This window comes from Opisthocomus hoazin, chromosome 10, assembly GCF_030867145.1.
Source record: "Opisthocomus hoazin isolate bOpiHoa1 chromosome 10, bOpiHoa1.hap1, whole genome shotgun sequence".
In the NCBI taxonomy this organism is placed as follows: domain Eukaryota; kingdom Metazoa; phylum Chordata; class Aves; order Opisthocomiformes; family Opisthocomidae; genus Opisthocomus; species Opisthocomus hoazin.
In genome coordinates this window covers 21,176,557-21,389,110 of record NC_134423.1, presented here as the reverse complement: position 1 = coordinate 21,389,110, position 212,554 = coordinate 21,176,557, and the positions used below count along the sequence as shown (strand labels likewise).

Below are 212,554 nucleotides of genomic sequence, written 5' to 3'. Positions count from 1 at the left end.
ACAGACCCTACGCAACCCAGGTGTGCTCGCTGATGTTGCTTTTCTTGAATTTTGAAAGGCCACTATTTTATTCTGATGCAGGAGGGAAAAATCTGAAACCTCAGCAGAACGAGAAAAGCCATTTCTTTCCCTTCTGCTCAACAACACGTGTCCAAGTGCCCATTCTCTGGAGACCTCCCAGACCGACAGCCATTTTCTATCATCTGCTACCTGCAGAACAACTACAAAACGGTTTCCTTCTAAATTTCAGTAACAGCAGAGCCAACATTTCCAAACAGTTCTGCCTATAGACCAATCTCCTATGAGAACGCTTAATTCCATGTTTTATACCCATCTCCGAGAAACACCGGCTCAGAGGAGAAAACGCGCTGGGACCACGGGGTTTGGCCGGTGGCTGGGCAGCCCCCGGCAGCCTTGCGGGGAGCCCCTGCCCGCCCCAGCCCCTTCCTCGTACCATCACCTCTTCTGTCCCCTTTCATGGCAAGATGCTAAGGGTCCCATCCCGTCCCCACCCCCCGGTGCTTTGTGATGCCGCTCGGTTCCACCGGTTCTCACGGAACAGACCCATCTCCCTCCCCTCCCCCTGTGCCACCCGAAACGCCCTTGGGAAGACATGGGCACCCGACAGTTCCGCTGGGCCGAGAGTTTCCGCCTGACCCCATTTATCTGTGTTTGTTGATACTCGTGTTCGTGTTTATTATTGCCGTGCTCTGACAGAAGGGCAGTGCTGACTGAGGCTGTTTACCGTAACAAGGTAGAACCACCTCAAAACATCGTGCTGAATTAGTAGTGGCAGAGAATTGTCTTTTTAATTAGCTAATTCAGAGACTGTGTAGTTGATCTCCGAATTTCACACACCACTGAGGAGCAGCAGGTTTCCCCTATTTCATGTACAATTTGGAAAGTAACAAGTGTCCAGAGCAGAGGTCCAGGAAGCCGTTAAAACACATCCCCGATTACCTTACTTGTTAAGCTTGAAGCAAAGGGTATCTGCCAGCACTGCCGGGATGGCTCACTTGCCGACACCGCCGCTCACCTCCCGAACCGAGGAGCTGCCAACTCAGATCTAACAGCACCACCCTACCCACCCCCACTACTTAAAATCTGGTCCACAAGCGTTTTGTAAAGGGAACTGTAATATTGTACACACTTTTCAAGAGTTTCATTTTAAAATGTAAATTATAATCCCGTGGGGGTTAAACTTAAAACTTACACGAAACACGTACGAGCGCTGAATAGGTACAACATGTCAGTATATTCATGGAGGGGGTTCCACCCTAAAATATTTAGTTTTGCTGATGAATCTCAACTGGCCAGGAGTTCAATCCTGCCTCTTTCTGCCAATTCATTCAGTTCAGAAATGCCAGAGATGAGGTTGAAATGCCATGTGCTTTCCCCCACGGGGCTGCGCCTGTCCGTGCCGAGGCGGAGGAGCTCTGTCACAGCGCTGCAGGCAAAACGCAGAGACAGGCGCACGCTGCAGCTGTACAGGGGGGCCTGCTGCAGAGCAGCTGGATAACTGAAATACTCCAGACATTTCCATTACCTATTATTCTTCTACCTGCGCAGGTATAGACTGAAGCCTGTAACGCCTCTGTAGTCCGTACAGAAGTATAGGGCTTGTGCAAACTCTGAAAGCCTGTTCTGACGGAGCCTTTGCTGGAGCATCTCCAACGTTTCTGTGACTCCACGGCCCCTTGCTTATTCCTGCAGCCCTTTGGGGGGAGAAAAGTATGAATGAACTTCTAATAATGTACACTAATACAGAAATAAAATTAGGACAGATGCAACACAGGAGAAAATATCAAGAAAGGCTAAGAACAGTAAGGAATTAATTTTACTTTATTGGAATTCAGACACTTAGATAAATTGTATTCAATGAGATGACACTCCGTATTTTCCTGATTTTATCTTCTTTTTGACAAAACCAGTCACAGCAAGTATCTGTTCCTAGTTTGGAATACAGGGTACACTTTCAGCAGCTTGCATTCTTTCCCAGTCAATGAATTTTTGATGCTTTGTTCGATTTTTCTCAGTGTCTCCTTCATCCTTCATTTTAGCAGTTTTTCCAGTCTAAAAAAACAAACCAAGAAAAGTCAAAATCACAACTGTAATATTCTGATGATGAGATGTGCAGCATCACATTTAGTTAGGGTAAGGCAGGGCTAACGAGGCTTTCTGGCTTTGGGTCACTAGCTTACCTGTCTTGCAGTTACAAATCTCCCTTCAAGACAACCAAGAACAGAAACTAGTTTTATTCTCCTGTCTTCCCATGAACCATTTCTGTCAGCAGCGAATGCCACAGATGCCTCCCGTACTCACCTGCCCGTGTTCCCAGCTGCTCATGGCATGTCCTTCCTAGCCCTGGCCTCTCACGTGGCTGGAAGATCCGATTCTCCCAGCCGCACCCCGGCTCCCGCTCTGCCCTGCAGCTCCCTCCCCACTGCCTGCCGTGGCTCAGGTGATGCCCATCCCCAGCTCCACCGGCCCGTGGAACAGGTGCCAGCTGGCATTGGTCGCTAAGGCTTACTTAGACCAAGTACCCTATTTTCTACCATGGACTTAACAGAAGGACACACCGCATGGGAGGGAGGAAGTCAGATCTTTCATGCCCTCTTAGGGAAAGGCTGAGCTGAGGCCATGGCAGAGGCCAAGGAATGACCACAAACATCGGACCCAAAGAAACCAATTTCCAGCAGATTTCTGCTACAGACCTGCTCAGTTGCAGCAAGGCTGTGAGGGATGAGGAAGCTTCCTCCTGCCTAGCGTCGCCTTCCAAGGGCAGCTTTTGTTAGCAGTTCATGGCATTTTTGTGGAAACAAGAGGAGGATGCCACTGGTTGCAGTGGTCATTACGTCTTCTGAAAAGGGAGAGCCTGAAGTTTCAGTCTCAGAAAATAATCAGCTGACCGTTTTTCTCAACTTCAGAGCTCCCTGCAAGAAAGAGTTTTGCAGGTACTGTTCAAAAAGCAGTTTGTCCTAATCCTGCCCCTCGTGCTCTGCAACACCTCACCACAACTGCTGGTTTACACTTCTACTACCACTTCTATCAGTCTCTGCAGCTCATACTTAGCACAAACCCACCAACACAGCAGCATGGCACAAACATGGAAAACCACTGCCTAGAATTTTTAAAATTTGCTTTTTGTTATTAGCTTCTGGTGTAGTGCAACACCACTTGCACATGTCTTCACCCTTCCATACTGTTAAATAATACTGAGATGTATTTCATTACTACTAATGAAACAATAATTAGCCCTATACCCCTGGCACTTCTTACCTTTCCTGCCCACTTCATCTGGGATCTCCACGTCAGGAACCTGCTCCTTGATTTTCTTGGCAAGCTTCTGTTACTGGACTAAATATTCTCATCATATGCTCTAAAAAAAGAAAATGCACAAAAACAAATCATAACCCCAAAAGACTCAGCAGCTACGAATTGTTCACAAGCTTTATGTTCACAGTGGTGTGCCACTGCACGCAACCACAGTATTTTCTAGAGTAATTTGATGTGCTTAAGTTCTGGCCCCACCATAGCTGATACGAAGGACTTGTATCTTGATTTCCCTCCATTAATGACAAGCACGAGCATAGCCAACTGTTTACTTAGAACAAGAGCACCCAGCAAGATACGTTGTGAAACATACTGAGAACAGCAGACAGAAGGAAGGAACCAACTAATTTGTTTTTCTTGCACAGGACAGGGAACTATTCAGCAGTTGGCAGCATTAACAGTGCTTTTTCAACTCCTACTGATTATTTAAAACATTCTTACCAAAAGTTAAGCGTCCTTCCCTTCCTACAGAGGGGAACACACTGAAGAAAAGCAGGAAGAGAACTTGAAGAACGCATTGAAAAGCAAGTACTATGGTCACATACAGGCTGATGGCAGCATTAAAAAGCACTTTTTGAAAACATCATTGGGAAACAATAAGTTAAATTCAATCTATAATAGCTGTCACGCAGGCAGCGTAAAAGTTGTATTGAAAACTGTAAATCACCGAAATCATTAAATATTATCAGTATTTTGAAAAGACTATAAAGCCATGTAGCTGAATTTTACTTGGTACTAAAATCAGCAATGCTAACATCATTCAAGAAGGCAAAAACATATGCTTATTCCTACTTTTTGTGGAATCCAAAGCAAGACCCTGATTTACTATTTTAACATAACACAATACACAAAACCACATCAGTGCTACCTACCACAAGCTCACAGAATCACAGAATGGTGGGGGTTGGAAGGGACCTCCGTGGGTCATCTAGTCCAACCCGCCTGCCAAAGCAGGGTCACTTACAACAGGCTGCACAGGACCACGTCCAGGCAGGTCTTGAATATCTCCAGAGAGGGAGACAAGGGGCTGAGAATTACTCTCACCACAAAATTAATTACTTGCAAGGAAGAGTGTTAATCGTAAAAAGAAATATTAAATCATCTGAAGTATTTTCAGAAGCATTGTTACATTTTTTAAAAAAATGCTTTGGGTTTTTTTTTCCAATTGATCTTTTACGAACGTTCAACATGAACAGTTACTACCAAGTTTTCAGGTGCAGTCTTCTCCCCCCTCCAAATTCTTGCAGTGTTCAGTGTTGCAGCATTGAGTAAGATGCAATCACAAAGAACGAAAGCGAAGGACATCACTGCTGTAGGCTTAAAAACCAGGTGCCCCCTTTTCCGAATCAGGTGGCTGCTGAGCAGCAGCTAGGAAACCTGCTCCCTGAGAGACTCACCTTTGCCCATTTTGCCACAATGTATTTGGGATTTTTTTTTCTGAAATGTTTCAGCACCTAAATACTGCAAGAAAACAGTCAACAATGCTGAATGTGCTGGATTAATTAAAGATTAAATTAGCATACTCATGTATTTGAGGTTTTGCAAAAACAAATCTTGCCGCTGGAGGAAATGAAAGTGCATTTTAAAGCAGAAGTCACCAAAACTAGTCAAGTACATAATATTCAGTTTAATCTGTTACTCAGTGGTTTTTCTTCTAATGAAAATATCCCTAGGATAGTGGTAGGGAATCAAAACTATCTGTTGGTGCCAGTGCTGCTACTGCTTTCCCTCTCCTCAGTAGCCTAAAGGAAATTTAACAGCTAAAGGGTCACAACTCTTCTGTATTCACAGAGCCCTTTGAGAGGGATGAGGTTTCAGCAGAGGAGTGACATCTGCCGTTCTCAACCAATATAAATTACGTGGGGTAACCGTCATGTTCCTACAGCCTACATCAATAGGACATGCTCTTACTCCTGGCAAGGTCAGGCTACTTCAACTTTTTGTTTTTTTACCACCACACCTTTTCAATGCCTTCCCTGAAGGATACTCACATTTATGATTTCTTTTCCTGCTAGTCTGAAGGAGAAGATAATCTGTGGCAGTTGTAAATTCTGCCCCCCCCCTCAATTTAGACATACAGCTAGAATTATATGAGAAGCTCTAAGTCTCACGGAGTAAGCTAGTACTCATGACAGGAAGATGTACAGAAATACATGCAGCATTAACTACTCTGAGTCTTACATACTTTCCCCAACCCTTTTTGTCCCTTTTGGTCTTGGCCAGGCTTCGGGCCCCAGTCACCGCAACACTGAGCGGAGGGAACACCCCCACGGTCACACACACGTATCACACAAGTCACATCTGTTTCTTCTGTTACGAAACGAGCCACGGGCAAAACTACTGAAGACAGGTATCATGGCTGTAACAACTAACTGTGCATTGTTCAGTATTTGTCAGGAAACAAAAAGTTTCCTAACTTCTACTTACAATTTTCCCCAAAGGGTTTTCCTATTTCATACACTGAATTTGGTCACATTTTCACACCACCTGAGGCTCCTCTGGAAATCCTTCCCAATCTGAAGAGCCAGCCTCCCTTACAGATGAAATGTTGCCGTTACTTGGCTAAGAACATGGCACTACAAAGATGTAAGCACATCTTGAATAACTGCCCATTACCTCACTGCAACAGAAGGGGATGCGGTCAGGCATCCATGAAGCAGCTCCTAATTCAAAACAGACACTGTAAAGAGCTTTAAGGTATTTTTGTCTCATTTACTCCTTAACCCCATCACATATGTTTGTCTACAGTGAGAGTTTTCACCCCCCTCCCCCAGCTTCTGGTGTTAGCCAAAGTTGAGATACCTCAAAGGCAGACAACTGCTTTTCTGCACAGAGTTACTTAAATTCACCCAAATAACCTTTCAGACGAAGACGGACAGCAGAAGTCTGTAAACAAGAATAAATTTATTTTAGATTCTTTAAAGATTTAATGATATACAAAATGTATACAGTATTATATCCTTATAACATTTTACCTTTCCCCGTCAAACATAAAACACCATTTAAACAGCTATCGTGTTCGTGCCTTAGGTCTGTATCTATAAGATACACTACTGAATAAAAAATTTATAGAGCTATACACTGCCCTTTCAATTAGTACCTATGTAACAAAAAAAAAAAAAAATCGCAGCATGAAACTTCAGTTGGACAACAGTTTTTTCTTGCTGAATGCTCAACAATATTTGGGACAGTTAAATTACATTTTATTGGCATGAAGGTGCATTGCAATCTCCCGTACTTTACATAATGCTAATCCAACCCTAGTCTCTCTTAAATAAGTACCACAAATAACATAACACTAAAGATGTTTTCTACACAATTTTAAATACATTTAAAACTTATGTGTACATTCGGGTTTGATATACTGGTTTTACAAGATCTTTGGAAGGCATCACTTCTGAAGCAGTCACCACGCACGAGGAAATGCACTTCCAACTTCTGTTCTTACAAGGCAACTTACTTGGACCAGTACATACTACTTCTTCTATTAAATATGATTACATCAGTCTATCATGGCTTTGTTACTGTTTGATGGTGACTTCATAAAATTGAAATGTATAAAACAAGAAATTTCATTACGCACGATTAGGGCTCTATTCCAGGAAAAAAAAAAACAAAACCAAAACCAAACAAAACCAACGCTTTGCAGCCATGAAGCCGAATCCTGATTCAGGAGACTCTCTCTCTCTCTATTGGAACAGATCAAGTTCCTACCTTCAGCCTCAGCCTACTGGCATCACATACACACCTCATTTGGCTCTGTCGTCTTCAAAGGCCAGATTAAAAGACATCTGGTGAGAAAACATCAGTGGAACACTTCCAAAAAGGCTCAAAGAATACTCTGGCATTACAGAGGTAGGTGCTTTCTTCTGTCTGTTGCTGACTGGCAGTAAGACAGCTGCCAAACAAATGCTTTACCTTAAAACATTGACTACCAAAATCCTTTTGGTTGAAGGCATATTGCACACCACGGGACTACAGAGAGAAAATCCTCCACTAAACAAAGAAAAAAAAAAAAAAAACAACCCCAAAACAAAACAACCCCACTTTCTGCTAAAAAGCCCCTTTAAAAACATATCTTAAGTACTTGTCATTATTCAGCCTTTAAAATGACGAGCCACCAAGCTGTTCTCTGTAGATGGTTATCACAAGTTGTTAGGTCCTTAAGATTATGAACCAGCCAAAATTCCACTTATAAGACAGCAATCCTTGTTTTGACATATCTTTCTTTTAATTAGCAAAGGAAAGATAAGTGACAACTTTGCGACATTCCATGAAGTTTGGATGAAGCCACTGATTTGGTCACATCATTAGAGCATCAGACGAATAGAATTAGTTGAATCGGATTCTTTGGTGCAGCTTCCAGGCTGAATTGTCAATTCAGGGGAATCATCCTGAGGAAATATGATCTTGTCAGGTGTGTAATCATTCCTCTTCAGATCTGTACAAACAAAATGAAGTCGTATCGATTACTTTTTCTTGAGCTAGTAGAATCGATGGGGCATAAAAGTCTTTCAAAGCCTCGAGTACAAATATGTACTTATAAAGAAGAATCCCTCAGTATGCAGTGTGTCAAAAAAGGGTGTTTTTATCATACATGTAACTGGAAGCCTAAAGCTCTGCTTTCGAAAGTGATGGAAACTTCAGAATTATTTTATTCATAGATATTATAGCAAGTACTGAGTCAACTTGCCATAGAAACAGGATGCTTCCATAAGCTGTTTTGATGTTACCAGGAATTACAACTCAAATTTAAAATAAATGACCTCTCTTCATGTGAGAAACAACTGGAAGAGAAGTGTGAAACAGGCAGGAGCCATAGAAGTTCCTTATGTTGTTCTGCTGCAGTCTAGAAGCCTGATTCAGAGAAACAGTTTCAAGGTTTGATGTGAGTGTAGTGTAGCCCATGCAGCAACAATATCTGGAATGGACATTTTTTAAAACCTAGACACGTTTTTAAAAACAAACAAAAAAACCAAAACAACAAAAAACCCAAACACCACAAATTAAAAAAACAAAACCCACAAAACCCCACAATCCAAACCCCCCCCAAACCAAAACAAACACAAGCACCATTTTGTTTAAATAGCCTGAAGGCTTCCACTCATCTTGACTCGCTTTTCCTAGTAAAGAAATGATAAAGGTTACCATACCTTCTGAAGTCTTGATCAATCTAGTCTACCCTCCTCAAATACTACAGACATTCTTAATTTCTTCACTTAGGATTTTATCTTACTGTTTTAAAAGTAAAATTACAAAACTGATGTTTATTACTTCTTCTAACCATTTCATTACGTACCACACAACATTTCATGATGTGAGTGTCTCAGAAGAAGAAATACAGCAACTCTTACCAGGAAGTTTAAGTTTCCTGCAGCAGGAGTTACAGTGATGCTTGGCTCTGAAGTTCTTTATTGCATCTTCTCCCAAGTTGGCTGGACCGAACACCATATCATATGACCTTAAAAATAAAGTGCACATAAATATATGTTGCACATGTTCTCCGGTGAAAATTTTATAATACATATCTTTAAACCCTTCTTTAACCTTACCTTTTTTCTCCAGCTTTTATCACAGAGGGATCTGTCAAATTTTCACCAACACCTTCAGACAGCACACGAAGAAAAAGTTAAATCTGATACATTACATAAATGCATTAATATTGAAAACCCTTGGCATCTTTTGCTATGACTTCTCAGTTTCCTCAAGAATAAAAGCAGAATCTCTCCCCCCTCAAATTTACATGTGAAACTCTTTACCCTTACAATAATTGCTCCTAAATGAGCACTTCGTACTTCCTGGATTTATTCCACCTATTTTTACATCTGCCTGCAATTCCTCACTTTAGTTTTCACCCATGAGAAAGAGGTTTCCTATAAAGTTTTCACAGCCAGAATATCTGATACACAATTCAGGATAAATACAGCTTAGCATATTGGCACAAATTTACACTTTTTTATGGTGCATATAATTAGGAAAATATGTATATATTTATATCGCTGTGTTGCTCTAAGACTTAATGCCTGATTCAGATTAACTAGACCAAGATGCACTAAATAACACTTATTTATTACAGGCATACGGATTTTTAATAAAGCACTATCACAAGAGAAAAACCCACATACATCTATCTTGGCCCCAACCCCAACTTCAAGATAAGGTTATTACCTTGCAGATCTAGTACCAACAATTCTCCTCTTGTGTACTCATATGTCCAATGGCTGAAAGCTAGCATAACCTCCTCTAGCATGTTAGTTGGAATTATTTCATCACCATTATTGTTGTTGTATTTTCTAAACTCTCCAGTCATGCACTCTTCAACTGCAAACCACTGACCAGCAGAGTGGCAATATAACAGAAAAACTTCCAGGAACCTAGTAAAAAGCACACTTAATGAATATATTTCCAAAATAAATGGCAAATATATCATTACTAGTGGATTTTTATTTGATTTACTAATAATTTAAATAATTTGAAACTATTATACAAAGTCATTTATATTATCATACTAGGCTAGAATTGGTGCAAAAAGTATCAACAGAACACACTGCCAAGGATAATTCTGCTTGACACATTCATAGTAATATTCTGAGCTGTATCTTCACATCTCAGTACCTTAATATACTGGATCCACCTGCTAACAACCCTGTAGGCACTCACCTATGTCAAAAGCACACAACAGAATGGAAGTTTAAACACACTCACCTTGGAGAGTATGGAATGGATTTGGGCTTCATTTGATTGAAAGCGAAGGTGAGCTTCTGCGCTGCTCTCTGCTGCTGGATTTCCTAGAAGACAAAGTCCGTATCACATGAGCTGCGTGGCATGACAGCAGACATCGAGAAGCCAAAAAGGCAGCAGAACAGTAAGTGCCTATTCCCCCAAGACAATGTAACTGATTACTTGCTTTTTCAATTATGTCTACATTTTAAGAGTTTGAGCTCTTCAATTAAGTAAACTGTACTGAAGCAGAGTTTTTAACCCTCTAGCTCACACAGAACCCCAGACTAACCTTTATTTAATAACTATATACTAGTTGGGGGCGGGGAGGGGAAGGATCCTATTTAACATATAATGCCTGTCTATGCTTACTAACTGACAAGGATAAAACTTACTCTCAAGCACAAGTGTAACACAGTGTCGTCCTTATAAATGCTTGACCAAGTATTCACAACTTCAGGAAGAAAAGACTTGATGATATAAAGATGTCCTGACTTCAGGATATCATATTCTGACCACGTGCATACTACTTTAAGAGCTCGACGTAAACCTCCTCCCATCTCCTCTTTACTTAAAAATTCAATTTTAGCACAGAGTCCTAGTTGTGACCAGGAAGACATGCTGTTATTCAAGATGCTGGGAGAACTTTCTTCAAGGCGATACACGGTCACTGGTTCACCTACGTCACAACACAAAAAGCAATGACTACATTTAATTTTCCAAGTTTAAAATTTAAAGCACTGAAAACCTACAGTTTCTTATATTTCAACATGCTACAATATTGTTACTAATATCCTGAATTAAGAAAAAAATTTGAACTACCCGGTGGGAAGACCTCTCTCCAACCTCCTTCAGACAGTAGCAAAGCCTTTCTGTCCTCCTAAATGGAACTATTAATGACACTGTTCAAACAGAATTAAGAACACTAAATAAAACGTTTGTTTACACTTTACATGAGTCAAGACAACTTAAAGGAATCCTTCCTGAACAGTTTGTTACAAAAACTGTTAGTACAATACTATCATCACTTCATCACAATTTCTGAGGACAACTACAATTAAATCTAGATTCCATAATCAAGTGAGCTGTCCTAGAAAAGGTGTCATACTTATTTATATTTTCGAGTGTTGCAAGACAGACACTAGACGACTTCTAGTTCACTAAAACTTTAGTTTCACACATGCTGTGCGCAAGTGTGAAATTTAGCTTGATCTTTCTATATTAGAAGGAATCTGTACAGGGTTTACTTTTATTTTCTTCCCCAAGAGACCAGTGAACCAGCAACAAGTATACTTCTTACCTCTTGGAGGCACAGGAGTGAATGGAATGCTCTGTGATAATCTCATCAAGTTATTCCTTTCTACAGCTAGAGGAAAATTACAGCATTCGTTAAGAGTTTAAGGATCTAGTAAGTGTTTTTAAATATATAAACATTAGTTCCCAAGAGGGACTGACCTGAGTAATAGTAATTGATATCCATGATAGGCTTGAAAGGAGATGCAATACCTGAAAGAGACAGAAAAAGAGATACTGCCTGCTACCTGTATTGTGTATTAAAACCACCACATGCAAAGAACACTTGCCAGCTAACTATAGTTTGAAAAAGATTTGCTGTGCAGAAAATTAAATATCATGCTTAGCTCTTCAGTAACTCAGACGGAAAAAAATAATTAAAAAATTGTAGTGCTCAATGGTAGGCTATTTATTTAAAAAACACCCCACCAAAACCCAAACACCCACACTATTACGTGTCCATTAAGTTCCAAATTATCAGTAATTAAATACATTCTCATCAAAGACTCAGTCACTTATATGAAAAGCTCCCAGCTTGTTTATAGCAGAAACAAACTTACCATTCAACGCATCTTCTTCAGATGGCCTGCGAAACACCACAAAACCAACAGTCATTGCTTAAAAAGTTATTTTGCATTCACCGATTTTGACACATCATCCTAGGTCACCTTGCTAACCTCACAGTACTGCTTTTATCCTATTTTTCAAGGGCAGTACAGGTTTCTTAATTACAAAACAGCAATGGGAGGCTGTTAAGTAGTCTCATGTTTTTAGAGCTATACTTTAAATACCACCAAGTCACGCACAACATTATGTAAAGTTTGCATCACAAGAGCTCATTTCCCACAGAGGTGCTTTAATTAAAACTTGTTCACAACAGCTTACCCTTCTGTTATCAGATTAATAAGGTAATGGCTTTAACAGTTAACTCAGGGGATAATTGTTAACAAGAGCTATGTCTGCACAATTTCAGAGAAGGTTTACAGTTTGAAAGGTTGGGTAAAGACCTTCACTGGGAAGCTAGCTCCTTAGTAAGTGTCAACACAGTCATTTTCATTTAAGGGCATGTTTTGGCCTCTGACATGTGACCCCATTAATCTAAACAGAACCTGTCAAAGCATTCCAGTGAACACATTCAGTTATTTATTAGAAAATAAACCTTAAGCCTTGTTTTTTCATTAAACACAACTGCATACCACTATAGCTAAAGACAACCAACAAAAACAAATCAAAATATAGTTTAATTGAATGCTGCATTAGTAGAAAGCCTACTTACATTTGACTGCTAGTTGAAGGTCTACCTTGTAACCAATCCTTTAAAACAAACGAGAAGAAAAACAAAGGTTTCAGTTTTGCAAGGAAAGCATAATGCGTTTAATTGGCGGTGGGGTGGTAATGCGTTTTAAGATCTTGCAGTACAGCCTATTTATCAGAAATACTTCACCAGGCTGTACTGAACTGCAGCTCAATGGAAAGACTCAGATACAATTGAGGAACGGTAACTACAGTTAAAAGAATAGACAAGGCTATATATTAGCTACTGTTCTACAGATATATAAAAAACTATTTTCTTAAACAAAAAGTTGTGGTTTTTTCCATAAACAGGAAGCATTATATGTTTTCATACTGAGAATATGCACAATATGTAGCAGAGAACACGCACAACTTCTTCCCTCAGTCAAAATAGGTCCCCTTCTGTTGCCCCCTTGAACAAGTGAGTCCACAAGTCAGTATTACTCTTTACATTATCTGTTTCTTCTCCTTTATTTGTTCAGTTTCCAGTTCTGCTTAACAACAACAAAGAAGGAGGATACAAACCGTCAGTAATGCTGCTTTAGAGTCTACTCGCTGAGTGTCTTCACTCGATGCTCTTCCACTCTTGCTGTACACTATCAATGAAAGAGATTTGTAACTGGGCAAAGAACGGCATGCATCATCGTTACTTACCTATTTCCTAACAGAGTGAGCAACTAGACAGCTTAATGTGGCTCCCATAAAAAAAGCCTGATCCAAAACTATCTGATCTTTACAAGTTTCCAGCAGAGTCCTGACTAGATCACTTAGCTTTTTATGATTTTAGCCATTCGTTGGTAACAGAAATAAGCTGGCATGACTGGAAGACACAATGAGACACAGGAGCAGATTGAAGTAGCACCAGTCATGAAAATATTTCAAGATGCTTTGTTCTTCTGCATTTCCTTCATATCTTCTAAGAATATTCATTATCAACACAATTTGGAGATAAAATTAGGTACCTGAAAAGACGACACACTTACATTGTTCTGAATGGACTGCCAGAGGGTCAGTAAACCCACCGCAAGAACTCGATTGTCTCAGACCACAGTCAGTTTGAAGACCCTACACAAAAAAAGATAGACGTATCATTAGTCAGCATTATCATTGTTTTCAACTACTACTCTTTTGGCACACAATCTGCCCAGTTTTCTTTTCTAGGACTATCCAGGATTCTTTTTAAAAAAAATAAAAATAAGAATTTTTTTAAAAAATAAACTTCTGAATGTACCTCAAATACCCGGCCGCACAAAAATGTTCAAGTTGAGTGTATAATTAGTTAAAATACTCTTCACAGTAACCATCAGCTCTAACATTTTCAGGTGCATGTTTAGACTATTGACCCACCCTGAAAGAGTTCTTTTAAAGAGAACGTTACAATAGGATACAACTACAGAAGTGTACATTACACTGGATCTCTACAAGCACCAAGTTCAGCTATTTTGTCTCCTTCCTTTGTAACTATCAATTCTCATTTAAGAACATGGCTCTGGCAGAAACTAAAGCTCAGTTTGAACCCACTGAAAATAGGAACAAAATCTAGAGAAGTCTTGCCACATAAAAACCTACAGTTTATGAATGGAATTTCCTCATGGATGTATTCCTTAGTAACAATTACATACTTTCTGAGTGTTTACTGTGGCTGTCAGCTTTTGACAACAAAGTACTTCTTTTGCAAAGAAGCAGCAAGGCAGTTTCAACAGAAACTAGAATTACATGTAGACTGGCACAGCGCTGGAACATTCCTCACAACCAGCCTATTAATTCCAATGGTTATCTGAATAAAACGTAAAAATTCAAGACTGATGAATAAAAAACTAGAGCTTGGAATGCTATGCCCTGCTTTTGATTCCGAAATTTGTAACAGTTAGAAAATTGTTACCACCCTTTTTTACCCTTCCCTCTTAAGGAATACACCCCCATACATAAACACATACACACATGCCTGTGTGTATGTATGTGTGTTCAAAACGTGTGTGTATATATATACATGAGAAAGACTATTTTTTTACATCCCTAAACATAAATACTTCACTGGAATGCAACACAGAGAACGCACCTGCTGAAAGTGTCTTAAGAAGACCCATTTTTTAGGCCTACACACATTTCAGTGTTCAGTATACATCGTCAGCATCTTACAATCAGTGACTGTAGGGCGTACATGCAAGGTAAGAATCAAACCAGTCCCAGCAGTTAAGATGGGACAACTCTACTACTAAGTGTATAAGAACAGTGGTACTGTCTGGAAATGCTACTGCAGTTCTCATCCCAATAGTACCAAACACTGGAACTATTTAGACCTACATAAAGGAAACATCCAGCTGGATTTATACAAAGGTGCAACTGTAGAAATTTCTCTTTTTTAATTTTTTTAAATCACGACCAGGGTTTACTTACAGATAATCATACAGAAAACAGAGTTCCCTGTCTTCGCTGTAAAGAATACATTCATTATCTGGTGAAAATAATGTCTCTAATAAATGGAAACTTTCTTTACTTACTTGAAGTCTGGTTGTCTCTATGCCCTCTAATATAGCTTTTTTGAAGTCTTCCTGTTGCTCCTATCAAAAAAACCCAAAGCTAACTGTAAACATTATTACAAAAAAAAACATGCCAAAACCACACATACACAAAAAGCTCTTTGGTCACACATTATACTTATCAGAAGGTCCAGAAGGAGCAACCCAGCAGAACACTGACATTGCAAATAGGCATAATGCAATTCTCAAGTCAGATTCTCCCCTGAACAAGGGGTAACTGCAAATGGTAACTTTTATTTACTAACTCATCTTAACAGCTACAGTGAGAAAACCATATATACACACTATAGCATCTGGAGGACAGGTTTGTTACAATTAATCATGCCATTTAGTTGTTTGTATTATTCCTTAAGAAAATGGAAATTATACTACACTTTAGTTTATAACAAGCTTGTTAGAAAGGCCTTTTCTTCTTGGAAGCATAATAAACAATTTTTGGCACTTTTAAAAATCATATAGTCTATCATCCTGCTTGGTAAAGTATCACATAAATCACCAAAATCTTTCTAAATGCTGATCTTGAAATTTCTGAGTGTCACATGTTTCTTTAAACACTAATTATGGGATACATAATTTTATCTTCATTCACAGTTGTAGCAATCTCAGCTTTCATAACCTCAGATCTTGTTTAATATTTCATTAGTATCATATTATGAAGCAACAGTACTTGATGTGTAATTAAGGCTGCATGACTTTTCACTAGGTGTCTTTTTTTTTTTTTCCAAATCATAAACCAGATACACATTCCTTCCAGGCTGCCTTTTGCAAGTTCTTTGATTATATTTGCTCTTAGACTTTTAAGTCACGGTTTAAAAAAAAACTAATCCCCATTAACACGTGATAAAATGTCTTCCATGCTTACCTCAATATCATCACTTCTTTCTTTAATTTTGTTTGCTGCCTCTTTAAACCGCTGTAACTCCATGCTGTCTCTGTGACCTTTGACACAGTGAATTGAAAAAGAGTATTCAAAATCAAAGCCAACCTCCAATGTTCTGACCATGCCAATGGTTTGCACTACCATAGCAAAGGGTTACAAACCATCTAAGTTCTGTGTGCCTGTTTGCACTAGAGAAGACCTTCCAAACACACAAAAGTAAAAATCAATGTGACAAAATATTAATATGAAACTATTGCTTTTCCTGCATTAAGGCCCAGATTACCATAATTCAAAATGTAAAAGTAACATTTCAGAATTTTACTCAAGGGTATGCTCCTCACATGAAAGGAACAGGGTGTCCAAATTACAGTATTTTTATGTAGGTAGGGCAAATGAAGGAAAAGCAGACAGTTTAAGGTAGCTTTTACAATATACCCTTCATCGTCCCAGTTGCAAGAAATACTTTTCAGAATTTTACCAACCATGTGGCTTTATAATGAATGAAAACCTACTTAGATTCACAATGCGAAGCTGCACTGTATCAGAAGTTTCACAAAACGTGGACAGTAAGAATGAAGAGTATGTTCTAAATGCTAGAGATGTCAGAGGAACATACACTAAAAAAATGGTTCCAGTAAAATAAGTATAGTTAGTATTCAAAGTTATTAGTGGTGCAGTACATTTAAAGATTAGGTAAGAATTATACAATTGCTATCCATTATTTCTCTGTACTCTTGCTTTCTGAATTTAAACAAAAGTTTTCCTTTTTTTAAACCAGGAGGAAATTATAAACGAATAGCTAGTGAGTGTACAAATGTGTAGACACTCTTCCTACGCACACACAAATCTAAAAATGCTAGTGCATGTAAGTAACTTCTTTAGAACTCTAAGTTTCACAGCAGCAGAATAAACTCTTCTCGAAAGATTTAAATTTTTGCATCCTCCACAAACCTTTGGAAAACACGAGATATCCCTGCACAGCTGGGGCAAGACAGCACCTCTGCAGGCAATCTGACAATTCCAGATTGTGATCTTCTGCTATACACTAAGTGTACTTAAAGCATTATCTACTTTACAGAAACCAGTTAGTAAACCCACACCTATGTTTTGCAATGAATCTGCCACTGTTTTACTGTTCAAGTATGCAGGTAACTCTAACCAAAAACATGCACATTTTTACTGTTAAACAAAACTTGAGGGGAGGCATAATGCTATATTTAATAAAAGGACTTTGGAAGCTTCCAAAACGACTGCCAAAATATATATGTTAGTCCAGGCAACAGTGGAAGATCCCAGTCATAACAGTGTTTAGAAACATAGTATAGGAGGATCCCTCAGGTTGACATAGACACCACAAAGATATTTGTCCAGGATTCCATCAGCCTAAGCAGTCTTCTGTAATTACGTCAAGAAATAGACAATATTTTTAATTTATGCGATGAGGAGGTAGGATGAACTTTAGAATGAGTCACAAAGTTTGTCTACAGGGCCCATACCAAATTGTAGAGCTGCTAATTGCACAACACTGCTACACTCAACAACTGGCTAATGTTTTTCACAAAAATATTGTCTATGTGACAGAGTTATAAAGAAATGATCATTAAAGTAAAAATAAATTCAAGCAACATAGGGAAATTAGAGATGTTAAAAGCAAAAAAAAGCAGAGCAAAATGGTAGAATAAAGTCACCTGCAACCGGAATACACCCAAAATACTATACAATTCTTGATAAGTCAAACCTTGTGGCTTAGATTTGGTCCACAGTTTATGAAGCTGTCCCATAAGGATGTTAGAACATAAATCTTGGGTTTGTAGTTCCATTGCATGGACATGCTGACTTTTGGAAAGTTCATCTTTAATATTCAATTTTCCATGTGAGCCACCACAGTTGACTGTTGACGTCAAGTCGCCAGTTGACAAAGAGAACTTCATTTTGAGGTTGTTCTTCAATAAGTTGACAGAGGACTGGTGATCACATTTGTCAACTCTGCAGCTGTAGTTATCATTAGTGTCACTCTCATCATGAACAAAACCACAATTAATGTATCCTCCATTTTCAACACAAGGTTGGGTGAAAGCAAGGCAAGCAGAGCCAGAAGCAAGAGGATAAGAGCAGCTAATAATGACTTCAGGACATTCAGAATCTACTTTGTTATACTTACCCACAAATGCACCAAATTCTACATTATTATCTCCTTCTGTAGCCTTAGAGAAAACAGTCTCTTCATGCTTTGCTGAAGAATCCAGCTGACTTTTGCAACTGGGCCGAGATGGAGTGCTAACAAAAAATTTAGCTGTTGGGGATGTTACATGTGGCATGCTGTTGGATGAATTGCCTAATTTTTTACTTTTACTAACGGATTTTGAGATCTCTGCAGCCTGTATTCGTTGGCGAAGTTCCGGAGGGGAAACAGCATTTGAAAATAAGGCACTGTCTGAGGAACCTGCCTCCTGAAAGTTTATTTCTTCTCTACGGGGAACTGGAGCTAACTCCTGACCAATTGTCTTATGCTGGACATCTTTTTCATCACGTATAGAAATGTTACAGAGTAAAGCATTATTACTTTCAAGGCCTCCTTGCGGAAAAGAACCGAAGACATTTCCAATGCTGTGCTTCTTCCACACAGAAGATCTTAGAGAGCCATCCTCAATGAGGTTTTGTGCCAGGTGTTTTGAAATGCTTAATTCCCGTGTGATTTCATTATGAACCTTGCTAGCTTCTGAAGCTTTCTGTGCAGTCAGTGTTTTCAGAGTATCCACAGTTAGAGCAGAGAGATCCTGTAGGTGGCCAATCTGTGAATCTAAAGACTGTAATGACCGTTTTATGTAGTTGACACGATCACCAACTTCCTTTATCTGAATGCACATTTGTTCCACCCTAAGAAAAATCAAATTATGAAGTAGCTATGAAAGGTATTTTTCTCAATATGCAAAAGAAACATCTCGTAACCCTTTCCGCCCACGTACAATGGAAAAAATTTCTGAAATTTTAAGACAGTATACACTATAGTGTTGGACTGTTTTGTAATACAAATAACATTTGTACATACTTCTGAATCACAGAATTAACATACACATCAAAAGAGGGCCTACAGCCACTTTTTCAAATTTATCAGTTTATTAAAACATCCTGAGAAACTAAATAATGTGATTGCCTCAGTTTACTGATCACTGCAACAGATCAGGAAGCGTCAATCGCATTATTAGTTTCTGCATAACAATGAAAAGACATCATCTAAAGTTTGCATAAATACTGAATGTTCCTCAGCTGCATTTTAGCCCCCCCTTAAAGCACATTTAAAAAACCTTCAGAACTTCTAAGCTTCTCTGTTCAGAAATTTTATTTGTAAATATTCTACCGTTCAAATGTGACCCGAATCCTCTCCTCACTTCCGGAATGAAATTTATCATCCTTTTCATTGAAATACATTTCAACACACAGCTCTTCAAAATCATGCAGTTTCTTTTGATCTTCTTCTGTCAGGAAGAGTTCTAAAGACAGATTAAACAGTTAAGAAGATGCATATGTAAAGATTTAGTACAGGTGCTGGAAACTAATAGCCACAACTTTACAAAGAGTGTTAAAAATAAAAAAACAAAACAAAACAAAAAACCCAGAGTGTCACCTAAGACCCTTCCTCTCTCCTTGCTAGAAAAGTCCAAGGTCAAAGACTTCCACTAAAATAAAAAACAAAATAGTAATTGTGAGAGGATCTGTACACAATATTATCATTCCTTATGCTCCTACTCTCCTCTCACTTTTTCTTTGAGGCAGAAGCCAGATTCTTAGCTGGATTTCACGACCTGTGGAACTTCAGTTTTGGTTTGTTTGTTTTTTGTTTTTTTTTTTTTTTTTTTAATTTCAAAGGGTTTCCAATAAGAACGGAAGTTTTTGAGAAAGAAAAAAAAAATTCTTGCCCCATCAACAATAACAGGAAATCTAATCTCATTTGCTTGTTTTTATTGTAAGTTAGTTTGACTGGAGATTTCCAGGGGCTGTGCATTATATCCTTCATAAAAACACTGGGACTTTTAACAGAATTAGAGTCTTATTCAATATTAAAAACATGGAAAATTAAGATCTACTTTGACTTCCTTCAGAACACACATTATAACCGAGAACACAGCACTTTTCTGACAGTTTGCTTTAATCATATCAAAAAAGTTAATGCAATATTTTGGATAATAACTGTTCATACTTGGCCCATCTGAAGTCTTGTCTGTCTTTCTTCTTTTACATATACAACAGAACAGGGAAGCCATGTGGCTAAGAATAATAAGCGGTGGAGGCAGAACAGGTTTTTCATGGTAGGCCATAATGAAATGATAGCGTTGATACTTCCACACAATGTTTGAAATTGCCTTGACTTGTAAATACACGTTGCTGAAAGGGAATAGAGAAACATTAACAAATCAAGATGGTTTTTGGGGTAGGGGGTAAAGAGGGGGGTTGGTGTTTGGTTTTTTTAACACTTCGACAACAATCTTGACTTCTGAAGCTAATTAAGTAAGACACAAAAGCACATACTTGTCTTTTACTGCAAAATTATTTTAGTGGAAGTTGGAAAAACATTCAAGAAAATACCATGATCCAAAGCAAGGAGAGGGTTAAAAAATTCTCCCATCTGGTAACATCTCAGTATCTTTCCTCAGAACTAAATTACACTGAGATCAACTTTCAAGTTTGCCAAACAAAAATAATTATTTCTAACTAAACCCAGATTTTTATATCGGACCACATTCATTCTGCAGTCTGCTGTTCTTCAGAGTTAGCAAGCTGCTTATTCCCATAAATCAAATGCTTGCAGAGAAGTGTAAAAGACAATTTATTGCACTACAATTCAACTCAACCGACTAGAGAACGTTAAATGAATTTAGGAACAACAGTCAGTATACAAATCCAGAAACAATTTCGTTCGTTTCTGACAAAGAGAGGTTACAAAATGCTTTCAAATTCTCCTAATTCCCCAGCCTCACAGACGTGACATATACCAGTCACATCGCACATTTCCCTACTTAGTCAAGGGCTTGCAGTGAGCAGGAGACAAGACCAGCCTCAAAACCTGAAAATACTTCCAGCAAGTGGGATTGCTTTGAACTGGCATCAGCTCTTCTCATCTTGTCATCTTACTGCAGTGAAATAGAAACTTATCAAAAAACTTAGCAAAAATTAACAATTATCCTTATACTTACTTGAAAAATGCAATAAGGAGATTAACCATAATTATATACTGTACAAAGAGGTAGACAGCTTGAAGAAATGGGGTCAACCATGTTCCTGGGCCACAGAGATGAGCAACTTTTTCATCAGAATCATTTGCACATACTGTTTTGGGGAAAATAGACAAAGAGAAAACACGTACAACTTTTAGAATTCCCAGCTGGTATAGACAGGAAAGAAAAAGATCACTTACAAAGACTGCAACAACCAACTATCATGCACTGGTTCTGTAATTCAAAATTGTCTCCATCCATGTAGGAATACGGTAGAAAAATACAGGAGACAAAGTTTCTGGTTAATACTATGGTATAATCATACTATTGGATTAAAAAAAACCCATAACTCATCACCACAGACAAAATTTGGGCATGACAGCTGTGGGGGAAAATTCAAAAATCTTGCTCAGAATAGCCTTGTGAGAAACCGCGATTAAGCAGAGTTTTCATTCTAAGCCATTCAAGCTTTATAAAGGATAATGAAAGAGTCAAGGCAAGAAGTTATACAGCTGTAACCCACAAAGAGGAGGTAATTCAATGAATGGAATCAATCTCAACAATACTGGCCATTTCATTTCATAAAATTAGAATTTCCTAAGACCTTGAGAAGATCTTATCAGAGTAAGTTTTCTCCTTACTTGCATCAAAATTGCAGTGTCTTACCATCAATTTCATAGGCATACACTTCACCAAAAATCATCCAGTACGGATGAAACACAATATCTCTAGCAAGAGTCCAGGAGGGTGCCTCATCAGGATACAATATTGCCTTCCTGGGAACACCAAAACTAAGCAGTACAAGCGCCATAATCACCACAATGTAAAACATGTTGGCCACCTATTAACACAAAAAAGTCAGTTAACCCACGAGGTCATAATTACGATTTCACAACTTTTTAAACACTTCTACAGCAACAGTGTAACCTTGATGAATCCTATGGATTATGTAAGGAAAAGAGTCTAGGACACTTACCTTTCAGTCAGAAAATTCTGTTAACTAACAAACCCTGTAAAAACCCCTTGTGTTTCTCCTGTCCCTTCTTACAGCCTATTCAGGCCAAAGCCAACTGAGAGTATTTCCTTTGTAACTCTAACACCTATTAGGTGGATGAGTAGCAGCTGACAAAGAGAAACATTCCTTCCTAACAGGCACTCAACAGCTACACAAAAGGCAAAGGCAGTTTTCAAAGGGCTGAAACACAGACCGTATGCCTCTTGCAAGCCATCAAAGTGAGAAACGAGCAACCTGGTGCCCTCATTTTTAAGGAATGACAGGGTTCATCTTTGTAGGAACCACTTTGTAGGGGGAAAAAAAACTAACACTCCTTCCACCTTTGCAGCTACAGTTCCCAAGCCTTAAAAATCTGTTTTAACATTTAGAATAGATCACTGACAGGAAAGCTAAGTTAATTATTTTTAAATTTAAACAATATGAATATTTTTTGCGTGAGAGAAGACAAGAACAGAACCACAATCTATTTCCAGTTTTCCACAGCACAAAATACAAAGGTGCTTTAGGACATAAAACAAGTTAAAGTCTTGCACTAGCGAGCACAAAGGCAAGAAAAACAAGACTAAAAAAATCTCAGACCCAAAAGGGAAGTAATGCTAGACGAATCAAGAAAAAGGCATCATCATATTCATTCATGTCTCTGACATCTAAGAACAAAACAGACCAGAGAAGGAACGTTTGCCACCTTTTTACAGATACGTGACAGAGAAAGCTCTACAATAAAGGAAGCCTTCTAATCAGTGCTTGTTTTGAAACACATGAAGTTATATTCCAGCTAGCTAATTCTGCACACTGGGTTGTTGACATATTACACTGGCGTAAGTAATCTTTTTCTAAACAAAACTTCGAGAAAAGCTGTAAATGGATGCAGCTACGAGAACGTATTTCAGTTGGGAAAAAAAATAGTAACAAAGGCAGTACTCACCATTTTCCCAATCATCATCACATAAGGGCCAGCCTGTTGATTTACAGCTAGAAAATCCAGTAATCGCACATACCAAAAAATTATATTGAGACAGTAAGTTATCCTTCCAGCAACGAAGATGTAGTTTTCTCTGTAAGTGTTTTCACCAAAATTCCCCTTTGCTCCAAATCTTAATGCAAACCCGATGAAGAATGTGACAATGGCAACTGTGTCACTGATATTGAAGTAATCACTGAACCACACTTTAATCTTCTGATTAATCTTCCCAGCCTCTGACATAAAAATCTGTAATAAAAATAAAAAAGTCAGGTCTCCTCACATCTATTGCACATTGACCAACACTGAAATATATGAATCAGGAACATTTTTGTACTTGCAAAAATAAAATATCAAATGGATAACTGTTTCACACTAAGGAACCAAACCCAGTGTCTAATTGTGTCAGCTTCACAACAAGGACAAGGAGAATGTACGCTTACTTCTCAGAACAATTTATGAAAGAATTTTGGTTCAGGGTATTTTGGGGTTTTATTTTGGGGTTTTTTTTTGGTGTTGGGTTTTTTCTTCTGAGGCAGTTACTGTTACAAAAATGAGCCCTACTTTCTGCCCTTGCAGTTGGGCCTGAAGTAGCTGGTTAATGAACTTTCTCATTTACAAATTCTTACAGAACTCCTCAAGCATCTCTTGCTGACCAGCAATGTTGTAGTTGCGATAGCTATGCTGTCTCAATAAAGCTTTGTTCTGCAGTCTCAGTCACAGCATAGTGGTAGAGTTTGACTGACACTAATAAATAAGTACACATTACACCCCTCAGAAAAGTAAGGTTGTTTTATTTCACTACGACTTTAGACAGTGAGTTACAGATACAAAAAAAAAAAAAAAAAAAAAAAAAAATCAGCTCTGGGGGGCAGGAAATTTTAACAAGCAATAAAACAAAAATATCAGTTCAGGATGCCATTGGCAGTTCCTCAAAATATAGAAGGGAAAAAAGCCACCTCCTTTTAATAGGTCTCCATATCTTTCCCTTGGAAATGGAAGAAAAGCAAGCTATGTCCAAACAGTAGGCCAGGAAACACCGATACTGAAACTAGCAGCCTACACCAAAATTTAAAATAAAGGTATTTGTATTGGGTTTGCATGGCAAGGTTTTAGTAGCAGGGGGCCTACAGGGGTGGCTTCTGTGAGAAGCTGCCAGAAGGTTCCCCCATGTCTGATAGAGCCAATGCTGGCTCCAAGACAGACCCGCCACTGGCCAAGGCCCATCCCATCAGCAATGGTGGTAGCACCTCTGTGATAACATATTTAAGATGGGGAAAACACCCCTGTGCAACACCAATAGCAGCTGAGAGAGAGACTATGTGAGAGAAACAACCCTGCAGACACCGAGGTCAGTGAAGAAGGAGGAGGAGGTACTCCAGGTGCCAGAGCAGAGGTTCCCCTACAGCCCATGGTGCAGACCATGGCGAAGCAGGCTGTGCCCTTGCAGCCCATGGAGGCCCACCGTGGAGCAGATCCCCACCTGCAGCCCGGGGAGGACCCCATGCCAGAGCACAGGGATGTCCAAAGGAGGCTGTGACCCCATGGAGAGCCCACGCTGAAGCAGGCTCCTGGCAAGACCTATGGACCCATAGAGAGAGGAGCCCACGCTGGAGCAGGTTTGCTAGCAGGACTTGTGACTTGTTGGGGACCCATGTTGGAGAGGCCTGTTCCTGAAGGACTGCTCCCCATGGGAAGGGCTCGAGCAGTTTGTGGAGAACTGTCTCCCGTGCGAGGGATCCCACGCTGGAGCAGGGGAAGAGTGTGAGGAGGAAGGAGTGGCAAAGACAACATGTGGTGAACTGATCGCAACCCCCATTCCCTGTCCCCCTGAACCACTGGCAGAGAGGAGGTAGAGAAAATCAGAAGTAAAGTTAAGCCTGGGACGAAAGGAGGGGTGAGGGGAAGGTGTTTTAAGATTTAGTTCTTATTTCTCATTACCTTACTCTGATTTGATTGGTAATAAATTAAATTCGTTTTCTAAAGTCGAGCCTGTTTTGCCCGTGACGGTAATTGGTGAGTGATCTCTCCCTGTCCTTCTCCCGACCCACGAGCCTCCCATTGTATTTCACCTCCCCTGTCCAGCTGAGGAGGGGAGTGACAGAGCAGCTTTGGCAGGCACTTGGCATCCAGCCAGGCTCAACCCACCACAGTACCACATCACGTACTCCGATGCTTGGAGTTTCTTAGGTTTTCTTGTTTAAAGTTTAAAGCATACTGTTTTAATTGACAAAGAAAACTAAAATCCCAGGTTGTCACAGGCGTACCTCACGAATTTTCTCAATTGCTGATGTGAAAATGTAAGCAATAACAATCCACTCTTGAACGGACGGCAATTCTTCCATTTTTACAAGAACCACAAATGTGTAGAGCATGAGGAATCCTAAGTATGCCAACTAAAAAAAGCAATGAAAGTTACACGTATAATTACTGAAGGGTTCTTTATAGATGTGCCTGGAATCTTTTAATGTGGTATACAACAAAAGCTTCAAGTAGGATTACAGTACTACATTTACTCCTTTAAGCAGACAAGTTATTATTTATAAGGGGATACAAACATTTTCTTCTTAGAAGAGGAAAAATAGCTGTAATAAGCTATTTATTGTTACCAAAGCTTTGTTCTTATTACAGCTATTTTGCCTGTTATACAGATTTCAGAGTTTCTATTACAGTAATTTAAACAGAGCTGTGCATGAACACCTTAGCCTAATATATGATTATAGAACTCCTGCTAGAAACTGATTAAATTAATTACTCAGGCCAGAATAAAAGTGTTCATGCTAATTACTCTCTTAGCTTAAGAAAAAAAAAAAGAGTATTTCTCAAAGCCAACATCATGAACTTAAAAAAAGCCCCAAACCACAGAGCACTGGATGTGCGTATGTAGTTTTTGAAAATCAAATACTTCTCATTTCCAGCTTAGCAAGGTCAGAGGGTTTTTTGTTTCTTTTCAAAAAAGTGCTTAAACTTTGATTCAGGTCACAGAACTACATGTTGGGAAAAGAACCAAAAAATTTGCATTAGATTTCAAAATAAAATACACATTACACAGAAGAAAACTCACCGTATTAAACCAAAACTTCACAATTGGTGCATGATAAAATGCATAAAACTTCTGTGTAATTGGAAGTCTTTTAGGTTTTGCTGGAGTCTCCATATCATGCTTTTCTAAAGTACTGTCCAAGATCCTGACTTCTTTAAATACCTCCTAAAATGAAAGGACTGTTAACTTCACATACAGATATACATGCTTTAAGACACTCATTTTAACTCTTGCTTTGATTTAAAAATGTAATTACTTCTTTTAAGTTAGAAATAAAATTTTTAATATCTCCCCCTGCCCCACATTACCATAGGTATTTCATCTGCTGCATTCTGGAAGTTGTTCTCACTGTCATCCATTGCCATCTGATGTGCATCTTGAGATTGAGGAATATGTGACATTTCAGCCTTGGTCTTATATTCCAACAGCAGTATAGCAGGAGGGAGTAAAATACTCAGTATCACCTGGAAAAGATGAAGACTAAGTGCAAATAGTTCACAGCTACATTAAAGTGTCAGAATACACCAACACACAGAATATCCTCCAAAAATGTACTACCCAAATTTCACTTGTTTGTTATTGAGGGGAAAAAAGTAGAAAACAATTAGTTGTTATTACTTACATACACACTGAAGAGGCTAAGATCACATATACAGAGTGTTCCTTGACTTGAAGATACAGGAAAGGAGAAGAATCAACAAATCCCAAAACTAAAAGCCACTAGAAAGAATGTACTCCAAGCCTGAAGATCCAGAGATGTTCTGTTTACACTGTTCTTTAATCCACTCCCAGAAACTCTAGAAATGTGTACTGTCAATGTGTATTTAGAAATCGTATATGAGTGAAGGTTTTGGTTGAATTTTTTTTTGAAGGGTGGGTGTTTTGTTTGTTTTTTAGGGTTTTTTTCAACTTATGGTAGTACAATGAGCTAAGGTATGGATGAAGAGAGTAAGTGAAAGCTATTTATTGTCATTGGCCTGTTACAAAGCAAGAAAGTGGTTAATCAGTTAAAGAGGATTTTAGTAGGTCATAAGTTAAATGATGCTTGTAGATATTTTGCAGGAAAGCTGTCTTTCATTATATTCCTAGGAACAACTAGGTTTTGGTACACCATCTCAAAGAAACAGGTAAATCCCATTTTGGTTCAATTTATCTATACCACAAAGGACACCATCGGAAAACCTATCCCCAATTTGCCTACCCTTGCTTCATTTTGTGCCATCGTTTTGCTCAGTTTCTTCCTCCAAAATAGGGCATATACAAAGCTTTTCTACATCAAGTCTTATGTGCTGCCTGTAAAAAGCCAAAATGCATGAAACTATGTTCTTACAGCAGGTTTTCTCTCTGTTAATGTTTTTTACCACTATGGTTTTAGTAGTGGGTTAGTATTCACATCATCTCTTTAGGCCTCTGATTAAAGGCTACTTGCCTGGTTTTTGCCTTCTATATTTCTGTACCTTATTTGAAAAGATAATAGAGTGTCAAAAGAAGAGTTAACAATAAATACTTACAGTTTTGATTATGTTACAAGAGACTGTTTTACAGTATTTATTAACATAAGCTATAGTTGTGAAAGCTTGATGCTAATAGCATTTAAACACATGCTTTCCTTCCATTTAAACAGAACTTCCGTTAATCCTTTTTTATACCAATAAACTGCGACAATGCTTACTTTGTACCATGAATTCTTCCTCATGTTCAGCCTTCCCATCCACATATCTGACAACAACATCTGTGTACAAGTATGTGCTACAAACGGACGAAGCCTTGACGACACTGCTAGCTTCAGACAAGTTGAGTTGCTCCAGTTTTTAAGCTCATAGGTTAGTAATTTCATTGCCATAGTTTCATCTTGTCGGAAGGACTGTTCTAACAGTTCAACTGCCAGTTGACCAAACTCACTAGAATGAAGAAAACCCAACAAAACAAAATCCAGTATCTATAGAAATGAACTTGAGTTCAGGTTGAATTTTCTTGTACAAGCAAATATTCAGTAGCACAACTTGAATGGACTATTACCTGTCCCTTCTGTACAAATATACTGTACAGGAATTTGTAACTACAACACATGAATCTGTGACTTCTATTAAAAACGTATGCAGGCTACAAACAGTTGTTTAAACATGCAAAGAAATTACATGGAAGTAAGTAGCACACTCAGTACCATTTTAATTTAATGATAAGTATTAGTAGTATTTATGTACTTACATAAATGTCATGTTGATATGTATTATATATAAATATCATAACATTATAGGTTAATATATAAATAATTTAACTATAAATCATTGCTTGTAACAGCTCTCTAAGTAAAAATTCTACTAGAGAGCCACTTAATCTTTTTTGCAAAAAAGAATTGTCTTTAAGTGTGCCAGGAGAACAGTTTGGGTTTTGTTCATATATAGCCCACTATTTTTATTGCAAATTTCAAGAAAAGATCTTTCATGATATAAATGTAGTTTACTTGGAATACTGTTTCAATTCTTCTGAAGTATCATCAACAAGGTCACTTTGTTTTGCTTCATATGCCATTGAACGATACACTTTGCAAGCGACTAAGGCTTTTGCCATGGACTCCTCTCCATGCTGCCAGAAGAACAGGGCCATCTTCTGCCTCTTCATTAACACCGCCCAAAGCAACAGCTCGTTGAGAGGATAAGCAAAACGTCTTGTTTCAGGATCATCTATGTCTACTATTTCATCTTTGGTTCTTTTCTTTTTTCCCTCTTCTGCACCAGTGTCAATCTTCAAAATAAAATCAGAAAGTTACATTTTAAATCTCTAAACTTTGTCATTACATAACTTGAAATAAAATGGTGAGTGATCCAATATGAAATTAAATTATAAAAAGAAAAAAGAATTTCTGAAGACTTCAAAAGCAGCTACAACTTTTGTTCAAAAACTTTTGTAGAGTTCAATTCATTTTAATAACTGGTACACTGAATTACTTTGATTTATAGATCAAAAGAAAAGCAGTAACTAATACACCTACACACAAATGAGGAAACTCATGGAGACTCCTTACGGTAACACGTGGCAAAATCTTGCTCTGTCTACAAAGCCATGCGAGCTCCCCCCCTCCCTGCTACAACTTTGCCAAAGATAAGCTTTTTGCTCCCCAACATATCACAGCTTATCCAGAAGACTACTATACAGAAGAATAAACACTCTTTACAGAATCCTGTAAACATGCTAGACAGTTTATAAACAAGTAGAAAGGCAAGGGTGAAATTGCTGCTACTCACACTTCAGCAGCATTTGGATTTCAACCAGGTTCTCCACTCTTAACTGCTTAAAATAAACCCCACTATGTTCCCCTCGCACATCTGTACCTTTGGTTTGTATGGCTGGGCTGTTTTGATGAAGTGATTATGGCGCATTTTTTCTTTCTTGTCTGCCCTGTTACCAAAAGACTCATGGCTTTTACACATCTGAGGAGTAGTATTTGAAGGATTTCGCCCAGATCGCTGTAATGAGAATAAGAAGGGGTTTTATTGGGTTTAATAGAATAGAATATCTCAGTTTGAAAGGACCTACAATGATCATCTATCTAGCCCAACTGCCTGGCCAATTCAGGGCTGACCAAGAGTTAAGGGCACATTAAGGGCATTGGTCCAAATACCTCTTAAACACTGACAGGCTTGGGACATCGACCACCTCTCTAGGAACCTATTCCAGTGTCTGACCACCCTCTTGGTAAAGAAATGTTTCCTAACGTCCAGTCTAATCCTGCCCTGGCACAGCTTTGAATGATTCCCACGAGTCCTATCACTGGATCCCAGGGAGCAGAGCTCAGCACCTCCCTCTCCACCTCCCCTCCTCAGGAAGCTGTAGGGAGCCACGAGGCCACCCCTCAGCCTCCTTTTCTCCAAACCAGATGAACACTTTCTTTACTCCTACTTACTAGGCATTATAAAACCATCTGTTTATGGCTAGATACTTAGTTGATCAATTAAACAGTTACTTTGCTACTGAAACAGTGATGAATTTATAAAACAGCAACAACCAGAATTTTCACTGGATATTTAACAAGTGAGTTTTTTGTTGGTTTTTTTTGTTGTGGGGTTTTTTTTTTTTTTAAGAAGTCACAAAATAGGCAGTTGCACTTTCTGTTTTACAAGAAGCTAAGATATCTGCATCCCAAGTCCTAGTCAATCTGCATGTTTAGTGCCCATTCTTCCCCTGTGAGTAGGAAAAAAGGCAGTAACAGATAAGGAAATTAGGTATGCTAGAACACGGAGCAGGAGAACAAAACCTTTTTTTTGCCCTCAACCCCCAAACCAGCTGCCCTTATAGGCATTACTATTGCCTTTAAAAATACAGTCCACTGAAAAGAAGAACAAAACAATATAGATGCAATTTTTCTCCAAAATACATAGATTTTTTTTTTTAAATTGAGCACACATGAATCAGCACGTCCTGTTATCCAACTACCACATACCCGATTGTTCCCGCTGAGACTATTGTATATAGCTCGAAAGCGTTTTCTTGTATAGGTGCATCTATAGGTTCCTCCCATCAGATATTCAATAACCAGCCCCACATCAATCAGGTTGATTTTATATCCTGGAGGAAGATTTCCCTAGGAATACAAGAGATATTTTTAGTTATTCAAATTATAATCTTAAACTTGCTTAGAGTGTTTCTACATGTTACATCAGAGCTCTTAATAAAAATCAAATCAAATCTTTAATGATAAAAAAACCTCATCTACACAGCTCAGTATTTGTCAGTTTCAAAAAAGACAAGGTTATAGTTTCTTTTCAGTATCATCTCCCCTAGCAGGGCAGATGTTAATTCCGCTGGGGGAGTTGTGCAGACTGGTTTTTGTCTATTGTTTTAACTGCCAAAATTACTCCTAGCTGGAAGTATCAGATTTCAATTCCTCAAAAAGCAAAACAATCACAAGTAAGATGAAAAAGGCAACACTCATCAAAGGTTCAACATCTTTCTGGAAGCAGCGCACTAAGTATACAATGGCAAGTATTGGAAACAACAGAATGACTGCGGATGTTTCTTCTTATTTAGAACAACACCTAATTAATAAACCCAAGATTAAATTGACCGTAAAACATAAGAAATTATCAAAAAACTAATATTGCTAGTTTAACAGATTTTTACATTTACAGCATACCTGTTTGACATCTCGAACAAGATGAAAGAGCGTTGGATTAGTTGGGCCTTGTTTCTTTATGAAAAAAGAAGGGGGAAAAATTTGGAATGAGAAATTAGAGTGCAATGACAACATGAGAAGATCACAGTAAAAGCCAAAAATCTTTGCACGTTGGCTAAAAAAAGTCCCTGGTTTTTAAACAAACAGTAGCCATCAAATAAATGCAAATATTTCAAACCACCATATTAGCTGTAGACTATTTCCTTTTTTGTTTCCTTTTACTTCTGTTTTAATTTGGGACATAATTAATGCATCCACGGTTTGTCCAAAAAAGGAAAAAAACCCACCCAGAATGCAAAAAGCAGCACTAAGGGCTTTTTATACTATTAAAATATAGTATTCTAGGGACAAGTTTTAACAAATAAAGATTTTAATTTACAGGAACACACACAGACTACTATTCCTGTTTAAAGTATTGCAGGAGCCATAGTAAAAATTTCCTTATTTTTTAAATTTTTAGTCTGAACATTCTCTCTTTTTACCAAAGTGGATTTTTCTTCCCTCTCTGATTTCCTGTGAGTACATGAAGTGTTACGCTTCTAGACATACGGTTACCCTAGCTCCCATACAGAACTCATTTAAATGCACATCAAGTGTGTAAAAGCAACACCATAAAAGGTTAATGAAAAAAAATCTCCCAAAACTAAACAAATAACAAGACGATAATTATGTGGGCTCCTTTACAGAGCTTTATTAGCTCAAGAAATCCTTTTTTGTTATTGTTGTCAAAAGCCAATAGGGAGAATGTCAACATAAGCCTAAGTCATATTTGTGTACTACTCGCATTAGCTACTTTTTGGTGGAAGGCTTTTTATTTTGTCCTGTTAGACACTTAGTGTTACACAAAACTACCATAAAATTCTTAAGTCAATACCCATAACAACAAAATTTTTCTAAGTAATATTTGTAACTATGCAGGTTCACAAAATAAACTGTTTTTACAACTATTTATCATAACATTAATGCTATAGACAGAATTAATCTTATGAAGCCCTAACAATACTATCTACAGACTTCATATTTTGTGCAGAAGTTTCACCCATCTGACAACTTTCTGTTGTTCTCTTCCCCACTGTGGTTTACACATTTCATATGCTCCACAAGGCTGCAATTTTCTCTTTAGTATCTATCCCCAACATCTGACACAGATGAATGTCCTGCTGACAAACTATTGCTGACATCATTTCTGATGAGCCAGAAAGCAGCTGTGGCACTACAAAGCAGCCAGACAGCATACACTTCTCAACACTAACCTCAGGCCAGGGAGCCTGTTCTATCAACACCCCATGGCCTTCAGACTGGTGCACACGAACCAGTATACAATACATTGAGCAACTAAAAAGCTGTTCTAAAAGTAGCTTAAAAAGCAATCATTCACTTACTGTGTTATAAAGTTCTTCCAGCCTAGGAATTGTAAGAAATTTGTGCATGCTTACTCCATTTTCAATCAAAAGTTTCACAAATGCAACTCTATCCATCACAAGGGCATCTAACATAGCTTGTTCCAGAGAGCCAACCTACAACAAATAAGTAACAAGGTAGAGCCTGGAGAGAACCAGTAAAACAGGGCATCACAAAAGTATGTGTACTTAGATTACACATCAACCTAATTCGTGTACAGGGCTGAGGAAACCTTATATGCCTACAAATACAAAGATGTCACCCTTGGTTCAGAAAATCCCCTGAACTTCAAACAACTACCGGATGAGAGAATATTCTGAAGAATTCATCAGTAAGTATTTCCTACCGACACAGTACATGGGACTACGTAGACATTTGGTTTAACACAGTTAAGCTGTTCTCATAGATTGGTATCGGATAAAACACAAAGATGTAAAACATCTAAAGCTCAATTTGCTTCAAAGACAAATGCTCAGAACTATCATTGCTGTCAACAAGCCTTACAGTGTTACTTTTGACTTCACACTCACGTAAGATTGTGTTTTATTTTTACAGTAATATAAAAAGGCAAGACCCACAATGTAGTTTTCAAACTAATTTGCAGCCTTCAAGAAACAGATGTTTCGTCCTCCCCCTCGCAAGGCACTGCAGTGTTGCCAGCAGTGCATTTTACTAGCTGCTTCGTAAGAACTTCCTGTGACCATGCAACTGTAAGGAAGAAAGAGCATCTGACTAACATGAATTCAGCTTCCACCTTTTGCAATGTCTTTTCTCCCCTAGTTATTCAGAACACAGCACATTTCTAAAATTTTTGGACCATTTTCAACTACACAATAACAAAACAGCCATAAGACCATGCAGTATGCAAAAAGTGCTGTTCTCAAAATAAATGTGTTGGTATTCTACAGTCTCTCTCTACAAAAGTCAAAAGATCCATTCTTTACAGTAAGTTGAGTTTCTCTCTTTTAGAAAATATCATTCTGCTTAATCCAGAACATTACATACCAGCCACTGTTGCCCATAAACAAAAACATGATTTTTGGCTATGTCAACTCTATCCCACGCAAGTGTAAGAACAAGCTGGTCAAATGCAGATGCATTCGTGCCTTAAGAAGCAAAAACAATAAAAAAAATTAAAATGTACGATAATAAACATTCTGGTTTCCTAAAAAGGCCAAATCAAGTAATCTTATCACCGTTATACAATATATTTCATCATTTATGACACATTACAGTATTATGCAATGAGAAAACACAGTAGATAATTATTTGCTTAAATACTAAAGATTCCTACAGATCATATTATTTTATAAATAATTCATCATATAATCACTGAACAACAATCGCTGGGGATTTCAAATGCTCTTAAAATTAAAAGCCTCACCTTTTAACAATGCTGTAAGTATTGCAACATCAATGTCCTGATGTTCGTCTGACCCAATATGAAAAACTGTAATCTGTCCAAAAGGGTAAAATGGGGAAAACATATTTTAAAAGTTGTTTTCAGGCAAAGCTCATTAGCTCCAGTCTTTTATGTCAGAAATTGAAATACATTTAAAAGTCACCTTATCTTCCATGCAATTTAAGCCTATGCTCAGTTCAAACTTACCTTTAGTGTGCACTCTGCTTTGTTTTCCTAACTGGGTGCCACATAAGACAATTCTTTATGAGAAAAAGCATAGCAGGAACCTTTTGCACTCTTCCATCAATTCGAACTTCTTCTCCCACTATGATTACAATCCTCTCTTGTCTATAAACACTGCACAGTATTCTGGTTACCCCTCTAGTTCATTCTAGATTATGAGACTAACCTGACAGCAAACATGTTTAGCCGAATATGATGATTTTAAACCTCAGAACAGCACAATAGGATGTCCAAATGAGACACCAGTATCTGAACTCAGGCTACACATTAAGCTCTATAAAGTGCTTTTGCTTTAAGCATGCAGTGATAGTAGACCTTTGATAGTACAGTCATAATCAAAAAAAAACACCAACTCCTAAAGTTCCAAGGTTTTCAAAAACTCAAAGCAAGGAAAAAATGACAGCAACCCAAATATACAATACATACAAGCTATAGAGAAACCAGAATCCAGTAATCTGAAAACAAGTAGGCTTGGAAACAAGAGCAAACTCAGATTACCAGAAATAATCGCAAGAATTAAGTGTCTCTTGACCATGAGATAAAGTATACATGAAAACTGTATTTAACTATCTTCTGTAACTGGAAGATCCACTATGTCTAGAACAGATTTTTGAATGACTCTTGCTCATATACAACACTGAGATATGATTTAATATTGTATCCACAAATGCATGCACCTTGCACAAAAAATTTTTATGGCAAGATCTACTTACAAGTTCTTTTTTTTTCATGCACTCCAGTAGCGTCTGAAACAAATGAACTGCTTCACTTTGACCAAAATTAAAAGTCTTTTTGATGGTTGAAATGATTTCAGGCTCAGCACCCTCAGGAACATTCCTGAGATTGAAACAAACAAACAAGAAAACACATTGTTATACGTGAACAGGAAGAACAACAACACATTTAATTAGTTTCAACACGTCCATTCAAAGTCCTGCGATATATAAGCTTATTACTGTTTCAGTGGCAAAATCTTGGGTAACCTTTAGAAAGAGGTACAGGTTGCTTAATCTATGACTTTCTACTACTGCCTCCTAAAAGCAACTCAGCTTCTCTCCCTTTCCTTCCCATACCCAGTTCTGAGACACTCTCAACTAAAAGATTCTGACACAAAATACTAAGTACTCACCCTTCTGAATAAGACCTGCTTCTGACCTTACTATGGACAAAGCTGTTTGGTTTAACTGCTACATTAGATCTTTGACTCCTGGTTCTGAGGCAGTCCCTGCAACAAGGGCCCAATATGTTTAATTATTTATGCAAGTCTGACAACTAACTAGAAATCACTAAGTGTTGTAGAGCTCAAGCACAGGCCTTTCATCATCTGAAACTACACTTAAAACAGACAAGTGTTTTCTACACTAAACAGAAGTGTGTAAAAAGTTCAAAGACTACTCAGAAGAAATAATATAGAAACTCTTTCTGACCCTTTTTCAGAAAAGTTACTACTACACAACAGCTAATTGAATAAAAATATTTCCATTCAATGTAGTCAAGCGACCTTTTCAAGCAGTTTGGTAACACACTATTCTCTATGTCATTCTCACATCTCTGCAACATCTGGTCAGCTCTAACTTCTGTTGAGCAAAACTGTTGTGCACACTTAAAAACAGTCACACTTATCACGTAAGTTACTGTGGCTTAGTTAAAATTTGAAGCTGAAGCAGATAGAGCATTTAAACAGACAGTTGGCTCCTCTAATTACAATGGGTAACAAAATTACGGTACTTAACTGAAGTTACACACGAGATGTTTCCCCTAATTTAGGATACAGGTGTGTACACTTTTCCTATCCTTTTTGTAAGTACTGCTAAAGCAAGCATATGCTACAGAATTTGCTGCAACTGGTACAAGGTATGTGGGAGAAACCTAGAACTAGAAAAGAAGTCTTGGTCTTTAGTCAGAGCTATTATTGCAGCCAACCTGGAAAGCTGCATCACAGGCAAGATTTCACTCTCCACTTTTAGCCTTTGTCTTTCCACAGAAAAAGCTCTTACACAAATTCTTTAAATGGTCCCAAAACCCATCTATGCATGACTGACAGCTTGGCTAGCAGTGCTAGCACTTACCCTCCCTCCTCTGTTTGCTTGTGAACATACGCCAGTATGTCTGCAGCTCTACCAGTTCCTTCACATACTACCACCGGCACAGGAGGACTTTCCTGAAGGAAGTCTAGAACTGTAAGTATGACGTTGGGGCCGCCTTCGAACACAAGTGCCACCACAGGCACACCTTGACCAATTCCTATAAAGTTGTAAATAAAGAATAAAAAACGGACAATGTTGTGAGTGTATCAGGAATGCTAAGATTGATTTTACATATTTAATAAATCAAGTATGTCCCTTCTATTGAATAAAAATTTAAATGCTGCCTGAGAGACTTTAACTGTTGCTAATACACAGTTTCAAGCACTGTTTATACTTCGGGCTGGGGGGAAAGCACGGCAAAAAAGTTGATAAATACAACGGAATACAGTCTAGAAAACAGAAGAGATTCTTCATAGAAATATTCCTGAACTAGTGCAGAAAACTGAACATTTTCTCTTTAGCGAACTCCCTTCCTACCTTCCCACAAACAGTTTCCAAAGATGACACCACGTATACGATTTGAACACAGTTACATGGAAACCCTCTACTGACTGGGAGTATTGCAAAAGAATTCCTAGAACAGGAAAAACACATGTGTTGCTCCATAATCGGGAAAACACCAGAAGTAGTCATGGCTTCTTTACACAAACACAGATGATGTTTGACAAACTCAATTGCTCTATTGTGAAATTGAGAGTGATCAGTGTCAAAAACATGAATCGATCAGACTAGTAAGGCCTGACAACATACTAATAACTCCAGTGACATACATTTGCTTCATCAAAGCAAAACTGACAACTTTATTCGAAATAATCCTCCTCTCTGGTCCCAGAGAAATTCTAAATCTACCCGCAACACCTAGGGTCCAAAGCATCAGTTTAAATTTGCAAAATGATCAGACTTGAAATATAAACAGAAGACTAGTTTTTCTATTTTCTCATTTGGATGTTTGCTGCAAGTACCTTTTTCACTAAAGCACAGTAACGCTCAGCCCTCGGGCATCAGAATCACTTACTTGCATGGATCCGTTGCAAATTAATAGTTTTTTCCAGTTCTCTCCGCAATTTAACTTCTGCTCCATACTTTCCAACTGTTCCATCATCCACCAGAACGAAATGGGAATGAAGGTTATTTAGGACGTTTAGTTTACTTAATGGGTTTAACAAGGTTTGATATGGAGCGACCACCTAAGTATAAGCATACAACAATATCTTTTACTTATAAAGATTCAAATTTGTTTCTGTGAAACTTAACATTTTGTCTAGACACAAGAACGGGTGGCTCAACAAGAACCAGTGACACATAGAAGCACGCCTTGGGTCCGGATACACCAACATCTGTAGCTCTTAACTTTGTGCAAGAAAGTAAATTACTATATCACAAGAGAATTCTGTTCTGAAGGATAACAGAGAGAAGATCATTTGAAAAGGTGTCTTTACAGAATGATAGGGGTTGGAAGGGACCTCTGTGTGTCATCTAGTCCAACCCTCCTACCGAAGCAGGGTCACCTACAGCAGGCTGCACAGGACCTTGTCCAGGTGGGTCTTGAATATCTCCAGAGAAGGAGACTCCACAACCTCCTTGGGCAGCCTGGGCCAGTGCTCCGTCACCCTCAGAGGGAAGTTCTTCCTCATGTTCAGACAGAACTTCCTCTGCTTCAGTTTGCACCCACTGCCCCTTGTCCTGTCACTGGGCACCACTGAAAAGAGCTTGGCCCCATCCTCCTGACACCCACCCTGAAGATATTTGTAAGCATTTATTAGGTCCCCTCGCAGCCTTCTCTTCTTCAGGCTAAACAAGCCCAGCTCCCTCAGCCTCTCCTCGTAGGAGAGATGCTCCAGTCCCCTCACCATCCTTGTAGCCCTCCGCTGGACTCTCTCCAGTAGCTCTTCATCTTTCTTGAACTGGGGAGCCCAGAACTGGACACAGTACTCCAGATGGGGCCTCACTAGGACAGTGTAGAGGGGAAGGAGAACCTCCCTCGACCTACTGGCCACACTCCTCCTAATGCACCCCAGGATCCCATTGGCCTTCTTGGCAGCCAGGGCACACTGCTGGCTCGTGGTCGTCCACCAGCACACCCAGGTCCCTCTCTGCAGAGCTGCTCTCCAGCAGGTCTGCCCCAAGCCTGTACTGATGCATGGGGTTGTTCCTCCCCAGGTGCAGGACCCTGCATTTGCCCTTGTTGAACCTCATCAGGCTCCTCTCTGCCCAACTTTCCAGCCTGTCCAGGTCACGCTGAATGGCAGCACAGCCTTCCGGTGTATCTACCACACCTCCCAGTTTGGTGTCACCAGCAAACTTGCTGAGGGTACATTCTAGCTCTTCATCCAGGTTGTTGATGAAGAAGTTGAACAAGACTGGGCCCAGTACTGACCCCCGGGGGACACCACTAGTTACCAGCCTCCAACTAGACTCAGCGCCGCTGATGACAACCCTCTGAGCTCTGCCATTCAGCCAGTTCCCAATCCACCTCACTGACCACTCATCCACCCACACTTCCTGAGTTTCCCTAGGAGGATGTTATGGGAGACCGTGTCGAAAGCCTTGCTGAAGTCTAGGTAGACAACATCCATGGCTCTCACTTCATCTACCCAGCCAGTCATGCCATCGTAGAAAGCTATCAGATTGGTCAGGCATGATTTCCCCTTGGTGAATTTCTTTGGGGAAAACTTGTGACTGCTCTGGCAAAGAGTAACATTGAAGACTCTGCATGAAAATTTTCCAACTTATTCTCCTCTGTAAACGTGAACTCTCTGAAATACTGTAATATTCTTGTTATTTGATTCAGAAATATCAGTAGGGTGGAAAAAGGATTAAGCACTTGGGAAGAAGCTCCTCCTCTAACACATTTGCATTTTGCAACTTGTTGACACTAATGATCTTGCATAAATCACAGATGTCAATGTATCTTCACAGTAAAACAAGTATTCCAATGATGCAAAGCACGTGAAAAAACACGCTTGAGCGGATCTGTTAAAAAATAAGTCAGGTAAATCATTATTTCCATTAGGTAAATTATCCTTACATCTCTTCCAACAAGGTCATTTCTGTTTTCAATCACTCCCCATGGAGCAATCCCAATAGTGCAAATCTTTCGAGATGATCTGGAAGCATGTTCTCTTAGAGCATCACCAACATGTTTTGCAACACCTGTTTGTGCACAAAAAGGTTTCAATGTATTGAATGTTGCTTCTTATTAAGAAATAAAACTATTTTCTTAGTTAACTGGGCCTTTAAGGCTCTGGGAACTTATCTGACACAACACCAAAGAAAAAGGACCATACTACATGTACTAGAAGGAAACAAAAGTACTACGTATAAGTAATTCAACAAAATAAATACTAGCCTAGTAAGGACCAAAGACTTTCCAGTATATTACTGTACTTGTTTTAAATCGCATTAAGTTTTTCCTCTTGCAGCTTCAAAAACAAAACCATAAAACACAGACAAAAAACCCACCTGAAGACCAAACCAAACAAGCCGAAAAAACCCCACCTTTGTGTTGTTTCTCTTTGCAGGACAAAACAGCAGCCCACTTCTAACTACACACGTTCAAAATGTACTATTTTAATTTCACTTCACCATACTCACTCAAATTTACTTTAAGATGAAGCCATGCATCCATCAAATCTTTTGGCTCTTATAAACCATAATCCAGATAACTGTGCACGTTCATTGGTACTTCTTTACCTGTGTTCACTCCTCCAGTTATAATCCAGGCTCCTGTTGTTACTGCAGCTTTAATAAGACCTTTGCCAAGCAACTGTTTGATGCGTGGGTGAAGTTCAAATTTCTGCATGCCCCCATGTACAGATATAACAAGCTTCGGCAACTCCATCTGCCATTCTTTAAGCATAAGTTGCAGAATAGCTTCAGGCTTAGTGTCATATGACAATCGCACATACTGCGGATGCAAGAAGAGAGTTAAAGGGTTCTTAAAAAAATCACCACAGGATCAATGAGCAAAAAGAATGACCAGGATGTATTTCAGGATATATTATTCCATTCCTGGCTATGGAAAAAGTAATTCACTTTCTCAAGACATGGCAGATGCAATAAATGAACAAGCTTACTTTATGTCCTCCAGAACGAAGGGCAACACAGTTAGCAGTTTTGAAAGCAAGTTTTGGAAAGGGAACGACTACAAAAAGATTATGTCATTCCATCCTACTGGCACAAATGAATCTTTACGAAAGCATGTGATCATCTCTAAATTAGATGAAATTCAGAAATATTTTAAAAGTTCTGCCATCTACTGGGGAAAGGCTTGCATATCTCTTACGAAAAGTTTTACAGAAAGACAGTTGTTCACTTTTCCTTCCCCATTCCTAGTGGGAAGGAAAGCTACATTCTTTAACAGAAAACATCAAAACTAGCAGCACTTTAACTTGCTGTGTTTTACAGCATAAGATTAAGTAGATGGCTGATCAGTTAAAAATACTGCTGCATCTTTAATACGAGCTATTCAATAGAGAAGGGGACATTATGCAGAAATTAAGCCCTACTTGAATCAAGTTTTAAATACAAAAAAATTCACTATTCCAATAAACCAATTTTAGCAACCCCACTAGCACTCTGCAGAACTAAGCACAGAAGTGAGTAGAGGCAGCTTGCTATTTCTGTACTCCTAGAAAAGGACTCGCAGCAATTTTAAGCTATCTAAGCATATAAAGGAACACATACACTGCTATTACAAACATAAAAGAACTCTGCTAAGAGCCCTTCTCTCCACAGGGATGATCTGCCCTAGAGCACTGGACTCTCCTTCAGGGCTCTGCCGGCCATGGCCATGTAAAGAACACAGCTCCCTCATCCAAGCCCTTCAGCTTGGCCACAGGAGCCACACTGTATCAGAACGCCTTGCAGCTCGTAACTGTGTGAGCTTTACATCATTTCTACCACAACCAGAAATCCTTCACAAAATGGTTGCGGAGAATATGTCAGAATGCCCAGTTTTCTAGCCTCTCCAGTACACGCGCACTTGTGAATTAAGAGCTGGTTTCCAAAATTTCAATTTAGTGGTATGCTTGTTTTTAACTACTCTCTTCTCCCCTGCAAATTAATTATTCTGATCAGTATGATTATGCTTTAATAATTTTCAACAAATCCATTAAAGAAGCATATTCCACATCTGTCCCCGATCTTATTTTTCAGAGTTTGAAAATTATGAATATTATGAGTAAAGGTTAAGATAGCACATGTTACTTAACACGTCCTATAAAAATTTAACAGTAGCGAGTAAGCAAACAGCATGAGTAAGCTATGTTTTCAAAGTCTGAAACAGTGACACTGAATTCTTAATGTAGTGTTTTGCTGAAGTGATTACGAATTCTTGTCACCATTTGTAATTTGAAAGTAAGCCTGTACATGTATATAACCAATTCTGATAGATTTGAGCAACTTCTGTCATTAAAAAGAAATTTAAAAATGGAAATTAGAAATAATTCAGATTACAATAAAAAAAACAGTAGAATAGTAGAGGGTAATGGTTTGTCACAATATGGGTAACATTGTTTCCAGCCTTCAATTTCAAAAGTTAAATTAAGCATCCAACATGTTCAGAGTAAGAAAAAAAGAAAACATCATACGTGCCTTAGCCCTGTACGAGTGAGAGCCACCTTGAAAGTTGATGACACCATAAGCATCAGTAGAGGTCTGTTCTGTATGTTTTTCCACTGACCATTCTTCTATTTCCTGATTACAGTTTTCACCCAGCTTCACATCGGAGTATTTCATAGCAAGACTTGCAGTAAAACAAGCGTGTTGTCTGACCAAGCGACCACAACAGCATCTGGACCCAACCATATAATTTAGAATACTTGAGTAAATACTACTCTTAGAAGAAAAGAGAGAACTTCTTTTATCTATAACAGAGACACATCAGATTTAGAAAGCAAAGATTCTAAATATTATATAAGCGTCTTTTCTAGAGCAAGCTTTGTTACCATAAATATTTATAGCAAGAATCAAAATACATAATTATTACACAAAATACTGAAGCTCACTGAGATAGCAAGTTGGAAGCCAGAAGCAACTGAGTAGTCAGGATACAGCAAAATGATTCTTTGAAGCCAAATAGTTTATATAACATCTATAAATCTGTGATCTATGTATTCCATTAGTTATATTTGCTTTATATCTAAACTTTCACCGGCTTGTCATTTGCAATATTGATTAAAACTTTTTAAAACTCTATTATGGAAGTGCTTATTTAATGGAAAAAAATATTCATAAATCTTGTAATTAAAAAGAACTCCTACCTGACGAGCTGCTGACAAATCTGACATCCTGGAAGGCATCTATAAGAAATATTTAAATATACGAGTAAACTTCAGCTTCAATTTTAAGGGGGCATGGGGGGCAACACACACCACTCACACCACTTCATGTGCTTACAGAAAGATTACTGAACAAAAGAGGTCTCCAGTAAACCTAAAACATGCTGCTCAAGTTTGCCCGTTTTTAACATGGTAACTTGTCTGTCTTTTACATGACTGCAGTATACTCGGCAAGTAAAAACATAAACATGCAAAAGCTTCAGCCCTGAGACTTCAAATGGGTTTTCAGGCTTTGAACCATCAACACCAGCTGAAGCCCAGCTATCTTTCCGACTGGGGTACCTGCACTACTCAAACTGAAACATTGTGCTAGATGCTGAGAAGTTACTCACAGGGGAGCATTTGCTTGGTCTCAGATTCTAACTATACATTGTTGCATCTATGCTGCAAATCCATCCTTCTAATACACACCCAAGTTGAACTACCCCTGTGCGCGAAGGTTATTTGATCACTTCCGAGTTGCATGTACAAAAAAAAAAATATTTGAACAAACCTTATACAGTAGTGTCTTTACATAAAGTCTATTATATAAAAAGAATTCCTCAATTCTACCCTATTCCAACTTCAACATTTTCTGTGTTTTCCTGCTGGCAGCTTGTTTAACATTTAAAATTAGCGCGGCAGATAAATTTATACCACTGTTTCCCATAATTTTTGTAAGCAGCAGTTAACCAATCATGGTTAACAGCTAGTATGCAAAAGCATACAAATACAGATGTGCTACAGTAGTCAAACTGCTTTCAGACTTTGAGCATAAACAATGTAATTTTGTCCTCCACAGAAGTTACTCTGCTATTAATCATCTATGTTTTTAATACTGAACTATAGCTTTAGACCTTCTCTAACAGTTACTAAAGTGTAATTATCTATACTAAAAGATACAGATCAACAAAACATACCACATACTCCTGTCCACATTTGATTCATTTACACATAATTCACAAACAAGAGTAAGCGATCCTTACAACCTAAAGGACAAAATCTGATGGGAAAGTTGTAAAGCCTGTTGAATGCTACAAATGGGTTAAACTAGAAGGGCAAGTGTTGAAGATCGTTCTGTTCCTTGTGAAATGCTCTGGAAATTTTAACAGCTTCCTAATTACTTTGTTTGCATTTGCAAATTTTCCATGTGCTACAATCCTGGCTATAAATTCTAAAAGGTTCTCATGTCACATGGTTTCAAGCAATGTGGTGAATTATTTACAATAACTTAAAAATTCTACAGCATTTACTTCCTTCTTTTTCTGCCTAAAACCAAAGTTCTTTAAAGAAAAATAATACTCTGCCCCAATAGAACAAAAGAGATTTGTAACTTTTTTTCCACAGAAAAGACTGAAATAGAAGTTTTCTGAAGTTCAGAAGAAAAAGTTTCTCAGCTGCTCTCAAATATACGACACTGAAAAAGAAAGCTGATCTGGAATCCATAATGACAATAGCAAACATTTTGGAGAGACAAAACTGCCTTAAAATACCAATTTTGATTCTATTTTCAACTTGACTTTATTTAATCTGTGACACAGATGACTATGCACATCAAGTTCAACCACCGTAGGAACTCTTAAATTACACGTATAACACTTAGTGAAGGTAAATTCTACAAATTCGGTATGTTAGAGGTATCACTAACTTGCTTGATTTCACATCTCTAATTTAGCATAAGGTAAAATCAGCACGTGAGATACGCAAAATATACTTCATTAGTCTCAGCTTCCCCTCTAGAAACATATTTCCCCATTTTTCAGTCTCATTTTTCCTTACAGAACTTCAGGATGAAAAATTACTAGACACCACATCAAATCTTTTGATATCCAAATTGTTCTTATTTTATCTGTCTTCCCTGGCAGCACATATTTCTTCAGCCTTTGTTTTGTAATTTTTCCTCCCACCATGAATCTTATTTTTCTTTATTCTTCTGTGAATTCTTCATCCCTTTTTCCTGCAGTCAGGTTTATTTTTACACTTCACTCTACAATCACAGTTCTGTTCTTTAAATTCCAATAAAGTGTATCTCTAAGACTTTCTGACTTCAGAATTACACCACCAAAAAAAAAAATTACAAAACCCCCACACTGTAGACACACCATAGACATCAGCAGGAGGACTGGTAAGAAGAAGCAAAGAGAGCAGGGGAACATTATTTAGAGATTTCTGCAATGTCAATGTACTTTCAGAGAAAGGAAAAAAAAGGCTAGACACAAAGAGTGACAATGTCCAGTCATGAAAAAGTGAACTAAAGACAGTATTTTACCCAAAAATCTATTAAGCACTCTCTTTACAATAGTGACTTTTAATTTCAAAAAGCAGCAATAAATTCTTGCATCATTTCTCATTTACCTGTGGGGGTCTTTTGAACTTGGTATAATATACACACACTCCCTCTTGGTGAAAGTATTTTCTATCCAGGATTTCTGGGACTGAAAAATAAAAAGTGTAACAGTTTTATAAAATACAAATCATACAACTTGGCAACGAAAAATGCTTTTTAAGGAAACAAGAAATAGAACATAAGGGGTTTTTTTCATTTAAAGATGAAGGCAAGTAGTGTCTAACATAAAGACAAATTATTATTTGATGTTTTGCTGTCTCCCAAAAACTAACAAAACCATATATGACCCTATAAAAGCATCTCACACTGCCTTAATGCTTCTGGTTGGCTCAACTTTATGGAACTTACTTTATATACAAATATCTTAAAATCCAAAGTAATATTTTTCAAAGCTAACATTTAAATAGAAAAAAATTACAATATGCAAATAAAGATGTACCAAAAAACCCCAAACTGTTTCAAAACACACTGTTTACCTACTTTGCGGGGGGGTGGGGGTGGGTGCAGGAAGGAGGGTGGAATCAGGTAAAATTTTTTAAAATTAACTGCACCGCATTGAGATAACAATGAACCTCTTTAGTAAAGTCAGATTTTCAACTTGAAATTGTGGGTAAGGAATTTTTCTAACAACATTAGCAATTTATTCTCGTGGCAATAAATAGGTGACAACCTTCGTTCTTCATCAAGAAATTCTTCATTTCAGTAAACAAATTAAATTAGCATCTCTAAGCTGTATTTTAAAGCTTAAACTTGAAATACATTACAAAACATGAAATTTAGCAAGTTTATGTCCTCAAATGCTCACCTACTCTAATAGCAAGACACGATTTAATTTCAGTTGCTTTACACAACCATGTAACATTATCTTACGTGATAATCTCAGGATTACATGCTAAACAATACATATAACCCCCAATGCCTATGTCATGTTTCAGGAATACATTGGAAAAGGAACTCAGGCATGATTTTTAGCAATTAAAAACAGGAAAGAAATCTTGGGATGCTAGATTGTACCTTACCCAATATTGCTTTAAATCCTTATTACGACTACATTAGAATTTTTTCATTCCCAACAGCATGCCCTGTTCTACATTTACATTCTACCTCTATAAAAAAATGAGAAACTTCATACCTGTTTTTACAATTTACATATTTTACAACGGGGGGGGGGGGGGAGAAAGATTAATGTACATCATTCCCAGGTATTTAAATGGAGGGCTGTGGAAGCTATGAAGAAACTAAGATATTTTTTCTCCAGATCTGTAACAGAAGATCCAGTAAAGATGGATGGTTTTTCACTCACTGCAATTTCAAGATCAGTTTAAGATAATGCAGAGAAATTATTACAAGTAAGAGTGTACCAGCTAGTTTTAATATAGGTCCCCTGGAAAACTGCTCAACTGCCCATCCTCTTTCAAAACATTTCCCAGACTCAGCAGATTTTCCCACATTATTCATCACAATCTCCTTCCAATTTTTTTTTTAATGAATGACTGTGAAGCTGCCAAGATGGCAACAAACTGCTGCTCCAGGTTCTGCCTTGGCGTTCAGAGGGCCGCCAGCCTCTTTCAAGGAGGATGGAAAGTTGCAGGGAACTGGCACTTCCCAAGAGAGAAAAGAGGATACAAGAAAGGCAGATGCACAATCCACAGGGAAGAATAAGAATCATGGCAGGGAAGAGGAGCTGTAAACAACAGAATGAGCGCTCACACTATGTATTTTACATTTAAATGAATATTTTAAACACCTGGAACTAATAGCCAAAGCCATTATTCACTACTGTCCTACCTACTTTCCCTATATGTAGGAAAGAATACTGTGGCGAAGGAGAAAGAAAGAAGGCTAGCAAGGGAAAAACAGGATATTAGGCATTACAGGCAGAGTGTTACGAAGGATTCTATCACATTTATGGTGCTTTACCCTCTTTTTCCACTCCACCCCCCTTCTCCTTTGGAGCAGGAGATCGAAGTGACTGACTCTTAACAAGCTTATGAAAGAGAAGATCTCTTCCTCTGCTGTCCTCAAAATTGATCTCTAATCTTTCAGTAGCATTCTCCTCAGTTCTTGGATAAGGAAAGAGAAGCCCATCACTTTCCACAAAGGAGCTGGGTATTTCCTAGGACACCTGTGCCTTACACAAGCTGGGCTCAAAGCAGCTTTGTCGCTTCTCTACCTTTACCAGAAGATTAGCAGTGTTCTAAAAATAAATTTGATATATGTATATATATATACATTTCTATGTGTATATTCATACTATATGTAAAAATACACATATAGTAAGTAGTTCAAATTTTTAGCTTCCTCCTCTCACAATTGTTTTTTGTTGTTTTTTTTTTTAACACTATCAAGCCTTAGCCTTTGTGATATGAATCCCAGTTCTAGAAGCTGCTTTCTGCTTAGCCGAGTGTCCTCACTGTTTATATGGGTATGTATTTTTGTATTTCATTTCTTAAAACTGAGGTCTTGTATAGATCATTACTTTAACACTGCAGTAGTTTAAGCTTACATACAAACTGCAGATCCTCCAGCATATAAAAAGATAAAGAAGAGTAATTTAATACTTAAATGTTTTAGTCAGCTGGCTAAAGCCACACCTTGAAGCAAGCTATCACAGGCATAACATGCTAGATATTGAAATCTGAAGTATACAAACCACCAGTAATTGCGTCAATTGCTCCAATCAGTATTGTTTTTTTATTAAGTGGTAATCAAAGCTGGGGACAAGAAATACTGGCTCACAATGTGCAACACCACTTTTCATAATAAACAGTTCTGAATTTTTTTTTTTAAATTGAATAATTCTTATCATAAAGAATGTAAAGTTTTAACCACTCAGATTTCTCTCTATTCTTCAGCAGTAAAAGTATTTTCAATACAGTATAGGTACATCATGCTATTCATGTGGAGGAGGCTCCATAATGTTATTAAAACTTACTTGGAACTTCTCATTTGGCAAAACTAAGACTCTCTCCAGAAGCACTCCTGTACAATGATCAATCTTTATTGCAAGAGATTTTATACAGTACTTGCTAATTACAGTTTTGTTTTCAGCTGAGGGAAGAGGGGGGGAGAGAGCAAAAAGGAGAGAGGGGGGCAAAGCAAAAAGAGAGCAGAGCAAGTGAGAGACATTTCTTGTATACGGGTAAAGATCACATTAAACATGCAGGAAGAACTGACACACAGTATTGCCTTCCCTGTAAGTAAGAACTACTATTACATAATGTTCCTGTGATGACCAGAAAAAGGAAGGTGACGTGAGGACATTGTTAAGATAAATTAGTTGCAGCAATCACCTCTAAGAAACGTTTCTTATCAGTTAAAGATTAAGATAAAATAGTAAATCAAGTCAGTAGTCAAAAATCAATAAGCAAATTCTCAGACTGTTTTTTTTAAAAAATACCTCCTCTTATTAAAGCTTTTTAATCATCTCTACAGCATACACAACTACACCTCTCCAACTCTGCTTCCAGTAACGGGGCAACTTCTGCCGCCTGGAGTGATCTCTTTTGCGAGCGTGCTTTAGCAGGCATACCCTACATGATGGTTACAGGCAACACGGGTCAGGAGCTCTCGAGTGAGCTCTGTAGTGCCACTATTCAAGAAAAAGGAAAGAAAAGGTGGGGGGGGAAAGGAACTATGAACTCTCCCCCAGAAACATATGGTCAGATTTCAGCAAAAAGCACAAGTAGTATTAACCTATAACAAGCTACATTTCAACTATTTATTTACTTTCCTTGCAAACTTGCATCTTGAGGAAAAAGCCTTAGCTTTCCAGATTCTCTCCCTTGCATTTAAATCTCTCACACTAAATAAAATTTAAGACTTACAACAAAAATGTTACCACATTCAATATTACTCCAGAACTACCTTCACTATCTTTTTCCTACAGGCGAGTCACCTATGAAAATTTCACCACATTAAGACCTCTTAGAAATCCATGTTGGTAGGATCTTGGCCACAAACAAAAAAACCCCTTAACATCTACTTTTTGGAAGATGTACAACAATAACCACTAACTCCTAGTCCCGAAGTGGCCAACAACGCTTTTGCTCGGTCCTTAGGCTGTAGAGGGTTATGCAAGATGCCTCATTCTGGTTGTACTGGTTTCTGAGCAAAGTTCACTGTGTCTTTCAGTATTTCTGAAAGAACTTCAAGAAACAAAAAGCACACAGATCTGATTCAGTAAACTAGAGGCGATATGTTCACCCCGGGATCATGATTAAAGGAAATACTTTAAACTATTTCCAATAAATAAGTCCTTTCATAACAGTTCCACAAGTGCTGAAACAATTATAACTGCTATTGAAACAAAACTTACACAAGTATTTGCTGAACTACGAACTCGACAGAATGTGCCTGCCCACAGTATTTCTGACTTCTGGAAGTATGAAATGCCAAAATAATCCCATAGCCTTTTACAACAGGTGGAAGTTTTACCCTAGCCATTCTAGTATTAGCTATTTTTGATTCAGAAATAGCATTAGCACTTCCAGTAACGGAAATTATTTAATTGTACTTGCTTGAGATGCAAGGAATTTCTCTGAAATTCATGATGAGTATTTTTAGCAAGTCTCCTTGTAAAATGAAACTTTTAACACAAAGTTAACTACAATTTAAGGTTTTATATATAGCAGGTTACAGACAAAACTGTACCAAAGTACAGTATGAGATCAGGTCTCAGGAAAAAAAAACAACAAACAACCACCTACCACTCTTCCTCCTTCAACCACACAAGTGTTTATAAGAGCCTCTTATTCAACATGTTAAACTAATAAGATGACTAAGTTCTAGCAGGGCAGCAATTGATACACAATAGTATGGCAAAGCCATGAAACTATTCTGAAATTCTCCAAATTTATCCAACAAGTTTGGTCTGAATTATTTTCTGTACACTTTCCTATCTGGCAAGATCTCCAAATAACTTGCATGACTTTCAATGAACACAAATACGGTAGGTATAAATATACTGTATAGCTGACAGTCATGAACTTGTTCGTGTACAAAAGGATGCCAGTTTATTCCTTCTACTAATTTGTGATACTGTATACTGTTGAAGGCTCATAAGTTATAGAATATTTGTTACCAAACTAAAATTTAACTTATCCCAAATACATCACTCTCAAACCCGCAATACTGCACACCAACCCAGCAGTTCTGCTGACAATTTTTCTACAAAGCTGACCCGCTGAATCAGGAAATTGAGCTGTATTAAAACATAAGATTCCAGACTATGACTTTTGTGGAAGGCTGATAATAAAGATTTCAATTACTGATTGCAGAGACCTCAGAATTCATATCACCTTCTACAGCATATCATATTTCATCTTTCGAATCTTTGCTTACATCATATGGCAGTTCAATAGATGCAATAGTTTTTGAAGGAAAATATCTTCCAATTTTATTTGTCCTTTATTTAAAAATAAACTCTATATTCCTTCCCCACTGCCTGCAATTTTCCAGAAAGCTGAGGTTTCCATTTGGGCAAAAGAAAATACATGGAAAGTTCCAGGAAGCCTGAAAACAAGGAGATACAGCGGAAGCCATTTGCAGCAGGAACACTCACGTTAGCACTGCCATACAGCAGCCCTATCCATCTAGGTCACTTACAACCAACAAGATAAATTTCAAAACATTTCTCAGAGACATTCTGTATTAAAAACACCCTTTAGCTTGTCTATTCAAGGAAATGTCTACTGACATGTTACTGCTTCTTATATAACTATACATATTGCACACACTCTTTTCATGATATACAAGAGGATCTCTTGTCTGAGAAACCCACTCCATCAGCCCAACACGTGCTGTACCATGGAGCTGTGATTCCTGCTGAGCCAGCTGACCCCTCACCGAGCACTGGGCTCCTGCAGCTACAGCTGAAAGGCAGAAAACCCAAACGAACCTTTATCTTATCGCTTTTATACTAAATACATCGAATAAAACCAAATAAAGCCAAACAACTAGGATGAATATGATAGCCAATTAAGTTAATGCCTATCAAGTAGTTTAGAATTCATAAAACTTCTTGTGACAAGAGATGCCATAAATAAAATGCATGCTAGCTCTCGTTGCAAAGATTTCCAGCAGGGGCTTCAAACCCTTAAGGCAGCAAGAACCGAGTTCCAGGCAAAGTAGCTGGACTTGTTCTTAGCACAAATTACCTGAACGATACTGAAAGTGTGCGTCCCAGGACGAGCTAAGTAACCAAGTCACTGTGTATGGGGTGGAGAGTTATCTGAAAGACAGTTCTGCTTACATTTCTCAAAGAAAATACCTAAAATCTTGTATTAAAAATGCTAGCAGAGCACAACCCAGTTCCTCAAGGAAACATTTATTATCCAAGGAAAGTCTTCAGAACTTCAGCTAACATTAGGTAAATAAGCTGCTAGGAGGAGAAAAGAAAAAGGCAGGCAGTTCGATGCCATGTATTTGCTAACATTTGTTTGAAACTCTTTGCTCCAGCAAACCCCAGACATTTAATTTACTTGCTTTCCTTGCAATTTAAAAAATTACATACCTCTATAATTACTGTTTGGGTTTTTTTGTCTTGTTTGGGGCGGGGGGGAGAAACAAAGTATTTAGCCAGCTAGTATTACAAACTAAATTCGAAAGACTCTGCTGAAGAGTAACAGCACCGTCTGACCAAAGAATATACAACATACAAAAAGCTTACCAAATTTGTTCCTGAATCAATAACTAGAATACCAGTCAACCTTACCAATTTTTAAAGTAACTTCTACAGAAAGCATGGATACATGCAATACTAGGAAGACAAGGCCCAAATATTATCACAGTGCCAACTGATATTTATACAGAGTGCTTTAATGTATCCCTGTGAAGTATGTCACTCTAAATCCAAAGGATTGTGCATTAACCTTAAATTGTTTTTTAATCCACTACAAATGAAAATTTTTGCAAGGGTTTTACCCGCTGTCCACATTAGAATTATTCTATTATTACTATGAAACAACTACCAACCTCATCTACAAGCAGAAGTTGCTTTTTATTTCTTCCCAAATCCACTGGGGCACTCTCGCCACCGAGCCTAACCGGCTCAGACACCGACAGACCCACAGTGCTCGAATGGTGTCTCTGCTGTGCTGAAGATCCTGGTCAGAGCAGAACGGTTCACCTGGCTTCACTTGACTTGTGTGAAACCAAACAGCTCTAGTTTTCTGGGTTGAAAGACTTCTCCAGTGAAAATACTGCTACAGTCCTGAAACTAAATTGCTCAACAGCAAAAAAAAAACCCAAACTGATTTTATCTCAAATAAAAACTGTTCAGGAAGCAGCGAAGGAAAGGGGGCAGCCAGAGTAAGCCTTCTGTCAGTTTTCCCGTACACCGTATTCAGAAGTAGACCTCAGGTGAGCCAGGGAGCAAAGATATGAATCTTCCTATCAATGGCTCCCTTAGTGCCGAAAACAAACCCTCAACAATCCTACTTTTTATTAAAGAGTTCAGGAGATCTGCTCTGAACAGTTTTCACAGCAATCCAGGTCTCTAACAGAGTAGCTATTGTTTCATCAAGTTCTTTTCTGACGTAACGCAGTCACCCCAGGACTCACCAAATCCATGGGCAGTTTTGGATGCAAAGAATACTTGGAATTCGTGAAAGTAGATTTTTACAGCGCTCAAACTTGACAAAAACTATTCCAATGCGCTATTTGGAGAATACATTGCCTCTGTGAGAATTTTTCCACCATACAATCACAAAGCATAAAATTAAGTTGTTTGGGGATTTTTTTTGTAGATTCATTTAATTCAGAAGACCATAAATTCATATACAGAATTTAAAATTCTGAAGTCATTATTTTTAATCCTCATGCACCAGAATAAAACTCAAGGCTTAATACTTTTAGGACATATTTCTTACATTCAAACTCAATCCACTTTAGCCACACTATTTTGAAAGTTATCTTCTAACTGCAAAACAGGTCTTTCAGTGTGACACACAGAGCAAATCCAGCACATTTTAAAATAATTTTTTTTTAAATTGCTGGTTTAACACCCATGTGAAGGTGCATGCTGTTCCAGTTAGACCAGTCATAAAATTACTCCTCCTTTTTAGAAAGTATTAAATCTTAAAATGCATACACCATCCATAGATGGCATAAAAAATTAAAACATATTAAAAAAAAATTTATAACTTATTCTACAGTATGAGATCTCTCAGATCACATGGAATAAACCATCAGCTGCTTTCAGAAGACAGGCACACACTGGTGTAATTCCAAAATTACTTTCTCTCAGCTGAGATAACAATAAACACCTTCAGAGATAAATGTCCAATTATAACACATACAGCAATTAAATAAACTTGCCAAAACCAGAGACTGTGTAAGACTATGTCAGCACAGCAGATGGCACGCTGTTCCAGAACATGTCTTCAGAAAAGCACGGGGCGGGGGGGGGGGGGGGGGGGGGGGGTGGGGGGAAGATGCATTTTGATTTTTCTTTCCAAACTTTCATCAACAGAATTTGGAATTTTGGTAGGGAAAAAAAAAAATGCACAGCAGAAGGTAAACCAGTTTCACTGCTTTAAGCTGGAGTAAGTAAATTGATTTCAAAATAGTTTACATTTGCAATCCTCCCAACTAACGAAATACCAAGCTAAAAAATTTAGCCCTTCTAAAGAATCTATAAATGACCTTCTGTGAGCTCCTAGACCAATCTCATTTTGATGTATTCCATGAAGTATTTCAAAACATACACCAAAGCTATAATCTAGAAGCAACAAACCACTGAGTTTTCAAAGGAGATGAAAATAATTCTTTACAACCATGGATGAAAGAAAAGGATAGAAAGGGAGCACATGGTAGTAACTGCAAGGAAAATACAGCTACAGCTATTCAGCCACCATTTTTAACTTTAATATCCACTTTGTTCAAATGAGAGATTCCAAAAAAAAAAACAACCCCACCATGGCAGAACTACATAGGAATGTTTTCAAACCTGTCATACAGTGCCTGCTTCTTTCTGATAGGGTCCCTCATTCAAAACCCATTTTTAATTATGTCCAGTCACCCATAAAAACCAATCCCAAATCTCTTACGTAAATTTTTAAACACACAGCCTACATCCTTATCTACAGCGATACAACTGCACAGTCTGCATCCTTGTCATCCCTCTCAACACCAACAATTTAGTGGCAGCCTGCAGTCATCCCATCTTACCATTGATGCAGACTGCGAGCCTACAAATAAGACCAGCAGAAAGGCAGTGTCAGCTTACCTACTCACCAACACGCAACAGAAACGATGCCAAGCCTTTCTGAGTGGGTCAAGTAATTTCCATAGGTATCGAGCAGGGCCACTCTCCCTGGTCCTTTCCGCAGGGACCAACGGGACACATGGTGCATGGCTGCTAAAACCTCTGCACTTCCTGGCTCACCAGATTTACTCCACATGAAAGAATTAGTTTGGTTCATACCCCGCATTTCTGGCAAGTGCTGGGCTTACCTCACATGTGTAACCTTCATGCACAGGGTGTATGAACATACAATTCTATAAACTACAGGTCTATTTTTGGAAGGAATGAGGCGTGGGGCACAATTTCAGAGGTAAAACAATTCCCCTACCCTGGATCAGTTGGCTGTCCTCCCCAAGCAACTTTCAGTTCCTTCCCCATCACACAGGGAATACAAATCACAGATGCGAGAACGGAGTTAGTGGTGGCCACCTCTGGAAATAAAGCAGTAGGGAAGGGCTCCTGCGACCAGCCAAATAATTAATCCTACTCTCTATTCGCTTCCGATTTGTTCCCAGATGAAAAAAGCCCAGCTCTGGCAGCCGTTATTCATAGGCAGCATACAGGCTGCAAATTCACCTAGTGCAAAGGATGTATTTCAGCTTTACTTAAGTTTCGGGTTTAAAGAAGGTCCTCCTTTTCTGGGTCACAAAGCGCATGAACATCTGATTGATGCATTATGTGATGAAGCACATTACAACTACAAAAGCAGGCTGGAGAGGTGGATGTTGTTGGTCTTGCTCTACCACTTTCTTAGCCTGTTCCATTTACAGATCTGACTTATTTTCAATGTACAAAGAAAGGAACTTCTCTGTCATCACAGTGAAGATTCTGGTGCCTGCTGACTTAAGTAGGCTATTATTAGCTCACTGGACCAATGGAAGCTTGTTATCATTAAGGGATTTTTGACATAGCTAGCCTCAGACAACCCTTTGAATATCTAAAATAAATAAATAAAAAAGACAGACTTACACCCGTATTTAAATTATTACGAATCAGTAATATTTCTCCAAATAGCATGGCTGAGAGGGACGAGCAAGAGAACATACTAGTGGGCATTTGAAATAGGCGACAGCACCAGACCACTGCTAAGGATGATGAAATGTCACATAACTTTCTTTAGATACAATAACAGGGAAAACCTATTTATTTTTGTAATCAAAACTACTAACATTAGGAAAGATGCCAGTCAGCAAACATGCAACCAAAGAACTATCTGAAACAGATAGGAAATTTTGTTCACTTTAACAGTATCATTTAAAGAAAAAAAAAAAATCATCACTTTGTGCAAGGTATGCAAGTCATCTCAGAGCAGATAATTAATATTAGGCTGGTTCCAGACAAGTACTAAAATATCAGCATTAGACCTGGTGTCCGAGGGAGACAGAATTTAGTCCTACAACCCTTGAACCCCCTTCACTTCCTTGGTAAGGGTAACACGTGCATTACTCACGGACAGGATGATGGGGTCCCTTGTTTTAGCTCCTGCGCTCTACTTTCTCCCTGCCTGTACACAGGCACACACCAGTGTACCAGTATCTGCTAGCTACAGCAGGGGAAGCAAACATTTTGGTCAACTCTCTATAGTGACCAGAGTTCTTGGGAGATTAGAATAGGATAGAGAAAGTAGGATGAGCTGAGAGAAAAACAAGCCAAAACAAGAATTTTCTATAGCATAGTTCACTTACTGTAGAATTACAAAGATGTAAGCACTTTTAAATTCAGCTCACTAACAAAGAGCTACTGGATTCAGTTACACTTCCATTGCCTGTAAAGACAGGGAACTGGCTCTCCTAACTGAGCTAGCTAGGACCGCAGCTGCTCCAGAGCCCACGCTGGCTACAGCCCTCGTCTCGGGGCCTCAGGAGCCTGACAGCCTTCTAGAGACATTCATGTACCTAAACACTTATCAGAAGATAACGTTCCCCACTAAAACATTTTAAGTAGTTTCTGTTTACTCTAGAAAGGTACAAAGAAGAAACTTAACTGGGTTTATTTAGGGAAATGTGAAAGCAGCTAACTACTGTCTGAAATAATATATAGTGCTTATTTAGGTACTTTTAAACATTTCCACCCTCTGTTTCTGAGGGGAACAAACAGTTGTTTGAGCTACTGTGTCTTATTTTGTTGATTGCTCTTGAGGCTACTCTTACATAAAAACTGACTGCTGAAATACACTTTTACATCAATTTCCTCATTAGCATTCCACCATTTTATTACCAGCAGGTTTTGAAAGTCTCAACCACACTCTTACATCCCTCTTCATGAATATTTGTTTTAAATATTATAGTCAGAGCTGTAAAACCTACATAATGCAGTGTATTGTGAGAGAGGTTAAAGTCATTCATTTCATCTCCAAATCAATACTCAGGCTGCTAAAATGCACCATTTTACTGCACCATTTACCAAAAGCACAACAAAGCTTCCTATCATATCATCCTTCACACACACAGAGCAATGCTAATTGAGATACAAACACAGACATCTTCATGCCTAACAACTGATTTAAACCTAGGTCTGGCTAGCAGAGGGGAAACAAAATAATGTCTTTTGGTGTTTCTCATATCCTGGTCTTACAGGGTTGCCTCAGCAAGCTTGAGTCCCCAAGCTGAGTATTCAGATCTCAAATCAAAAGCACAAACCCCTTATCAAACACTTGTATGGACTTGAACTACTCCGATTCATCAAGTTGGACAATATCAACTAAAAACCAGAATAATCTGTGGGGACAAAAACTCCCTTTTTGTTCCAGCAGGAAAAACTAAATAGATTTGATAAAAAGATCAACTTAAGAAAAAAAATACTTGAAACATAAAAAAGAGATCTGTTCCAAGTGACTGTTCACTACCTGAAAGTATAATGAAGCAATGCATGTAATTCCCTAGGATGTACAATTTACTGTCTCAATCTTATCTCTTAATTTTTGTTTATTGCACAGTGATATAGGTATCCTCTACTTAAACAGATCAAAGAAACTACAGTTTTTCAGCTCTCCCACAAAATACTGATATAGAATTGCAGGTTATCCACAGAACTGAACTACCTGCAACACATTAAGTACCACAAGCATTAAAAAAATCACTTGGAAATTAAATACAAGATTTTTAGAAATAAACTTTTTTTTTCAGGGTGGGGGAAACAAATAATTAAACGATAGTGAGAGATCACAACACCACTTGCACTTCATAAACGTTTTCTGTTTATTACCATTTCTTCCAGCACACTCACTCCCAGTAAAATTCCCCAATGCTGAGTGGCATGTGGCACAAAGGCCTGCCTAAACTGTACTGGACTTAGATCTCGTGCTCCTTGCTGGCCTACTGGGGGAAAGGAGTGAAGACAGACTATCATTCTAGAGAAACAAAGGACAACAGTAAGGAGGTGGAGGTCCTGGCAACAGCAGAGCCAAGATACATAAGGGAAATATTTGCTTTAACAGATGCAATTCTTCAAATTATACACTGAGTGTGCAGCCAGAGAAGACAAGCTGAGCGAGTTACTACCCTGCCCTCCCCCTTGTCCTCCTGCCACCTCCCTCCCATGAGCAGTTGTGCACTACCCCTTTGGTGAGCTGACTGAGCTCCCTAAGCCAGCACAGCATCATTGCCAGGAGAACAAGAGCAGGTAGCTTGGATGTCAGAATGAACGAATTCACATGCTAACTGGGAGAAAACTAAGGCACAGGAAAGGACCACATGGCCATGATCCAGGTGGGAATAAGGGATGCAGGACATCCCCTTTTGTGGCAGTGAGATACTGGGTTAGCAAAACAGTAAGCTGATCTAAGCACACTGTCAAGGTACATCCACATAATCCCCCAAAGCACACTCATTCTAGGCGTCCAGGAAGAGGCTACAGATCTGTCATGAAAAGGCATTCTTTTTAAGCACCTGTATCCTGATACTCAGGAAGGAAAGGAAGCTAAGACAGTTCTTTATTTCTTGGAGAGCTGCCAATGAAGCAAGAACACATTGCCTATGGTCACATTTTAGGTGAGCAGACAACCTGGGTTTGAGAATAGTATCCATTCTCATCTGCCACTGAAGATGTTTTTTCCTAACTTATGGTATAATTAAAACCCAACTAACTCCTAATGCATTAATTACAAAAGACTTCCCTTGTCCTACACGCAAGTTCTTTACATTTGTCAGAAAAAACCCTGAAAAACCTAGTAAAGACACTCAAGAGGATAGTCAAAAAGACTAACCCCATCTTAGCAGTGCTAATTTTTCTACATCCTCTCCACAGAGAGAAAAGAGCTGCTCTGAATCCCCCCCAGTCTCCACTAAGCAAGTCTAGGGACTCACTGCCTAATCAGCTTTTGCGAATAATCCTCCCCCTCTCTGCGAAGTCCACCTGTATTCTGCAGATTGTCTGCATGCACATGACTGGAAACATTGTTCTACAACCTGAAAACAGGATTTTTCTGAAGGCAGAAAAGCTTCAGTGTTGCACATTTTCTATACCAGGAAGAAAGCGCAGCCCAAAGTTCACTGTATCGTGTTGTCTGGCAAAGCACTACAACTATACTAATACCAAGTATCTCTCTCGTGGGCTACACAACATCATGCACAACCAGATCATGCATTCAAACGACAACTCGTTTGTTAGCAGCCTTCATCACTGCAGAACAATTCACCTGTAACACTAGCTGAAAGCCCAAACCAGGACCAGGGTGATGAGTTTTTTCTGCCCTCTTTCCCTATATAAGCAACATAAAAGGACCACATTGTTTCACTAACACATTTGAAACAATTACAGATAACATTAACAGTAAGAGTCTCCGAGTTTTACATACAGAGGTAGGATTTACATGGAAAACTGCATTCCTACAAACCATGGTTTTGCTACAGCTGAAAACTTAAAAACTTTTCTTCTGCATAAGATTTTCATAAAAGAAACCAAGAACAAGACAGACCAATGCTTAACGAGGCAAAAGCATAAATCCTTATCAAGAGCATTTCTGAAGTTGGCACAAATTAAAAGGACAAAGGTTAGTTAAGGGGATATTTCTGCTTTTCAATGCCTCTGGCTGCAAAGCCAGCTGATGCCAGTTTAAGAGGTTAATGTCCATCCCAAGCTCTACAACGGCACCGGGTCCCTCAGGCAGGCCAAGAGAAGTGCTCGCAGGGCTGCCCCACGGGCTAGTCTGCAGCATAACCCCGCAAACATTTTCAGCAGCACAGTGAAGGACTCTGTAAACTGTATCTTGTGAAATCAAGAAGAGCGAGCCTCTTCCAAGTAGTTCTGCATCTAGAGGCATTGCAACACCAGACAATGCTAAGTTCCTAGAAAGTTGTCTAGGGTATTTGTCAGCTATGGTATCAGTGATTCACTACTCTTTCCCTAGTGTGAAATTACTACCATGAGCAGGAATTCCTTCAAGATTGGTCACTCTCAAACTTTCTGGCCAGAAGATCAGCTTCAGCCATGCACTCTTCTAATGCCTTCACTTGAAATTTCATTAAATTTGCTGTTTAACAGAACTCTGCAAACCACAGTTTAGACAATACTGCAGCCAGGGAACATAGGAGAAACAAGTAAGACTTTGACATTTAAAACATCATTAACTGCACCTAGTCTTGTAGATTAACTGATTTTTTATAAATGAAGAGAAAGTTGATTAACAGTTCTGTAATTACACAACTGGTATTTTTAGGCTCCAATCTTGTGTCACTTCAGCACATGCATAATTTAACCTATTCAGGTGACGGAAGGTATGCCTGACTAAATGCTTGCACGACCGCAGCAGCCACTAGAACAGGCTCAAAGTAAGCTGAGCTTTTTCAGATTGGCTTTAGCCACAAACTAGTACGCTGCATTGAGCTTACTACAAAGCCAATATACAGGCAATTTTAACTATGTTGTACATCAGCATGACCGTCTCTGAACCTGACCACACGGCTGTTGTGTTGACCTCTATCAGATACATTAGCAGCACGCAGCTTCGCTCTCTCTCCTACCCCAAAGGAACAAGGTTCAGCTTCTTGAGAAAGCTAAACAGGAATTGGAATAGCACTAAAAAGCAAACAAGCAGTATGTTAAGAACATAAGAGGGAAAAAACCTAGCAACATTTTTTAGTGTGAGACAAGTTACCAGCAGCGGATCATTTGCCAACAAGAACAACTTGATGGGAGGGGTCAAACTCATCTTGATGCAGTTCAGTTCACAAAGACAGACTACAGCACAGCATCTGGTAAAAGTTACCTTACACCTGGTAGCACGTACTCAGAAAAGAAGGTCAAGAAAAACATCCTCTGTAAACAAGAATTCAGATACAAAAATATTCAAAAGCATAGCTTCTACATGCCTACAGTACAACCGGACAAGGTCTGCAATGCAATTTGGTTTACACTTCGAAGAGGCTACAGAACCTGACTGGTGATGGCACAGCTCCATCCATGCCTACACACAAGGCTCTAAGACTTTGAAAACACTCATGTAGGGTGCACGATACACAGAGTAACCGAACACTTACTAATATGACGGCACAAGTCAACTATCCAACACCTCAGAGCAAGCTTCCCCCAGCTTCACAGCTCCTGTCAAGTCTGGAGGTGCCACAATCCCATTTTCCTAAGCCTTTGCACATGATCCCACCCTATCTCACACCAGCACCAGCATTTATGCAGTCACGTGGACAGCCAATTGAGGGGAATGACGGACAAAATAATTAGTCCTCAAAAAAAAAAGGAGGTGGTTAGATGTTTATTCCATTCAGATCCCCGAAACAGTGACTGAGCACAGAGGGAAGCACAAGGTGATGGGTGGAAGGGTGACAGCCTGGGCGACAACCACACCTTCACGAAAATATTTGGCAGATTTGGGAAGGGCTAGTGATGATGCTAGGAACATCAACCCTGCCCCATATCTGAGATTATTACCCTACAACACACACATCCACACTTGAAGCACTCCAGGTCAGTCTTGGGAATGATACTGTCAAAGAAGTGAGTAATTGTGGGAAGACCTGGACCAGTAAGTAATACTAGTTCTAGAAGTGCCCTGAGTTTAGAAATTTTTAGGCAATAAGTGGTTGTGAAACACAGTATTCCTAACAGAGCAACTAGAAATTCATCTGCAGAAGGCATGAGTGTAAATTTATTCGTGTATTAAATTTAAATTTGACATTTTAAAAGTCAAGTTTGTCAAGTCTGCATTTCACAAAAACTGATTATCACTTTGCAGCATCAGGAGGAGAAAAACTTAGCAGTTATTAAGATAAGCACCGTCAGCCACAGACATCTTGCAAAATTCCACCCAGTACAAGTCAGCGGACTACAGAGCAAATTGTTTCTGTTCCTCTCAGCAGAAGTGGCAAGAATCAAGGAGATAAGATTAAGAAAATAAGTACCTCTTTGGGTAGAGGTAAGTGGGAATAATACACAGAACAAAGGCTGGTATTCAATTGCAATAACCATTGTGTTAAGACTGGCTGACCTGTAACAGACACTTTCCCAGGCTTCGAAGATTACGCAGTTATATTATAGTGAAAGACTGAACACCTAGATTAAATTTATTTACAGCCATAACTGAGAAGGTATTCTCAAGCAGGAATGTGTTAGTGCACAACAGCAAAAATACACTGCAGTAATCACCCAAAAGGTTGTCAGTAAAAAACAAAAATAAAAATCAGCAAACCAGAATTTAACAGAAATATGTAAATTCTCAGAATCTGCTGCTTCTTTTTTTTTTTTTTTTTTTTAAATCTCATTTAATTAGTAGTAAGCAATTAAAGGCAGAATCCAATAGCACTGGGAGTCATCCACGCCAGGCTTTGGGATCCATGACTGGAAGCAAAAAGCCTGACCAGGCTGCCACAGACTTTGAAATAGCTCCAAAGCTCTCCAACTCAGAAAGAGGTCTCCCGAAATTGTTGCTGTTACAATTACTAGCAGCAAGTCTAGACATTTATAAGATTCACAAATACATAATTTTCAGATGTAGACAAACTACATGCACACATCTACCTACACTCTTTGAAACTGTATATTAGCCACTTGCACGCTCTTTGCAAAACATACGACTTGCATTTAAACAAAATAAGCACTTCATGCTGGACTGTATCTGAATGTAAACTAGTGACCTCCATGGACAGGTTGAAGATGAAGTAGCAATAAAGCTTTACAGAGGGTTTACAACAGCTGTTTCTGAAGTTGGATCATCTTCTGAAAACATTAGTTGTCAAACTACACAGAACAGAGTACCAACTTTATTACTGAATCCATCTGTAAAACTCCAATTTTGCAACTGCAGAAAGTCAACAGATATGCTAGCATATACATCAGGTGCCATCCTCCTTCAGCTGAAATCAAACGAAATAAACATGGGTTGGGATACACTAACTCAGCAACTGCACATTTGCCATATACAGAGTTCAAACATTTCAGAAAATCTGACAACAGAAAACACGTAAAACAGCTTGAGTTAAAACAAGTTTGCAAGAGTCTCTAGAAAAAAGTATATTGCTCTTAATAAAATAAGTATTAAATAATCTGTAACTTTGATCCCACTTTTAGAACCAAGGTTTAATCCAAGGCTACCACCTCAGTACCACCTGAACTTTGCTTTAGTTAAGGGGAAAAAAATGCATCACTTGTACACCAAATTCAATCCTCTGTAATATACTATCAGTTTGTTACCATCCTTTAAACTCTCCTTGGCAATCAAGCACTACATTCATCTTACAGACTACTTCTGCAACATCCTCATACCATATGTTGTCAAACATTTTTCCACAGTTAAATATTCTAGTCCTTTTGTAAGGCAGCTTCTTTCAAACTATCAGCACCGCAATCAACAACACAGTTCTTTTTCTCGCTATGTTTCCCATACATGTGGAACATATACAGTTAAGGCTAACAGTGTTATTTATCCCAGTTTCTCTCGTTTTTTGTATTTCATTACCCCATCAGAAGTTCACTGGCCTTCTTGGAAAGGACAGAGGGTTAGGAAATTTCCTCTGCTCACCTACCAGTGATTAGACAACCTGCGTTGTCCCTACTTCTGTGCAAGAATTATAGCGGCTGGGGAGAAAAACAAACTTGAGCTGTACTGTAGTTCCAGCAAAACTGGTAGTTAAAGACCCTGGCTCATGGTCCCACTTGACATGCTAAGCAAACATAGGTGTAAAGAAAGCTGAAAAAACCTCACCACTCCTCAAAAAAACCCAGCATTCCCTCTGCCAGTGCAATGGCTGTGATGGAGACTGGTCTCCAGAACACTGCTGCTCATGTCTGTGGTCCCATCCAGCGAGATGCAACAGTTCGGCGTGCCAGGCGACACTGGTTTCACAACTGGCTGCTACCAAAAAAGACAAGTCACCTCCCGCACACCCCACCTCCCCTCCCACGTGGCAGCACCGATGCCCACCTAATCCCATGCTGCGCCAGGTCAGGAAGCGAAGCTTGCCAATACAAAGGTTTTGGGAGTTCACTTTTTCTGTTCTTTTGTTAGATGAGCTTTCTATTACTTGAAATACAAAAACATCTACCATTCAAGTAAAAGAAAAATAACAGAAACCAAGGATCAGGTGGCTCATTTTCCGAATAGCTTATATCATGATATATTAACATGACACCGTTACCTGTACATTCACATTATGTGAGCAAAAAAGATGAGATTAAATCTAATAAAGGACGGTAACAAGATTGCAAAGAATACAATAGTGGAGAACACAGGTTTCAGGTCAGGGAACATGCAACAAACTTCGTTTAAGTTTTACCACAGGCCAAGTCAGTATCACCGGTTATTTTTTGCAGAAATAATGAAGCACACCACTACTTGTCATTATCAGAGGTAAGAAGTGACGTTATCTTTAATAATCATACAAGCATCTTATCCAAATACACATACAGAGTGAGATTATTCAGTAATTCATCTGCTGAAAAGCCAACTGCTGGAATTTCAACCAGTAAAGGTAAAAATGCACCAAGACAGAATTATTCACATTAGAAACAAAGAAACTTGACCTCAAAGACAAACTCCAATTCTGGAAAACACACACATTGATTTTGCTGTCAGTCTGCCTTTAAAAAAGTGGGACAAAAAACCAGAACTAAGTTACTTGTTTCAGCAAATTAACGTGGCACGCAAATATTGCAGCCAAAGTAGACATGGTTAAAGGAAATAAGGGATGCCAAAAGAAATAAGTATCTGTTAAAAAAAAGAAAGATCCACTTTTCAGGTCAAATATATTGGCATGCGAAATACCACTTCTTTACCTTGATTTTTCAAAGCACAAGCTACAATTTTAAAATCCGACCCCAAGTCTTTAGTGACTAGAACTTCAAATTTGGCCTTGTTTCAGACAATATGCTGACAGTATCAGAAGTTTAGTAGAAGTGTCACTGCTAGTATAACTACTTATTAAACTCCTAATTTAGCCTAATCAGGGTCTTTCTGGGAAAGAAAATTAAACTTGCTATGCAAAATCCTGTCAAGCACACAAACTATAGACTATAAAAGCATCTCCCTCCCTTCACACACACTTTCTGACAAGCCCTCTTCGACACTTATTTGCAACATTACTGGTGTAAAATCGACAAACCCATATGGCCAAACCCTATTGTGTCAGCATAAATTACTTAAATTCAAAACAATATTGGTTTGTTTAGAAAATACTCATCTGTCACGACCATCCACAAAGAGCAAACAATTCATAGAAATGCACCTCATGAAGGGACATGAAAGAGAAGCAGGAAAAGTTTGGGTGTTGGTGCAAAGCTTCCGGGAAAGGGAAGCACAGCAAGAGGTAAAGATAACTATGAGAAAAAGACAGGAGTTTGGATGCTGCGGTCTATCACCAGCAGAGCAGAGAAAGCAGGGCTGACGTGATGAGACAAAAAGATAAGGCAGCAAGACTAGAGTTACACAGAGCCTCCAGGGACAAGAAAAGAGGTGAAAGTTTAAAACACAATAGAGTACCTCTCTCCAAGATAACCCATGTGGGGAGGTAGACGACCTGATACAGTATCTTTAAATATAAGTGAGATAACTGTTAAATGCAAGGTGATGTTTCAAGGTGCCTTTGTACACAAGTGAAAACTACCCTTCCACTCCTGAGCTCAAGCAAAAAAAAAAAAAAAAAAAAAAAAATCAAAGTAAACCATCAAGAAACTAAGGTACAAACAGCCCCAAACCAGCCTAAACAGCTCCACCTGCACAAAGATTTTTTCCTCCACTTTAAATAGCAAAGTCAAGAATAGCCTTATACCAGAGGGTATGAAGGATGATCTAGCAGACACCTATCTCACCCACACAGCCACATCAGAAAAAAAAGACTGAGCTCCCGGAATTGCCATATTGAACAACTCACTCTTTAGAATAATTCCTGATTTAATGTTGGACATTGTCCAGCAATTCTTCAAAATTGTTAAACAGTCCTGGAGCAGCAGGGGAATTTTTAGCAAAATGGACTTGCATAAAATGTCCCACATTCCACTTAGGCAAAACACCTGTTAAACAGTGGTTTCAGAATATTTGATAAACACACATTAAGTATGAAACATTGCAAATATGTTATGTGGCCAGAAAACTGCTGAGCCACGATCAGTTTACAAATCTATGATGGTTAAAACCAATCTGTACATTTCTAGGCTATGCCAGCACCAACAAAAAAACAGAACTAAGCTAAATAACAAACAAACAAAAAAACACCATCCGAAACAACCCACAAAACTAAAAAAAAAATCCACTTCAGCTGAGAAGAGTAAGTACCACACAAGTGGGAGATGCCAAGCTCTCTTCCGACTCAGAACGGAAGGTTGCTCTTTCAGCTTCTTCCTAGCAGAGTGCAGGATTTAGATTCTAGAAAAAGACAGCCCGCATTCTGCACAGTTCACAGACACAGTCAGAAACGGAAGACCCATGGGTATGAATCCCTGTGGTTTTGAACAATACACTGTGAAATAAAACACCTTTATTTCAAACAAAGCATCTGACTAGGAGTTCAAGCAGCCTGTAGAAAGCCACAGATTTACACTCTGCACACAGATTTTCACAATTATTTGAACACACCTGATGTGACAGCTTGCTCTAAATTCTGTAAATATCAGTTAAGGAATAAACTCATACGGATAAAGAATGGATTAGCAGCCAACAGAAGAAAAAGATGGAACTGAACCTGGGTTTTCTCTGGAGAGGCTCACGCACCTTCGGGCAGGGTTTACGCGCTCCCTTGTATATGACAACGTGTAGAAATGGTGAAGATGAAACAGGCAGCAAGGTGCGAAGGGACAAGCAGCTGCACCCCAGGGAACCGCGCAGTCCACCGTACCAATGCCGGCGTTCGGGACAACAGTCAGGCGGGGCCGCGGCAGAGCTCGGGGAGCACCGACCCAGCGGCTCCGTTTCCAGACAGTGCAGACCCCCCCCTCCCCTCCCCTCCCCTCCCCTCCCCTCCGCCGCCGGGCCGGTGGAGCGCAGCGGTGCGAGGGACAGCGGCTGCCCGGCGGCGGGGCTGGCGGCAGCAGGGCGGCACCACGCCAGGAGGCTCTCGAAACACCGGGCGGCGGCTCGGCTCAGCCTCGGGCCGGGGGGGCTCCAGGAGGGCAGGGCCGGGTCGGGCGGCGGCGGTGCGGGCGGCGAGCGCTGAGGTGGGCGACGCCGGGGCCGCGAGGGGCCAGGGCACCACGCGCGGAGAGGCCTGAGGCGGCCGAGCCCGCGCCTCCCCTTCCGGCCCGGCGGTGACAGCGCGGCAGGGTCCCTCCTCCGCGCCGCCGGGGCACCCCGGGGGCGGGCAGCGAACGGCCGCCGCGGCGGGAGGAGAGCCCGGTCGCCAGACGGGCCGAGGCGGAGCGGGGTGGACGCGGCCGCCAGGACCCGGAGCAGCCGGGTGGGACAGGTCTGATCCGGCAGCCGGCGACCCCGTCCCTCACCTCGCCCCCTCCTTCCCGCGCACGCCGCCCTCACCATTCTCCTCAGGGCCGGGCTGGGTCTCGGCGCCGACACTGGCTCTCCTCCCGGCGGGCAGCTCCTGCTCGTGGTTCGGCGGCGGCGGGGCCTGTCTCCATCTATCGGGGCTGAGCTCGGCGGCCGCGGAGGGCTGGGTGGGGAGAAGCCGGGCGAGGACGACGCTCGAGGGGCGGAGGTGAGAGCGTGGCGAGGCGGACGGCGCTCGCTCGACTCCGCATCGGGACCCGGCGCTGGCGGCGGCCTCGGCCCGGCGGCCCTTTCTCATAATTGTGCGACTCGGCCGGCGGAGGGAGAGCCGCGGCGCTGCCGCGTCAGCGCGCACCGCCCCCGGGAGGAGGGGGCCGGCGGGGCCCTGCCCGCCGCGGGCCGCCTCAGGGCCAGGGTGGGGCGGCCGGGGCGAGGTGGGCGGGGGAGAGGCGGAGCCCCGTGCGGCTCGACGCAGGACCGCGAAATGGCGGCAGGGGCTGCCTGGTCGTGCTCCGCCGGGTGCTGCCGGCGAGGCGGAGGCCGAGGAGACGTTAAAAACGGAGCTTCCCGGGGCAGAAACCAGCCTGGATGGAAACGCGTGGTTCTGAGGGGGGAAACTCGCCGCCGGCAGCGCTGGCCCTGCCGAGCATCACCCCCCGCCCCGGGCTGCGCAGCCTCCCCCGCGGGCCCGCGCCGCCGCCTGCGCTGGGGTCTCGGTTCCCGCGGGCTGAGAGCGGGCGGGCCGCTGGTCACCCGGCCTCCCGCATCGTTTAACCGCCGCAGTGGGCAGCGGCAGCGGCAGCAGCCGGAGGGGTTCCCGCCAGTCGTGCCTGCACCTGGCAGTGCCGCCATCAGCGCCGTGTCGAGCGTGTTTCGTAACCGGGCCTGAGGAGAACGGGAGGAAAGTTCACTTGGGAGGGAAAGAGGAGGATGCATTTCTTCCACTTCAGTCAGCGCTGAGATTAGGCACTGCCCAGTGCCGGAACATCAACTTCCTTTGTCAGCGAAACAGGAGAATCAGTATCGCTAATAAAAAGCCTCGTACAATAATTCCCAGTGTGCGCTTCAGTATTTATCTTTTGCAACAAACTGCATGCTAGAATAAACTGCATTTCTAGGGGAAGAAAAAGTGATTGATTAAGTTTGGCTGAAATTAGTGGTGTTCCCTAAATAAGAAAAATAATATTTCCTAGAAAAATCTCTAAAATGTATGTCTAATATTACTGTTACGCCATTAATTTTTAAGACACAGGGAGTCAGATAGCTCAGTGTTTCCTTTTCAATAAAAACCTGGTTCAAAAGTGAGTTAAATCTGGCTCAAAGGTCCCAGCACCATTTCTAAAATACGATAGCCAGACAAGAGCAATAATTTTGTATAAACTCCCTCAGAACATTCAGATTCATTTAAAAACTTTGATTTTCGTTGTCAGGCCTTATCATTTGTTTGCGCTGTTGTGACATTATGTTGAACCAGGTATCATCCGTCTCCCCTTGCTGCAAAAAGCCAGCGTTACCTTCGCATAGTGTTGGGCTGAACTCTAAGCCGACAGACATGCCAGCGTGTGCTCACACCTGAACCACTGGTTTGTGCATCACAGGGTAACAGAGCTCCGCACCTGCTCACAGCCGAAAACTGGTGAGCCTCAGCATGACAGAAAACAGTCTGTGAAGAGTCCGAGACTCAGTACACTACTAAATTTACTAGACCCACTCCAATCATTAGAAAGGGATGATCAAAAATCAAATCACGCATTAAAAAAGGCAGCAGAATTGGCAGCTGCGAGTTTAAACTGAACTGCAGATAACAAGCAACCAAAGGTCCTCCCATTAACAGCCATTTGGCAGGGCAAGTTCCGTAGTAAATCCTGGAAGCAGAACCCATTTGCTGCAAACAATAGGCGCAAATTTGAGAAGACCCAGGCAGCTCCAAGTCAGGGTGTTGCTGCAGGGAGTTCCTCAGCTGCAGGGGGTTCCTCAGCTGCAGGGGAGCTCCTAATGCTGGTGTTTAGTTAACTTCAGAAGAATTTGTGCTGTCTTACATAGACATGAAGATTAGGCTCCCAGGACTCTTTATTTCCATAGAATAGGAAAATTAGTCGTTTCCAGGGAAAACTTAAATTTGTTCTGAGTACAAGGTCTCACAACTAACAGGCTAAATTCGGTCTCTTACTGCAGGAGAAATCCCAAATCTGCTGATCTGCAGCTTCTTGTTCCCACCCGAATTCCCATGTGCCAGTGCTGGTTCTTGGCTTACTGAGCAGGAACAGAAGGAGCAGTGGAAGCCCAGTAAAATTTTCTGGAGATGGATCAAGAACTTTCCAAAGGAAAGCAGAGAAAATGGGGGATTTCTGAATTCTTCGGGAAATATTATAAAGCATTTCTGACAAACTGCCACATTCCTGCATCCTCCCTTCCTCTTCTTCCCTTCCTAATTAATTAAACATCCTCACATCCCACATGAAGTTAATGTGCAAGTGCTTCTATGACTAGGTCCTTCATCTCATCTCACAGCAATATTCAGGCTATACTGACTTGATGCTCATGGTTATGTTGGCCTCTAAGATACATACATCCAAGAGCTAGAAGGAACAAGGGAACAAGGAGAAAGTAGCTGGAGGCCAGCCTGGGCATGAGATTTCTCTGGTACAAGCTATTGTTTTAGGAGAACATGCTTGTGGTGAGGAATTTTCCATGCCTTTTTTCCTGTTGATCCTGCAAAAGTGTAAAGAGATTGACATCAAGTCATTTGAGAGTTTAACTGTGATAAGCTTAGGTGGAGAGACAGCAGCACATTGTTTCACTGGAACAGCTTGTGAAGAAAACGAAGGGAAAATGAGTCATCAACATCCTCTCTGCCTCACTCCGACTGTGGGCACATCAGCCTTCAGAGCCTTGCAAAGGGGAGGCAGGACATAGCACCACAGTGCAATACATCCCCCCGACCTGGGAGCGATGGCACATGGCACAAGGAAGTCACCTTGTATCCTTTTATTACGTTGATCAGCCATGCAGAGTATGATGTCATTTGACCCTAAACTAGCGGCGTTAGTCATCCAAAAAGACTGAATGCTTGTACATTCAGATGTTAAGTCTTGTTTTCATCACTGTACCTCCACCTTAGAGGGCGAAGCAGTAGGATAAATATTCACTACTTGTCACCCTCAGTGTAACCTCCCAACCACACCAACAGCCAACTCAAAATTCCTCTGATATCTTCTTCTGAATCAACAACTGTCAGCTGTGAATTAGAAGGAAATAATGAAGCATTATTTTATATCTTATTGCATTTAAGGACCTTTAACCTGAAGCAAGCTTCTGTTCTCTAAAATGGAATATAATTGGTTCAAACAGAACTCCCTGTGCTATGTGGTTCCCATATCTCCTTTTGGTATCTCAAGCAAAACTATCTGTCTGTCACTGGCACTTCATGTTGAGTTTATTTGCTATGTAATCATCACCAGAACCAGTAAAATTTGTGATGTCAACCTTAATAGGTTTTACATTGCATTAAACCAGCTGTAACTTGATCTCACTGCAGTAAGTACGAAAGGATTATAAGAAGCCTCTCTAAGGAAGCCCTTATCTCAATATTGCAACATCCAGTAGCCAGGATGAGGCTGATTGCTCACTCACCCTCATGTAGATGAAATACTGACTCGTGCACAGAAAGAAAAAATAAAACACAGTGTTCCTCTTTATGAGAAATTAAATGAGTTACCATTAAAGTAATCTGGTTTTGACTTTGTTTGTTTGTTTGAGTCCGTAAAAAGTTTTACCGGAGGTACGCCCTGTCATTTTGCAGCTGTTCTTTTAAAGTTGTTCAAAATACGTGCTGGAGTTCATATGGTTAAATCAGATCAGATGCAAATGCCAACTGATAAGGCGATCTAGTTAATATCCTACTCAAGGTCAAACAGATTCTGTGTAGAAAGCATTTCTGTCGCTTACTAAAGTCATCTTTGACAGAAAAGAGGTATTATTGATTCACTTTAATTATTCTTTTAACAAGGGTGAATTTCCCCAAACCCTTTTTTCTTTTGCCGCAGGTTTGTCCATTTCTGATCTATCTAAACAAATCAGCTGTCTAGCTATAGCTGAAGGGGCAACTCACCTGTTTACTTTCCGAGTGCTACTCCTAAACATGGAAGATACTTATTTTTTGCAACATGAAAGTTTAAAATTTGTCAGGTAAGGCAAAAAAGCATACGATGACACAGGTTAATGGGATCTGTAAGTCCCCTTCATTATTTGTGAAGGGTTTTTCTAGTGCTGGATTTGCCAAGCTTTTGTGAAAATATTTCGCCCAGTACCTCTCGGATAACACATCGAATAACATTACAAACACGCAACTTTTCAGCAATTCAAAATATGCTGTTTCAAAATGGGATGAAGCAGAAACTGCTTATTGCTGTTAATCATAACACTTAGGAAATACATCCTAAAAGGAGGAGGCTCGTTTCCATTGACGCCAGGGAAAATAAAACTCAGAAAATGTGTAACTTCACAGTTTTTAAACTGTTTAGAAATTTTAGTTACTTTGTTAGTATGTGGTACACTCCAGAGTTACACATCATCTTCTGAAGAGGTCTCAAAGGTTCACTAATCTTTTTGCACTATACCAAAGTTCTTCAAAACCAAAATGTAGTTAGTGTGAGCAATGTGTCAGCTTTAACAGCTGGGGACACGTATTCCCTCAAAGGAAACAGCTTTACCTGTACATTCAAGAAATAGGACATAAAATCTAGGGTAAATTCAAGATACATCAGGAGAAAAATAATTTACAAAAAGTTAATTTGCATATTTAAGTCATAAACCAAATTATCCCCTGTGATTTAGACTCCAATCTCACAAGCTATATATGCATTTAAATTAAAGTAATAGAACTGCTCATGTATTATAATTGGCAAAATAGCATTGGCATCTTACTGTACGAAGGAATTGTAAAAGGGGAACATGGAGGTAGCATGCCTTTAGAAACGGGAGAGCTGGTCTGGTGTCACCCACAGGCTGCCAGTGCAGTTCAGCTCCCCTCTAACCATGGGGCCCATCGCTGCAGCACGAGGGTGTTTTCACTGCGTTTAGGTGTTAACTTACAGCTAGAGCATTACACAAGTCATCCATTTACTTCACAAGGCAGATACCGGGAAAGCTGGGTGAGGCTTCTCAGTTTTTCAGCGCTCCCTGTTTTTCTGGGACTGGCAAATTACCACCAACACTAGGAAGGGTTTCTTTCTTTCTGATGGCAGCACAAAGGCCCCGGTGACCCAGCACGCCAAGCTTGGAGTGCAAAACCAGTCAGTCAAGTTTGGCTTTGCGGTATGGCTTGTCACATCCAAATCAGGCAGATGCAAGTGCGGGTTTTCCAGTTTTAAAACTGGCATTAAAGATAGTCCATACTAATAGGAAGGGATATCGAAGTGAATGAGCTCATTAAGCTGAGCACACACAGTAGTTCTGAATGCACGACTTTTCCTTCAACATGCTTCGCAAGTGTACAGAAGAAGTTACATTATCCAATCCATCACCTAAAGTATAATGTAAGCATATCCCATATTTGGGAATATGATACATTACTTACTGCTCAGAAAAAAGCATTTTGAGAGCCTAACCAACACAGGCCCAAGTCTGGCACAAAACCGGCAAGGGTGTGCCTCCGCCTCTGTTTGCACCTGTGAAAACAGCAGCTGCCAGGAGCAGCATGGCGACATTTACACCACAGTGGCGACCCTTTGCAAGATCTTATCGGTGCCTGCCTTTAAAAAAAAGAACCAAAACTACTTTATGTCAGTTTTATTCCCTCTCAACTTTCTACACCCCCGCCCCGCCCCCCCCCCCCCCCCTTCCCCGGTAACTTTTATACTATTTTTAAAGCTTCCCTGGGAAATTTTTCCCGCTGCAATTTTTGGGCTCACAAATCCTTTTTTTGAGTTGTAGCTTGTTAGGAGCCGAGTAGGTGCATGGTGGGCAGGCAGCGAGGTGGCCTTTGCGTAGAGATGCTCCGTGCACCAGAAGCAGAGGTGCAGCATCTCCTTCCATGACTGCACTGCCCAAACCAGCCGGGAAAAGCGGCGGCAGCCAGAGGTGCTGCTTCTCCGAGCGGCCAGGCAGCAACAGGCGATGCCAGCGGAGTGCAACAGCCTAAACAAACTGCTTTGCCAGAACAGGGCAGCAGGTCAAACCAAGCGCTTCCTGAATTTCAGAAGTTGGAGCCAAGTTCACAGGTATCCTTACAGAGCTCTCTTTCTTGAGATTTTTTTTCTTAAATCCAGTGATAGGTACCTCATAATCAAAAGGTGAGCCTATACAGGAGTTGTCTTAATTGTCAAACTTTGAATTCTTATTTGACCGTGACCCTGACAAAAGCTTTCACTTTGCCCTGCAGAGGCTTGCTGTTCCATTCCTAGAGAAAAATGGTACCAACAGGCATGCATTTGCTCTTTTTTCCATTGTTACTGTAATGTAAATTTACTTTTAAAATTTATTTTTCAAATTAGCTACCAGAGAAATACCTGTTTGCTAATTTTCTACAGTTAGTTGCCTTAAATCCATGAGGATGGATGAATTTCCCAGCATGGTCTCCATTACCTTTTGAAGGAAACATTAATTAAAGGACCCCACTTTTCTTGTAGCATCGATAGAGACACATCACAACAAAGCTTGAAATTAAAGTAACGAAAGTTGTCGTTGAACTTTTAAATGTACCAATACCTGTTGTATTTCCTTGTATTCCCAATCAGGTACAATACAGAACTTGATATATTCTGGTAGCCTTTCTGCAAAACATGGGAGGAGAAAGAACAAGTGCATTTCTGCCTCTGATAAAAATGTACAAAAAATAAAGAAAAAAACCTTCCTTTATTTTTTTTTGTTTTTCAAATCTAAGCCAGGCTGTTACACCAACATTAATGCTACCTTAGAAAGTCAGTAGGACTGTAACACAAAGAAGGATGTGCAGAAAATAAGCTATTGTTTTAAATTACTCTTTCTGGTGGATTGAGCTAGTGGGTATACCTGCTGCATTTTTAAGAGAGTCCAAAAGATTAAACTTCCTCATAAACGCTCATCTCCGTACTGGAACAGAGGCACATATTATTGTCCAAGATGAAGTAACATGCAAAGACACTTCAAAACAGGCTGGTATTGCCCCAAATAGGGAAGAAGAGAAAAGGAAGGAGGTGAGCGTCTGCATGGGGGAGGAGAGGGAACAGAAAATCAGACAGCAGAATACCTATGAGCACACTCCTAAGAAAAAGCTGAAAGGGAGCTCTTTGATCTGAATACTTCCTTGCTTAAAAGGTCTTTGAGCTGCAAGCAGAAAACTGTTCTCAGCTATTTGATGCCCTCCGTGTTCAGGGAAACAGGATCTTGCACATTCTTTATAAATAAGAGGGATTCCAGAGATACCTGAGCCCCCATCATCAGCGTCTCTCAAGAACAGAAAGCCTTGAACTTTGATCACTCACTTCTGGCAAAAGGGATAACAACAGTTCAAGTAGCTCTCCTCCTTCTTTCCTCAAAAATTAGAAAGATAAATCATTCACACGGTAAAATGTGCTATATAGGCTACTCGAAAATAAAACAGTGCTTTAGCTTCCGAAAGCTTTACAGATCCAAAGACAACTTTTAAATGTGCTTAAATCTAACAGTTTAGCAGAAGTAAATTATTCCAAGTGAAAAATCAAACCCATGGAGACGTGATAAAATTTGAGTTTTTCAGTGAAGAAGAAAAATATTGCAGATTATTCAAGCCGGAAAAAAGAGCAGAAATTGCCTTAATCATCAGAACAATAGAGTTGGAAGGCTCCTCCATAGATTGCCTAGTCCAACCCCGCTGCTCACAGCAGGCTGCCAGGCCGGTGTCCACTTGTAATTTGAGTATCTTCACGGATGGAGACTCAGCAGCCTCTCCAGTGTTTGACCACACTCACAGTGAAGAGCTTTTTCTTATGCCTAAATGGAGTTGTATTGTAAAGACCAGGCCCATCAGCACTTGCTAACTAATAACGGTAACCCTCTTCCTTAGAAGAAAATGCCTCTCTTCTGCTCGCAGTTTTGAAGGCTCTAAACTGTCAGGTGTACCAGCCATAACAACGGAATGCATGGGGAACAGACAGTGAAAAACAAGTTTGCTGATTGCAGCTGTGGCTGCTCTTCCTAACTTCTCTACTTTTTAAAACAAGTAAATTCAAAGAGCATTTTGGGGACTTTTCTCCCTGTTAAATACTAAATTACTGTGACTCAATGCTACTGGAATCTACGGTGCATAAGCAGAAGAGGCTTCAAATACTTGAAAACATGTTAAATACAAGCACACTATCACAGGGTTCTAGGGATGTCTCAAGGATCACATATCAAGTGTATTCAGGTTCAGTGACTCCCCCACCCCCCTATTTCCAACCCAGCCTGGGTTTCAAGACTGAAGCTTGGCTTTTTCTTGCCCTCCACATCTAAGGCTAAGTTCACTCAGCTGAACAACGCTTCCGCAGCACCATTTCCTAGGCTGCATGCAAGTAAGCTGGTTACCATCAAGAAGTTTGCACATAACATTGATACATCAGGCAGGATGGATAAAAACTGCAACTACGTATTTATGGGGGTGTATCATGAATTTTTAATTTATTTGGTATTATGAAGTGTTAACTGTTTTGCCATGAACATTCACAGTAAGAAAAAATGAGTCAGAACAACACAATTACTCAAAACTTTTTTTCCCAAGTAACATTTATTAATAACATTCTTAGAGTGATAACTTAAGAATCATAAGGAAGGGGGCTGTTGTCAGTAAACATACAATGAAAAAGTAGTAAGATTTTTATATTAAAGTATGACTAAAAATAGTGTTTAGCCCAACCAAATTTAATATTAAAAACATTCAAAACTGCTAGAAGTGTTGCAATCAGTTCTACTGAATTTATAAAAACCTCATTTCAGTAATCAATACCGACCTATTACTTATATAAAATTTTAGACTCCATTCTTAATTTTTGTAAACAAAGCACCTAAGCATTTGAAAGAAAAAAGTTAGTTTATACCCCATTAAACTGCAGCACATGTGTGTGAAACCTCAGGCATGATCAGGCATGGAGCATAATTAGGCACAGAACAAGACAGTTTCCACAGCCAGCTGCTGAATGCACTTATGTTGCCAAAGGTGGTCTTTATTTAAACTAATTCCATTGTAATTTATAGGTGAAAATTTAATAAATCCTCCATGCAGAAGATTTCAAAGAGAAAAAGGAGTCTCATTACACAGATTTGTGAAGCTTCTGAGGGCTGCGAATACTGTACAACTTTGAATGAGTTAGGACTTCTTTATCTCTTTCAAGAATTTTCAAAAGCATCTTCACAACTATTTAACTTTGGCAGATACTGGGCTTGTCAGAGAGCATGACAACACATCAGAAGAAAAGTTTTCAGTCTGCTATTGGAACACTGAGGTATGTTGTAATTTATTAGTAAGTGCCAGCCAAATAAAAATTGAAGATGGTGTGCAAGATCACTGTATTCTGAAGCTGTCCGTTCAAGCTTAGGTCAATAAAGTCAAGAGGGGCAACTACTAACATAATTTCTGTCTTCTTAGGGAAGTTGCAAACAAGGTGGTTATCTTACCCATACCAACTGGCACCACAGTCAATCTGTGTGAATGGCAACAACTGATGCTCAGGCTGGAAGTTTGTCTGCTCCTGGCTCTTGTGAACAAAAGGTTAAACTTGACATAAGTTACAGAATGCAGCAAATTTGCAGTAAGCCCTTGTTAACTGCCAATATAGATTTACAATTGTCTTAATTAGCATACTTCCAAAGTAAATTTAGATAAACTAGATTTAATCTGGTAAATTTTCCTGAGCCGACATGCCCCAAACTAGCTATAAATGTCTAGAGGTGACCTTCAGATGAACACCGAGGCACTTAAGAGAGGCACTGCAGGAAAGCCCACGTTGCCATTACCCAGCATGTGCTTAGTCGGTTGTTTTCTCCAGGGTTCTTGAACTTGTACTGACTATAGGAATGACATTCATTTAAAGAATAGGAAAAATGTTTTAATGACTACCTGACATTAGCACTAAGTGAACTCAGTGGTTTCCTGTTGTTGCCTTCTCCAATTTTCTTTGGTGTGAAGTGTTGCATTACAGCTATACAAATTTTCTATGCCTAATCCCCCTCAATTTGCAGTTTCCTGAAAAGAAAAGCATCAAACAAACTAATTCTTTCTAAATGCAAACTATTGATTTAAACTATTTCTCCTTTTCCAAGTCTTTAAAAGCTAATTCAGATTAAACAAGTTAAACACATGCATTGGCCTTAACTACCACAGGCACTACTAGCACTATTCAAACCTGTTGTCTTGTCTATCAATCACAAAGAATTTTCAAAAAGTTAAAAAAAAAAAAAAAAAAAAAAAAGATGTTGTGGATGCAAAAGCTAAAAAAAAAAATCTGTCCTGTCTTCCCCTATCCCTTTGAACTGATCCACAGCCACATGAAGACCACAAATACAGGCCTAGTCTCACTGGGCAGGAGAAGAACCAGGCCAGAGTTAACACTTCACCCCGGCCCCCCAGTCACAGTTCTTGAGCAGGAACCCTCCTGCATTTCACACCATCTTGTTTGTCAGCTATTCCAGGAGCTGTCCCTGCATTTCCAGGACCACTGTGTAAGTATCTTTTTTTAAATGAACTTTTTTTTAAATGAAATTTGTCCAGTCTTACTCAAAATTAAGAAAACGTTTCAAGCAAACTGATATGGGCAAGAAACTTTTATAAAAATATACTGTATAGAAACACATTTGGAAAAATTGCATAGAAAACATCCTTTTATTTAAATTGCAATAAGGCACGGTTTTACTAGCTGTAGTTTGGCTGTAGAAATGCAAGTCTATTTTGATTACTTTTATGTTATTAACAATATTTCCCATAAAAATATAGGTGCAGAAGTAAAAAAACTCTTTTTACACAGAGTAGGAAATACTCTATTGTAAAACTTCACCAAATTTACTGTAATTCATTTGTAGAAAATTTGAATGCTATTTTAAATCAGGGTCCTACATGTTATTGTCCTCCAGGCTGTTCACTGGCTGATGCTGTGCTTTCTTCATTTCCTGTGTAATCCAGGTGTTCCATCATCTAAATGTGAAAAGGAAAAAAAAGAGAGATGGCTCTTTACAGACAAATACTGCTTTCCCCCCATTGGTCCAAAGTATTTGTTAGCTAAGAGAAATATAATTAAATATGTGTTAGAGTGCATTTTAGCAGCATACAGATAAGAAGTCCTCTATAGATCAGAAAAGTATTCAAGACAAATAATCAAAGCTCTCAGCTAATGCTTTCCACTACAAAAGCATTCTCCAACCAAGGATCCAAGTCCTCTACAAGAAATTAAACTTATGAGTCCAAAGTGTCTCAATTATTAAATATAAGGAACAAAAAAAATGACTGGGGTTAAGCAAATTTTTCAAGGACACAGTTTGGAGAACTGGAAACTGACCCTAGGATCCTCCCTAACATTTCCAGGTAGCAAGCAATAGCTTGAACAGAAGACACTAGCTTTGTCTTTTCATGACAGTAAAAGCTAAATATATTACAGTTAGTAAAAACTAACTGTATTGGCAACATTCCTCTGTACATTTTCCTTAAAAAGAATGAAGGAAATGGAATTGTAAAGTTCTGCAACAGAAAATAATCTAACCCAGATTATTAGAGAGACTGATTATAGTTTCCAATTAATGCAACTGATTAGGTCACCTGAATAACACAAGACAACATTGTACTTTTCCTGACTAAAAAGCAGCCTGTTTCCCTATCCATTGCTGTATTCCTAGGGCGCAATGCAGGCTCTGGTTTCTTCCCTGGGACAAGGCACTGAATACATTAGAGGTAATACACACATTTGTTAGCATGGCGAATTGAGACCCATCAGTTTGAGGGCTTCAGAATTAAGCACAATTAGCAAGAGGCCAAGGATTGGACAGTTTTGACAGCCGACAACCAGAGACAGAAGATACAGAAGTAGTAAAACTAATGCTGAAAAACAGAATGTGTCAAGGACCTCATATGCCCAGCGTGGCAGGATTATTAGGACAAGGGTATAATGCCTTCATAGCATCCAAAGGCAGAAAAGCCTACATACTTTCTTCCCTTGTGGCATATCCTGCCCAGCAGTAAAAAGGCTCCCTGTCTTTCTGTAAATCAGCTGCTCTCCGTGTGGGTTCCAAGCTGGGCAGATCTCTACGCGATGAGGACACGATTGCTTTCCTGTCTGACTCGCACCCACTGGGGGATCCTTGGCAAGACAAAGCCAGGCTCCCACACTGTTGTGCCACATGCATTTTAGTGTGGTATAATTCTATATACAGGGCAAAGAGGGTTCCATTAACTTTTCTCTCCTGCTCAAGCCATGACCCACCTCTGTGCCATACCCTCTTTTACATCACCACAACTGTTTCACTGCAAAGTATACAAACATACCTTATTAAAAGCAGGTTTGCTTAAACAAGCTGTTTCCCAATCCAGACTCACCAGCATACCATGCAGTAAGTTGAAATGACAGTTCCAAGGCAGAACCAAGTCACAGGACTTGGGTAAGGGTTAGGAGAGCCTAGCGGCCACAATATCCATCTGCTGAGACCAGAAAAGGTCTTTCACATCTCTCCCTTCACGCGTCAGGACAGGAAGGATTAAGGCAGGCACTAGTCCTGCCAATAGGCCTAAGAACCAAGTTACAGCAATCGCACACGCTCAGTCCAGCAGCCAACACCAAGCCAAGCTCTCATGCTTTTCCCCGGCACTGTGACCAAAAGCCCACATCAAAAGCCACCCAAAGCAGAACACTCCCTACAATTACAGAAGTCAACTGTCATTCTGAATGAGGACTGAAGTACTTGTTCTGGGAAAAAACGACAACAAAACCCCGGCGCACAGTACCACATTACATCAAGTAATGCCATGTACCTTCCTTCATCCTAGGGAGGATCATCCAACAGCTGGCATCAAACAGGTAATGCTCTAATAGAATAGGTTCCCTATTAAATTGACAAGATGCTTCCAGGAGGAGGAGTTAACACTATTTACAATTCAGTGTATCCCAAAGTAAAAGATTCTTCTCTTAATCCTACAATAAGGCAAGCAGCACAAAATGTACTTATGCTTGAGATAACCACCTGTATTTAAATTTTTAGTCTCTGTTCAACGTATCAGATTGTTAACTTTAAAACCAAAATGGCTAGTAGAGCATAAAGGATGTTTAGGGCTTTTTGATAGATATAAATGTCACAAGGCCAAAAAAAAAAAAAAAAGAAGCAACCTCACCCCATGTCTAATCTTTCCATCACACAGAAGAAGGATAGCCTACAACCTGAAGTCAGAGAGAACAGATGCCTCTCCAAAAGTGTAAGATTGGATTAAGCAGCTTCTTCCACAAGTGTATCTCAGTTGTAGGTTCTCTCAGGACAATCCCATCCTCAAAGCCTCAGCAGAAGCTGCAGGAATCTTTATGACAAACAGCAGCAAGGTGAAGGCACCACGTTAAAATCATGGACAAAATTGTTGTTTCAAGCATCGAAAGCCAAAACAATCAGACCGTACATTGTGGAGAACTGATGAACATTTTTACAGTGGAAGAGATTCAGAAGCTTTTCTTCCTCATCTGAATTCCTGACAGTTTTTAGGGGGGGGTGTCAAAATAGCTTTGTAACCAAAATACATTTACATTTAACCTACCTCCTGACGTGTTGAACGATTAAAAAACAAACAAACAAAAAAAAGCTACAAAAAAAAAAATATCAGAGTGCGCCAAACTAGAAACAGCAATACAAACTTCTACCTGTAAAAGAGTACGCACATACTTGACCAAGATTCACTCTGATGATGTTGCATTCGCATAATTCTTAACAACTTACAGCTATGATTAATTTGCAAGTATCTAAAAATGCAATTTAAAATTGCAATGCTAAACAGCAGGTGCATGTTGTGTAACATGTCAATGACAAATCTGATGATTTATTATTTCAGAGAGATAAAGCTTGCTAAACACTTCACAGTGACAAACTCTAAAAAGTTGCAAGACTATTCTATCTAGAACACTTCAAAGCTGCACTAGTTCACCAGATTTTTCATGACGTTACTGAAATGATTTCATAGATTGTACTGATACAAAAAACAAACAGTATTTTTAAATTAAATGAATAACTGGGAAATAAGTATCAAATTAGTTTATCATGCTGGCATACACAAGAAGTATAAGCAATCCAAAAAACCTAGAAAAACCTTTATCATATACTTCACGGCAGCAATACTGCCCATTTGGTGGTAGGGAAGTAGGTATGTTACTCTCCCAAGAAATCCCTGTGCTTCAGTGAATAGTTAAAATGTTCTTCTGTGCAGCTACTCATTACAGCTCAAGACTACTCCATAAAAAAGCCACACATGGCATAACGAGAATTTAAGACTGGATCATTATGCAGAAATGGAAATGCCCTCAGCTAAGAATTACGGGGCCTCAGAGCTATCTCAGGGAGTCAAGTATTTCCCATACGTACAAAGCAGAAACTGAAAAACTGCTTTTGACAATCCTGTCCAAGAACTTGAGTGCACACAGCTGGACAGAAGAATTTTAAGTTATAAAAATACAGTCTGGCCATCTCATTTTAATTGGCACTCAACCTCTCCCTCTTCATGACCCCCTCTTGGGTTTGTATCTAATTTCTTTATTATTAAGGTTTCTTAATCAGACTTAAATTGGACTAAGTGTTAGAGTACTCTTTATTATAAGAAAGAAGTTAATGAGAAAAGTACTTTTTAGTTCAGAATTTAAGGCATAGTCAGGTAGAGTTCAGTATCTCGAATTGTCTTCAGTGTACAGGGCAGACAAACTATGCTTTATAAACAGATGTATAGCTCTAGACTGACAACTATAATTCAAGATTATATTTAAACGCTTAAGTTCTGCAAGAAGTTGAAATTTGGAAGCTGGCATTGCTCCCTCCATGCTGCACATGAGACAGCAGACAGTTAAATACCATCAGTGTTAGCAGTTGTGAGCAATAGCCTATTAAGGTTAAACCTTCTCACTGCAGCAAGACCACAAAAGCTGGTCTGAATCCTTGCTCCCCACCCCACTGCAAGCATTGCAGACAGTACCGGATAAAGCACACTGCTGAGTAATAAGATGATAGAGGGACTGTAGACGTGATTGCTAAAGGCAAGTTATAATCCTGAACATTATAACAGAGGACAACAAAATCATTGTTTAGCACTAAGCAGGTTGTCACGTCACTGCAGTGGCACAGAAAAATTAGGTGAAGGACTTCCATATAAGTAACCATAGAAGAACTAAGACAAATTCTAAATATTTGAAGACACTTCTAGAGATTTGGGAACTTGCAGAGCAGAGGCATACAAAGCCTGCCTTCAGGCTTACGAATCATGGCTTCACTGGTACTTTATATTATATTTTCCTGTATTCCTTTAAAGAAAGTAAAAAAACCCACCTAAGCATAAAAACAGATTTACAGCTTGTCTTTACTTCTACCCTCTTCTACTGAAATTACTCAGAAAAATTAAAAAGAAGATAGACACAAAAAAGAATGAAAAGGGGAAGCAGAGGCGAAAAAAGAAACCATAGGATGATTAATAAAGTTGCATTAAAAGAAGGCCATAATCACACCTTGTAGCAAAGGCGTCCTGGAGGAGTCCGATACCTAAATAAAATTCATTCCATTATTAAAATCATGTATAACAAAAATCAGAAAAACCCCAAACTCAATAAAGCTAACTAACACCTATCTATAAACCAACAGCACCATCCATGAAGTTTAGTTGCCTGATACGCTATGCATGCTCTTGTACCCCATTCTTAGGACACTTTGCTCTAACAAGTCTGCAAGGTCTCTCTGTTCCCGTGAGGGCAAAGCAAACCTCCACAGAAGTCTGGTCACCCTTGTCAGGGGAGCAGCTCTGCTCCAGTCCAAATTACTGTTGTTGTAGCAAAAAATAGTCTTCTGTCACCACTCTGTATCTTTCCTCCTCAGAAAGAGCACTGAAAGCTGGAGATTTCAAACGTGGGGTTGTGTGGGTTGGGTTTTTTTTGTGTGTTTGTTTGCGAGTTCAGTAAGGACAGTTCAAAATACAGCTTTATTGTGGGGAGGGCAACATATAAGAAAGATCAGCACTGCAGCATTCATTCTGAGAGTGCAACTTGAATCATACCCTCTAGAAAAAAGGAATGCAGAAAAAGTTCTTCAGAAAGTTATAGAAAAAATTGAGTTACTAAACTTACACAGAGGTGTTCAGTCACAGACAAGTCTAACTCGGGGGTGGCGGAGTGGGAGTGTAAATCAACATTTTAAATTGTGCCAGAAATAAAGTCATCTGACCTCAAAACAACCTGAAGTTCAGAGCAGTTTTAATCCTTCAAGAAACCAGTTGAAAGGACATGAAATAACTACTATGGCAACATAATTCTTCCAAGTATGAGTTTTGCTATGAGAAGTGCTAGAAATTTTTGTCACTAAAGAGACTTGCCAGATTTGCTTAGGCCAATCTTACTCAAAACTCAAGTGAGGAAAATCGCAAAGCTTTTTCTCCCCGACAATCCCAGAGTTACTGAGCTTTGTATACACAACACTGTTTATTTTAGAATAGCAAACAGTCACCAATTTGTGTACAAATGCATGGTAAGCCACATGCATTCTGACCTACAGAAAACTATTTCAATTCACTGGACCTATGAAAGGAGAAGAGTTGTTCTTGCAGACGAAAAGACAGGGTATCTAGGTGAAGCTGAAGATCTCCCGAGTGATTTCCCACCTAGCCAACCTCCAGCTGAAGCAGGTGTAGAATTTTAGCTAGATCAACAGAAGTTAGCATTTAGCTGATAATACTACAGCAGCTGCGTGACAGCAGTTTTACCAGAATTACCACCACCTGACTTCCACTGAGCCGCTTAAACCTTGCAATCCAGAAGCTGAAAAAGCAGGAGCTGCTCCTTGCCACCATCAACTTCACATGACCCACCTCCTCCTGCTTCAGACTGTCCAGAACCCAGAGGTGGGGTCAACACAGCCCAGATGCAGGTGATAGTTTCTGAATTTGAACAATATTTAGGGCTCAAACAAAATTTAGAGTAATCTCAAGACTGGTCTGTCTTCTGACAAACGCCATCTCAAGGGCTACTGGCACATGCGGTTACTACAGCAGGTCAGCCCCGGCGGAACGTACACACGCCAGCAGGCAGAGAGCTGGGGGTGTGAAGGACTGCCGCTCCAGGGTAGCGTTAGAGGTAACCAAAGGGGACATGTAGAACACCCAAGGCAGCGTGCACACGGCATGCGCTGTGACCGAAAACAGTTAAATAACCACCCAGCCGTCTGGATAACGGAATGCTCCGTATAATCCTGACGATGCAGGACACCAGTGACGCAAGGGAAGTTCCTAAAATTCTAGCTGATCACCAACTTTTTTGAACTGTCTCTTAATACAGCACTGGTGCAGATTGGAATCTGCATGCTTAGTTCAGTGACTCATGTTATACCACATACAGATAATAGCTGAGGAATGTTAAAACATTTTAAAAAATCTTTCAAAGAAAATAAAACAAGTTACTTTTTCCCTGTGAGTACTGAATCAGCTATTTCATCTCCCTTAAGCTTTGTTCTGCCATGTCAACTACTAGACTAAGATTTTCGAAGAGTAAAGACTAATTTTGCTTATTAGTTCCAGAAGATAATATGAAGACTAGCAAAATTTGGATTGCGGGTGACATATGACCAAGCACTTAGAGAATCATATACTAAAAGGGATTAAAAATAAAATACTCAAGACACCCAGCCTACCTGGTAACTGCTTCCTTTCCAAAATTTCTTCATCTCTTTGCGCCTCCAAGCAACAAGCGAGCTAGTAATGAGTGTACATGGTACAAGATAGAGAAGGGCAGGTTGTCCCATCTTCATTAATGCCAAAACAATGAAAGTTAGCACCATACCAACGGCATAAGCTGTAAAAAGATATTTATACGTCCACAATCAAACACAGGTGAATTTTTAAATTAATTCACTCAGTAAGCCAGATTTTTTTTTCTAAGTAATATCTTCCTTGTTAATATAATTGAAGAAAAGAGGGACAACAGTATTGCTCTGTATTTGCAAACTTTCTCAAAGCAACTGACTAACATAAAGAATACCTTAAATACAGGCAGGCACATTAAAAAGAGACTATAAAGAGATTCTTGACAACACTGAACCTTTACCTGAGGAAAACTATCTATCTAGTTCTGCCATTTAAAAAAAGCTAGCTTGAAGATTAAAGTTGCTGAAATATCACGATTTACCTATTGTGCAGGAAATGTAGTATACAGAAGATGAACTTGTTTGAACATCAAATCTTCGGCAATAGGCAACCAGAAGCCCTTGAAGAAGAAAACAAAAAAGGAAAAAAAGGATTAATGAAGTATTTACCCATGAATTTTTCTCTCCCCAATCCTCCAAATCAAAGCAGCATAAAGAGAATTTATGGCAAGACTTCCCATCACTGTATGTTTTCTTCTTCCCATTTATTTCTGGGAAGTGAAGAACCAGTTTAAGAAATTCTACAGTAAGTGTTGAAAATCAAAACCATAATGGAAATACGAGCCAAGTGAGCTTGGTATTAAAAGGTTTTTGTTTGTAAAGCAAGCTGATTACATCATGCTATTTTTTTTAATACAGAAAAGTAACAACCTAGTTTTAGTACTTTTCTTCAATAGGATTTTAATGCTCGCTCTTAACAATCAGCAATTTTGTTTGCACGCTGTTCATGAGGTGGTGCTTTGTGCCTGACTTAATTTGCTCAAGACTCCAACTATGGCAAAATTCAGCTCTTCTGAGAAAGACTAAAAAACTTGATAATACATTTTCCGTTACCTCACCTCTAATTAGGTAGTCTAGGATATGAAAACACTATGAAGTCACAGAATACGTGCTTTCTGTGAGATTTCGATGACGTTTAATTAATGCTGACAATCAGATTTATCTGTGGGACTTGTATTTACACAATACAATGCAACATGTAAGCAAAAACCCTTCATTATTTAAGTGTCCTGTAACACCCTAAGCTTTCTTGTATTGTGGCTTTTGTTGTATTCTGCACTGACAGATCAAGGCAAACTCCCTGCATTTGATTTAGTAATTACTTCATAGAATAAACTCCAACAGAAGTCAGTTGAGAAGCAAACCCAAAATATTTAATCATAAGTTACAACTGCCAAAAACATTTGCTCACCTGGGACAATAATGTCTCCAAAACCCAACAATGAAAACGGCATGTCACACAGTGTCGATGCAGAGTATTCAAGTCTAGGCACTCTAATAACCACAGGTAACTGTAAAACAGTATTTCAGAAGCCCACATAAATCTAATCTAAAGCATCTTGGTGGTTTTCATTTTTTCTTTATTTGCTTAAATTAATAAACAGTTATAATTAATTTATTGTTAATGCAGAACTTCAAAATAGGTAGAACCTAGAGTAAAAACCAGAAACCAACACAGAGTGGATAAAGCTTAAGGCAACAGGTAAGCTGGAATTTCAGACTTAAAAATAATATGCACACACAAACACAAAAAAGTTAAAACAACATTTAACCATATAATAGGAATAACAAGTCTGGATTGATAACCTAACTATAGAGTATTGATCAATGATATCCAGGCTCTGAAGAGAAATTTGGACAGTCGGGTTTTCCCCAAAAGAATAGTCTTTTCAGAGGGAATCATTTAAAAATCCAGTATCTGAAATACAATCCTTACTTTCTCATGGGGAGCTGAGCGTTCAGCAGGGACTTCCACCAAGTTTCCATCATTCTAGGATCAAACCCAAGTCAACAGGTATTTAATACTTAAAAGAAAATAGCAGAAGCTGGCTATATTTTGTGAGAAAGTTATGCCGAAAAGCACACTATGAATTAGCTACGCAGTGTCAGTATCTTTATGTTGCACACATTAAAACAACTGTTCATACCTTTTCACTGTTTCCAAAAGGACCAGCTGCAACTTCAACCATTATACTTGCCCCATTCTGAAATTAAGGTTATTTTTCAAAAGTTAGTGGTTTAATATACCAAAACATTCAGACTACATTTACAAAAACCGCTTGGACCTCATCTTACAATTCAGGATTGGAAAAATCCTTAATATCAAAATGAATGCACTGGTATCATACAGTATTGTTTTGCATTAAAAACATGTAGTCCAGCCTAAAATAACTGTTTTTTTTAAAACAAACCCAAACAACAAATCCACTAAACATAGCTGGAAGTTTAGATAAAAACGTGTCAGCTTTTTCCGCCATGAGCTTCCTGCTTCAAAATAAACGGTGTGCTTGCCTACAGTTCATGCTATACTGCAAATAAGTGCCACAGAAGGCACTAGAGCATGTTCCAATACACGGGTGTTGAAAGCAAAAGAAGGAAGAAAACTGGCAGACAGTGATTTCTCATCACAATGCTGTCACACAGCTGGGGACAGCTTACTTCTGGCCAAGTGACTGCTGACCTTAGTCATTTAACAAAATCTATGGCACCTACACAAGCATTACGCTCTACAGCCCATACAAGATGAAAATTTAGGTCACTGCTGTCTGAAACTGGGAAAAGAAAAGGAAGTCAGCATTTCTGCATCGAGAATATTGAAAACACTACTTGGTTTGACATAAGTGCTGCCCCAATGACCAGACAACATTTTTGGTTGTATTATAAAGATACATTCACAGACATACCTTTGTGATAAATGGCGTTATGAAGACAAAAAACACATCATACAGAAGGAGAAGCCCTAGAAGTATCACACAGGACTGGCAAAAAAAAGAAGTAAATATTACCATAGGTTTTCCAGGACTGCATAGTTATGGTACCATTGCTGTACCACCATCTTCAAAAAAAGAAAAAACAAAACAAACAAAAAACACAAGAAAAAAAGAAGAAACACCCCCTTCACCCCCCCATTGTTTTTATTCTGGCATAACAGTTAGAACAGTATTAATTTCTTTTAATAGTTGTTAAAAGTTGTAAGGATTTTTTTTAATATATATTTCTTGAGTGTTGAAAACTTATTTCCCGACACTAAACTTGAAGATTTGTGGCATTAGAATACTTTGTTAAGGTAAGCAACTTACATTACCTTAAAGTTGGGCATTTTCAGTGTTTTAATAAAGTTTAGGCAGAAAGCAACTCCCAAAATATCTTGCAAAATCCAAGCCCACCTAAAAATGAGAACAAATTTTACACATTTGTCAAACTACTGCTAGAATCTAAGTGCAATAAATATTTTTGATTTTGCTGGAAATAGCAAGATCACACAACAGACTGGAAAGCAAGCAATCAGTTTTTAGGAAGCATTGCTACCAAACCCACAAAAACCATGAGTTTCAAGATGGTCAGATTACCCTGGCCTTCGATCATAAATCGGTAACTGTTCTTTATCAGCGTACTACAGAGAAAATGGGTCGAACAGCGGCCATGACCAGGGCCTTGGTGTTCACCTGTATGATTGCTCACTTGACTGGAAGCCCTGCTTCACATCCGGCTCAAGAAGCTACGTAGGATTTTACTACAATATTTGTGGTCCCATGCTTGTACCAGACCACAGGAAGCACAGGGCCTATGGTGCCTATGCTATTTATTTTTGCACTTGTCTTCCTCTGTGGCAGTCATTAACAATCAAGCTGGTTCTTCCTCATCTTCATAATTTTTTGTAACTCCAAATTACCACACAGTTTATTTGCATAGCTTTGTTCTCTATTGTTCCCAAGCTTGTTAAGCTTCATAAATATGTTAACGACTGTTTTTAAAATTGGCACTGGAGTTTAGAATGCTGCCGTGCTCCAGGATTAGTTATACGATGGGAAGTTCATTAATGACAGCTGTTCACATCACTCAATTTTAAGTCAGAACGCATTACTTACCTATCTTCATTTCGAAACACTGCCCAGACAACAGCTGCTGCTATGCAGAATGCAGCAAGAAAAATAAGCCTCACTTCAATGTTTTTGCTGCAACATGCAATCCTAAAAGAAAATAATTAAATTAAAAAAGCCTGCAACAGCCAAAACATACACCTGTGTTATCAGGGCTTCAGCAGACAAGGTGTTGCCACCCTGAGAGCTTCTCCTTTGCCCGTTTGTCCCAAATGGACTCAGGTGGCATTTTTCTTGCAGCCCCGGCACCAGTCCTCCTCTGGCTGTGTTGAAAACATGCCCAGAGTGAGCACACCAAGTTGGGCTTTGATGGCCAGTCCTCATTTTGGCAAACACATCCAGGGAAGGCGACAAGCAAATGAATTTATTTAATCTATTTCTGTCATGTAACAATTACACTGATGGAACTATGTCAGTGAGGGACAGTCGTGTCATGATTCCAGAAAGCAGTGGTGGTGAAAATCAATTTTAGGACACATAATACAAGATTAAAAATGGAATAACTACGTATTGCAAAATTGTGAGCCAATATCTCATTCCGCTGCCTACTCAATTTTCTGGGACAGTTCTTGAACTGGTATTAACTAGCAGAAGTAATGCCTGTCCTGCAGCTTACACAAAACCCGCTGTCTTTTCTACCTGATCTCCACCTTTGATGGGCTACTGGATCACCTGGCACTAACATCTGTACAAAGTAACATGCAAAGATAATCTTGGGCTTGCAAGCTTACAAGCATCATTCTTTTGGGGAAAAGAACCATCTGTTGCATTAAACGTTAGGGTTTTTTAAAGTGAAAATACAGGGGAGAAAACCAGGGACATTCCCATACTCTCTCATACCTGCAGGATATTTAGCCTCTTCCTGCTACTCCGAGTTATCTGTACACTGATAATACCCTGCCTGAGTTTGGACTGTAACCACTAACTGCTAACAGAGGACATGAGCAATGTGTTGCCTTTGCAAGAAGAAGTTAAAACTTGGTCAGTCACAGGTACAGTGCAGATTCACATGAGGAAAAAAACCTTCTATTGCCTTTGGCATAGTACTTGCTCAAAACAGGATCAAATGTGCAGGATTCCCCCTTACCGAGTTCCTTCATGAACAAAGTGAGCACACCCTACAGGCAACCAGAATTTGGTAGAACGGAGCTCAGACTGCCAAGCAGAGCCTTTCAAGTTTGATTATAGCAATGCTTTCAAACAAAGGTAATGCAGCAAATCTCCCACACAGCCATTTTAACTGTTGATTATGCTACAGATACCTTTAACATCTATTAACGGAGCTTGTAATTTTCTTTGTTAACAATCCAACACACTAAACCATACAGGAAACAATTTGTCAAACTGTTCTTGTATTATCACACTACCTTGAGCAGCAACCAGAAAATACCCCAAAGAAACCTACATTTACAATAACTGAAGGGTGTACAGTACCTGCACTGCCCAAATGGTATTTCTCCTATTAAAGCCGCAAGACAGTTGTACAGACTCATTGCAGATGCCAAGCAGAAGACTGATATTATAACATACACTAAATAAAAAGAACGGAAGATAGGCATCAGTGACAAATTACAATAGAAAAAAAAAGCAAACAGGAATCAAACACAATGATGTACATTTGATACAAACTGTTAACACTGCCAGCACTGCTTGATGCAGTCACTGGAGACTACAGCCAGCTGACTACAGAAAGTGCTGAATTCTGTGTCCCTGCCATGACAAGAGCTCTCATCAAGCAAAGACTTCAGATTTGAAATTTTTGAATTGAAAACCTTTTCTTATTTTTTTAAAGTGTTTCCTCTTTTCTTAAAGAAAAAGTATGTCATCTGTTACTCTTCTCACATACTTTTATTTGGTTATGGCTAAAACCAAACTGCTATTTTACAGCTACCAGCTTTCTCAATTTCTGGTAATAATCCTCACTTCAAATTTTCCTTTTAATCACTTTGTCTGCTTATGCATAAAAATTTCAGCATCCCCAAGATCCGACTGATGATTTAGGTGGCATTTTAAGACACTAAACACCCCATCCCTCCCCCAAATTTCTACGTAGCTAGGAATCACCTGGTTAGGGAAAAACTCTATATTCCATGTTCTAACTTAGAGTATATTGTGTATTCTAACTTAAGGTAAGCACTGTGAAATGTGGACAAACAATAGCTGGGTTGGGGTTTTATTTTTTTTGTAGTGAAGGTCTGACCAGAAAGCAATTCTGATACCTATAAGGAGATTATTGGAAAAAAAAAAAAACCCACAAAAAAAAAAAAAACGGCAAGAAAGGTAGATTTTATAGTTGTAACCAAGACCGTGCACCACTGAGATCTTGTTTTGTCTGCTGGGGGCTTAACAGAAGTTTTGCACAACAGGTTCCTCTGAAGTCAGTAAGAAATTGCCTGTTTAGGGAATCTCAGATTTTGAGGCAACAAAAAATTAATAATGCCTGAATACTGACAAAAAGAGACAGAGAATTCCATCGTAGAGCTCAGCTTTGCAACTGGCTTTGTGCTGGAAACGCTCCCTCCCCAGTACTTCAGTTACAGAACTGATCTTAACTCCAAGTATTGATGATATCAGGCCTTACATTCACACACTACAGTAGTGACGTATCCATCTCAGGGGTTTTTGGTTACTTGTTTTCAATTAAATACAGATTTTTCCCTGGGACTGCATGTTCTTTACCCTGAAGAAATTTCTTTATGTCCACTCCAAGTGCACAGAACTAAGGCTTCTTAGCAAAAAGTTATTACATACTTTCTTTGAACCATTGACATTTCTTCCTCCCCCTAATCAGTTTAGTTCCTCCTTTCCCTTTCTCCTTTAAGGGCCACTTTCTTCACTTCTTCCTAAATCTCACCTAAAACATCTCAGAGTAAACAGGGGACATTTTTCACCTACACCTTTTGATCACATTAAACGTTTCACCAGTCTTTTAGTGGGACAAGTTTAGTAAAGGTAGCATTGCCCATAGTCAAGATAAAAGCTCAACCAAATCCCAAGTCAGGATGGTGAAGTTTCTTTTGCAGCAGCAGGAGATTAACTGGTAGCACATTCTAGGAAAGGGTGAATTTAGGAAGCTTTCAGAATGGAAGTTGCATTGTTTGTACTAAAAAGTGTAATCTAAAACAGTGTACATTTTCTGGCTGCATGATTTGAGGGCAGGGAAAAAAAGAATCAACCCATAGTTTGGAAACTATGTCCTACTGGAATTGCATAATTCAAGAACTTTGCTTATTGTTAGTATGCCTGAGTTCATTCCATTATGGTAATGCCATTTCGCCTGGTACTTTAATTGGGCCACTGCACCCACAAACTCAACATCAGCGTATTAATGTCTAACAAAAGCTTTGACTCTAAACACTACTAGGTTCTCACTGCCATCCTCCCGAAAGCCGACATACATCACATACTTATTCTACTAGTCGCTAGTCACCCCTCCTTCACGTTACTTCATTCAGAATAAGCACTGTCAAGGCAGTCTTTGTAAGAAAGTAGAAGAAAATCCATCTCTTTTTTAACCCTCAACTTTTCAACCCTCAACTTTTCAACCCTCAACTCAGGCATGGCGAGAACAATTTAAAAAATTACATTAATTTTAGTTTAGAAATCCAGCTTTCCAGACTTAAGACACCTATTAAGATCATGCAGAAAAATAAGTCAAATGAGATTATCCGTTGTTCCTTACCTAACCATTTGTAGAAGAAATAAAGTAAGATCAGCATGACACAACAGATTACAACAAACAAGATCACTGTTACAGGGGTGAAAGTAACATTTTCTTCCTTCTTCTGTCTTGTTTCTCTCTCCCCAGGACTTGCTATTGCTTTCAAATTTTCACTGTTTTAAGAAAATGACAAACACATTTACCTCAGATGACAGATTACAAAAACGTTTTACTATGACTGGAATTATTGATTACAAAGCTTTTAAACTGACAGCATTTCAGACTCATCCTTCATACCATTATTAGACTTAAAAATACAGAAAAACAGTATGCTTATTGTTGGAGTTTCTCATGATTTTAAACAGAGATATGCACTTCTAACCTAGTGCAGATCACAAGGAAAAAATTCTTAGCTGCTCTCCTTTCCAATTGCGTGGTGATGACCAACATTAAGGAGTGCTCCCAACCAAAACCCTGAGCCACATGAGGAAAGGCAGTCTGATACCAAAACTAATCTTAAACTCCTTTTCAGGATGCACGCACTGAAGTCTGTTAGCGCATCACCTCCGACAACAAAATTTCTTGGGCTAAAATGTAGTCAATCTGATACGTCTATGATAGATCAAAATCATGGGTATTACACACTGTTTCAAAACCTCAACTATAGACAAGAAGTGTCTTCAAAACCTGTTCCTGTCTGCAGAATGAAGCTAGCTAAGTACTGCTTCTTTTACCCGACACTTCATAATCGTAAGTGAGAGAAAAGTGGTGTACTTGGGGATTTTCACTGGAAGTAACATTTCTGTGCATACATACTCCATATTTATACCTCACCATGCAAAATAAGGAGACTTAAATTGTGGTGTTTGTTGTTTGAGCAGATAGCTCTACTACTCTTTAGTACAGAGGCTAGTGCAGCTTGCCCATCAGATAGCACGCTCCTGACAAATCCCAGGACCTACCTACAAAATGCTGAATTCAGCACTGCAAAAGCTACCTTCAAAAGAGAAAAACCCACAGGAGTAAGGTACTTCATTAGATGAATCATCTTCTCAGAGGACATGCTTTGAATAAGCAGCTTTAAAAAAAAAAACACCTCACCCTAGATTTATGAAAGTACACTTTAACAAGTTGAATATAATTACTTCTAGACATTTTTCAGTACGGGAGACAGCATCACATTTTTTACTTTCGCATTCGGTGCAGCCACACCCTGTAGCACTGCAGGGTAAAAAAGAAGCATAAATGGATACAACCTTTAAAAAAAGAAACACACTCCGCCCTCCTCCTCCTACTTCTTTAATCCCTTTGAAATAGATTTGCATAACTAGTGGGAAAGAAAGAGCTATTGTTATCACATACCATCCACTCCCTGTTGTTGTGGGGAACAAAGCAGGAGAACACCACTGAGAACAATGCCACTGAGCAGGGGAAGCTGCAGGTAGTAACTGCACACTGGCCAACTCAGTGCAAGATGACCTCCAAGAAATACTGCACCATCAGGCCCGCTATATCCAACTTAACCCCGGACTAAACACAGTTCTGTGCATCGAGAGTGCCTTGCTTCCCTTAGCAAAGCCGCGCACCGCGCAGGCACAGCACAGAAACCCCTACTATCCCTCGTTCCCCTGCATTTGCCACACCTACACTGGCACTCCCTCCCCTTCCCTGCACAGGGACTGCTCCCGGCTCCTCACCCTGGCCCAGTCCCGGAGCTGCTATTGCCCCTGGCTCTGCCGCTCCACCAGATAACGCACAAAGCTGAAGCAGATAAGCCTGGCTGGACTTTAACTGTCCGGAGCCACCCAGACACGACCAAAGCGCATTCCCCAGCGCTCCTCGTGACAGGAGTGCGGTGCAGAGACATCCCAGAGGCTGCTGCACAGCCAGCTGCGATGAAGCAGCTGTAGGGATCCCTGCCAATGCAGACACCACCTACAACTACATATGCAACTCTTGGATCACTGCATTTTAAAGGCGTCACTACAATACGTAATTTCTATCACTGATATTGGAGTATTATGATGCTAGTTACAGGGTATTTGGTAATTTGTCAAAATGTTAACTCTTTCCTCCTCCCAAGAGCTGCATTATCCCTCGGGGACTTTTACAATCTACTACTCAAGACTCCTTAAAGACCTGCGATTTTTCAGAGGTTGCAGTGCTCAAGCATTTCATGGCAAAGCAACTAATTGCACCTAGATCTTCTGATTTTTTAAACTACCAATCTGAAAGAACATAATTTCTCACTGATCATGGTGGCAGTTTTCACAAAATTTGTAGTCCACATAACTTACACAGTTCTGTTTAACAAACTTACAGCTCTGCTACTCCGCTCCAGTAGCCTCCTAGTGCCACTGTGAACACGGCAATGAGGAAGATGACAACCATACTGCAATCAAACTCTGGCAAAGGTGGTGAATACAGAGTCACATTAACTTCACTTCCAAGCATCTGTAAAATAACATACAAGTTGGTTCATAAGGAGAGCAAAGAAATTATATTGCTTATTTTCCAACAAGATGCACATCATGGTTTCCTACTTTTAACCTACACAACGCTGAGAGCAAGTTTTCAACTTACCGCACAAGACATCCCATACATTTGCCTTGGTCATTGTAAAGCAGCAATGTTTTCCACACTACCTTTCAGGATGGTCAGGTTTGGAAACAACCCTATTAGCACTGCCGTGGAATCATATGGATACCACAAGGCAAAATGGTACTACTTTGCATTCTTTCATCACCTCTGGGAAGCTGTGCCTCTAGCCCAAATGCTTTTCATCCCCCAAATATACCAAGTACTATCAAGGACATCTGCTCTGCAGAAAAGCATATCCGAGTCAACCAACTTGAAATACAAACTCACAGGTCCACTGAGATATCAGCAGAGGTCTAGCTCTCGAAGCCACAGAACACACAGTTCAGATACAGGCACGACGCTTCAGACAGGACATAGTGCAGACTCCAGGTGGCAGAAAGTTATTTACCAAGAGCTTTACACGAATGTGATTTGAGATAGATTCAAAAGAAAAGAAAGCAATTTCATGCTACTTAAAAAATTTAAGACCGAAGTAAAAAAACAATCAGCTGAAGGACACTGAAGAAGATGGGAGGGAACACAGAGACATAACTGATACCAAATTGTACAAAAATCTTGAAAGCAAAACCAGATGCTTGCATTTGACGGAAAGGTAAGATTTAAGAAACAATGAAAGGATGATAATTTGACAGGGAATGGGAAGGCGGTAGGGAAGAAACATTTGCTGTTGCAGTCAAACTCAGTCAAGGCATCTAAAGCAATTCTGCAGTGAAAACAGACTTCAGAAATGCAGCAGCAAACCAGATTTGTTAACAGCCTGCATGTGGGATAAAAGCAGGAAGGGAGACAAACATGCCAGGCAGGTTTAGCTACAGGAAGATCAAACTGGCAGCGGAGAGACTGAATGGGAGGCTGAGTAGTGTAGTGGAATACACTGGCCATATGTGAAGAAAGTTGATTCATTTCAGCTCCTGAATTATGTAATTACAGATATTAACCTCACTGCAGGCTAAAAAAGTCAGAATCATTCCTTTGCCTGAAGTTATGGAAGTTCAGAAAACAAGAAAGAAAATTAAATTCCAGTGAAACACTGCAGTTGTATGAAGTGGAACATAATGAGACAAAGGCAAAAAAATTACAGCATCCTGTGTGTAAAATCCAAAGCAAAACCCCAAACAAACCAAAACACAAACAGACACAATAAAGCACCAAAAAAATCCTAAGAAACCTAAAGGCTTACACATTTCCAGTATTCAATTCCAACATGTCTTAATACAGTTACTCCTTTAAGTTTCAGAAATTTTAGGAAGTACAATTCACACTACCATTTAGAGTGATTGTTTCCTTTTGTTCCTATTGTTCTGCTCTTCACTGAAAACTTACAAAGTCTCAGTTTCCACCACAGGGAGGACTAGAATCAAACACATCGCACCAGGTAACAACTCTGCAGGAGAGCTGTCCACTTGCTGGAAGGTTTGCACCACTCCACTACTGCTATTAAGACTCATTACACACCTGACTCCAACGGTGAAAGCTAACAGTTTAAGTCTTTTAAGAAAAAGTAGAAGGAATGCTTATACAAACTAGCTACCCTCAGACTGGTGCCATGTGTCTCTTCTAAATCAAAGGAGAAAGTTGGAAGCCTTGAAAAGGCTATAGTAGCAGAGTACAATGGTTGCCAGGTTCTAAGCAACAAAAAACAAACAGCTGCCAGTGCCACAACAGAAGGCTGTGGCAAAAACTACATCGGAACTAGGAAAGGATTACTTGTAGGCTAAGCTGTACTCCTCACTACTTTCATGAAGGAAGTCTCACTATAAGACAGAACTGAATCTCTGGATTCATTAGTGGTATGAGACCTCACCTGGCTCACTAATCTACTAGCAAAGTTACTCTGGTGAATTACTATAGCTATACAGAAGTGACTCTACATGACACCACCCCAAACAGCATTAGGCAATAAAGCGGTGCAAAGAAGATTATCAAAGTGGTGCAAATTAGGGATCCAACCTTGCCCTAGTTCCCTTTCATGTTAGTAGGGCATATCTTAAAACCACTCAATGAAGCGAACAACACTTGTTTTACTTATTTGAAGACAGAGGACAACCTGAACCAAAACACAGTATTCATCAAGACCATGGCAAACTGAGGACAGTCATGGCAAACCTTCAGTCATGTCAATGGTTGGCAAGAACCAATCTTTACTGGGAACAGACAGGAAACAACCGAAGTCCTATACATCTATGCACAGCTTCAGTTTGCGTACTTACCTAAGACAACCTCCCATGCCAGCTCTGAAGATCAGGAGCAGAAATGGTGAAGTGAGCTTGCAAATTCAATCCAAGAAGCTAAGACTACACAGGTTAGTGCTAGCCTCTGCTACTGACAGAAAAACACGTGCAGTGCAACCCCTGTCTAGCAAAGCTGTTGAACACTAAATAAAACCCAAAACAACAACAAAATAACAACATAAAAAGCCACATAGAAGAAAAGATACTGTTTTCTTTAAAATCCTCTGCAATGTTCTGTATCCCAATATTAAATGTCAAGGAAAACAAACTCCAAATACCCCCAAAACAAATTCCTCTGCTTGTAAAACGCAGGTGATAGCAAAACTGCCACTTTTTAATGACACACACTTGGCATCTCCCCATCTCACTTAGCAACTCATCAGCAGAAACTCGAACTACACTGCCTAACGGCTCTGTAACAGATGCTGTCATGCTGTATGACATGACAGCTCATCACCTGGCAAAGACAAAAAAAACCCTCACACCTTCCTCAAGATCCAACCTGATAAGGTACTGCTTGCCTGAAAGATACCATGCCAATAGATACAACCTCAACTGTTCTAGCTTCTGCGCTGAAGAATAGCCCTCTCGGGCTACAGCTCTTGACATATGTCAGGCACCTGCAATTGTATACAAGTCTACTGGAAGGCTGCTTATCTTGTTTAGCAGGAAGACTTCTAAGATTACCCTCCCTCCAGTTAGGTATTATGTTTCCCATTCTTAATGTTCTAATTAATCATTGTCTCAAATTAACCTGAATAAGGAAGACTAGCGTTTCCACCACTTAATATCCATCCTCTTCTGTGAAACTGAAAGCATTATCTATGCGCCTTGAAATCAGGTAGACAGCCATATCTGACCTGAAATTATTTATTTGTTAAAAAACCTAAGTTCATACAAACCATAACATGCTGAAATTATGTGACTTACCAGCTGCATATCTACTATGTCATTATATCTTATAAGAGCAACTGGAAGAGTCACATCTTCAAAATCAGTCTTGTTATCTGAAAGAGGAGACTAAAAGAGAAAGTGTCAGTGATAAGTATGTTGAGCCTAATTGCAAAGCAAGTTAGATCCCGAAAAGCAGATTATCCTTTAAATTTCAGTGTATTTGTAGGAAAGAAAAAAAAAAAAAAGAGAGCTCATTCATCACCTTTTGCAAAAGGTTAATGAAGACAGTTGTACTTAAATCAAAACAGGCGATACTATGAACATCTGGATTCATAAAGTTGTCGTGCTTTTACAGTATTACAAGGGATCATGAAAACAGTTTTTATTCTCTACGTTTTTAAAACAAGATTAACCTTCCATGATAATCACACCAATTCATAAACTGCAAATATTTGTTCATACATGCTGCAGCTGTAATAGACAACAAAAAAGCAACAGAAGTATCTGTAAAGGTATCCCAAAATGCCTTTTTTATTTCTAATTTTCGATTACATTTTCCTAGCCTATTTTTGTCACGTGTCTAAAATAAAGTATCACCTAAGATTACAGGGAGTTCAGAGTACACCAAAATTAGGGAATGATATGGACAAGCATTTGCATTCAGAAACACGATTAAAGATACAAGGCACAGACTAACAATACAGTTCAGCTGTAGCTACACTCCGATGATACAACACGGCGCTGCGCTGAGCGAACTAAGAATGGCCCTCTGGCTCTCAGGAACAGCAGTCGCGCCAGCAGAGCGCTCTGTGGGGAAGGGCAGTGACTGACACTGGAATCCCACCCACTGCCAGGGTCCTCAGCTCTTGGGGTTTTCCTCAGCTAACCCTGCATCCAACCAAACTGGTAAGATGCTATTTCACTACAGAAGAAAACTGTATGTTGTAGCTTACCAGCCTAGGTTTACTGGCAATGAGCAGCATTTTAGCACCCAAACTTTGTGCAATTCTTGCTTTCTCCAAAAAAGTGCAGTTTCCTCTCATCACTACAACTGCTTTGTCCTTCATTATGCCAGAAGGAACTTCAGAATAATTGCAGAGTACTGTTGAAGTCAGGTTTTCCAGAGTCCTGAAAGTCTGCAGGGAGAAGAGCAAGAAAAGGAATGTCATGAAAGTAGGAAATTTGATATTGCAAGCTAATCTAGAAGACTACATTACTATGCTCCCTAACGTGGGGTTTGCCAGAAGGAGGTGTAACAGAAAGGAATCATTAATTCAGGAACATAAAATCAGAGCAGCAATTTCTGCAGCCTACAGTACTGAGGAACTCTTAGAACAGCGTACAGCTGAAATATTTGGCTGTTTCTGAACACAATTTCACAGCAGATGCTGTAATTTAAACATAAGAAACTGCTAATACAGGAAAATCACTGTGTGTTGTTCTGGGGAATCCAGCGTGCGCTGTGCTATTTCCAGGCTTCACAAGCCAAAGGAGCACTGACGGATACAACGCAACCAGAGTTCTGAAGTACAATACTTGTTCAAAAACAGTTGGCGAGCATGATAACACACTACTTCTTACAAAACAATTAAAAAGAAAGATTTCTATCCTTATTTCAAAGTTCAATTCCATATTGACAATTACTTTTAAATTATTGTCAGTTTTCTTTAGTTAGTCAAGACATCCCAGAGGCCAAAAGGGCACAGCAAAGACGTCTGGGGCAGAAAAATGACTTTTGCTTTGCTTTACACTGAGTTAACCTGCTAATGAAAGACAGGAAGGAAGGGAGAGTGTCTTGATCACTTCCAAACACAAAGTATTTCCCATTTATATGATGAGCACCTAATTTGTTTCTGCCTCACACCCTAGTTTGGCTCAAAGAAACACACTCAGAAAATAAGGCACGATGGTACGTTCCAGATAATCTCCTATTCCACCACACGTTCTCAAGACAATTAAGCAGCAGATCAAATTGATAAACCAATATAAGAAATCTGGTTCACAACATTTTGGTAAATAAACAGAAGTTTTACTCCCAAATCTAAAACTTACACACACTGCTAACACCTGAAGAAAAAAATGAACACTATCAGATGACTATGTAAATATATTTAAAACTGGTTCTAAGCACAGAGAGAGTATCACCTTTGTAAGCTTCAGAAACTCACTTTTTGAAGTATAGAAATGTTCACTATACAGATTTTTTTCTTCTGAGGGCAGGGGAGCAACATGACCCAAAAAAGGTAAATATTTAATATAGCACTTATTTAACTGAAAATTCTGAAGAGCAGTTACAGCTGACCCGAGTTCATACTGCATTCTCGTTTTCTTAGGGACTATGATCATAAGCTACTTACAGCATTGTCCAGGCTCTTTGGAAGAGACATCCAGTTAGAACTGTAAACGATGCAGTAATCCTTTGTTACTGGAGGTTCACCATTTCCAGAAGCGTGCAGGATCCCCTCATCCGCAGTTACCTGCAACAAAAGAGGGTGTTCCGAATTAAACAAAGTTCAGAATACCAGCATACAGACATTCTTCTAAAAGCTGTTAGGAGAAAAGGAATTTATTCAATTATTTTATATTACGATTGATTCCATGAGAGATGGGTAGCTTGAGAGCAGGATGGAAAAATAGTAAAAGTCGTCAATGGATGAAACTACTTACCCTCATTTCAAAGACAATGCATTTGTTACACATACAGTCCATGTCACCAAGCAGAATATCATCAAGAAACCCAGGCAAGCAATTTCAGATTCTGCATCCTTTTTTCAAAAAAAAGGTGTAACGTTTTACACAGAAAGTAATTAAAACAGTACATGGAAAAGTGGATCAAAGTCTGTCCCTCCCTGCAGACTCTAGAATTTCCCCCACTAACAAAAGTATTATATGGCAATTCCTGGAATATTTTTTTTTTCAAATAACTGTAAATGCAAAGAGAACAACTTGTGTACTTTAAGAATTTGTGCAGCTCAGAAAATACTGGTGTCTCAGAAGATTACTCCAGGTCCCTCATGTAATATGATTTCTGTTATTTACTAATACATATGAATTTTAAAACTTCTGATAATTTTAGGAATATATATACTTCTCCCCAAGTATTAATATACTAATAAAGGTCAGGTATCTAAGAGGATAAATGAAGAGACTAAGGACTAGATGTAGCTACAGCTGCAAAGCAGTGAAAACAAATAAGCATCATTTGTATCTCAAAGAAGTGTCACGTCAAGAAAACTGGGAGGTGATCTCATTTTGACTGTTTTTCTTGAGGGAGAAACTGACCTCAATATCATGAAGTATCAACAGATTAAAAAAAAAAAATTAAATGCTGTTTTAAATTCTAGGTTTGTCTGAAAGAATATCGAGATATTAAGCTATAAGTAGGCATGGGTAAGGGGAGAAAGCCCAAGTAGTTGCCAGATGTACAATGCTAATCATGAACAGTTCTACAGAGGCATTTCTCAGGCCAGTGTATCAGCATTCTGCGGCAAGTCAGACCCAGAGAGAAAAGAAAAACGTGACGATATCGTTTCAGAGGTTTATGTCTGCCTGGTTGGAATAGCAAAAAACCTTCTTCAGAGGAATCCATTGTGTTGGCCATAGCGCACGAACATCTGCTGGGAGAACTGCGTCAAAGGGCCTGAGCACACTAACTGTTTAACATATAACAGTTCTTCAGCTGTCAGCTAAAATAAGTTGTTCTGTGATTTACGAACAGCACAAAAATCATCAAGCTTCCCTCTTAAGTGCACTCACCTAAAAGTACAAACTAATGGCAAAATAAAAGTAGTAAAGACTTCCAACAAGTGCAAAGCCCAGACATTTCCACCCATTAAAAGCTCTTTCTGCTTCATGAAGTAGAATAATACGCTTTTTCTGGATTCCTGGAAATGAAGCATTCATGCTATTCAGGTGTAAGTCTACCTAGAAGGAGTGACTCCTTGCTGATTTGATACGCCTGTTTTGTCTGGCAAGCTTCTCTTCTCTGGGGATGAATCAGGGAGCGTAACTCTTGCTCACAAGGTGTGGGGAGGGAGGGCCAGAGCATGATGTTTCCCTCACATATTCTTTGCTGAGCTCTAAAGACAGCATTTAGAAGTTAAAAATGAAGAGAAACGCTACATACTCCACCTCACTTGGAACCTCCCCACTGAAATCCCGTTCCATTCAACTGAATGATCGTTATTTTCTAATTGCTTCCATAGCCGCCTTTCACAACAGACAAGGGCACGTGGCCTTGCAGTCAGCCATGCCACCGAGTAGTACAAAACACATCTTTTTCTCAGCATACATGCAAAGTAATAACTTCTTACTGAGCACATTTTCAGTCTTGTTACTTAAGTAGAAGACTAAAAGTGTGCCCACAAAACTGCTCCTGAAAAGATTAACCCGCCTAAAAACGTTTCCACGTGGAGCCAAGGTGTGACAGCTGTCCTTACCTGAAGGGACAGCACCATCTCCCTTCCCTTCAGGGTTAGGCAACTCCCAACAGCTCCTCACCAAACAAATTTACTCCCATTTTTGCCAGCTGGTACTCTCATCATATTTCCTTCCTTTACCAACTTTAAATTTTTCTTGTGTAATTGCTGTGCTTTGACAGAGAAAAAGACGCTTCACACTGTCTCTTCATCCGTATTTTTCCTAACACATCCCTGGGATACAAGCTTGGGCTGACTGTTGAGCTTTGGAGTGCACCGGTAACCACACCACGTAGAATACTGGAAGCTACGTGAACCAGAGGACACAGAGACCAAACCAAGCCTGTATTTACAGTGTTTGCCACAGTTAGTGTCCAGATAAGACACAGCAGAAACCCAAAGGTACAGAACAGGCAGAAGGTATTTGTATGTAGCAAGTAACAACATGACCCTCACAGAAATGTAAAGAGCGTAGAGAAGAAACCTAGCCATGATAACAACAAGCATCATTTTGTAGTTCTGCCAGCGGCCCTGTGACACACACGCACTGTCCCTCCTTCCCTCCCTCCAGGCACTGCAACCCAGGGGAACCGGTGCCATGGTCAGGGAGCAGCAGTGGTCCTTCACCAAACACCTACCACCTTCCGGAGCACTAACTCCCCACGCTGTCAGCCTCAGGACACTGCTCTTGAGGCTCAGTGGCCTGGTCTGATGCTCACCACTGCTACAGCTGCATCTGCAGAGCAACGGAGGAGGCAGGACATGGGGCCCAGAGTCCTACGGGAGGGCAGAAGCCCCTTCCCTTGTCGGCAGCAGTGAACCACTGGGGTCAGGGGCAAAGCCACTCTTCAGAAAACCCAAATGCAGCTAAAGACAGATCCGTGGGGCTCACAAACAGCGAGGGAGTGCCTCATAGACACAACGCTACCAGGCCATTCTCTGGGCACTAACAAACTGCGCTGCACACCTACTGCTGAGCTTACCCAGTGGCGACCTCCTACACGGGCAAGCACTCCGCATCCTGCCTTGCCAAAACAAGATAAAAACTACGTTAAAAACAAGCCAGCAAGCAAGCAAACCCCAACAACAGAACAGCTCCGTGGAGCAGCACTGGCTGCAGCTCTGCCCCTCGGGCCGCCGAGCAGGCCATGGTGGCTCCCGGCTCCCCGCCCCGCCCCACCCCTGGCCGGGCAGCAGCCACCCCAGCGGCCTATGCCCACTCCACCTGCGAGCGGGGAGGAGCGGCCGAGGAACCGAAACGGAACCGAGGAACGAGCCAGCAGCCAGGACATACGCAGGCCCCGCGAGCCCACCCCCGCACCCGGCCTCGAACACCTCCGCAAGCAGCACCCGCGTCTCCCCGCGCAGGCACCCGGGAGAGCGGCCACCCGGGCCCGGCCTGCGCTCCCGAGCCCGGAGAGGGGACAGCGGCCTTGTCCGAGGCAGGCCCGGGAGGCCCGACACGGCCCCTGCGGCGCTCGGGGTCCCCCAGCGAGGGGTTCCCGGCGAGAAGCGGGCAGAGGAAGGTCCCCGGCCGGCCCCGCCGCCACCCGCTACAAGCGGCCCGGGCCCAGGCCGCGGGCAGCGCAGCCCCTTACCGGCGGGAGCAGCAGGCCCCACAGCGCGGCCCACAGCAGCCCGGCGGCCCTCATCTTCCGCCGCCCGCTCGGAGAAGGGGCTCGGCGGGGCTCGGGCTCCCCGCGCCCGCCACGGAGCCTCTGCCCGCCGCCGGCTCCCGGCGAGGGGCCACTTCCTCTTCCGTCCGCCGCGGCCGGTGGGGGCGGCTGCTCCTGCTGCCGCAGCTCCTGCTGCTGCTGCCGCCGGCGCGGCCCCCGGGGCGCCGCGGCCGCTCTTCCCCTGGGCCGCGGGGCGGTGCTCGGGGCGGTGCGGCGCCGGGGGGCGAGTGCCGCATCCCGCCGCCCGCTGCCGGGCCGGGGGTTGTGGGGCGGGCTGCGAGCGGGAAATCCATCCCCCCGAGGGCGGCGAGGCCCCGGCACGGGCTGCCCGGAGGAGCGGTGGCGGCCCCCTCTCTGGCGGGGCTCAAGGCCAGGCCAGACCGGGCGTTGAGCAGCCTGGGCTGGTGGAAGGGTCCCTGCCCGTGGGGGGGGTCTGTAAGGTCCCTTCCGACCCAAACCGCTCCGTCACTCTGTCCCGAGGAGAGCCAGGGCGGCCCACGCGGGCTCTTGCCGACGGCCAGGGCTGTCCCCTACCCACCCCGCGTTCGTTTTTGCCCTGTTCTTTTGCTGTGGTTTTCTAGGGGGTCAGCAGCTGCCAGGGTGTCGGGTCTTCCACCCAGCAGCTCCAAGATGCGCGGGGTTTAGGTACTTCAGTGCTCCCTGAAGCCCTTCACAGCCATTACAAATAAGCAGAAACGACTGGTTTTGTCCCACATTTCCCCAGACAAAGCAAGCCGAGTTTCACCTCGCCCTGCCATTCTGGGTGACCAGGCACAGACGAAGCCATGGGGGAGAGGTGCGGCGAGGGTAGCAGTTAGGTCTTCAGCGAGAGCAACAAGCACAAGAAACAGCAAAACATCACCTATAAAATAGAGGTTGAAGGAGCTGCACTGTTTGTGCTTAAAAAGAAAGAGCATTTCAGAGAGGTCTTCCAGGCTTGGAAAACATTTAAAGGGCTGTGATGCCCCAGCTGTAAGCACCAGCAACGATTTACAGGAATGAGACAGACTGAAACAGCTTCTTGATTTACCAGCTAAGGAAGTTGGGCAACATCTTCGGCTGGAGGATTTCAAGCACTGGTTACGCTGTTCCCACAGGGCTGGGGCTGCCCCTGGGCCAGCACGCACAGGGAAGGGGAAGAGGCGAAGGTAAGGAACCACTGGAGACAGGCTGGGAAGCGGCCACGGGTGAGACGGCAGAGGCGTGAAAGAAAAGGGAGAGGGCAACAGGACAAGAACCGAGCTGCAGTCCAGCATTAGTAAATCAAATCCTGAAGTGGGTAACCCACTTGGCTTGAGCTGCTCACAGACTAAGTGGTTATTAGTCATTACTACTGAGGAAAGAGGTTTGTGCGTGCGTGGTTTTCTCTCTATTTGAATTTAAGGTCAAAGCCATGTAAAACATCTACAGGGAACATTTCCCCACTGCATTACAGCAAATTTTCATTAAGCTGTTCTGTTGCTGTAAAAATCTGAATAACATTTACATACCTGTAAATAAGTAGTGTTTTGATCAATACAGATATTTTTATGATAACAGGCAAGCTTTTTTTCCCCTCCCAGTGACAATATGCAATTCGTATCAGCAACAGAAGAGGCTTATGCACCTTGTAGATTTGCTAGGCTGTGAAAGTGTCTAACAATTTAGTGTGCTTAAACAGTAAAAGATAACAGCACACCATGACACAGCTAATAATTCATATTCCATGCAGAATCGGTATTAAAAAAACAGCTAGTACATTGTCCCTCTGTGTGTTTCTATTTTGGTGCTGTTGTCAGAGTAACCATGACACTTCTCACCAACTACTATCTCTTCTTCTGAATCTAAGATGATCCGGGTGACAGGTTAAGACAGATTACTTCAAATAAATCTATCAGTTCTGTGATCTGTAAAGGGCTAAGTGTATGTACATGAGCGTGTATTTCAGGTATGGAAGAAGTGTTTAATTCGAATTGCAAATGCGTAGCTGCTCCCAGGATCAAATTCTCCTGGGTGTCCCGCCCTACCAAACACTCCTCTCCTTCCTTGCATTCCCTAGGAAAGCGCAGCAGTTTTTATTATGTCTGCAGCTGAAAAAACATGGGCCAAGGAGAAATACTAGGAGTACAATTTCCTTTAAATAAAAGGACATTGCTCTCCCAAAAAGCGTATGCTTGGTTTGATCTCCCATGCCTTGATGCATGTTTAAAGATACTGGTGTAAGCGTCTCTTAGGTAAAATGCATTCCCCGCAGTCCAGCAGGGCTGTCAGGTTAGAAATACCTGCACTGAAGAGCCCTAATGTTGATACTTGTGAATGTAGCGAACGTACCAGATGTAGCAGATGTAGATAAAAGTTATCACTTTAGGTTTCAGAATCATTACACAACAGATTAATTAAAACCAAAGCAAGCCTTGGTTCTCTGTGAATAATCGGGAAGGTTGTAAGATAAGAGACTCTTGAATAATCCCACTTAGACAGCTTGGCCTTGGGAGAGCAGATGCACAGGACCATGAAGATAAGGAGGCTACTAAGTGACCATAAGACTGTAACAAAGCAACCTTGAAGGACATGGTATACCTGATCTTAGAACTGAGTTTGCGCAGAAGCAAAGGTCAACCAGCGGACACTGTGATGAAGAGTACGAGCCTTCATCTGAAGACCCCCAACGACCACCTGCAGGCACCAACAGACATGTGCAAAGGACATTAACGTATGCTAATGAGTTATCAGAAAAAACATGAATATGATGAGAACTTCTCAAATATAATGAATATGTATGTTAACATAACATAAATACCTAGTAATTGTGTCTTTTCGGCACGCACGTTTGAGCAGAGCGATCCCCTGTACGTCCAGCGCTGCAATAAAGAATGCCCGCTTTCTAACACTCCAAACTTCTGTTTTAGAGAGTAAATTCTTTTGCCGCTTTCCGGTACCAATGTTAGCTCAGGACATGGGCAGCTCGCATTCAGGACGTCAATAAAGCTTCTACCCAATGTTTATTGGCAACCAAAGTAGTCCCCAATTCTTACCATTAGCTTTAACGTGTAACCAAAACTAAAAACAGATGATCAAGTCTCTAATTTCAGCACTATAAGAAAAACTAGATTTTATTCATATATGTCATTTCCAATCCCAAGCAGAGGAAAACTAGGTTATAAAGACATTCAGAGCCCAAAGAATTACTTCAAAGCCTAAAAGATTTTTCCCCCCCCAGTTTCAAACCTGAAATTCTTTATTTGGAATGAACACCACAGCTTCTACTCATAATCAGTGTAAGATACTGAAAATCCACACCAAGAATTGGATCCTTTCTACACCACCACAATTATTTCCATCAGAGAAAAGAGAAACAACACTTGGAAGAATCCCTTTCCAAACCAAAACGTCAACATGAAATAAATTCTGTAACCTAGCTCAGGCATTCCTGAAGCATTTCAAAGCATTAAGGAACAAAGATGCTTAATGTAGGCTTTGAGCACAAGTTAGAAAGAGGGAACTGAAGCTAAATAACCATTAGCACAGAAAAGAAACTGGTTGAATTCCTTTTCAAACGGATCACGAAATTATCCCGTCCTTCCTCCTGCTTGTTTTCTGCCACACATGCACACTTCTAAATACCAGTTATTTGACTCACAAGGAGAGACTTCCAAAACATCTTCCATTCCAACGTCATTCTTCTGACTCTCCCATTGCATTAAGCACTACTTTGTTTTTTCATATTTATCAGCCTCTTGGCTTTTGAGTAAAGTTATCCCAACCAATCTGCCTTTTTCTGTTCCTTTCCCTGTATCTCCTTATCCAATTCAATTTTCTCTTCCATTAGCTGAACTTTGAGTTACTGTCCAATTCTGTTAATTTTGCATAAAATACCATAAACAGAAAACAGTTGCCTTGTTAGGTGGCAGATTTGGAAGGGTGGCTATCAGCATTAGGTATTTAAGAGAAAACATACTGCATAATTTTTAAAAGACTAAGACTGTAAAAGGGACTAGAGTCTGCTCACTAAACAGTTCTGTCATGCAAAAAAAAAAAAACAAACCAGTAAAGAGGGGCTTTTGGGTTCATTAATCAATACACAGCCTTCAAAGGGATGAAGGATTTTTTTTAATATGTTATATTCATTTCTAAGAACTAAGAGAGAACACTGACCCAAATACTGAATGTAAATATATTTGTAAGAAATTTAGTTGGCAGTAGAGTAATAGGGCAGAATAATGCAGGTGACAAGAAAAAGGAAGTGGCCTAACCAAAGAAAATTTTACCCCCGTTCTATAAACGGCCTCTTTCAGGGTTTCATATTTTCACAGCTTTTTGGCTGGAGCCTGGAACAAGACAGCCAGATCACACTGTGAAACCTCTTGACTGAGGAGACTCGAGGAACACTGTTCCTGAAACCTGCTGTCTCTGCAAGACACATGGCAAAGAGGAAGACATGTGCAACAGCCTGATGGGACCTCTATCTCCCGGAAAGAATGCAAAACATACGAAGACTGGTATTTAAGAAATGTTTATTAATACAAACACACATCTAGCAACTTTTCCCCAGCAGCCTTATCTGAATGCCAGTAAATATCAATCTGCTCAAGCAAGAGATACCCCAGTTCACTGGATGTTACACAGTGGAGAGAATAACCAATTCAAATGCATTTTCAAAGGTGATGTTTAAAGTATTTGAAAGAAACTAGTGAAAGCCTTCCTCATATGCCATTATGCAGCAAGGTCATATTAGCATGCATTAATGAAGGACTGCAAACCTTACTTTTATGTTTTCAAGCTTGTATCACACCCTCAAAGGTACTGAGTCAGGTTTTAATATTTCCTGGTGGTAGAGACTGCAAGGGTAAACACGAGTAACTGCATTTAAAAGCGTATTACTTTCACCATTAATAAGCAGCTTCAGCTCATGTTGAGACAGGACTTTTAAACTTACGTTATTAGATTAATTTTTTAAAAATAGATTTGTCTAGAATAAGTGCCATTGTTTTGCCTAATCTATGAATCCTTAATTTAAGACAGCTCACTGTGAAGAGATTAATTACTGGTTATCAGTATAGTCTTCATTCACCTTTAGCCTCAGCTCAGGTAAATTATGTAAAATGTACATGTCTTAAGGACCAGCAAGATCAGATGCATGTAAATACGCTATTATATATATATATAAAATCCTGTAACCAAACACTTTTCTAGCTCTGATGAAGAATCTAAAATTAGTTAGTCATCCACTCGTACAGGCCACTGTCAGCTTTAAAAGCACACCATTCTCTCTCAGTAGTTTAGAGGTACTTTTTTTTTTTAAGTCCTTTTTTTTTTTTTAACTTCCAGTAAGCCAGAGCAATCATACTAATTTCAGTTTAAAAGAATGAATTATTTCCTTCCCCATTACTTAAAATGAAGGTCTAAATATATACATACATATTAAAATACATATTAAAACAGTAAAAGACAATTCAACTTCTTTTCTCCCCTGAATTAGGGTGGGCCCTTAGTAATAACCACCTTGATTTTGTTCAGTTTGGATTTATATGCAAATACCAGAGGAAACTTAAAATTTGTTACAAAGAGAATATTCTTCCCATTTACATTGTTTTAATAAGAAACAAAAAAAAAGTTCACCAAGTAATTTCCCTGACAGCTTTGTGGCCTTGATTTCATGCGTAATTACTGTAGAGATCTCACAGACACTCCAAAGTTGTTCGTTGTTTTTCTTGTCTATCTGCTACTAGTCTCTTGCAAATGGCATTAAAACTAGGTTAAGAGAAACTCCTCTCGTTTGAACTACATTTTTGGGTAACCTTTTAGGATTTGGTCACATCAATAGGCTGCACAGAAACAGGATGCGTGGAACAAGTGCCAGCCCAGCGGTGTTCGGCAGCCATACTGCACCGCGTGATAAGCCAGTTCGGCCTGGGTTGAAGCAGTGCAGAGGCCAAAGCACATCATGCTGCAGGTGCCCTCACACACCCTGCTCTCCCTGGAAGGGCACAGTTGTTTATTATAACATGGGTTTGCTCATCTGGAAGTTCCCAGGTGAAGACAGCAGTCCTGGTTCAGGATTAAGCACCTCAAGTTGGGAGCTTTTTTGGCACAAGAACACATACCAGTAATGTCCCTTCCTACTCAAAGCGCTTTTGCTATTTTCTTTGTGTTTCCTTTTTCTACATAGCACCAGGAGAAAAGGTCTCACCGGAAATCTGGTGTTGCCATGGTAATGTCCTGGCACCTCAGCCTGCAGAGTCCAGGAGAACATCACTCAAACCTCCTCAGGCACAAGGAAGTCCTCATGACCTTTCAGCTCCAACCTGTCCATACTCTCCCAACACCTGGAAGCTGCGCATCAGATGGATCTAGTTCATTTCCCTGAAGTTGTGGCAGCATGGTGGACTGAAGGCAAATACCCTTTTACTACTGCTGTTTTGTATTAACTCTAAGTTTTACTTGTTTTGTGTTCCACGGAGGTAGCGCTGGGCACAGCAGGCCTCCGCATTTAGAACATCTGCAACCTCACATTCATCAGGAAAAAAAAAATCCATCTTGTCTTCCAAACCTACATGCATCATCAGTTTGTGACTGCTGAACCAAAGCTAGCTTTCTGCGTGGCCCCATACTTTCTGAAGCCAGCTTTGTAAGCCACTGCAGGAAGAGGATACTACCATCCATTAAAGTTACATTGGCAATCTGCGTCTCAAAGTCCCAGTTTAGTCATGCATTTAAGTGCCCAGTTTCCTCCATAAACCAATTATGCACACAAGTATTTTCCAATGGATATCAACAAAGCTGTCCTGTGCATTGCAGATAAACATTAACATGCACATGTTCTGCTCCCTGCTCGTTCCTCATAAACACACACTACATTGCCTCTCTATGGCTTCTGAACCTGCCTCGCTTGTCTGTCTCATTTTTCTGCAGTTCCTGATTGTCCTGTTAGCCCCTCTGACCACCTTCCCTGGAGTATGAAGAATTAAGCAATAAAAAGGAGACTTCATACTTTCTTGGGCAAAGAACAAAACTGGCACAGAGCTGCATGCGGTGGTAAGGTTAAGTAACTCCACAGCTTAAAGCTCTGTTGAGCAAGCAACTGTCCAGCTCCTAGAGAGGACCTATTCTGTACAGCACTAAACTTTTACATATACGCTGTAACCTCTTGAATATCAACAGGACCACCACTGACATAACTTGGGCCCTGTGTGCCAGACAAATTACCATGTCTGAAGAGAGGGCAGTTTGTCTGCAGAAGCCCAAGCACCAACCACTTAGAGCATCTCCTTGGGCGCACAGGGACTTCAGCTGTACAGCTAGGCATCTACAACTTTGAATTTCAAGCATTAACTGCTACTTTGGGTCTAAATTCTGTTGATCTAGCCCCTGTATTAAGACAGAAAGGAACACAGTAAGAGTGGTACTACAATAGCAAGGAGTTAAAAATGCAAGTCTCCACTTTTTAAAAATAAACAAATACGAAATTTATTCCAAGCAGCTTTGTTTTTAGAAGAACATTCTATTTATGGTTAGTCTTTGTTTTCTGCCCTGAAGCTGATCTGCAATCAAATGCACTAGAATTTTTTTTTATTTCAGGACTCCACACCTTCAACATTAACCGTTAGCGTGATTCACCTGTCTCACAGATTTTAGAACTCAAAGTCTACCTCCAGGAGCCATAAACTAGAAGCACAATATCGTAAATGAGAGTACTGCGAGTACTCTTTAATCAGTCCCACTGAACAGTTTGTTCTCCTGAGAAAAGGTGATACACACACTAGGAAGAAAGATCTAGCTTCTACCTCATATTCCCTGATCATCTAACTTTATCTGAACGATTTCATAATACAGTGTTATTAAAATAACTGCCCGAGATTCTTGACTAACCAAGTTTGCAGAACCACAAAGTATCTGGCAGCCTTGCAGGAACCCACTCACCAGAGGAGATCTTTCTGACGCCCCTGTAACACAGCACTGTTTTCTTCCTGTCATTCATCTCATTTGTCTCCACAGCAACTATGAAAAGCAGACAAGATCGTTCTTATCTTCAACTGTTGGGTTTTTATGGCAGTGTCACAGTGCTGATAGCAAAGTAAATCCAAACACAATCAAGAGCAGCTACGTAATCATCTTTCACCAACAGATTTGATTTTTTTTTTTTGCAGTGTTACTGTATTTAGTAACATATAATGAATTTCATAGACACACCTCCATGGAATTTAGCATTGTCAAACTGTGCTTATTCTTTCTGGCACAGTAAGATTAAGCATGTTTATTAATCTCTTAAACATTTCTTGTCTATACAGAGTGGAAGGTACAGAAGCACCTGATAGCCCAATATGGCAAGACCATACAAAGGAATAGCACTACGTGCCTGGGCTGCAAGTTATCATGTTACAGCCTAACTTGGAACATACCAGGACACCACATAATTGTTATAAAGCTGCTCTACAAGAGGCAAAAAGACATATTAGGCTGCAAAAAAGGCAAATAACTTTTCTATGTACTGACTGCAGGTTTATGCAGCATTATGGGATAGTCAGTAAAGCCTAGCAAGGACATCCATGGATAAGACAGTATTTAAAATAACAATTACTCCCACCCTGATTTTTTTTTTTTTTTAAAGGAAGCAAACAGATACAGTGCTGAGACTCTGCTGGACTACATATCAAAGACTTGATCCTGCTCCACTTGAAAGTTATTTTACTTTCAACTACAAAAAGAAACCATGAAATGCCATCAAGTCAAAGCAGTAATGTTTCATTGCCACATTGTGTTGATATAAGGTCTTCACAGCCTGCAATGTAGATTAAAGAGTTTGATCCTTTGATCTTATTTGTTGTATTTTATTCCAGTCAAGCTCAAAAACCACCAAACAAAAAACTTCTACAATGGAGTAACAGCTTACATAGAGCAGACAGAAAAGACTTGACGTAAAATTGTGCTCTCTAGTGGAGAAATTTGATTTCGTGCAATAAAAGTTCAAGCCACGCTCATCCATCCACTTAACCAACAGGTTTTCAGTGCAGAGAAAATATGAAGATTTTCCACAAAATGAAAAGAGTGTAAGTGCCTAGCTCAGAGTTATTATAGCCAAGATAGGTTTACACTGAGTTAGATGACAGATTCCAGCTGGATAAGGTTTCTAAATACACAACAAAAAAATACCTAAGACATGCTCTTATGCTTGTTTAGATTTTAAGAGTAATGCACCCTTAATGCAACAGCAAAACATTTCCTTTTAATTATGTGAAACTGTAATATGGTCCTATATAAAACTATAGATCCTGATGAAAACAGGTTAGTTTTACAACAGATAGTGCTACTTGGCTTACATAATGAAAACTAGGATTTGTCTGTAACTAAGGGGTTAATAATAAAATTATCTGTTGATTTATTTTTAGAGAGAAGAACAGACATGACCACCAACTCCTCTGTTTCTAGTTATGGGTCTTCAGGAAATATGAACTCCTATTTGTTTTCTTACAGTGTTAACAAAATACAACCCATTTTCTTCATGACAGCTGTCCTGCCACTATTTTTTCTGGGCAGGTATGGGCCAATGAATGTATGAACTCAATTTAATAGCAGAGGAATTGGAATCTATTCTTTAAAACAACTTGGCCACTTTATGCTTCCTCAACAGTATATAGGATTTAGCTTCTTTATATCTTAACTAGGCTGTTGGAATAAATCTAGTTAGACAACAGAATTATGAAAGACTTTGAAAAGCTAGATGTACAGCTAACTCATGCTATTTTTAAAATATATGAAAATTTACCATGCATTGTAATTCATGAGTAAGGATCTAGCAAGACATGGATATTAGATTTCTCTTACATGTCACAGAATGTTGTGATCGGATGCTGACTGTTACAGAAATCAACACTCTTCCTCTTGGGTCCTTAAAAATGAAATGGGGGGGGGCAGTTGTTTTTTCTAATGGATATAAAAACACAGAGCTACATTTCATGTTTTAAGTTTTCTAGTATACTCAGAAAAGGCAGTGTAACAATCCAGCAAAGCCAGCAGTCTAGATTTAAGAATTATCACAAGCCACAAACAGAATGATACGAGTTAAAAGATTTAACAGCTATATGTTTTTCTAAAACAGAAAAAATTCATAACTGATCTTATGCCTAGAGCAAAGAGAGAGTTCCACTGACTTCCAGCATAACTGGGGCTGATACGGCAGCAATTTAAATGCTTGTATTTAGTTAATCCCATGACAGTAAGCAGATTTCCTAAGTTCCTGCACTGGTAGTCATTTAGAATTTTGAGCTGGGGAACAGTTGTCAGTGATTGGGTAAAAGAAAAACCGAGCTCTACTGCAGCAGTATTCTCATATCACTTAATAGAAAGATGAGTAAGAACCAAGTAATCAACTGTAGTTTTGGTATTTATGGCTATTTATCTAAGTATTTGACATGCTGGACCTCTGCAAGACACTGTTTCCTTTTAATGTTCTCCTGCAAGTTTTCAAAATATTCTTTAAATTTCTGTCCTACACATGGCTGTATCACTTAAGCCATACTTATCTAAACCATATGCAAGAAAAAATTCAGTTCATCTAAAAAACAGAAACACAGTCTCGAAATTAAGGAGCCAGAAAGACAAGCAAGATACCCCTTGAAGTCCTATGTAGTTACCATTACAGAAAGGTAACAGAGAGGGATCTTATTTAGTTTAAAATTCAGTAGTAATCATGCAAAATTAACACCCAGTTGTGAGCATATTGGGGCACCACTTAAAGTTAACTGGTACACATTATTAGCTCTGTTGTAGTAATACCTGTCAGTCACACTAGTGCATGTATGGAAGGGAGGCAGCCCAGCAATTTAGAGAAATGTCTGTTTTTCTCAGCCTCATTCAAGAGCGGTTATGTTTGCAAAACCTCCATTTTTAGCTACAAAAGCGTTATCACAGCACGGCAGAAGTTTCATGGGGTTTTGCAGACTCAGCTAACTAGAACACATTGGAGTTCATTCACCATCAAACGACATTAGAAAAATACCGAAGCACAGCTCAGTAGATTTATGCATTAGGTTGTAAGCCATGTGAAAAACAGGGCCAAAATTATTTTACAGGCTACAAGAGCTTACTTAGCAATTCAGTTTAGGCCATGTAAGAAGTGCAAGTGTGATATCTTCCAGTTAAATCAACCTCTACTTTTCTTGGGAGGAGAAACAGACTGAGACCAAACCCACAGACAATTCATACTGACTTCCAATCCCATCCTACAAGATAACTTTGTGAGATTTTTGGGACACAGCTAGGAAGTCATCCATGGTGACAAGTTACAGTTGCTACTACAACACTACCATGACAGATCATTTTAAGGATAATTCACAGTAAGGCCTCCAAAAGCTTAGCTGTTGTGCCAAGAACACCAAAGCTTGCACTGACCTATTTATAATTCAACTATTCTCCCTACTCCATGATAAAGAGGTTTTAGAAAATATGAAAGCACAGTCCAGGGGGTCCTCATAAGATTTCAGCCTTCTCTCAGTTTCCTATACCTCAGCAGCTGCAGAAGTGCCATTTGTGTAGCCACCTTTAGACTTCATGTGGTCCTGAATTGATAAAGCCTAGGAAAAAAGTTCATTAGTACACACACCTTATAGAGTCTGGTTGCCAGAGCAATTATTAAAAGCATCAATTTGATGAGGCAGGTGAGCCATATGTTTACAGTCCTGGATCCCAACGGTAGTAGGGAGAAAGAACAACTAAACACAGAATTGTTAAAGAGTATTCCAAGGCAGTGCATAAGATGGGTCTTGCTATCCAAAATCCACTCATTCTGACATCCCTCACCCTGGCAGAGCTTTGACTTCAGGGTGATGTGTTATCTGGACCTAGGATCAAGTGTGTCCATAGAACCCTTAACCAAAAAGTTCTCATCATACGTAAAGTTACTGGGGAAACAAGCACTCCTTGCTGAATGTATCTTCCACAGTATCTTACATTTACAAACAAAAGGACAGTTCTGTTCTGATGCTATTCTATTCATGAAAAAAAAAAAAAAGTGTCAAATTTTTCTCTCACAATTTTCTAGTCGTTTAGTGGCTAACTGCTCTATAGGTTACTGAACGGAGATTTCTGCATATCCAAGAGGTGCAAACTTACTGATGAACAGTCACTACTCATCTCTCCTGCCCCAACATGCGCAGTGTGTACAAAGTTCATTGGTTCTCCTATCATATTCCGGTCCAGTCTCCGACGCCTCTTCTATAAGGAAGAAGATATCTTAGGTCTTTATTCAGAAAACATGAGCAGCTTTCAGACAGAAACAAGCAGCTGAGTTAAAAAAAGAATCAGTAGTGGCCCCTAATGATTCCTCATTAGAACTGGGCTGAAATTTCAGACTGTTTGCAGTAAGAGAGGGTCAAAGTCACTTTTATTACTGCTAATTGAATTTTAGCAAAAACTTTCTTTAATGTTGGAAAGTCAGGGCCTGAGAACTGCAAACAGTCATACGGCCAAAGCTTCTAGCAAAACACACATAGTTTAAACATAGTTTAACAGGTCTGTCTTTAGCTTTTGCATTACTTAGCCCAAACTAATCAAACCAACACGACAATTAATGTGTTTTCCACATAACCGAAAGACAAAATTTCAAATCTGATAAACGATAGCAGTTGCGCATCTACCTACCGGCTGGGGCTGTTCACCATTGCACCAATTAAAACAAACCAGGAACTCGGTCATTGTATTTTTCAGTAGGTAATACGCTCTGGTTAAGCGTAATCCTTTCTCTGGGAGTTAAAGCAGTTTGAGGACCACGATGCAGCTCCTAAAACGCGTTTAGGAAGGAATTGCTTGTGCAGCGTCACTAGCAAAGATCACAGAAAGCACCTGATGAGTACACCTGCAAAGAGATTATCATTCAGATTCATGCTAAAATATATCAGTCTTGTAACAGTTACTGAGCAATAGACACTTGAGAAGACTAAAAGACGACTGTAAAATTCTCAGACATACCTGGACAGAGAAGTAGCATCAATTTAAAACCAGTATGTTCGTATCAGAAATCAGGATTAAGAACTCTAGACTTTTACTCCCAGACAGACAGTAGTGTAAGTTCTGTTTTCTTCACAGAAGGGTAATAAAAGCAATGCTAGAATTAAGTCAGGTCTTGTTTAACAGTCCGAGACCTGGCTGTAAGCAGAGCTAGCCAATGCTTATGAACTATTTAGTATTTTGAAAGAAAATAGTTTTGAAGCACTACAGATTGAATACTTAACATCTACAGACAGGCACAAGAGAAAGTTTTCTTCTTACATCTGATAGTTACTCTTCTCAGACACAGAAAAGCCTAAAGTAAAGAGTATTCTACAACTCCTAAAAGCCCTTAAAATAGAAAAAAACAGCTTTGTATTACCAGCAGCAGAAACCATTCATCAGACAGAGCCTAGAGCTTCCCAGAATGTATAAAACTATTAATGCAGCACTCCTGAACTGGAGACACAACCAGTGAACCCACTGACTTTATGTACCCTGAAGTTATGATAAAAACTGACTTTTTTTTTTTTTTGCCCTTAATATCTTCCTTCAAACCAAACCCAGGGCTATAGAGTAGCCTTTTATATCAACTTTTCCATACCCCAGATAATTGAAGCAATACTATAACATGTTAATTTATAAAGAAAGGGTTTTTTAAAAGCTTACAGCTTAACAGAAGTTACAGCTTCATCAATTCAGCCTTTCTCAACCCCCACTGAAGTCTTCACAACCAAACAGCATAAGCTTCCCCCTTCACAGGCATTTCTTATGTAGTCCCACAATTATGTAATTAGCCCATCTATTTATTTCACCCTCGTGGTTTTCTTACACTTCATCACTCGTCACACTTCAAGCAGCTTTTTAAATTTTCTGCCATTTATCTTTCAAAGTGTTTCTTATGTTTGCTTTAGTTTCAGGTGGCCTATATGATACATAATTGCAGAATGTGTCATATATTATTCCATTTTATCCTGAGTGGTTTTAATACAACTCATTATCTGGCTCAATTATAATTTTTCACCTCACTTCATCCTCTCATAGTGGTCTTTATCACCACTGATGCCTTGTTTGGGTGCAGCAAAGAAGGGACAGTGACCCACACAACCTTAAGAACATGCAGATGCCAAAGCTTTTGCCTCCACTTCACCTCAGTTGCAGATTTTTGGCGTCTATTTCACTTTAAGGAGACTGTATCAAAGCTAAGATCTTCTTTAAAATCACAAAACATGTCACTGTACACTAACAACCTATTTGAACACAGACTGGCTGAGACGAGCATCAAATTAGACAGAGAAACATCCCCATCCCTAAATAATGGTAGAACACCCACTCTTTTCCTGCCATACCACCCAGCCCTTGGCCGTCTGCCTCGGCGGGGCTCTGTGCCTACCTGGTGCTACCTGCTGCTCCCCGGGAGCCCTCGAGGGATGGCACGTCCTCATTCGAGCGCAGGGGCACAGCCAGCTCCTGTCTTGGCAACTCCAGTGCGTTTGCAGTTCGTATTTCCGGGTTACAATTAATCCTGATTGCTGAGCAAGAATGCTTCAGTGTGGTCCCACACCCTGCGACGGTTCCTTCGCTCTGTACGGCGCTGCAGAAGTCTGTTGTGCGCTTCACGCTTACCTGCAGGTGTCAGAAAAGCAAAGCGGAAACCAAAAATAGTGCCTTACTTTGACGTCAGATTTGTGCAGCCGTGCAGTTTTCTCGGCACTATCCATAGAGCCTGTGGCTCGCTTCCACCCCTGCGGCAGCTCTGCAGGTGTCCTCCTGGCATGCAGCAGCGCTGGCCGTCTTCCTGTTGTGTTTTACAACAGAACTCTTCTTTTCCTCTGCGTGAGTCAGAGTATCATCCTCCGGGACAGCACTGTCTGTGCCGCGGCACGGGACACCACCTTCCTCCCGGAGACTCCAGGTTTCCACACGAACTGGAAGAACTTAAAACAACATCTTCATGTGTTCAGGCTCGCTCAGGACTAATAAAAGCCAACAAGAATCCCCAAACAGAGGAGAAAACAACATTTTGTCACTGTTGGCACACAGACCAGAACCGGACAATATCCTGTTGTTCTTTCTCTCTATTTTTCACCATAGCTGCAGTATCGTTGAGGAGAGAGAGACAAAGGGCCAGGGAAACGGCTAGCACGCGCAGACACAGATGTTGAATGCGATAGGCAGGACACACAGCCATTCCTGGGTCCGTAGCCTTAACGTACTCGAGAGCTTTATGAATGTTTAGATGTACCTTACTGAGCAAAACACTCAATTTGTTCTATCATTGCTGTGTATTAAAAAGCATTCAAAATATTTTTGTATTTTACTTACAAAATATCAGCTCTATATGAAGTGGAAAATATTCACCTGAATCAAAAGAATTCTCCCTTTCCACAGACAAGAGAGATGCGTGGTAATCTTGACAAATAACATCCACTAAACATATCTGTTGTGTACAACTGACCTTTAGGCTCCAGGTCTGATCATGACAAATCCTTGACTCTGAGCTGTTAGCGTGAAGTTAGCGAATATCATCACCATCACCCTGCCCAACAGAGTTGTTAAATTGTCATAACTTCTGATTTCAGTTATTGTCATTTTCATTCCAGCTCTGTCAGTACTGACGTGAGGTGGGAGAAGCGTATTTCAACCTTACTGCCTTCCTAAAAACCGCCGTGCTTCTGATTTGTTCATTATTCTTACTTTGCTCATTTGATATTTACATCATGTTAAAATCCTGAAACAGCTGGATGTCTACATATTGGAATGGCAAGGCATGGTAAAAACCAGCGGCACTTGTATTCCTAGATCAAAAAGTAGTTCTGAACACGAAACAAGTGTGCATCTTGCTTGGTGAAAGGTGAAGAGTGAAAAACAATAAATTACTAAGACTCTGGAAGAACCTTGGAGTCAAACAGCTGAAATCCTGCTGTAGAGTGAGCCTAACTGCTTGGAAAGAGCTTCCTGATTTTACTAGTATACATCCAGATTACCAATGTCATTTCAGATGTGGTCCTCGAACTACATAGCACTGTCACGCAGTATGATTATGTACTGGCCCTCTGCCGTCCTGAGGCTTCACAGAAAGCTGAGAGTAGGGGTTTACCCAAGACCTTCATTAATCTAGGTGTGTTGGTATTGTTAATCTGAGGAATTTGGAATTTGTGTGGCCTCCAAGGAGATTTGAAGCTTCTCCTTTTAAAAGCTGAGTAGGCACACACATTAAAACAACCAACCAACCAACCCCCACCACGGCAGCACCTCTATTTCAAAGTGGAAATGAGCTTAGCCACAAAATGAAAAAAACGTATTTTTAACTGTCTGTTCCCCCTCAACACAGAAGAGCCAAGAGACCAAACTGTGTGTTCTGCTTGGAGGTCAGAACAACCGCGAGAGGAACCAACGGCGATTGCCTGGAGCCTTACCAGAATAAAACTGGTAAAACTCACAAAAAGACAAGCAGCAAGCTGGACGGCTGGCAACACCCCAACCACTGGCACCGCCAACATGTCGCGCTGTCACCAGCTTGTGAATCATGGAATTTAACGTGACTAAGAATAAACTCAGATTTAAAAAAAAAACAACAAACAAAAAAGCACCACAAGAAAACAAAACAGGCTGCGCCTGTAACGCCTGTAAGTTTTATTTCTTCACAGGAGGGAAAAGGCACCGAGCAGAGGCGAAGCCCCTGAGGCGCGGCCGTTCCCAGCCCCGCGGCAGCCCGCCGCCCAGGGACACCTGCCGAGACCCAGGGATCAGTCCCCCCGCCGCGTCTCCCGGCCCGCCAGCACGCCCTCGCTTCCTGGCCCCGGGGTAGGCCCTGCCCTGGGCCGTGGGAGATGCCGGCGGGGTCCCCCGGGCCAGCACCTGCAGCCCGCGGGCAGCGCGCCCCGAGCCCTTCGGGCGCGCGTGAGGGGAGCGACGCCTCCGCCCCACGTGGCTCGGGGCCCCGCGCGCTTCCCGCCGCCGCCGTGCCGGCCCAGCGCGACTCCGCCAGGCGGCAGCGGCACCGGCTCCGCCCTCCTCAGGGCGCGGGGCTCGGCCCGGCCCTCCTCGGGGCGCGGCCCCGCCATCGCCAAGGGGCCCGACGGCCCCGCCCCGCCCCGCGCGCCCCTGCGGACCCGCCACCGGCGCGGGGCCGAGCACCCGCGGAGCCGAGGAACACGCGCGCGGGCCCCTCCCCGGCGCGCAATGCCCCTGCTACTGGCGGAGCCGCCCGCCCCCAGAGCGGCGGCCAGTGAGCGCCGCTGAGCGGCCGCGCCGTGACCCTATCGGGCGTGAGTGAACGCGCGCTGCCCAATAGCCGCGGGGCCTGGGCGCCGCACGCTCTCCATTGGCGGCGGCGGCTGCGGCGGCCGCCCAATGGGCGCGCGGGAGCGTGAGGGGAAGCGCCATGCAGCGGGCGCCGGCCTCCCTTTGCGGAGCGCTCGGGTGCGGCGCGCACCGGCCCTGCTGCTGCTCCCTCCCCCTGCGGCCATGGCGCTGCCCGGCAGTTGACGTTGGGCTTCTTCCCTTTCTACCTTCTCCTCTGTCTCCGGCCCCTCTCCTCCCCCCTCCCCCGGGTCCCGGCTCAGGCACGTAGGCGGCCGGTACCGGCGACACCGGGTTCCCAGCCCGCCCCTCGGGAACAGGCTGCAGGAGTCGGGCCGGGCTGGGCGGCCGCCGGGCGCGCCATGAACATCATCATCGGCATCGGCGGGTGAGAGCGGCGGCGGGGGGCGGCTGGGGCCCGGCGCGGCCTCCTCCTGCCGGAGCGGCGGGCGGGGGAGGCGGGGGACCCGGCGGGAACGCGCGCGCGGGCCGCGTTGGGTGCCGACGGGCGGGCGCGCTCTCGCCGCAGGGTCACCAACGGCGGGAAGACCACCCTGACCCGCCGGCTGACGCAGGCCCTGCCCAACTGCAGCGTGGTGCACCAGGACGACTTCTTCAAGGTGAGGCGGGCTCGCCGGCCCGGCCGCGCTCTGCAAGGTGGGGGGTGGTGGTGACTCCCGCGTGGTTCCGCCGGCCCCCCCCACCTCCCCGCCGAGCTCGGCCGGGCTGGCGGCGGTGCTTCCCGGGACACTCCGTGCGCTCGGAGTGCCGCACAGCGCGCTGGTGGTGGTGGTAAGATAGGGGAGAGGGCCGCTTTATCTTGGCCTCGCTGCTCCCGCTTTTTATCTGCATGCAAGGAAACCTGGTGGAAGGTTCAGATTCCTCCGTGTCGCTTCAGGGTTCGGATCTTGAATCTTGCTTTGGAATGGGTGTCAAGCTTCCCAGCAGCTGTCCTGACCAAGCAGTTTTTTTTTCTTGTTACTGTTTCAGCCCCAAGATGAAATAGAAGTTGAAGATGGGTTTAAACAGTACGATGGTAAGGCTTTGCTATGGTGTGATCAAAGCTTAACTCAAAAGCTTTGAGCATCTTGATCCTTTATGTGCACTGCTTTTGTACTATTACTAGATGATACTTAATTATTGCTTAATGATAGTTGCCTGTTTTGTCTTAGTGATTAGTGCATTAGATATGGAAGCTATGATGAGTACCATAAATGCTTGGATAAAAAACCCAGTCAAGTTTGAACGTTCTCATGGGATCAACAACACACTGGATGCCCAAATCTTACAAGATAAGGAGGGAGGAGATGAAACAATCCACATTCTTATCATTGAAGGCTTTCTGCTTTACACTTACAGGTAATCAAATGTGGCTTCATATATTTTGACTCATAGGTGATCTTACATGACAGGCAAATCTCCAAGGGAATAAAAAGACCTGTTCTACACCAAGACTTAGTTGACTGCTGCTGAGTTTAGGTGTCACAAGGCTGAAGATAGCTCTAGGTACAGGAAATGGATGTAGTTTTACCTTTCCACTTCTTGCTACTAATCAAACAGTCTAGCTGTAACCAACCATCTATCTCTTTCAGGCCACTGATTGACGTATTCCACCATCGGTACTTTCTTTCCATTCCATATGAAGAGTGTAAAAGGAGAAGAAGGTAAATTTATCGTTCTAAGTTCCCTTGCTAGCCCAATAACATCTTACTCCGTTCAAGACTTTGCCTCTCTTTAGAGCTTGTAGATAATAAAGGATAAACACTAGTGTAGCTGCTGTGTTACAAGACTGTAGCTTCCTTCACCAAACAAACCCAAAAGCTTTCCACCAAACTACTGTGTGTGAGACAAACGCCCAGTTTCAGCACAGATCTTTCAGCAGGCTTTCTCCCTTTCTGGTTTTCCAATGCTGTGGTTCCCAGGTCTTGAACTGTCCTGGGGTTTTGTATTTGGCTGTATTGTTGTACACGTGCGTTGTTCTTAATGCAAATGAAATGTGTTACACTTGAAAAAGTTACATTTCAGAGGAATAAACAGATAGCTATTTTACCCACAGTTCTGCTAAAGCTATTCAATGTTAAGACCAGTCTGTCTTAGGAGCCCTTTTTTCTATCTTGAGCACTTTGGACCCACACATCAAATTCCAGCTTCTTTGGGGTATGTTTGCAGCTTATGCTAAATACTGAATTTTGATGAGCTCAGAAACTACACTGGAGGCAACAGGCTCAGGCTAGCGTGTAGAGAAACTGAATGAACTATGTATCACTTCCTTACACTGTAACTAGACTACTCTTGAATAACAATGTCTTCATTTACAGTTCGAGGAATTACACTGTACCAGATCCACCTGGATTGTTTGATGGCCACGTCTGGCCTATGTATGTAAAGCACAGGAAGATAATGGAAGATCTTGGAGTTGATGTGGGTATGTCCATAATGACAAAAGCACTTTTGAAAGATGGCTTTATGAGAGTGCTTTTAAACCTGGGGTATATGTCCTGGTTAAGTGCACGAGGGGAGTTGAAGCAGGTGGATGGAGTGTTTGATACCACTCAGCTGCATGCTCTGTAAATTAGGAGCTGGCAGGCTTACAGAAACATTCAATCACAGCTCTCTTGCTTACTTTCTTACTTGAAGTGCATTTGAATGGAACAAAATCAAAGGAGGAGCTGTTTAACGACGTGTATGGACAGATCCAGAATAAGATTGAAGAATTACTTAGCATGCAGGTACATGTTCATGCTTCTACTTGCAACTCAACAAGAACCTTTTTCAAGGCAGTGTTGAAAAAGCATGAGGCTATAGCCTGAAATATGTTCATGTATGTCTTTCTTTATATGTTCTTGTATATCTTTTGTTTAGAAGTAAGATGCTGATAATGATTCTTGTGTATGAAGATGATTCCTGTTTGCTCTGCGCTGTCTACCTGACTGCCACTAAAGTTCCAGCTTCTGTGAAGACTCTGAACTCCTAAATTCGACGTAGTTCAATCTGCCCTTGAAATTGAGTTATATATGGTCATAATTAAAAAGCACTTCCCCCTTGTCTGTCATCTTAATTTGTGCTTTAGCCTAGTATGTGGCCTCAGATGATCTCAGTCTTCTCCCAGTCTCTGGTCTACTGGGAATTCTTTTCACTATGTTCTTAACCTGGGAGAGTAAAACATTATAGTGGAACTGATGTGAAGGGGCACAACTATCCTGGAAGAGTGTGTGTGTATATATACACACATATACTGCTTTGAGTTTTCCTTTCAATAACCTGCATGAATTTCTATAATCCATCTAATTAGGCAGCAAGTACAGTTCTTGATGAAGAAATCAGGATTGGTTTTGCTCTTCAAAACATAAGAGAACAAGAGAAGGTTTTCAGGCCATTTTACTACCATTGAATTATTCTGCTAAATCCAGTGCACACATTGATCTTGGCTGCAGGCAATTCAGTTTAGAGTCAGGGAGAAAATTTACATACACAACAGCTTTAAAATTAATGATTGTTCTAGAAGATTTCAGTAGTGTGCTGTAGCTTAAGGCAAGTTCAAACTCCCGTGTATGTACAGAAGTAGCTTAAGGCCTCAGTTTACACAGAAGAGCAGTGAAAGAGCATGTTAAGGCTTAATCCCTAGGAAGGGGAGAAGTGAATTTAGGACAAAAGCTTGATTTTTATAAGGAGAAAAAAAAAATCAGTTACTGGGTGGCTGTCCAAGAGGGAAGATAGGTTTTGATCCATTTTGAGACGAGTACTTGTTCTTCAGAAGGGTTTGACCAACACTGAGAACCATCAGTTACTTCAAGCCCAGATGCATTAGCTTCCTGATAGGAGCTGGTCCTCCCCAGTATCCCCTAGGAACAGAGAAAGTTGACAGTACATACATAAACCAAAGTAGGGTTTAGGGGGAGTGCTTTTGGTTTACTCCTGTAAGATACCATAGCTGCTGAGAGATGAGTGTCAGGGGGTTGTTTCAGTCAGGTTTTCAATCGGGCAAGGGGTGCCCTTCTGTGCAAGTCAACCCTAGTCTGCTTGCACAAATATCTGTTAATAGCACAGTGCCCAGAATCCTTGTAAAGTTGAGGTCTTAGTCATGACTAAGTAGAACAGAAGCAAATGAAGTGCATCCTAAGGAACCAAGCAGAACAGGTATCTGTACCTAGCTTTTTTCTGAAAGATCACAGCAGCTCTGCCTGCTCAGAACTGAAATACTTACTTAAGTAGTGCATTCCAGTAAAGAAAAGGCATCATATCAGCTTTCATATGGTACATGGTTACTCTCTCCTTGCTTTGGTCAATGGGGAAGGTCTCCAAAGGCTGAGCGTTGTAGTCAAATTCTGCTAGAATCACCTTGTTGTAGCCTGTCACTAGCGGGCAGGAAGTATATCCATCATACTGCAATGAAGAACACCCCCTTTTCGTTAATCTGAGTCTTAAGTGCTGGGGTACTACATGCCACGTGGTTAACATTCCTATTTCAAAATAAGAAGGAAGTTTCTGGGTTTATAGTGCTAATACCAGCAACTTTGGAAGGCTGCTAAGCCAATTGTACTTTAATAGCCATAATACCAGCCATTTTTTTTCAAATGTACATTGTAGATTTGCTTAACAACAGTGCTTAAATTGGAACTAACCTAGAGCAACAGGGCTTTGTGTCATTAATTGCTGGTTATTATTGTAAACAGCAGAGCAGGTGACCAGTAGATGAGGCTGAGAGCTGGTGCTAGCTTTAACAGACAGTATAAACAGGATCTCGAAGATGGTTGTAAGAAGGTCCAGAGGATCACAGGAGTGCAGATGATGATATTCAGGTTAATACCCCAGGGAATATTAATTCAGAAGCCATATGTAAAATGAAAGCCAAGTATTAAAGAGTAATTTGAACATAGTTACAGGCTTAACATCTTCTGTACTACAAGACCTTCAATTTACCTCCTTAAAAGATCATGTTCTGTACGATGAAGGGAAGTTTAACATAGTACAGAAGTGTCAAGTTTGTAAGGGTTTTCTTGGACTAGGGACTATGCTAGTCAACTGTTTTAGTCTAAGTAAGTCACCTGTGTTGGTGAAGAACCCAGACGAATCATACAGCCTTTAAACTTCTTTCAACTCAGAAGTCAAGGAATTAAACAGATAACATTAACGGCCGTACCAAGAATATGAACTGTGCAACTAAATTACTATCGTGACATAGGGTAATAGCCATTTAGCAAGCCCACTGCTGCCACAAAGCCCTTCCTGCCTTCCACTTCACATGGCTTAGCTGCTTGCAGGACTTCCTGTATAAGAATGGAGAAAACATTCAATATAACTTCTCCCTAAGACAAGATCTGTAGGTACCTTTTTAGTTGGCAACTGGTTCTTCATCACCAGGGAGATAGTGTGATCGAGCACTCCAGACTGAGCAGCTACACAAGGAGAAGAAATTTTAAAAAGTGTATTAAGGCTTTGTTTCAGGCAGCAATTATCGTCATTTCTAGAGCAAACACTACAAGCTGGGCATTTTCTCAGACGACTCAGCTATAATTTAACTTGTACGTCACATCAGGTTGGGAAGTTTACGGTCCCAGATGAGGAAAAAAAAAAACACTTGGAATAATGCTTTGGCCTCACAGCCTAACAAGCTAAAGCTTAATGAAACTTGAGCTGTGTGTTTTTAACCTATGTCCATTCTCCTGTGTTACGTTACACTTGTTGAGTGGTCCCAAACGCTGAGATTCTGACATGGAAGTTTTGTTTCATTTTGAGTGCTGTAAGGGAAGTATTCCAGACCCGGCTGCTGGAATAGGTGACTATACCATTCTTCACATTACGCCAATAACATACCATATAGCCTTTCTTTTTTTCCACCTTCTTACTTCCACCAACTTACTTAGTTGTGAGACCGTATGCCTGAAGTGTTTTTATATTGGACCCTGTAGCTACAAGAACAGAACATGTAATTCTTCAGTAGTGACTTATCAGCTAGCTGACACGTGCACATGAGCTGCTAAGATAGAGCAGAAAGTTTTGTGACGGAATGATGACAGAATGTAAGAGCAGTGCACTAATTTTACGCCATTCTGTGAACACAGAAAATAGAATTAGTTCATGGGTGGCATTTGGAACAAGAGAACTGTGGGTTAATGGCAGCAGCATGGTCTGTAGCTAATTACGTGGCACAAGAGACCTGGATCTTTCTGAAAGCTGGAAATAATTGAAGTCAAGACCTCAGGAATAACAAACTAAACAAAAAGCTTACTGTCACTCCCCCACTTCCGTTACTCACTCAAACACACACATGCAACTTTACCTACAGCTGCAGCAGTTTTTGATGTTGGAAGGTTGGTGCAGTCTCCAATACCAAACACATTAGGATACTTCTTATGTTGTAGAGTTTCCTTATCTACATCCACCCAGCCACTTTGATCGGAGATGGGACTGTTGATGAGTACATCAGGTGGCCCCATCGGGGGTGTGACATGAAGCATTTCGTACTAGACAGAAACAAAAGGCACTCAATGGCTGGTTTATCAGAGCAAATCGTACCTGTGTTGATACACAGCAATAAGAGCAGTGTGGAGGAGGGTTTTCTTGGGTTTTTGTTGTGTTGGGTTTTTAGAGAAAAACCCAAGTATATAGAATGAAAATTTTGCTCTCAGATTTGAAGTGCATCCTTTTATTAACATGAACCTTCCCAGGCAGCTCCATTTAGACTGGCATAACAGAGCAATTTGCCTTCCTCCGTATACATCCGAGACATTCCCAAGTTACACTAACAAGGCATGCAGGACTCCAGGCATGGTTTATGAAATCTGTGTTCTTCACAGTCATTTCAAACTTTAATCTGCTGAAGTTAGAGATGGCACTCTCAGGAGGTAACAGCAGTACACAAGGAATCAGACATTATGTTGTTACAGGGTGGCAGTTATCTTACAGTATATAAGGAAAAGAAACAGGACCAAACTAGAGGTCCGAGAGCTCCTGACCTGATGAACTTCAGTCGCTCCGGGTTTGTCCAGGTTTTCAAACACGGCTTCCTGCTTGTCTGCTCGAACTTCTACAAGGTTGCGCTTGTAGTTAACAGCAATATTCCTCTCCTTTATTATTTCAAGCAACGCATCAGCGTACTTCTTAACACCAAAAATGACACCAAGTGAAGTGTTGAACATTATGTTTGCTTTGGATCGTTTTCCTGTCTGCACAGAGAGATCAAATTAGCCTTTTCTATTAAGAAACTGTGACAAGCTAGAAGAGACAAAAGAACTATGCTGCACTACTGAAGAGCTGATAGAACTATTAATGCAGTTCAATTATTAGTGTAAGCTAATTAAGTAGTAACATTAGAATTGTCAAGATCCAGCTATTTCACACCATGTTAGAAGTGAGACAAGATGATCTCTGCCCTTTCCGAGTGAGGTACTGAAGACACCCCACACAAACTGCTAGTGAGAAGAGGTGGCTGCAATTCAAAGAGGAACTGCTTCATGCAGGTTAAGCAGTTGTAGCAGCTTAGCGTTGTGTAGCGTCTGAAACCTTCACTTCTCTGCATTATTCAGATACTTGCCCAGTAGACAGCTCATAAAACTTAAACACATATGAAGCCTGACACTTCCACTTGGAAGTCTTTTATTTCCACTGAGATTGTTTTAACAGCCTGGCTAAGACTCCTCCTGATGCCGAAACAGCGTGCCACAAGGAGCAAGCACAGCCACTTTTCAGGCTAGCAGAAAGACAAATGACAACAGGTATCAAGTACTTTAAGTAACTAGAATTACTTATTTCCAGCCAGCGTTATTTTAGTACACCCCCTGAAGTTATAAATTAGGCTGAGAACAATTGTATCTGTAGCTCACCAGAAGCAGGGTAAGCAGTTCCTTCCTTATGGATTCTGAATTATACAAGTTTCTCCAGTATTATACATATGCTAAATATTTATGCATGATTCAGTTAGCTTCATTTATGATACATTAATAATAGAAAAAAGCACTCAGTCACTTAAATTTAATAATCCTTAGTCACATTCCTCTCGTGTGGTTTTCATTTGGTTTAAAGATAATATGAACCCTTAGAACAAGCCTTCCTTCCAACTGTGGGAACAAGCACTGGTGGAGAGAGCAAAATACTTACCTTCGTCCAGTAGGCCTCTGATAAATACATGATCTTCTGAGGAGCACCTGCACATTTCACTGGAGTATTTGGAAAAGTGAAGATAGCATTTCCTTCCTTGAAATCTTGTAAAGCTTTCCATGTTTTCTCTACTGTATGAACTGAGTAATTGGAACCTATTTTAGGGTAATGAAAACCTTCAGGCAAGCCTTTGATCTAAGAAAATGAAATTAAGGTTTAAAGTACAGATGGCAAAAATTTTGTCATCATCATCAAGTATTAAATGCAGATGAGAAATAGATATTTAAGAACCCTCTAGCAAAAAGAAAGCCCATGCATACTTGCCAGTTGGTATTTTTGAAAATAAGCCTAGCAATCAAACAGGTATTTCCATTAGAATTTAGTAGAGGTAACATTTACTGAAATGACTCTGGTCTGTAACATCTGTAGCGTTAAGTGTTCAGTGCAGACCCTGACGCAAGTGTTTGTAGACTAGTGCATGAAATTCAGAGTAAGAATATGCGAAGTCACTGCCAAATCATCATAAGTAAAAATCACATTAAAAAAAACACACCTTATGAAAACACAAGCTGAATGAAACTTTTCAGTAGTCAGTTGCAGATACCTGTATTTCCTAGGGTTATTTTGTTCTCACTCAACTGTCTCCGATAATTATCTCCCTTCTACTACGCCTGAGCATTTGCTTGTGAGAAAAAGAGTTGTCCCCATTTCAAAATGATGGATTGCAGAAATTCTGGGAGAAAATGGAGTCATGTTACATGCACTGCAATGTGTTTGGGACGTTACAGTCTACACCAGGAAGTATGCTGCTGGTGAAGACAAATAAGAGCAAACATCCCTCTTTTTAAACTCGCCACTTTTGTTTTAAAGCCATATAAATCTGTTACTATGAATTTTATTCACTACAGAGTAATAGCAATTAACTGTATTACATGGCTTCTACTACTGAATACTGAAATTAGTTTTCTCAGGTTGTACTGCAGACATTCACATGAAGACTGAAAGGGTCGCTGAACACCATGCAACTCCTTATTCCACTGAGCTAAGCACCAGAACTTATCCGGTGTGACTACAGTTAACTAAGACGAGCTCTTGCTCTTTGCCTTGGGAGCTATTCCAAGAGATACTCAAATATATGATCAGGTGTTACATCCATTAAGGTCAGGTCAAAACCACAAGAACCAAATTGCTCAAACATCTTGCCTTTGTGTTTTCCTCCTCCTGCATACCGCTACGGTCATTCCTGTGCCAGATAATGGTATTAACATTTTCCTCTGAGTGCCACTGTAGAAAGTGTACAGGGAACCTAACAGATGGGAAGGGCCCCGGAGCCTACTTCAACATAAGTGTGGTAACTCGTCTGGTTTCTTTTGAAGTGCATCCTTTAAAAAAGGTGAGAGAGGGTCAAACTAATTCTGCAGGACAGATTTTACTGACTGCTGTGTGTTCCTCACTTCTGTTTATGTTAGACATGCTTCAGACTACAGGCAGCCTACCTTATTATCTCATTATTATAGGCTGCCTTTACATTCTAGATTTAACTTGCTGCCCCATCTACTGATATTGGCATAGAGATGCAACAAAGCTGTCTTAAAAGACCTTCCCAAGGGTAATTTGGGTTATTATTACATAGAGATCTGTGGAAGGAGTAAAGTCACCAGACTGTCTTCTGGCTCTTTGATTTGTATTAGCATTCAATATCTTGCAGTAAAAAAAGTGTACTGAAAAGCCATTTACTTTAGTGAACTCTAAGGGTACGTGATGCCATTAAAACTAGTAAAAACATGATTACTGTAAGACAAATACCTTTTCGTAATGCAGACTAATCCCAAGGGCAATTATCAGATACTTGTAAGATATCTGTTGTGTAAGGGGAAAAAAAAGGTATTTTAGAAAAAAACCCAAAACATTACCTCAAAGAAATTTAAGTTATTTGACAGCAACAAAGTCATAAGGGAAGGAGATATAGTGAGCATTAGTAATGTAAATGCTAAGCTCTAAGAATAATTTATAATTAAAATGCTAACTGCATTACGAGTTATACACACAGCCTTTGCTATACACAAAACCAAGTGTTTGGAGCAAAATACTCTCTCTTTTGTCTTCCGTTCACTATAAACAGGGAAAAGACTTATGATAACAGTATTTTAAATTGATGTTATTCTAACCTAGTTATCTACAACAATTTTTATTAGAAACAGATTTTAGGATCAAGTACTTCTCATAAGACTAAGTGGAATTTCCTGGCCTCCTAGATGCTAGAAAAACACCTCGCTCAACAGGCAGTGCCCAGGGGATCTGCAGGAGCTGGACAGACAACTCATGACATAGAAAAAGAGACTAAGAATAATATCTATCTTTTTTTTTTTTACGTTATTACCTTGACGTCATTCTCCAGCCAGACACAGTTCTTATCTGGATCCAATCCTGTAACTCGAGATTTGATCCACTCAACACCTTTTGGCATTACACTTTCTGTCGGACGTGCAGAAGTTGCCAGCTGCTTTGCACCACCACCAACCAGAGTCCACAGTGGCTGATAGTAATGAGTCTGCAAGAAATGTTCAAAAGGACATTTAAAAACTGTTTAAAGGGACTTTAAGAGGAAGGCAAATCGCTCCAAATAAGAATCACTGTGTTCTTAGTATTGTACTCTTCTTAACAAAAGAAGCTGTATAAATAACCAAGAGTCTTGCATGACAAAGCTGGAGGGATGCATGCATCTCTATCACAAAGCAACAAATTTCATGCAAAGCCTTCTGAAAGATGGCTAGCTAGCTTCGTCTCCACAGCTGAAAACGAGGGATGAGAATCAGACCATTATGGCCACATATGTAAAACGCTTATTCTCAGCAATGCTTTACAGCCGAGGAGGACTTACCTTACTTGGCTCAACAACAGCCACATTTTCTGCCCCCACTTTCCTCTTCATCCGAGCACTCATGGTGATTCCACCAGTGCCTCCACCCAACACGAGTACTTCATAATAATCCTTGGCAGCACACCTGGCCGCTGTATGTAAGCCCAAGGAGCTCAGCTTCTGCATTCCCGGTTTCAGCAGCCATACACCAGGACGGAGACAGGAACAGGAGGACACTACTCCAATTGCTGACATCCTTCAGTAATTGGGAAGCTACAAGGTAAGGAAAGGCACCAGTAACAATTACAAAAGGTAGAATTTGCATGCCTGGATGAGTCTCCAAGGCAAGAATTATAATACTAAACCTTTGTTACAGCTAAACCACTAATTTGCAAATGGATTGTAATCAATTTGGGGAAGAAAAAAGGCGGGGGGCGGGAGAGGAAGAAAGGTCAATCATGACCTCTGCCAGGAAACTGAAATTTCATACAAGCAAATTAACTCTAATAAAGCATAAGAACATCTTGTGGTTTTCATGGCAGCAAAGTGTATCTGATCCTACAGCACAGGCAATGCATATGCTGTAACTCCAGCTGTAATATCACAATCCTGCAGAGATGAGTGCCACAAAAAGGAACAAGGATTTGCTAGTTGTCCTAGATCACTGAAACACTGAACAAGGCAGTTGTGTGAATACAGCGAGTGCCATTCCACCAGCTGTGACGTTGTCAGCCAAGCACATCATTAGATTTGTATGCTAACGCTAGGATGCAGCAGCATACGGACACAGCAGACACAGCCCTTCTTGCTGCCTCTCAGGGGTGCAAGCCGGTAGGGTAAGCACGCCAGGTTCCACGGTGCGTTGTGCCCAGGCGTGTGCATCACCTGTCCTTGCAGGAGAAGCAGCGAGCCCTAAGCTTCACAGGAAAACAAAGTTCAACCAAACAAGAGTCTACATCTTCCTAGATCCGGGATCTCTGAGTATACCCAAAATACTTAGTTCTCTATCCATGATCACCTCTTAGCTTTTACATCAGCAAAGTAGTGGGAAATGAGGGTCAGAAACCCGTACTTGTCCTCGCTGCAGCTGCACCCTGTCACCCGACACGTGAGAGCCAGAACCTTAAAACGTGACGCATCTTGAGAATTGTAGCACTGGATATGCAACCGCATTAGCTAGAAGACAGTCAAGGGTAACCCACATTTCCCTCCCTCTGCTAGAGGGAACAAGAGCTTTTCCTCTTCCAAACCTGTTGTTTGCACACGCTGAATATCAGTTTTCAGTGATAAAACAGGTATAAACTCATTTTAATTCAGTTCCTTACTGCCACATTGTCAATAAAGAATAAGTAAGCATTATAATCTGAAAAGCAAGCTATGACAAGACTTCCCTGTGTTCTATAGCTGCTCCCCTTTGTTTAATTCCTTGAGTCATCAGGCAGGAATTCCATTTTATTCACCTAAAAAGGGTAGAAGTCATTTATGGTACTTGCAGGCAGGAGCTTGAAAATTAAACTAGAAACCTCAAGTACTTTAAAATCTTCCAAGGTCAGCTTCAAAAACTCTCCACTATGCTACAAGAAGTTGAGCAATTCATTCTGCGCCTTCACATGCTGTCTTAACATCCCTCATCTCCGTACCCTGACCTTTTCATGAAGTCCCATTATTAACCCCCACGGCACAATTACTTTGGGACAGAGAGGGAAAAATCTAACAGGTGTCTGCTGTAAAAACCGTTTTAATTGTTGTGCTTTACAGGAAGTTTCCAAGCTGCAGACATATTCTTCCCATCCCCCTCTGCATTCAAAATAACGCCCCCAACTCTCGAGCAAGTCAGGTTCGCTTCAGCAAGCTGTTTGTCATCTATCTAGGGCAGGCATTTATTTAAAGCTGTGGACAGACTGCTTGCACAAGGGGAGGAAGTTTTTTTAGCCCTAGAAATAAGAAAGGTTACCTGATGGAGAGGTGTCCTGCTTTCTCCAAGTCAGAGAGAGATGAACTGTGAACAGTAAGTTTTGCAACTTCCGTTTGCAAGGCAGCTTTAAGAGGGACGTCGTGTTTCCGGAAACTGATGAACGCAGGATTTTGCTTTGGGTTTTATTAAACACACAGAGCAGGCAGAGTGGCCTGCTAGTTGACACACACAGCACGCCCAGACCAAGAGAACAAGATTTCATTTTGTAATGCTAACTAAGGAATTTATCCCCTCCGACCAAACAGATTTTGAAGTAAGCATGCTTATAAACACATACAAGATGCGTCTTAACTAAAAGCAGTCTAACTGAAGAGAACGCAGTATTATGCCACTTCTAAGTTGTTTTAGAGTATACAAACAATCTGAAGTGTCACTTGTAGACAGCTGTTTTAAAGAGAGTGTCAAAATCCTTCACATTAAGCTCCCAAATTAGACAGCAGCTGTATGACCGAGTCCGTCACCAACACATCAACCCTCTGCTTTGGATGCTGCAGATAAAGGAACAGGGAAATTACAGAACAAAAATGAAGGTAAAGGGGAAAATCTGTAATTAGCCCACCGAACTGAGCTGAAACTGTAAGCTCTTACAAGACCATTTGAACACACAGCACACATCCATCATGCTTCAAACTACACACAACAAAGCACGGCAGTTGATATTACTCGGCTTGCATAGCATGAAATCCCATTCCTAGTGAAGATCCATACACAACTCTTAGAGCACTGCCTAGAAAGGCAAAGCCTACAATACGCTTCTCCGCCTTGGTGAGGGCTCCACTTAGCCCGAGACAGTTCTGCTGTTTAAAACTAGTTCTGTCACCAGGAGAGCTAAGTCCGTTCCACGAATGCTTTCAAGACAGTGGTTTGTTACAGTGCCAGCAGCTTGTGCAACACTACTGCAGCATAACTCTCCTTGCACCACATAAAAATCAGCGCCATGTGACTCACCGTAATGAACTATCTTCATTAAGCTGTTCTTAAAAAACAAATGAATGACTTATCTACACTCACCACAGAGCAAAGGAATCCGTCAGCAACTTTTAAAAAAACTTTTCTTTAAAGATAACCCTTGCTGAAAATAGGTTTATTAGGTAACCCATTACAATTTAATATTCTTGTGTATTTTAGCCAGTTCCAATCCCTGTCCAAGAAAACAGCAGATTCAGCAGAACAGGATGAGTGGTTCTCAGCCAGTTCTGTGCAGAGCCCAAACCAGAGCAGCTAACATCCACCTAACTGCATTTGTTACACTTTTTGGTGTAACCTACCTTCCAGCCTATAAACAAGCTCGAAGTATAAAAGCTGGCTTTGTCTAGAGTTCTCCATCTATTCATGGCCATAAGTAGATAACATCAACTTCTACGCAATAAAGACAGGGACAACAAGTCAGAACGCTGGCACATCACAAGAGAAGTGGTTAATTACAAGCACCAAAAGTCAATCTCTTCTCGCACACGCTTCTCAGGTCCGCTAGCTGACCCAGCCTGGCACAACCAGCCCCGCAGGCTGCCTGCGTGGCGGCGGTGACACAGCCCGGGGACACCCTCAGGGCCCGGGGACGCCCGCAGACCACCAGGTGCTGCAGGCCAGTCTCCCGCCAGGCCTTCAGGTTCGTCTCCAGTAAATCACCCGCGAGGGACACAACCCGGGCCCGCAACGAACACTCCACTGCGGCAGGACACAGGGACGCTCCGGAAAATTGCAGCCTGCTCCCCTCGGGAGCACCTGTTGCGCGCTCAGCTCCAGGCCCGAGGGAGTTAGAGCAAGCCAAGTCACAGAAGCCCCACTAGGAGTGACGGTCGCTGCAGCCATCCGCTGAACAGCCGGCCGCAGAGTAACGGTTCCGGCGTCCCGCCCACCCCCGCACACCCCCGCGTCGAGCCCGCGGGCCTCACACACCGCGCTCTGCGCCGGGCGGCGGCGGCCGCCTCCCCGCCAGCCACCGGCGGCCCGGCGCGGCTGCGGGGCGGCCCGCGGGCTCGGGGAGCGCTGCCCTGCAGCGAACCCGGCCCCGCGCCAGGTCCGAGCAGCAGCGGCTGGGGGTGCCGGCAGGGCGGCGGCCCTGCTGCTCCTCGGCCACCCCCGAGACCAGCGGCCCGAAGCGGGGCTGCTGCGCCCGCCGCGCCCGGCCAGGCCACTGCTGCCGGCGCGGAGCCCGAGGCCCGCAGGCTGCCCCGCCAGGCACGGCCCTCCCGCCCCGGGGCCGCCCTCCCTCCACCTCCCGCTCGCCAGGGGTAACCCGGGATCCCCGCTCCCTCACGGCAGGGGGGGACCCCCGCCGCCCCCCGCCGTCACGGCCAACGCGGGACCCCCGCTCCCTCACGGCACGGCGTCCCCCTCCGCCCCGCCCGCCGGGCCGTGCCCTCCCCCGGCAGCGCTGAGCCCTGGGGCCCGCCCGCTCTCACCCCCCCCCCCCCCCCCTCTCACGCTGCCCCGCACTCGCCTGCCTGTCCCGCCGAGGGCCGAGCGCCGAGGAGGGCGGGGGAAAGGAGCGCGCCGCCGCCCCCTCCGCGATAAGCCGGGACCCGTCAGCGGGAGCGGCGGGGCGGCGCCGGGTGCCGGCGGGCAAAGGCCGCGGGCCGGCCGGGGGAGCCGGGAGGGCGGGCTCGGCTCGGCCCGGGCACAGCAGGCGGTGGTCGTGCGGCCTGCGGGGGGACACCCGGCCTCCCCTCTCGTGGAGGTCCAAACCCCACTGCCGTAGCTGCCAGCACCCAAAGGACAGCGGAACGGGTATCGGCGTCGCAGCAGCTTTGCCTGTGGGTTTGCGTTAAATCCTTTTTCCCTCACTGTCCTTCCATCTGGAAACCAATTGCTCTCCCAGCTTGCCATCCCAAAAATCAGACTGAAGCCTGGAATCCCACCATGTTAAAAAATCTACACGAAACATTAAGAAACAAAAAAAGTCAAGCGAACAGAGCCCCAAGCTGAAATCAGGGTGTCACTCACCTGGATGCATGGCGAAAGGGGATGCTTTCAGCCAAAGCAGGAGCAGAGAGCAGGGCTGCCCGTCGCTGGTTTCCATTCCGCGAACTGTGGCCCACTGCCGAGCCAAGTCTTAGAATGTTTTCCCCTGAAACTTCATAGGGCCTTTGATTTACGGCATGGTGGCAGCATGAAGCAGTATAACAGCTGTTAATCCACTAATCCATGTTTGTCAAGCCAAAAGGAGTCACGCAGAGACTAGCGGAGAGCAGGGTGCACAAACGACTTGTGCCAACTCACTTGCGTCAAGCAACCAACAGATCCAAACCGTGTGTCAGGCCATTTCCTTCTCAGGCGCAACATTCCCCTCTTGGCACAAAGCTTCTGTGCAGGTAGAACTGCTCAGCTGAGACACAGCCAGCTGCGGGAAGCTATAAAGACAGGTGTTGAGTTAAATGGGAAGACAGAACCAAGCTGTTCTGCTGTCTGCGTGCCGCCAAGCAGCAGAAGGGAAGGAGACATTCCACATGGTGCCCATCTGAGCAGCAGCCTGTGCACCGGTTCCCGTCACACCCAGACCTGTGCACCCCACCATAGCCTGCGCCTCCAAACAAGGGCAGCATCTCTGTCCCAGCTCCTCAGCTGTCCTGCGCTCAGCACGAGGGCACTGCCACTCCTCACGGCCATCCAGCGGCAAAACGGCTGCTTGTGCCACTTCTCTTACGCTTTGTGTTTGAGCGTCTGTTCATGGAAAACAAGCTTCAGTCGCTTTTCTCACCGTGTGGCTGAGGGCCAATAACCATAAAGTCAGGCCTGACGATTTACCTCTGTTCTCACAGACGTTCCCTGCCAGCTACAGAGGTTGGAGACAAGGCCGCAGCACTTAAGAGCTGAATGAGAACAACTCATTTGCCTGCTTGTAAAAACCCACATTATCATTCCCAGTCAGTGGATGTTCTCATAAAAATACAGAGTAAGTCCAAGAAGCAGTTTTAGCCAAAACATATCATACCCTTTCAGGGGAACTTCTCAGTATTTAGTAGTTCCATCCATGTATGTGAGGTTTCCGTAATGCTTTCCACAGCTGCATAGAATCAGCTACACCAGACTCTAATGTGTAAACATAATAAAAGTAAGAAAGCTCAAAGTTAAAAGGCCTCCAAAACAAACCATTTTTTTCCTGTTGCTTGTAAAAGACTTGGCGTACCTAATGCCAGTTCCACAGAAGATCTGCACGACGTTACCCTACACAAAAGCACTGACACGTAAAGAAACCCAATTTCAGTCCAATGCCTTCCCTTTTCCCACTTCTGAGTGCATCTGAAAACAAAACCCTAACACGTGCTTTGGTGAGTTTTGAAACAAATTTTAACTCCAGTCCTGCATGTGGACCCCTGCCAAACCCTGACCTAAAACAGCCCAGAAGTCCCACCTAGATCCACTTAGTGTAAGTCATTCACTGACCTAAACCAAAATCACAGCCACTACAGTAGCTGTAACCTAGGGACCGCTGGTGCTTCAGTATCTAACCTGTAACAGGTTACCTGTAGGCAGCAACCCTAAATCTTCATCTAGTGGTCCTTTTCTATAGACAGAAAACCAGCAAAAGTATTAAATTTGAATTAAAAAAACCTCCAAAAAACTTACTGGATCAATAATTAATAATAAATAAATGACCACTGACGACAGAGAGTTCCCACATACAGGCAAAAGCTGATTCTTCTAAGCTGCTGAACACCTACACTTTCATGGGTTTCACTGGACAGAAAAGGTACTGGGAGAAGACACAATGGGCATCTTTGAAAATATGACATGGAGATTAGACATCTTTGTTAATACATCAATACAAGTGATGTCTCTAAAGAGCAAAAAACATGGTTTATAGTCACATCTTTTACAACACCCAAACTCCTCATTTTTATAATTTCTAAGAACTTCCTTACTTCCTGTTCCCAGCTGCCCTGATGTAGTCAGAGTACGGCCTTTTTTCCACGTTTTGTTCCAAGAGGTTAATCCTCATCTCTGTCCATAAAAAAGCTGGTGATTTTTTTAAGCATATATTTTTAAGATGGTCTAAAGTATCTTTTTTATGCTTCCATGTATATTTCCCCACAGTCTTCTTACAGAGATGGTCTGCAATTTTAATAGAAGAAATTACTTACGTGCAGAAACCACTCACCTGCAGCCCAGAGCTCTCCTGCAGCTGCAGGGAGTGCTGCCTCACCCTCCCGCAACAGCGAAGTCCAGGCAGGGTGCGAGGGTGGGAGCTGCTGCGCGAGGCCTGGGCACACACTGCCCGGCTGCACACCTCTGCAGGGCCCCTGGTACCCCAGGGCAGCTGCGGGAGTGACGGGCAACGCTCTCTGCTCACCGGGCAACTGGGCTTTCCTGGGACGCCCCGAGCATGCACCTCCCGGCCTCTTAATCTACGTGCCCGTCTAGGCTTAGACTGCAAGTTCTCCAGGATGGGGATTCTTCTTCTGTGGAAAGGGCCTCCCTGGCAGTGAGCACAATCTCAGATGAATTCTAGTAACACTGGGGGTGTAAAAGAAAAGTGGTAATTTCCTCACATCATCTTTGATATTTTTTCTTGGAGATATTCTTCTTCTGGTATACCTCTAAATCATAGCATCTGTAAGGCTAACAGAAATGAAGCAGTAGTAAAAGCAAAAAAAAGTAGAAGCAGAAGCAAAAGAGAGTAAGCAGTACATTCTCACACACAGTTGACCAACATGGTTTCTACCCAGTTTTAAAGACTTGGAAAGCTAGCAACTTCAGTTGATTGATGCAAGGGTGAAACATTGGTTTCAGGTAGTGGGGTGGCAAAGAGTTCGTACTAACTGTTCTATTATTACTCTTGCAGGCTGTTATTTACACAGGAGGATATTACTTTTTACATGAGTCCCAGGTGAGAGAAGTCTTGCTCATCAAAGCAATAGACTATACTGCTAGTTTACAGGTGAAGTGTTTTGCTGACCAGTACTTCTACAGATGGTCTTGCTTTCACGGCAGGGCTGGGATGTATTGTCATTGCAACACATGAAACAAAATACATCAGCCTTACCTTTTGTCTCACATCTCCCTGTGAATGACAGTGCAAAATTAATTACTTCTGTAAATTACTGCTTTAGAGACTATTGCCTTTGCACGTGTACAGGAAATTCTTCTTTATCAAGATTTAAATTATTTGCTTCATTAAGTTTCAAGTTTGTAAAAGCTGAATACATTTGTTGCAACTTTTCCGATGGCCAAGCAGGGTGTTCTATTTCCTTTCTTAAACCCCACGGCTTGACATCGTGGAGACAGATAGGTAGGAGCAAAACCAAGAAGGAAATACTGAGTTATCAGGTATGGCCAACATATGTGTGCTTTTAAGCTATACAACACCCAACAAACCACACTTAGATTATGGACTTCAGTTAGTCATCACCTCCCAGATCCGTGGTTGCCCACAGTTACTGCCTGGAGGAAAACAGCTCAAATTCTCCACACCAGCACTGTTGTGACACTGTCAGATACCAATAATAGAGCTGTTCTTCCCATCAGTTTTAGTTTGATCACCTACGTAGAGAATATTTGAGAAAACTAAATTTGTCACATCATGAGTTCTTGGTCATGCTGGTATCACAAAGGACTGGTTTGCAGACATACAATGGCGGCGGGGATGTGACGGTCCAGTTTTGGTGCCTGTTTTTCTACAAATCACTTTGCCAAAGACTGAGAAAAGTAAAGTAAGTACAAGTGTACTTCAAATTACTGGAAAACAGTCATATTTGTGCCAAACCCAACTGTTTACTTCAGTTTAAGCTTACACTTTGATTTTAAAATAAATAAATGAATAAATAAATCAAATCCTCTTTGCTATCTTCACATACTGCCTTACTAAGAAACTTAGTGCATACTGTCTCTTTTGCCTAGCGTGAACAGCTATATTAATATTTATGCTGCTATAATTTGTATTCTTACAGATTTACAAGTTCAAGTCCTGCCAAATTTTTAGCAGTAATTTAGTTATATTCGCACAACTAATCCAACAAAGATCAAATAACCAATTCGATTTAATGAGATTTAAAAAAGATCGACCCCTGCAAGGTGAGGTATTAGAGCGCCAGTCTCAGAATCAAAATGTAGAACAGCCAGCAGTGCTGCAAAGCAAGCACCAGGTGGCAGAAAGCATCTATTGAAGCGTAATTTGGAATAAATCAGCCAGAGAACTCTCTCAGCTGCTAGAATCCCAACAGAAAAGTACAGAAACAGGCTTAACATTATTATTTATACTACTATTACTTCGGTCACAGCACACAGAATAAAATCAGATAAAATAATCTGTAGCCATTTTCCAAAAGGAAACAAATACTTGTCTTATGAACGTGGCAAAGCTACCACTATTAGTGAAACAGTCAGATTTGACTGGATTAAAAATTGGCTCACACCAAGCTGTAGGGCTATAGATGGAGGAACCCAAATTAAGCATCCAGGTTAACAATAGCAAAGATAAAAGCATGGGAAACCAAGATTGCCCAGTTAAGCACAGTAATTCCTAAATCTGTAGAATCTTACAAAATAAAAATTCAGAGTTACAGCACAGTTAAGTGTCTTGCTTCTGCTGCTATGACTTGACAGTTTAAAAGCTGTCATTTTATCTATTTCTAAAAAACATGCAGCTAGCTGCGCCTCCTCAAGTGGATGCAACAAAAAGTCAGTAAGAAAATGTCTAACACTACCACATTTATCTACTTAATATGTAATTTTTTTATAAAATCAAGCAAGGCTAAATGTATACAGTAATAGAATTACTCACTTCAGCTGTGCATATTAATGCAAGCTCACAAGTTTAGACGCCAGTATCATTAAATTAATCCAATGCAACATATACTTTTTATGCATTAAGACACAAAGGTGTACTCGGAAGAACAACATCCTATAGAGATAATGAATTGTAGTTTTGCCTGAAACTAAGAGCTTATTAATAAAAAAATGTTACGTAAACTGACCGAACTTCCTCCTATAGACCTTAAACCATTTTTTCTCCTTTATTACAGAAAGGTCATTTAGTAAAATTAGTTCCTTATTCATACAAAAACCAGATTTTGCTACAATTTTATGGGAAAATTTATCAATTACATTTTTATGTGTATGTGATTCCTCAGGCAAGCACTACAAGCTTTTATTCCTTTGATTAGAAATGATTCCAAAGAAACACTGAACTATGCAATTGCAAAAGCATGAATTTCTATGCTTAGAATCCTGTATTTTCAGTAGAAGTAGCCATGACTTTTGAAACAAAACAAAAAAACCGCACAGATCCTCACAGAAAGAGACCACAACTTGAAACACTAAACTGGATTCTGGACAAGGGAACACAAATCAAGAAATACTACAGGAATTTAATCCTGGTTTGGATACAGAGGCATCTAGTTTCATGTTACACTTTAATAAGAACTGTTCACATTCCCAGAATCTGATTTTGAAATTACATTACAAAATAAAATATTTAAACAATATTTAGTTATGTACATTCTGCTCCAAAAATGGATTGTGGAAATTCTTTACATTTCTCTTAGAAATACATACAAACCACAGCACAGGTCAACAATCCACTGGCAATTAACAGACACAAGTCAACTCAAAGGACAAATACCTGTGGAAAGTTTTCATCTACTACTGCACCAGTAACAGCATTTCAGTGTCTTTCCAGACCATTTTAAGGAGCTTGTTCTCCTGGCCCCAAAACATCATTCCAGTTTACCTTGCATGTTGGATGATTACTCGTTAGGGTACATCTTTCACAGAAAACTACGACAAATATTGAGAACAGGAAATCTGAAGTTCAGAAAATTATAATACAGGAGAGTCCAGGCAGGTGTACACTGTATAAGTGATCTAAAATGGAAGAAAACGTAAAATTGACTGTGCCCCTCTGATACCTCACCATACATATTTTATGGAAAACTTTACATAGCTTGTCCTTCATCTTACTTCAAAACACATCACTTATGTTACTACTTACAAGAAAAAAAAAAACACCAAACCACAACAGAAAAAATAACTAGTTTGTTAGACCGTAGGAACAAATCGTTTAAAGCTCTTCTACCAAACTAGACAACATGTACATTCATTTGAATGGGAGTTCACACCAAGTGCTGCAAGAAAGCAATTACAGAGAAATAGGTATCAACCTCCATTCCACTTTTATCATCAGTACACACTAATAATCATCAATTTGGGCGAGGACAGCCTAACAAAAATTCTATTACATAGCCCTAAAGTGCAAATGAATAATTTATTGAGGAAAAAAATTAAATGCAGTAGTTTTTCCTACAAGTAACTGAATTTCACATTAAGTACAAATTGTTTAGTTTTGGTTGTGTTTTATTTTGTCACACAAAATGAAGAAACCACAACTTCTAACCCCCCAATATCCGCTTAGACCACACAGACTTCCTGTTGAACCATTACGGAGGCAACAGTTCAATGGTTTGGCTCAAATGTTTGTGGTGGCACAAATTCATTAATCTTTGCATTGCGCACACATCAATTCTGAGATTCTTTAGAGTTCTGCTTCCCCCCTGCCCCAACCAATTCTGCTGGAAAATTATTCAGAAGGTACTTTAAAGCTTTTCTTAAGTTACTTCATGACAGTAACTGCTGCAACAAAGTGAGCTTTCAGGCAAATGCACTGGAAGTTTCTTCAGTCCATTAGAGACGGACCAAACTACGGCTGCACGAGAAGTCAATATTTATGAATCAGGGCATTGAAAAGAGATCCCAACTGCCTGAATCAAAGCAGTTGCAGTGAAACAGGTGGCCGACAAATTCCAGGGATGAGAACAGAACTTTAACTCGTATTCTGTATTTTGTCTGAAACACATGTATGCCAGTCACAAAACATTGTTCAGAATTCTGACTGCCAGAAGAACAGAAGAAAAAATGGATAGGTATTTAAAAGTGTGATGCCTAAGTTCTCCTACATACATGCATTAAAAAAATAAACTTACATTATAATAATATCAAACTGCATTGCATTACAAAAGAAGGCAACTTGAATGGCTGAAATTAAAAAAATTGAATGTTACCAACCCTATTATTACCATTCTGGAATTTATAATATCATAGAGTAGACTGCTGCTAGTAACACCCATAGCCCAGTTTAATCAAAGCCTGCCTTAATTCCAGAGAATGCAGAAATGATTAATCTGGACAAGTTCTTGCATGCTCTGCTTTCACGTCCTCCTAGCAAGTTTTGCTGTTAACTGCTTCTCTCTTTCAAGTTCCTTCTCACGTTGCTGTTCTCGTTCTAGTTCTTCCTTCTGCCTCTTTTGTTGCAGCTTAAGTGCTCTTTTCTAAACAGAAAAGACAAGAAAATAATTATAAGTTTTACAGCTGCATTTAAGTTGGAGCTACAAACAAATCCCTTCCGTTCTCTTAACATTATCTTCTTCAATCCAACCTGCTTATGACTGAATGTTACACAAACTGTTCATTTTTTCTTGCTCCCTCCCACTCCCATCTCACTGTTCAGAAACAGCAAGTCTGTCATCTACAAAGGGAAAATACAAACTGGATTCCCTTCAGTCTCACTAAAAGTCACCCTTCGCACATACCAGCCAAGGTGCGTACTGTGCAATTTATTGCCTCCCAGAGAAAATCCTTTTGTTGAACATACTGAAGGACTAATCTCGCCAGAATGTTGCAGAAGTTGCTTGAGCACAGGTAGGAGTAAGTGGCATTTTAAAAACATACATGGCTTGCCACTACTGAGAACATCCATTTACGATAAGGATTGAAGATTCTACTTTAATCAGAACTTTCAGCATGCATCCCAAATAAAAGTAGGAAGTCAATAATACATAAATATGTCTGTTGGAAAGTAAAAATATTTATCCCACTCACTTTTAACTTTGATGTCTTCTCATGGAGCATCATCATTTCATTTCTAATATTCACTAACTTGTTGTGATAGTGTTTAGCTTCTGAAAACTTAAAAAAATATAACTGTTAAAGCAGTGACAGTCAAGATGGAATAGTTGTTTCATAAAGCTACATAGCAAAACAGCATTCAAAAACATAGTGATAACCAGAACAGTTCGATAAAGGATTCAATATCTTCAAGATTATATATAAAGTTTTCATATTACAGCTATTAATATAGAAAACTACCCCATCTCAACAGGTACCCTCAGTAATCTACTGAATTAAGATTCACTAAACAGAATAAAAATGTTACCATTTTATGCACGATATAGCAGTGTTTCATGCACCCTTTCCACTAGCCTGGAGAGGTGCACAGAGCTCACGCTGGAGCCTCAGTTCTACTGAAAAACAGCATATGTTTGCTGTGGCTGCTGGTTTTGAACAACTAAACTTCCTACCACTGGCTGACTGAGCCTGCTTTCTTCCCAGTGCCCTTCCTGTTTAAGGGAAATAGGCTGGTTCCGCACCCTCTCCAGCAACAGTTTGTCCCGAATATCTGAACTGGTTGGTTCTCTTCCTGCAGGCCATCAAGAACAAGAAAAACATGCAAGTTGCTAGTATTGCTTCAGCACGAAAATCTACACTAGCAGAGATTTAAGAAAGCATTAATAGCACTTACCAAAGCATTGATATCAAGAATGGAGTTACACTCTTTGAATTTTGAAATTTCTTGTTCTAATGTTTCTAGTAATACCACTTGGTTCTGCCTGAAACAAAAAAAAAGATGCATAAAACCAAAGTAAAGCAGCATGTATGCTTTTCAACCAGCCCTTTAAATAAATATGACTTTTGATCATAACAATGTAAACATATGCTCCCCAATATCATATTCCTCTTATGCATTGCTAGGTGATTTCAATAAAGACATGAGCAAATGGTTTTAGAAAAATCCCAGCTGAGTACACACAAATTCAGCTGGCATCATACAGCATGGTGAGGTACCCAGGACGAGTATCTGCAAACCCTGAACAAGCGCTCTGCAGGCTGCAGTGGGTAAACACCCTGGACAATTAGCTCTTGACTTTCCACTCCACTGCCTCTGCGACACGCCCAGGAAGAAGTTATTTCTGTATAGAACTTGTGTAGATCTGTGGTGCTTATTCAGGATCCTCCATCCCACACAGACCAGCTAAAGTCTTCCGAGACACAGGTGTCCTTGCCAGCAGCATAACCACACCATGCATTGTGAAACCCAAACCAGTGTACCCTGCAAAACCTGCCACGGCTCTGTGTAAAGCCTTTCTACTATCTTTGCATTCACGGCAGAGCCAGTCTGCATCTGAAATAAACTATTCTCAGTTATCAGTGAGATACCAATGTACAAACAATTCTTATCTCTTTAGCTCCTAAATTATATTTTCCAAGTGTACCTTTTGCAACACAGGTTAGAGACTGGAGAACACACAATATACCGCACTACAAGCTGCCCTGAATATGAACTGCATCTCTACAAACAAAATAAATCCAGCTTTCAGTAGACTTTCCACTAAAAAAAGTGAACAAGTATTTAAGAAATCTGCATGCCTTCTGCTATACCCGGCTTAGAGGATTTTAGTATTCTGGCGTTCTGCATTCTTCAGTCAAAGTTCTGACAGGCTGCACTGCAGCTTATAGACCACCCCAGCACTCCCTCAGATCACTTAAGTATTCAGGATGCTATAGTCAGAGCACAGAAATGCTATATTCCAGTTAAGGGTAACTAAAACATTATATTGAAAAAAAGTGGCAAACAACATATGTACGTATAAGAAGCTGGTTTTAAAAATTTGCTTACGTAAGTTCCTGTAGCGCCGATTTTGATCGCTGAAGATCAGGCAGATAATGAGAGATCAATCCTTCAGTTAGCTGCTCCATAGCTTTCTCATCTATTAAAGGCAGATCTTCCACTACTCCTTCATCCGGAGATGCGTCACTAGGACCTGCACCACAGAACAGCAAGTTTGAACGTGACAGGTCAGCACGCACTTCAAATTTCACCTAAAGCAACTACATTTTCCTTTTCAAAAATTAAAAGTGCTTTAACACTGAGGCTGTAACTCTCTGCACTTCATAACTAAACGGTGCTTCCTTTTTCTTCCCCCTCTTTATCCCTCCTGTTTTCCCAGTCCTATAGCATGAGCTCCCTGGGGAACAGTTTTATCCGAGCACCAGCAGAACAGCAAGAGGAAAACAGGGTATTCCAGAGACATCTTATAAAAAAATTCCAAGTACTCCAGTCCACTAAGGGAAAAAAGGGGCGACATCAGTTGCTCTGGTGACTCTAACAAGAGGAGCTAAACATTAACAAACGCCCATACTTTGCTTTCGAAGCTAGAGAATAAACCTAGGTCTGCCAAACAAAGGTCTGTCACACTGCAAACACAGGAGCACCCCATTACACCACCTCACCTTCGGCTCCGAAGTTTCTCAGCGTGAGTGAACAGTTACTGTGAATTTCGCCCGGGCAAGCCACAATGATTTACTGCGCGAGCTCTTGGAAAATAAACTAAAAAAACCCACCTCTAACCAACAGGCCACACCGGGCGGGAGAGCAGGAGGCGAGCGGCACGCGTTCCACTTCCAGGCGCGCCCGGCCGCGGGAGCTCTGCCCGCCCCCCCGCGCCGGCCACGGACCGACGCTCAGTCCGAGGGCGGGGGCACGGGGCGCTCCGCACGGGCCCGCGGCCCCGGCCCACTCCTCGGCTCGACCCGGCCTGCCCCTGCCTCCCGCCGGCCCGGCCGCCCCTCACGTACCCAGCGAGCGGCCGGGGCTGGCCGCCGCCGCCTCCTTCTCCTCAGGCCGCTCCGCGACGCTCATGGCTGCCGCTCCCGCCGAGGGCCCTCTCGCAGGCGGGGCCCGGCCGCGCGGCCGGGGTCCCGGTGCCCTCACCGAGCGCGGCGGGGCGGCACTCACCATAGAGTCTCCCCGGAGAGCACCTGGCTAGAAGGGCCGCCGCTCCGCATGACGGAAGTGACGCGTGGCTGACGCTCGGATCGCGTCATGGCGGCGGGAAGTCCCCGGGACGGCGCGAGAGGCGGTGCGGGGAGGCGCTGACGTCGCAGACACGCGCAGCGAGCGCGAGGCGGGAGGAGGCGCGCGGGCCATCACGGCGCCAGGGGAGCCGCCCGCGCCCCGCAGGCACGGCTCCGCGCCTCGCCGAGGGGGAAGCGGCGGCGGCCGGGAGGGGAGGGCCGCGGGCGGCGGCGGGCTGCGTCCCCTTGGGCTGTCCCGGCGGCGGGAGGCCGCGGTCTGTCTGGGGCGGAGCGGGCGCAGCGGCCCGGGGCGTTCTGCTGCCGACAGGGCCGCGCTGTCTCCGCTGCGCCACGAACCCGTGCGGTGTTCTCTGGAGATGGTGCAGGTCGCTGGCCGCGTTTGGCTGCTGCTCCTTGGGCGGTCAGACCCTGAGGGCTAGTCTCTGCGTCTCCCCCGGCGGTCTGCAGCTGTAATCGTAGCTTGCAACTATTTTTAATTCTTTTTTGGATGAAAAAACACTTTTATGCGGTATGGTCGAATTTATATTTTTTTCTCTTTTACCTGTAAAGGTCTTTTCAGGAAGGGCAGGCACAAGTATGGAAGGAAGCCAACGAAGGGACCACTCGGACAGTGTCTGAATGCAGTATTTCCATAAAGCCCCAGAAAACAGGCTTTTGAAATGATCTGTCGTCCTTAAAATTGACATTTTTAATGATGAGATTATTGCAAATTAGTTTAGTTTTTTCTTCATAGGTATATTCTCATTAACTATTGATCACAATTATGTCACTATTCTGTCATCAGATAAAGAGTTTACCTGTTTTTCTTTCTTCTTCTGCTTTTGCTTTAAAAAAGAAGCATCAAGGGCCTGCTTTGAAGCCAGATTGCAACAGTAGGAGCTTGTCCATTAACTTAAACAGACTCCGGTCAAATTCTCAATTGCAGCTGGTTCACAATTTTACTTAAAGTTTCTTTCAGTGGGAAAAAAAGAAACTTTTTTTTGCAAATTTCACTGGGAAAGACTTCTCAGCTTCCAGATGGAATTTCTAGTAAGAACAAGTGAGATAGTCACTCTGAAATAGTCTCACTCGAGATGTGGGAGTTTCAGATTTGTGCTCCTGCTTTGCCTGTTCCAGGCCCTCCTACATCTCGCAGAAATAGACTAAGGACTGGGATGTAAAATTGGTATCTGTCTTTCTAGACAAGTTAAAATTTAACTATTTATCAACCCACGTGCTCCAGAAAAGAGATTGCTGGAAAGCCTCTCTTGTTCCTTTTCCTTTACCAAATGTTCTATGTTTCACGTTAACCATTTCCCAAGTGCATTACCAAGTTCATTATCCTGTGAAGGACTGGGGAAGGTTTTATTCTAAGAGAAAAAGATGTTTGAAAAGGAAGTGAACCCTATAATAAGGAACATAAACACTTGGTTAAACTACCAAAAAGCACAGGTAACTGCTGGTCTAAACATTTAATTTCAAGGAGTTGTGCAAAATCGGTACTAACGTTACCATTGTTTCTAAAAATAAGATACTACGCAACAAAAAACTCTGTAACCCGCAGAGCCATGCAATGAAACAGCTTTAATTAATCAGAAAGGAAATCATGCTGAGGACATCTCTATGTAATTAGCTGAACTGGATTTACAATCCCTGCACAGCACCAGAGCTGCCCAAAGGAGACTGTGAAGAACCCAGACTTGTTAGCTGGTGGCTCTTCCACTCACCCGTGGGCGGCAATGCTTGTGAATCTGTGTTTGATGTACTCGTGCGCTTCCTTTTTTTCCTCTTCTCTTACGGTCTTCTGTTGAGTTCCTGCACTTACTTGCTGCTCCTCACCCTGCAGCAACTCTCTGGCTCCAGGCACTCGCCCAAAGCTTGCACACAACTTCCTAGATTTCTTGCTGAGGTCTTGCCCTCCCAGCAGGACTGCGGGCTCTTAACGCTGGAAAGCTGTTCAGTTTCAAACTACTGGCAAGACAAATGCCTGTGTATCTGACACTGTAACAGCAAATAATCGCGTTTCCTTTCCATTTTATATTGTGGCGACTGTGTTCAGAAACTTTTAATGCAACAATGCAACATTGTCACCTACGTACTCTGGATTTTGTTGTTGTAACTGATTTAAGCAGTTACGTAGTAACCTGCCCCCAACCCTCGCTAGAAATCTGAGTAAAGCTACTCGTTAGCTTGAGTTGTGTAGCAAATGGTATGTTTTAAACCATCAGCTTTGAAAGTACTGTATGACTTCAGGGATGGCAGTATGAAAAATAAATATTTCACATTAAAAGGTAACTTCTTAAAGACTCTATCCTTATTAAATAAACAAGACTACAGAGGGAGTACGGCCTTGGCTGTCACGATAAAGAAATGGAGCGTCACAAGCTGCTGCAGAAGGCTGTGTTCCACAGAGGTTCATCTTGACAATGTATGACTTTGTGCTTGGCTTGACAGCACTTCAGAAAAATGTAGTCTTAGTGACTTAGTAAAAGGCGAGCTGGCAAACTTTGGTGCGCTAGTTTAGGGTGTTGAGTCCCCCCCGAGTTTCTACCCTTCCTCAGTGCTAGAAGTTTCTGTTCCTGCAGAAGGGGCAGCAGAAGGGAGCGTGAGCCTGTTCCTCAATCCCCCAGAGCAACGCCCGTCGTTTTAAGACCGAGCGGTGGTTGTGGCGGCTCCCGCCTGCCCAGTCGCTCACGTCTGTGTGCCCTTGCACTCGTGCCGATGCAAGTGGTGAAACAAAGAGTCGGTTAAATCCCCCGAGAGGAGAGCAGCAATGTGAAGAACGGCTGACCGGGACGGCAGCTGGGAGCGCTCCCCTGGGCGGCGAGGCTGGCTGTGCAGGTCCCAGCCTCAGCCGCTCCTCCAGACTCCCGTGCTGCTCGCAGCCCCCTCAGCTGTCACGGGGATCTCGGTGCAAGCTGTGATCACGGAAGCAGTCTCGGTTACATACACAAATATATCCCAGCCCCCTCCAATATGTGATTTTTCAATTCTGGCCCATTTCAGGGTCCCAGTTCATCATCTGGCCCCAAAACAGCGGTGCTGGTAACCCTGCTGGGGGACTGCGGGGTCAGTGAGACAGCAATAAGCAATAAGCAGTCTCTGCCCGAGGCCGGTGTACCACGCATGGCAGCGCCGGTTCCAAGCAGGGGCTCGCTCCACGTCCCGCAGCACCGCCCCGCCGCGTGCCAGCATCCGCTATCGGCCCTTGGCCAGGAAGGGAGCGCCTTGCTCCAAAGCCAGCAGAGCTGTACAACCCTCCGGTCTGCACTTGGTCACCTGCTCCAGCCAGGTCCGAAAGCAGGGTGTGTGCTGTCCCTCAGGCGCGCCTGTGTTTCCAGAAATGTGCAGAACTTCAGGAGCTGACTGACGCAGTAGCAAAACTTGGCCAAGGGTACAAACTGGCCCTGAATACGTGTGGGCTGGAAAAGTGAGGAAAATATCTAGTGATCAGAGCAGTGAGGAGGGGAATAACCTCTCGATAGAATTAATACAGGCAAAAATCTTATTACTTGTAAGTTGGCGCCCCTTTATGGAAGGAGCTGCGCGACGGCGGGGCCCTGGGGTTGGTCTCTCCCTGCAGCCTGCCAGGAGCGTTCAGCACGGCGCTGCCCTGAGCGGAGTGACTGGAAGCGGTGCGCAGAGCCGCACCTTCGGCAGGGAGAGAAAAGCCTACTCAGAGCAAACTTGTGCCCGTTAAAATTTGCAGCCAGCGCAGGGAGCCGCGCAGCTCAGGCTGCTGGTGCCCATGAGGACAGCGGCGTGGCTGGCAGCGGGTCACGCCTGGGTCGTATGGCTTTAGCTGTGATATCTGTGCACCGGACACAAACGCAGGCTCCACGCCCGTTCCCGCGCAGCGCGGCCCGCCGCCTGTCACAGCCGGCCGCGGCGGGAGCGGGGCTCGAACCCGCGGCGCTCCCGTGCGGGCGGCGCAGGCGCAGTGCCGCGGCAGTCCGCGGGCGCGCGGGGGATGCCGGCTCCCGCCCGCCGCCCGGCCCCGCCGTCGCCGCCGCCCTGCGCGGGGCTGGCCCGGGGGGCAGCGCGGGAGCGCGCGGGGGCTCCGGCCGGGGCGCGGCGCTGATGGCTCTGGCGGCGGCGGCGCTCCCCCGGCGGCGGCAGGGAAGCGGCCCCGCCTGCCCGCCCGCGCCCTGACCGGGGCCGCGCCGGCTGAGCGCGGCGGGGAGGCGGGGTCCGCGGGGCGGCCCGGGCTCGGGGGTGGCGGAGCCCGCGGCGGCTTCCCCGCTCGGCGGCGGGCGCGGAGGCGGCGGGGCGGCGCGAGCCCCCCCCGCGTTGCGTTGCGCCCGGCCCGGCGGGGCGATGTAGCGGCCATGCCCTGACGGGACGGCGGAGCGGACGCGCCAGCGGAGCCGCCCGCGGGGGATCGGCCGCTGCCGGCGGGGGCCCGCGGGCGTGATGGCGGGGCCCGGCCTGTGGGCCGGCATCAAGTCCCTGCTGCGGAGGAGCGAGGACCCCTTGTTCCTGAACGACTCCAGTGCCTTCGACTTCTCGGACGAGGCGGCGGACGAGGAATTCCCCCGCTTCAACAAGCTGCGAGTGGTGGTGTCGGACGAGGCGGCGGAGGCGGCGGGCGGCGCGGCCCCGGGCCTGCCCTCGGACGAGGACTCGCCGCCGGAGCGGGAGCGGGAGGCGGCTCTGCGCGGCCCCCGGGCCGGCCGGCCGGACCCCTGCGGCGGCTGCAGCGGGCGGCGGGAGCGCGCCGGGCGGAGGAAGGTGAAGAGGCGGCTGACGCTCGCCGCCCTCCTCTACCTCCTCTTCATGACCGGGGAGCTCGTAGGTGAGTCGGGGGCTCTGGGGGCCCCCCGCGCTGCTCCGGCCCTGGGTTTAGCTGTTTGCCGAGAGAAACCGCCTGTGGCTGGGAGAGCTCGGGGGGATTAGCTGCAGGGAGGGCGAAGGGGCAAAGTCCGCCCGTATTTCCCGTGCAGTCAGAGAAAGGGGAACCTGCAGCTCCCGTACCTGAACCAGTCCTTACCTCATCAGTCCCCCCAAATGGCACAGAATAGGCATTTTTTGGTATGTCTGATGGCTCTTTATTTCTCCTTGTAAGCTTCTCTTCACAAGTTTGTAAGGTGTTTTTAGCAAGGAAGAAGGGGCATTCTATTACAGACATAAATAAAAGAAGATGAACAATTTCATCCTCAGTATTTTTTAATTGCTGCCATAAAATCGTGCTGTGCTTGCAGCAAGAGAAGAAGAGGGCAATACGGTTTCTAAGTGTGACATTGACTGTAATAACAGCACTCTGGTGTTGGGGGGTGTTCATCCCTGCTCGCCAGATACAGCAATGCACTGTTCCTGACAACTGACAAGGCAAATCCTGAGCTGGCAGTAACAACCCAGTGAAGAAGCCACTCTCAACAACTTCCTGATGTCCTGCTGTGCTCCCTATGCATGTGCCCCATCCAGGCATAAATCTTACGAGCAATGTCAATCCAAACAAGTGTTTTAACACTTCCCATTACAGCATCTAAGAGTACCAAGTAGGATCAAATCCTTTGTGGTTTTTTGTTTGTTAGCACTTGGCAGAAGTACAGTGGGGTTCTACCTGGACTTTTGTTCCTATATAAGTGTCTGATTGATACTGGCCAGAATGAATCTGGTGCTCAAGTTCAGCTTTTATTGCTCCCTCATAAAGACACGCTATCATTTGCTGTTCAGGTTCATGAGAACCTGTGCATTATACAGCAGTCTCTACAGAACGACTGTGCTTTATTTAATAGGCCATAGTAGCATGGGCTCAAGATAACATTAAATTCCAAGGTCCCTTGGATGCATAGATGAGCTATTAAATGTTATGCCTTCACCATTATCTAATCATTTTCACAAAGGATACACAAAGTACTGATGACTTAATCTCTGTTCACGTACCACTGTCAGTGTCCTGTTACCGGATACCTTTCGGATACGACCGTGCCATTCAGTGCAAGTGCCTGCTCGGTGCTGCTCAGCCTCCTGAGGAATGCTTGAACTCGCTCCTCCGCTTACCCCTGAGCTGGAGTAGTGGGGAGCGTTGCACAGTGCCAGTACATTGACGTGTGTGCTGAGCCAGGTCTCTCTAGCAACTGTAACAATTAATTGCTTTTAAATTGCCTTCATTTTAACATACAAGTCTAAATCAGATCTAATCAGATGAATTATTTGCCATAATTCACCAGAAAAAAAAATAAATAAATCCAGTCACAAAAACTTTCTGGAAGTGAAGAAGAGAGATGCCTCAGGTATGGTAACATGGGACTGACATCCTCCTCCTCACCTGTGTGGATTTGGTCAGTAATGGCTGAAGAGCTGACGTTTGCTCGTGTAACGTGAGCTCGTGCTCTTGGATCAGTCGTCCTCTGACAGCTGTGAATTGTGTCTTTAAGACAGAAACTTCTACAAGGTGGACAGGGAGCAAAATTGTTGCTTGCGTATAAATAATACCATTTGTCCCACGTATATAGAAAAAATCCCAAGGACAAATGGGCCGTTTGTCAGAGAGAGACCAGAATACTGACTGTATCTGCACCAGTTTCATTTGGGGCCTTGTTTCAGGAACAAGGGTTAATGGAAGGAAGTGGGTTTGTCTTTCACCATCTCTCAGTGTGTGGCTAGTCATTAATAACACTGCCACAATATATGCGCTCGTCCTAGATGAGGCACTCTGCATCAAACCTGTTGCAGGGATCTGGTAGAATCCCTTCATTTGCCCCCTGGCTCCTTTTTTTTCTTTGGCTGAGACTTTGTTTCAGCATGAACTCAAGTAAATTTGATAAGCAACATAGTGTTATATCCCAGACATAGACATCCTTTAACATGAGAGTGATTTTATTTGATTGTACTCATATCAGAGTACTGATAGGTGCTGAATTTAGTTCATCGGAATAACGTGCCTGAGCTGTTGGCAGCTTGATGCTGAAGTCACTAAGAGTGTAGCTGTTGGGGGCTTTGGATCTGATTCATGCTAGTGCAGACCTCTCCATGCCTAGTGCAGGGAGAGCTCTAGAAATAATAGGTGTAAAAATACTCTCTCATCGCTGTCACATCATCTGTTGTTTCTCCCTTACAGCCGGGACTTCTGCAGGCTCAGGTCAGGGTGCCGGATTTGTCTGTACAGAGCGTTAGTACTGTAGTGTGGGCTCATCCCCCTCAGGTTTATGTACACGGTTACCAGCTCTGTTTCGTTATTAGGACACTGAGGCAGACGGCACTGAGGGCCAGACCCATAAAACATTCAGGCATCCAACTTCCACAGAGAATAAACAGAGGACTTCGGCATCTCTGTACTTTTGTGGATCTTGACCTGAGTGACTTGTCATAGGGCAAGTAATCAGCAGCAGAACAAGTAATTAAAGATGGAGCCCTCAAGTCCTGGGTCAGTGCCCTACCTGTTTAATTTATTTCACTCCAGACCTGTGTTGTGTTCTGTCTGGTTGGTTTTAAATATTGCAACTTTTTAAATTGATCTGTAGCTCAGGTATTTGGGAAACTTTGATTATACAGGACATTTTAACTGACTTCTATGATCTTCGACAGATTTGAGGTTTTTGACAAAAAGTCAGAAGACCCTATCAAGACAATTAATTTGTTCAGTAAAAATCTTTCTGCTGTCTGTTACCAATGTCAAGACAAAGGAAATCTTGTTTCAGCAGCTTTTTTGTGAAATCTTGATTGGCATATTTTTTCCAAAGTATAGCCGAACTCATTACCCCAGCCCACCTCTGTGTTTGTTGTTTAATTTGATGAACGGTCGTTGTAAAAGTCAAATAACAACTTACACTTTGGGGGAACCATTTTGCATCAAGAAATGAAAAACATACTGTAAGTCCTAGTTAGCTTTTCTGACAGAATTTTGATGTTTTCAGCTATGTTTAGAGATTTCTAACTGATCATCCATGAGGAGGACTGCTGTCCTGCATGGGACACTGAAAGCAGTGGTGAGCCATCAAGCTGTCTATTTGTAAAGGTTATAGACGTCTTTTTTTTCCAAGCTGCCAGTTGTGTTTGAACAGCTCTTAGGCAGGCAGTACCTTTAACCAAGCAATGAACCAATACATTTGGAAACAGAGAACCTTTGATTTCAGAATTTCATAAATCTCAATTATGTTTTGTTCATCCACATGCTGCATTACGATTAGCTTATGTACCTGAATTCCTTCTTTATAATTTAATTTTCCAAGTCTTTAAAAGTGAGACACTAGCTGAAATAGAACTGATTCATCTTGGACTGAAGTGGTTCTTGAATACATGTGAATTAACATACATCCTTTCAATGATCATACATGTAAACTCCTGAATTGAATGTCCTTAGATATAAATTATTGTTTCTTCTGTGTTGACTATAAAAGAGGCTGAGTTGCACATTTCTAAGTCATATTTTTTTAAATGATGTGAGAACACAAATCAATTCAGAAAGGAAAGGTGTAACTCATTTTACTGAAAAAGCCACTGAATTGCTATATCTTAAAAACTCATTATTTTTGAGTTGTGACTGTCTTTGGAAAATTTCATACTCAGGAGAATTTGACTTAGAAAGTTATGAACAACTGAAGAAGGGCGGGATGGAGGAAGGGAACTGGAAAGGAATACCCACAGCCATACACACACACATTTTATGGCTAGTCTTCAAAGCAGTCGGCAGGTTGTGAATTTTCCTTTGCTATTTCCTCATGGTCAGCCCCTTCACTAAGACAGTTTTAATTGTATACGAAGATACCTTTACTCGAAATGTTAGTTGGAGCCTCAAGCCTGCCAAATGGCACACCAGCTGCATGCTTTGCTCAGTAGAATTTACAGGCTGAATGAAAATCTCCAGGTAAAAAGAGAAACTAAATCATAGCTGAGCTGACACTAAAGATATGATCTTTTTTGAGACAATGGGCTTACCTTCATGCATATGGAAGACAACACAGCCTGTCCTTGATTTCCCCTTTGGATAAAGAATGCTTAAGAGAGAGTTGCATTGTTTAAATCTCTCGCCCATCCAATAGCAGTATTTGCAATTGAATTGGAACAAAGATATTAACCTTTGATCTGAAGTTATTTGTCTCAATGCAGCTCATGATTACAAGAAAAAATTATGGTAATAAATAACAAAGAGAAATGCTGTGCAAGTGAAAGTCATTGTCTGCAATATATATTGGCAGAACTTAAACACTCTTGCCAGGACAGGGAATAATGAAGGTTAACAGATAATGTAATAAAAATAAAAAAGGGGCAGGGTAAATTTCCATGCCATTGAGTCACTGGATTTCTGTCCCTGTTCCATAATGTCAAAATATTGAACAGATGTAGTTTAATAAAAGGATCAGCTGATTAAACACATATGCAATAATATCTAGAGAAAAGATACAAAAATATTTTGGGCCTGATCTTGCAAATGTTATGGTGCAAAGAGTCTCTGTGAGAATAAAAAGAGTGAATCCTTTCAATGTTACTCTTAACAGAAAGCACACTTCACTGCACTTGTAACTATGGTAGCTTTAAATTACAGCATGGCATTTTGATTGTAATGGCAAAACCCCCCTGTTCAGTGATTATAAGAAAGGCTCTCATGCACTTGATACACTGTTCTGAAAATAAATAACTGTAAGCTGTGCTAAGAGGATATTATCTAGAATCATAAATGTCATATGTCCTGACTTTTCCAATTTTGTTTTCAGGTGGATATATTGCTAACAGTCTAGCAATTATGACAGATGCACTTCATATGTTAACTGACCTTAGTGGTATTATTTTGACCCTGCTTGCTCTCTGGCTGTCTGCAAAATCTCCCACAAAGAGGTTCACTTTTGGATTTCATCGCTTAGGTATGTAGATATCAGCTTTTGCTATTAACAGAGCATTTTAAGCAACAGCTGTAAAGATCACCTAATTCTAGAAGAATAGGTAACTAGAAAGAAAGTAGTAACAAACCTAAAAATTGCTTTAACACCCTGACTCTAATGTCCTTTCACTGGCCACTGCGGATCTGCTACGTAGCTTGTATTGCCACAAGGGAATAGATAATTAAAAAAAAAGTTTTAAAATTTTAAACGTCAACCAAAAGTGAAGTTTGATGGCAGAGTTTCACTCACTGGGAGCAGGATGAGTCTCTCCATCTCTGTGGAACCAGGACTAAGCAGATTCAGAGTTAAATTCAGAATGCTTGATTCATCTTCCATCTTAAAGAGGATGGTTGGGGAATTGGATACACGATGACATTGTAAATATGGTTTCCTACAAAGGAACGATGGTCTAAAAAGTTTAAAAAGGGTTCAGAGGAGGGAAACTGTCCCCAGCAAGAGCAAGGGTGGATATGCAGCTGTGTTTCACAGCCCATCTGCAGTTACTGGGCTGTTGCATTAGGTCAGGCCCCTGTGCACCCTTGCGTTTTGGAGTTGAGGCTGTTGAGATAAATAGGAACACATTCTCTGGTCACTCACTGTTACTGCTTGTGCGACACACTGAGGGGCTTGTTGGTGCTGGAGCTGTACATGTCAGTTGGTTGTTGCTCACCGGATTATTGCCAGTGCCCAGGATTTACAAAGTCCCATTGACTTCAGCAGAATTACGACACTGGAAAAAAGTCCTATTCAATGTGAAAAATGACATCTTAATCCAGAACTAAAAAGTTCTGTAGAGCGTATCATCAGAGAGCTCTGCCCTGCCAGAAGCTGTATAAATCAGTATTCCTCTTGCACTCTCCAAACCACACAAAACAGAGGTCAAAATGTCCCACGGTTTGCAATACAGTAAATTAATTAACCTCTGTCCATTTTAGGTGTCTGTAAAAAGAAGCGTAGACAGAATTATGTACTAGACCTTGGAAGGGTATTTTCAGGATTCATTACTTCATGTTTGGAAATGTAATGATGATAAAGGGTGTTTTCATGTGGTTGCTATCTGGGTATAATAATTCATAATATACAGATGCAGGTCTTGTAGACGTTTTACCAAAAGCTTCAACCTTTATTTTTCATGAAATACATAACTTCTAGTGTCACAGTCTGCTACCTCTGCTCTATACATATACATTCTATAGCATATATTTTTCAAGGAATTTCAGAGTCTTGTGTAGTTGTTATTTGCAATTCTTATTTTGGCTGCTAGAACAGCAGTAGAATTCAACAACTCCATCACTCCTAGTCATTTGTCATCAGTTAGTCACTAGTGCATGAATGCATAACTCTGTACACTAGCAAAGATTTTTGAGGCTTTAGCAAGAAAGCATTAACAATGCCAGCATTTCCCATTACAAACTTTTCTTTCAAGAAGTTTTAATTTTGCAATAGGAGCTCCCCTAATACTGAAACCTGACCTTGCAGGTATGCCCCTGGCATTTGCTCATACTCTCCAGAAGAACGTTTGCTGGCGTTTATACATACTTTAGCCCTAGTTAAAAATATTCTGAGTAGTTTATATGTCTTTGTAACTTTTCTAAAACCAAACAGTACATGCATTGGACTTGCCATGGCCTAGCTTAAAACAGGAGTTAAGAAAAATAAAATCAATTTATGTAGCCATTAAAATCTTACTCAGTTCTGTAAATTTGCACTGAGTTTTCAATTAATTAATTTGAGGGCTCCATAGCACTTTGCAAACACAAATCCCTGAGGATTCGTGCCACCTCACTTCCTGTATAATTTTTTTTTTTCCCCCATTTTACTGCCAAGAAGAATGCTGGCCAGACTGATCCAGTGGTGGCCCATGGGCTGGATCTGGCCCACAGAATTCGTCCGTATTGCCCACCATCCTCTCCCTGGGAGAAGCTACAGGGAGCAGGTTCTCAGTTCTGCGACAGTTACTCCCCCTTTTCTGCTGCCCAGTGCCAGTAGGTGTTCAAACACTGGAACAGGTTACGGGGTCTCCACAGCTGGAAATAGTCACAACCCAACTTGACACAGTGTGAGCAACCTGCTGTAGTTGACCTAGCTTTGAGCAGGACTACACAGCTCCCAGAGGCTCCTTCCTACCTCAGCCATTCTGCATGAGTTGCAGCAGTGCAGCTCGCTGTGTAGGAGGAAGAGGACCAGAGCCTGAGGGTGGGGGAAAAGCTGCTGTGGCTGCGGTGAGGAAGGGGAAGGGGGTAAAGGCCCTGCAAGAGGCTCCCAAACCTTGATCTAGGCTCTGCAAGTACAGAAGACAGGATGCTTCAAAATCACTATACACATTTTTTTTAAAGTCATATTCATGAAATTTATTTGCGTGATTTCAGGCACCACCATGGCCTGCGGGCCCAGTTTCACAGATCAGTGAATGCTGGCAATGGAACAAAGCTGCTTCTAGGGTACATCCTTGCTACAACGCATTTTTCCAAATAACCTATATGTAAGAAGCTTGTCAGTAAATAATATGAGCTCAACAATAGCTTGAATTTCATGAGAGAGATGTTAAAACACAACAGAATGTTAAAAATAGGGTACCGATTGAGCATCTGTCACAGAAAAAATCTGGAGCATTTGTTTAATGCGGGGAATATGTGCAAGAACTATCTCCTCACTGACCTGCTTTGCATTAAGTTTTAAGATAATCTGTACATAAAGTAAGCATGAAAACATTCTAATGAACAGTGTTTCTGGTACTCATCATCATTTTTGTTCGCAGAACAATGAATTTTCAAACTCATTCCAGTAAACATTGCATTGTAAAGACAACAGACCTATTAATTGTCTAGTCAAATTCCAGAATTAAATTAGCACTAGTTTTCATTTATTTGAATTCTCTTTGAATACATAATACATATGCACCATCTTCAATTTTGTTGATTTTTCAGTGGTGAAAAGGAAGCCAACAGATTCAGGAATGGGTTAGAAAACTAAAGGCAAAATAATGGAAGTTGCAGTCATGTCTAAAAAGGATTATATTCTTGAAGCCAAAAATAGTTCTGTTTCTCTACCAAGTGGAGATACCTCCTTCTCAGCAAGGCACTGAGCAGATCTCAGCATAGATATGGAACCTGGCATTTTTCCATTGCTGCAGAGACAATGTTAGTAATGACAGAATCAGTCAGTCCACCGAGGCAGTGCATAGTTCATTTCACAAGAAGTGAAAGATCTCAGCACAAATCTATAGTGCTGACATAACAATGATGCTGTGAAAGAAACTGCAAGGAGAACACCGGTTTCCGTTGCAGACAACATGGTTTTAGATTGTAAAACCACAATATGTTATTTCTCTGGTAAATGCTAATGTGCTAGGGACTCACAATTTTTTTAGAAAGCATTCTGGGAAATGTTCTAAGTAATGTATTATTTTTTTTTAAGGCTATTGCCCTGAATAATCCACCTGCTTTGTAAAGAACACTACCACTTGCACAGATATTTCCAGGATTTTCACGTTGCTCTGAAATCGTCTGAGATTGTGACAGTTGCCTGTCAGAGCCTTGTTACTGCCTGGCAATGCTGGTACTCGTCCAGGCATTGACACACTACCGAACAGCTGAATGTGTTGGTGTGAGTTGCTGCTCCCATAATGATGTTAACAATTCAGTGTATGGATCAAGTGATTTTGATGATATCGGAATGCTGATTTAGCTGCATAGTTTTGACTGTAATATTCAATAAATAAAATTAAGGCAGTTCTGTCTTAGAAATGATACCTGCAGTAACCAAAGTTGTACTACACACTGACAGAGTCAAAGCAGAGGGAGAAGCGAGGCAATTCTCAGATCAGTATTCTTGGAGCTATGGTACAGCCAAGAGCAGAATTTTGCCCTCACTGGGGAATAAATCAGGGCAACATGCGTGAAACAAGGCAGAAGAATAACCGTTAGAGTTCCAAGTAAGTGAATTCCAGCTCTGAATTCACACAGGAAAGCTAAGATCCCAGTGATCTATCTAGCAAGTGACAGTAATGGGCATTATGCATAATGATTACAGATTACTCAGGCAGGGCTGCGGATTTACACACAGTACAATGGAGCTAGCTTTAAGGTTTTCCCAGTGCTTTTTGTAAAGCCCTGTATTAACTTGCTTATAACTGAGACAGTCTTTTAACTAGACCATTGTTTTCTCTGTCTGATATCTCGCACCTTTTTTTTTTGCAGTTTCAGCTGCAACAGCGCGATCATTTGCAGAATATGAAGCTAGAGGGTAAAAGTATGTTTATGTTAAAAGGAATCTAGTGACCCACTTGGAAATACCTATATTCTTTACAGTAGGACCTTAAAGCTGTAGTGTGGACTCGTCCTCCTCAGGTTTATGTAGGCTATTACCAGCCAAATTTTATGACTGGGGTACCGAGGCAAACAGCACTAAGGTCCAGACTCAGAAAATATTCAGGCCTGTTTACCTCACATCAGAACAGCAGGAACCTTGTAGAGAGCTGTAACCACTTTCTGCAGATGTAAATGGCAACAGAAGGTGCAGGACAATGAAATATGAGGAGTTTTTGTTAACTTTCTAATTTTTTCTTTATTTAGATGTATGTGCCCTTCTGAAAGTCCCTTGTGATCAGCTAAAATTCCTACACCAAAATGTTGGTCATAACACTCTTACTTTTGTGAAATATGGGTATTTGGTAAACATTAGATAATGTTAAAGCAGTGTATTACAGCAATACAGAACCTTACATTAAGCAATCCTTCATAGCTGAACTCTGCAGTAAGTAACATGTATGTACACATATGTCAAGCTTAGGAGTTAATATGCCTGACAAGTTTGTACTGTTCAGTTCTTTAATCTTTTTATAATTGTTTTCTCCATTGCAAATACAAAAGGATATATAAAAGTAATTTCCAAATCCAGCTTAATAGTGTGGACACTTGAACTCAAGCTTTCTCTTATTTGTAGGTGGGCTGGTGATGTTTGAGATCACCTATCTTCCTCTCCCCTGGACAGGGCCTTTGTCTGCGACTTCTCAGGCAAAAGCTGGGTTGGCTGAAGAAGTCACAGTCATCGCTCACGCAGAAGTTTTCAGAGAAAACATGATTTGAGGGATATACAGACAGGGAAGTGTGAAGAAGTTGATTAGAACAAACTCCATTTGCTAATCCTATTTTACGAGTTTTATTTAGCACACAACTTGTTAGTTGTGCATTAGAGTTATAATACGCATAAAATAGTTAAAATAATTAAGGCTCTGTCCACATTCTAATTTGGAACTAGAAATAGATCTGAGACTTGCTTTTGTAATGTTGTTTCCTTTCTGTTTGCAGAAGTATTGTCAGCCATCATTAGCGTATTGCTGGTCTATATCCTTATGGCATTCCTCTTGTATGAAGCTGTTCAAAGAACTATCCATATGGACTATGAAATAAATGGCGATATCATGCTGATTACAGCAGCCGTTGGTGTTGCAGTTAACTTAATGTAAGATCTCCCTTCTCTCCATTAAGACTCGTAAATGTATTTCTGAATAAGCTGCTAATTCATTCATGGCCTGTAACTTTCTCATGGGATGTAATTTTGCTGGACCTCTTCATTTTCATAAGTAAGACAAGAAATTATACTGAGTATAAATTTTTGAATTATTTGGCGTAAAAGGAAATAAAAAGAAAAAAGCAACAAAATCCCTTACCCCACCAAACCCTCAAGCCTGTTTCCTGGAACATTTTTCTTCTTTCCCTTTCAGAATGGGTTTTTTGCTGAATCAGTCTGGCCACCTTCATTCCCACTCCCACCCTCACTCTCACGTACCTCAGTCGAACTCTCCTAACACAGCCCACAGCGGTAGCCATGGACACAGCAGCCTCGCCGTGAGAGCAGCGTTTGTACACGCCCTGGGGGACCTGGTACAGAGCATTGGTGTGCTCGTAGCTGCATACATCATACGCTTTAAGGTAAGGAATGGCTAGTATTTGAGGCAGGGTGGATTTTTTTTAATTTCAACTCCAGTGATTAAAAAGAGACTTGTTTTTGTAAGTTATTAAAAAAATACAAGCTTTGGACATTCAGGCAAAATAAGCAAAGACTATCTCTGTTATGTGTTTTGTAACTAATCAAACAAAAAGAAATACTCATGAAAGTTGGAGCTAGAAGTAACTGCATTTTCTGGGTCACATTTTATTAGTGAGCTTATTTTCATACATTCTTAAACACTTTGGACCTTCCCTTTCAGCCAGAATACAAGATTGCTGATCCTATATGTACATATGTATTCTCCATACTAGTGGTTTTGACAACAGTTCGAATTCTGTGTGACACAGGAGTTATTATTCTGGAAGGTAAGATCCGTGCCCGGTCTGCAGTACTCTACATGTCAAATACCAGTGAGCATTGGTACTTTTTTGACATCATGATCACCATCTCTAACAAAGTGGATTGTGTCTGGAGACGTGTTTATCCTGCTGCTGCTTTAGTCTGCTGGTTCTTGATGGCTCATCTAAATTGCCGCAGTCTTTTGGTGTCTTTGATCTCTGTGGTGAAACGTACAGAACTTTCTTGTGTGTCTGCAGTGGTGATCAGCTAAACCAAGTGAACATTTACTCAGACTCAGTTCTACACTTCCACTTTAATGACTTCTAAAGTTACAATTGACGTGAGTGCCCGTAAAAGGAGGAAGCAGGCTTAGGCCAAATGGCTGGACAGGTGGTTCACACCTGCCCTGTCTTCCCCTCTTCCACAAGTGCTGTTGTATTACTTGCGTGCTTCTACTGTTACCACAGGGGAAGCTACAAGTAAAGAGTGGTGTAAAAAGGAAGAATTAAAAAAAAAGGAAAGAAAAAGCTCAACATAAGCTGAAGAATCTTCTCTCATGCGGTGACTTACAGGGAAAGACGGCAGCAACGTTCTTCGCATTATTATAGCTAACATGCCAACTATTACTTCTTGATCTAGTACTTTTACCTTATGAAGGTGAAAATGTAAGGGATGGGAGAAAAACCCTAGGTTTCAACTTCCTTGCTGTCTTATCTGAGCTATTATTGACTTTTATTATGTTATGAGGTTAAATCAAGGACCTCAAAATCTTTAATGTCAAGTGCTTTTGCTGTCATTTAGGAGGAAAAAAAATTCCAACAAAATGTAAGTTCACTGAGAAGGCAAAAATGGTGAAATTTGCTTAAGAAACATCCATTAGCTCCAAGGCAATAGGTGAGATTTGGCTGAAGAAAACAGATAAGACAACTAATGATGTATCAGATTCCAGATGTTTGAGTTGTAGCTGTTTGCATAGGTATCCCAGTTGTCATAAAAACCTCCACATTAATGATGTTATTAAAAGTGATGATAAGTGGGCTTTATGTATGCTAGGGAATTCTTCCAACTCAAATTCAGTATCTCCGGAGAATGGACTTGCATTTATATTGGAGACTACTGCTACAACATTAGGGTCTTTGGAGTTGTATCAGTTTTTAGTATTAATTTTAACTTAGTTTTCAGCATTATACTAGGAATGCTAAATTAAAAGCTTAAATTATTATCGAATACAAGCAGTGGGATTCTAGCTTTTAATATAGATTTATAAGGCAGCATGGAAGTCTATCAATAGCATGATGTGAGATATCAAAATTTAAGTCCATGTTTCTTGGGAAAAAGAAAGCTGTAGAAATAATACCAGGCAGTTAGCTAGTTATTTATCAGTGAAATAATTTTCTGATAGTCTTCGCTAGAAGGAAAATTTTATTTAATATGAGACAATCCTAGGCACTGAACTTTCAAAAGAGATTATACTGGAACTAACATAATTTAAAAGGCAGTAAGGCATCAGGTCCAGAGAGGAGTCATCTAAAAATTCTGAAATTTGGGAAGCAAGTGGCTGAACTCCTCACAGTATGTATAATCAAACCACAAAACTGGAAGATAAGCAGTAAAAAGCTATGATAGATACAAAACTACCCAGAAACAGAGTTTATTCAGTATTTTTGTACTTTTTTGTGTGCCCATATTGATGATCTAAATTTGATTCTGCTATTTGTACAGCTAAAGGATGGAGTAGGGAAGCTATAGAGGTGCTGTAGCTGCTGAAAATATTACGTCCAGAAGAACTTCATCAGTGCAATTACTGATTGGCAAAGATGTCATGCTACAAGACAAAAGTCATATGTGTTAACCACTGCAGATGTATTACTATGAGCATTTGAAAATTATGTCAGTCATCTGAAGACAGAAGTTCCAGGAGACAGCAGGAGGCAGGCCCCAGCATTTTTTTTTTTTAAGATTCTGACCTTAGATAGGGGTTAGAAGCTGCAGTAAAGTCATCTACACAAGTATATCGCTCTAAAGGATCTAATGCTGGCTATCTCCAGAGTGCGGATTCTGCACAGGACAAATTACATTTGAGACAACACTGCAATTCCTGTACAACTTCTGTATCCATACTGGACTTAATATGCCAATTTGCATATTCTTCTCTATTGATAAGTTGGAAGTTACTAATCACTTCCAACAGCACAAATTATAAACCCTTTTGACATTGACATCTCTCACGATGTGTTAAAGGCCACTGAGAGTTTGCAGAAGACAGAATTATTTTATTTCATGTTGGTATCACAGGAGTTCCAAGGCATTTAAACGTGGATCGCATTAAGGAAGACTTGATGAAAATTGAAGATGTTTATTGTATAGAAGATTTAAATGTTTGGTCTCTCACTGCAGGAAAAACAACTGCCATAGTCCACTTGCAACTAGGTAAGCTGCTGTATAGCATAATTCTAGATTACATCTAAGTGTAGGAAAAAACCCCACTTTCTCTTCTTCATATTGTTACTGAAATTGAACCAGCAAATATTCTGGCAAAAAAAATCTGCTAACTATGGTTGGCCCAGAAGGACACAGCGTAAGTGAAAATCATGCAAAGAAAATACATTCATACTGAAACATCCAGTACAGATTTTTTTTTTGGGGGGGGGAGGAAGCAAGGATTTCTCCTCAGAAAGACAGGGTGATGTTCTAATGTGGAGCAATGTGAGATGTGAAAAAGAAATATGTTTTGCCAAAACGTGCTGATTTAGATACCTAACAATACCACGAATATTAATTCTTGTTAAGAAAGCTCAATTTGGGGGGTGGGGAGGGTGTGTCTAACACACACAGTTTTATCAAGATGTGATTCTAGTTAGAGGATACAGACCTGAAGGTGTAAAATAATATAGAGAGAATACACAGTAACCACAGAACAGTATTAAATTAATAACTGAGCATGAACAAAGATTATTCTCGTTGGTAACACCATGAAAATTTTGAGAACAGCTGGATTGTCCAGGTTTCTTGAGGAGTGAATTGTATTAATTATTTTCTTGATTTTCCAGTTCCTGGTAGTTCATCTAAATGGGAGGAAGTTCAGTCCAAGGCCCGACAACTGCTGCTGAACACATTTGGAATGTACAAATGCTCTGTCCAGCTTCAGAGTTACAAACAGGAAACAAGCAAAACCTGCGCAAGTTGTCAGAGTTCCAGTGCCTAATTTTGTATGTTTTGGGAACTGCTGCCTTATTCTTTATCTTATAGTCAAAGACTGGGAGCAATAAATGCAAAATGAAAACCATCAAATAGAAACCATTAATATGTGGACTTGTACCATGTGATATGCAGCAGGGAGAACTGGTGCTGCAAGAAGTGCAGTGGTTGCCCTACAGAACATGTATTTCACTCTCTCCCTTGTACTGGTCTATCCAATTTGTTATGCTTTTGAGAAAAAGCTGTTTTCAGATTATTGTTTACACACTGCAATGTGGCTCTGCAGATACCTCACAAATTACAGTCCAATATTGTCCTTCAACAACTACGTACCACAAAGTACCTGCGCTCCAAATGGAGCATCAAGTATTCAGTATTTCATTTAAAGTCTCTAATGCAGATCATGCCAGGGTTCCATAATACATCATGATACCTGAATTCATTATACAGTATTTTTGCAATAGTAATTTTCATACAGTATCTTAAACTCTGATGCATACAGTGCTAGTTGAAGTCTTCTGGGAATTGTCTCTTTGGAGACACTGCAAAATACAGAACTTCCTGTACCCAGACCAGAAAGTTAGCTTTAATCTGGGCATTCAGAGATCCAGACAGGACGGTCCTTGCCCAGACTTCTGGTATTTGACTAGAGACCCAACACTGGACCCAAAGTGTTTTAAGTGATCAGTTATCTTTCATGTATTTTAGAATAGGGTTTATACATTAGAAACAGGTTATTTATTTTACAAAGTTTTGACTTGTAAGATAAATTTATTATTAATAATCTTGAATGTCTAAACCAGCATTTGATTCCCATTAAAAGGCCGGTTGATTAGCATGCATTCTAATTAATAAATGTCCTGTAATTGGTAATTTTTCCATTATTATTTTTTTTAAAAAGAAAAATCAAATGATAGAAACTATGCTTGACATGGAGGTACTCTTAAACATAATCTACAGACATGCAAAATACATGCAGCTTCTAGCAGGAAAGTGCGGAGCAGAAGTTTTAGACATGTACTGTTCCCTCAGTCACAGATCTCGGACCTTTTCATCTTTGCTTTGACCATCGTATGGCAGTGTCCTGGCAGAAATGTCACTGCAATAGTAGTCCCTCACTACTTAGCTTTATGAATAAAGCAAAATCCAAGCAAGCTCAGTAACCTAATGGTGTTGGACAACAATATTGTAACGTCATGTTGGAAAACATCACAGCAACCTACAGAGGTAGAAAGGCCTTTCCTTGTTTATAGAAGGATGAGGCAATTTGAAACGCCTATTTATTCGTCCTCGAAGTCCACAAAACAGAATCGCTTAGCCTCATGGTGGAATCACTGTACTTCAAATGTATGCAGGATAATAAAACGTGACGCTAAGCTATCACACATCTCCACGCTCAGATTTACGGCTGCTTCGGAAGTCATTTGCACTGAAGAAGCCAAGCGCAACAAGAATCTGATGCGAAGTTCAGCAGGTGGTAAGAACTTGGCTTCAAGTATTTCTTCTTATCCTGTACTTTGATCTTTATGCAGAACTTCCACTGACATCAAAAGTAGTTCTGTATGGGGATCAGAAAGGGTATTTTTTGCCCAGTAATGGATATTGTGATACTCAGCTGTGGATACTTAAAGCTATTGTCTATTTTGAAACTTGTTAGGGTTTCACATATTCATCGTGCTGATTTATACCTGCAACTGGTGGTAACAATCTTGGCTTCTTTTCTCCCCTTTTTTTGAGGTAGGGGTCACATGATAAATTTTAGAAGTGAGAACTGACAGCACAGTATTAATTTGGACAAAGTGCACATGACACTGGATTACGTTTGTATCTGTTCTGGCAAGAAATGGGAACACGAGTACAGCATGGGAGCAGACACAGCTCAGAGGTGAGGTAGCACTGTACTTGGGAAGTTAATGCTTCAACACAAACACGATCATTAATTAAGCCATATCACAGGTCATGAAAAATGCACATCCCATTCTTACAAACTTACTGGAAAAAAAATTACCACAAACAACAGGTATTTTGCACATACTAATACTCAAATAGGTTTTAATTAAATTTGGGTTTACAGTTGCTGTAATTAGCAGTTGAAGTCCAGTAGATGTATTGTATTTGGAGTTTTTTATTGTAATAATTTACTGCACATTTGTTTAATTGAAGAAGAAAGCAGAAGTGTGTTGCTTTATTGTGGGTTTTATTAAATCAATTATTAAACTTCACATTGTTGTCTTATAAAATATTTATTTGTATTACTGTCTCTTGTCGTCATCTTGGATTCTTACAGCAGCTGTTTTTTGAAGTGTCTGAACACTCAAGCTTAACTGAGTTTGGAGATGCTATATATAGAATGAATGATGTCTCCTTCTTTAGTCAGAACAATTTAAGTCTTGTTATTTTCCGTGCAATAATTGCACTTTAGAAAATATAAGCTGACAAAGTGTGGTGAAGAGCAGCTATAAAACAACTGGCAAAACATTCCTAAAACCCTACGTTTACCCTTGAGGGGCCCTTGTTATCAAGGCCTATAGACTAGACGGAGTTCAGGGGAAAAGCAACAGAAGACGAAATGAGAATCAAGAATAAAAGAATCAATGCATCTACCTCAGGAAGACTCTGAAGCATACATGCCCTCTTTTAAGGTCTAACTAAGCTCACACTGAAATTTTTATCTGTGTGGCCTACCTCTAATTCTTTTCTTATTCTTTATAAATTATTTAGGACACAGGTCGTCTAGCACTGCTATGTTTAATGTCAGAATCTAGTATTCTTCTGAATCTGCTATAAATCAACATCAAAAGGAATAGGCATATTATCACTTATAATACTCCTAGTAATGGAATAAATGAGCACAACAGAACTATAAAAATAACCAAGCAGAAACTATTAGTACATTTACTTAAAGGGATAGAGAAATATTCAGAAAGTAACGCTGATTTGCAAATAGACTACCAGGGATTTATGACCTAATGCACAGTAACAGTACTTTGGAAGTGCAAGTGCCCATAAAAGAAGACAAGTTATTTTTATAGACATTGCAAGGTCATTTTCAGTATCAGCTTAAGAGGAAAGGGGCCTTAGTATAAATAAGAATCAGGTCTAATGTCTTTCCAAGCAGCTCTCCACCACATACAGATTATTTCATTTACACATTCTTACAGTACTCTTTTCCTTCTACAAAATCCTCTGCTTCAAATTAAAATGCATTTCCTTAACGGGATTTCTCTCTCACCAAGAGACTCGTAAGATTCGAGCAAGCTTCCCCAACTAGTGTCCCTGCTTTCCAGAGCTGTGCTGCAATAAACAACTGAAATCCTGTTAAAATTCTGCCACCTCTAGCAGTCTACGCGGGGAAGACATTTTTCCTTTCTTAATCTGTGATTGTAATCCATCCTTTTCTGAAGCATGGATACAGCTTTGATGACGACCTACTCACATGAGTCAATGAAGCGTTTTTATATTGAGCAGACTGCAAACCCTTGCATCCCTCTCCTCTATTCTGAAATGTTCTTATCCTAAGCAGAAAATTAACACAAACCTATTTTATTTCTGAATGCTTTCCTTGCTTAATTTTGTCTTTTTGTTTTGTTTTGTTTTTAAATTGTGTTGACATTTAGTCCTTTCAATACCAGCAGCATTTCCTTCTACACCAGCAGAATTACCATTCAAAATAGCATACCTGAATCTGGTCTTATTTTACTACTGTACATATCTTCTGTTTCTTGCAGAATCACTCCCAATTGGCAGAATGACTAAGAAAAGCAGCAGGCTGGCATTTAAAAGCAGCTTTCTGACATAAAACCATAAAGGCCCAAAGACACCCACCAACTAATCAGTAGTAAGTCTTTTGTTCATGTATTTTGGCAGAATCTCATGAGGACACTGCACTGATGCTGCATAGAGCAGGGCTGTTAAGTATTATTTCTCTCTACAGATACTAAAATAATATACTAAATTAAGATAGGCTGTTGTATAATCAGGCATGACACGTAGTGCAGTGGCTTCCTAGACTCCAATAAGCTAGTCCATCATCAGAGAAGAAGTTTGTTTGAGATATCCAGGGGAGGGGCCAATCCCCTGCAAATACTATTTTCCCTCTATCCGTCCAAAATGGCATTGCCAAGATCTTTTCTCTTGCAGGTTGCTCCGAGCCCATGCAGTTGTCCAGGAGTTAGCGAGCCTAGCTCAAATGTCACGTTTCATCAGCGCTTTGCATGATGCCACTGCTCCTGGCTTCTCACACTTCGTTTTCTTGCAATACTCTACCCTCTCCCCAGCTTCCCAGCACTGTCCAGCTTGCACCCTGTGCACCTGCTCCTTACACGGCCACCAGCAGCTTCCCACTCAGCACGGGGTGCGCAGCGCCCCAAACTGACTCCACTCGCCGGCCAGAGCAGGGCGGCAACGGTCGCAGCGGCAGATAGATTACCCGGCCCTCCCAACCACGGAGAGGGAGAAGGGAGGAGAAGGGAGACAGACGTACAAACTGGAAACGAAACCAGCTTTACTAATGACACTAACACCAAGCGAAGTAACGCAACAGATACAGAGCCGACCCTGCCCTGGGGCGGGCGTCCCGCCAGCGGCCGCCGGACAGCACCAGGAAGTCCCGGACTGGATCCCGCAGTACGCGGAAACTGGACTCAGGAATACACGGATCGGGATCCCGATCGGGACCGCAGGCAGGACAAGCAGCAGGGTCCTCTTCAGCAGCCGGCCACGGACGAAGGGAGCGAGACCCTCGTGACCTCCCAGTTTTAACATGAGTATGACGTGCATGGCATGGAATACTGCGTTGGTCAGTGTCGGGTCACCTGTCCTGCCCGCCACTCCCTGCAAGCGCGACCCTTCCGACGCCTCACCGGCGGGCCCTGAGCCTCTGCCAGCGACCCTGGCTGCTGTGGTGATGATGACAAACAGGGGCCTTCTCTGCCTTCCTTCTCTGCCGCTAGCCGAGTGTAACCACCAACATCAGGTGTTATCAGCTCTGGAGCAGACGCTGTCCGTAAAATACACAGCCAACGTCAGAAAAATGCAGCTACTTGGAAGAACTTCGCTGACAGGAAAATTCACTAAAAGAGAATTGGTTCTGTTTTAACCGAAACCAGGACAACTTGCAAGGCCTGTTCTATTCAAATGCATGCTTGCCCGAAGTCCGTTTCCTCTTTGATCTCTAGATGAAAAAGATCTTCTAGCCACCAAGTTGCTAGCTCACAAGAAGACCCAACCTGAAAGCCTCCAGAGTCTCTTTTTACCTTAAAAAACCCCAACAAACCCCCCCAACAAATGTCCTCCACCTTCCCCACCCTTAATCCCCTTTCCAGCCTCACACCATCCTCCTCCTCTTTGTAACGACTCGTGCTGGGCACTAAGTGACACGCTCTGTGCTCTGGAGCTGGCAAACCCCCTTCTGCTCTCCTCTCCCCACCCCATTTTCCACGACTGAATGCCCCGGGAAGGACCGTGCACGCTCTCTGGTTCCATGAGACACCTGACACAACTTTGGAAGCTGCTAGAACAAACACCGATCCTCCCCATTTACTGCTGGGCAGCTACCACGGCAATCTGCTCTTAGAATGCACGCGTACCTGCCTTCTGTGTTTACAGCTATAAAATAATGATACCCAAATCAATATTTTTTCTCTTTTATCTCTGTTTGCCTTTCCTCCATTGTTTTCTGCTTTTTTGTCTCAGTATCACACAGTTTGAAAACTGCCAGTGCTAAAGTACAAACCAAACTTCGTTGCTTTTATTAGTTATGAAGCATTTACACCTTTTATGGCATTAATTTCTGCAGAAAAAAATAAGCCATTTCATTAACACAAGCATAATTTTATCCATATAATAACTATTTTATGATTTCCTTCCTATTCTACCTACTGAAAAGGTGAAGTTGTTTTTCCAGCATTGTGACTAGCCAGTATATGAGGGTACGTGAAACCAGTTGATGCAGTCTGTCCAGAGTGTGTTGCACATTAAACTCAATACTGATATATAAACAGGGATTTTTGATTTACTTATGAGTACTCAAAAGCAGCCAGATGGCAAGCAGATGAAAAATTTGCTTTTGTCTCAGGTGCATTAAGAGCACCCAAGTCTCTGCACGCTTCCTACTCCTTTTCCCAAAACACACACACACAAATTATCTAATAAATCCCTAAATAAATTGACAAGATGTAAACATATAAAAATAGCTATTTAATTCTACTAACTTGCCTTTTGAATTCAAATAGAATTTTTGAGAAAAACTCCATAAACAAACATTTTCATAATTAAGATGATGCTACATATTTGAACCTGGTAGACAACTGCTCTTGATTTTTTATAGATTTTTTTTTTTATAGATTTCCTTTTTCCAAGCCCACTGTAAGAACAAGTTTGACCCAAAATTGTGCGGACAAACACTCTCCCCTAACTGTCTGGGCCTTTCCCGAGTTTGCCAGAAGATGGTGCACTAGTCCCACCTGCAATAAAACGAGTTGTGTACAGAGCGTAACTGTTGAGACTTCCAGGTGTCAAAAGACTAGATTTTGTCGCAAATTTTTAAAATGTCTTATTAGTTTAAAAAAAAAAAAGTCTTAATCTTTCCTAAGGATAACACAGGGGATTTAACTTTTCCATGGATGTTATAAGGAAAAGCACAATCCTAGCACAGATTTGCCGATCAATTACTGGGAAGCACTTAAGGTACTTCTTAAAGACATACACAGGTAAATATAATGGAATACAACGCTCACATGCCTTCCTCCAGTTCGAAGTATGTAATAAAAAAACATATGCATAGAAATTACTTGTGGCTATAGGTATCTGAAATGAAATTTGAACAAATTATATTCATTAATGTAAACAATGTAAGTTATCACACAAACCCTTTGTTTCTATGAAAATAAGTATTGCTTCTTTGGGGTGCTGAATTCATGTTTCCAGGACAACATATACTTGCATTTGAAATATCCTTGACCATCTCCTTTTTTATAAGGGATCTGATGACACTTTCAATTAAAAAATGTACACTGAGGGAAGCAATTTTGTTTCAAAATAGGCAGATACAGTTATAAATGTAGACTACCATTGTGTTCACACGGCTGCAATTGCTAGTACAATGTTGTCTTTTGATCTAGCTGACCAGGCTTCACAGGGAGAAAATACAGATGACAGAGGCTGAAGAACTCAGAACCACAACTTCCTTCCAGTAAAGTCTGCTTTCATTTCTTCAAGCTATTAAGCAATTCTGTATTTTCTAAGCCGCTGCAGAAGACACACACCTTTAACTGGAAATGGAAATTGCCCAACCAATAACATACACTAGTTTCTTTCTGCTTACATATTTGCTTTAAATAGAACCCAGATGGAACAAACTATGCTGGTTTTCAGACAACCTAGCTGCTTGGACTTGCCACAGAGCAAAGGTCAAATCATATCATAGAAAATTTAAAAGAAAGTAACTCTGTGCACATCAAAAGTTAAAGGGCCATGGGCAGTAAGCTGTAAGTGGAGATACGTTTTAGATAGTCTCACTTGTGGGTAGTTATGGAGAGTATCTCATTCTATTAGATTTATTAACTGTCTTTGTAAAGCAGCAATGAAAGTAGAATAGTATTCTTCCACCCTCAAACTTAGTACATTTGACATTTCTTTGGAGGAAGGATTGAGGCAACAGGTAGTCCCTAATTTTAGCTGTCAGAGCGGGAAAGAAGCAGCACATAGAGAGCAGGAGTAATAATAAAATTAAATCCTACTAATATGCCCACCAACTGCTACGGCTTAGTAAGGGTATTCATACTGCAGTGTATATTTTTTTAAGAGTTCATACTTCGTTGATGATACAAGGTGTGTTTGTGTACAAAAGAGGAAGGAGGGAAGAAAAGATAAAGCCAGATCATGTGGGTGCTGCAAATAGCAACTGAAAAACATTAGACTCCATTATATTACCATGCAGCCAACTATGTTGCATACTAGTGTTTCCGGACCAAACTGTGGTGGTCACAAATGAAGTCAATACCAATTTTGTTCACAGATTGCAGCATTAGTTGATCTGTTGTGCAGTTCAAGTAGGATGTCTGATGACTGGTTTTACAGTCATTTTTCATTTAGGCAAGGTATGTTTTACCCATCTAGCCCATACTACACCACACACATTCACTACTGATGCTAAGGCAAAACAAGAAAAAAAAAAGAAAAAAAAGATTGTTGCCCCATCTCTCTTCTTTGTTGGATTGCCGTATTTTATCTGTTTAGTGAAGAAGAAAGAAGTCCAGTAGGTAAAGTTCTCTTAGCTTTTGATTTTCGTAACTCTGATTACACATTGCTTCAACAAATGCTCATCTTTAGCTACAGTAATGCCTTTGTGCTTCAGTATTCCTCACTGAGGAATGTACGCTGTATCTGTGGTACAGCCCAACAGACCACTGTGAGGAGTTCTAAAAACAGACAGGAGGGTCAAACACTTTGGCTCTTTATTGAGAGAATCTGCCCATGACTTTGGTGACAATTTTGTTTATTTAAAGCACTCGCCCACAGAGGGTGTATACCTTGTTCTTCACACCTATCAAGAAGTGATACACTCAACACATACCTCAAACAGAACCTTCCATATATCAGCCGGCTTTGCATACTACAAAAGCTTCCCCTTTGAACTACTACACGTGCAGGAACTTGAGCAAAGACATGCCCAATTCTTGAATATTTTTATTTCTCTTAAGGAGACAGAATTTTTAAACCACACATACTAGTACACACGCACAACCTCTACAAGTTTTGTTATATTAATTCCATGCCTCCCTGAAATCAGCATAAAAACTTTCCCATAACTTCAAAATAATTTTCTTTTCCATCTACTTTGTGCAACATGTTATTGTAGCATAAAAATTATGGCTTGGAGTTTGGCAATGAAGCAATGAACAGAACTTCAAGTCATTATGACTAGGATTTTGCTGTGTATTTCTGCTTTTGGGAGTAAGGTGGATACTGCAGTCTTTAAGCCAAATTCTGTTTTCTGACCATAGCATGTTCCATTCAAATCACTTCACAAGAGGAAAAATAAACACAGTAAAGGCAGCATAATGCTAACATATCACTTAATAACACTAACAGCATTGGCAGCATAATGCTAACAGCCATTTAAAGAAAAATATTCAGGCTTTACTGAATCATAACAGGAGAATTACAGCAGGAGGGAGAGATGCATCATTAAATGAAATATTCTTAACAGCTTTCATAGAAAAACAGCTTTCCCTTTGTTTTGATGTAGTGAATCAGTGATTTATTACAAGTAGATGACTTTGCTTTCCTTTGGCAAACTGATAAGATTTTCCTGTTACTAACGAGGATTACAACTAATCTGGATTTTCTGCATTTACTTCCTTGTTCGTGCAGCAGCAGAATCAAGTCTGGTAAAGGACGGTGTTTATTAGTTACCTACCTACTGCAAATAGATTTATTTCAATTAAAGAAATGGCAGACAACAGGAAATCAAGAATGAGAAAGTTTTGCTAAAGTTCAAAGCTTAAACACATTTAATTACACTTCAGAAGTTTTTCAAAATTGTGTGGCTTTCTGACCTCTCAGCTCACCTGTTTGCATCCACAGCTACCCCCATTTGCCCTCTATACAGCACACAACACATACTGTGCTGAAATTAACTGCACTGCTAATGCATGATGTTGACCCTACAAGAATTTTGCAATGAAAAATCCACCTATTCTACAGTACTAAACGGGAAGACGAAGAACTCCAGCTTTTCACAAACACTGTGCTGTTAACAATCCGCATAACAATCTAGCCGGGTGATAAGGCGGGTGTTCCTCGCTTACATCTCACAACACACATCAGTCCTTTCTGAAGATCAAATATAGTTCTGCACCAAAGGCTGATGAAGAACTTGGGCGCACAGTCACTAGCAGTCCAGCTCTGGTCTACTGAACAGATTGGTCTCATGCCAAATATCATCCAAAGGAGCAAAACCATAGAAAGTGGCTTGAAAACCAAGAGTTCCAGAGAACAGCTGCAACCATAACGTGGGATGGTGGGCAGCTCTGCCTTGTGACTGCATCGCTTAACGTATGTTCGTTTAAGCAATGCTGGCTGGATTGCTACAGAGCTCTGGTCCTCACAGTCTGTCATTGGTGCTGTATCCTACTGACTTTTCCTCCTGAGCCTGTGGATCCTCAGTTTGCCACCACCTGGTAACAACAGCGTCTGTGCAGCATTCCCACTCACTTCAGTAAGGAATTCTGCTTTAAAAGTGAATTGCTATGATGAAGTCCCAGGTTTGAGAGCTACCATCTCCTGCCCCTGCTTCAGCAACATTTGGGGTCAGTGAAGTCGGCAAGTCTGGCTGAGCAAGGGCTGAGTTTGAACTGAAAGAAATTATGTTTTCCAATTTACTCAAAACAAAAATACACTAATGAAAAAGCTGTTTCACAGCTGTTGCCTGGACTGCCACTATCACAGTCTGCAAGGCTACAGGAATTCCGATGATTTATAGTGCTTGGGAATAAAAACTGCCAAACCATTTTTAGATTGGAGTTACAGAACATGAATGAACTATTTTGCCATTTTCTGGTAAGGAAACAACCAGAGGAATCAAATTTCAGTAACAGAACAGCCCTTACTCAAAAGATATTTTGACAGAAGTGGGTAAGCAACAGTCTGTCTCCCATAATATTATTAGCCGACATGGCCTTTATTTTTTTGCAGTAGCATAATTAAGAGATAGCTTTCAGTGGAATGGACCCTACCTACCAACATAATGTTAATATGTTAACAAACTGAAAGAAAACTGCAAATGTTTTTATGTGGGTTTATTGAAAGACATATACGTGCTTATGTACATGACCCAGATTCCTATTTCATTTTTTTCAAAATGGAAAGTGAATTCTTCTGTATTTGCTGTTATTTATGCACATACAGAAAATCTACAGACTTCCACTTGAAGAGTTTACGGACTATGCATCCTTACTATCACTAGTAAGGCTCTTCTTTTTTAAAAAAATCATCGCTATGGTGCATTTGTTACAATACCATCGGCATAAATAAAGCAAAGCAGAACAGGGGAGAGGGAGAAGGAAGACAAACATTACAAGCAGGGCTTTTTTGGCTTAATTTCTGCGTTTAAACCACCAGCCTAATTATATTCTGATCTACTGATCTTACATGTGTAACTTCCTAGAACACAGCGCAGGGGTACTAATAAAGAGTAGTAACAGTAGAAATAAATTAAGTCAAGAAAATTTTAAGTTGTTCCAATGTGTTTGTTTTGGTGGGTGAGACATAAAGAGATTTGGCAAGAAGGAAAGATGTGTCAGCAAGGGAAAAAAGGAGTTTCAGTAGAAAACAGGGAGGAGGGTGTGAGAGACAGAAAGCGAGTAATACCGGAATCTAGTATAGTCCAGACCAAATGTTTCAGGTTGAAAAGACTGATTCTTCTACTGCTTGACAGCTGGTAAAACTGGAACCACATGCATCTGAATTTTAACAGACGTGCACAAACCTTACAGAAACAAGGTCACAAAGGTGACTAGCTTTATCTGAAAAATACTGCACCATGAAGTCTAAATTATTTACACAGAACACTTTTTAGGGAACGTTACACACGTGGTCAGATCTTGGCCAAGAGCGGCAGAAATGGTACCGCCACCCAGGACAGGCGCGCACCTGCAAGCCCAGCACCCCGGCACAGCGCTGGTGGGAGGCCCGGCACCACGGGCAGCCCGACCCCGGCCCTCGCTGGCACCGGCTGCCATGCAACCCACCCACTCCGTCGGGAGCCATGGACAGATCCCGCGCAGGCCAGGAGACCCGACTGAGGCACGCGGGGCTGCAGATGCCCAGCCCGAAGAGCAGTGGCCTGCTGCGAGCCGGCAGCACCGCTCAGCACCACCGGCACGGCAGGGCCCCGGCCCACGGCACCTGCGTGACGCACGGGGCCCAGCACTGCAAGTCTTAACTGGAGAGAAAACCAGAACCAAGCCAAGCCTTTTGTGCGTGCTCCCATTGCTCACAGACGAGGGCTTTTTAAAATCGATTTTCTAGACTAGCAGCATCAGCTAGCACGTGGCCCATAGCCTGAAGTCCAGACGCATTATTTCTGGGACTCTCCCCTGCTAACACAGCTCCACACCAGTTAAAGCCCTGCCATCCCCTAGCACCCGAGGTGCAGTTTTCTTACAAGTCCCTCATCGGCCACCCAGATAAATCCTTTACCTGGCACACTGCTGAATGCTGAGGCAGCACACCACCACAGAACGGGAGCTCAGCTGCTCTCACCACGCACCTGGAAACCGGACACTGCACAAAACCTGCAGCGGGAGTTTTGCTTGCTTGTCCCTGTGTTTTTGGCCCTCTCCCTGCTGCAATCACCAGCGCTGCTGAGGGCTCACAGGCTGACCTGGCAGCGATGCCCGGGACAGGAGGCAGTGGCCGCTGGCAGAGTGTCGGTGAGGTGCCAAGGAAGGCGCCCCAGCTGCCCCCGCAGCAAGAGGCCACGGAGGGAGGCAGCGAGGGCGGGAAAGGGGCGGCCGGCTCGTGCTGCCTCACAGCCACGGGCAGGAGTGGTACTGGGTTGCGGCTTTTCACTCACAGCGGCCCATCCCGGTCCCCGGGCTCCCCGTCTTGTGTGAGGGGCGCCTGCTCTAGGGTGCTACATCCCCGCTAACAGCTCTGGCCAGAATATACACGCAGCAAGGTTATCTACAAGCAAAAGCTAATTAAACCAAAAATCCTTTGGTCACCAGGGCAAGGTGCAGCACAAGCAGAGTTGGTAGAGCCTCCATGAAGCGCGCTGTCAAGGTGTGCGATCTTTGGTCAGGGTGAGGCACCACTGGAGAACGGCTCTTTGGACTGGGTGTCTGCTCACTCTTTGGACTTCCTTCGAAGGGAGCAATTAGTGGTGACGGCTGTTTTATGTTGGGAGATGGCTTTCAGCAAACAACCTGCCCATGCTCTCCTCGCATCAGCACCTGAAGGTCAACAGTTACTCGGCCAACTGCAGTACCCTGAATCCACTTCCTCGCCAATGCGAGGAATTTCCATTTCAGTTACGGTCTCAGGTGAATCTCGTTATCTTGTGTGCTGCCCATATGGCAGGGATGTGCTGTGCAGTGAAAACTTTGGACAGTGAATTAAAACTGTGCTGAGTAGCTTGGCCATGTTTGTTTAATCTGAAAGCTTTTTTGGGAAATGTCCAATGCCAAATATTGGGCAGATCCAGTGAACCATTCCCATTATTCTTGCTTATTTTCTATAGCTAGTCCTAGGGACAACGCTCTGCCCTGAGTGAGACAGGTGACAACCGCAGGATGAACAGTTTCCTTTAATGACTGCATCAGGCCCCTCTGTAAGTTACTATTTTCTACAGAAACCACACGCACCAAGGAAGTAGCTAGATAGTACAGTACTATACTAATAGCATTTGCGGTAGAGAAATGCAGGGGGTATGGGACACCAGACAGAAATGCTGACACCGGGGCTATCACATGCTAAATGAAAAACTCCACACAGCTCTTGCATAACCGTAGATCTTGTATCGTTGTGGTTAAGGCCTTTAAGAACTATTGCGATAAGAAAAATTAGTAATTAATTAATAATTGTATATATACTGCAAAAAGCAATCTTCTGTTCTTCCAGAAAACTATTTACAAATAGACAAAAGTTATCATCCACCTGCAATTAGAAAAGCATGACCGTAGATTCTAATGATGCATTATCTAATGGTGATTAGAGCCATTAAAAACATATCTAGTGGTTTCTCACCTATATTTGAAAATCTAACAAGCTAGTGAGCATTTTAATTAAACTTCGTATTTAATATGAAAGTTGGAAGTGACACAGTTCCATAGAAAAGTACTACACTGTGTGAGTACAGATAGTGATCACTTAACCCCCCCCCCCAAACCAAGAACAGAATGGAGTAGGAGACAAAATGGAGAGAACAGAATGAAGAGAAGGAAGAACATTGTTAAATCTATTTCAACAGCTATCTTCCACAGAATGAAAAGTCATGGGTTTGCATAACACAGGACATGGAAGTCTTATTGTTCTCATAAAAGTCAGCTCATAAAATTCAGCCAATTAAACCTTTACTGTCTTAACTCTGATGTCTGTAGAACAAGGAAATAATTTTTATATTGCTTTATAGATTTGTGTTGAGTAGTTGCTGGGGGGAGAATACAGTAATTGCTCTTGGTGAGCTCTACTTTAAAAGAAAAAACTCATCTGTGCAGCAGACAGTATTTTTAGGGACAGTCTGAGAACACAAAAAATAATTCCAAGAACTTTAACAATACTCATAATCTTTTTGAAGTGCAGAAAAATATTTTGATTTCTCATTATGTGAATACCTTCCCCACAAATGTGTATTAAAAGATCAGCTAACAACACAAAACATTCTATTACCTTTGATATTATGCTTCAGCACAGGATGCGAGAAGCAACAACCTGTGACTGATGGCAGTCACACAGCTTAATACGCTACTAGAAGACACCACTGAAAAGTAGTTAAGTACAAAGACTACATTAAAATTACTTATGCTTATTTACCTAATGTTGGCAGATACTTCGGTCATAGTACACAGAATTTAGAGACCATACAAGCGATTTACTGAAGAACAAACTAATTTAATTCATGCATCATCTCAAGCATAGCACTTTTGTTTTGTTTGATACAGTCCAGTAAAAATATGGAAATACAGAATAACCTACAGAAAATATTTGAAATATTTTTCTATCAAAATACTTAAAAATTTTAATTTCTCAGAGTACTGGATTTTTGTGGTTATATGCTATCGAATCATCTTGTAATGTCTTTCTTTAAAATGAAAGCTAAGAACGTACCCTGAAACCTTGTAGTTCCTCTCACTCTTAAAGATAAATGCTGCTGAGTCATCCTTACTTGATAAACAAATATTCAAGCTGCATCTGCACACAAGCATAGGATAAAATATGTTTTTTTTTTCTCAGCATCAATAAATCTGAAGAAAACTTAAAGCTTCTGAAGCCAAGCTACCTTAAAATTCAGGAGACAACTTTACTAACTTAGGTTTTGTCTTTGCTGCAGCAACCTAAAGTACTTCACTCTTACTCAATTATGGGGACTTTTTCCGGTTAGCAGTTGCTTCACTTTTGTTTTCTTTCTCACAGAAAGCAATATGCATTCTGAACATCCATTGTAAAAGAAACTATAATATGTTGTGAAGCTGCTTGGAAGGGGACACATACAGAAAATATCCACAAAAGACCGTTCTACCACTGGATGCGTATATTGCCTCGTTAATTTACTGGGGGTCTGTCCATTACATTCTTTGCACAGCTAATCCATAAGAAAACACAGGTGCTAAAAGAGTAACTGTCTCTTCATAGAGTCATTTCTGATTTTAATCTGTTATTTTCTCTTTCTTAAAGCAGATGTCCCTAATAGCATGTCTCTAGACATGTTTAAAAATATTGTTAACTGAGCAGTACATTTGAGCGTGCACATGAACTACCTTGCACAAAAAGAAGAAATTAGCATCACGTTGTTAGTTTTGGATAATGTAAGTTTCCTAATTCTAGTAACTTTTTCTAAATTTAAACATGAACAATATTTAAATAAAACAGAAATTATCTCATTTCCAATTTCCTTGTAGCCATGCTTAATTCTTGTGTTCTAATCCTGCAGTCTCAAATATACCCTTAAATAACCTACTGGACTCCTCAGTGGGTTAAAGTGAGAGCATCTGTAAGTTTTAGTATTACCAGCAGAACATTAGTTTTGACTTAAATTGTTGTCACATCTAAGAATGCAAGTATGCTTTACGACCATGTATGTTGCCATACACAGACATCCTCTGGCTACAATGACTATTTGGTTTGCACACAGCATTGAAACACAGTGTAGAGAGGTAACAGACCAGGAATTCAAATTTAGAAGGTCTTTTCGATAATCTCCATCTATGGAATGTTGTAAAAATGTAAAATAGATTTTATTAAAATATATAAAATTACAAAATTGATGTATTTTGAGAAAAACAAAGTTCTACAAAAAGTGTGAAGTCGTCTTCCATCTATAATTACCATATGAATATTCAACATTTGACGTCAAATGTCTAATGAAAATGAGTATTTGAGACAGATTTTTGGACTGTGTGGATGTTGTATGCCAACTTCTAAGGCAACATGAAACTTCTCATCCAGAGTCCAAAAAATGTAGGGAGACCCTAAAAATGTAGCAGAAGCATTTCCGCACACTGATTTCAGTAGTCAAGTTTGTGCAGAAGTGATTCCACTAGATTCATAGGGTACCTTTTTGAGGCAACAGAAACTTGTCACTTCGTAAGCTTTCTGACATTTTCCAGCTCTTCTATAGGTTTCCATTTCTGATGGATTGTTAATAGCTAGAAGAAATTCAAAGGAAAATACAAAAGAAATTAGCAAAACCCCAGTAAGCATTTACTCCACTCCCACCCCTCCCCGTATCACACATCAACTCATTGGTGAAGAAGGATTTCTAGCAGCTTTACATCGTCCTTTCAGAAGTAAGCAAAAGTAGCAACAGATGACATATTTAATAATTCAACAAAATAACTTGGATATTAAATAAGTAATGATGTAAAATAATTTTATTTTTCCTTACCCTAGATGCTCTACTAAACTAAGATTTTTTTTTTTCCTTCAGGCTGCAGTACTCAAAAACATTCTTAGTCAATTTTGTAATTCAGGAACGAGTGAAGGGTAAACAGCATTTCCTCTATAGTCCGAATTTCCACTGTTCTCAATGGAATTGAGTAAATGGATGTTGTGGGGGATGGGACACACCAACGAGAAGTACGCCATAAATTCAGAGTCAGACCTAGAATGTGATAGCTGAATCCCTATCATTAAGTAACACAAGGAAGATAGTTTACATAAAATAATGAATTAAGTAGTTCTACTTCAAAATAGATGTTTGTCAGCTTTACGTTTTTCCTCATTAGTATTTTGCTAGTTCTTACACACTTAAATAAAGTTAACAATTGTATTGGAAATATATACTATTTGTACTGACTATATTACTTGTACAAATTACCTTCTGAGGCTGGGTAGGATCAATAGTTTCCCACGGTTCTGGATTGCCACTCTTGTTAATGCTTTAAAAGAAGATAAAGAAAAACAGGTACTATGTTTCAGGGTGTGACCTTGCATACATTTTTCTTATATGAGCAGTCTATTGTCAGTAAAGTATTCACATAAGTAAGTAGTTCCCTGAAACACAAGTTTACGGGTTTGGGCACTTCTGTTTTAAATTCTTAGTAGGAATCAATGATGGCTTACTTTATTTGCAGCTTCCAAAGCACCGAACAAGCCCACATTGTTCAAGTATAATGTGTTATCGTAAGGGGAGCAAGCTGAAATATCAAAACTGAAGAGACACGGAGAAAAAGTAAGAGGATTCTTACCCTGACAGCTACAATGTCTATTCCAATCACTTTAAATAAATATAAAAATTCTGAAAAGCTTAAAGAGTAGAGGACTTAGCTCCAATTACTAGTGAAGCCATTAAAATATTAACTTATTGTAAGTTCCTATTATCAAATGCTGCTCTTCATATACGAGTCAATACTCTGGCTGCAACATATCTGCATGTCATCTACCTATCTGATTACTTGAAATTCTTTGTAAGAACATTTAAAACCTAGTAGACCTAAAGCCAAGAAAAAATTATAATCCACTAAATCAAAAAGTTAGGAAATAACTTGGACGACGCTCCAAATTAATTAATTTCTTTGGTGTTTGCAGTCTGCAGATATCTTAGTCGTTACCAGCAGCCTGGAACACCCACGTGGCAATTTTTTTGTTGCTGGTGGTGCAAAACGCGATGGTCAAACGCGTCCGCGGAGCGAAGGCGGCGAGGGTGCGCTCGAGCAGGGAGCATTTTGCTTACATCACATCGGACTTGCTGAAGAGGGAATAGGCAGAAAAGGCGAGCGCGCCGACCGCTGCGAAGGACACGACCCCCACCAGGGGAATGAGCTGGAAGAGATCAAAGGGGGAGCGGCGCCTCAGCCCCGCGCGCAGGGCCTCGCGCCGCAGACGGCGATCGCCCCTCGCGCACGTTGCTCCCGCACCGCCGCGCGCGCCGCCTCAGCGTCGGAGCGCGCACGCCAGCCCGGCGCTTCCCCCGCCAGGCGCCGGCGGTCGGGCGGCCGCGGCTCGCCGGAGGGACGGTCTCGCAGCCGGCGCCGCGGGCGCACTTACTTCTTTCTTCGTTTTCAGGATCTGGAAGAAGCTCGTGCTCATCCTCGCGGCGGCTGCGGACCTGGAACGAACGGTTCGCCGTTAGCGCGCCCCGGGCCGGGAGGGACCCGGGGCAGGGGGCGCAGCGCCGCCGTTACCTGGCGGAGCGGAGAAGGACCGGCAACGCTGCCCAGGGGCACCGGGGGCGGGCCGTGCGCTGCCCCGTTATATCCGCCCGGCCACGCCCGCCACGGCCGGCTCTGCCCCGAGGCACGCGGCCGCACCGCACCGCGCGGCGCCCCGCTGGGGGGGGCGAGGACGCCCCCCGGCGGGCACGCGCAGCCAGCGCGCCGAGGAGCTCGGCCTCCACACGGCGCCGCCTGGCGGCAGCGCGGTCTCTCCCGCAGCTCCGTTACTGCACGGCTCGAGCCCTGCTTCTCCATCTCCGCTTGGTCGTCTGCTCTGCCCCTGCTCCGGGCAGCTGCCTGCAGGAGAGCGCACCCAGGCAAACGCACAGGCAAGGCCCTGGCCTGCCTCTTGCACAGCGTGCAGTGACCGACACAGCAGCCCGCTGCCGCTCTTCCTCTGCTGCAACAAAAGCTCAACCCTGGCCCAGGCTCTCACCACCCTCCTGTGACGCGCAGCTCCCATCCCTTCCCAGCACCCCATCTGCAAACAGCTCCTACCGGGGCAGGCTACCCCTGGCGATCTGTTTCTCCCCCTCCACCTGGCCCACCGCAATGGAGTCAGAGGAAGGAGAGGTCGCCTTTGCCGCATGCTCCGCCGACTCCCCGCAGCGAGGAGGGGACACGACATGGCACAATAACTGTTGGTCCTTCTAGGGAGCGAGTACAGAAGTGAAGCCGCAGCATTGTTGAAAGGAAGGAGCCGACAGTGTTTTGCTGTCCCAACAACTTTCGGGTCTGGCAATTCTAAAGCAACACTCCCAAACACTGGAAAGCAGAACAGAGGAACCTTGAAGGTTTTCATACTTTATCTCCCGCACTGCTGCTGAGAAACCTTTGGATGTTTAGGAAATTCAGTGGCATTGGCCTACTTGTTGCCAGCAATAAAGCAGCAGGATGGTCCTTCCTTTGGAAATGGTGAGCAGAGCCACCAGGCTGTAAGACAGTCATTTACATTGGAACCCTTTCCTAAGTTACAATGGCTTCTACTATTCCCCTTCGCTCTCCACAGTCGCTAACTGCCTTGCAACTTCCCTTTGTGATCTCTCTCACTGTAAACCACACTGCAGTGCAGTCCCTAGCATCCCCATTATGAGAAAAAAAGATTCGTTGATGGGTTTATATAACTCAAGAACCTCAGCTGAAATAAGAAACTACCATTGACAGTGGAGTATTTTGTTCACAAACATTTTCATGGGGAAAAGCAGAAAATAATTAAAAACTTCCTACCCTTGTAAGTTAAAATGCACACTTGCACACATGTAGTAACAATTTCCAATATATCCGTGTACTTTGTAAGGCGACCTACAAAAATATATTGACAAAGAATGGTTGGGCGAGGAAAAGAAATCTGCAGAAACCATTACGAAGCAAACTCCCTTCTATTATGGTTTGAATTAATTACAGACTTACTTAATATCTGCTTACTCTACCCAAATGTTTGTACAGTAAGCAGTAACTGATCTAAAATTACTTCAAAAAACCCAGACTCTAAAACTTACAACAACGTATCAAGCACTGACAGCCTTTTTGCTGCCACTGTATTTTGGAATCTGCTTGTATGAAAGCAAGACTGTAGGTACGCACTTATAGAGCACCTTACATTTTATATAGTATGGGACTTCCTTCCTCCTATTTAACACTCTGAAAGCTTTTCTATTTTAAATATTCACTGTCCTTTGGAGAATTCACAATACATTTTAAATTAAATATTCTTATTATGCCAGCATTTATACTGAAAACGAGGAAATCTACAGTAACAGTAAGCTGTACCCAGTGCTTTATCTAAGTATCTCAATTACTCGTTTCATCAGATGGAAACCTAGCCAAAGAAAACAGATTTTAATTTATTCTTCATTACTGAGATCACAGATTTTTCACAAGTGAAATTTTACTGTGTTTCATACAAACTGAAAACTACAGTAAGTATAATATTAAAAAGCAGGAGACACACAAGACATTGAAAAGTATTTGTAATATATTTAAAAATACCTATGCCACATCACTCCTTTTTGATTCAAGAGGCTAATTCGTGCTTATAAAATTTTTCATAAAATTCCAAGTCTTTTACATTTAAAGATGGTTTAACAGTCTTCAATGATTTTACAAAATGCTCATGTTTTACGGCAGTTGCTTCAAGCCCATTCTCTTGCAATGCCAACAAAGCAGCCTTTAAAAGAAAAAGAAAAAAAAGAAACAACTTGAAGTGCTTATCATGCTCCAAGTTGTACACAAGTTATTGTAAGCATTCTAAAATATTTTACATTACAGTTTAGGTAAAGCATCTGAAAACAGTATTCTATAACTTATGGTTATTTAACAATAAACTTCAAAGAAGATTACTGTAACTTTTTCATTCCCTTTTTTGTCCAGATTAGACAATATATCCTTGATCACCTACATATTTGAATTTTCTTCCTAGTCTTCTCTCTTTGTTCTAACTTACCTCAAATACTTATGGACTTCTCAATTTTCTTCTCTCTAGCCTTGACAGTACATGCTAATTTCAGCTAAAAATGCTGCAGCGGCTTGCAGTACACAGAACACAATTCGTCCGCATGTGAGCTTGGTTTAGAGAGGGCTACGTGAAACAAAGGGTAGTACAGTTCCTTAACTTCTAGTGAATTATCACAGAAAGCCTTTATTCTTATTTGGCTTTTTAATTTAAAGAATTAACCCTTGTTCAGTTCTCCTGTTTTACTCCTTCTCTTTATATTATCATTACAAACTGTGAAAGAATCCGTACTGCAGATGGCTTGGTAACATCTATGAATTAGCTCTCTTTTTTCACTGAAAGGTTTGATTTACAGTTTATTTCACAGATTAGCCATGACTATTTCTTACCTCCTTGCACAGATTTTCAATATCAGCTCCAGAGAAGAGGTCTGTTAGGACTGCCACATCTTGTAATGACACATCAGTATCTAAGGGAAATTTTTCTGTGCAGATTTTCAAAATGGAAAGCCTTCCCTGTAAGTTGGTCCACAGTATATAAGAAAACACAACCAAACAAACAAGTAATTAATCCCTCTCCAAAGCAGTACAAAATTTGAAACTAGAACTAAGGAAAATCCAGAAGAGTACCAAAACCAAAACACATTTTTGGTGGAAGAGTGAATAAAATGCTGTTAATGGAGATAACCATAAGAGTAAGTATTAGCTCATATATTAAAGTCTGTTATTCACAGTTACTCATTAATTCATGAAAACACAGTATTTTAGACTGAAGGTTCCATATTTGGTCTGCTTTGGGTTAACTCTTTTTTTCTGGGGGGGAAGCTCAGGACAAGTAGCTACACTACCCTTGGGAACAGGGCACAAGAACGATTTGAAGCAAGGACCGTCAACTTGCTATGGTACTTCCTAAACTGCAGCTTGAATTTGTAAATTCCAGATTTTGTCTATTTTCTATATGCAACAGTATAACTACACACACCAGTTAAAATGTTACTGGTGTTTAAATTACAAATATAATTATTCCTTTTTAAACTTCTTCATTGCACCTTGAGTTTGGTGACTGATCTTCAGTGAATCATCCATCAATTATTATATACATTATAGAAATATGTCCTCTTTGCTCTTAAAGTACGCTGGCAACTAATATCTCTCTATTTAGAGCCACACATGGATTTGTAATACATCACCTTCAGATCTGGAGGTGGAATATAGATCACCTTGTCTAGCCTTCCAGGACGCAATAAGGCATCATCCAACATATCTGGTCTATTTGTTGCAGCAACGACCATGAAGTCTTTGTTAAAAATTTCCTGCAACTCTAGCTGAATAAGAGATGATATAAACAAATTAGTGCAACAAGGTTAAGATATTAATGGAACAACTGTACAACATTTATCATTCTTCCTATATAGAAGAGGGACCATAAATACCTTTCTTTCCTCATCACTTTGTTCTTGACATTGACCCTCAAGCTGTAGTTTGCTTCCTCTTCTTTCTGTGACTTTCAGCCCAATACCATCCAACTCGTTGAGAAGAGCAGAAAGAACCCGCTCTGAGACACCACAGCCAGTTTTGCAGTGTGACCGAGATCCCAAGATAGAATCAATCTCATCTAGGAATATTATTGCTGGAGTATTTGCTCTTGCTTGGCGAAAAACCTTTTATTTTTACGAATAAAGCAAAATGTTAATACGTACATTCTATCAGGTAAGGTGAAAACACCTATTTACATATAGTCTGTATTTTGCTTACTTAACTTGAAAGACACATTCATAAAGACTCAGGAAAGCCATTCTGGCTTACGTTTATTATAGGCAAATTCTGCTTCTTATTTAAATTCTTCAGTGAACTGAAAACAAAAGGGTAGAAATACTTTCAAAGTTTAAAACTGGTATCGTTTTAGGGCTAAATTCCTAGTTTATATAAATGTGAATCTGTACCATTTCTATTTAATAATCAGATGAGAGCTTTAGCTATCATGTTTTCAACAACAAAATTTAGGCCTAACCAATACTTTGCAAAAATCAAGCAAAAAAAACCTATAGCCCTTACACAAATTAAAAGCTGTACCTGAGACAAAATCTTCTCTGAATCTCCAACGTAAGGTGAGAAAAGGTCAGCACCACTTACAGAGAGAAAGGAACAGTGACAGCTCGTGGCCACAGCCTTCACCAGCGTGGTTTTGGCACACCCTGATGGCCCATAGAGAAGAATACCCTTCGGATGAGACAGGCCCATCCTAGCAAACGCCTGAGGAAATTTCATAGGCCACTCAATACTCTGTCAATACACAAAAATGAGGTGAAATTCTTAGTAATGAAACTAGAGTTCATAGGCAATCAATAAAATTGCTGAGCACATTATTTCCTCTCCTTGGTACAAACATGAATTTGAAATCGGAGAATACCAGATTGGTCTTCCTTCATACAATGCCCCCCTCCTTAAAGTTTCCTCTCCATCTCAAGCAGAGTAAAAGGCAATCCTTGAGAGATTATGTGCAAGAGCCATTTCTGGCTACAAATTCAGGAACGGACAAATTACCTGGCTGCAAATTAAGTGTTTTTCAGCCACTGGAAAACATGCTAATTTTTCCCATGATATTATGGTTGGTGGTGACATCTTGCGACCAGAAAATTTCTAACTCACAAACATTGTAACGACTTCATGTAGCACAAAGAAATGTTTAAAATACAATTTATAATCAGGAAATTTGCAAGAGAATTAATTTCTGTAATGTAAGATACCAAACACCTCAGAGGACATGGCTATTAGAAACTCGCTGTTTATCTAAATGTATTTTATATGTTACCTGTTTTAACTTCAATTTCACATCTTCAAGACCACCAATTTTCTCCCAAGTGACAGGTTTACACTCTGTTAGTCCAATCGCACTTCGAAAAGAGGATGGTTGAATTTTTTTAAAAGCTTCTTGGAAATCTGCGCTGTTAATCACCATTTCAGTTGAATCCTGGAGAAACCCATATAAAGCATATTAACAATATTTTTACATAATAACTTATAATGCGGCATTAGTATGTAAAACATTTCACAAAAGGCCAGGTGCAACTAATAAAGAAGCAAATTGCTGCCCTAACAAGCTTAAGCACTGCAGACACAAAGATGTAACACAAAGCATAATATAATCTCTTTAATGGCAAGTTTTTATAGAGGAAAAAACAATTTTAACACAAGTCAATATTTCAAATAATACTATTGTTTTTCCCCCAATTATAGCTCCATTAAACAGTGATCTGCTACATCAAATGGTTGCTAGTTTCACGGTTACTACACACCAATTCCTAGATTCTCTTGAATGTAAATACAAACGTTCTAACATGCATTTTCACCACATACTGAAAACACCATTATTAAACTACAGATGCAGTAACAGAACTAAGATGTATTTTGCAAAGGAGCTTGCAGTTCTCAAGACAAACAGGCCATCTATTTATTCTTCATTATTTTCATTTGTCCATGTATTTCTTTCTGGGATACCAGACTCAAATTATTATTTTTAATATTTGTAAGGTATCTGGAGGAGATGAAAGTTGTAGAAATATGATGCTCTATGCTTTTTACACCTGAGTGAAGACAGAGGGTTCTACTACTCTCTGTAGATGCTCTAACTCTGGAAATATTGCAGATTTGGCTTTAAACTTCTGCTCAACCATTCCAGATTAAAAACTACAGCAAACATATACCTCACAATTCTTGTAAAAGACAGAACAGATAGAAAAAACACTAAGAAACAGCAGTTTTCTAATTCCATATCTATAATATCAAAGAAGTTACATTTCTGCACGCTGGGCCATTTTACACCTTGTCTCTGTAACAATGTTGCATCCAGCCATACAACGCAAATAACAGATATTATCACTAGCAGTTATATATTTATGTGTCAACCTAAACTTTAATTTGCAGTTATTATTAAGAAGCAGAATTCTAAATCGTTGATAGCGTCAAGAGAGCTCTGGTGGACATTACAGTTTAGTCTGCCAAAGACAACAAAAATCTCTGCTTTGCACAATCCTAAAATGATCGGGATGAGCATAAAAACTTTTGGCAAAGCTTCTCATCCAAAAAGGAGCAAACAAACTTTTCAGGTGAGAATTGAAAGGACTAGCAAAATGGCATATTTGTGTTTACAACACACTTGGTAATTTTCAGTATTTTAATCTGTGAGTTCTTCAACTTGTTGAGCTTTTCAAGCAAAGCAGAGTATTAATGAGGAAAGGGTAGTACATACTATTAACGACATTCTTCTTGACTAATTTGCAACCATACCAAAGAGCTGTGGAACACAGCCTGCATAGCAGCTTCTCTGCAGAGTGCTGTAAGGTCAGCTCCAACATACCCAGTTGTCATTTCTGCCAGTTTAACCAAATCAATGTCTGCAGAAATCGGCATACTAGATGTAAGCAACTGCAGGATAGATCTTCTTTGCATAAGTGTTGGTGTCCCAATAATCACCTAAACAAAATACAAGAAGCAAAAATTTTAAGTAGGTATTTTGCTATATTCCTCTTATTTTATAGAGCTAAGTTTGTCTCTGCTTTATATTGCTTACTGAAGAGTTGTACATGCTTATAATGCAACTGAAGAATTTTACAAGAAACTTACTAGCAGCACTACACAAATAACAAATATTTAAAGTACCCTTCATTTACACTTACTTTTCAAGTGAACAATGTTTGTATAAACAGTTGTTCATAAGACACTGTCAGCTGGTGCCCGTCAAGTCCTATTTTAAGGTAATTTCAACATGACATAACACTGAAATAATAATTTCCTTGCATTACAAGGGCTGAATTGGATTAATCCAAAAGAAAAAAAAATGAATTATATAAACACACATTATTAAAAACCTGGTAAAATACTGCCATAAAATATACCTCAACAACCTATAAATCCTGGAAAATAAAAAAAATTATAACTGCGAAAGCATAAAAGAACTTGACCAAACTGGATGACCCAGGAGTGCAGTTAGCCAGCAAAATAAATAATACAAACAAAACCACTGCGCACTGTGTAACTGCATGTGTTCTTCCTTCTTTTGACCATCAGGCTAGCAGAAGTTTTCCAGAGTAGACCTAGCCTCTGTTACTGAAATCTGAATAGAATTTTTGACACAGCAGGTTACTAGTTCCCTGTCACAATAAACTTTTCAGGAGAGATGTACAATCTTCAACCTGGGATTTAAAAGAGAAAAATCTAAGTCTGTAATGCTAAGAATCTGTAAGAAAAAACCCTCAAGAACAGGTCTATATCTTTATGACAAAGAAACATAAGACTCTTCCATTTTCAAGTATTTGGAGCTCATAGTTTCCTAAGTAAAATGTCCTCCCAACCTTACCCAAGCTGCAGGAAACTAAAGAAACCAGACGCATGTCTCAAGCCCGTAGAATCCCAATATGAAACAGGGTTAGTAGGCATTTTAAAAAAAAATTATTAACTGCCCCCTGCTCCACCTCATCCACCTCAAAAAAGAAAGAAAAAAAGAGAGTGTATGAATAACAGGGTCTGCTTACCTCTCTGTCAAATCTGCCTGGTCTCCTCAGTGCGGGGTCTATGGCATCAGGCCTGTTTGTTGCTGCCATAACGACCATCTTACCCTCACTACCCACACCATCCAGTAGTGTTAGCAACTGAGCAACGATACGATCTTCAGGAGCACTGTTTGAACTTCCTCGCTTCGGGCACAGAGAGTCAACTTCATCAATAAAGAGAATGGTCGGGCCTTCGTACGACATTTCCCTGCCCTTTTCAAAGACTCTTCGCAAGTTCTCTTCACTTTCTCCTGGTCTTGAGCCATACAGGGCTGGGCCACTGATGCAAAACAGATATGCACCCACTTCTTTTGCTACTGCCCGTACCATAAGAGTTTTCCCTACCCCCGGGGGGCCGATCAACAGCACTCCCCTAGGGACAGAAAGCCCTAGCTTCTTAAAAGTTTTTGGAAAGCGGAAAGGCAGATCGATCATTTCTTTCAAAGACTTTTCCACATCATCTAGTCCCGCGATTGAAGTTTTTGCTTTGTCTTCTGATAAACCTCTGTACCATTCAAGAGTGACCACCTCCTTAATCTTTATGCTTGTTTGGGGGGTTATCAGTCCGGCTTCATCCGTCAATGGGTCTACAGACAGTATTTCAATATACACCACTGGGTTTTTGAGCTTTGGGGCAACAGTAACGACGTAACGAAGCGCAACATAAACGTTTCTCAGCAGTTCTCTGATCACCTCCTGCAACACTGCTTTGGGAGTCGACTTCTTCAGCGCGGAGCTCTTCAGGACCACTCTCACTGTCGCCTTTTTCAGCCGGCGATGCGCCAGGAGCTCCAGCTGGCCGAGACCCAGCGTGAGGCCCCGCAGGTCCCGCGCAGTCACACCCGCGGTGCTGCAGCTCAGGTCCACCTGCAGGTACCCGTCCGCCAAATCGTGCCTGGGCCACGCCGTGCACAAGCAGCTGCCGGTCGGCAGCGAGACCCTCAGCGGGGCGCCCACCCTGGCTCCCAGGAAGGAGAAGGCGGCGGGCCCGATCCTGCACCTCTGGGTGCCTTCATCTCCCGGGTCCAGCAGCAGCAGCTTTAAGGCTGCCGCCTCCATCGCGGACTGGCGCGGCGCTCCCCCCGCGAGAGAGGTCAACAAGCCCCCTCCGCTGCGCGGCCCCGGCCGGCTCCTTACTCACCCCGCCTCGCCGCCCGCGGGCCTCAGACCCGCCAGGCCCACCGCGCCCGCCCGCCGCTCCCACCCCCACAGCCCAGCCGGCCGGGACCGGGCCCCTCCCGCGCTGACAGGCGGCCGCGGCGCCTTCCGCGCATGCGCCGCAGCGGAGCACGCGCACTGGTATGACGCGCGCCCAGCCGGGCGGGGCGGGCCGGCACCTGCCCTCACGCTCCCGCCTCTGCCGCCGCGGAGGGCGCTGCGCTCGGAGGGGCGGGAACGCGCTGCCTGTGAGGGGGCGGCTGTCCGCTAGCGCTGGGCTGCCCAGCTGCGAGTCCTCTCGCGGCTTTCTGTAGCCTCTCCCCACAGACGAAGTGCAGTGACCCTCCTCCTCCTCATTGCCACTCGCCTCGTTCTCCACAGAGCTGGGCTTGGCAGGGCTCGCTTGCCTCCCTCATTTCGTCTCGGCGGTGCCTTCTGCTTGTCAGGTTGTCGGTTCTTAAACACGTTCCCAAAAGTTGGGCTTCCCCTGTCAGTGCCTCGCGTGGCTCAGGGCAGCACCTTCTCACCAGCAGCTGGGACTGAGTCAGCTGGAGGTGCTGGCTAAGAGGGAGAAGTGGGGAGCCACACAACTGACTTGGGACTATGCTGGTACAAGTGATTGGGATGCATATTTGTTCAACAATTGATAAAACTATAGTAGTATGTCGCTCTGACAAGTGCTCAGTCAGCATTTAAGAAAAATTAATTGTATATCTTTTTGGTCAACTGCCTTCTTAAATTGTGCCATGAATTGTGCAGTACTTTTATAAAAACCTTCCAAGAGATGTGTCAGGCTTGTGGGATAGAAGATAAAATCACGATTTATGCAATTTAGTATGTGCATAGTTTTATTCTTGCAAGTAGCTTCATTGTAAGTAAAGTTACACGTCCTGAACACATACAGACTTCATTTGAGAGCACAGACATAGAAGAATAGAAGAATTGGGATCTCAAATACACGACACCAGTCAGATGTGGTTATGTTCACAGAAAACGCAGAGAGAGCGATTTACAGCATGACTACGCACTGTACAGCGTGTATTTATGTATTTTGAATGCCTCGGGGGGGAAACATAAGGAAATCTTTTTGATGGTCTTCTGCTTCATCTCATTCCTTCCTGAGCCAACGGCTGTACGCAAAATATTTTGGTAAGCTGTATGAACAAAAGCAGGCAGTGTTAACAGAGCCAGTTCAGCTAATTTTAAATGCTGAGTAGGAACTCAGCAGAAAGGTGTAGGCCTGAGCAGCGTGAAAACCATTAAGCCTTCTCTACGCCTAATTATGTGCAAAAGGGCCTATATTCTATTTCCTTTCAATTCATGACCAAATTTTTTCCTTTCAGTGTTTATTTTCTGTTCTTTTTCTCCTTGATATCTACTTAATGTTTCTTTTCATAGCATGTTTTTTTACTGCACGTATATGAAAATGCTTGTGTAGAATATGCTTATAGGGAATATGCAGACTTAGGTATTTAGTGTGGGACAGACTAATGTCTGTCCAGAGAATGTACAGACAAAAGATTATAAGGAGCTTTCATTCCAAGAAGGAGAATGTATTTTCAAGCCAATGTCTTATAAACACATTCTCTTGTTTTATTTCTTTCCATCAAAGGTTCTCATAAACACGAGTGCCCTCAAGTACGTACTTGATTAAACAAAAAACATACTCTGTTTAAAATGACAGATTTGTGTTTCAGATTCCAAACTGTAAGTGGTAGACCCTCTGCTTGGTTTTAAAAAGTTGTGCTTGGGAAAGAAAGGTATGGAAAAGTGCATACTTGAAACAAGCACTGTGGTTTATATTTATATATAGTTGTAACGGACTTATTGTAACATCTGGAAAATCTGATTTTTCATGAGAAGGAAAACACCTGCAAATCTAATCTTGAGTGACAAAGAATTTCCAATAATGGTTTTTAGAACTGAGCTTCTGTTGGCTTTAGCGAGGACAAATTTAGGTCTTGCTGATTTTTTTAATGATATACGTGTGGAAGAGGTGTTTTTTCAATTTAAAGTTTAACTTGATAGATTTGCATGAATATAACTGGATAAGTAGCACAGCAACAGTCTGTTTCCCTTCCTGCCTTCTGTTTATCGTAGTTCCATGATCAGTTTAGACAATAAAAGAGGGAGTTCCACCCTTTATCACCTTCATTATATAATTCCTGTCCTTCCTTTTAATAAGAAAAGCATTGATATGGCAAAGATGATGAGCTTGTTTGGTGTAGTAGTATTTTTTTTTTTTGTCTTGGTGAGTTAGTTAACTGGCACTAAATCTTGATTTTGTGCATTGCACTGCCATGCAAATGCTTGTGTTGGAATGAAGAATGGCTTGAAATGCATAGCTGGAAGAGGAGGGAGAGTTGTGACCTCTTTTGATGGCACTTCCAGCTTGTGTGACGACATTGATTGTGGAAAAGCAGGTGATGGTTTAGGGCAAAAACAAGACAAAGCTACCAGCCTGCTCGGCAAGTATCTACCAGTAATTTCTGAAATATGAACAAAATACTTCTTGTTTCACAAAAATGTGCGATGGGAATTAAGTACTAATTCATGAAACACAGTAGCCTTACATAAGAATAGTTAATTTGACAGTATTGATGCACCTGCTAATATTTTTGGTTTTATTCTAGTTATCTATAAATTAGTTAGTAAGTGTAAAACGCACATATAACAGTTAACACGCTTGGTGTCCAACATAAAAACTGTAATATTGTTACTTGATCTGCACATCTCAGTGAATTTTAACTTAAACTTCTTCAATTTTTAACTGTAGCATATTGTTGTGATGCTGAATATTTTACTTTAAGACACTGATAGTTCAGTTCTTTTAAGTATAATGAAGCAGAGCCCAAAAAACACTAATATGACTTTTAAAAAGTGTGCAGGATTGGCTTTTTTTGAGCAAACTGTGGGATCAAGACCTTATATATATATATATATATATATATATATATATATATTAGTAGAAAACATTTCTGAGTGACATTGCACTGCTTTGGAATGCATACCTTTTAATAGCCATGCTCCTGAATAATCTGAAATTAACAGTGATAAAATGGCAAAAAGCTATTCCACCAAGAATCTAGTTTAAACTGTCAAAAAAATAAAAATAATATTTTAAACAGTTTTTGTACCATTCACTAGATGGCAGCTGATCTTCAAGAATGACTGTAATTCTCCTTTCAGATCTGAGAATTTGAAGGGAGCAGGCATCAGTTCTTGGAGAAGTCGAATGTTGTCCAGCATTGTCTACATTTCTAAAATGAAACTGAAAAACCAGCACAGTGAGTGTTCAGCTAATTTTCAGCTTTGTTACTGTTTGTTTCTGGGGAGTCATGTTCCTTTATTCTTTGCTTTCGTGTTGGCCAGATAAACTTTTTTTTTTTTTAAGAAGAACATACAGCACTCTAATAATATTCTAAAAAGAAAGAAATAATATTTATGATTTTCTTTTGTATATACCTATTGGCTTTTGCTAGAATAAAATAATGTTCAAAATTCCCTATTGTTATAACTCACAAAATAAATATAATTGTGTCTTGTTACAATAATTCCCTGCATACAAAGTAAAGAAGATATTAAGATGGTTATATTTCTGGTAAGTTTGACTATACCTAGTGTCAGAACTAGAATTTTTATTTAAAACTGTCAAACTAACAATGTTTTTAGCATAGTCTTTTTTTAATGGTAAATGGATTTGAAAATGTGCTGGGATTGTCTTTTAATGAAATAAAGATAGCTCAAAGTGAGTAGATGGCATATATATACTTTAAGGAAGGATTTAATATTTGTGGAGGTTCTGTGACGAAGTATAAATGCTGTGTTATGCTGATATTGCATATTTGAAACACCAAGGCTTCGTTATAACAAAATTTCATAGATAAATTGTAAAGAGGTGCTTAGAAAAGGAGTGGAAAGAGCTTTTGTATGGCTGCATGTCTTTATGGGAGGGCCACCCTCAATGTGTTTACTTAATTTTCTAGTGAATCCAGTCTTGTGTCTTTATACGGAAAAAATTCCCACTGAAGTTAGTAGGAATTCTGGATGCGCAAGGCGTGTGAGGCTGGGCCCTGCATTTCTCAGAGTGCGGAAAATCTCTGCCTGTAGCCAGAAGGTTATGGTGAAATTACTGCGCTTCAGATAACATTGATGCTGCATCTCTGCTGTAAGTTACTGCTGTCACCATAGATGCATCACAAAACAACGTGTGCCTACACCTGAAGTCTTCCAATGGAAATTCAGTTGTCTTAGCTTAAGTTGCCAAGGAGGTGATTTTATGCTAAGACACGACATTTTCTTGGGAGTGACTTGAGGCCCAACTGCACGTTGCATTCACTTGACACTGCTTTGGGGTGGTAGCCTTTCCAAGAGGGGAAAAGTGGATAGCAGCAGATAATTTAACAATTTATCGATTTGTGGACATTTGTCTTTAGCAGGTTTTGATTAGTGCTTAGAGATGCTTTGTTGTCTGTTTGAACATAGTACATAATCCAGTGGTTCACTAGATCTTAGTACATAATCCAGTGGTTCACTAGATCTTATTTTGGGTGTGAAATAGGGAGATCCTCATGTGGTATTCAATATAGGAATGAGAGCAGACTGTGGAGAAGTACAGAAGGACCATACAAGACTAAGGGACTTAGCAGTAAAATGGCAGGTGAAATTCAATGTACATAAATATGAACGGATGCACAAAGGGACAAGCCACCAAAGGGAAGGGTTACTTCTATATCATCACAATAGATGATTCCATGAAAATGCCAGCTCAGTACTTGGTGTACAAAAACTAAATCAAATGTTAGCATTAACTGAAAAAGGAACAGAGAAGAGAACAGAACAAAGCCCATCTCAGTCCCACTGTTTGTGGTTCACCTGTACATTAGATATTATTTCTACTTCTGATCTCCTCTCCAAAAACATCTGTATTAGAAATGGGAAAGGTTCAGAGAAGGTAGCAAGAATGATCAAAGGTATGGAATGGCTTCAGTGCAAGGAATGACTAAAAGTAGGGTGTGTCTCTTCAACACAGAAAGAAAACTTTGAGGTGGCTATGGAAGAGATTTGCAAAATTGTAATATGGATGGGAAATATCTGTTTTAAGGGTCTCTTCCAATGCCAGAACAATTGATGCTACTCATACCTGTGTTGTAAACAAAGAAAAAGAGATAATCCATCACATGGTGGGTAGTAGATCTGTAGAACTTCAGTGAAGGATGCTGTGGATGCAAAATTATATGTAGGTGCAAGGGGACACTGGACAAGTACTTAGAAAAGAATGTTGTTCATGAGAGTTCTCACGATTGGAGACATCTGCGTGAAAAGATAGCTCATATGGGATTGATGAAGGCCCACTCCCCTTGGTGTCAGAAACTTCTGCAAGCTGAAATCGTTGGAAACTGGGAGTGCATGAAGGAGGAAGTGTCATACATGCTTATTCTGTCTATTTCTGACCTCCGTTCTCAGTTTTTTCTTTGTAAAGGCACATTCCTAAAGCATCACATGCTTGTTTTTATAAATTATGTGAAGAATTCTATAAAAATAATTGGTTTCAGGCATACAAAATGTTTGGTACGTGTTTTGTATTCATATTTCCCTCTTAGAAAACCCCACACAGTAGTTATACGTATTAGTGTATAGTGCATGGAGAATTGTCTTGCGGCTTTCTAGAAATTTTCCCAGTGGTTTCTGGGAATTTTCCCAAATGTTTTCAAGGAATTCCCACTGTGGTTTCTAGGAATTTCTCTTTTGAAAGAATTTTTCAAGAATTCTCCTTAGGCTTGAGAGTAATTTTCCTGGTGCTTTCTGGAAGATTTCCTTCCTTTCTTTGTAGGGATTTCTGCCAAAGCTTTCTAGAAATGTTTCTCTTCTGCTTTCCAGGTTTTTCCTGAATGTATCCTAGGAATTTTTCTGGTGATCCAGCATGTTCCTGATGCTTTCGAGGAATTTTGCAGGTGCATCCAGGAATCGCCTTTGTGCTTTCTAGGAATCCCCTCTATGCTTTCTAGAAAGTCTTTCTAGAAGAAAAATTTCCAATAATTCTCTCTGTGTTTTGTAGGAACATTCCTAGTTCCACGAATCTACCCAGAACCAACTAAGGATTCTCCCCATGGAATTCCTCCAAAGGAATCCTTGCCATGCCTGCTTTGAAGAGCTGGTTGGGCAGGAGCAAATCTTGAAGTACTTGCGTATGAATCAGATTGTTCAGTTGATCTGTTTTCCCACCCAGAGCTTAGCTTGAAAAATGTTTAATACATTTTTTAGCTTTCCCTTCCTCCATGCCACAGCTAAGTATTGTGCTTTTTTTTTCTCTCCTTTTTTCTGGTTCAGATAGATAGATTTTCTTTTTTTCCTTTTTCAAGTTTCATGATAGGTCATATTGCTTTCTTCAAAACAACTATATCTCTTCTTCACACATTCACAGAGTATTCATGTCAGACTCTCGTTTACACATTTCTAGAGCAGGACTGTATATGTTATTGAGCCTCAACTTGAAAACTTCAGATAAGATCATGTAACTTACAATTTTTATTGACAGGAGATCAGTAAAAGACATTGATGTGCAGACAAATACTTGTAATACAGTGATAGCACAAAGACTAAGTCCTGAATCAGAAGGTAATTAAAGTAATTAAGAATAACTTGTATGTGAAACACCTGTGTTACCCTAGCTAGCATCACCTGGACTCAAGTTGTCCTTTGTTTAAATACTTGCTTTATTTAATTCACTAGTCAGTACACCTTTGGCTCCAGATAATTGTTTTTTATATTTGGGTTCAATGCTGTAAGGAAAACAATATTTTGTCCTTATTTGAAGTATTTTTATGAAATTTGAAATCCTTTTTCTTTGGAGACAGCAGAGTTAGATAAGTGCGTTAGCAATGAGTCCAGTTGTGTTAGCACAGACAACAATCTGGTCTTAGGAAGAGAAGCAGTTCATTATGTTAGAAAGACTTTGGTGGGTTTGTTTTTTCTTCCTTTGGTTTTGTTCCTAAAAGCTGTTAGGGCTCAGAGCACCCTGATGAGCCTTAGTTACTCTGCCCAGTCTCAGCTGGGGCCTCCACCCACACCTCTGCCCATAAGCCTGCAGCTCTGTTTAAGCCCAGGCCTGGGCCTTTACTCTGGGATGGTTTGAGTTATGTTGTAGACATGTCTGTCTGCAGAACTACCTGTGGTACGGCTATGGACCTTGTTGTCTGGGACTTGCTTCCTGGCTTGCCCGTGGACCTGTCTTGTCACAGGTTTGTCTGATGGCCTGGACTCCTGGGTGTGCATTGCTTGGCCTTAGGCTTGCGAGGCTGTGCTTTGCTAGCCCTGTTACCAAGTTTGGCTGCGGGTTTGCTGGCCCTTGCGGTTCTCTGGCAAGACCTTTTTCACAGCATTGCTGATGAATCAATAGTATGTAGTAATGCTTACATTGGAATTATTCTTTATGAATATGGACTTTCTTGTCTGGGAACTCAGTTATCTGCAAGGTTTTATGTTTTACTTGTTTGTTATGCAAGTTCTTAATAAACAGCTGTCAGTTGGTACGGGTGTCTGCAACTGTGTTGGAGTTCCTGAGTAGATACCCCATGCTAGCATCTTTTGTTACTTGTTATTGCAGCATCTTGTTTGTGTAACTTCATTCGAACTTTTAAGAATCTCTTGTATTTGTACATACCACTAAAGCCAGATCATAAGTGTTTTTTTTCTGCCGTCTCTTGGTGGTTAAATTATGTGAGTTATGGTGATGCATAATAGTATATGCTCATCTCTGTTTTTTTGTGAACTCTGACTTGCTTGGTGTAAAACTGTGTCTATGATGCTGGCTAAGTCTTATCTAAACATTTTGAGACAAAGAATCACATGTTGTACTTCTAGGCTAGGACTCTGCAAACAGTATACTTGAGCCTTCTGGATGCTTTGCACTGTAGGTGTTTAATAATAATAATTGTATATTGCAACATTGACTTCTCACTAGTTTCCTGTTTGCTGCTGGTCATTGCTGACCTTGGGACAGCTGTTTTGTCCCTTATTTAATATAAATATTTTTTCCAAATTTTAAGTTGATTATTTAAGTGTCTTGTATTTTTATCAGATGCCAATGGCTTTAGAAGTAGAAGTGTAAATAGAAGTTCTTTAGCTGAGGATGATCCTCTTAAAGAATAACCATAAGCAGGATTCCCTTGAAACTGGCTGAAAATCTGAAGAAAATTACAAGTTATGTGTAGAGGTATTGACTATTAATAATGAGGCTAAACAAAATTTAAAGAAAATATAAGAGCCATTCAAATTATTGTTGTTCTTTCTTTTGTCAAAAGATCCAAAGACCTGCAATGCACAAATAGTTATTGAAATATATATAGCATTAAGAACTGTTCAGCAAAGAAAAACAGAATTGTAAAGAGGGAGATGGTTGACAGAATATAGAAAGAATATAAGAAAAATAATCTAATACAATTATGAACATCAGTTAAACATCATTTGGATTGCTAAAGGCTGGCTCTATAATTATTCTTTAGCATCTTCCCCTTTTTGTTCTCTTTGCTTTTACGTAAATTGCCTGTGAAGCTGCTCATCTTTCATTCTGATGAGGAACAGGGATGTGAACCCTAAGTTACCTTCTGGTATTTTCAGCTCTCTGAAGAAGTACTTAATTAGTAAGAAACAGTTTCATGAGATGAAACATCTTTCTGTTGCTGAAGGGGAGGCAGTCCTGCTCCCATCTGTGTTCTCCCACTGCTTCCTTTGGTCAGCCTTAATACTTGTCTAAGTCCTTTGTTGCTTGATTCGACATGCTAAGCTGCTAGAGTTTTTCCTCAATTTTCTTTTTTTTTTTTTTTTTGTGTGTGTGTGTGTGTGGTGCTGGTAATGAATTGGCTTATGAAAGAACAAGGTCAGTGCATGGGGGGAAACCTGGCACGTGAGAAAAGCATAATTGCTCCTTTTGGTAGCAACGAGTTGTTGGATTGGCTTTAGCTACTCACTGGACAGTACCTGGGAGCCTGAATGGGTATCTCTTCTTCCCCATTTTTTTCTTTCCTTCCCTTTCCCTTCTAATAGCTCAATATTTTGAGTGAGGGAAAGCAAGTGGAAGTGACTGAAGCATGCCGAGCAGGTGAATAACAGCTCTGTTTTGTGGCAACTTGGGAAGTGTGAAAAGAGCACTAAAAAATCACCTTCCTTACAGGAGAATATTAAATTAAAAATTGCAGCTCAGAAAAGACAAGCACAAATCTTGGGCTCCTCTGTTCCAGATGTTTATTGTCTTGTATTCTATTTGTGTGTCTGTTTCCTTTTTCGCTTGTTCTAAAACTGTCCCAGGAACAGTTTTGTGAAAGTTGGTCCTTTTCATGGAATACTTTCACTTCATTAAATGTGTGTTTGCAGCAATGTCTGACCTGGCCTATAGATGGTTTATGTAGAAGAAGCTTTTTGATCTGGGGTTTTGTTTTGGATATTTGTCTAATTGGTGAATGCATTTATTTGAACTGTAATATTAATAGTCTTGTTACCACATTTTCATTGCATGCTTGGGAGAGATACCTTCTCCAATACTGCTTATGTTATTTTTGTAATGCTTGTCAGAGAAACAGCTTTGGACAGCAAGGGGGTGGTAGTTTCAGCTTGAAAGTAATTGGTTTCATTGTCTCATGGAATAGAATGCAGAATGTTTTATTCAATTCTAAAATAGGGAAACAAATGCACTATAAACGTGTTTAAAAGTTATTAGTACTATTGTTGGAGATGCACTGACAATTGAGTGATTTCCCTAATGTACAGTGTCCTTACAAAGCATGCTAATATTGCCATGGCAATCCTTTAGTGTTTTGTTTGTGCTTTTATACAAATGTTTAGGAAAAATACAAGAAACAAAGCATTAATATAATCATTCTTCTCTTGGAAGGGAGTGTTACTGTGTGGACTTAAGGGACATCATCAGAAGTTGCATCTAAATCATAATTTTGATTAAACCCTGGATGGAACTATTCTTTAGAAATTAGCCAATTCTCTTTTTGAACTGCTTTATTATACTTATGGCTTCTATAAGTTCTGGAACTTGGGCAAGTTCTGTGCTCACATGTGTAACAGTATTTTTTACTTTTTGAATTTGACTGCATGTGAAGTTCTACAAAATGATTTCCACTACTCTAAAGTTATCTGTTGCCAAATAGTTAATTTCTATATATTTTAGCAAGCATAAAACATCAATTTAATAGTATTAAAATGATGATTACTTGTCTAAACACCATAGGTCATTTTGATTTATTGTTCATAACGTCTGAAGTGTTTTTAAGAATATATTTCATTGTCTGAAATTCTGAAACCAAAGAATGGTGCTATATTCCATTACTTAGTAAATGTTCTAAGGGCTTTGTTTTTTTCTCATGCGGGTTGTCAGGGACTGCTTCTGTGAAAACTAACTTGATGTAATAATGCCTTCTAGAGAAGAAATTTTTAGGTAAGTTCTTTTGCATGAGTGATTTCTGTATAGGGTGAACAAATACTGTGTCTCCAGTTTCAGTTACTGGATGGTAAGCAGTTAATCCTATTGCTGATACATATTTGCATTAAAAATGGTTAAGCTGGGTTTTTTTGTAAAACAATATGCTGGCTGGAAATGCTAATGTAGATTCTGTTTGGTTTAAGGATCACTGTATCACAGAAATGTACTGCTGGAAAAAATATTTATTCTGTCTTTGCCTGGAAACTCAGTTATAAATTACTTCCCTCATTCTTCCTTTAGTGGTTCATACAGGAACATATTAAAACAGACCGACTCTAAACTAAGTAAGATTAAGGAGAACTTTCTTCTTATGATTTCCACTTTTCTTGTTGTAAAAGGAGGACAAGATTTCTAGGATAGGCAATGCTAGATTTATTTTTATAAGTTTTTATTTTTGTATTAAGTACAGTTGGTCACAAGCATAGTTGATTAAAGGTAGTTACGTTAATTCACAGCTAGCAGTAGCCTATTATTGAAAGAGCTGAAAATGAGAATTTAGAAAGCTGGCATTGCTGCAGTCTATACTTATCATGGAAATGAGGCTACAGTTGCTCACTGCAGTAAGAGAATTAAGCATGCTGTTTAGAAAGAAATAGAAACAAAAAAAACCCCCAAGCAGCCTAACTGTGGGAGGTAAGTGAGCACCTTCAGCTTCCTGGGACAAATGAGGTCTTGGCATCTCTGTGGTGAATGGGGTTAAATCCTGTTGGCGGCTGGTCACAAGCAGTGTCCCCCAGGGCTCAGTTTTGTAGCCAGTCGTCTTTATCAATGATCTGGATGAGGGGATTGAGTGCTCCCTCAGTAAGTTTGCAGATGATGCCAAGTTGGGCGGGAGTTGTCGATCTGCTTGAGGGTAGGAAGGCTCTGCAGAGGGATCTGGACAGGCTGAGGTCAACTGTATGAGGTTCAAGGCCAAGTGCCGGGTCCTGCACTTGGGTCACAACAACCCCATGCAACGCTACAGGCTTGGGGAGGAGTGGCTGGAAAGCTGCCTGGTGGAAAAGGACCTCGGTGTGCTGGTCGACAGCTGGCTGAACATGAGCCAGCAGTGTGCCCAGGTGGCCAAGAAGGCCAACGGCATCCTGGCTTGTATCAGGAATAGTGTGGCCAGCAGGAGTAGGGAAGGGGTCGTGCCCCTGTACTCAGCACTGGTGAGGCCGCACCTGGAGTACTGTGTTCAGTTTTGGGCCCCTCACTACAAGAAGGACATTGAGGTGCTGGAGTGTGTCCAGAGAAGGGCAACAAAGCTGGTGAAGGGAGAGCAAGTCTTCTGAGGAGCAGCTGAGGGAACTAGGGCTGTTTAGTCTGGAGAAGAGGAGGCTGAGGGGGGACCTTGTTTCTCTCTACAACTACCTGGAAGGAGGTTGTAGTGAGGCAGGTGTTGGTCTCTCTTTCCCAAGTAACTGGTGATAGGACAAGGGGAAATGGCCTCAAATTGCATCAGGGGAGGTTTAGATTGGGTATTAGGAAAAATTTCTTTACTGAGAGAGTGGCTGCCCAGGGCAGTGGTGGAGTCACCATCCCTGGAGGTGTTTAAAAAATGTGTAGATGTGGCACTTCAGGACATGGTTTAGTAGGCATGATGGTGTTGGGATGATGGTTGGACTTGATGATCTGAGAGATCTTTTCCAACCTTAATGATTCTATGATTACCTAAGAAATGCTGATTGTCTTGGAAAATCTGACTTCAACTTATTACCAGTAATTTGATACAGATATACCACATACAGTGGTAAATCTTGAATTCTGTTAAACAATTGTGTTCTGAACTGAGTACAATGTATTTGTTTTTTCTGCTATACCAATTGTCTTTCAGGCATCAAATACATTACAGTATTAATAGAAGTCATCTGTGTTCCTTAAGAGGAACAAATGACAGCCAAAGTAGAAAGGGACCAAGACAGCAAAGACAGGTCAGGAATCTTGGAATAAGTTCCATGAGAGTGGTATAAAGCAGGAAAGATAGTATGAAGGGGAAAATAGGAATTCTTTGAACAAAACCCTGGAATTTTTCTGTCCTTGCAGTGATGCATGTATTATTTATGGGAGTGTGAATGATTCTACAGATGTTACTGGGTTGTTATATATCAGAATAACTATGTATGTTTTATCCATACTTATGCACATGTCTTGTGCTTTAGCTGAAGAGAAATTTTTGAGTCTTTGAAGAGACAGTCAATCCAACTGCTGGTCAGAGCAATTGTCTTTGAGTAATAGAATAGTTTTGCCCTCTGCCTTTGGGGAGGAGCCTTATGACTTCAGCATTCCTCTTTCCTAAAACAAAGATCTTGGAACGTAGTCATGTCCAAATATCAACATTTTTTCCCTTGTCATAATCATAGAATCACAGAATGGTAGGGGTTGGAAGGGACCTCTGTGGGTCATCTAGTCCAACCCTCCTGCCGAAGCAGGGTCACCTACAGCAGGCTGCACAGGACCTTGTCTAGGTGGGTCTTGAATATCTCCAGAGAAGGGGACTCCACAATCTCCCTGGGCAGCCTGTGCCAGTGCTCTGTCACCCTCAGAGGGAAGAAATTCTTCCTCATGTTCAGATGGAACTTCCTCTGCTTCAGTTTGTGCCCATTGCCTCCTGTCCTGTCGCTGGGCACCACTGAAAAGAGTTTGGCCCCATCCTCCTGACACCCACCCTTCAGATATTTATAAGCATTTATTAGGTCCCCTCTCAGCCTTCTCTTCTTCAGGCTGAACAAGCCCAGCTCCCTCAGCCTCTCCTCGTAGGGGAGATGTTCCAGTCCCCTCATCATCCTTGTAGCCCTCTGCTGGACTCTCTCCAGTAGCTCTTCATCTTTCTTGAACTGGGGAGCCCAGAACTGGACACCGTACTCCAGATGGGGCCTCACCAGGGCAGTGTAGAGGGGAAGGAGAACCTCCCTCGTCCTGCTGGCCACACTCTTCTTGATGTATCCCAGGATCCCACTGGCCTTCTTGGCAGCCAGGGCACACTGCTGGCTCATGGTTAACCTGTCGTCCACCAGGACACCCAGGTCCCTCTCCACAGAGCTGCTCTCCAGCAGGTCCATCCCAAGCCTGCACTGGTGCATGGGGTTGTTCCTCCCCAGGTGCAGGACCCTGCATTTGCCTTTGTTGAACCTCATCAGGTTCCTCTCTGCCCAACTTTGCAGCCTATCCAGGTCTCGCTGAATGGCAGCACAGCCTTCCGGTGTGTCTACCACTCCTCCCAGTTTGGTGTCATCAGCAAACTTGCTGAGGGTACATTCTAACTCTTCATCCAGGTCGTTGATGAAGAAGTTAAACAAGACTGGGCCCAGTACTGACCCCTGGGGGACACCACTAGTTACCAGCCTCCAACTAGACTCAGCGCCGCTGATGTCAACCCTCTGAGCTCTGCCATTCAGCCAGTTCTCAATCCACTTCACCGACCACTCATCCAGCCCACACTTCCTCAGCTTCCCTAGGAGAATATCATGGGAGACTGTCGAAAGCCTTGCTGAAGTCGAGGTAGACAACATCCACGGCTCTCCCTTCGTCTACCCAGCCAGTCATGTCATTGTAGAAAGCTATTAGATTGGTCAGGCATGATTTCCCCTTGGTGAATCCATGCTGACTACTCCTGATAACCTTCTTTTCTTCCACTTGCTTCATGATGGCCTCCAGGATAAGCTGCTCCATCACCTTTCCCGGGATGGAGGTGAGGCTGACCCGCCTGTAGTTCCCTGGGTCCTCCTTCTTGCCCTTTTTGAAGATTGGAGTGACATTGGCCTTTCTCCAGTCCTCGGGCACCTCTCCTGTCCTCCAGGACCTCTCAAAGATGATGGAGAGTGGCTCAGCAATGACATCCGCCAGCTCCCTCAGCACTCGTGGGTGCATTCCATCGGGGCCCATGGATTTGTGGACATCCAGATCGCTTAAGTGATCCCTCACACAGTCCTCCTCAACCAAGGGAAAGTCATCCTCTTTGTAGGCTTCTTCTCTTACCTCCGGGGCCTGGGATTCCTGAGGGCCAGTCTTAGCACTGAAGACTGAAGCAAAGAAGGCATTCAGTAGCTCTGCCTTCTCCGCATCCTCTGTCACCAGGACACCCGCCTCATTCAGCAGCGGCCCCACATTGTCCCTAGCCTTCCTTTTGCTGCTGATGTAGTTGAAGAAGCCCTTCTTGTTGTTTTTGACATCCCTTGCCAGCTTCAATTCCAGGTGGGCCTTGGCCTTCCTCGTCGCATCCCTGCATGCTCTCACCACGTTTCTGTACTCTTCCCAAGTGGCCTGTCCCTCTTTCCACATTCCATGGACCTTTCTCTTCTGCCTGATCTCCGCTAGAAGCTCCTTGTTTAACCATGCAGATCTCCTGCCTCCTTTGCTCGATTTCTTTCTCAGGGGGATGCATTGCTCCTGTGCATAGAGGAAGTGTCGTTTAAAGAGCGACCAGCACTCAGGGACCCCCCTGCCTTCGAGAGCCCTGGCCCACGGGATTCCTCCCAGTAGCTCCTTGAAGAGGGCAAAGTCAGCCCTCCTGAGGTCCAAGGTTTTGATCCTGCTTATCGCCCTGCTTCCTCCACGCAGGATCCTGAACTCGACCATTTCATGGTCACTGCAGCTGAGTCTACCTCCGACCTTCACATCCTCCACCAGTCCCTCCTTGTTTGTTAACACAAGGTCCAGCAGCGCGCCTTTCCTTGTTGGTTCCTCCACCACTTGCATCAGAAAGTTATCATCGATGCTCTGTAGGAACCTCCTGGACTGCGCCTGCCTAGCTGTATGGTCTTCCCAGCTAATGTCAGGGTGGCTGAAGTCCCCCATGAGAACCAGGGCCTGTGACTGTGAGGCTGCTTGCAGCTGCCTGTAGAAGGCCTCATCAACCTCCTCCTCCTGGTCAGGTGGCCTGTAGTACACACCCACCGTAATGTCACCCTTATGAGCCTGTCCCTTAATTCTAACCCACAAGCTTTCAACTTGTTCCTCATTTGCCCCCAGGCCAAGCTCAATGCATTCCAGTTGCTCCCTCACATATAGAGCAACTCCCCCACCTCTCGTTGTTGGCCTGTCTTTCCTAAAGAGTCTGTAGCCATCCATGACAGCATGCCAGTCATGCGAGTTGTCCCACCACGTTTCTGTGATGGCGACCAAGTCATAGCCGTCCTGCTGTATAATGGCTTCCAGCTCTTCCTGTTTATTGCCCATGCTACGTGCATTGGTGTAGACACACTTGAGCTGGGCTGTCAATCTCACCCCTGGCCTTGGCACACCAAGCCTAGGCTCATCCCTAGTGAGCTGGGCAATATCCCCTTCCCCCTTCGAACCTAGTTTAAAGCCCTCTCAATGAGCCCCACCAGCTCGTGGCCAAGAATTCTTTTTCCCCTTTGAGACAGCTGAGTTCCACCTGTCGCCAGCAGGCCTGGTGCTGTGTACACCTCCCCATGATCAAAGAAGCCAAAATCCCTTAAAATTAGATTAATTATTTCAGGCTTGTATGAATTTTCACTTCTGTGTCTCTAGTTTTGCCTTTCTGTTTTCAAGCTGTGTTATTTTCACTTATTGCTGTTTTAGAATTTTTAATGTTTCTGGAACAAGTCACATTTTCTACTTCCCACCCCAACCTTTGATTACTGAGCTTACTGATGTGAGTTTGTTATGACTTAGAGGAAGCAGGAATGATTTCAGCACTGTTAGGAGAGTTCCATGCCTCAGAAACTTTTACAATGCAAAGTATTTCGGAGAATGCAGTCCTCTCTGAAAACATACTGACTTTCATATGGTGATAGTTAAGTAATGTCATCCAACTGCTGTAATGAACAGTAGTGAAAGAAGACCACAGCAAGAATTGTCAGTGTCTGACCTCCTTAGCTTCTTCTAGGCCTGACTATGGAAGTTTGGGAGATCTATTTGTTTTGAACAATATGAGGTTGAAGATTCACAGAGGAATAATGACTAAGTCATATTTCCAGATTTCTGGGTGTGATGTGAAGTTCAGTAGACTGGGCCTGAATGGAAAGTGGTTAAATTATTGCTCAAGCTGCTGCATCTTTAGTGTCTTTGTTTCCATTTGTGCCCTTAGCACTTGCATCCAGCTGTGTAGGTGGACGAATATATGCTTGAATTTTCATTGACAAGAAGTATTTACTTTTTCACTTTGAAGTCAGATACCAAGTAACAATAATTTGAATCTTTGCCATTTGCTTTTCTTACTGAAGTTGGTGTAGTCTGTGCGGGCTATTTTTCCTTAGTGTTTCACATGAGCGTTACTGCTGTTCCATCACAAAATATACTTGCTGTGAAATCTTTAAAGCATGAATATTGACAGATGCTGAAATAATCTGATGTAACTTGACTATTGTGAGATACGTGAAGTGGTTCATTACAGTGATGATTCCCAGGTATTCACTGTCTGA

The 212,554-nt window shown here is 41.3% G+C and overlaps 9 protein-coding genes and 1 long non-coding RNA gene across 23 annotated transcripts; 2 read left to right on the top strand and 8 right to left on the bottom strand.

The window, feature by feature from the left end:
* Positions 1-1,824: 1,824 nt before the first annotated feature.
* On the bottom strand, positions 1,825-2,895 carry LOC142362615 (uncharacterized). Its single transcript, XR_012765195.1, has 2 exons — positions 2,715-2,895; positions 1,825-2,073 (listed from the first exon to the last, which is right to left on the bottom strand). It is a non-coding gene; the product is annotated as an uncharacterized LOC142362615 (long non-coding RNA).
* Positions 2,896-6,236: 3,341 nt separating this feature from the next.
* TRPM7 (transient receptor potential cation channel subfamily M member 7) lies at positions 6,237-67,502 on the bottom strand. Of its 2 annotated transcripts, XM_075431348.1 has the most exons (40): positions 67,422-67,502; positions 45,273-45,352; positions 42,861-42,899; positions 42,193-42,391; positions 40,291-40,504; positions 39,626-39,750; positions 37,613-37,784; positions 36,580-36,754; positions 35,224-35,347; positions 34,250-34,322; positions 33,871-33,971; positions 32,847-32,981; positions 31,426-31,479; positions 30,733-30,873; positions 29,624-29,758; positions 28,756-29,036; positions 27,964-28,192; positions 26,600-26,755; positions 26,313-26,456; positions 25,516-25,644; positions 23,213-23,497; positions 21,939-22,113; positions 21,252-21,384; positions 20,258-20,442; positions 19,418-19,550; positions 18,221-18,936; positions 16,042-16,118; positions 15,141-15,200; positions 13,623-13,704; positions 13,165-13,235; positions 12,623-12,660; positions 11,907-11,932; positions 11,509-11,559; positions 11,354-11,419; positions 10,449-10,732; positions 10,039-10,121; positions 9,502-9,707; positions 8,886-8,937; positions 8,688-8,794; positions 6,237-7,774 (listed from the first exon to the last, which is right to left on the bottom strand). In XM_075431348.1, exons 1-40 carry the CDS (start codon positions 67,422-67,424, stop codon positions 7,644-7,646), a joined length of 5,670 nt encoding a protein of 1,889 aa, XP_075287463.1. In that variant the 5' UTR covers positions 67,425-67,502; the 3' UTR covers positions 6,237-7,643. The 2 variants fall into 2 exon arrangements, with proteins under 2 accessions (XP_075287463.1, XP_075287464.1); XM_075431349.1 differs by lacking the exons at positions 6,237-7,774; positions 8,688-8,794; positions 8,886-8,937; ... (6 more) ...; positions 12,623-12,660; positions 13,165-13,235 and adding an exon at positions 13,262-13,459.
* An 8,486-nt stretch (positions 67,503-75,988) lies between these two features.
* SPPL2A (signal peptide peptidase like 2A) lies at positions 75,989-104,992 on the bottom strand. 4 transcript variants are annotated; one of them, XM_075431471.1, is made up of 17 exons: positions 104,733-104,992; positions 101,074-101,193; positions 99,670-99,852; positions 98,753-98,842; positions 95,311-95,444; positions 93,012-93,163; positions 90,764-90,860; positions 89,318-89,419; positions 88,534-88,615; positions 88,133-88,207; positions 87,377-87,433; positions 87,166-87,219; positions 86,641-86,740; positions 85,712-85,789; positions 85,218-85,378; positions 83,051-83,084; positions 75,989-78,513 (listed from the first exon to the last, which is right to left on the bottom strand). In XM_075431471.1, exons 1-17 carry the CDS (start codon positions 104,784-104,786, stop codon positions 78,482-78,484), a joined length of 1,605 nt encoding a protein of 534 aa, XP_075287586.1. In that variant the 5' UTR covers positions 104,787-104,992; the 3' UTR covers positions 75,989-78,481. The 4 variants fall into 4 exon arrangements, with proteins under 4 accessions (XP_075287586.1, XP_075287585.1, XP_075287587.1 ...); XM_075431470.1 differs by lacking the exon at positions 83,051-83,084; XM_075431472.1 differs by lacking the exon at positions 87,166-87,219 and having other exon boundaries at positions 83,049-83,084.
* A 4,330-nt stretch (positions 104,993-109,322) lies between these two features.
* LOC104334603 (CDC42 small effector protein 2-B-like) lies at positions 109,323-119,729 on the bottom strand. Of its 2 annotated transcripts, none has more exons than XM_075432086.1 (4): positions 119,164-119,729; positions 117,426-117,639; positions 116,898-116,999; positions 109,323-116,359 (listed from the first exon to the last, which is right to left on the bottom strand). In XM_075432086.1, exons 2-4 carry the CDS (start codon positions 117,477-117,479, stop codon positions 116,285-116,287), a joined length of 231 nt encoding a protein of 76 aa, XP_075288201.1. In that variant the 5' UTR covers positions 117,480-117,639; positions 119,164-119,729; the 3' UTR covers positions 109,323-116,284. The 2 variants fall into 2 exon arrangements, with proteins under 2 accessions (XP_075288201.1, XP_009938562.1); XM_009940260.2 differs by having other exon boundaries at positions 117,426-117,603.
* Positions 119,730-122,146: 2,417 nt separating this feature from the next.
* On the top strand, positions 122,147-125,133 carry LOC104334638 (nicotinamide riboside kinase 2). The gene is made up of 8 exons (XM_075431389.1): positions 122,147-122,463; positions 122,605-122,695; positions 123,066-123,111; positions 123,248-123,434; positions 123,668-123,739; positions 124,394-124,500; positions 124,713-124,804; positions 124,938-125,133. Exons 1-8 carry the CDS (start codon positions 122,438-122,440, stop codon positions 124,941-124,943), a joined length of 627 nt encoding a protein of 208 aa, XP_075287504.1. The 5' UTR covers positions 122,147-122,437; the 3' UTR covers positions 124,944-125,133.
* Positions 125,134-125,435: 302 nt separating this feature from the next.
* Positions 125,436-137,999, bottom strand: SQOR (sulfide quinone oxidoreductase). Of its 3 annotated transcripts, none has more exons than XM_075431388.1 (10): positions 137,954-137,999; positions 133,054-133,305; positions 132,553-132,723; positions 131,979-132,032; positions 130,173-130,367; positions 129,032-129,241; positions 128,356-128,539; positions 127,404-127,471; positions 126,280-126,458; positions 125,436-125,917 (listed from the first exon to the last, which is right to left on the bottom strand). In XM_075431388.1, the coding sequence occupies exons 2-10, from the start codon at positions 133,285-133,287 to the stop codon at positions 125,860-125,862; spliced, it is 1,353 nt and encodes a 450-aa protein (XP_075287503.1). In that variant the 5' UTR covers positions 133,288-133,305; positions 137,954-137,999; the 3' UTR covers positions 125,436-125,859. The 3 variants fall into 3 exon arrangements, with proteins under 3 accessions (XP_075287503.1, XP_075287502.1, XP_075287501.1); XM_075431387.1 differs by lacking the exon at positions 137,954-137,999 and adding an exon at positions 137,451-137,551; XM_075431386.1 differs by lacking the exon at positions 137,954-137,999 and adding an exon at positions 134,987-136,876.
* A 5,297-nt stretch (positions 138,000-143,296) lies between these two features.
* BLOC1S6 (biogenesis of lysosomal organelles complex 1 subunit 6) lies at positions 143,297-148,881 on the bottom strand. 2 transcript variants are annotated; one of them, XM_075432021.1, is made up of 5 exons: positions 148,637-148,874; positions 147,678-147,822; positions 146,523-146,610; positions 145,823-145,909; positions 143,297-145,272 (listed from the first exon to the last, which is right to left on the bottom strand). In XM_075432021.1, the coding sequence occupies exons 1-5, from the start codon at positions 148,797-148,799 to the stop codon at positions 145,153-145,155; spliced, it is 603 nt and encodes a 200-aa protein (XP_075288136.1). In that variant the 5' UTR covers positions 148,800-148,874; the 3' UTR covers positions 143,297-145,152. The 2 variants fall into 2 exon arrangements, with proteins under 2 accessions (XP_075288136.1, XP_075288137.1); XM_075432022.1 differs by lacking the exons at positions 143,297-145,272; positions 145,823-145,909 and adding an exon at positions 146,077-146,420 and having other exon boundaries at positions 148,637-148,881.
* A 4,230-nt stretch (positions 148,882-153,111) lies between these two features.
* On the top strand, positions 153,112-170,387 carry SLC30A4 (solute carrier family 30 member 4). 5 transcript variants are annotated; one of them, XM_075431440.1, is made up of 7 exons: positions 153,135-153,650; positions 158,512-158,658; positions 163,986-164,139; positions 164,402-164,609; positions 164,888-164,993; positions 167,263-167,397; positions 168,018-170,387. In XM_075431440.1, exons 1-7 carry the CDS (start codon positions 153,269-153,271, stop codon positions 168,170-168,172), a joined length of 1,287 nt encoding a protein of 428 aa, XP_075287555.1. In that variant the 5' UTR covers positions 153,135-153,268; the 3' UTR covers positions 168,173-170,387. The 5 variants fall into 5 exon arrangements, with proteins under 5 accessions (XP_075287556.1, XP_075287557.1, XP_075287558.1 ...); XM_075431441.1 differs by lacking the exons at positions 164,402-164,609; positions 164,888-164,993; positions 167,263-167,397; positions 168,018-170,387 and adding an exon at positions 162,876-162,921 and having other exon boundaries at positions 153,112-153,650; positions 163,986-164,092; XM_075431442.1 differs by lacking the exons at positions 164,402-164,609; positions 164,888-164,993; positions 167,263-167,397; positions 168,018-170,387 and adding an exon at positions 162,876-162,927 and having other exon boundaries at positions 153,112-153,650; positions 163,986-164,054.
* Positions 170,388-181,003: 10,616 nt separating this feature from the next.
* Positions 181,004-186,592, bottom strand: COXFA4L3 (cytochrome c oxidase associated subunit FA4L3). 2 transcript variants are annotated; one of them, XM_075432160.1, is made up of 6 exons: positions 186,513-186,592; positions 186,376-186,436; positions 186,062-186,150; positions 185,207-185,267; positions 184,444-184,535; positions 181,004-183,081 (listed from the first exon to the last, which is right to left on the bottom strand). In XM_075432160.1, exons 2-5 carry the CDS (start codon positions 186,415-186,417, stop codon positions 184,467-184,469), a joined length of 261 nt encoding a protein of 86 aa, XP_075288275.1. In that variant the 5' UTR covers positions 186,418-186,436; positions 186,513-186,592; the 3' UTR covers positions 181,004-183,081; positions 184,444-184,466. The 2 variants fall into 2 exon arrangements, with proteins under 2 accessions (XP_075288275.1, XP_075288274.1); XM_075432159.1 differs by having other exon boundaries at positions 181,004-184,535.
* Positions 186,593-188,499: 1,907 nt separating this feature from the next.
* AFG2B (AAA ATPase AFG2B) lies at positions 188,500-195,694 on the bottom strand. Its single transcript, XM_009940291.2, has 8 exons — positions 194,525-195,694; positions 193,281-193,466; positions 191,806-191,964; positions 191,067-191,276; positions 190,427-190,654; positions 190,184-190,318; positions 189,384-189,509; positions 188,500-188,709 (listed from the first exon to the last, which is right to left on the bottom strand). The coding sequence occupies exons 1-8, from the start codon at positions 195,599-195,601 to the stop codon at positions 188,557-188,559; spliced, it is 2,274 nt and encodes a 757-aa protein (XP_009938593.2). The 5' UTR covers positions 195,602-195,694; the 3' UTR covers positions 188,500-188,556.
* Between the last annotated feature and the right edge of the window lie 16,860 nt (positions 195,695-212,554).

Coding starts and splice junctions, on each gene's coding strand:
- TRPM7 (XM_075431348.1), bottom strand. Junction 25,645..26,312: donor TGAAGTTTTGGTTTAATACG/GTGAGTTTTCTT, acceptor TGCTTTTTTTAG/TTGGCATACTTAGGATTCCT. Junction 19,551..20,257: donor CAAGACTTCAGATGGGCCAA/GTATGAACAGTT, acceptor ATCTGTCTTTAG/AACTCTTCCTGACAGAAGAA.
- SPPL2A (XM_075431470.1), bottom strand. CDS start 104,786: ATGAGGGCCGCCGGGCTGCTGTGGGCCGCGCTGTGGGGCCTGCTGCTC. Junction 93,164..95,310: donor TGGAGCGGAGTAGCAGAGCT/GTAAGTTTGTTA, acceptor TTCTTAAAACAG/TGAAAATTTGAAAGCAATAG. Junction 88,208..88,533: donor TGAAAATGCCCAACTTTAAG/GTAATGTAAGTT, acceptor TTTTTTTGCCAG/TCCTGTGTGATACTTCTAGG.
- LOC104334603 (XM_075432086.1), bottom strand. CDS start 117,479: ATGACCGAGTTCCTGGTTTGTTTTAATTGGTGCAATGGTGAACAGCCC. Junction 117,000..117,425: donor ATGGTGAACAGCCCCAGCCG/GTAGGTAGATGC, acceptor TCTTCCTTATAG/AAGAGGCGTCGGAGACTGGA. Junction 116,360..116,897: donor TGAGTAGTGACTGTTCATCA/GTAAGTTTGCAC, acceptor CTTTTTTCCTAG/GCTTTATCAATTCAGGACCA.
- LOC104334638 (XM_075431389.1), top strand. CDS start 122,438: ATGAACATCATCATCGGCATCGGCGG. Junction 123,740..124,393: donor GAGTGTAAAAGGAGAAGAAG/GTAAATTTATCG, acceptor CTTCATTTACAG/TTCGAGGAATTACACTGTAC. Junction 124,501..124,712: donor AGATCTTGGAGTTGATGTGG/GTATGTCCATAA, acceptor TCTTACTTGAAG/TGCATTTGAATGGAACAAAA.
- SQOR (XM_075431388.1), bottom strand. CDS start 133,287: ATGTCAGCAATTGGAGTAGTGTCCTCCTGTTCCTGTCTCCGTCCTGGT. Junction 132,724..133,053: donor CTGTTGTTGAGCCAAGTAAG/GTAAGTCCTCCT, acceptor CATTTCTTGCAG/ACTCATTACTATCAGCCACT. Junction 125,918..126,279: donor TACTGGAATGCACTACTTAA/GTAAGTATTTCA, acceptor CTCTGTTCCTAG/GGGATACTGGGGAGGACCAG.
- BLOC1S6 (XM_075432021.1), bottom strand. CDS start 148,799: ATGGTGAGTGCCGCCCCGCCGCGCTCGGTGAGGGCACCGGGACCCCGG. Junction 146,611..147,677: donor TCGGCGCTACAGGAACTTAC/GTAAGCAAATTT, acceptor TTTTTGTTTCAG/GCAGAACCAAGTGGTATTAC. Junction 145,273..145,822: donor AGAAGACATCAAAGTTAAAA/GTGAGTGGGATA, acceptor TTTTCTGTTTAG/AAAAGAGCACTTAAGCTGCA.
- SLC30A4 (XM_075431440.1), top strand. CDS start 153,269: ATGGCGGGGCCCGGCCTGTGGGCCGGCATCAAGTCCCTGCTGCGGAGG. Junction 158,659..163,985: donor TTTTGGATTTCATCGCTTAG/GTATGTAGATAT, acceptor TTCTGTTTGCAG/AAGTATTGTCAGCCATCATT. Junction 164,994..167,262: donor AGGAGTTATTATTCTGGAAG/GTAAGATCCGTG, acceptor TTGGTATCACAG/GAGTTCCAAGGCATTTAAAC.
- COXFA4L3 (XM_075432159.1), bottom strand. CDS start 186,417: ATGAGCACGAGCTTCTTCCAGATCCTGAAAACGAAGAAAGAA. Junction 186,151..186,375: donor TCCTGAAAACGAAGAAAGAA/GTAAGTGCGCCC, acceptor GATCTCTTCCAG/CTCATTCCCCTGGTGGGGGT. Junction 184,536..185,206: donor ATCCTACCCAGCCTCAGAAG/GTAATTTGTACA, acceptor AATTTCTTCTAG/CTATTAACAATCCATCAGAA.
- AFG2B (XM_009940291.2), bottom strand. CDS start 195,601: ATGGAGGCGGCAGCCTTAAAGCTGCTGCTGCTGGACCCGGGAGATGAA. Junction 193,467..194,524: donor CAGGCAGATTTGACAGAGAG/GTAAGCAGACCC, acceptor TATTTTGTTTAG/GTGATTATTGGGACACCAAC. Junction 189,510..190,183: donor TTCCACCTCCAGATCTGAAG/GTGATGTATTAC, acceptor ACCAACTTACAG/GGAAGGCTTTCCATTTTGAA.